The 252,848-nt window shown below is 36.4% G+C and overlaps 2 protein-coding genes across 11 annotated transcripts; one reads left to right on the top strand and one right to left on the bottom strand.

Moving 5' to 3' along the window:
- Positions 1-17,977: 17,977 nt before the first annotated feature.
- LOC124646103 lies at positions 17,978-91,650 on the top strand. The gene is made up of 5 exons (XM_047186157.1): positions 17,978-18,202; positions 47,250-47,392; positions 88,126-88,382; positions 89,744-89,921; positions 90,365-91,650. The coding sequence occupies exons 2-5, from the start codon at positions 47,258-47,260 to the stop codon at positions 90,668-90,670; spliced, it is 876 nt and encodes a 291-aa protein (XP_047042113.1). The 5' UTR covers positions 17,978-18,202; positions 47,250-47,257; the 3' UTR covers positions 90,671-91,650.
- A 2,414-nt stretch (positions 91,651-94,064) lies between these two features.
- On the bottom strand, positions 94,065-227,563 carry LOC124646101 (voltage-dependent L-type calcium channel subunit beta-3). 10 transcript variants are annotated; one of them, XM_047186148.1, is made up of 13 exons: positions 227,477-227,563; positions 195,325-195,453; positions 146,048-146,083; positions 108,554-108,670; positions 107,619-107,738; positions 106,628-106,820; positions 105,053-105,073; positions 103,598-103,811; positions 102,931-103,048; positions 99,728-99,868; positions 99,025-99,192; positions 98,300-98,390; positions 94,065-94,700 (listed from the first exon to the last, which is right to left on the bottom strand). In XM_047186148.1, exons 1-13 carry the CDS (start codon positions 227,537-227,539, stop codon positions 94,390-94,392), a joined length of 1,722 nt encoding a protein of 573 aa, XP_047042104.1. In that variant the 5' UTR covers positions 227,540-227,563; the 3' UTR covers positions 94,065-94,389. The 10 variants fall into 10 exon arrangements, with proteins under 10 accessions (XP_047042104.1, XP_047042103.1, XP_047042105.1 ...); XM_047186147.1 differs by lacking the exon at positions 102,931-103,048 and adding an exon at positions 103,065-103,188 and having other exon boundaries at positions 227,477-227,554; XM_047186149.1 differs by lacking the exons at positions 102,931-103,048; positions 105,053-105,073 and adding an exon at positions 103,065-103,188 and having other exon boundaries at positions 227,477-227,554.
- Between the last annotated feature and the right edge of the window lie 25,285 nt (positions 227,564-252,848).

The following is a 252,848-nucleotide window of genomic DNA, read 5'->3' as shown; positions in this document are numbered from 1 at the left end:
ACATTCCTATCACACCTAACAAACGAGCTGATGACCTTGAAGACCTGAACCGATTTCCACCAAACATAGCTAAGAACACTCCCGAATGACATTCCTTTTAAACAAAAAAAAAACCGCATTACAATCGGATCATCCGTTTGGGAGCTACGATGCCACATACACACACACACACAAAGACACGTCAAACTTATAACACCCCGTCGTTTTTGCGTCGGGGGTTAAAAAGAATGGTTTGCGACGGGAAATTCCTAAAGATTTAATATAACGAGCAGTACAAGAGGTATCAAAAGGTTAAAAAATAAAATTAACAGCTGATAAATATGGAGTCCCTAGATCAAGTTGGCAACGGTACCTGAAACAAGATTCTATAAAGGATTTTTAGCGCAGATTTATAACCTCACAAATTTTCACTGAAGAAGAAGAACAAAAATTTACAAATTATACATTACATGGTATGTCCAAGCCTCCCTACCATAGGGAGCATTGGACACTTTTGACTTAAACTAAACTCAAAAAAAATCGGTAAAAAAACTTAAGTAAAACGGTTTTATCTTATGTGCACTGAAAACTAGAAAATAAAAAATAGTTACTTACCTGTCAACCTACGTAGGTGGTCCCGGTCATATTAGACTAAAATAAAAACGTGGGGCCCATAAACTATTGCTGTAGTACCTCTTCTAGAGGTATAATAGGTGTGGATTGCATCGACTTACTATAATCGTAACTGGAGATTTTGACAATCAATCATTAATAATAGAAAATACACATACCTTTCATTAGTTTTCTCTTTATAACGATCCGAAACCGCAACAAAATATTTAAGTACTTTTACGAGTGTTTGTTCTTGACAACTCACAGAAATGACAGATAGTCTATGGATGAAAACCGTTACCAGTCGGTAACGTAAACTACCCAATAAAAAAAAAAAACTATGATCAAATCAGAATAAAAGGACCCCCCTTTTATTCTGATTTGATCATGTCTCTCAACTGCCCATCTCTCCCCTACCTCCCCTATAGATAGACAGATTTTGGCAGATCTGTCAAAATCTCGAGTTTAATTTAGTTCAACTTGTCAACACGCTCGATAGTGTAGCGCTAGTGTAGTTTGACAATGTCAATCACGAAACTTTAAGGTAGAATTCCGTGGGTCGCGATTGTCGCAGCCGCGCGCGACAAAAGTCAACCTATGAAAATGTATGGCACCGCTGCCGAGGGCCGCGGCAGTCGCGCGCGGATGACGAATTTCGTGAGCCGCTCGCGGCCGTACGCTTCTCAACATGGTCTAGCGCTTAATAACATCTATAGAATTTTAGTAAAACCAGAATTAAATTGTTGACAATGCCGCGAGCAGCTTACGAAATTCGTCGGCCGCGCGCGACTGTCACGGGCCTCGGCAACGGTGCCATACATTTTCATAGGTTGACTATTGTCGCGTCCACGGAATTCTACCTTTAGAACGAAGTCGAAGTGAGAGTGATGTCGAAGTGAGTTGTGATATTTTATAGAATCGACATGCTGGTCATTTACTTAATTAATGAAATTGTACCTTTTTAAAATGTTGAAAATAAGTTACCGAAGCGAGACATTAGACATAAAGGTATGTCAATAGAATAAAAGAAAAGTATACTTAACATGATACGACATAGTTATTTGCGACAATAGTTACGAAAATAACACGGTTTTCACAGTTACATTGTTACCGGTAACAATTTGATTACTTGCCATTACATCTAATCAGCAGTGATTGCTATTTCATCAGCTATAGCAAGCTCTGCTGTGTCTCCACTTTTGGGGACATAAACTAATTTAATATGTTTTCTATAAGAGCCCAGAGCGTAAAACGCCCTAAAATCTAGGCAATATTTTAATGAAAATTGGTAAAATGCCGGATAAATGCTTACAAAATGGCTATAAACTTCGTTAAGGTACATATACTGACGACGTCTCTCATATAATTAGAAAAAAATTCTATTACCAAAACTTACACTCACATTAACTCACATAAATAGTAAAATCCAACAAAATATTATAATTTATTCGTTGTAAACTTTAATACTTTCTTTAACTTTGTAGGAAACGGGAAAGAAGGCGTGACGATTTTGATGGCACCCCATCCTGCATCCCGGGGGGTAAGTAAGCCGAAACTGTGACATAAACGTCAATTATATCTGTAATTATGAAGAGTCAGATGCGTGAAATAGCTTCAAATTGCCCCAAAATAGATGACGTTTGAAGCAGGGGCGTTAAACGAAGTTAATATAGTGATTGAACGTGACTGCGCGGGCACAGGCGGCTGTGTATGAAATATTACGAGTTTATTGTTACCTGTGCTTCCGCTTGAGGGTGATTAGGGTGACCAGGTTTTAGGATTTCCTAAGATACATGGGGTTATGATAGCTGCTGTAGTCTGAAACGACTGAGTTATATTATTAGACTACATGAAATACAATATGTATAACATTATTTAAAAATAGGCAAGTATTGCTTTGTTATTAAAAAGTGCGTAAATAAAAAGTAAAGATAGTAGTAACTATCTTCAAAATTAACACCAGCCTTTAGAAAAAAATCCCGATGTTAATCAAACGCATATCCGTCCTAGTCCAGGTGGTGTTTCAAGAGTTTCGCGGTGCGCGTGCGTCGCTCTATTTTCAGAGCAATTAGGAAAGCGCGCGGATTCCACCGGTTCGAATTTCAAACGAGTTCGTATTTCAATATCGAACGTTTGAAATGGTTTGTTTGGCCATTTATGTTTTAATACGTTTTCATGCTTGTTTTATTTTACAGGATATTTTAAAAATGTGACTAACCTTTTTGAGTGTATTGACACAGTTAAAATATATGTAGAGGTATTGGGGTCACTCAAGTTACTTGCTTTACTAACCTGACGTGCTTAATCTGAAAAATATTTAACAACTAACAGCCAATTTCTTCATCAAAAGTAAAATCCAAAGTAAAAATCAAAGTAATGTCTAAAGTAAAAGTAACGGTCAAATTCGCTTTTTCTATTAGTTTTGCTGTCACTTTAGCCTTGAAAAAACGAATTTGACCGTTACTTTTACTTTAGACATTACTTTGACTTTTATGTTTGATGAAGAAACTGGCCGTTAATCCGAAATCTAGTGACGTATGTTATAGTTATAAGCCTTTTGGTCGATTAGGTTAAACTATTTTTCAGACTTTGCATCGTCTTATAATTGTTGAATTCTGTAGATCGCTAATGAGAATGACCCAATTAAGACCCCTCTGTATAACACACAAAACTTGTTTACAACAATATTCCGAGATATATTTTTTCTGTTTCCATCATTTTAATATCTTATATGTATGAGTAATAAATACTAATAATAAATAACATCGTGCAGTGGCAGCAAGCTTGCCTTGACACGTGCTCTGCGCAGGCGCACAGTTGTTTGTAAAAATATGTTATTGTAGGAAAGTTCGCTCGTGCCAATTATTGTGTCACCTTGGTCAGTGTGGTGTTCACGTTTACTTATTGTGCTTAATATCATGACTTGTTTCTTCGAGAAGGAGGCTTCTATAGATTCTACGATGTTTTTGCGCCTAAATAAACACTCGGAATTTTGTAGTAGGATAAGGGAGAGTTATCACAATCTCGTTTGTCATAGGAAAAACTGTTTTGATAGAGAAATACCTACCCGATTTTGCCGATATACCCGATATTGTACGACTGTTGCGATATTTAATTGATGCGGTTTTTATTTCAATTCAAGACCTAACTTTGAATAAAAATATTGCTACGATTTCGAATTGTTCAAAATAAGGGCAGATAGATTTGTTCTAAATCTTTTTAAATATGTTTAAAAATAATAAATAAAACTCTATACCCCACAAAAGCATTCATATACCAGGTCTGTTTAAAATCCCTTGGCACGTTCAGTAAATATTGCCAATTGAAGTGCATTGACCCCGTCCTACGCAGAACGTTCCCTTTGCCATGGTTTACATTAACTGTGTGTTTATTATATTTGGATGAAAGGACGTTTAAATTAATTACGAAATAAAATAAATGTTCTTACTTTTGCATACCTAAGTTAAGGTAGAATGTACATACAAGGATCTCCAATTGTATTTTTGTAACATCTGTATTTATATTGTACCTACATTCTGTTGCAAATAAACCATTATTCTGTTAAGAGGCCAATGTTAAAACGACAATGATTGATGATAACATCAGCTCAAATTGCCGCCAATGTGTGAACAGCAAGAAATTGAAACTGTGTTGATTGATTAGCTTTCGCCAATGGTTTCTCCCGCGTTCAGTCAGAACTACGGTAGCTAATAACCTTCCTCGACCAAATATTTTAATAAATCAGAGTAGTAGTAATTGATGCGTATAAGAATACAACCAACAAGCTTTTCAGCTTTATAATATTAGAGATTAGGTACAATTATGGGAACAAAGGCACTAAGTATAACTTTTTACACAAGCTTTGTTCCATTAATTCTTCAAAATTGATTCGGCAATTTTATTTAGAGGACCTACACCACTCTTATACGGCATAACCGTCCATAGCTTCCTCGTGGTTTACCATAAACCACCATACTTAGTACTCAGGATGTTTTGCTCCACTAAGCTAAATGTGCGTTTCCTTACACGTAACAGTTTATTTCAACCCAATTGTTGCACGAACTTCCACTTTGAAGTGTACTGAAGTTTATTTGTAAGACTTTATTAGGATGTATAAGAATAAAGTATGTATTAAATTCCAAGTAGGTGGGAAGTTGAAGTGAATACTAGAAATTACTCTCTTAAACATCCTTACAAAATTATAAATGCGAATGGCTGTACCGGTGTAATCAAATCGTAAAAAAATCGCGAATATGGGAAAATATGGGAAAAACAACTTGTTTCGCGCCAGCATGCTTTGTGAAAAGCTTTCTATTAAAGCTCCTCCAAGGCCCATAAGATAAACTTTTCACAAACAAATCTTCGCTACTATCTTAACCAAGCATCAAAATAAAAACAAAACGAATGAAAAACAATAATAAACCACAAACAATAAGATTAAAGGTTCTTCAACTCAAAAGCGTAGGTGCTAATGGCGCCATAAACGAACTATTAAAACTCCATGTAGGCGCGACCTATTTCTATACGTTATACATTGCTGGCTTGTTACTAAAGAAATAAATACCACTGCTATAATAAGCAGCCATGTATGAGTACGTTTGTGGGCGATGGAAAGCCCTTTACACTGATTGAACGATAATTATAAGCACATCATTCGACCTTTGTTCTTTGTATCGTATAATGAAACGTAGTGATGTGGGCAGATATAATTGATTTCTATCACACTAATGTGTAGTTTACAAGAGCTACGAACAAGTGACGTAAAATAAGTAACGATAAACTTACAATAAAAAAACTTTTGTTACTGCTGCTTCGTGTGCTTTCTCCCTATAGGATAAAATGTACCTAGCCTACAATTTTTCTCGATGAGTAGGACAACAATTACGTATTTTTTTCCAGTTTCAGTTTCCTTTCATTCCTTCTAAGTGAAGTGCAGACACAGACAATCACCTAGTACGAGGAAAATACATTTAATTTTTTGAACTTGTGTGAATTTCATATCTTTATTAGTCACAGATTTATATACCTAAACGAATGAGCTTATTATACAAAATCCTTGAGAATTAATTAGCTACGATTAGATCAGTTCAGGAAAATCTGTCAGTTTTACAACAATTCAATGACAGCCCGCCATTGTGGGCGCCATCTTGCGAGTGACGATACCATCGCGCATGCGCAGTGGCGCGGGAGATTCGATCGTATGATTAATCATTGTTTAATTATATGTTATTCAATTTCCTCGCTAGATATTAAATTGGTTACGAACGTGTAATTTTTACTTGCGTTACGTTTTGACTGAAGTTTTTTTGACTTGAATATCTACTTCTGAGTTACGATTGCTATTATGTCTGTCAGTTCTGATTGATGTACTAATTAGTTGGAATGATGTTTCAAGTAGTTAATAGTCTAGATTTAAGTGTGTAACTTGGTTATGTATTTAAACGCCAATCATTCTTGTTAAAGTGTTCATCAGTGGTTTTGCTTGAGGTTACGTAGGTATCTGTATTTTCCATATTGTTCTTTAATATTGTTTTAATAAGTCACAACAAGATGTCAGCAGCCGTCACAGTGGACTGGTCTGCCACTCCTCTTCACGCGTGCTGCACACCGTAATGATGAGTTTGTACTGTGTACCTCGACACCGCCACCTCGACAACTAAAAGATTGGCACAAAACGAGCTTTACGAAGGTTCGAGAAAAAATCATCGTCCCTATTTTGATTCTGAAAAGTCTATAAGAATTGGAAAAGGAAATAGATAGTAAATAGAAGATAGAATTAGAAATATATGTAGTTGGTAGAATTAGAAATTAATAGGTATCTATTAAAATCTATTAATGGTAATGGTTACGTACGTAGACTTTTAACAGTAAATTATACATCGTTTGGTAGCGAGTTCAAGGAAAACACTAACATTAGCGACTACAATAGATGCAAGTAAAATACGCGTTTAAAATAAACTATGTTTTGCACATTACTTATACCTTTAAATGTTTTCAAAATTATATTTGGTAAAGAAGGTCTGTTTACTAGTTTTGATCCTTACTACCTAATACTTAAACTACTGAACCGATTTAGATACATTTTGTTTTGTACGCAGGATAGCTTAGTGACAGCTAGTCCTAAGTCCTAACCAGTATATCTCCGGGGAAACTGCTATAAAACCGTTGAACTAATTTTAATCACTAGAAATCCCACAGGATACAAGCGAAACCGCGGAAACCGCTTATGAAAGAGCCAGTTCAGATAATATTATATGATTGATTTATTCGCATCGGATCTGCACCCGATGTGATATAATACACAGAGAAAGTTCCCTGAAGTCGTAACAAGGCGCCGGCCTAAATTCCTCAATATAATCGTTCTATGAAAACCTAAATTTCTTACCATTATACTTAATAGTTCTATGGTGATCTGAATCGATTGATCTGGTTAATCGGAATCAAGATCTCGTCACATCTATAATTTTCGTAACAGCTTCAAACGCTTATCGGCTTTTTAACCGACTTCCCAATTTTTTTTACCTTTCCCTTTTTTTTCTGTAGAACGAAGTACTCCCAGATACAATTTCTTACTTGCCTCAGTCCAAAATCGCATTAAATAATGATTTTTTTTCCATAATGATCTGACCACAGATGAACCTCTTAAATATATTCTGACTAAAACCAGCAAAACTCAAAGTAAACACCGTCGGTGCGCAACGAAGTGTGAAAATCTTTTCTTCAGTCTGCGCGGGCGCATATGTTTGACCTCCGCATTGTTTTACCTGCATTGTTTGCTCTGCAGAATTTATCAGTATTTTTGTTCCTGGACTTACTATGTATGGCATACCTACGTGTAGGATACAAATAATAGTATTAAAATATTTCCGTTATATATTATTTTAGTTGCGTTTCTTAAATATGAATAAGAAAGGAAATTATTGATGCAAAAGTAATTGCGTCTGGCTGTTACGTTTTGCACTTTCTACAGGGAAGGGATTCATTCTATGGAAAACTAGTTACTATTGAAAACATTTTACATATTTTTATATAAAATAGGTACCTACATACATACATGTACGTTTATTCCTGGCAAAGCATTGTGCATACCTGCATACCAGCATACCTGTAATTAACACATTAATTACTACTAAAATTCTATTGTAAATCCTTCCTCTCTAAACGGAACCCATAATACTAACATCTATCTTCATTTATACGCATTACGATCATTTGAATGAGACGCGCGTGCGCCGGTAGCGCGGCTATCCTTTTGTGCGCGCGCAGTCGCGTGTGACACCGCACCTTCGATCCGAGAGGGCTTTGGTGAGTCTGGTAGTGGTACATTATTTACTCAGTTCAGTACTTGCTTATGAATTATGGTATCAGAATATGAATACTTTTCTAAATTTTGTAACATTTTGAGGCCATTTAGGTCGTAATTTTTTTTTCTTAGGTAATGGAATTTCCCATCTCGCAGCGGAGGGAGCGTCAGACTTTTACATTTTTATTTTTATCAATTTCTTCTAGAGACCTTTGTGTACCAGAGCCTCAGTAGATATTTTGAACAGTCCTGCAGCCTTACCAGTAACGTCCTGAAGATGAGTCCCTCAAATTACTATTCCCGCTTTAAATCAATTATCTACCTCATAATTTCATACGTACGTACGAAGCAAGTTACCACAATAGTCCATTTCCCTCTTGTGCTGCTGACTCATAATCACAATAATAAAGTAGTGGCTATTTCTAGATCATAATAATCTTCCTCGTCTTTAGTCATCGTTGTTCTAGCTTCCTGGCTCTGGAAACTATTGCAACAGTGTGTTAGAAGCCGCAGTGGCTACATAATAACTGTAGGTATTGACTAAAGGCTAGATTACACCACATGTTTTTCTGGTCTACTCGGCAAATAGTAACCAATAGCGTGCTACATATTAACTGCTATCTATTTCGCTATGAGATTATTTGTACATTTAATATACCCTGGCAAGAAAAACATCATGATAAATCCTGGATTATAACGTCTAGAATCACCAACCCGCATTAAGCAAGCGTGGTGAATCAACGCTCATGCCTTCTCTGTATGAGAAAAACCTGTGCCTTGCAGTAGGAAAATAAAACGGTATGATTATGGAGTATATTCTCCTCCTTACGATCCTACAGGAGAGAGGCATGTACTCACAAAAGGCTCGCATGACTAACTCCGACTCAATAACACTCAATCTCACCGCGAATCGGTCCATATCGATACGAATCGATTACGCGTCGCCGCGAGGAAGCACGAGCGATGACGTAACTGCTACTCGATCACTCGATACTATCGCAACAAATAGATCAGTAGCATTGTTTTGATAATGTGAGGTTGAAATGTTATGAGAGAAAAGAGTTGCAATCGTTCATATAGAGATTGTTAGATTAAGTTGAAGATTGTAAGTAGATAAGATTGCTCATCTCACTAGTTACTGTAGTTTATAAAAGGGGAAGATCCCAAAAGAAGCGTTGATGAGAATAATTTACAGAGTGGTAATATTGTAGAACGAGCGAACTATAGAAAGGAGAAAATGAGAAAAATAAAAGGTTTTTAACCAAAACGAATCGCTTACAAACATTCTCAGAAAATCATGGTATTTTCTATCGACAATGTATAAACTTTCCTCTATACGACAAGAATGATAACTCATAAATATAATCGATCATGAATGCAATTGATCGCCTTTCTTCGAATCGATGTATCGTAGAACACATTCATTCTTACGACTTCGTGGCGCTAATACTCTTCATTCACACGGTCGGTTAAGTTTCTGAGAATAGAGTACATCAATGACTGCAGTACTTAGTATATTTGTTGGAATCAATATAGAACATTATTGTAAGGAGGAGTCTTGTAAGGAACCTGTGGAACAAGTTGAAAATATTTTTGTTTGCTATATTAAAATTAATAGAGTTTGTCTCCTGAATCTACTGAAATTTTGTTACTGGTACAAAACCATGATAATTTTGAATGTGAATGCTATATGTATTTTATTTGAATTGGTACGGGAAGTAGTTTCCCCAGAATTAGTGAAACGGCGGCAATACTATAGAAAAGGTTCCTTACAAATTGATAATATTAGTGCCGACTGATCACCTTTGATCCACCTGTTATAAAAGTAAGCTCAAAGCCTAATTCCCAATAACTAATTCCCAGTATATTATTTATTAATAAATTCCCAACATTAGACATCCCGTGTCATCGGCCTTATATTTCGGAAAGGGAAATGCTCGTAATGCGTGATTTGTGAATTAAACGACGCTAAACACCGACCGAGGAAGTAATTTGTAATAAATTGTGAACACTGTGAACTATCGGTGGGAATCGGTATGTTTATAAGTAGGACATATTATGAGAATAATAATATTGTAAATGCCTATCTTTACCAGTGTGTGACCAGCTTTCAAGATGCTAAACCGATTTAAATGAGGTACACAGATACCTAATAATTTAGAGCCTGAGAAATAACATAGACTTTGCGGTTAAACATTCGTGTTCAAATTATTCAAGTTTTAAAGCTGTTATTTAATTACCTTTTTGGATTGTGATACCCAAGGATAATACTTTCGCATACTATATTTTGTTTCTCAAAACAAAATCCTGGATTCGATTAGAACTATGCGATCTAACATAAAAAAAACAAGACCTATAACCTATACCTGTGTTAACAAATAAAGTGATTTGATTTGAATATATAGGTAGGTAATTAAAAAATAAAATCAAATAAAAACGTGGCCTGATTTCCGGACATTACATGAATCCATCACAAGAATGTTGCAGTTACAGTGCAGCGGTGAGAAAGTTTCTTGCAAGCCATTGCTACCGTATTGATAATTAACCAATTAATATTCAACGTAAAAACAATATAATTACACATACGCATATCAGTTTCCTAACAGGAAGGAGTTATTTTCTGTTGCCAACAGTAGATAGCACTGTTTCATGTGTAGATTATATCTTTAGTTGATACTTTATTTTATAGGTAGCACTTTGTTATTCAGAAGCACTGGTGTTGCTTTCTTTTAACATTATTTTTGGTGGGCAGAGTCCTTTATTTTCTTTAAAATGGCAAATACAACACCATCTCTCTGATATAGAAACATTCCATAGAATATATACAACCAATTGGATGCAGGTCGCTTCCAACAGGTATCTGTGGAGATCTAAGGGGGAGGCCTATGTTCAGCAGTGGACGTCCTATGGCTGAGATGATGATGATGATGATACAACCAAAGTCATCTTCTCCCGAGCCCTTTCCCAACTATGTTGGGGTTAAAGTCTAACCGGATTCAGCTGAGTACCAGTGTTTTACAAGGAGCGACTGCCTATCTGACCTCCTCAACCTAGTTACTCGGGCAACCCGATACCCCTTGGTTAGACTGTACTTGTATCGACTGCTATGGATGTTCAATGACAGTCGGGACCTACAGTTTAACGTGCCATCCGAAACGTAGTCATTGGTGTCCAAGATATACTTAGAAAGTAAGTACGTGCAAACTTAGAAAGGTTGCATTGGTACTCGCCTGACTTGGAATCGAACCCGCTCCCTCATAATCGAGAGGTTGGCTCTTTACCCACTAGGCCACCATGACTTCATACAGCCAAAGTATTCTCGATAAAACACCAAGTCGAATTTAAATTACTGCAGGTAAGAAACGGATACTTCAACATTATTTATAGTCAAAATAATGATGAAAATAAAATCAACCACTGTTGCTTATTACCAATTACGTTTACTCGTAAACTAGTAATAGCCAAGCGTAAGTAAATCACCGATATCAGGGCATAGAATACTGTTACCGAAATAGCTGCTCAATCAGACCGATACAATGAGCCGTCATTTGTCATGATCGCTTCGTACGATTATGTTGTTGAATTGATCATCAGTGCAAGAAACATTACCTTTACTATGACGAGAAAAACATGTTTTTTATATCCTTTTATGTACGACCAATTTCGTACTCCCTTTATGTACTCTCCTTATATACTCCTCTTATGAAGTTCCATATGTACTCCCCTTATCTACCACCTTATGTACTCTCTTATGTACTCTCTTTTATACTCTCTTATGTACTGTCTTATGTACTGTCTTATGTACTCTCTTATGTACTGTCTTATGTACTCTCTTATGTACTCATCTTATGTATTCCCCTTATGTACTCTCTTATATTCTCATTTTATGTACCCTCTTATGTACTCCTCTTATGTACCTACTTCCTTATATACTTAATTATATTCTCTTATGAACTTCCTTATGCATTCCCCGTATTTACCCACCTTATGTACCTTCCTTATGTACTCTCTTGTGTACTGTCTTATATACTCTCTTATATACTGTCTTATGTACTCTCTTATGTACTCATCTTATGTATTCCCCTTATATACTCTCTTATATTCTCATTTTATGTGCCCTCTTATATACTCCTCTTATGTTTTTTTTAATAGGTAATCTTGTAAATAAGCCTGGTCTTCTACAAAGGTTATTTATTAAAGGTGCATGTTTAGCTTTCTTGTTCGAAGGTTTTCTACCTGAAATATGTATCTTATTGTTTAGGCAACGGTTAGTCTGATGTATCTTGTTTATTTAGAAGATCAAGGTAAGACAGTAGTAATAATAAAATTCATGTAAATTATCTGCTTTAATTTGCCGTTACATGGACCCCTCCACATTGCGATGTAAACACCTGAACAAAGTATTTTAAATAATACATAACGATGCGAATACAAATCAGAAAAACAACATTTTTATTTTCCGATTGACGTCAAACACCTTTTTTGCAAAATTAATTTTAATTTTCCAAAAAAACATAGTGACAATGACAAAGCAAGTTCTTATTGCGTCGTAAGTACTTTGAAATTTATAGTTTTTTTTTAATAATAGTCTTGTATGTGTTGGTAATGGACACGTAATGGTATTAACGCGATCACCACCGTGACCGCCAAGGATGCTAAGAAATAATACCGCGATTAGGGTTCCTTGATATCGTAATGTTATGTAATTGTTGCTAATTACTCTGTTATTAAATAGTACGAGATTATCTTGTGGATTTAATTGTATTGTTTACTACAATGTCAAACATTCTTTTTAATGACTCATGAAGTCGGTTTTTTTTTGTAAATTCCTGCTCATATTCTAAAAACTATAATGATGTGGTCTATGAATACAACTTAAGCAAACCAAAATCTTTTTATAAACTGACGGTATGTTCCGGGTTCCGCTCCCGTCACGGGTCGACCATGCATTGCAGTGCCACCGGAATCGGCCCACAGAACAACAATGAAATCAATAAGCGAGAAGAACAGTGAAAAAATATTCATTCTCTGCCTAACAACAGATGATGGTTTGTTGGTTGAGGATATTCTTGATGGCCTACATTTATTTATGACTCGATTCTCTAGGAAAGACCCACTTGATAAATGAGTCTATGATTAAGACTGGATTATTTTGTACGGAACCGCAATATAAACCAATACAGCAAGGAAGCAGACATCCAGGAAACATCTATTTGTTGTTCATTGTTTAGTAATCTCACTTTTTGTCCATAATAAAGCATTGATTGCTACAAAATATGGTGAAATGTAAAGGATACGAAACTATTTGAATTGATAATTAATAGAAACTGGAGTTGCGATCGACGCTGGCGCAATCAAAATGGTACTTCGGTTCTTGGAATGTGGAGTAAAATTCCTTCAACGGTATTTATCGAACTTATAGGTGCTTCATGCTTGCGTCTTAAGACGTGAAAATATTTTTGCGGTTTCGACAGTGCCGTGTCTATGCATTACATTACTGAAAGTAAGATGTTAAAGTCTGGGTTATCAATATATATTTGTTTGTTTGAAAGAGCTAATCTCTTCAGACTCTTTAGATAAGATAGACCATTTATATAGAAAGGCTGTGGGCTACTTTTATCAAGGTGCAGGGAGTAGTTCCAACGTTTGGTAGTTTGACTTACAATGACGTCATCTTATTAAGTTTATTTGGACCTAAGACGAACAGTCATAGTGTCTTGGCAAATACATAGTAATTATTATTATATAGGTGTATGTAAATGTAAACGTACAGAGGAAACACGTCAGCCGTCACACTACAAGAGTTTGTTTCGCTCATTTACTCATATGCGAGGTGTGACGAATGATATAACGAGCAAAAATACTAGCAAGGTTAATGTTAAAACCGTACTCAAAACAAAACATTGAAATAACACTGATTTTTTCGCGATAATATTTAATTTTAAACAGACTTGGAAAGCGCCATCATAGAAGTAAATAGTTAATGAATCATCATTTGTTTGGATTTTTCCTGACTGTGTCTAGATATTTTATGAGCGACTTTGTATGTAGCAATATTTTATTTTGTTTATTTCATCTCGTGGTGTTCCACTGCAGGACAAAAGTCAACCTTCCCTCTTTCCTATTGCCACCTGAGTAACATAAAACTTTTCTGCATGATAACAGAGAATCGTTTAATATGATATAAGTACCTCCTCCTAAAGCAATTTAATAAGATGATTCCAATAAAATTTTAATCAACCTTTAGTAACACGGGGTACCGCTAATTTAGTTATTTTTACAAAACACAGCTTTACCGTAATTAACGTTTTTTCTCATTCCTAATTCAAAGAGAATAACAACGTAATAGATTTTTTGTGGTCGCTATTTTTTCGCGGCGACCTCGTCTTGCGTTGAATTTATTTATGATTTGACAATGCTCTGCAAAGTCTTCGGGGCGAAATAGATAGATAAATAAACTGAATGCATTTTTAATGGCTTTCTGAAAATAAGGTGGTTCCTTAATCGATTTGTGTTAAATCGATAAACGATTATATATTATACCTATTTTGTGAGTTTATGTTTGTACCACTGATTATTATTCTTTTCTTCATGAAAAAAAAAATCTGTTTGTGGAAAGTTTTTGAAAGATATTTTGAACAGCTCTCTTGCTCAGCTCATGTATTCGAGAACTCACTTAACTGACAGAAATAATAGAACACCACTTATAGTGCCTGCATCAGACAACAACTAGATATCTACATAATTATCAACACCGGAAAACTCCAACTAGGAAAATGATGAGTTGTGTGTTAGTGTGTAATTTGTGTCTATTTTAGTTGTGTTCAGTATGCGGACACGTTTTATTTCATGTGACTATGATGCGATGGTTGGATATAAGCAAGTTTTCGTGTTTTACCATCAATAGGTACCGTCATTGCGCACGCGCCGTTGTATAGGGATGATGGTGGAATTTTGTAGGGTTTTTGTAATAACCATAAGTATATTGAGGTGTATAACATGTTCTTTTGTAGAGAATAATAAATGGAAGGTCGTTCTCTTGTTGATTAATGTCCTCCTGTGTTATTTTACTCATAGGGTCCCGGTGACTTTAGAAGCTCGATATACTGGAACGCACGTTTGTACGAATGTTGCACTGGTATAGATGTTTGATTTCACGAGAGCGGTTGAGCCATACATGTGTGCTAAGTTTGTGCATACATGCTCATTGTTGTTATGCGTAAGCTCGAGAGTACTTTGTTTTGTCCTAGTCGTCGAGTCATGCTCATAAACATCATCATAATGTGATGCATTTTTTCACAAACAAATATGGCTAACCGCTTTCGTGAATAAACCATCTACCAAAACTAAGAGTACATAGTTGCCTTTCTTTATCATTGAAAATTTCTATTGATACTTATTTCAACAAGGAAAATTAGGTTTCGTTACCGTTTTTGTTCCTCTATTAATAGTGTAAGTAGTTTTGTACTATTTTCCGCGATTATACACAAAGGATTTTTTACTATAACTGACTTTAACAACTAAGATTACATTTATATTGCAGGTCATTAGATGTTTTATATTCCTAGTCTTTTATTTTGCTATTTTTTCAAATGATCCGTTATTTTGGTGCTAGATAGTAATACTTTGCTTCTAGAATTTATATTTACTTTACAAACTAAGGTATCGTTTGTTTTGTTGAACGCGTTACTTCCCTCGTTATCTCGGTAACTTCTGGTGCAATATCAAGAATACCTTCAGTGTTAGAGAGCCCATTTATCAAGGAAGGCTACTTTATTCGGGAGATCGAAATAGATTAAGAAACTAAAGATATAAGAATAAAAAAAAGATAAATTGGTTTGATTGACACAGATAGGTATATAAATAGGTACCAAGATTTACAGTTCATGCTCATTTGAAGAGAACCACACAACAAAAAGTCACAAAAAGTTTGAACAAAAAGTCGTGGTGGCCTAGTGGGTAAAGAACCAAGCTCTCAAGTATGAGGGCGCGGGTTCGATCCCAGGTCAGGCAAGTACCAATGCAACTTTTCTAAGTTTGTATGTACTTTCTGAGTATATCTTAGACACCATGGACTGTGTTTCGGATGGCACGTTAAACTGTAGGTCCCGGCTGTCATTGAACATCCTTGGCAGACGTTACGGGTAGTCAGAAGCCAGTAAGTCTGACACCAGTCTAACCAAGAGATATCAGGTTGCCCGGGTAACTGGGTTGAGGAGGTCAGATAGGCAGTCGCTTCTTGTAAAGCACTGATACTCAGCTGAATCCGGTTAGACTGGAAGCCGACCCCAACATGATTGGGAAAAGGCTCGGAGGATGATGCTCATTTGAAGAGAACCGAACCAAAACTAGCAACATCTAATTCCTTTAAACGTTCAAATTACAAGTTCAAGTTTCAATCGCAAGATGGCGGTGTATCCGGCGACGCATGTCCGGCGCCCGCGCACGCTTCAGTGGCGCAGTTTCAGCATGCCATGGTATTGTTTAAGGAGCCCATTGTTCGAGACAACTGGGTGGGCTAAATGATGAAATTATTTAAACAGCTGGATTCGTTTCTTGTGAATTTAAGTTTTTAATAATTGCAGGAATTACAACTGTGTGAATATCTCGGTTCAATTTGCTCAGTATCTCGGATCAATTTGCTCTTAGTAACTTTCATAGCCTTTGTTAATTTAGGCATCGTAAACGATATTTTTTTATTCAAAATAAATAAAACATGATGGTTAAATGTACAAATGTAACTAAGTAACATTGGATACAGATAAAAATAAGATACCTATATGATAATACTGGTGGTAAGACATCTGCAATTGAAAAAAATATTTAAGTCAACATGCATTTGTAATGGTAAGTCTACTTACCTTTACCCCTTCAGACATCATCGTCAACAAGACTTAAGCTTCATTAAAACATAATGACCCAAAGTCCAAACGTGAAAGAAAACAAAAAACATCGGTTGTTAGTTGTTATGAATACCTTTACACGAACTTTACTCACTAAACGCAGTATGACTCACTCTCTGGAAAATGGTGAAACGGTTACGTGAACGCCATAAATATGGTGGAAAATTAGTATTATGTACTTAAAGTGACTCAGTCGAAGTATTTGGTAGTGCTACATTTACCTATCACGGATATAGGTTTTTACTACTTATTGCGTTTTGGTATTCGCTAAACGATGTCGATGACTACATTCGCGCTTTTAGTAAATTGGGAGTTTACTAAACTTCGTTCAGTACCGCAAAGAGACCAATAAATTGTATGTGATTGTATGACAAAGAATCCTGTTGAAAAAAGGTCCTAGCTGTGTCCCTTGGGGAACCCCATGTTAATCCCGATCATGCAGAGTCTCAAATTAAGTTACGATACATTTTTATTCTACATATAAACATAGAAATCATAATATCTTTGAAAAATAAAACCTACATTTCGATTGCATACCTCTTTGGCAACAATCGGTTAAGCCGTACCTTATCAAATGCTATTAAGAAGTTTACAGCTTCGAGTACCGTGCAATCTGACGGAAATATTGATTGGAGTTCACGAGACTTGTGTTTATGTTTCATTATTTAATTGTATTGTTAGGGGAAGTCGCGTGCGCACGCGCCGCACCCTCGCTCTTATCGCACCACGTGATCGCAGTTTGTGTAATAACAATACCTGAACAATCCGATGTATTGTAATTTCGTTAAATTATGTTTTTTGGATCAAAACTTAATTGTAACTTAGTTTGTTCTTTTTTCCGCAATTACAATTATGTATCTATAAAAAATATGTATTTAATTCGTGTATTCAATACAGCACTGCATAAATCCATTGTTGATCGTCTAAACTTCGTTTTGTTCCATTTTAATTAAATTCCGTAATATATAATATGATATTATATTCGTATAACATTAACTTTATAAATTAAAATAATAATATAATTTATAATTTTATTTAACTTTATAAAGTTAAACTACTCAATACATTGGCAAATATCAAATCAAAACAAGACAATAATGATAATGATGCATCTATTAAGCCGAAAGCGTGTATGCAGTGTCGCAGGCGCAGCATCAGGCTGTAGCTCGCGGAGGGAGGCGGGACCGCATTCCGCGGCATTTCGCGGCGAACCTCCGCGCGCGACGCATGTGTCGCGCCGCTCGAAGTACCGCGCGCGTCGATCGATTTATTGTTAAAACACGCTGTGCTAGTGACGTTACTCTTTATTATTTTAAGTGCAATGTGCTATGGAGCTTTTTTATGTGTGAACGCCCCTGAGAGGGCTCTGTAATCAGTGTTCTCTAATTTTGGAAGTTAAACTCAGGTGAGTCTCTATCTCATGTTCCAAGATTGCACCAAGTTTATGGTCTATTGTGATTTTGTTTATTACTTAGCGTAAAATACAATCCGGAGGCCGGAACTGTTTTTACAATGCTTTACTTTATTTTTAACATAGTTTAGGAAGTTCGAATGTTCTTTAAATAATTATGTAGCCTTGTTTGTTGGCCTTTCAAGTTTGTTTAAGAATAGGCTATTAGAATTGCAGAAATAGTCGCTTGTATCCCTTGGTTTAAGATATTTACATACACTTATGCATATTTACAGAAATCCTTGCAAACTTTTCTAGAGTTTACAAATATCATTGACTTGTTCGGTGTCATTGAAGGTTTTGTTTGTAATGTACTTTTTTTCACATTTCAATTCTATTTTAAAGAAGTTTGTAATCTTTTTTAATAAAGCTCTAAAATTTATATTTATCTTGGATGCTGATATTAAATTATCCCGGTTTCTCAATACCACGTGTAAATGATTCATCTTCAGATTGCGACAAACTTTACTCCCTTTCGGTGAATCATTTCGATCCAGATTCCTTAACACAGACCCTTCTTCTCTTTTAGATTCCAAAGCTGTTAACACTTTTTTTGTACCGCTTAACGCTTTAGGTTATTTAAAACCTGTTTTGGAATTTGTATTCATCCCTTTAACACACCCGAGTATTGTTTACGGAATCCCAAGTAAATATCAATTACAATGATAATGGAAGAGGCGTTGGGTGTAAATACCAAGTAAGGCCTCCGCTTTGAATCCTAATAAAATTAATCCTTTAGCAAAGTTTGTATTTTTTGCACTGGCACCTAATTGTTTTACTTGAATCTTCTTCAGTACGAGCAGCTTTAAATTGACATGAGCTTTTTTACAACAAATGGTCTTCATGTTATCTTACCCCTTTTAAGTGGATACTTTAACGCGTGAATTTAGTGTTCCTTAACTCTAAGTAATTTTCTTCTCGGGTGTATTAAATGTGGCTATAAAGAACACTGTTCTTGTTAACACTTACGCAAAGCTGAAATAATTAGCTTTAAACAAAAGCTTTCCAGAAACTTGTTAATTGTTTTAAGGGAAGTACATCAAGGTAAATCAAAGAGTTGATGATAAACAAGTGGCAGTAACTGCAATTGTGATTGCAAATTGTACTGAACTATCGAGTTCAGTAGTAAAGTTAATCGCTGCAGTTTCGATAAGTCTCAGGATAATGAATATGCATTGATTAGGTGCTTCTGATTAGCAATTCGAACTTATTTAAATGTTCTTGGGAATGAATACTGCTCAGAATGTAATTGAACAATAAATCTTGATACTTGTGTTGGTTAATTCCCGAAGTCTTTCGAAATGCTTAACGCGATTATTCTGGGATTCCCGGCTTGGAATAAACAATTCAATAAATAAAGTGATAGGTATGATTAAGAAATAATTCTTGGAATTTCAATTTTAATACAGTTAAGTATACAGTTATGAAACAATATTAGTTTTGAAACTCAAGTGGTCCAGTTGGCTCAGTAGCAAATTATCAACAAGTGTCAAAAACCTCTATGGCAATGTTTTTGCTACGGTTTTTGCTCAAGAAGAACGCAATAATAACTTAACGGGCAGAATTAGCTAACTATTATTGTGTACATCTTTTTTATTTCGTCTTCTCAATTAATATTTTCACATGGTGAAACAGGTACCTATATATTTAAACAAAGAGAAGGAACAAAATGTATGGTTGGACACTTATAAGTAATAAGAGAATTACTTGTACAAGCATCTATATCAGCAGGGATAAGGCGACGACTGTTATGATATAGAATTTCGTCGAGATGGCCTGCCAGTGTTTACTTAGGACCAAAACGTGCACACCTAAGAATTTTAATGTTTAAATACAGGCGACGTGTTTGTCAGCCGCAGGCCGGTCACGCTTCTGAGTGCAACTTGTCCCACATCAAATATTTTTTTGAATCTCTTCTCGGAATTCGCCTTGACACGTCCACCGTGAAGACCGAAGTGGTTTTCTATCAATTATGCTAAATTGTGCTGAGTTTCGCAAAGATTAACAATTCTCGCAATTTCTGCATTCTGCTCCAGTATAGATGGATGTTGCATATATTTTTATGTGGGAACCAGTTGGGACACAATGGTGCTCTGCGCGGCTCTCACGCTCTCTGTGGGTGGTTCTTGCGACATTTCATTCTCGACACTGTCAGCAGCTCGTATTGTCACTGTAAATTGGACCTAGTTCAGCTGTTTAATTGATAACTCGGCTTCTTGACGTTTCATATCAATTATGATTGACAACAATAAATTGGATTGATAATTTTAGAAGGCAAGATTATTAATTTATTGACTGGTTCTGCTATGACTTGATTGTAATTTATTACTTCTCCTTAATATGATACCTATAATGGTTATCCGTTTTCAATTCTGAGATTTAGAAACCTGAAATAGGTACAGTGGTCTACCTATTTCGGGTATTTGACCACTGTAATCATTAATACAGTAACCTGTTTGATTCAGTCTAATAATTTTCGGTGGGGCTTAAGTTCTAGGCAGCATCGATTCTTTGAATTCATTGACATTCTGAATTTAAAAATTTCACTTTATCATACCCGCAGTCGTGAACTTTAAACGATCTACTTAGTAGTTTCTGCGAATTTTACTACCACCATCAAGATTGATCGATGATTCATTTCGTGAATCACCAATTTCTTAATGGGTCGATAGCACACGATTTCTATGCCGTTCAGTTATGAACCAGTCTTAGCAATTATCTGCTTCAGCACATGAAAATCACATGCCTGTAAGTGACAAGCGAAAGTGGCATAAAAATCACTATTTGCACACTGATCGAATAATCCTAACATGCGATATAGCGTGTGGTCAATAAAATATTCTGGAATGTAAAATCGCAATTTGTTCCTCGTTCAATGCTTGCTTATTATTCATTAATACAGTTGCATTCTTAACACCACAGTCGGTATGATTCGAAATATTTGGTGTTACTTTCTCAGTAGCATTTACTTAATTGTCAGAGCTCCCAAGCCTACCGGTACGTAGGTCATCAGGGCGCGGAGCTTCATTCTCATGGCACACTTGTGATGCACAATCAACAGAATTCGTTAGGCGTAAACGACGAACTATGACACAGAATAACAGTTATGACACGCTATTGCAATCGATTATAGCTTTGTTTTACAAGCTGTTATTTAACTGTGTTATGTTTGTATAATTGTTACAATGATGGTCGTGTTTAAAAGAGCGTGAAACGTTGTAGGAGATTCATTATTTTCAAATGCACTTGTAGTTGTACCGGGAGTTTTATTACGGGATTGATTGAATGCAATCCATTCTTCGAAAGTATTTCTTTTCAATTGAAATTCTTTTCCAAATCTCGAATAGCTTCAGGCTCAGTTTATCGTGCATGCACAAAAAATGTTTGATCATTGTAAATATTGAAAGCCGCATTCCTCGTGGCAGCAGTCCGTGACGCCGCACCGGGGAGTTTGTTATCACCGTATATTTAATATTGGAGTGACTTTGAATATTTTTTATTACGTCAATGTCGAGGCGCCGCCGATGCACCCGCTCTTCCGTTCGAACATTCCGACTGGACGTTGCCCTGTTGAAATTGTCTATCACTGTATCAGTAGTACCTACGGTCACGGATTTTGATTTGGATTTCACAGGTTCCAATTTATCGTTTTGAGGAAGGATTTTAGTCTCACCATTCATGTAATTTTCAGTCGTCTCAATTACAATTGCCTGGGAAAGTTCTACAGTTTTAATAGCTGTAATAGAGATGGGATTACTTTCAGATATAAATGCTTTCTCCACAGTTATAATAATGAACAATTCAGATTTCAGTTTTTTGCTTTCATATCGGCGTGAACCAACGTATTTACTGACTAAATACAAGAGGATATAAAATAACAATAGTGTGCGGAGGTTAATGAAGCCTTGAGAAATTCTACCATTTTATGTTACTAATTGGCTTCTAAAACTATTGTCTGAACTTTTAATTTGAAGCCTTCGTTTTGGCTGGACAAATAATTTTATAATATTATTATCTCCTCATATCTTCTTCCAATAAAAACTTAAGACGAATACTCACTTAAAAATATATAAATAAAATAAAAAAAGTTCATAGCAACAATGAACAGTGAACATATCGTCCTTGGAAACCATTTGATATATTTAGAAGTTTATTTAAGCATCGTTGTACCAGCATCCGTTTGCAGTCAAGGCTGAACAACCGGATAGATAACAGTATATTATTAGCTTCCCGGTTAAATATGTAGATAAACGCCGTTGGTCAAACATCGAATTGGGTTAAACCCTTTAGTTAAATTTTGATAGCAGCCGTTTAGAGAACAGATAAGCTGCTATGAGTAGGATTAACAAGTTTCCATTTAGCGTTGGTTAATTAATTAATAACAGGCCTTTCAACAATTATTGACTCTTGTGATGGTAACACACAAGTTGTTATCAATTTCCTTCCGATATTTTTAGTGAGAGGAGTTAAAAATATGCTCGACAAAATTCTACCTAAAGGCATAGAAAATTGTAACTTTACACAATATTTATATCATAATATTTTTGCTTACCGATTATGGCAGACGTGCGGCAAAATCTATTAAAATATTTGCTTCAAGCCATTTTGGGACTATTAAGAGATTATTTACAGTAGTTGTTCGTAAATCTTAATCGACCGATGTTGTTTCATCAGCTCCTTCATGCTTGTTAGGTTATACAATAGAATTGCTTGTCTTAACATTTGCGACAACCTCGCTGAGATGTTCAGCGATAATCACTTTAGATATAGGTACTTGAGTTTTATTCTTATGAAGATTTTCCTTGTCCTCTATAATGACAACAACATATACACGTTCTTCTATGTTTGTAGATTTACTTTTAATAACGTCAGTCCCATCATGCATTTTCATCTCATATGCTCTTATGTTACAATATGACATCATACATGTAGGTAATACAAATCATGTCCTGTTCTAAGTTTAGCGTTTTCATTACTTGCGTAGGAGTAAAATTTCATTGTATTTCGTGGTTAACAAATACGCTTTACCTCTAAAGGCTATCACGGTCAATTTGATCTTTATCTTCAAAGCAAGCGCCTTTATCAGTAAGTGTAGTGTTAGACGTAAGCAAGTCTACCCACTGCTCTAGTTTATTTTCTAAGCAAGCGAATGTTGTTAAAACAAAGCCGCCCACTGAATTATCAATAGCACCATTATTCATTGCTGCTCTAATACGCTTTAAGCCTCTTGAATCTGTAAGTGATGGAGTAATGAACGTATAATTGTAATCAATGAGCAAGACAATGCTTTTAATTGTATTTTGAGTAAGTAGAGCTGAAAGTCGTATCAAGATAAGGTCTTTATCTTAATCCAAAGCCTCAGGAAGTAGGTACGTAAGTATTGTTCTTATAAATGTGACCTTTGCGCAGTCGCAGATTGCAGCCACAGTGGCCAATTAATTATGTTCAGTTGACTCACAATTTGCACAGGTTGAACAGCTGCCTCGGTCAATTAACAGGAAAATATAAGTAGTTGTGTTTGTGAATAATACTTATGCAAGTGACGAAATAAATAAAATAATTAGACAGTAGACACTGATACTGAAACCTGATGAAAAAATTAACATCATGTACATTGACGAGAAGGATACTTTTCTACTACCCATTCTGTATTAAAACAAACGAAACAGCACAAATGAAAATGCAGCAGCTGGCAAGAAACAATTGACCAAAGATCTAACTAAACAAACCATGAATGTATCTTAATTTAAACTTCAACCTATTTCAGAGCACCAATAAACTGTAACATTAATTGTTACATGTCTTAATTCTTTTTAATAAAATGTTGAGTAAAATAAAATTAACAAAACTATTTACAAAACTAAAACTATTTACAAAAACTAAACTATTTACAGTAGCAAACTAAACGCATCAAAATTTCTGGCCAGCTACATTTTATCACCACGCACGTATTTAAACGAGCGACATATTAGGCACCCGGACCGCACCAGCGACTCCTCGCTTCCACGTCGCCGCTGTCACGGCTGCTGCCAGTGCGAATCTGGATATCGAGGCGAACGCACGCCGGTTTTTTGAACACTAACTTTAAGTTATTATAACCGCCATAGCGATTAAACTTTTTAAGGGCGTCATTACCGTTCCCTCGACTATATATCTCGACATATAATAATACTCAGCATATTCAGTGTGTGTGATTTAAACCCCGATTGGGTAAGTGCTATACAATTTTAAATTAGCCAGAAGCTAAGCAAACCATAACGGTTTCTTTCGCTTTGCTTTAGCTGGGTAATCTCTTTATTTGTGTTATCGCTTAACTTTATTTCTATTGCAAGCTTATTATGTGTTTTTGCATAGTAGTTTACCCCACACTTTCTTAATAATGTAATTTTTGCCTACTTGCGTTTTAGTTACCGTTAAAATTTTCAAATTTTGAATTGGCTAAGTAACCGACTTATTGTTATCTCCGTATCTGATAGTGAACATCCACAGCAACACATCTACACTTTTAGCGCTTCCCTATTAAGCGTTGCTGTGGGTGCTCACCGTCTACGGCCAGTGTGTAATGCCTTCGCTTATTGCGCATTACAGGGTTTCACGTACACCTTAAGTCTCCTGCTTCCCCGCGGTGGACTGTAGCGGGTTGACCTTCGAACCCTACACCTACACCTGTACCTGGACCTGATCTCGGCGCGCGGCCACTTGTTCCTGCAGCGACCAGTGACGTCAGGGAAGTGCTAGGCTAGTGAGGAGGTTAATCACTGTAAAACTGTATGTATGGGCTCTAACCCATTGTTTATTTCTGCCGACCGAGCTATACTGTGTTTGTGTGCGGTAAATAAATTGTCCATCTTGCTACCTACCTATTTTTTTATTTAATAACCCCTGGGAGGGATAAAGTAGCGTAGCAGAGGATGAGACCGGGACACTGGCGCCCTTAAACGTGGTAGAAATACAGTTGATTACTCCTCCTCCTTTGGTTGTGGGTTGTGTATGTTAGTGGTTGTCTGTGTAAACGTCTTTTATTTTTTGGTTTTTTCCGTTACTAATGTGTACGTCACAAGCTTTCAATTTCTTTGAGCAGTTAATGTTGGTCATAATTTATTAATCTACCCTACATTAATTTTTATTAATTTAAAGTCGTTTAGTTGCATAGTTTGTGCAAATATTTCTTGCTAATGTTTTTGTCTCGGGCACCTAAAACGACGCTTTCTTAAAATTGTTTTTTTTTTCATTATAATTTTTTTATTGTGTTCACATTTAAATAAATATCATACTAGTATTGTATTATTAGTTAATTAAGGTACAGTACACATTAGTAGCATTTTTTTTTATTTCTTCTGCTTCTTTCTTTTATGATTTTGTTTTTTTTTTTAATTTGATTTTTTTTTTTCGTTAAAAAAAACCAGACGTTCTTAAATTTTAATTGTAACAGAACGGAGAACGTGTTGTTTTTTTTCTCTTTTAATTATTGTTTTTTTTTCTCTTTTAAGCTTTGTTTTTTTTTAGTTTTGTCATTGTTTTTTTTCTTTTAAATTTTTTGTTTTGTGTTGTGAGTAGTAGCGCATGCGTCATTTATCCTTCTGTTTTTAATTGATCTTCAATATGCTTCCTATTAAGTTCCTGTCTCTTCAAAAATCTGAGTTGGAATATGAAGTTCGTATTAGAGGCGCGACTCCTGCACCTTCTGTTGAGGAGTTACGAAAACAAATTATAAAATTATCCCCTGATTTACCTTCAGAATATATATTAGAGTCACCTCTTGACGCAAGACAGGACCTTAAGGGTTGTTTAGAAGTTTTAACGAAAATTCAATTAAATCTTGACGCTAGCGATCCTAGCGTTGCTTCACTATTGCGGACACAGAATATGTTGAATCATTTATACAATCGTGTCGAGAGGATAACGCGTAGTGACGACATTAAAAAGGAATATGATGATATTGTTAGCGGTTATAAAATGTTCTCACAAAAACTTTCTACTTTGTTAGCCAAGAAGCCTTCTACTAGTACTTCTTCGAATGCGGCTAGTGCTAGTTCTGTCAAAGACTCAGTATCTACTGTACCGGAACTACAGAACATGATTTCTGTATCTTGCGATCGTACATCATCCGATTTAAGTAAATTAAAATTTACTGGCAAAACTTGTGTTCGCTCGTTTATACAGCGTGTTGATGAATTTATACTGGCTAGGAATATTTCTCAACAAAAAGTCCTAAGTTTTGCATCTGAAATTTTTCAAGACGATGCCCTTCATTGGTATCGTGCTGTAAAGGACAAAGTTAGTTCTTGGCCTGAATTAGCGCGGTTATTAAAAGAGGACTTTAGTCAAACTGATTATGATTATAGACTCATTTCGGAAATCCGTTCTCGTACTCAGGGAGAACGTGAGAATATTACCATTTACTTGGCAGTTATGAGTGGAATGTTCTCGCGTTTATCCAGCCCTCTTTCGGAAGTAGAACAATTAGAAATTCTCTTGCATAACATCAGACCTTGCTATGCTAGTACATTAGCGGCTGCACCTCAAATCACAACTATAGACACTTTGCGTTCGTTATGTCGTAACTACGAGGCATTTCAGACTCGACTGTCGCAATTTCAAGAGCCTCCTAAGGTTACTTCCGACACGCTTGCTCCTGAATTTGCGTACACTAAGGATGTCCATAAATCTATAAATAAGACTAATAATAGTAGTTACAATAAATATAATCAAAATAATTCAAATAATAATTACAATCAGTATAGGAATAATAATTTTAGTAATAACAATAAATATGTACATGCAATTAACGTGGCTAAAAAGGAACCTTACTGTCCTAGGTGTCGTAATAACACCCACCACATTCGTCAATGCAAGGCTCCACGGGATATCGTTTGTTTTAAATGTGGTATGAAGGATGTGAAGACACCCGACTGCCCTAACTGTAGTAAGACTAAAAATCAAAAAAACTAATTAAGCAGAGTTGTAACAATTTTAGCAAGCAAGACTGGGATGCTTGGCTTGATTTTATAAGAAAATTTTCCTCGTCATACAGAGTTGCTACAATTCTGCTATCAAAACCACTAAATGACTCTAGGCCTTATGTAAATATTAAAATAAATAACATTAATGCTGTTGGGTTACTTGATTCTGGAGCTGCAGTTTCAATTCTGGGAAACAATTCTCATTTACATCTAGTAGACTGCACTTTAAACCAGGATGACCACACTAAAATAATAGCTGCTGGCGGTCAGTCATTAAACACCTTAGGTTCGGTTAATTTGCCAGTTACTTTTGAGGGCCAGTTTCACATTATTAAGGCATATGTTGTTCCCGAAATTGAGACATCAATTATATTAGGAGTGGATTTTTGGCGCGCTTTTCGGATTTGCCCGAACTATATAGGTAGCATCACGATGTCGAACGTCCCATTAGCGGAAATAAAAGATAGTAGCGGTGAACCTTTCATCAACTCCTACGATAATTTGTCGGTGTCACAGAAAGCGATAGCTGATAATGTGATTGCGCAGTTTCGGACTATTTCTACAGAGGAAAAGGGTCTCGGTAGAACAAATTTAATATGCCATCGCATTGACACTGGTGACGTACAACCGATTAGACAGCGTTATTATAGGATGTCCCCCGAAAAGCAGCGCATCTTAATTGAGCAGGTGGACGAAATGCTGTCACTTGACGTTGTCGAACCTTGCGAAAGCGCCTGGTCTTCACCCGTGCTCATTGTTAATAAAAAGAACGGACAGCCGAGGTTCTGTTTAGACAGCAGGAAATTGAATGCAGTGACTAAGCGTGATGCTTACAATTTGCCTTATGTTTCGGAGATATTAGATAACCTTCGCGATGCTAAGTACCTGAGCAGTATCGATTTGTCCAAAGCTTTTTGGCAACTGCCTATAGCGCCAGAAGACCGCGATAAAACCGCATTTTACGTTCCGGGCCGTGGCACTTTTCGTTTTAAAACCACTCCGTTTGGGTTAACGAATGCCCCCGCAACGCAACAACGTCTCATGGATTTATTATTTAGCGACATGGAGTCTAAGACCTTCGCTTATTTGGATGACGTCATCGTAATAAGCTCTAGCTTTGATGAGCATGTTTCTCGTTTGTTGCGGGTTTTGGACAAATTGAGACAGGCAAATTTAACCGTAAACTTCGAAAAGTGTAACTTTTTTCGAAGCGAACTAAAATATCTAGGTTACGTGGTAGATTCTCGTGGTTTACGCACTGATCCGGACAAGGTGGAAGCCATTATTAACTTTCCGACCCCTACCAATAGAAAGGAGTTAAAACGCTTTCTCGGCACTGCTACGTGGTACCGACGTTTCGTCCCTAACTTTAGCACAGTGGCTGGTCCACTTAATAAGCTCACTGCTAACGGGAAAAACGCTCCTTCTTTCAAGTGGTCATCGGAAGCTGACGCGGCTTTTAATTCGTTGAAGGAATGTTTGGTTTCCGCTCCTGTTCTTTCTTGTCCGGACTATTCCAAGCCCTTCGAAGTGCACACCGACGCGAGTAGTTACGGTATTGGTGCTATGCTAACGCAGACTATAGACGGTAAGGAACATCCGATTGCGTACATGAGTAGATCTTTCACCAGTCCTGAGAAGAACTACAGCATAACTGAAAGGGAGACCCTTGCCGTGTTAGCTGCTCTCGAACATTGGCGGTGTTATATAGAAAACGGACAAACATTTACGGTGTACACTGACCACTCCGCGTTAAAATGGTTTCTGTCGTTAGAAAATCCCACAGGACGATTAGCTCGATGGGGGGTAAGACTGTCCTCATTTAATTTTGTTATCAAACACCGTCGAGGTGTCGACAATGTTATTCCTGATGCCTTGTCTAGAGCTTTTCCGGTAAATGCAATATCTCTGGCTAATGCCAACACAGACGACATCTGGTTTAAAAAGATATACAACGGCTGTCTGACTACTCCTTCAAATTATCCTAATTTCACCATTAAAAATAATTCATTATTCCGACTCACAAAAAATATTAACACCCAATTAACTTCAGAATTTGACTGGAAGGAAGTCGTACCTAGCGAGTTCCGTGAAAGCATCATCGCCGAAAACCATTCCGAGCCAACTGGTGGACATCTTGGTATTTTTAAGACTTATCGGCGCTTATTATTAAATTACTACTGGCCAAATATGCACCAGGATGTCGTTAAATATGTAGGTTCCTGCTCGGTTTGCTTATCTTATAAGGCGCAAAATCACACTACATTGGGAGAAATGGGTCGCCCGAAGCAATGTTCGAGACCTTTCCAGATGATCTCAATCGATTTTGTGGGTCCTCTTCCCACTAGTCGGAAGCAAAATTCTTATATATTAGTTATAATGTGCATTTTTTCAAAATTTTGTCTTATTTTCCCAGTGCGTCGCGCTACTGCGGACATAGTTATTAAGATTTTAGAGGATTCTATATTTTTGGTTCACGGAGTTCCACAAACAATCTTCTTGGACAATGGGACACAGTTTATAAGTTCAGCTACTGACGCGCTATTTAAAAAATACAAAATCCCTAACGTTTTTTTCACGCCGAAGTATACACCACAAGTTAACACGGTAGAACGCTACAACAAAACTATTGTAACTAGTTTGTCTACGTTTGTTGGAAACGATCATAGATCCTGGGACACCTCCATCCCCAAGGTTCAGTTCGCGATAAACAATTCCGTAAATGAAGCTACCGGTTATACCCCGTCATTTTTAGTTTACGGTAGGGAAGTAGTTTTATGCGGATCGCACTATACGGACAATGACCTGGGCGATGAAGTGTTATTCCTTCCTCGCGATTTATACGCTGAAAACTTAGGGTGTCTGCGTTCAGTTTTCAATGATGTGCAGGCTTCGTTATGGCATGCACATGAGAAGAATACTGCACACTACAACCTACGTAGGAAGCCGGCGGAGTTTAATGTGGGAGACATAGTTTATAAGCGCGCATTTGTCCTAAGTAACAAGGACAAATATTTTAGTAAAAAGCTTGCACCTAAATTTGTCAAATGCCGTGTAATTGAAAAACGGTCTCCACTTATCTATGTGTTGGAAGATATGTCAGGGAAAAATATAGGTGTCTGGCATATCAAAGATTTTAAAAACACTAAGTCTAGTGGTTAACAGATTTTTTTTACATTTTTTTAAAATGAGTTGAGACAAGTCACCTTAAATTAACATCTTACGACTAGCATTGGTTTTCTGTGCGATAATCACAGATAACTTGTTATAGAAGGTCGCGTCAACATGATTTTATATTGTTGAAGCTATTGTGTAAGAGAGTTTGTTTGATATTATGAAAGGATTTTGATAGTTGATAGTATGAATGTGTAGTGTTAGTAGTAAACTATAGACGAGTTTTTTTTTGAGAAAAAAACTCTTTCTGAAACGAGGGGGGTAATGTAACATTAATTGTTACATGTCTTAATTCTTTTTAATAAAATGTTGAGTAAAATAAAATTAACAAAACTATTTACAAAACTAAAACTATTTACAAAAACTAAACTATTTACAGTAGCAAACTAAACGCATCAAAATTTCTGGCCAGCTACATTTTATCACCACGCACGTATTTAAACGAGCGACATATTAGGCACCCGGACCGCACCAGCGACTCCTCGCTTCCACGTCGCCGCTGTCACGGCTGCTGCCAGTGCGAATCTGGATATCGAGGCGAACGCACGCCGGTTTTTTGAACACTAACTTTAAGTTATTATAACCGCCATAGCGATTAAACTTTTTAAGGGCGTCATTACCGTTCCCTCGACTATATATCTCGACATATAATAATACTCAGCATATTCAGTGTGTGTGATTTAAACCCCGATTGGGTAAGTGCTATACAATTTTAAATTAGCCAGAAGCTAAGCAAACCATAACGGTTTCTTTCGCTTTGCTTTAGCTGGGTAATCTCTTTATTTGTGTTATCGCTTAACTTTATTTCTATTGCAAGCTTATTATGTGTTTTTGCATAGTAGTTTACCCCACACTTTCTTAATAATGTAATTTTTGCCTACTTGCGTTTTAGTTACCGTTAAAATTTTCAAATTTTGAATTGGCTAAGTAACCGACTTATTGTTATCTCCGTATCTGATAGTGAACATCCACAGCAACACATCTACACTTTTAGCGCTTCCCTATTAAGCGTTGCTGTGGGTGCTCACCGTCTACGGCCAGTGTGTAATGCCTTCGCTTATTGCGCATTACAGGGTTTCACGTACACCTTAAGTCTCCTGCTTCCCCGCGGTGGACTGTAGCGGGTTGACCTTCGAACCCTACACCTACACCTGTACCTGGACCTGATCTCGGCGCGCGGCCACTTGTTCCTGCAGCGACCAGTGACGTCAGGGAAGTGCTAGGCTAGTGAGGAGGTTAATCACTGTAAAACTGTATGTATGGGCTCTAACCCATTGTTTATTTCTGCCGACCGAGCTATACTGTGTTTGTGTGCGGTAAATAAATTGTCCATCTTGCTACCTACCTATTTTTTTATTTAATAACCCCTGGGAGGGATAAAGTAGCGTAGCAGAGGATGAGACCGGGACAAAACGTTATTCAAATAAAGTAATTACACTGACAGTTCTAAGTTTAGATTATCTGAATTAAACAAGCGAGTGTTGAGATAGCCATCAGCCGTGGCGCCACATTCATTTGTTACGAGGATAAGCCCAACGGGTACATGATCAAGTGCCCTAACTCTCCCCCGTCGTGAAACAGTGGGGAACTCCCTGGAAGACAAGCTTAATGGGCTGAGACAATATGTGGGTTTAACATGCAAAAAATAGGTCATTATTATTACAAATTGGAGTTTGCAAGCACTACTACAGCCCCACTATGTTAATCTCAACATTTGCAGTACGTTAGTGGGCTGCTCTTTTATCCAAAATCAAATTACCTTCGCCCAAAAGAGCAATCATAATGCACAGTTGTCAGCGTTGAAGGAAAGATTGTACTAAACTACTAAAGCGTAGTACTGTAGGGTCAGATAGCGATCTCGTGGCGCCGAGTTCATTTGTCTCAATTGGTAGCAGCTGCCAGCCGACCCCACTGAGGAAGGATTCATTACTCAACGTCTTCCTATGCTCAGAGATTCCTGAGGTACTCACTACTCACTCCTCATTTGGTAATTGAGAGTGTCACACAACCTGAGTTACAACCTGTGGAAGACGCTTAACAAGGAAATAACGACATAGTTACAGTACTTCGTCATATAATTTTGCCACTCTGAAGTCAGCTATTTGAAGACTTGCGCATGTGCAGTAATGTTCATATATTTTGACAAGCGTTATTAGCTTCGGAGCAAGTCATTTGTTGGAATCTGTAACATCAGTCTAAATCAAGATTGTAAATTCAGTTTCTATTCCATGAAAAAGTTAGAGAGAGTCGACTTATGACCCATAACTATAAAAACGATGAATTCAATATTAATGGTAATGCAGAAATTGATTCAATTGAAGCAAATGATGCGAAAATCGATTGCATTCGAACAAAAAATGGTTATCGTTATACCATTCAATAAAGGAGAAAAAGAAAGCTGGTATCGATAATAGAATTAGCTTCTGCAGTCATAAATATAGCTTCAAGTAGCAATCAATAGTAGAAAAAGGCGGTGATCTATTTGTAAAACAGCGTGCAATGTAAATAGTCGCGGCGTGTTCATGCGTACACGCGTCGCATTCCCACCGCTTGCGTGACTTTGTCATATACATATGTCATGGATTTCCACTTGTTTACTATGTCAAATATGCACTGTTCCTTTGGAAATGAAGTTTTTAACATTTTTCTATTTGTTTTTTCTGTATGACATAGCTTATAAGAAACATTGTAAATGAAGTTTTTTTTTTAATAAAGTAATCAGTGTGAGGCATCCTATGTGACACCGAATTGTGTCACAAATGACGATGAATTATGACCGTTGTACTTTTCCTAACATCGAACCGAAACTATCCCTATCTTATCACTTGGAACTTAGTAAACAAATAATTATTCTTATCAATGCTCTTCATTGCACAACGTTAGATAGTATTTATTATTCTTTTGTTTGTCTTCATTTCTTTGGACTTCGTTATTGATTTCTTTATACGCAGTTTAAATTTTACGACCATGTGCTACAAATTTTGAAGGGATACGACCTTTTCTAAGTGTAAGCAGTAGTACTTAAGTGTCTGTTTGTAACTTAAAGCTAAGCTTAGTGCCTGTAGGAATGCAATGTTTCACAAGCACTTACGCTAACTGCAAAAGGAGATCGTGATATTGTATTCGTATATTTTACTGTCTACAGTTGCAGTTAACAATTTGCTTGTTGCCAGTTGCTTTTCTAATGTATCTATTGAATTCCTTTAACATATCTTGTTGGTATAGCCTCTTCAGTTTCAAAACTATTTCGGCCACATAGTTCTTATGTTCCTCATAGAAGAGTTGCATTATACCTCCTAGATACTATTATATCATTCATAAAATCAGGGCTTTTTTGGTCATTGATATAATCCTCAACCATCATAATCATTTTCAATGTTTGGTACTACCCAATTGTAATTAACACCAAAAAAAAGTTACGTTATATCAAAACTAAAGTATCAATGTCTTGATTGAAACAAATGAACAAAACTGCGAGCAATTGTGTTAGTAACCGTTATTACCAGAAAGAAGCGGTTCAGACAAAACAAAAGACGCACGACGTGCTTCTGTAACAACAACGAAATTAGCTAATTGAGAGGAATTGGACAGTTTTCAGCGAGACGCGAGCTTTAACTTTGGCACATTTTGGACGCCATCTTAGATTGTATTCCTTGAATAATGTGTATAATAATGGGTATTGGGTTGCCCGGGTAACTGGGTTGAGGAGGTCAGATAGGTCGGTCGCTCCTTGTAAAGCACTGGTACTCAACTACATCTGGTTAGACTGGAAGCCGACCCCAACATTGTTGGGAAAAAGGCTCGGAGGATGAGGATGATATGACTTTTATACAAGACTTATCGTGGTAATAATTTCTGGGATTGAAGCGCTTAAGCAAAGAAATAAACGCTAAAAGGGAGATTTATCATATCAGAAGTTTGTATGATTGTATGTGTAGTACCTACTTTTAAAAAGCTTCTGTTTCCTTTTGAGAATTGAACTTTATTTATACTAAGAAGGGAGTGTATATATATGTACCTACATAATGAATAGGTAATGAATGGATCTATTACGAGTCTAACGTTAATTGCATCAATTAAGGAAATGAACCCTTTACTTTATTACGAACTATTGTAGCATTTAAATTATCTTCAGTAGTTGTATATTCTTTAAACTTTCTAAGATATTTCCTATATTAAACAACCTTTTACAACGTAGGTAAAACGATTTCCTTTATTACATCAATTGATATCTTTTATCACAAAATTATCAGTGTTCAGTGAAAGTATAAGTTTAATACATTGTAAAGTTCTGCGAATGACTTCGTAATACCATCGTAAGTTACCTGAAACGAGTTCCAAAGAATGCAAAAGTAAGATGGCTGACAAACTTTTTTTATTATTTTTATCGAGCATGGGAATCTTCGCGACAGTTAAAGGTTTTAAGATAATGAGATTTTTTATAATTGATTTTGCTGGGTATTAATAAATAAATAAATTAGTGTAATAAATCCCAAACTGGAGTTGTTTTTTTTTTCAAAAAATAGTTACGTACTTCATAAATGAACGAAAAGGGTAATAAATCAAAACTAATTTTGTGGAGTAATTACACGCTTTTTTTTTAATAAAGAGTTCTAAAGTGTTGACAACTGTTTAGATGATGAAATGTAGGTACAAACCACTATTATTCACATTATATTGGTTTACCGCATTCACTTGTAAAAGAGTTATATTTTATTCACAAATAAAGGAAAATAGGGAAAATACAGTATTTCCCCTCGTTACGCAATAATATGATACGTGTTCACAATCACGTCCTCAGAACTGGGTTTATAATAATAAAGAAAGGTTCAAGCTATATTGCTATGTACAGAACAAGAAACAAGTGATGATGTTACTGCAAAAGCCCTGTTCCTATGATTAACAGTCTGTGTTCAAATCAAAAAATCCGCAATCTCTTTTATACCATCCATACCATCAGTAAATGTTAGTAAGTTATACATTTTTACGTGTATGTTTAACATTTGAGTCACTATTTTTATTTGCTACCTAGCTACGCTAAAAATGAGCAAACAACTGCAAGATGTCGCGTGCTCACTAGAACAAAGGACGATTATATCTTACAACACGATGATAATCGCATAGAAAGTTAAACGCCAAAATTGCACCGTTTTGGCTAAATATAAACCATTATACAGTTTGGAAACAAATATGTGTAATCCTTAATTATTTTTGCTTGAATTTGCATACGAAAATATATACGCAATAAAAATAATAAGTTTTTAAAATACCTACACATTTGCTTATTTAACTGTTTTTTTCTGCTTTTATTAATACTACCAAGGGCTTTACAATTAATTTCAATTCACTTACTTTCTTAATTAATTCTCTTCGCCCTCTTTAATTGCTATTAATAGTGTTCATTAGTCAGAAAGCTAGAATTCCATGTCTATCTAACTAGGTGGGCAGGAACCAATCTACATATTCACAGCTCTATTTATCTGTCTCTTGACAACCTAGACATTGCGTTGAATACTCGTATATCGATCAACTTGACAACTACAGTTGCATAGACTTATGAAGATTTAAGAGGCGTAGACAGTTTGATAGAATTATTATATTTTAGCATTGTGTTAGGTTAGGTTAGGTTAGTTATATATTTAAGAAGGTATTATTTAGAGGAACAAAGTGGGTTTATTATGGCCTTGATATAAAAGTTTGTGAGTAATTAAATATCTAGTGCGAAATATAGTTAGGAACTGTTCTGATTTTTAAAATACTTTTATTGTATCATAAACCGAAATATTTACAGCATGGTGTCTACATCCCACATTTTAAAAGCTGCCTATAATATTTATATTGTATCCGGTCGTTGATGTAATTAAATTGATCTAGTAAATGTCTCAAAACAAACCAGATGTGGTTTGAGTGAAAGTGTCACATGTCTTAATGTGTAATTGATGTCGCTCTGCAATATGCGGGCCTTAACTTCGACCATCTAACCAACAGGACACGCCGGCACTGCCAAAGATAGCCCGCCCGCCCTTTCATAATCTCTTGTACACATGTGTGCTTGTGTTCGTGCGTATACTTCACCATGAGGTCGGAAAGAATTATGATAATCATAGAGGTTCGTGCTTATGTCGGCTCCGGTTTGTTATATGCTCTAAGGAGCACAAGAGTTGGTGTCATGGGCAGTATTTTGTAGCCTGTCGGATTACTACATAGAATTATGACAGGCGTTTTGTGTTTTCGTCATTTCCTTCAGTAGATTAGATAGAGGACGATGTTACTAACTTTGCTGACGAATATTAGGTTTAGATTAAATGTTTTTGTAAAGTAGCTTACTTAATAGAAGTATTTGTAATGGAGCTAGTCTTGCAAGAGTTGTGTCTAGTTTGAAGGGTCATTATTTTCTTGTTTCTTCTGTATAGGTACAGTTTGTCCTTTGCGATAATTGAATGACCTTTTTGCGATCAGATGAAGCCGTATACTTCTTAACCATAAAATAACTATGTATTTTGTCAGACAAACTCAAAGATTTCAAAATCAAATTGCCAGTTAGCATAATAAACGACTTTTGGGCCATTGTTAACACTTTTTTAATAATCGCTGGAAAATCCCACGGAAAGCGATTGCATACTGTCTACGTATTTCTAAATCGGCGCGTCTATTCATTGTCGAAAGCACATACATAGTGCAATTATCCTATAATTTTCTAAATGCTTGATATCGCAACTAGACTGGAAAAATGTTCTCACGCACTTTTCGCGCCAATGAAATGTCAATCCTGTCACATAAAGTCACGCGCAAATATTTCTACGCCGCATATGGAAACGGACGTGGGTATAAATAATAATAGTCGATTAAGTATGTGTTGGAAATTGTAGAAAAACTGAATAGTCTATTGACACTTATGATGGAGTAATTCAGTTTGATAGATAGAGCTTGTACGATTTGAATTTTTATACCTATTTAATATAGAGGAAAGATTGTTTTGTTTTTACACTAAAGGCTCCGAAACTACAGAAACGATTCGGAAAATTCTTTCTTTCTTAGAAAGTTACATTCTTTCCAAGTAGCATAGCCTATATTTTATCGAGCTAGTAGTACCCCCGAGACGCGTGTGAAACCGCGGGAAATCGGCTAGTCGTTTGTAAAAGCCACACATTTTTCAGTATTGAAAGGCAGTATAAAAAGCCTTACTTAACACGTCGTATGCCATGAGACTCCAAGGAAATGTTTAGATTACGTGGAAATTTTCAGTATTGTATGAATGTTATCTAACTTAGCGTTCCACGTCGCGACATCGCTGCCGGTAAACCTAATAACGCTCCTTGATTGGCTATTACTTTAGCAAAATAATTACGAGAATACTTCGCTAAAACTTAATTTATTGGAACGCTTTATGATTATTCTTTTAATTGGCCATTTTAATGATCAAATTCTTGGTTTTTCAATGTTTTACTGCATCCATTTTAGTTTCCAAAATCATGCATAAATCCAACGGCCTATAAAAAAGCATTTTTATTAGTTTTCCGCTAGTTTCCAGGAAGGTAAAGGTTATGAGCTATAAAACTATTATAATGTTTATATTAAAACTGATATTCAAACAATTTTACCGAACACAATAGCCGCACGTCCCTAATAAAAATAAAAAGAGGAACATAAACAAAAAGCAATTCTAATCCCTAGAGAAAACAGTTGAAATTTATACTATAACTATTTTGAATATTGGACAGTGAGATCGGAGATATTTGCACGCGAGCTGAAAACTAATGCTTATTGGCGCGACACTTACAAATGGGACGTCATTCATTGCGTTTTTTGTTGCACCTGACTGATTTAAGCTCCAAGATCATCGACAATGGTTACTGATATATTTAATGTAAGTGATCGAAAACGCATTTTGTATGCAGTGGTCGTGTATAGGCGTCTTGGTATAATTGTTGAGACAGCGAGCGTTTCGCGTGGGGAATTCCTAATAGATCTTAGAATTCCATAGGGTATAGTATCGTAGTATGATATCACGGTATATTTTATAACTTATTGTTGTATGTGTATTTTTATTGTATGACCTTTTTGTACGATGCGGTTTTGAATATAATTACTAGTACATTTATTAGACTTTGCGTTGCCATGTAAACTACGTCATATTTGTCTTTGGTTCTTTATTTTATAAACATGATGATATTGTACAAGTTTCTTTGTAAAAGAAAGGAGTGCTTATTGGTCATTGGATTTTAAAACAACTATAACTAGAATTGTCACAAAGAGATTAGATAGCAATACTTTACCAGTATTGATGTCATGACTACGATTGCATAGCTATTAGAAGGTATAGTCATTGTAAGCTGATATATTTTCTTACATTTTCCCCTTATGATTCAGACTACACATTCTTAGTTACCTACTTAAGTAAATAAAATAATGCAGTTCAAGATATTAGTGTTCAAGCATCGATGGGATTAGACAACGCATCTAGGAACAAGCCTTTCCTCCAGATTCCTTCAATATTTATTCAGTCACTATTTGCCTGACCACGCCATGATTTTAAAAATAAATCAGTTATCATATTTCCCAATAGGTTGCTAAGCTAAAAGATCGATCCCGCATTCGAGTCCCGTTCCATGCAATTCGTATGACACACGTACAGACAGTTTTTTGCGCGTAATATTGGGACGAGACTTCCGTTTATGACCACCACATGAATTATCTATGGCTTTTTAAAGTCACATTAGTTTGACTTTGTCTATGGATTAAGGTCGTTGACCTTACAGCCTCGGTGATGGTAATTAGTGAATGTTATACAACAATAGTACTTTAGAATGACATTAAGTAGGGGCATAAGAACAACTTATTAGGAATGTTCAAACGTAACTTTTTCAGTTTCTTGTATTTTTTTTGGTTATGAGGGAAAATTACTGTTATTTTCATTTTATATGGAGAAAAACTCATTAGTTGTACCTAAAAAATTAAACAGTTTTTTTTTCTATTAACCTAGTTTTTCATAATATAGAAAAGTAATTAAATCCGAAATAAAACATCGTTCTATTACATGTATTTGTTGTAGGAAAACCGTGTGAGCGCAGAAACATAAGAATGTGTGTTACCGCGAAAGTTATAAAATGTCAACTGAAGAAAATCGATTATAGTCGCGATGCGGTTTCTCGACACATTGTTACCACTAGCAAACAAAGACTTACTTTTAGTACCTTTAAAATAAAGTATTGAAGTGCAAACGATTTTAAGTGAAACCATAGAAACATATTTCTCAGTAAATGTAACTTTAGCTTGATTTTTTCAAATAATGCTGTTAATCCATTATATATTTGTAGGTACTTAAACAAAATAAAGAAAACAATACTTAATTCATTTATAAACCAAATAATCCGGAAATGAAGCCCAAAAGTTTCCCGGCGTACACCTCGCCACGCATGTTTCGCATACAAATGTTCGGTATCGCGTGTAATCGACCCCACAACTCAGTGCCAAGGTTGTACGCACCTCGGTCTGTGGAAATACCACGATAAATATAAAAAACCTTGTCTGATACTATTGTTGGGTGTATTTTTAGCTGTGTTTCAAGTAGGAAATTAGTTAGAAGTGTAAAATAAACTAAAATACCTACATTAACACTAACAGGATTTCCTATAGATGGATTGATAGCCATAACAAATATCATACTAAGCACTCTAGCATCTTAACGATACTTATAAAACAGTGAAATAATATCTTATCACAAAATCTCACCCCCTCGTTCATCAATCAACAATCAAAATACCACACAGCTTTTGACTTCCTAATTCAACTTCAATCAAAACCAATCCTTTTGAGGAAGATATTCTTTCATAAACGCACCAAAAAGGGTTCACATCAACATCCTATGCCCATTACAGCTTCCTTGGTCCATCTTAATTAATCGAACCGTTATAGATCACAGAGCATGGCGGATGCGGTTCAAATGTAGCAATAACTAAGTTACCACGTTTATGGCGTGTTAAAATATGTTAATTTAATGAAGGAATTTTGTTAATTATTACATTAGATGGTGCTGCATCTGGTTTGACTGGAAGTGTTAGTAACTGCGCTTCAATTTTTTTATTGGGTAAGAGTGTTCAGGAAATTGTAAAGATTAATTTGGGAGCAGAATACAATTAACATGATGGGATACGTGATGAGAGTTAAGAATTTTTTTATCTCCTATCAGAAGTAGGGATAGTTCCTTTACATAAGTCAAGCGATGATGAAAATGACCGATTTAATACACACTTTGCTAAAATAGATATACATGTTAAAGATAAACATAGCAATAACAAAGTTATAGATAATGAATGTCCTATCAATTACCTAAGAGGTCGTATAAAGATTTATGAAGTGCAAAGGTCCGCTGCAGAAGCATCCAATGACTAATAGTTTACCGCTGCCGTGAATCAGAGTGACATTTTTATTAGTTGACTCCTCATAGGTGGCGATTTTATGTTAAACAAGATAAATATTTTGTTAACAGAAGAACAAGAAAATTAATGATTCAAAGCTTAGCCTGTTGACAAAATAATTGACCCAAATATTTTTATTCAAAGTGTTAAAAATGTTGTAGAGGACAACTGACATGGTGATGGATAGGTCGCAGCTAATGACTTTCTAGCTAAAGAAATTGAGAACAAATACTATTGTTTATTGAATTCTAGAGTACAAAGAAAGTTTGAGCAAAATTTTATTTCCTTTCGCACATTACAGCATAACATCCGCACGGGTTAAGAAGAATGGTCTAGTAAACACAGAAACGCAAACACACATGAGTTCACTAGTGAGCAAGTCTTGCTAATATAACTCCAGAAACAACACTAATTATTAAGTAGTGTTCAGCCACATGATTTCTACCTCTACTTCTTCAGATTTTCTTTTATAAAATTTTATGTACCATATGGTACAGTATTGAAGGCTCGCTAAGTCGCTTAACTGTAGCTACTGCATCGTGCTTTGTGCACGAAAGGTAAACCAAACACATTCCACCTCCAAGCGTTTGTTTGCCCGAGCCTTGCGCCTGCGCATTCCGGCTTTAATTCCGATAATGGTAAATTGGCCGGGTTTGTTTGGAAACACGTCAGAATCGAATTTATAGGACATGTTTACACAATATAGCCCTCGGTTACCACTGCAGTGCTATTTCACAGGAACCGTTTCGTATTTATGGAAAAGGATTAAACTACCGATTTATAATTCATTGTTGTTGACAAGAACTTATGTTTCGTTTGCTGGTGTTTGGTTTACTTAAACTTCCGTTCTTGTTTCGGAGAATGAGAGGTGATTTATTGTACTCAACGGTCAGTTTCACGTAAACAATTTGGTCCACCAAATCTTTTAACAAAGTCAAGTTAACACACACAGAAAACTTTGAAATGCAAATACAGGAGCAAATTCATGTTGAGGCCAAGGTACATGGTCTAAATCACTCGTGAACATAGTATAACATAGCCTTAAACCACAACACTTCAATTCTGCTGCTTATTATGCATCATAATCATTATGCATTACCTCTTTATCTCTTAGGGTCATAGATATCGCATACAAATCCAATGATAGCAATAAATCCAAAGCCACACTCGATAATTTGAAAGCCGGAGCTCTCAGGACCTGACCTTTCGAGTAATTTGCAAGTATTGTGTGGGTTACGTAAAGCTTTGTTTGGTGGCCAGCTGTGCCGCCGTATTGGGATCGATTACTATAATATCGACCCACGATTATTGTGTAGTAACATGGTTGGAATATTGGGCCAATGTTTTGTGGTTAGCGTAAAATTCTTTTGAGGGATCGTTTGGTCAATGTAGATAAGTTATTGAGTGCAGGTTTAATCGCTTAACAATTGCCCGAGCTTTTCCAAATCCGCTTAAGTACCTATGTAGGCACATTAACCAAATGAAATTTCATTCTTGATAGCGATGGTCATGATGGTGCCATTCGTGGGATAACGTTTGGAATATCTAGTCTTTTCATACACAGTAAATGTCATAAAGACATAAACCGTCTTACCACAAAAACTTTAACCACTGTTTTACACTTGTCTAAAAAAAATGTGGCTCCAAAATGAACCATATGTCAACGTCATAATTTGACATTTTTTTAGACAAGTATTAAACTGACGTTAAAAAGTTTTTGTGGTAAGACGGTAAATGCCTGAAAACTTCCGTGTGCATACAACAGTTAGATACAAATTAGTACATTAGTGGCATCCGCTTATTCCGTGGTACTTCAAGTGGAATTTAAGTCTGGAATTAACAGTTTCCGTAATCCAACTAGAAATCCTTCACGCTACACATTTGGTTGTGTTGTTACGAATGTTGGAGCCAACGTTGGTGCCAGTAGGCGTTATTGTTGCGATTTGCCAACAATACTTTATACTTATGCTAATAGTGTGGTCTTACCAAAAGGAGGAATTATATCTTTTGTGTTATCATCAGCATCTTCATCATGGCTATTCTTTGTATGGTTTGTAGTATTTGAATTATTCTGTAAAATCCAAATGACTGATCTACTTAATTTCTTATATTTGGACTCATTGAAATTTTGAATGGATCGAGTTTTCGATATTCTAAAGATGTTATTTCCTAATACAGAAAATTTCCCATAAACACGGAATTGTATGACATTGAGCCAACTTAATTAAAGAAAATAATTAATTGCTACTTATTGGTTAATTAATTGATCCACATTCCTTGTTTAATGGCACTCTCTGCGTTTCATCCGGTTAACGTTAGTTTTTCGAGATCTTGCTGCAACAGCTTATTAGTGTCCGAATACAGAGATCGTTTTATTTGATGTGTGTAATCGAATCGTAAGTGAGATACGATATTGATGACCTTCAACTGTTTGCGAAATATTTGGATGATCTTGCAAGTCGAGGAATGCTAGATCTCAAAATCTATGTAGCTAAGTATACGGACATTGAAATTGGTAGAAGTTTAGACGAAATATTGTAAAGACGAAGTGCAAAACATTATAGCCGTATAGGCTTAAGTAATTTTTTGGAGGAAGTGACTTTTGCTATAAGCTATATATCTTATTATAGCTTTTGCTATAATAAGATAGATCAGCTATAGATCATAGCCGCATAGGAACTACTTAAGGTAGCAAAAGATTTCACCAGGTGACCGCCCATCTTTCTTAGAAGGTTTAGTAGGGTACCCTATGACTACGATGCCTTCGAAGAAAATCCGAAACCAGTTTCTGCAGATGTTTTGACAACTGCGCCTTTCTTTTTAATACTTGGTTGGTAGATATGTACGCTAATGAGACGGTCATAAAATAAATATTAAGTGCACAACCAGACAGAACGGAAGCGATTGAGTTATAAGCAAATAAAGACAAGATATCATTAATGACTCGTGTACTCATATTTGTATAGAAGATAAGTAATTTCGTTATAAGTTTAATTGATGTCACTATTAGGCTAAAAACTCACGGAGCGATTTTGAACCGTGCCCGCCGCGGTGGCGGAACTTCGTTTTTATTTCCAAACTCACGAGACCGGTTATTTGCGCGGTTACACAGCCGTCGCGGTTGAGATTATCGCCCGCAAACGTGGCGGGCGATGATCGCAAGACGCAAGGCGTGCAGCCTCTGCGCCACTACGATCGCCGGCCAATCGACCGCGGAGCGTGCGGGCGCAACCCGCCGAGGCTGCGGGTGACCGCGGCCCGCGCGATTCTACTAGTTGCCCGCCGGTGCAGCGGGACCCGCAAACAAACGCGCAGACTGCGGGCGTAAAACGCGTCGTGAAATGTGCTTTAATTTTTTACATGTATATCTGCATTCTACAGAAGCTACGGGCCCGCAGCCGCGGCGGTCGCGGGTGAAAATCGCTTCGTGAGTTCTTAGCCTAAATTTCTTAAGTTTGGTATTTTAATTCACATTAAAAGATTTTGGTAACCAACATTTTAGAAAGATTAAGAACTTATCTCATTATCACTTCTTCATCATAGGTTTCATTTAGATGCTATTTAAGAATCATGTTGGGAAGATCTATAAAGATTTTTACAATACGTTAGCTCTGTCCAAAAAACAGTAACTTCATATACTTAAAAACTACAGTGTGTGTGCACGAATATGATAAGCATCAACATTTATAAACCGATGAAGCAGAACATTGTGCTTCCTCCGACAATTATACCCGTGTGTGAGGATATGCATGTCCAAATTATATTCCAAATTACAGTACACCAGTCATTATCTCTAGTAGCAATCGATTGGCTTCATTAAAAATTGATGAATTGCTTTATAATGTTGATTGATTATCGTAATCGTAATGCCCTGTTTAGTACGTAGCCGGTCACGAGCGGTAATCGTAATTTGTGCGTTCATTCAACAATTAATATTGTTAATTCGATTTGATTGGTTTGTTTTATTAATTGAGGCTTTATCTTTGTATCTATATCATTTGTGTAGTCTCTAGTTTGCTATTGTGTATAAACTGCATCGTTTAATGTGACAAGATTGTTTCAATTTTCACCTCTATCAGAGATAAAATCACAATTGCCTGCACAAACATTAAAAATCACTTACTTTTAATCTCTTAGATAGCGTTTATCACTCTCGAACGAGATGCACTTACGTAGAAAGCTGCATATTGTAGCTGGATCCCACAAGATTTCCCCTGCCTTCTGGGAAGCTGGCAAAAACAATGGGAGGCGCAAAAACTCGGGATTATTGTTCGACAGATGCCACGGCGCGGCGGATGCGCGTGCGTCGGCCACGCCTGGGGCTTAAGGAGATAATTTTATAGTAGTGCCAGTTTGGATGAGTTTGGTAGAGTAAATTGTTACCATATAATTCAGGGTGTCGTTTAAACATCTGCTGTTTACCTAGATTGAGTTACGTACTTAAACCATTTAAGTTCAATTTGAGAAAAATAATTTAGCAAATATGGAGCATTACTTATTTACTTAAATCCTGACATTGAAATCTGATGAATCTGCAGATGTTTTATAGCAATTTATATTTCTTGTATTACATATTTATAGAGTTAACCTTCTAAACCCACTTTATGGTTTGCACATGCTTCGCAGAAGCGCAGAACATTAACGATGTTATCCATGTGCGAACAAAAACCCCACTGTCAATTGTATCTAAACTAAATTATTAAGTTATGGGCTCATTGTTGCAGTTTCCCACGAATCATGAAATACTTTAGTGCTATTTAAGACTGTAAGTGGTGGGCGCAAAAATTGGAATGAACATAGCTATTTTATATTTATTTTTCCCTTGATCCAGATTTGAAAAAAGGTTAAGTACTTTTTTATCTAGACCAAATGCCACTTAGAAGAATTTCGTGGACCTCATTAAAACCAGCATGTTGTTTCTCAGGTTCCAATCTATCTAATCTCCCTTTCATCTACTTCGGTTCGGTGGCTCTCCCACCATGAAAGTATAGCAGAGACCTTTTGAATAGCGGATTTAATTAATCTGTCTTCCTATCTCAGCCTAAAAATATCTAGACAAAAAGGTTACTAGAACATAGAAAGGATGTGTACTCCAAATCACAATGAAGTAACTATTATTGTCTATCAACTTTCTTTTATTGCAGTCTTGTTGTCTGTACCGAATCTCACGACCTTTGAAACGGCGTATATCGTTATTAGCAAATTGGGGTTAGCAGATAGATTTGAGTTCAATAAGGGCAATTTTATATATTTTTTATATGTAATTGGTATAATCAAAAACAATATTGATTTAGAAGAAGATACACATAAAAGAAGAATATATAACAGTTACGTTAGTTAGAAATCATATCGATATAATGGATGATAGAACGTTTAGGATTGGATATTTAATTTAAGCTTAACTACAGAACTAAAACATCCCACATATAATTTAGTTGACCCTAGAAAATCCATTGCTGATTTGGAAACCAGCTTTAAAACTCTATAAGGCACAAATACAGCAATGGAACTTAAAGTAAGCATAGAATCACAAGTAAAAGTTGTTCATGACTTCAGGCAATATTCGTAAAGCTGTGGCAACGTTTAGACCTTTATCAGCGATTTATTGTAATGGAAGCATTTACAAGTTCCTGGATATGTTGTCAGTCGTATAAATTGTGGTGATACCATCAATGTACTTGCTCGTATATATTTGTCAAATAAATGGTACTGCAAAATTTTGAATTCTACAATTTCTTTAGTCTACTAAGGATGCAATGCATGTATCCGAATATTTTCAATCATAACTTTCACGCTAATTTTGTGATAATAGACAGACCGACATACAAAATTAGATTCGCATTCAAACCAGGAAGCAAGGATGTTCATTGATTTATCCACAAAAAGTCTGCATAACATTCTTCATTCCAAATTCAAATAGAGAACAGTTTTTTTTCTATCAAGTTGATCTATTGAACCTCTTTTTTTTGGCCTATTTTTTCTTTCACCACAATTGGCCCCCGCCCATGTTCCGGGAACAACAATGTACTATTGTAGTAAAGTAGACTCTTTAGGTACTTGCAATACATCCGGCGATATAAGGGATGCTGACATGTGCGCTGTGCGTGCGCAAGTGGCGTGCGATCGACAAGTGATAGAATTAGATGCAGCTTCGTTAGGTTTGAAGGCAATTTTCTTTGTTGTTTTATTACAGTTTTGTCACCATCATTGTGTGTGGGTCTGTTTTCTATCAGCCTAGTTAGGAAAATAGGCTCACTTAGGTATTACTTTACTTAACTTTGAGTATCGTAGTCGACTGACATGTATTATAGTATAAACTTATAGTCCTAAATTCTTTACTCATGACCTATTTACCCAAGACAAATCTTTCTCTCACTCCCGAAGCAAGACCAATTGTTTCACACACTACCACAAGAGGTCCAATAACCCTAATTTCCCTTGTTCCAGGGCCCGGCATGCTGAAACACGTGGCCGTGTCGCCGCACCGCGCGCGCGCAGACTCCGTGAGCCTCGCGTCCTCTGCCTCTTGCTGCAGCCTCGGCAGCCTCGAGCATCGGCACGACTCCGTCACGGATCTGTCCCATAGAACGGTGAGTACTAGATCCTGTCTAAACATTACTTATTAATTTGAATTCTGCGTCTTCGTGTATTCCTGCAGCCTCTATTAAGCGTGTGTCTAACAGAATATCATGTAGGACCAATAGCTCTGAAGCAATAGCTGAAGGTAATCAAGATTTAACGTTTTCATTGGGGGCATTAGGAGCTCTCGTAAATACATTTTGTGTCTCACATCTGTTACTTTCTTTTCCGTATTCCTTTGCTATAACAGAAACACTTCCTAAGTTCCCACACTTACCTACATAGTTTATTTTTACTCAGTTTTGCAATAAAACTAGCAATGCACTCTGACATCAGTAACGTAACCTTGCATCTTCAACTCTTACCTCTTGATTACCATCATCCATCATTCGGTGCTTCTCAAATGTTCTAATTACATGTAAAGTGACGGCGATGCCATCATCATCTGATTTCACTTTCTTGCCAGCTAATGGCGGAATTTCCTCCGTCTCCCATGAGATAATAACCCCATGGGAACAACTCCGTATAAATATTATAACGACAGGAAATACTTTGTGGACATAGAAGATACTGTTATCTGTAATTGTATTTGAATATGCGTAAACGCTTCTGGGTTTATATTTCTTATTGGAACTTGATGTTCGGCGTACAGTTATTATTTTTATTTTTAACTTTACCAAAAGTATAAAGATCGTTGTCACGTAACGTTTATGACGGCCAATGCAATCGAGATCAATTCCCTTACTCGTTGAGTTATCAGTTGAGAAATCGGACGTAGGTATTGCGCGATGCCACATTAATTGCGTCGACCTTCTTACTGCGTTTAGAACTTTAAAAATATTTGCGACAATTCTCAACTGCGTTTTTTATACAAGGATACTGTTGCAAAAATACATTTTTCAATTGTCTGTAATTAGGTAGGTACACCACACAGATGATCTGGCCATATGCTTTATTCTTCACTTGTTTCTGCATAAGCAAGGTCTCTAACTGTTTTGAGTGAACAAACTAAATATTTCCAACATAAATCCTGGGAATTTGTGCACAATGGGACAATTTCGACAATGCGTTCATTACCTCGCTGCTTTTTAATTAAGCTTGGCACTGACATTTTGATGGCCGATAGAGATAGCTGATGATTTCTCGATTGTTTAGCGACATGTGAACTTAGGTTTAGGAGTTAAGTATTGTTCTGTGGAAAGTTCTCGAACGGTGAGAGCATCCGAATTAGTTTTGACCGACATTGTGAGCGTTACCGTCTTGTCAGATGTCGTTAAACTTTGGGAGACCATTGTGGGAAGCAGTTTAATGAATCGTTGTTCACATTTCCCTTCTTTCTTTTTATGCATTGTGCGAATAAGTAGGATTGACTATAATAAGGTACATTCAAAATTTTCAAATTAAATAATATTCTTTAAGGAAAATGGTATTACTATGCCAATAATCTGATTGAATGTAGTCATCGTGCTACGTAATAATATTTCATAATCCGGGATTTTTTTCAACCGCAATTGATTTGCGCAGGATTTCCCGACTATAAAACTAAATGTTTCAGGTCCAATAAACAATAACGCAAATGTAACCGATAAGGAATTTAATGTACATACCTGTGTGCTATATCATTGTTTAGTATTTATTTATTAGCAATGCAGCAACATAGTGGAGACGACACGATTAGTGCATAAGTAAATATTGAATAAACATTCTTGCAAGCTGGTTTTATTATAAAGCTGTTTTCCCGCGCTATTTTAGAAAATTTTTGCAAATCAGTTTGGAATATACAAACAAAAAAAAATACTACCTCTTTATTATATTACTAGTATTATATATGTAGTTTATTTAACTGGAAGCTACATAAAATATTTGTATTTTTAAGAAAAACATAAATCCAGCCAGATTATAAAAAAACATTAACGACTCCGCTAAACTGCTAAAAAAATACTAAAGAACTATATTTTATTCAGCCTGTCTAATAGAGCTGTCCAATAGTCGATTTATTTTTTCAAACTACATATTGCTTACCATCAATTCTGGCTATGAGAGTTTAATTGTTTTTTCTGTGTGTTTATGATCAGCCAGTTTTAAGAGCTGGTCACCATATGCAGACTGTTTACTTTATTATTATCCTTCGTACTTAATACGTGGTTATAATTTACTATTAACATATGCTGTGTAAATCCCTGTTTATGGCTTACAATATGTATCGTTGCATCACTTGTAAAATAAATAAGTCAGACAGATATTGTATAAAATGATTTAATTCTGTAGATTCATTTAGGATTTATATAATCAGTTTTTACGAGATCCGATTCTACAACATTATGCAAATCGATTGATGAATCATTGATTAAGGTTCAACACATGTGTTCTCCAAAATCTTTGATGTTTTAGATTCTATGCTAATAAATAACCTTGGCCTAGATTTTAATGCTTAGCAAATATAAACAATTAGTTTCCGCTAGCAGTTAAACTCGCATCCCGTGGGAACTTCTTCGTACACCCGGGTAAATTGTAGCCAATAGCCTTCTCCAATAAATGGACTGTCTAACACAGAGATCATTTTTTTATCGGACCTACAACAGTAAGTACCTACTTGAGATTAGCGCGTTCAAGCAAACAATTTTTTTAAGCTTTATAATATTAAGTTTAGATTAAGTTTCACATAGTTTATTGTTATTATGTATCTTTATACCGTTACTGTGTCCTCATATCGATTGTGGTGAGCATAATGATCACTCTTTAACAGACGTTTCCGATGCCCGACTTGGGAACCTCATTTAATTGTTAATTTGTTCTACACATGCAATATTATAGGTTTACAGACAGGCATACAATAGATAGACACGCCCTCGTAACTGTATCTGTCCTGTCTATTGTTTTTGTTTGTCTTTTGTTATTGTTTATGGAACCACCCATATGATTGGAGTAATCTTTGTGGAAATGCTTTCTTCACTTTAGCTTATTTACATACCGACATGTTTCAAAAATCTTCTGTTCTTGTGCTCTTAAAAGTAGCTGTGCCTTTTCTCAGGCTCTAGCTAGACTGTCTGTCTAACTGACAACTGAATTTTATTTACATCAGTTCAGAAGTTTTAGCGTGAAAGCCGGACATACAGACAAATAGAGTAACTTTCGCATTTATGATATAAATGAATACAGATTTATGGTGACTGCATGATGCAAATGGTTTACAATAATTGTGTTGTCGTTGTTTGCCAATTATGGAAATGTTAATAAATTGTAACTTAAAATGGTTTGCGTATGAAAGTGGTTGGTGACGTTGTAATAGTATGATGTGAATTGTATTGATATGGTGTCAATATGTGGTTTTCCTTGTTTTTCGCTATGATAAACTTTATTAATTATACTAACCTATGTATTGTCGTGGGTATTTTATTGAGCGAATGTGCAATTGTTAAGAAAATAACATAATTGTTTTATTCGTTGAGTTTTGTAAATAAATGTTATTTACACATCACAGCAGTATTAAACAAACCACAATTAATCCAATAAAAACATTGAACAAAAACCGCGAAATACCGGCCGCCATATTGTAACGAAAAATTAATCGTTTTATATTTGGAACAAGACAATGCACGCATGCATTCGGGCACACATGTCACGCCGTGGGAACGCAGGCTTGACGCTAATCATGGACTTATTGGACAATCATGGATTCATGGAGAAGTACCAATAGGATATGCGCTTAGAAATAAATCTGTAAGTAGAAACGTCCAAGTTTGAAGCAGGTCTTAACATAAATCAGAATGAGGTATTTTGTGCCGATAAGACAATCTTCTGGTCTGTGATTTGACACCTGAATATTAAAAAAAAAACTACTAAAGCTCTCGATATCTTGAAGAGCTGTCTGTCATTTACGGTATGATCTGGCTGCAAGAGAAGGAGGGTCACGATTATCTATTTCATGTCTTTCGCGATCACCGTTACACTTATAATCCATTTCATCATACACATTTGTTTTGTGATACTTCTGCATCTTCTTATCAAGTTAAGTTCTAAGAAGTACTAATACACAAGTAAGCGCGTCATCTTGCAGCATATAACCGTTTAGCGCGATATTGATGGTCGCCACATTTGTTTAATTGCGCGTGCGACTGGCCCAATTTCTGTGCACTGGGGTGTTTATAGTTTATCGTATCGGTACTGCTTTGAAGTTATTTGTTTTAATTTTGGAAGATACTTACATACTCTACTCTCTTCACAACTCTTTTGTTAAACAGATTTTGTCGGTTTAAAATCTGTACCTTATTATTTATGCCAAGCCGTTTTCCCGCGGTTTCATCCGCGTCCCGTGGGAGCTACTGCCCACACTGGGATAAAATATAACTCGCAGATTATAGAGCTTTCTAATGGTGAAAGAATATTTAAAATCGGTCCAGTAGTTTTTGAGTTTATCCATTACAACCAAACAAACAAACAAAGTTTTCCTCTTTATAATATTAGTATAGATAGATTAGGCACTGGCTTCACTTAATATTTTTGCTTAAGCTTACAAAAAATCGAATCTTAGTTACATTGAAGTGTGAAAGTAAGTAGCATTTGTCTTATTAAATTACTTTTTTCTATGATTGCATCTCCATTATTCTTTTACCCATATTTCACTTACAACCGATCTATCACAGTTGCCCAATCATAATTCCACTCCGGTATTATCACGCTGATATCCGGTGGGTATTGCGCAAACGCAGCGGTAGGTCACGAGCCGTCACTTCCTGCCATTACAGGCTTTCTACCGGTGAAATTGTCTGTCACCCAGGCCTTACAGACCAGACTGAATGTAGGGCTAAGAGACGAGATAAGGAGGAAGTTATTAAGGAAAAGGTATAAGATAAAACCTAGATGTTATATCACCACTAAATAGAAGAGACAAACTTTTGGTGGTCGGTTTATAATTTCCTAACTTTAAGATGAGGCACGAATATTTTTCATATTGTGTTAAGATTGTACAGAGCTTTAAACTCGCCTTAACTTAGCGGCATAACGAGAATTGTTTACATATTTATGTAGTGTCAACAGGGCCAATCAAACTCAAAACAAAACAAATGTAGACGTGCCTACTCATGACAGTAATTCTTCGAAGAGATCTTACCTATAAACTAAACAAACACTTACTTCAGGTACAATAACATTTAACATAAACAAACATACACACGGTAAATCTAGATAAAATGATAAACAGGCTTTTAGTAAGTCCTCTTTACCAGAGCATGTGAAAACAAATGAATGTTGGGGACCACGATAGCAGTGCCAAGAAATACAGTTTCTGATAACAACAGCCTTTTGGCTGACAGTCAACCCGGACTTGACATAATTAACTTGTGAAGTAATATTTGCTATGTAGGTTTGAATGTACTTAGGTCGTAGTTTATAGGTTGAAAAACTTAGATGAATCTTATTTAATTACTTCGACGCTGTAAGATGTTGGTATAGCATTGTAATTCTTAAATATATCGTCGGATTTTGATGCCATTTTGTTTAATTCGTTTTTTTAATATGTTATTTAAACAAAGCTTTTTTTTTAATTAAGTACCGATTTTTTTTCAAACCTTTTATGAGCATAAGCGTGTAATTAAATAAAAAAATATTATTAAATAAAAATTATATAAGACGCCATTGTTAAACTATTCCTAGACATAATGAATGGATAGGAATTATAAACACAGAAATGTTTGTTATAATATTATGTATTTCAGTCGTTCAGTTGCCTGCGCTCCTTTAAGAGAATTTATACTTATGTCCAATGTCCATTGAATATAATAAACCTTTTCGTTTACTTGTTATTTTTTCTGCCTGTAATAATTATATATTAATTACGATACTCAGATGCCATAGATTTTTGGGACATACATTTTATTTTAGTGTACAATATTTATCCTCTCCCTTATTCAACTATCTTCTTCAGCACTTACAAAACCCATCACAACCACATACGCAAGGCGCAAAAACTTAACTCATATACTCCCCCACAATAGCCCACTATAATATCACATTACATGATATCTTACATAAACAATAAACTACTTATATCTTCGTATCATTAACTCATGATGAGAAGCAACTTGAGCCCGTGCGTAACTGCCAAGTAAGTTGAAACGCCTTCTCAAGTTATATGTAACTATCTGCACTTGTAGGTGATCAGGTTTCATGGACTTAAGTGTAATACTGTTTGTTTAGACTAGGTTTTATTGTAAGCAAGTGTAGTGTGCTGATATTGGAGATGAAGTCCAAGATATAACAGTTATAAAGAGATGAACCTCCTTTTAGTAATCTACCGTGTACAGAAATTGATGTCTATTTTTAAACCGACTTCTACAAAAGAGGAGATTTTTTTGTACAGTTTTTGGTAGGCTATAAGTGTTTGGGCTATTGGTTGTAGTCACTATGGGAATTCTGTTGGCCGACATAACTCTTTGATTACTTCGTGGAGAAAAGATTAACAAGTTCTTTATCTCTTCCAAGATGCAATTTATTGTCAGATTATCTTTAATTAGGTAGGCCTTAATTAAAAAATAATCTTCTTTAGCCTTTATTTATGTCTGCCTTAACAAACCGATAACTTCATCCGATAAAATATCATACTGTAGACACTATACCAACCTTTATTGTTTTGAGTCATCGAACCGTATTGTGCAGTAATCTTTCAAAAGATCTGGGAACAGGGCTTTTAACAGTCAGCTTAGACATAGACATCCTCTAGCAATAATCTAGATATGGGCTAAAAATATCCTCAGTACACTTGCGATGCGCGCAGGCATCGTACGTGACCTTTCTGTACAATAATCTGGTGGTATGCGCGCGCGCAGAATTAATCGCTGCGACACGGATGCGCCAGGTGCTTATACAGGTTGTTGTGAAGGCGTCGGGTGTGCTTTGTGTGAGGAAAGATTTATTTTTTATTTGTAACTGTAGCTGTTATGGTAGCTGGTAGCTTGGAAGTAATGTTAGATTAGCCAGTGTTAACGTTGGGACTTATTGCTGACATATTTCTGAACATTGAATTCTTATTAATTGTCTGTTGTTACCAAATTAAAATAAACGCCCAACCAATAGTAGTATTTAACACAAAATAAGTTCTAACACCAGTTAAATATGTATTAAATATGTATGTGCAAAATCAGCGTAATATTGTCGCCACTACCCTGCCCTAATTCAGCAACTCTATACTTATCTAGGTCATAGCCCCACCTCGGGGGGTCTCACTACTTTATCATTGCAATCAAAAATTAAACTCAATCTGAGGACATCTGAGTGTAATCAGGAATGAGTCACGCTAAGACACACGTGGTACCAACAGTGTTATACTTGTCACATGTATGCGTCTGCGCAGGATCCAATGATGTCATCGTCTAAGGGCCGTGACGCATGAGTTTATTTACAATTATGTAGGTATTTCTTTGTGCTGATCTCTAGGATGTTAGCAATTTGTACTGTGTTGAGATGACTCAGGTAAGGTGTGTTAGGTCATTTTGAATCTTCGATCATCAATGCTTTACCTAACTTTATAGACATCGGATCATTTGAAAGAAGCCTTTTCTTGCAGATAGTGTTAAGTAAAGCTTTTGTATATTTCTACGGAGAAATTATCAGACTCAATGTTATATAATCTATTCTACTTTATTTTTAGTTATTAAAGCCCTAAGCCATTAAATCCTTAGTCATAGTTACTCTTTCGTACAAACCCTTATATTAAATGACTTCTTAAATATTAATGAATTGTAAAACAAAGGATGTAAGTACCTAGGTAATAGGACAGAGAACAAAGCACCGTTAAAACAATTGCCCAGCAAGTACTTGTAAACAAATTAGTCCATGACCTGTCCCAATAAAGATTCCTTTTATTGTCTCTAACAATTACCTCGATCGATGTAATCAATAGGTACAGTCCGCAAAAAAGAACACATCTACTACAAAAATAAACACTTTTTATTGGTGAGAAATCATCAAATCCCGCTGCGGGTGCAGCGTGAAGGAGTGTCAGACTCTTACTGACTCAAACCCATCGTATGGTCCCTTCTGGAACCCTTTATGTACAAATGCCATGGTAACTCTTTCGACTCTTAAAGATGTCTTTGCGAAATTCTGCAAAAACATCTTTATATGTGCTGTATTTATTCTAAGTTGCGTGTTTTTTGTTGACTGTACCCAATGTATGCCCACACGCAATTTGTGACCAATTAGCATGTAGTAACGATAATTTAATTAAATTGCATGACGGCCAATAGATCGATAACCTGTGACTTGCGCCTGCGACTGTTTATGTAATACTTTATCGACCTATTGTAGTATGCCGACGCGGTGTAACTGGGACTAGGGATGGGGTACTTATCGATGTGTTTCATCGATAGTATGTTATGCAAGTTTGATGATTTGGCTTTGTTATAAAATTACTTTAGATATGCATTGAAGGTCGTCTGATTTAATGGTTGCAATTGAGTCATTCAAAATGACTAATGTCACACTTGAAGACATCGCGGGTTTTAGATTTGCAGTAAGTTATAACAAAAAAATAATGAAATAATCTTGCAAATACCATGTTTTTATATTTATGTATAGAGGTACTTACATGTTTTAAAGTGTTTTGTTAAGCTGCCTTTGTATCTTTAAAATATTTCACGTCTCATAAAGTAAATCCATACAGATTTTTATCCAATACTTATATAACAGATAATAGCTATTGCTAAATACAAACATCGTGCATGTACGATATTATCTAACAGTGTATCATGGCCAGTAGCTACATGTCGGTCGAATGCATGCTTGTTTATCCTTTATGCATGGTCTATTGTGTAAACTGTTGCTCGTAATCTATACTAATATAACACATGAGAAACATTTTTGTTTGTTTGTTCCCAAAAGCTCCAAAAATACTGGAGCTGTTTGCTAAACCTACTGAAAATATTTTCGATGTTGGAAAGCTAGACTCTTCCGAGTAACATAGGCTATATTTTATCCAGGTACGAGTAGTTGTTTCCACGGGATGCGGGCGATACCGCGGGACAACGGCTAGTGCTCGATAATTGTGCAACGTGGTCCATTGTGGCGGTTTGGTACTCGATATGTACAGAGCGTGATAGATTTGATTAAGTATGTCTACTTTGTGTTTTTGTTACTGACATTTTATATTTTGATTGAAGTTAAAATTGTGTCAGTTTTTGTTTATTTTTTGTACTTTTGTAAAATGAGTCTACAAGTTTATGTCGACATCGATAAAACTGTTAACGAAATTTTCCCATCCCTAATGCCGGATACCGGACGAAGGGCAAGAGCCCTACATTTCCCCGGGACCAATAGGGCCCAATTGATCCCAATATAGGGCCGGAAGTTGATCATTGTACCCGGATATGCACTTGTTGCGTAGATCCGCGCGTGCGCATACAACTCCACTACTCTACCGTGTAATGTTAAGTGTTCCTATTATGTTGTTTTTTCTATAGAAATATAGTTCCTTTGTGTTGCATTGTAAAGGCATTAGGTGTATAATAGGCGTATGCATTTAATGCGCTTTGTGTGAATAATTTATTGGATTTATATGTGTGCGGAACTAATTTTGTACCTAAGTGTACATTACTAATTTATCGTGTATATTTGTACGTATTTAGTAAACGGAAATATTTCCTCAGTATTAAGGTACGCATGAATTAAATGTGAATTCACGTTAACTTTGCCGTTTAGTTAAACAGGAAGATATTAACTTGATTATTTTATAATTAGAAACGGTAATTACCTACTTCATTCGCTTGATTTTATAAAAAAAATATTTTAGCTTCTCAAAGTCTACCTGTAAAACATAGTCATAATAAATATAAAACTGTAACAAAATCCTTAGGTCATTGTTTTAAAAAGAAAGCCTAGAAATACGAGTAACTGCTCAACGAATAGCCTTCACAAAGTCATATTCTTTATTATTACAAGTAAAGGTACATATTATACGACTACAGTTATAGCAAAGAACTGTTATCACTACGCATGCGCACGGGGCCACGTGCAAGCAACCACAGTGAAGTTATTAAATCATTCAATACTTCACACCGTATGATGAGTCATGCTAACGCATAATATTGACACATTTTTGTACGGCCGGTCATCATCACACCGATGACATCCACTCGTGAGTCTGCAATAGTAGAATGTATCAACGACCTTGCTTGTAAAGATAGTGTTCAGAGAACGAAAGACTGTGAGTTTTAGTATTAGGTACCTAATCCATCTATTATATAAAAATGAATCGCAAAATGTGTTGGTAAGCGCATAACTCAACAACGCCTGGACCAATTTGGCTAATTCTTTTTTTGTTGTGTTTGTTATGGTCAGGAGAAGGTTCTTATGAAAAAAAAATTATTGTAAAGTAGAGAAGTCAGTTGACGGGAGCGAAGCCGCGGGCAAAAGCTAGTAAAGAATAGATTCTTAAATATGTATTTGAAACTTGTCAGGCTTATAATACCAATCATCGGGTATGCAAATCGATCATCTCTCCCGTTTCTGCCCAATCATCATCTTTCAATTTGATATCTACGTGAAGAAAGTTATTGTTTACTTATAAAGCTCACTATTTCAATAAATATAACACAATGCTAGTTTATTATTCTATTTCTTGAATGATCTACAAATAGTAGTACTCATTATACGTTAGTAATAAATAATAAATCTAAAATAGTACTTTTCCTAGAAAATAGCATCAAAACAAGTTGGTGACGTCTATATTACTTCGTGCGCTCGGAATAACCAGAGCAGGAAGTGTCAAAGGTATCCTTGTACTTTAGTTGTACTGGCAACAGTGACGCAGTAATACCTATCACTTCAATTGTAAAATAGTTCATTGTTACTAAATGTATTTTCTTATCTCTATATCAAACAGTGTTGGCACGCGTTAATAAAAAAACAACAAAATAAGCTATGAAAAATCTACGTTAATTATTCCTTGACTGATTTCCTCAAAGATTACTATAATTATTTATAAGAGTATAAATATTTTCTCTTGCCATAAATGAGGCATAATCTTCGAACCACGATCGCACTTTCAGCACGGAAAACTCCATAAAACTTTTATGTGATAAAATACATACTTTCATTACGCACGTCATTTTCTAGGAACCAATAAATTCTCGTTACTTAATTCCGTATTACACAACAACGTGTGAAATATCATTGTTATATCAATGACAGGGAAATGTCTTTGTAAGCTCTCTTCCTTCCTTCTTTACTCAACGGAGAGTGACATGTGTCGCAGTAACAAAACGTGTAATAATTAAACGTTCTGGCCTTGTGTTTGTCCGTCTGTGTATCCGTGTCGGTCAGTCCTGGTATTACGGATTGCACATTAGATAATGGAATTAAGGTAGCTAGTTTACATGAAATCTGTAACCGTAACCGATAGTCGGAATTAAGCATAAGATAGATAACAAGAAAATAAAGTGGTATGGTGGTTTTACTTGAAATATTTAAAAGAAAATGCACATTGAAAAAGTTATACAGCTATATATTTACAAGTTGAACAGCAATCTTTCTTTTTCACATTAGAAAATGTATTATGTTATGCAGTTTCATAACAACTCATCATTGAAAGGTTCAACATCGCCAGCTTCTTTCCTCATATTTTCCTTCACCGTTTTAAGCAGTAACCTAGTGATCGGTGATTGCAGTCACAAATGTACGTGCTCGGTATTGAACTCATGACTTCCAAGTCAGGGTCGTTCGTACAAAGCCTCTTTTCAACATAGTCGGGTTTTCACAAGAAAGTATACTGTCATCGGTTGCTTCATTTTATAACATTTCCTCATCTCGGTTTTACCGAAATCGACTAGGAATCGGATTTTTATGTGGTAACTATCTTGGGGAAATTCTACTTATGTGTTTTTTCCAATAAAATTCAAAATAATGGCTTGTCAATTTTAAATTGTTTTTCTTTTTTAAGCGTGGATAGTGCTATAAATAACATAGTAATTGTTTATTTACTCGATCATAAAATTAAATTGTAATTAAAATCACTATTTACGGAATATGTCTCGCGTCGTGTGGCGCCTACCGTGTAAACGGCGCTGGCGCAGATTTACGAGCTAATTAATCAGTAAGCAGTTAGTTATGGCAGTAACTGCGTCGTTCTCCGATATTATTGCTACTTGGTTAACATTGTCCTTTGTTTTATGCCAATGTTACAACTATCAGTTATAAATGAATGACTGACACTGACTTACATTCAATCGATTTAATGTATGTAACAATGTCCTGTTTATAGAAATGTTGGATTGTCAACCATTATTGTGTAGGTAGTTGTTAGTTTTTTCCTATTTTATGTGTATTGACGATGCTTAAATACGATTTGGTAAAATAAATGATTGTTTGTACATATTTTACGAAACTTTGCTGAAACTTACAAAAAATCTGGAAAAGGGATGACTGACTGACCCACAGTCTCTTAGCTGGCGAAATTGCGGAAAATGCAGTGACCATAAAATGACTCACACAACAAGCTTCTTTCAGACCAAACCTTGACAACTTAAATTAAACAAACCTCATGCACTCAACTCATCCGACAACGACTTGGAGACAATTGAGCCACTTTTGGCCACTTTGAGCCACAGATCTTGTGATAGCCAGATGTAGGGGCACTAATTGTCATGTGACGTCATTAAGCGATCTGTCTTTATTTAGCTAATCGACATATAAGGAAGTTCGCGGGTGAATCATCGAGACTTTGGTCGTGTGACTCTCAGTCACTGACTGCCTGTCATGTGTATGGTAACGGTGTGTTTTGTACTATTGAACTTTTTTGTTATAATTACTTATTAGTTTGCTAGACTATAATATAAAAGTGTATGATGAATTCTGCAATGTTTTATCAAGCTTTTCAAATATTTTGATGAATGAATCCCTATGTAAGTTTAGTAAGGGTCCAATTTGTTTTATTTTGATAATGCTTAATAAGCACCTTAACGTCTTGTAAATAACAGCTCATAAACCGCAAGCCTCATTTAATGCACATTAACAATGCATTACAATTCAAATTCAATGCTACAATGCGATACAATACGATTGCCCACATACACATACCATCAAGTTAAATTTAACTACCACTATCTACATTCATTAAGCACCGATTGACATTTCGATACATTAATCAACTCCACGCGCTGCGCTCGCGCATTGCGCACGAGTTTCCGCGACGCGAGTGGCGACCTCTAAACGTCAGTGGTTCTGGGAACTGTAATGTCGCAAGCGCCCCGAGAGGTCTAAAGCATGATAATAAGTTGTTCTCAGAACTGAAGTATTACCTAAAATGTCGATATTGCTATGTTTAGGCATGATGTAGCCAATAAGGACAAAATTGAGGTGCTTGTCCGGGACTGTGAGGCATTGAAATTCGTGATTTTAAATGGTTTAGGTTTAAACAAACGGTGAGCAGTACTGGGATTCTATAAAACTCGATCAACAACTCGCATTTCACTTCGATTCGTAATGTCATTTCATACTTTAGGGGAGGTAGGGGAGGGATGGGCACTTTTTCACAATTTATTGCATAAAAAATCAGATTTTACAGATCATTATCAACTTTTATTGCCATTTCTTATATTCTTAAATGTAGGCACTTAATCACTTTAAAACACTTAGAACTTTATTTAAACACTATTTTAAATATAATAGTCTCTAGATCAAGTTGGCAACGGTACCTGAAACAAGATTCTATAAAGGATTTTTCGCGCAGATTTATAACCTCACAAATTTTCACTGACGAAGAAAAGCCTCCCTACCATAGAGAGCATTGGACACTTTTGACTTAGTTTATGAAAAAAAAATCGGTAAAAAAACTTTTAAGTTAAACGGTTTTATCTTATGTGCACTGAAAACTAGAAAATAAAAAATAGTTACTTACCTGTCAACCTACGTAGGTGGTCCCGGTCATATTAGACTAAAATAAAAACGTGGGGCCCATTAACTATTGCTGTAGTACTCTCTTCTAAAGGTATAATAGGTGTGGATTGCATCGACTTACTATAATTGTAACTGGAGATTTTGACAATCAATAATTAATAATAGAAAATACACATACCTTTCATTAGTTTTCTCTTTATAACGATCCGAAACCGCAACAAAATATTTAAGTACTTTTACGAGTGTTTGTTCTTGACAACTCACAGAAATGACAGATAGTCTATGGATGAACACCGTTACCAGTCGGTAACGTAAACTACCCAATTAAAAAAAAACAAAACTATGATCAGAAATCAGAATAAAAGGACCCCCCTTTTATTCTGATTTGATCATGTCTCCCAACTGCCCATCTCTCCCCTACCTCCCCTATAGATAGACAGATTTTGACAAATCTGTCAAAATCTCGACTTTGATTTAGTTCAACTTGTCAACACGCTCGATAGTGAAGCGCTAGTGTAGTTTGACAATGTCAATCACGAAACTTTAAGGTAGAATTCCGTGGGTCGCGATTGTCGCAGCCGCGCGCGACAAAAGTCAACCTATGAAAATGTATGGCACCGCTGCCGAGGGCTGCGACAGTCGCGCGCGGACGACGAATTTCGTGAGCCGCTCGCGGCCGTACGCTTCTCAACATGGTCTAGCGCTTAATAACATCTATAGAATTTTAGTAAAACCAGAATTAAATTTTTGACAATGCCGCGAGCAGCTTACGAAATTCGTCGGCCGCGCGCGACTGTCACGGGCCTCGACAACGGTGCCATACATTTTCAAAGGTTGACTATTGTCGCGTCCACGGAATTCTACCTTTAGATCGAAGTCGAAGTGAGAGTGATGTCGAAGTGAGTTGTGATATTTTATAGAATCGACATGCAGTTTTATTATTACAAGAAGATCTACACTACCCGACACTACACTACCCTAGTGATGAACTCAAAAGTGGTGGATAATGGTCTTTCGATACGTAATTTAAAAAGAAAGAGCCCTCCATTTAGAACGATCGTATCAAAGGACCTCAGTCAATGGGTCCTGAAAAATTTAATATAATATTGTCTTCGATCAATCCTAATAAATCGAGAGTACCTATTAAGCAATCTTGCATCGTCATATTGTCAGCAGATGTGTTATTGAAGCTGCCGACGCGATTACACAGTGACGATGACGACTAATTGCTTCGATAGACATGTTACTGTAATAGGCGCAAGTAATTGCTGAAATGCCGCAGTTTCTTATACACATCGTGTGCTAGTAAATTTGTGCTTTGGAACGCCAATAATATAACATGTCAAACACTATAGATTTTGGCTGATGTATGTTACATGAAAAATATCTCAGACCTCTGCACATTATCTTTTAAAAGCCTTTGAGTTTTCCGAAATAGTCTACTGATCCATGTAGTGTAGTAGATCTTGTTAAATCTCAATCTTACCTTATCAAAAAGCATATTAGGTACTACCTACCTACGTAAATAACTAATTATTGAAACTGTGTAGATCAATTTGTTCCTTATAGTCTCATAGGCCACATCTCAACCGGTTCTGAAGGTTGTAAGCATACCTAAGTTCACTGCTTCAAGTAATTGGATGCTACATAATTAACATCTACAATAGGAAACAAGTTTTTATACTTACGGTACACACAAGAAAATATCTTGAATTCCAACCTATATGGAAGAGAAAAAGATTGCATGCAAAGTTCTTGGCTTAATTGAAGGAAATCGCTGAATGGTTCGTAGGACCATATTAGGACCAAACCTTTTATACTGTACAATACAACCAAGATGCCGTTTCTAGTATCGATCAATCATTGTAACAGATTATTATGTTTCTGTATACGTTTCGTGGGTAGGAGAATTTATTACATGCTTATTATTCATCAGTAATATCTCAGTATTTCGGTCATAGTCACGGTCTGGCTACCGCGCGGAATGTCACCGAGATCTGTAGGGCTTGCAGGAGACGCGATCAAGCGAGAGACACACACGACTGGTATTGAGGGCAGCCCTGATTGGCGAATACAAGGACCAGTTAATAAATAGACTGAACTCACTGGTTCTTATATTTCTTTTAATTAAATGTGATTGGGATATTCTATATTTATGTTATTGCAATTTAACGATGATCCACCGATTAATGTATATGAATAAGTTCGTCGATCTATTAAAAAAGCCAGATTTACAGTGATTTTATATTGAAATGGACTCGGCAGTCAGTTAAGGATAACCCTGATAATACAAATAAGGATAATGCAACGTAAGACCTTGCAATTAACAGTCAAAGAATTCAAGATATTGGCTGCAGTCAAGGTCTTCAAAACCTGTTTGGATATTGTAATTTAAGACTGTGTATTACTTAAAAAATCAAACAGCCTATTTCTTCATTGACAATATATTAACACATAAACTGTTATAGTAAGTTCTAAACATATGGTATAACTGCACCAACACAAAGCCAGGTTATTCAACATCACATAAGACCTCGGTTCCTCACGTAGGCGAACCGTGGGCGCAAGGCTTGTATTCTCGTTATTTGTCCAACGTTTCACATCATGATAATTGGATAAAGTAAATTGGAAAGGAGTGTTTACTTTGTGATCTCTCTGATAACGTCAACGTGGCTGTGTGGTCGTATGGAAGGACCAGTTTTTTGCTAACGGCTCAAAATGGTCCTTAAGGTCGACAATTAAACGTGAGATGATTTTGAGGAGGCTTTTGCTATACTTAGCTGTTCTCTGCATATATTTCAGGGTTTGTTGACGCTCCCCGGAACTGCAGTACGCTAAACTGTTCCTCCTCAAACAAATATATTTCCGCGGTTGAGTGCATAGTTGCGTACTATTGTATGGTAATGCAGTATACATTATTATGATGTCTGCCGGATTTTTACGCTTCATAGTTTTATATGGGGAGTTTATTTATGTGGTAGATTGTATCTCTTTGTTTATTACGTGGTTTATTATTTGATTTACTTTCCAAGCATGTTATACTTTCATTTCTATCAACAATGTAACCTTTCTTAAGACAATGTGATCCTCATTTGTTTGAAATCGTATTTTGTTCTCTTAATTTACTACACAGACTTGAAATTCAACACCAAACCGTTTTGTATGAAACCTTACGCGTTGTTTCGCGATATCGTAACATATGTTTTACATGAACATGGCCAGTGAGTGCGATTCGCTCGATGAGATGCGTGCGCCGGCGCGGGCGCACCCAGTCGCGCATATGGTGAGTGCACCAATGAACCATTGTTGTAACTCTTTTTGGGTGCAGTCCATTTAATTTGGGACTTTAATTATGAATGTGCTTTCAGGATGTATTAATTTACTTAAGTGTTTTTGGTGTGTCTTGCGTCTGGTAACATTTTTAATATGATGGATGCATGTACTTATTAATTTAAGTTTTCGGTAAGTATGTCTCGTTTCCGGGCATTCCGGGAATTTTATTTACTTCTGAGCTTCAGTTGTAAAAAAAAACTAAAAGTATTAAAAATATTTAAAAACAAAGTGAATGTATTAAAAATCATCTCATAAAAAATTATTTACCCAAAACTGAAGATACTCAATTCCATCTGCGTCATAAATTACATCATAATAATTATTCATCTCACCATTCATACAATACATACAAAGTCGAGTCGAGTAAATGGCGAGATAAATCATTAACAGGGTGGTGTAATAATTACAGATTCTCAGAAAGGTCGTGAGGGCAGGTCGGGAGGCGGTCGTGACCGTATCGGTGCATGCGGCTGCTTTGACTACACGCTGTTTATGGAATAGGGTTGCCCAGGAAAATAGTTTACTACCAAAATTTGACAAAAAAAAAGCGGTTTAAATATTACACCTACAACCTTCTTCTAAGTTTGAAAAATACTGTACCGAAATCCGTACCTATCAAAATCGATTCCGCTAAACGTGAGATAATCGTACGCGTACAAATCAAACTGAGCACTGCCTTTTGTTGAAGTCAGTTAAAGGCAAAAACTAGAACAACCTATTTCTATATAGAAATCTAGATAGCAACAAATACGTTAATATGCCTAAATGATTTATTTGCCTTTAACCATTTAACAAAAATGACGTACTTAGTAATTAATGTATCCTATTGCGATTTTTGGCATTTAGCATACCAGTTATTTTTTTTGCAATAATCTTGCGATGAAGCATCCGGCAAAGACTTTATGTTTCCTTTTTAACAAACAGACCTGTTATTAAATGCAATTTGTTTTGTACCAACTATTTAATTTAACCACTCTATCTGTTGCATTTCTATCAATTAAGTTTGATCCTGTATCATCGACAATTTCGTATAGATTGCCGTTTTAAAATTAACAACGATTCGATTGGCGGAAACTGATATCCGTATCGTAATTGTATTTATTAAAAAAAAACGAATTGTTTTTAAAACACTTTTGCACACTCGTTTCGTTTTTTTGGTAAAAAAATAAACTTTCATTTTTATATAAACCTTTCTCTTGTTTTACTAACAGCTTGTATCCTGAACAATTATCTACAGTTCTCAAAAAACATTTTAGAACTGGAATCACACAAGCAATAAGAAACTACAATTACCTAGTTGATACCTCCATCTCATTTTTTTTTTTATAATACATCCAAAACGTATAAAAGGACCAAAATATCAAAAGGACCAGCCCTAAGGATCTTCAAAGAACAATGTCCGCCTCTGAGCTACGAGCATAAGACAGTTCTCATATTACTGCAGCTCATAACGACTCCGTGCGTCGTGCGCAGGCGTCATATTGCATGGATGCGCCCGCGCAGGCAATCGATACCGACCTTCCGTGGAGCCGTGTTTGTTCTTTATTTAGCGATCTACCTTTTTTTAATTCTTTTGCTAATTAGAGTGGTTTTAGTATTTGTTTTGGGATTTTAGCGTAAGGCTTATGTTTAAAATTGAATGATCTTTGATAAGAAATTTATATAAGACCTATTTGTACCTGTGTTCACAAATAAAGATTGATTGAGATAAAATAAAGTTTGCTTTCAATATTTAATAAAAAATTGTTTATAGGACAATAATTTTCAAACCCGAAAATCATATCTCGCCATTTTATGAGATAATATCAAATATATGTCGGCGCCGCCGTAGAGAATATGAGAATACGTCGGATTAGAGTGACAGCTGAGGAAGTGTCACTCTGACGGAGCGTCAAGTTGGGAGCAGCGCGGGAACTTTGACATAAAGAAAAAGGCCCGCGCGCCCTCACCAGGCGAATCGTCTCAATTCGACGTCGTAATTTAGTTTATTGTTTGTTTATCACCATAATTGTTATTTCTTACTATAAAGTGTACTCAAGACAGTGCTGGCATTATTATTCATTATAAACTAAGCGTCTGCGGCTAGAGTAAACGATGGAGATTTCTGATGTTGGTAACGAAGAGCCGACATCAGAAGTGGGATCGAAGAGAGGTCATGCCGTGGATACGCAGCCATCAAAAAGCGACCCTGCAACGCAACTATTGTCAAGCATGGAGTTGCTCTTATCCCGGTTGGTCTCAATCCCACCGCCCCAGGCAGCAGTAAGTTCTAATGTGACACCAAAACTCATCCCATACGATCCTGACGATAAGGCCGCAGATATTGAAGATTGGTGTGCACTAACCGAAGTCATAGTAGAGAACAAAAATCTCGATGGTGTCGACTTACTAATGGCACTCACTAGAGCACTCAAAGGTCGTGCCGCTACCTGTTTAACCAAATTAAACTTGAAGAACATATCCTGGTGTAGTATTAAACAATTGTTATTGGCTAGATTTGCCAAACCGAAACTGATTCAAGATCATTTTGATGAGATATTGCGATTTCAAATCGAGGCTAAAGAAACTGCATCTGAGTCTGCGTTGCGCTTATGGAGCATGATCGAGCAAATTCCAAAAGCAGAATTATCCGAAGAGGTTATTACTGGGTTTGTCATATCTGTTTTATGCCAGAAGGATAACTTGATACGTAGAGAGCTAACATCCCATGTCGTTACTACTCGCGCTCAGCTATTTCGAATTCTTAATGGCATCTCGCTGAAACGCCGGACGGATAATACGGACGGGTGTCAAGACCCTGATGTGAAGCGACCGCGGGTGACAGATACGAGGTTTCTTGGCAAATGTCATCGTTGTGGCGTAAGGGGTCACAAACAGTTTGAATGCAAATCGCGTAAGGAAGATCAAGTATCGAAGCCTTCAGATTATTCAACTTCCACCAACAAGCAAGACAAAACCATTACCTGCTTTTCGTGCGGAAAGACTGGACACACATCACCAACTTGTCCCGACAAGAAGAGGCCCGGTGGGTTAGCGAACAAAGAAGTCAACCTCTGCGGCCATGACCCCTCCAGATCCTCGCTGGAGACATCTTCCGGTGAGCGGTTTCCTTTTCTATTCGATAGTGGATCATCTTGTTCACTCATAACTGAAAGTCTCTCTAAGCGGTTTCCGGGTACTGTACGCAACGATTTAGTTTACCTTACTGGTCTTGGCGGTAACGACGTCAAATGCTCTAGTCAAATGTTAAGCACAGTTACGATTGGTGATGTTCCGGTTGACATTACATTTCACATCGTGCCTGATTCCGATATTTCTGTGCCGATTATTATAGGTAGAGATATTTTGGACAAGGGTTTTTATGCAACAATTGATAATAACAAAGTTGTGCTTAATATGAAACAGGAGGCTAACTTTTGCATAAGCAAATTTAATGCGTACTTTGTTTCTGAGGTTGACACGGACTTAGTAAATGAAGATAAAGAAGCACTTTTAAGAATACTGAACAAATATTCTGATTATTTTGTTGATGGTGTACCAACAAGGCGCGTTAAAACAGGGCAGTTAGAGATTAAGTTGATAGACCCCCATAAAGTAGTTCATAGGTCACCTTATCGTTTAGCACCGGTAGAAAAACAGATAGTTCGTGAAAAAATACAAGATCTTCTTGATGCAGGAATTATTCGTGACAGCTCCTCCCCCTTTTCAAGTCCTATACTTCTTGTAAAAAAGAAAGACAATACGGATAGAATGTGCGTCGACTACAGGGAGCTTAACTCAAACACTCATCCAGAACATTATCCATTGCCTCGCATAGAGGAACAGATAGATCAACTGACTTGCGCTAACTTTTTCTCATCACTTGATATGGCTAGCGGCTTCCACCAGATCCCTATTCATCCGGATTCAATTGAAATGACAGCCTTTGTAACTCCTGAAGGGCAATATGAATACCTCACTATGCCCTTTGGTTTACGTAACGCTCCATCCGTTTATCAAAGATGCATCAATAAAGCCTTGCAAAATCTCAACGACAAGCCTCTAATTTATATGGATGACGTTCTCTGCTATTCCCCTGATATTTCTCAAGGCCTGCAACGCTTAGATGATACCTTGTATGCCTTGACAGATGCTGGTTTTTCCCTAAACCCCAAAAAATGTAAATTCATGAAAGTTAAAATCAATTATCTGGGTTATTCAATACAAGCTGGCGAAATTAGACCAAACTCACTTAAGATTCAAGCTTTGGCAGATGCACCTCCTCCAAAAACAGGCACACACGTTCGTCAGTTTATTGGACTCGCGTCTTACTTCAGAAAATTTATTCCCAGTTTTACAAATGTCATTGGACCTCTTTATCCTTTAACTAAATTGAAGGGACCGATTAAATGGACTGACAAACATGAAGATATCCGTAGCAAGATAGTTGAGATTCTGACTTCCGAACCAGTTTTAACAATTTTCGACCCAGAATTGCCTGTTGAATTACATACAGACGCCAGCGCTGATGGCTACGGAGCAATTCTCATTCAAAGGAAAAACCTCTTGCCTCACGTAATAGAATATTATAGCAAACGTACATCTGAAGTAGAATCTCGCTATCACTCGTATGAATTAGAGACTTTAGCCGTCGTACGAGCGGTAGAACATTTTAGGCATTACTTGTATGGCAGGCGATTCACTGTTTATACAGATTGTAATTCGCTAAAGGCATCAAAGTCAAAAGTTGACCTCACTCCACGTGTACATCGCTGGTGGGCAATTTTGCAAGCGTATGATTTTGACATTGTCTATCGCAAAGGTCGCGGAATGGAACATGCTGATTATCTCTCCCGTAATCTACAACCCGAAGAAGGTGCCTCTTCTAACATATCTCCTATTAGGAAAGAAGTTAAATTTGTAGAACTACATCAAGGTTGGCTTTCCGTGGAACAGAAACGAGATAGCGAAATCCAAGACCTAATAAACAAGCACAACAACAATGATATGCCTGATTCGGTAGCTCGCACGTATGACGTTAGAGATGGTATTTTATATAGGAAAGTCGAACGAAATAAAGCTACTGTGTGGTTACCTGTTGTTCCCCGATCCCTTATTTGGACACTAATTAACCATGTTCATAACGAAATACAACATCTCGGTAGTGACAAAACGTTAGACAAACTTTATGAACAATATTGGTTTCCCCAAATGTCTAAAAGTTTGCGACAATTTGTTGATTCGTGCATAGTTTGTAAAGCGTCTAAAGGGCCTTCGGGAGCTCAATCAGTTCGCTTGCACTCTATCCCTAAAGTACCCGTGCCATGGCATACGATCCATATAGATTTCACTGGGAAATTGAGTGGTAAAAGCGATCGCAAAGAATATTGCTCGGTTATCATAGATGCGTTTAGTAAATACGTTCTTCTCGAGCATACGGCGTCACTCGACGCCACTAGTGCGGTGCGTGCTCTAGAAAAAGCTGTCCATCTCTTTGGGGCCCCTAAACGTGTTATTGCAGATCAGGCTCGATGCTATATTAGTGCCGAATTCAAGAAATTTTGTACTGAGCATAAAATCAGTCTTCATTTCATTGCAACAGGTTCTAGTAGAGCGAATGGTCAAGTAGAGAGAGTCATGAGAACGTTGAAAAGCTTGCTTACGATAGTAGAAAATGAACAGAACAAAACATGGCGTGACGAACTAGGCAATATTCAGTTAGCGCTAAATAGTACGAAATCCACAGTGACTAAATACTCACCAACAGAATTAATGTTCGGGATTCGCGCACAATCATTGGGTATGTCTAAAATTTCTATCGCACAATCGGACGAGGAGATTAAAAGGTTAGATTTAGAATCCGTTAGAGAGAATGCGTCAAATAATATCGAAAAGGCTGCATTAGCAGACACTCGTCGGTTTAATCGTGGTCGCGCTAATATCAAACCATTCACCAAGGGTGACTTTGTTTTTCTCAAAACCGGTGAACGAAACCAAACTAAATTAGACAAGAAGTTTAAAGGGCCATTCATAATAACATCGGTATTAGAAAATGATCGCTACGAACTGAAAAATATTAACGGTTCAAATCGCGTTTACAAATATGCTCATGAGAACTTGCGTCCAGTACCTAAGGGACATACCGGTTTACTTGAAATCACTGACAGCCTATTGAATGAAGAGGAGACCGTGTCGGCGTCGGATGAATTGACACAAAACTGTAATGATTTCGGTGATACTCCAAATTTCGGGGATATGTTGCGTGCAGACTCGGTCACTGCTTCAGCTGATTCTGAAACGTTCACTGCGTGGTCAGATACGCTTAGCCTCTATGACTCTGACACCTTAGATGTACAATATGAAGTCGAAGTTCATACTGAGCAGGATTGTCCATAACAGAAAGGTTAGTTACTGTGTTATGTATTATGAATGAGTATGTGTGATAGATCAAGGTTGAGAGACAGTGCAGTCCGGTCTATGTTTGGGATGTTGTGTTACACAAGCTGGTCGAAGGGACAGTGTCGTCCGGTCCATGTCGCTTTGGCGGCTGGTCGAAGGGACGCACTCGTCCGGTCCATGCTTGTGACAAACTGGTCGAAGGGGCAGTGTCGTCCGGTCCATGTCGCTTTGGCGGCTGGTCGAAGGGACGCACTCGTCCGGTCCATGTTTGTGGTTGTGTTATACAGGCTGGTCGAAGGGGCAGTGTCGTCCGGTCCATGTCGCTTTGGCGGCTGGTCGAAGGGACGCACTCGTCCGGTCCATACTTGTGACAAACTGGTCGAAGGGGCAGTGTCGTCCGGTCCATGTCGCTTTGGCGGCTGGTCGAAGGGACGCACTCGTCCGGTCCATGTTTGTGGTTGTGTTATACAGGCTGGTCGAAGGGGCAGTGTCGTCCGGTCCATGTCGCTTTGGCGGCTGGTCGAAGGGACGCACTCGTCCGGTCCATGCTTGTGACAAACTGGTCGAAGGGGCAGTGTCGTCCGGTCCATGTCGCTTTGGCGGTTGGTCGAAGGGACGCACTCGTCCGGTCCATGTTTGTGGTTTTGTGTTATACAACTGGTCGAAGGGACAGTGTTGTCCGGTCCATGTCGCTTTGGTGGCTGGTCGAAGGGACGCACTCGTCCGGTCCACGTTGTGGTGTGTAATGTTATGGTGTATGAAGTTATGGTGTGTAAAGTTGTAGTATGTAAAGTCGCCGTGTGTAAAGTTGTTGTGTGGGCAAAATGTTGCTTCTGTATTATGGTAGACATTATGGCATTATGTTCGTCAGGGTGGACGAGCGGATCATTAGCCGTGTACTGTTTTGATCTTTCCAGGACGCCATTAAACTACTACGTCCGAGGACGGACGATTGTCAGTCTGGCCGTGTCGGCGCCGCCGTAGAGAATATGAGAATACGTCGGATTAGAGTGACAGCTGAGGAAGTGTCACTCTGACGGAGCGTCAAGTTGGGAGCAGCGCGGGAACTTTGACATAAAGAAAAAGGCCCGCGCGCCCTCACCAGGCGAATCGTCTCAATTCGACGTCGTAATTTAGTTTATTGTTTGTTTATCACCATAATTGTTATTTCTTACTATAAAGTGTACTCAAGACAGTGCTGGCATTATTATTCATTATAAACTAAGCGTCTGCGGCTAGAGTAAACGATGGAGATTTCTGATGTTGGTAACGAAGAGCCGACATATATAATTCTAATATTGTTTAAAACACAATATTTTAGTAAGTCTATGAACAAAGTTGGTTCTATAAACAATACTATACCTACCACCATTAGTAAAAGTATTCGTAAAGAGCTTGTTTGTGTGTTCGTATGATAAGTTCAATGTCAGAGACTGTAATTGTTTTAATTCTCAGAATATGACCTTTTGACGAACTGTAGAAATAACTTATGGTTTGTACAAATTAACGCACAATGAATAAATTGTGTTTGTATGTACAACATTGTCCCAATTTAATTACGTAGGCATTTACCAAAATTAACTAGTTTGTTGCCGCTATTTCCAATTTTGGTAGTCGAATAAACGATTTCTCAAAATGTACTTTTAAGTTTGGCATTGGTTGCAGAAAGGTGCAGTTATGGTGACATCATATCTGGTTTTATATCATTAGTCTTATTGATTTAGTTGACCATTTATAAAGATACTGTTAAGACAAACACTATGAGCTTAAAGTCACATTTATAGTTTATCAGTTGATAATTGTTGGGACAAAACACAATCGTACTGGTACGAAGACCGGACCGGGCACAAACCGGACCGGTAGTGATGAGTATGAAATAGATGGTTTACGGGATTATAATAATATTAGTCTTGTGCTTGTGATCCAAATCCACTGCCCGTTTACGTTATTTTTATTTAATGTGTCATATAAAGGAAACATTAGTTGCAATACTACCTTTCAAAAGCTTATAATGTGATTGTAATAGATATTTGATTAATGTTATAAATTGTCATTCATTACCTAGAACGGTGTTGTGAAGGTCATTTTATTTAATGCATTCACTTTGCCTCAAGCACTCTTGCACTTTATACATATACATAACTAGCTCGTGCCAGCGGTTTCACCCGCATCCCGTGGGAATCTCGGCACGAACCCGCATAAAAAGTAGCCTATAGCCTTCCTCGCTAAATGGGCTATCTAATACTGAAAGATTTTTTCAAATCGGACCAGTAGTTCCTGAGATTAGCGCGTTCAAACAAACAAACAAACTCTTCAGCTTTATAATATTAGTAAGTATAGATATAAAATATGGCAGATTAAGAAGTATAGATATAAATAAATTTTATATTTTGTTGAAAGTCCCGCGCACATCACATCACTAGTGTTATACCTGAAACTCGCACAATGCTGCGCTCGCGCCGGTCTCTGTACGCATGCGCGTCAATTAACGCACATCTGTCAGTTCGTTGATCAAACACTACATATACTTATGTGTTGAGAGGCTTTACCGCAGCTTGAAGGGAGCCGGTTTACATTGTTGAGCATATAAAAGGCTTTTATTGAAAAACAAATAATGTGAAATCAGGCCCGCCGTAAGCGGGCGTGCAGCGCGTGCACAGCACGCGGGCGGCACGTCCTAGGGGGCGGCAAATCTAGCGAGTTATCACGTAATATTTAAAAAACTTTTAAGTTAAACGGTTTTATCTTATGTGCACTGAAAACTAGAAAATAAAAAAATAGTTACTTACCTGTCAACCTACGTAGGTGGTCCCGGTCATATTAAACTAAAATAAAAACGTGGGGCCCATTAACTATTGCTGTAGTACTTTCTTCTAGAGGTATAATAGGTGTGGATTGCATCGACTTACTATAATCGTAACTGGAGATTTTGAGAATCAATAATCAGCCGTAGCGGCTTCACCAGCGAACGCCGAGCTCATGATCTACCAAAGTATAAAGATATGCTTTGCCATAGGTAGGATTTCACAGGGGCCCCACGTTTTTATTTTAGTTTAATATGACCGGGACCACCTACGTAGGTTGACAGGTAAGTAACTATTTTTTTATTTTCTAGTTTTCAGTGCACATAAGATAAAACCGTTTAACTTAAAAGTTTTTTTACCGACTTTTTATTTTCTAGTTTTTAGTATTTAATGAAAATGCGTACCGAATATTCCTCATTCTATCTAATTCATTTAGTGTATCATTATTACACGGTCTCTTACCTGACAATTTATTACAATCTAATTCCTCAATACGTAGCCCTTCCAGATACTTTTTTTTTTAACAACCCCAAAAATCATCACATGACCTCTCCTGCTGTGGGTCAGCAGCGGTGAGGGAGTGTCAGACTCTTGACTAGAAACCGTTTTGTTCCGTCGTAGGCCTTTTATGTACCAGGGCCGCGGTAACTCTTTCGAACAATCTCGCAGCCCAGGCAGGCCTTGGCCCTGTTGGGCCCCGCTGGAGTTACTGACAGTTTTCTACTTGTGAAGCCCTTTCATTTGATACCCGTATTGGTGGGATTGATAAAAAATTGTTATCCGCCATTTTGTAGCGGCCGCCATCTTGGATTTCATTTTTTATAGTAAATTGTATTCTACTTGTTGAGTCCTTTCATTTGATACCCATGTTGATGGGATTGATAAAACCTACGTTATCCGCCATTTTGTAGCGGCCGCCATCTTGGATTTCAATTTTTTATAGTATATTGTATTCTGCTTGTTGAGCCCTTTCATTTGATACCCATATTGATGGGATTGATAAAATCTACGTTATCCGCCATTTTGTGCCGGCGGCCATATTTGATTTACAATGTTATTGATATTACTATATTAAATTGTCATCGGAATTAAAGGTGTATACAAAATTTCAGATTAATCGGTTGACAGGAAGAGGGTGAAATTTGAATTACTAAATTTGACCCAAGAATGAATAAATAATAAATAAAACAAACGGGGTAAGCTAAATAAAACCGTTTAAAAAACCGTTTAAAAATACAATATCTTTTTACTTATGATTTGATTTCAATATTTCCGAACTCAGCAATAGCGCTAAGAGTATTACTTACACTGCCGGTTTCAGTTAGGTACATCTGTTGTAAGGACATTTTCAAAATTAAAGATTCTTAACCAGTGGCGTAGCGTGCGGCAAATGCTATTTCGGGGGCGGCAAAATTAAACCAATAAAATTTCAGAAAAAGCCGCCCTAGCTTTGGTCGTCTCCTATCAATTTTGACTGTTTCACCCTTTGCATCCCCAAAAAAATTCGCGCTCGCTGCGCTCGCGGCTCCATGTCAAATATCGCATTTTATCTTTGTTTAATTATTGAGGCATTCAATTCCGAAAAAACAATTTTCGCGCACGTCCGTTATGGTTTTTTTATGATATGTTTACTTCAAGAAAACTCTAAGGAAAAAATCGCGCTCGCTTCGCTCGCGGCTTTTGCACTTCACTTCTGTGCATATCTTACTTTTTGACTTTGCTTTGTTAATTTACAGTGGTTTTTATTAGTTTTGTGTCCTTAGACTAAAAAATTTTCGCGCTCGCTCCGCTCGCGCTTCCCTACATATGACATGTGTCTTATAAGTTGACTTTTCAACGGGAAATCCACCAAATAACATATTTTACTGACTTTAAACATTGTTATAAATATTTAAGTGCGTTAATCACAATATTTCAATACATAGGGGCCACTTGGGTAATGATTGCACTGCATTGATGCCCTAAGCAATTGCTTAGTTTGCTTATGGGCTAACCCAGGACTGCTTAGGTTACTCTGAACATTTCAAGTAAATAAAAAGTTATGTGTAATATATGTTATGTATTGCAATAGTTATTTATCCAAAAGTAGGTGGGTTTTCTGCAATCAGAGCGGTGCATGTACATATTTTTTTCTGTTGGACTGTAAGATGGATATGAATGGGCGGAGGGGGATCCGGACCCCCTGGATCCGGCATATTTTTTGACAAAACGTATGTAGTCGTAGGGCGGCATAATCAGTTTTGCACGCGGGCGAACAAACAGCTAGCGGCGGGCCTGTGTGAAATCATTGTGATTGGTTAAGACTTTTAACTCTTAAACCGTTCATGTATTTTTCAATATTAATTTAATCTTAGAATGAATAATAAGTACATACGCGAAAGTACATTTTTCCCAAAAAAAAGTACATTTTTTATTTGGACTTTTGTCCAGCTGAAGTCAGGCTTTCGCGGTTAAATCACTGAGACGATTTGTTTCTTTCAAGTATTCCGTATCTCATAACGATGTTTATTTGTTTTTTTTTTTTACATTCTTACAGTAAATAACCGATGCAATATTGACACATTGATATTTAAAAAGTCCAAGAATTAAATATCTACTATCTTATACCTGTGTAAATAAACCGAGTTTACACAATGCAATACAAATTACCTCAAGTGGTCACAAGTTGAAGCTCGGAACATGTTGATTTGCGATTAGTCGCACTTTCAAGCATCTGGGTTGTGGTCGTACGATTATAATGTCTCTATATTTCCTTGATTTCGCAAAAGCGCTGCGACTATTTGGTGCAATATAGGCACAGTTGTGTTAATTGTTTTGGATTTTTTGAACAGGCAAAGATTGAGGAATTAAAAGAGCATAGGTACCGTGGTTTTTGTATAGGTAAGGATTTTTCCTAAACTAGGATCGTCCATGTTATTGACGATTTTGGTAGCTTACATAAAAGTTGTACAATTGTGTGATGTACAACAGACATTAAAGTAAGAGATTAGCATATCTTAACTTCACTAGTGGCATTTAAAAAACTATTTGAAATATATTTCTTCTCAATAAAAAAGTTTAAAGTTAAGATCTTAAGCTTGCACGCATCATTTCCATTTTGTCGCTGCGGTAGCTACGAGTAGGTTCGGGTAGGCGTGGGACACAGCTTTTTATGCTTTCATCTTTTTTATAACTCAATTATTTTTGCGTTTCCATGTATTTTTATATATAACTAAATGGAAGAGCGGATCATCCAATTAGTATTGCCAAAGAATTTACGAGAAGTGTTAGAACATTAAATGACAGAAAACATTTCGACTGAACTACTGAAGTGGTCATTAAAATAATAAAAAGAGTTTTTATCTTAGATCTGTTCATCAAAATAGTAAACTGTAGAAGCGTTATTACATGACGTGTTTCTAGGAAGCTCTTATCTAAATACTTGAACAATGTAATCAATGTTCGATAAACTAAGCAAAGTATCATCATTGGTCTTTGTATACGATCAAAAGTCAACGACAGAAGCCATTAACTGTCAATCTCAATTGACAGTTGAATTCGAGTTTGACAGTTGAAACGAATAGGTTTTCAATTGCATTCTACGAGGCAAAGGCATGCGTACAAAGTGCCATTAATGCCAATATAGATGAATGAGCTGCACGGGCCCAGCATAACTGTTGTGGCAATAAATCGTTTGTCCATTATGTCGTTAGCAGATATTATAATGGTCAGTGCATGAAAACACAGTTAACATAGTGCTGTAGCCAGATGTAGAAGTTTCGTAACTGGGCGCTATAAGTACGTCTGACTATTTTTTTCTCCTCTTTTGGGAGTATTTAATCTATTCTAAATACAGATGAGGAGTGATCCAGTCCATTCAGTATTACATAACAGTGGTTATTCCATAAACATGTAATTAGTGCGTTATCTATCATAGACGTCGTAGAACAGTAACCTTGTGTTGGTTGATGGAATTCGCTTCGGGCGAGCTACGTAACGCCGTGTTGGTCTTTTCGTGGCCAGTGTATATTTTGGCTGATGATCACCATAAATTTAAGTAAGATGGGTACTTTTTAACAATTATTATATAACCCGTGATGGAATGTGATTTCCAGAATTCAGGTTAATGGATATGCTCTCTATAAACTGTAAGTTTTTCCTCAATATTTTTTCAAAGCTTGCGTCTCATAACATTTATAACTGTCCAACTTCCTGGTATTTAATGCAAAAAAAGTGTTTTTGCTTGAATTTTCATGTTACAAAAATTATTAAGTTTTTCGCCACTACTATTAAGTAGGACGATAGTAATATGTTTTTTCGTGAAAATCATTGAACGGTGATTATTTGTGGGTAAAAAATTAAACGGTATATTGCTCTGAATAAAAGTTAATCTAAGTAAAAAGTTCGACGTAATCTGGTAATTTTTGAAACTTCATTGAACGACACATGGTAGACAGGAGAGGCAGCTGACTGACAATCTTTTACAGCTATTTTAAAACAACGATTCGTGGTTCATGGGTACTTACCACCCTTAACTGTCAAAACATGAAGACACGAGGGTGCTGACAATACTGTTTTATATTTGATCGTTGTTAACATTAGCACGTGTTTAAATAAAATCCAATTAATATTTTTCTTTTTTACAAATTATTGAATCATAGGCGGAGGGCCAATAGGTTAATTAATTTAAAAACAAATCTGATTTCTGAACCATCATATATATTCTACTTCATATTTTATCAGTTCTCTATGTTTCAGTATCTTCTTCATATTAAGTTAAGTTGATTCCTTTTTGGCCCTTTGATACATTTACTCAACCCCGCGTCAAGCTACGGAAGCCGAGATTGTGATGTTAGTGATTGAGCATGACTTCCTGCGCACCTGGCGCGGCGCACGTGCTGCGCGCGCGCTTCTTGTTTTTTGCGCCCGCGCCGCTTTGTTAAATGGCTGTCTTTATACTCTTTATGATGTAGGGTTGAGCTTTTGAGGTAGTGGTTTGGATAAAGGGTAGGTTTTTTTAAAGTTAAGCTCCAGTTATATGCCTATATTATTTAATTTTTAATATTTTATAGCTTTTTTGAATCATAACTAAGCCTCTCTGTCAAAACTTACTTTTTTTACGGCTTACTTTATTTTATTTTTTGCAATTAATCAAGAAAATTATACTTACGAGTAAGATCAATATTTAACCTTCGTTGTGTCTTTAAAATTTTTGGAAGTACTTATTACAATTGAAACCTTAAAATTAGACGCTTCTAAACCTTCATAACCCTGTCACGAAAAACACAATAAATCACACCGCTCGCTCTATTCCTCAGCCGAAACTTTCACAGATCACAACCAGCCAGCCCTAGTGTTGTAAGGACCAAGGAGTTTTTGCTCTGCGGTTTATAAAGGGCTGTCAGCATATGTCTGGTAATAATGGTGTCTGGTGCAGGTGAGCCAGCTGAAGGTAATGGCGGCTTTGTTTCAGAATAATTATTATTGTTGTTTCAACTACTAGGTTGAGGACAGACGTCTGTTTAATGATATTAATGATACGTTTGTGTGATGACATCCTGAGTTAACTGTAGATAAATGTGTTTGTTGTGTTGATGGTGTCTGTAGCTTTAACTTAATTGTAGCGCGAATGGAAAATATGTATTCACATACAGAACAATATTTTTTTGTGCTTTCCAATCCATTATAGCATAAAGCACACGTCTACATCAAACAATTTGGTAGTTACAAGTAACTTTTATTTTCCTTTAGTTAGGTGATTTATTTCTTTTCCCTCTCCACGATCATTAAATCGGATTGTAAAGTCTTCACTTACCTACACCACGAAAAACTAGCTTGCATCAGCTGTCTGATCTATTTCAGCTCCTCACATAAGAGTCCTCTTAGCAAGACCCATATGCTCTTGTTACCAAAGCACTTATCATCAAAGGGGCTGGTTTATGGCATTTAGGAGAACGCCCCGGTGGGCTCGCACCTCAATGTTGATCCAGTTGTCTGTCGTATGTGACGGACGAGCTATAAAACTTAAATAGATATGTAAGAATGTGATGTGGGCAGAAGGACCAGCTCTAGCAAAAAGAATATAGTAAAACATAGCGAAGAACACATTTTAGCAATCATTTAAAGGTGTTTTTTAATTTTTAGTTTTCTGGTATACGAAATGGAGATGTTTTATAATGATATCTGCCAACAATTCACTATGACCACTATGAATTATTCTAAAGTTTGCTCAATTTACTGCAAAATCTTGGAGAGCCTGGACCACGACATCCCAAATTATATACCACTTTCATTCTTGTAAATTCTTAAGAAACTTTTTGGAAGAATGATCCTTCTGCTTAAATTCTGTATCTGTATTTTAACTACATATGCTATAGATTAGGTCAGGTCTCAAGTGGTCCCTTCTTTCGTAAGAGAGCTTTTTATATTTATATTCAATTGTTTTTATGACCCGAACGTTGAAGTTTCGTAAGTCAATGTTTTAACCATTTGTTTGAAAGCGGGCAATGCTTTTTGCGCATTCGTCTGGTTTAGCTCTCAATTGTTTTAAAGGTTGAATGAATTGGGACGTTTGTGAATGAATAGGTCATTGAATTTAGTTCGTAGTTTTTGTTTAATGAAAGGAATTCGAAATCCAGGTGTGATTCTAATAAATTAAAAAGACGAAAATGTGCCAATGTTTTGCTTGACTTTTTGCCATGTTAAGATGAAGTTTAATAGTGAAAGATAGAGTAGAAGAAAGAAGTAAACTAAGAATTGGTGTTATGAGTTGGTGCATCATAACGGGTTAAACTCCTGTAATCATTTAAACTGAACTTAATAGGATTAAAAGGATTGCCACGGATTAACATCGAGTCTTCGAGAGCATATCAAATCCCATTACTGCTTAGATCACGACCATTTTCTTTGAAGCAGTCTTGCGACACTGCAGTGAAATACCACCTTATATTATTCAGTTTACTTATGCCATATTACAAGGGAATAGAGTTGGTTTTTCAGTGTTTTTGAATATGATGGTAAAATTGTCGATGGGACAAAGTTACAGGGGTTAAATGTCGGGTGATGGCACTTTAGATTGCGTTCATTTTGGAACGGTTTTCTAGATAAAGTGTTAAATATTTTTTTTTGTGGGGAGTCAGTTTACAGTTTTCTTTTTTATGTTATTTGTAATTTCAATATATTTTGCAGAGCCGTTTCTTGTATTCGTATTGAAATTCTGCATTTTTACTAACACACTGCATTTCTAATGTCAATTCATGCTTTTCTTCTTTATTATTTTTAATTTTTAGGTGCTCGCTGTATATTAATCGTTTCAACATTCGGAAATATAAGCAAAATATTATATTGTTCAGTTCCGAATATCGTAACATACTTTCACAGACATCATGCAATATAATAACAATATAATTAAGTAAGTATGGAATAATTGTGCGTTTCCTGTCCAGTGCCATTTTCCTGCAATTTCTAGCGTTTATTGTAGTAATTGTAATGGCCTCGCTAATTTCCTACGCATGTGACCGATGGTGCTGAACCAATGTTTTAGTTGTGTGTACTTTCTGTTTCGTCATTAAAATGGTAATGTTTGATTTTCCTAGTAAGAATGTATTGCGTTTTGTAATATGAAGAAACTTGTACATCATATTGTATACCTCATACATCATCATTCTGCTGAGATTGAGATTGATTTTTTTATTGAGATCATCGCATCTTTTGAAATAATTGTACTATTTTATGTCATTTACTGCGATTTCAATCATAATGTTGACGTATTTAAACTGTGATTTAAACCAAAACTTACCTAAACGTAATACTCAAGACACAAAATGGTAGCAAATCGGTCACTTTTCCTCCAAAAAACTATTGCGTTTTTCTAATCTCAACCATCACCATTTCAGCGCAACTTCGTATATCTAAAAGTTAAAACTTATCTATACCGTATCGACCATTGCGTGTAAACTCAATTGCAAGAAGTGGGTTAACTATGGCCAGTGTGGGCGTAACCCGTAAGATGGGCCATTAACCTGTCACTGCTCTGTTATCATTATCTGAACTTAATGCTTAAATTCGTACTGTATTAGTTTTGAAGCAATTTACGGGTTAAAATGGGTTCGTGAAATGTTGTAGAGATGTGGGCGTTTGGTGCACGTTGGAATCTATTATTAGTTTTATCGATGTTTTATCTTAGTTTTTTTTAAGTTTGTGATAAGCTTTTGGATATAGTATAGCATGGTAATGTTTGCGGGTTGACTTATGTCGTTCAAGGTTGAAATAATTTCAGATCTAGCTTCTTATCGAATGGTGCAATTATACCGTAGTCATGCCATTCCATCAAATCCATTACCGCTGTGCTACTCTGAAGACTTCGAATGATTCCTTTCTCCAAAAATCAATCAATCAATGTATCGCACAACTAATTACTTATTTATAAACATTACTGAACATAATCCGAACTTACACGATTCAAGTGCGCTCACTCGCCCGCATCACCGGGTAATCCACAAATCGGTGCAATCAATTATAATTAGGTAAGACCCGGTCCGGCGGATACGCGCGCCGCTCCGGTCTATAACCGGGTCGGACAAAAACCGTCACGATCGGCCGTGCTTCCCATTTCCTAATTTCCTGCTGTTAACGTCACACCTCATTCAGCCCAATTTAGCGGCGTCCTGTGGTACGAGACACGAAGTCAGCGGTTTACACAAGAGTTATACGATAATCTAATGTTAGTACATTTTCTAAGTCTTAACTTGTGCTTGTATGAATTTAAATTGTGATTTTGAGATTGATCATTGGTAAAGTTAGAAAGAAAGGATATCGTTAAAGTCAATTTACATATGTAAAAAACTATGTACCGAAGGACTAACACAACGTTTTAGATTTTTAATTATTTCTAAAGAGTGATGATTAGATAATAAGCCCTTTATTCCGAACTAAGATACAATACTTTCTACTTAAAACTATTCATGCAACACTCATAACATTTACAGTATGTCTCTTCGCTCGGTGTGCCTTTCGACATAGGCCTCCTCCAACTCCTTCCACTGTTTTCTATCCTCCGCCACTCTCATCCAAAGAGGACCCAGGGTCGTTCTTAGCTCATCCTCCCATCTTCTCACTTGGCGACCTCACTTCCTAAGCCCGTCTCTTGGGTACCAGACTGTTACCTGTTTACTCCATTTTTCCTTCTTGCATCGGATCATATGTCCGGTCCATCTCCATTTTAATTGATCGATGCGTAAGAGGATGTCTGTAAGTTTGGTTTTGAGTCTGATATCTATGGTTCTAACTTTTAAACTGTTCTAACTTTTTTTTGAGTGATGATTAAGTACGGCCAAAAAATTTTACTGATTGTATCATGCGGGCTATTTGTTTCAAACATAAGTTACAAACCGCTGTTTTCATGGCCTCATCGTTTAATTCCATAACGCGTGCTACTGTGATGTTTTCAATGAAGTTTAGCCGCCGCCGTCCGTCCGTCCGTCCGTTTGCATATTTACGATCGCCCAGACGGAGTAATGGACAGGAAAACATTTCGCCCAATTTCCCACATTAGACTGTCACTTTAATTCAAACGCGCATATTTTATCACGAAATTACTAAACGACATTAGCGGGAAATGACACCCTTTGATATTTTCTTATTTTTAAAAGAAGCACTGCGGATACTTTTGCTAGTATTTTATTATACTACGTTACCTTTCTGTATGAGAGTCTTTCGACCCAACGAGTCACTGATTGAAACCCTTAAAAAAATATTCAAAGTATCAAAAGCGTCTGTCCGTGTTAATTGAGGCGGCGACGGCGCGTGCGGCGCCCGGCTGCGCCTGCGCAGCGGATGTTTGCTCACTTACCGAGCTACCACAGTAGCCGATTGCCAGTGGTGAGAGTGAGTTCTGGGGTGAGTTGGGATACTTAGTGAGTGTCACTGACCTTTGGGTACAATGATTATCTCTTTTAATGATTATGTATTTACGTAAAATAAAATTAGTGTGTCTGCTGGACTAATTAAATAAATGAAGCTGAATGAGTACATAATTAAACTCAATGGCGGTAACTTCATGCCAAAGCAATTTTTTTTTTGATGAAATGGTTACAGGAGTTACACTTTTATTGTAACTTTGGAAGCTAATTCAGAAGATACTGTATTTTTTTTCAAAAAGCAAGCAAGTTTTTTCATCAAAGAAATCAAGTCATCGACAAGCATCTCATTTATATTCGAACATCTCGACAACTATTATGTTACAAAAAAAGCTGCGTTCAAACAAAATTGCTATTACCTCACTTTAACGATGTCGCCGATTACATCCACCGAATTACTATTAACGGTAAAACTAAGTATTATCCTGCTTGTTTGCAGTTCTTGTTTAAATTAGATTGTTTGGCCCGAGGGTACTGCTCAACTTAGTACCGTTACCGTAACGAATAAGTAGAACATCTGATAACTTGCTTACAATACGGATTGTAAAGTACTGGATATTTTTGGAGCTCAGATTAGCGATACAGTGAATTTTGGATTAAGTGGAGATGACAATAGAATTGGTTTTTAAAAGAAAACTTGTTACATTTACTTTTCTGTTGTATACCTACAAGCCTGAAAAATATGTTGTGAGGTGATTAGTCATAAGTTAGTACAGTTGGCAAAAATAGATAGTCTAACCATTTGATTGTAGGTATGGATACCCACAAAACCGTCTTTTAATATTGTATTTTTGGATACTATGTTGAAATAGGTCTTTACTTCAATTTCATTAAATTCTTTTGAGATTTCTGGGTAATTTTGGCAAATCGCAAAGCTTTAGGTAGGGACGTGATGTTCAGTTGTTCATCTTTTGTCGGCAAGTCGGCAACATTGAAACATGTGTATTCATTATACGTAGGTGGACATTACATTACTAGGAACACCTTCAACTCGGCCTAACAACTGTAGATACAATAAAACGCCTACTGCAGGTGTTAACCCAGCAACCTGCGCGTGGGCAGAACAAACTGTTTCATTAGCAACACGTGCTCTTGTCACGAATAGATATTATGGTGGTTACCGATCGTTTTGTAAAGGCCAGTTACCATTATCAGTATGTGGGTATACTTAAGTTGCCTGCATTGGAAATAAAGGTATCTGTTAATTTAATTACGTCTCTAAACTTGAATTCCCTTAACTCACGGTAATAACAAAGATATCATATCAATTAGTACATATCTTTTAATTTATCTAAGCATCAACATTCATAAAACAAATATGAAGCACACAACGCCATCTACATGTTAACAAATGAACTACCACAACAATGTTAAAGTATCGTGCAGAACGCATGTATGTGTCTGACGCTGTACGCGCGGGAGTTGCAGCGGCGATGTGGTCACATTACAAGCAATTTGAGGCATAGGACCATTATTGGTCTTTTAGACTTATTGTTTTATAATAGGTGCTACTTTATGTCTATTTTAAGAACGATAGAGAAATTACCAATCTTTGCTGAGCGGAATGAGCTATCACAGTGGTGCAGGTATTCAGAATTTGAAGCATTTTTTTTAAACCAGTGACCGATTTATTGAAGTCGATGTAATAATTACTGTATATGACGATGACGGAGAAAAGTCGATTGCCTGATTACACTAATAATACTACCCGACAAAAGAAAAAGAAGAACGGATGTTTTGACATGTTCTTACGTTTGGAACGGAACAGGAGATTGGAACGAACAACTTGAACAGCATGCTCGTTAAAACTAAAGCATGCGCTAACAAATGGCCATAACCGATAGCCTTGTGACAAGGATGTCTAATGCAAGGTATAAAACTTTTTATCACATTTTCTAACCTGTCATTGACCAACGTAAGTTGACCCGCACCGAGGCGCTAGTTGTCAAGTACACCCTTCTAAGTTGTTACTGCGTATTTAGTTCAATTTTTTTCCGTGGTTAGACTTATGGTGGTTAAGTTTGGCTGCCAGTACCGCATTCCTGGGCCGTCCGGTGATAGTTTTTGCGTTTCCTTCGTCGAGTCACCAGTTCAAGTTCAGTGGAGACGAAAGATGACCACTTTTACCGGTGCTTTCTTTGATTAAGCTGTAGAACTTTCATGAACGAGGTTTTTTCAAAATATCGACTTCGGCATGGTATTGTATGTAAATTGTCAGGATATTGCGAACTTAGGACGTGGTATTTAGCACAATAGCACATAGGATTCACGTTCAGTTGAAGATATCTCACAATGAATTGGTTCACGTTAGCCCATTTTTTATGAATAATAATTTTGCACTGTCATCTTTTTATTGTTATAATAAAATGCAGTTCGATGAACTTTTCCATTCCAAATTGGTTTCTGATAACATCTTGCTCCTTACAAAAACCTTCGAAAAAACCGAACATTTCGAAATTGAAGAGGTCCTAAATCATTTCGGAAATTCTCCCACGTTTAACAAATCTTTGGGTTTTGAAGCACCTGGCCACTTGCGAAATGTGTTGGAAGATTCACACGGTCCCAATAGTACGCGTTCGGTTCCATCGATCGGGCCTCGGTTTGGTTTCCGTGAAGGGACAGGTGTCGACTTACCCTTTGTATGGGGGTGGGAGCTTCCGGCGCCAAGTCAGGTCTTGTTGCAAGTTCTATGTTTTATACTGCTTGTTTTAATGGATTTTTCATTTATTTTGAAGTTGTAATTTTAAAAATCATTGTGAGATTGACTGAATCGCAATTAAGCTTGAGAAAAGCTTCTCACGTGCACTTTTCGATTTCAAGAATTGTAGTTAAGCTCAGCCTTATTCAGTTTAATTTTCGCCAATTTTATCTGTTGTGGTACAATAACATAATGCTAGCTTATCAGAACATTTACCCATCAAAGCTCCATCATTCATCGGAAGCTCCATCGGAAGTCATGAACACATTTGGTAATGAAACACAGATTCCAATCAATGTCGATCCAACATCCTGAATCTATAGAAATCTCGACATTCCCTGCCTCCATCAATAAAATGAGGAAGTAAACGACAGCTGGTTGCAATGTAACCCCCTGTAGAGCGCAGTTCTGTGCTCAAGGCTCAGTGTGTCCCGCGCGTCGCCTCGCACGCACGTCATGTCTGCGCTCGCGCCGGTCCCGGCTCCGCGCATGCGCCTAGCGCTGCACCCCCATAACATTCATGTGAGTCACCTATAACACTAAATCTATCACTATCAAAATCATCCGATGTGCTTTTAATTCATATTTTTTGTGCAATTCTGTTCTTATTGTGCGGTGAGAACGACTCGCGTGGGAACTGGATATTCTGCAATCTTTGCATTCTGTTACACGGAATAATAACTTTATTGGTTGTTAGTTACTGTACTTGACTATCTTGTTTTGCCTGCGATTTGTTTAGCGGTTTTGCGAAGTTTCGAAAGGCGTATTACTGAGTCTTTCAATCCGGAGTTTTAAGTGTTCAGAATCACGCATTGTGCTATACCCGGTTTTATGTAGATACCTTGAATTTTGCACATCTATTGTGTTACCTGAAGCTCATAAACCTTGAGGAATTGAATACCTTACACGTTCCTCAATTATTATTTGTTTTATGATACGTAATTCAAAACGTCGATTACATTATTTGACAGGGGTTTTCTCACATGAACTCTACCGACGAGGTCAAATTTTATTTGCAAGATTTCTTTTTGTATAATTTATCTTTTGTTTACACAGATAAATATTAGCAGTTCACACAGTTTGCTCCTTAAAAACGGAAGTCCGTTATGTTTGCCTTGCTTATCAATAACAGCTCAAAATTACATGTATGACCTAAAATTTGAATTTTATCAGCGCAAGCTCCGGGCAAAAAACGATTATCTCTCCAACAGCGACAATATTTATCGTGAAAATGCGGATTTGTTCAATCAGTTTTTAAAGCTATTTCATTTCTAAAACAGTCTGGTAAAGCACTGGTTAAATTGGTTACCTATAGGGGAGCTAAATGACCTGTGCCTTCTAATTCCGCAGAATTATACGATTCAAGGTTACATTACATTTCTACATTTTGTCAATGTCGTTATGTCCCAAATACCTGCCCCATATTTTAATAGGGTTGCTAATATTATGACACCACCCTCCCAGCCAACCGTGGCAATATACACCTGCGTCACCCTAACTAAGGGAGGCCATTCAACAGTGGAAATCATCCAGTTGACAATGTTTAACCGACTACGCACTATAACTTTCGAATAACCTATAAAAATAATTGGTTCCTTTGAATTGCACTACAACTGCTGGCAAGAAATGAATATGCAGAAAAAAACTGCTTTTAATTTGCAATCAGTCCTAAGACTATGAGCAAATATGTTCTGTGACGTTGACAGCATATTGCAAGTTACTAATAAATAAAATCTCTTTGTCCACAGACGACAATCAAAGTATACGCGCGTTGTCTCCGACCAGACATTGAGTATAAGACCCTGTCTGTGACGTGGGGCACTCGCGCGCAGGAGGTGGTCGGCACACTCCTGAGCAAGTTCCGCATGAGGCACAGAGACCCGAGGCTGTTCTACCTCAGCATGGAGGTCAGAGTGAGGGCTGCGGGCCTCAGGACCACACTCGTGCTGGATGACGATGCCAGACCTGCGGCTCTGCAGGCGTGCCATCCGAAGGGGTATTCCAAGTAAGTATTTTTCTGTGATTGATTTTTTTTATGTAGTGTGCGTGACTGGTCAACCTTGTTTACTGTTCAGTTTTAGCGTGACTGTTAATAAAGACCGATAGTGTGGAATTAGGTCTCTATGAATGAAGGTGATGATTCCTATTTAGATCTAAGTCCCATGGCGTCTAGTTTTTTTATTTCATTGAAGAACAAATAATGATGCAATGTAACCACGTCATTAATGCAACATTGCTACTATGTATTTATTATGTACTTATGCATTTACTTCTATTATGTCATAATTAAATCACTCCTTAACAAACCCATTTTTCACAAAAACAATTGACATAGCCCGCAACGAAATCAGCAAGACCCCTTTTCCTTAGAATTATATTTTTAACCCGGCATCGGTCAACAGAACCCTTCGGCCATCGCCGTTGCACCGGGCCGGTGGTCCCGGTGTACCAAAAAAGAATCTACTTATGTCCCTTCCGGCACGCGGTCTATTCTCGTTCCGTAAACATGGCGGCAATAAAAATTATAAAAACTACGAAAAGACGTCTCTTAGCGTTTATTGACCATATGTATCGTGTTACTCTGTGTTGACAGTTAAAGTACATACTGTTGGATTAACTTGAGTTGTTATGGAGTATTAAATGGGCCATTCGTATAGTTAGACGTGGGTCTTAGTAGGTTTATAGGCGTTTTGGAAATATTTTATGAGTGCGTTATATTGAAATAAACAAGGGGTAGTTTTTTGTGCAGGTACTAAATCAAGGATTATTATTGTTGTAGTACCTATATTATGTATTATTCGTGTTATAAGTAGGCGTTCGACGCCTAAACTATAAAAAATATGCAATAGTTAATTTTCATTTATGCAGACTTCAACCCACCGAAATAATTAGCAAAAGTAATAAATTATATTTATCTTTAGAGCTGGAACGGCCTCCGAGACTGAGAAAAAATGTATACATATTGCTCGTTAGTCAAGACAAACCGTGAGAATGAACTATTCAGTAAGCAAGGTTCATTATAGTGACTATGAATTGGTAAACAAAGAGTAGACAATTTTAGTTGTTATTTTTAATTTTATTATGTTTATACCTTGGACATATTTTTGATAAATCAAAAACTGAGAATCTAGGATTGACTTCAAAAACAACTTACTTACTTTTTTTGCAAAAAGGCACCTAGATAGACCGATAGATGTATCGTGTTTTAGGACAAACAAAAAAGACACAAATATACACAATAAGAAACTAACCGAAACTTTCCCCATTTGAGAGAGTAATTACAATCCCCATTTTGCTCATTGTTACGTAATCTGTAGGATCCTAAGCCAAAAGACCATAATCTAATAATTTCCCTGTAACTTTCAGGTTCTCACTACAGATGCGTCCTGGCGGTCTGATCAAGATCTACGACTCGGCGCTGATGTCTTCCTCGCAGTACAAGTGCTTGCTCACCAGCGAGAGGACCACGGCTGACGAGGTGCTGGCCATCCTACTCCATTGCTACGACTCCAACGAGGGTGTTGAGAGGTTCTCGCTCTATGAGGTGTGTATCGACATTTGAAATTAGATCACTAGTTGTTAGATTTGCATTAGACATTACTTAGTAATGCGAATATCTTCTGCAAGGTTCTGTTACCCTAGTACTTGTGACAAACAATGACAAACAATTTCAATAGGTACCATTATTTTTGTTGTAAATTTGTTATTTAGCTAAAGTAGTAAAGTCGCTTATGCATAATATCTGGTTTCAATGCACTTATGATTCCCTAGTACCTGTAGTAAGTAGCAGAATTAAATTCAAAGCACCTTTTTTAATTAATTTGTCGACTGTACTACGAGTATCTTGAATTCGGATAAAATGCTAAAAGTAGTCCAGTTCTGTTGCAAGTGTAGATCTTTTTCATTTTTAATAAATATGTTGAGTTCAATTTACGTTATAACTTTTTAAACAATGTTTTTAATGTTCACTCTTTTCTCCCATTTCAGGTCAGTCCCTCGCAGGAGTACGAGCGAAAATTACACCCTGACGACCTTCCCCTAATGGTGCAGCGCGCCTGGCCTTCTGACAGCGACTGCCACTTCAGGGTGCGGAGGAACCCGAGGGCGCCGCCCCTCCCGCCCCGCACCCTGCCCGTCCCCGAGGAAACCCCCTCCGAAGACGAGGAACCTTCCAGAGCGTTGTCAGCTCTCTCCCTCGAAGCTGAAGGCGAGAAGAGAAGATACAGCCCCGTCTACAAGTTCCCCAGCATCAGCTACTGTAGGGAAACAAAGAATGACTATCTATACATCTGACTAGCCGTGTACTTAGCCCGGTTCAGACGATTACGGTGCCGTGCCAAAGGCCGTAAGCACCTAGATGGAACAGTGAGAAAGCGACTCTTGTGAAGTGTAAATACGGTTCAGTTTTGTGTAAAGTGTAAATATGGATTATGGATTGTTGAGGTATTTGGTGTAAGCTTTGGGCCCTGACTGATGGAGTGGAGGGAATTGAAGGGTGATTGATAGCTGGGTATTTTTATTTTGTATCACAATAAAAATACCACGTCTTCATAAGCCGTAAGGATTAAAATAACGAAATAGTACTCCGAAAGCCTGTCAGTCAGGGTTCTCAGTGAGTGTGAAACCAAAGAGTTGTTGCAATAACGATTGTAAATTACCCTAACGAGGCAATAATAGGCCTAATTGTAAGTCACTGAAGGACCCAGAATATTTTGAAGATATATTTTTGTAGTAAGAAAGTCAAAAGGCTATGAAATTGAGAAGTCACAAGTGAGTTGAAGATCATTATAGCTTTTGCTATTTTAATGTTTTGTGGCAACATTAATGAATAGCCTAATGTAAATGCTATGGTAAATAAGTCAAAGCCGATAATGATGCTTAAAGCCGTGAAGAAAACTGTTTCCCTTCCAATGTATTGTCACAAGTTTCAGTGGGTGCACGAAAACTATTTGGGATAACTGTATGGAGTATGATTTTCTGTTAATATTTTGGAAGGTGTTGGAACAATTTCTCTTGTATTAACGTCCACAATATTGCAACTATTAAAATGTAATTCTATGAGAATGTATATAATTATTGTATTATTTAGCTAGTAGACACCAAAGAGGCACGCGAGCGATAATATTATGAAGAATTAGATTTATTTAACAACTGTTACACGATTTAATGTTTAATTTATTTGATATGGCAACATTGGTGTGCGCCATCTCGATATGTTGAGTCATCGAATTTACTTCAAACACGTCTGTAATAAACTGCGATATGTTTTTGAATATAAGAAGTTTTATTTCTTCCACCTGCACGACATGAGACAAACGGAAGTTTACAGATTAAAAAAACTTTAAACATTTAAATTAGGTAAGTACTAGCTGTTGCCCGCAACTTCGTCTGCGTCGGCAATACAGAATCGTCAAAATACTACTTATCCCGTAGGTGCATTCTTTCACGTGACAGTATGATTAGGATTACTACTTAGCAGCCGCAAAGATTCATTGATCAAGGTTGTGTTGAGGATGTGTGACCATTTATCTATTTAACAAAAGAACTATCTAAAGTTTGTGACGTTGTGAAATCTCTGGATCTATGTAGTTAGCCAATTTGGAAAATTAATTCGTATGGTACGTAAGTAATTCTCACAGGAAACAGGTATAATCTTCATAGGTATATATGCTTTGAGTCTGACAAAGCTGTCATTTGTACATTTTCTGTAGCTGCTGCGACTAATCAGAAGCCAGAAAGTCTGTCAGTCTTACCATGGATAACGTGTTGTGTAGTTGACTGGATTGAAGAGATCAGATAGGTAGTCGCTCCAAGCAAAATATTGGTACTCAATCAGATTCGGTGACTGGAAGCCAACACCAACATAGTTGGGGAATAGCTGGATGAATGATGACATGAGTCATCAGGCTGGCGCATAGGATAGGATAATTTCAGTACAGAGGAGAAACACTTGTATGGCGGGGATTTTATGTGCACTCACTCACTATGGCGGGACACCGAAATATTTGCATTAGTTCACGAATAGGCAAAATGTACGTATCTGTGAGAGTCCAATTCATGTATTTGTACTTGAAACCTACAGTTTTGTCAAGATTTTCAAAATGTAAGCTCGCAATTTGTCAGTTCTTGGTGGAGCCAGCAAATCAAAAGAAACATAAGTGTTGTATACTGTTTGTTACTACCGCACACCGGGAAAATTTCGCCTTTATGTATAGCACAAACGTTCGTTCTCTTGCGGAGGACGTTTACGATGTATTCAGTCATTCAACGATGAATGTAATTCTGAAGGTACTGACACTATGTTAGCGCAAAAGCTGTCGTTGGAAGGCCGACTCTTTTGACTTCTCGAATAGGATAACATTGGTTTTTGTACAATGCAGCATGCATTGCAGGTGGATTAGGATAGGATATAGGTGGATAGGATTTGCAACAGAGAACAATTCTGTCTTTGTAATTGAATGATTTCAAACATAGTTTTGTATATTATTTATAAAAGGTGTTTTTTTTAGACTTGGCTCGGGTCTTACTGAGACTGTTCGTAATCGTTAACAGTGTATTTGCGATCAGAAGTTGAAAGTAAGCATGTCTCTGGTATGCGACGCGTATGTTGTACGTTTTCAGAGGCGATAAAGCATTTTACGTGCGCTATACGAGTAGAAGCCTACATTACCTCACGCTTAGCAGCACTTGCGAGAGATAGATCCTCATTTCTTCTAGGATTAAGTTTACATATTTTGCATCACCAAAAAATAATGAAGGTCTACTTAATACTACCCATTCAAAGTAATTTGTTTTAAGGCCACCACATTGATAGAAGATAAGCTAAACTACGTTTATGAAAAAATGCACAACTCCATCTAATTAATGATAATTAATTGTTCCACTAATGTCATCATTTTTGACATAAATGTTCAAAAAACAATTTAGATGGCACCATTTTAAATTTGGCTAAGAATTATTAATTTTCCTTTCATCAAGGTAAGGATTTTGATGTGCACGGCAAACTGACGAACACTATTTAAATGTCTATCGAAAAATTACACCCCTGTTTAAATTAGGTGAATTACGGAAAATGCACAACTCCAGCTATGAATGTAAATGGTAATTAATTGTTACCACCTCGCTCCTTTGACAAATTTGATGTATTTTATTTACCACAGATGGAGCTACTTTAACCCTGGCTAAACACAATTTTCATAAAATTTTATTTTTCTTCCGAAGTTACTTATAAAGGTGTGATTTTCTGTGTAAAGATTGATAATAATAGGCCGGTCAACTAATATATACATATATTCAAATGTACGTGTAAGAACAAAATTCAAATGTACAGATTTCAAAAGTAAACAGATTGCGTGTCGTAATATTTTACTTCTTGAATTCACCAAATTAATCATATCTTTTGATAGAGTGAACCGATTTCGATGAAACAAAAACTAAGTAATACCCCAAGTTACGTAAAATTTTTGTGTATAAGCATTGTCTGCATTGAATTCGTAGATTTTACGTGATGCACGTACAAACAAACAGACAAAAATTTCAAAAATGATGGTAATGGGTTCTGTTAGTTATCCTTTAACACGCTGGCTATTTTTTTTGTCACTTTCTTCAATGTACAAAAATTACATTTCTACAGATTTATCATATGTAAGTACGTGGGACAAGGCTTTTTTCAAAGAAACAAGTAAAATTCAGTCATCGATATAAAGTATTTTATTTACAAATGATTGCAACAATGAAGTACAGACGATGCAATATAATTACAGAGTATGTTCAAAAAATGGGAAACGGATAATATCTAACGGTACTAAACTTAGCCCCTCTTACGTTCTGTATGTAAAATTTATACAATTGCCGCAAGCAGCGGCGGCGCAGCGGGACGCGGCACGGCGTGCGGCGCGGTGCGTCCCGGCACAGTGCGGCACGGTGCGGCACGATGCGGCACGATGCGGCACGGCATGGCACAGCGCGGCACGGCGCAGCACGGCGTGCGGCGCGAGGCGGGCGGCGCGGCACTACACAGCGTTGAGCGCGCGGCGCGAGGGCCCGTAGTCGTCGGGCGGGTCGCGGTCGCGGCGCCGCTCGCGCTCGTCGCGCGCGTACTCGCGCCCGTACTCGTCGCGCGCGTACGCGTCGCGCGTGTAGTCGTGTCCGTACGCGTCGTGCGGCGCCGGCGCATGCGCGGTGTGGGCTCGCTCCCGCGGGTACTCCGGCCCGTAGTCGTGGTAGTCGCGCGGGTAGCCGCGCTCGTACCGCTCGCAGCGCTCGCCGCGCGGGTAGTACTCCTCCTCCAGGCGCTCCGGCCGCGCCGCGCGGGACCTGCCGCCTGTCGACCGTAACGTACACATGTAAAGGGATCTTAAGATACCGACATGATATCAAAATAAAACAAAACCCTTCAAAACCAACACGCACTCGAACACAAAAAAACTGAAAACATGAGGAGGATGACGGCCCTGGAAATCCATCCTGCCTTTGCATCGACCAGGTTTTCTAGGACCGAAGAGCACACACACCACACGGGGGACTTAGTGGGAACGAGTTTCGGGGCGAGAAGGGGCACCCACACTTACGGCTACGACACTAGGCCGAGAGACATCTGCATGATGACCCCGCCAGTGCGCACTTTACCCGGGACCGGGATGACTACCTGAGCCGCGGCGGGGATCGGCGACGCTGCGGAACACTTCACTTCAGTGGCTGTAGACTATTGGCCTGAGTTATGGCTTACTGCCTTTGAGAAGGTCTACTGCTTGATGGATTTGCTGCTTTATGCTCGATCGAGACGACTTGTTAGGCGGACCGGGTTGCGATGAAAGGAGAAATCGTAGATGAGATGGCCATGTACCGTGGTCTTAGGACAAACTAATTCAATGATGAAGTTCTGCAGTCTTCGACGAAAGAGTAAAAAGTTTCATTCAGTAAACATTTCTTTTCAAAAAAGAAACCTCCTTCGCCACTCCCGAAATTTTGTACAGAGGGCCCCATGAATTGAATATTCCAACGCCCCTAGTTTCCACTTATTAAAACGCATACAGTTAGCGTCATTCTGAACCGCAGTTACTTGTTAGCTGGCGGAATCCAGCAGCTGGTCACAGCTGGTTGCAGCTGCTAGATTCTGGGGATGTTAGTGAAGCGTCACCCTCAAGCGATGAAGCGGTTAGAAGGGTGGGGGCCGCTAGAAATTGTATGCAACCTGGACGGGGCCGGTGCGTGACTATAAACACCTGGAATTTAGTCCTCGCCTGGTGTTAGTGGGCCTGCCCCGACGCTTGTACTGAAATGAACAGGAGGGTCAGTGTGCGGTCCACTTGCGGGAGGGGACAACATCTACCACGACATCTAGGTACTTCACCACGAATGCCGCTATCCTACCACGGCATCGGTGAAATACAAACTACCAGGTACAGTGACAGACTTCATTAAAATGGCCCGCTTCCCATTTTTGGGCATCGTAAAATTAAGTAGATAGATTGGTTTTCCGAATTTAGTCTGTGACTGTACCTCTGTTATTAGTAGACATTGAAAATAGATTGATAATGTGAAAAATGACTATGAGCATGAAAAATATAGGTATGCTGTCTACTAAATAAAATAACTATATAAACATCTGTAATATAAAAAGCACAGTTCAATAGCAAATAAATAGATTGTACATTGAATCCAAAAGATGTCGGAAGACCAAAATGAAAAAGTATTTTTTTCCGATAACTGTTTGGATTCAAATATACTTGTACAACTTTTCTACTATAAAATATAGGTGTGTTTATTCAGTATATCTGTTATGGACCATGTGATTAATTCGGGCATTATAAATAATGCCCGAGCATTATGAATAATGTCTAGCTTTATCGGGCCAAGTGATTAATAACTATCTTAACTTCATTATTTATCACACTACACGGGCATTATTATATTGCTACATGACAGTTGGGCAATTTGATAATAAAGCAAAAAATTGAAGTTAGTGACGAAAACGTATCCCACGTAACGGTTGCCCGGGTAACTGGGTTGAGGAGGTCAGATAGGGCAGTCGCTCCTTGTAAAGCACTGGTACTCAGCTACATCCGGTTAGACTGGAAGCCGACCCCAACATAGTTTGGGAAAAAGGCTCGGAGGATGATGTGACGAAAACGTATCGCTGCAAAACCGACTCCACGTAGTCTTGTCTGTCCTACCCCTAGAGTGCAATTCAAAACCGCGTAAGTGTGGAGGAGCGAGGCGGCCTGCGAGCTGAGGCGCAGGTAGTTTTAACGCTCGCCGACGCGGCTGAGGCTGGCCGGCTGAGCCGGCCAGCAAGCCGAAGCTGCGGCGGTGAGCGTGAAAACCATCTGCGACGATAAGCTCGCATGGGACCGCCGGAGCCCCGCAGCACCGGAGCCGTGACAGAAGCCATGCTTGCTGCATGTTGCTTGCTTACATTTTAAACGTACTGAGTTAAAAAAATTAGAAGCTAAATAAATAAATTTTATGATGTCATTTAATAGTATTTTAGAAGTTTACTGTTAGAATGCATGCTACAAATTTAGATGCTAAAAAATAACCATCATGCGGAGTTGTATTTAGAGTGGTTTACTTAGAAGATAACGAGTGGCTGAGATAGTATTATTTAGATGCTCGTTAATTGTGGCTGACTTAGTAATTAAGAAGGCAACATACATTATTCGGGGCGAATAATTATATTAAAAAGGAGCCTGTTTAATAAGCACCCTTTAAATATGACTTTCCTTAACTTTTAAATGCAAAAACTAGTGGATTTTTAAGGCAGAAGTCCTTCATAATTAATCCAAATCATGAGGTTGATTATTTAAGTGGTTTAATATTTAGTTAATTTTAAATTAAATGGCAATAACAATAAAAAATTGAATATAAATATGTTATTACGTTGCTTGTATTACTTTGCCCAAAAGGTCATGGGCAATATGTATAGTGCCCGGTCAATTTGATTATTTGAATAATTATTATCAAATTGCACTCTCAAATTGGGCATTTTTCATAATGACCGGGCATTATGTATACTGCTCAATTTATCACTTGGTCCATAACATATCTATATAATATACTCCATTGTATTATGTTTATTAGTTACCTCTTTCTCTCTCGTAGCTATAGGAGTCGGACCTCTCCCGGTGTCCTCCAGTGTTAGCGGGGGGATCAAAATATCGCAGTACTCGGTTACACGCGGTGTATTCAATATTTTTAAATAGTATAGGTATATTTATTTTATACAGATTTGTATGTGTGGAAGCCAGTCTAACCAAGGGGTATCGGGTTGCCCGGGTAACTGGGTTGAGGAGGTCAGATAGGCAGACGCTCCTTGTAAAACACTGGTACTCAGCTGAATCTGGTTAGACTGGAAGCCGACCTCAACATAGTTGGGAAAAGGCTTGGGAGAGGATGAGATTTGTGTGTTTGTGTGTGTTTTGAGTGTTGATAGTTATTTGTTGAAACAAGTTTTTAGTATACGAAGAATAAATATAAGCTACATTTATGAGGATCGAATCATAGACTGATCGATGGATCAAATCAGAATAAGTAAGCACGAACAAACATCATAATATTGTCCTAACCGGAATATCTATTTAGACACGAAATAATAACCTAAACAGAATTAAGCAATATTAATATTGTTACTCGTACAACATCGAAAAGTTTCAATTTTGCGTAAGTTATACTCATAAAATAGAATTGCAATAGCTCAGTCAGCTAGTCGTGTTAAGAGTGTGTGAACAGTGTATATTGTATGGTTCATCTGAACTGAAATGATGCGCCCCAATACCGCAGTTACAGTGCACAGCCTTAGGCCTAAGTTCACCGACAACATAAACGTCAGTTTCCTTAAAACAACTTTTTACTTTAAAAATTGAAACGCCTAGTAATGCGGTATGGGGTGCATCACAGCTCAGACGAGCTGTCCCCGCTCACCAGGCACGGCGTGCGCGTTGTGCGCGCGGGCCAGCGCGCGCGCGGGCGCCGCCTCCGCCGCCACCGGCGGGTGCGTCGCGCGCCAGTACGCCTGCGGACACACAGCATGATGACCTAGTCTATTATAGGCTACGGTGGCTCATGGATCATGTAAGAAGATTAGCCAACTTCGCAGGACATATTATAGTGCACAAGCATTTGCGCAGACACTTCTGCACTCACTATTCCTTCACTCTCATAGCCCGATGGGACGGTAATCCGACACGACCGGAGAGAGATCAGGCGCAGGACCGACATTTACGTGCTCTCCGATGCACGGGTGTATCAATCACCAACTTCCAAGCTCCGGGTTGCTTTGTAAACCCACAAAGCGATTTCGGCCCGACCCGGGAATCGATCCCGGGACCGCGTGCAGTTACGCACGCAAGGTTAGTACACCGAGAAAATATTTTGAAAACAAGTCACGTAGGGGATGTCACAGGTTTTTTTATTGCTTGTTATGAGTAGCTACATCCTCTAGAACTATCTATCTCATAGTATCCTGTGAGATACAAATCCTGCATGTACACCCTTTTTTCCTATAAAATGAATTGCGAGCATTAAGACTAATTAAAAGTTAAATTGCAGGTCTAAAATAAGTTCAGCTAGTAATTCCCTCATCCTTATGCTGGGAATTGCAATTATTCTTTTAAAGACCTAAGGACCATAAAGAATCATAATCTGACCTCTAAATATTCAGCAATATGTTCGCAAGCGTCCTCGAGCTGGTTCTCATCGAGGATGACGTCGAACATGTCAGGCGGGCACTGCGCCAACTTCTCGGCGGCCACCATCTGCACCGACAGGTTCTTGGTCTGCCCCTTCCCTCGCGACTTGATCAGCCGTTGTAGCACCTGCAGCATCAGAAACACACCTGGTTAAAGACTGGTGTACCAGCGGCACACATCTTAAGCCAGAAAGAAATAGACCACAAACTACTATCATTAGACTAGGATAACTGCAGTCACAAAACATTCCCTTTCATTAGGTCATCCACATAAATACATCGGTATAATACGTTTATTTATTTTGAGACTTATTTGATTGAGAGTAAAGTAGATATCAGAATGTACGGATACCTAGGTGTCAATGGTGATTGAGAGACTGTATAAGGTTCGGTTTACGGCATACTGTTATCACTCACGACATACTGAGCGGATGATATATTTTTGCTTTTAAGATTTTTATATTGCATCTCTCTATCGCTCTAAGGTTTGTTAGAGAATCCATCTCTGAGTTAAGCTCACCTTTGTACATAACCTCTGTTTACTGTGTGTATTTAAATACATTGTGTGTGCAATAAAGGATAATAATTAATATTTTTTCTTGTGGTATTGAAGTAAGTTCAGAGAGGATGGCGCAAGTATTGATATACTCAAGTAATACAACCTTGGGACTGGAGATTTTCAGGTACACGATGGTGGGAGCCAGTGAAGTCTTGGCCAGCTGTGAAGGATGGTTGATGGTGTCACAGTCCAGCACCACGAGTTGAAGGGTCCGAGCCAGCTCGAATATCCTCTCGATTTCAGCCTGGATAGAAACAAAAACCGCTTTATTCATTGTTTTTTGTTAATATGTCTACGATGAATTAGTTGATGAAAAATGAGGTGTTATTTTAGTTATATGGTATCTTCTCTTCCTGAGGGGCTAAGCAGAGGCACCTACACCTACCTGCACATAAAAATGTTTTTGCTCTTAATTGTTAAAATGAAAACCTTTATGTACATAAAACGATATGGGAATATTTTGAGTAAACTTTTATCTTGCTTTAACAAAAATAATCTTATCTATCTTAGATCGAAAATTGGGCACATAAGCGCGTCAAGATTTTACACATACAAATATGCAGTTATTGATATTGCTAAGCAGCATTTTTCAGCTCTCACAATAGGCGCGTTATTTCCTGATAATAATGGACGTTCACAAAACTCTACTCGGAACGTCCCAAATATCATCTTACATCATATTATTTAATACTAAAACATCATCTAGGTAAATAATAGTAATCTGGTTTAATTTCATAATTATTATTTGCAAAGGGACGCTCGAGTGACTAAGTATTAAACAACGAAAGACAATATAGAACTTCTAATTTTAATAAGTTTACAAATGTGGTCGAAGCTGACACTAAATACGTCTAAAAACGTTCTAACATCAAACTACCTACAAATAAAAAAAATACATTCTAAAGAATGCATTTGATTAAAAAAAAAATACATTCTTTAACACGACATTCTGTACCTAACTATTAATTAATTTCCAATTGAGTCATGCTTCCTTAGATCATAACAAACTATCCTATTTATTTTATTGTATTTCAATAACTACAACACGCTAAACATTGAACATTCACGATTTTTTTTTTTACCATTTTACATTTTGTACGAATAACCAGCGGCAGTCAAAAGCTTGTAGGCACGGACAATAATATCTAACCAAAGTCGCGATCTTAAATAATGCCTATTACATAGGTACTTCTGAACCAAAATAGGTACCGAATACCTTTGCTGTCCAAAGTACCTTCAAAGATAAAAGTGAGCCCCTAACATGTAAGCGCAGAAATATAATATCGTTAGATGGTCAGATATTATTGGAGCATAAACACTTTTGCTCGCGAGTGTACCTCCACACTTTGACCAATCAAAGAATTTTGAATCTACTCATCTAAAACTACGATATTTTTTAGGAGTACCTAGTGATGCGATTTCCTTTGGTTAGTGGAGTCAGCGTTAAAATTGTCAAAGCGCAGAGGCATGGCAATGCAAATGATAACATTTTTAGCGACTTTGTAATATTAATAATTTCATGCAACACTCCTCGTAAAGTACATACTTAACGTTTTATGGTTATTAGGAGAGGATCAACTCGTCTACTTAATATTTGGGATTCTGCAAAAAAGTGTTAATAGGAACCCCTATGTTGAGACTGTCTGTCAGTCAGTCGTAGCTCATTGCAGGCAATATTGATATACTAATTTATACTACGCCCACGTTGATTGCAAATATACTGTAAACAATTTTTTTTTTTAACAACAATTAGTTCAAATACCGTTTTATATGAAGTTGTTTAAAGAAATATCCATAAGTCAGACATTTTACAGGAAAAATATCAGTGCTTTCCGATTATATCTCTGAAGCAAAATTGAAACATCTGAAATAATTCCAGTTGACAGACATTAAGAAGGTATAATAAGTAGGTATTTTTTTTTTAATCCGCAGAATAGTCAAATAGAGATGCGGAATCCCTTCAGATTGAATAACCATTTTATACTTCGAAACACCAAATTACATTTCTAAACTTCAAACATCAGGTCTGTTTCTATTACTCTTTACCTGTAGACTACAATAGGATAGGATGCAACGGTTAAATATTTTTCTATAACTGTCTAAAGTAGGACTATTTTTACCTTTATTTATTTATTTACCTAAGTTTGACTAGTTACTTGGTTTTAGAACTAATTCAGCTAACTAAATGGATGAGTTAAGGAGTGTATTTGTTAGTTTCTAATCAACTATTATTGTAATAAATACCATATGAGCATGTTTGGATCGAGCGAGTGTAGTACTAAAATTGACTAAGTTATTCTAAATGTGACTAAATGTAGAGAAATGAAAGAATATTTTATAAGTGGCATGTAAAAAAGCGAAACTATTATATTATTTTAACTAGTGCCAAGTTGTTAAGTGACTCGTCTAGATTGATCAAAAACACTTCGTTTTGCAGGAATTTGATCAGAGGCTTTTATAAAAATATATTTGTGGACTAAACTTTACAACTGCGTAAGACCGACAAAGGACTTAGGGTCATGGCACATTATACCAGCACCGCAACTGCACAGCAGCGGCACGGCGTCGTCTCGAATTTAGACTACGGCTAACTGCTAGCGCGCTAACTACGCGTTGTCCGCAAGGTGCCAGCTCGCCGTCCGCGCGCCGGCCGCGAGGTGTAAGCTTGCTGTCACCGCAAACTCAATATTGTTTTAAAGATAAAGATACTTTATTTTGTAAAACATGGTACAAAGCATAGGTGTTATAATAAGTAGTATCAACTCATGTTTTGCCTTATGATGGCGTACAAAATTTCAAAGGGCAGTTATGATTGAACATTGATTGCTTCGCTGCCGACTCGGAGTCGGCGCGTATTGAGCATGCCGTCGGCGCGCTGTACGCATAAGCACGCGGGCGGCGAGTCGAGTTGTGTGGTAGCGGCAAGCGCACTGACTGCCCGCCGTTGGCTTTTTCATATTGACATTATGAAATATACTATACTATACACGATTTAATGCTCTACATTGAATGACAAGTTAAATGCTGGTGTGGAGCGGTGCTGTTGCGGTGCCGGTATAATGTGCCATGACCCTTAAACTGCTTGAGAAAATTGGTGTTTTACAAAATCTAAAATTTTGCTCCATATCGAAAAGACGCTCCCTAAAAGTCGCGGAGGTCCCCTAAACTCTAGGTGCTCCTAAGCTCAGCTTCGTACCGTAACTGAGAGGCGGCCGACCTAGCCTCGGGTCCACTCATTCCAAACACGCCCACGACATCACGTGCCTCAAACCACAACACCACAGCTACCTACTAATGAAATCGCACCTGGACCTCGGCTAAACAGTTGGTCCTGTTACCGGCCCTCTCTACGAACGGTTTCTTTGGCGCGTTTTGCGTCCGTTTGGCCAATGATATATCAGACTGCACGCGGGTGATGATGATCCTGCAACACGACATACCTGCACTTCAGCGAGGCAAGTGGACCGCGAGTTGGAACGCTCCATGATGGCTCGTTTCGACGGGTTGTTGAGCAGAGAGCGCTTCGCGAGAGATATGTCGGCCATCACGCGCGTTATTATTATCCTGCAATGTTAGTCCCGTTTGGTCAACTGTTAGTTGTTAGTTGTGTTAGCTTTAGGTCGGTGCCGGTCTCTGAAATAAACTGTTAGCGGCCGATTGTGGCGGCCTCTGGGCTGGTACTCGGTACCGAACGGGTTTAGTCAATTTAGAATTTGGATTATTCAGGTTTGAAAATTTTATGCCAATTAGGTTTGTTAATTTTGAAAATTCTTTTTACTGATCAGTCATTGGCAAAGCAAATATTTAAGTTACAAATTAAGTTTAAACGTGCCAATTAATTTTCAAAACGGATCCAATCTTGCGATCCGAGCCAATTGCATCGAGGCCTCGAGCACTCACAGTGCTCATAAAAAACTCGAAAACTAAATATACCACCTGATAACAAATAATACAAAAAAGATACCACCCTCACCTGCCTTCAAAGCGTCTTTTGAGAAAATCAAACAAAGCCTTCTGCATCATGTCGGTGACCTCGTACCCCTTGAGGCTGGGCCCCACGATGACGACGGGCCGCATGGACGGCACCACGTCGTACGGCGTGCTCGCCTCCGCCTTCTTGAAGAACGGCTTGCGCTTCTCCTTGCCCCCCGCGCCCCGCCCGCGGCCCGCCCCGTCCGACTCCTCGCCTGCCGAGCCAGGGGAATAGTCAGTGACTGACGTCATTTCAAAATTGACAACCTAAGTTTCTGTTTTATTGTATACCATCCTTTTTACGTTTGCTTTTACGGACCATTCATTAAACACCGATACATTAAAATTACTTACTGCGATTTCGTAACCCTCAAATAAATACTTTAAAGCTAACATGCTCTCTTCGATACAACAAGGTCTATATATTTTGGGACTGTAGCAATAAGGAGCAAATCAAAGTTTTCATTCAAGGTACACAACACATACTTTGAAAAATATCTGCTACGATACACATAGACAACACCAATAATTGAAGACATCCCAGGTTACAAAGTAGAGGAAAAGAACTCAATTTTAACTAGATGAAGTAAGAAAAAGATTATTCCTAGTAGAATTGAAATGTTATAGACTTAAAACCCTGAGGGACAGGCATAACGAGTATATTTTTTCATAAGTATGCCTCAGAATATTGTATTCGTAAAATAGCCATAATTAGGATTAGGTGACATTATTCACCTTGCATTGCCATTGTGGTTAAGTTGCATCTCTTTGTGGCTTTTTTTAACCAAGGCATTTATTTTGTCGTGTCGTACTTTTAGTTAAGGAACAGATTCTTCAAAGTCATCTCTTTTCGCATTATCCTAGACCTGATTTTTCCTCTACTGTGTATTTAAACACAGAAAATAATCAAGACTTTTGGACCACATTCAAAAGCGTCATCTCACGAGTAACTGCCCAAAATATAACCAATAACCATACCATAAACAAATAAAACATAACATAGCTATAACGTTCCTGTAAAACACCAAGAGATATTAAAGAAAAATATTAAAATAGATAAATTAATAATAGAGATTCCATGCATAATGTAATGTGGGATGGCAACGGTGTACGAGCAAAAGTACTAGGACTTTTTAATTTTAGAATTCTGTTAACAAAGACAGGGATAAAGTAGCAAATATTGAAAAAATATATTGAGTAGTCAGTTGTATTAAGAACCTTATTCTCAATATTTCTACCAACATTAATTTATAAGTTTGGAATTAATTTTAAAAATTACTTGGTACCGGGTCATTTAAGTAGGGGCGAAAATCGATTTACTGGACTCAAATTGGGGTGTTCCATAAAATAATAAAACATTTATAATACAAACGAGCTTGGATAACATCTAGATATATTAATAGAGGTGAAAATTTACGACATTTCCTGGTGTCGAGCGATGAGTGCGTGAGCTTACCTCGATCGAACGAAGGCACATCTGAAAATGTGGCAAACGTGAGTGCGAAATACACATTATTCGATGTATCGACTATTGTGCTGGCCGAGTATTCGAATTATTCGATCTCGAGTACAAAAACGCTTCGATATTTAAACGTCAACAGATTAGTCGCTTCGATCTTAGAATAACAAATATACAATAAGATATTTTAGAATAATTTGTGATTATTATTAAATAGATATAGGTTATATACTTGCTTTGTGTTGAGCGAATTGACTAACCATCGAATAAAGTAGAGAATAGTCGACTAATCGACTAGGAGTCAATAATCGGTACATCTCTAAGACCAGGAAATTCCGGCAAATTCCACCGAATTGATGAGTGATCATGAATGGCTAGTACAAAGCAGTTATACATACCATATACTAGTAATATAGTAAACATTTGTTTGTATTGAAAGTTATAATTTTGTTGCTAGATAAATAACGAATTTTGTGCGCCTTATTACATAACCGTTGCCAATAGTTATAATAAAAGAAGTGTAATGTAAAATTTTAAATTGGATTTTCATTGAGAGTTTCTGCTAATTTATATATGTAAAATAAATGTGGTGTAAATAAGAAATAAATAATGTAGGTATAGGTAGAAGAAGAATATTTCGCGGCGAACTGCAGTTATGTTAAATAATTTTAGTAATTAATATTTACAAACAAGGTGTCAATTGAAACACCGAATCACGAACTACAGAAAAATTACCGTCTTGCTTTTTAATATAAATGTTAATTTTGAAGATTTTCGGTTAAAAGCCCATTATTTTCGAAACAGCGAGTCCAGAGTGTTAGAAAGAGCAAGACGATGTAAAAAGAGAGAGACAAACAACTGCGTTGTACGTTACAGACACTAGATAAAACGACATACAACACAAAATATAAATAAATAAGTTGTTATATTAGTATCAACAAAACATTTACTGGTACAGTCAAATACATGTAAACATATTTTTATTTTTTATCTTATATCTAAATAAATTTTCATACGACTAAACATAAAAGACCAATATTTTTGAAAAAATAATAAAAATCTGTTAAACTTAATTATTATTCATCAAAACCTTGAATCTTCAGACCTGAACCTTGAACCCCTTAGATTTAAAAAAATAAAAATGTTGTGTATGCCTTTTTATTCAGTGCATGAAAAAGCTTTAGGCAGATGGTCACTCTTGTTTACAATATCCCAATTAATCATTTAAGATGAAAAATGTCATATTTGCTAAATTCTAATTTAAATGCAAAACACGTTTCAAAACAAACCATTAAATAATGACTATTGGGATATTTAAATAAACCAATGAAAACCCAAACTTCTTTTAACTCGAAATGTTTAGATTTTCATTGCAACAGCTTCGTCTCGAATCAGCCACTATCGATTTTGAATCGACTAAACAATCTAACGATTCGACTAATGTCAAAATCGAATTCTATTATTCTTTTTTTTTTTCTTTTTAAAATTTAAATGTTATATTCAAAATTGATAGTTTGCGTTCGAGCGTTGACCAGTGTGCAGGTGTCGCGGCGGGTATGGCAGATGACGTACCGGGCGTGGGGGGGGTGCTACCTCGGGAGAGGGGCGGCGCGTGCGGCGGCGGCGCGGCGGACGCGGGCCGCGGGTAGCGCCGCGCGCCCAGCCCCGTCCGCACCGCCTCCAGCTTCACGGGCGACGGGATGAAGCCCACGTCGCTGCCCTCCTTCACGAGCCGCCCGATCCACCAGTTGTTGTCGTACTTCTCCTGGAAAATGTACATTGATGTGTCAGTTATGCATGGTCACTGACGCTGTGGAGGTAATATGAGGCTGGTTCGTTGCAGCCTTTTTATCTTCCCACTGCTGGGCACAGGCCTCCTCTCACATGAAGAAGCATTCAGCGTTAATTAAGACGCTTGTTCTTGGTGATTTCAGACTAAATAGTCCAGGTTTCCTCAAAATGTTTTCCTTCACCTTTTTATCAGTCATTGGTGTCCAACATATACTTAGAAAGTACATACAAACTTAGAAAAGTTGCATTGGTATTTGCCTGACCTGAAATCGAACCCACACACTCATATCATTTTTACAGTGGAGAACAACAATTTGATTCTTGTAGACCTTCAAGGGTTTTATAGTGGGCAAGAGTGTTAAATGATCATTACTTTTATTTATTGGTTTGACTACATATTTTAAGGAGGTATTTACCAACAGTGATTGAAAAAAGTGGGGTGAGCTGGAATATTCGAAGAAACCTAGTTCTTTCAAATGTAAAAATCTCTAAACTTTTCAATCCCAATTTACCAATGTATAATATAAAAATGAATCGCAAAATATGTTGGTAAGCGCATAACTTAACAACGCCTGGACCAATTTGGCTAATTCTTTTTTTGTTGTGTTTGTTATTGTCAGGAGAAGGTTCTTATGAAAAAAAAAATAGGGTAAAGTAGAAAAGTCAGTTTTCGGGAGCGAAGCCGCGGGCAAAAGCTAGTTAGGTATACAAAAAGCCCTTAGAAAATGATTTTCGTGATTTGTAATAAACTGCAAGTAACAAGTCGACTTACCTTGATGTGGAGAAAATCGCGCACCTCGAAGGAGATGGCGCTGCCGTGCACCGGCGAGTCGTCGTCCACGGTGCCATCGTATGACACATTGGTGCGCACCGCGAACGCCACTGGCTTCTCCTGGAACATGACGTTATAGCTTCCAGTATGAAATGTTAAGATGTGTCAGTTATGCATGTTTGTTAGCCTGAAGGACAACAAGTCTTTACACGTCAAGTCACAACAAGTCGGTACACGGGTAACTGGGCTAAGGTCAGCTAGGCAGTGGTTCTATGGAAAACACTGGTGTTACACTGGTTGGTTGCCAATCTCAGCATAGTTGGTAGACTAGGCAGATGATGATGATGTTTGAATACTAGTGCCATTATCTTTCTCTTGCCCCATCATCCCAATTTCTTAAAGTTTTTTACATACATCATTTTACACACATTCGGGTCTGCATATAGTAATAATATTTTTGCATATTTACTAATATTCGTTACGCGCTCCGTAAATTTTCGTATGATTGGCTGTGGCTGCTCCATTACACTTAGTTACCCTCATGAAAGCAACGTTCTAAATTGCTCATTGTTAAGTCAAATCAAGTTAGCTGCTGAGTCATATGCGTAACATTCAAAAGGATATGCTGAAAATATAGGTTTCTGCTCTCCAAAACATATTGGAGAAGTGTTCTTCAGGAACCAATCATATGGCTTTTCATGACTTCGAAATAAAATCGGACTAGTAGAAAAGAAAAATTCAATAGTAAGTATACCTTTTTTGCATGAACTCTTGTCTTGCAATATAATGAGTTTATGTTGAGGGTTCATGCAGAGGTTCCCACGGGATGCGGAAACCGCTGGCACAAGCTAGTACCTAATATGAGTATAGATTGACTGGCACTCCTATATACTAATATTTCCCAAATCATTACAATACGTATGTTGTTAACTGACCCGTGCCTTGTCCAGCTGTTTGATAGCCTGCGCTTCCTTCTCGCGGCGCAGCGCCTCCTTGTCTTCGTCAAGCGACAGCTCCGACGATGGTTGCGAATAGTTCGAATCTGCTGAGCCCTGAAACATTTACATGGAGACTGTTAAACTACGGAAAATATATGGGAGTAACGTTAGCCTAAATGTTGAACTAAAATTGGTGTAAATCCAGTCACTTGCAGGTACGTCAAAGTAAACGGAATGTTTTACTCTTAACCTATGACAGTGTTGAACTCAAATTCGTGTAAATCCAGTTACTTGTAAGTATTTACAGTAAACGTTATGTTTAAAACTGTGACACAGTTTCATCCTAGCAGTGGGTGCTTTTTCCTCCACAGCATTAATTTCAAATGTAAGTATATAACCAAACCAACAGTCTAGCATTTGATGTTTCACGCAATCATCAAACTGCTCTTCTCGCAGCGAAAAGAAGTGACTACACCCATTTATGTACCTTTTGTTTAGTTTTGAGAGCAAATCACATAAGTATTCGCATATTCTACCCTAATCTTCAAAGTCCTAGCAAGCCAAGATGCAGACAAAAGCTAGAACATCAGCTCAAATCCATTATGTATCAGTAATTCGATCTACAACCCTATCTCCGCAGTTCCACATAATTTGTTTACCAGAGGTCAAGGTCTCATTGACACTTTTGGAATGGTTCCAGAGTTTTATATCTGCAGTAGTCTGTACCGACAGATTCTGATTTATTACATGGTTGGTACCTATAACTATAAGCCATTAATTGAAGATTTGGAGATAGCTAAATATATATTATGTAGGTGAAGATCATGAAGACTATTTTTTTTTTGGTGTGGCATCTCGCAGTTCAGCATAGGACTCCGTGTACTGCTTAACAGGCCTTTTCCCTGTGGATGCCTAGAATTTAATGCCTCCAGCCAGGGGCGGACCATGAAGACTATCAGGTTCCCCCTAGCTAGTAGTAGTTTGCTGGATGTCGTAGTATTCCCTAAGGACGACAGAAAAAACAACGAAAAAACATAAAGAACTTGAATGAGATTTCGTGTCCGAGAATGCAAAGATATTTGGCCTACTTCTACTCCTGCATACAAAATAGATGCAGCATATAATGAAAAGATTTTTGCACATTTGAAAATGCTATCAATCTGTTTTATGTTACGGATCCAGCAAACGTGTGTTTTAGCTCAGTCGTTCACGTCTTCCTATATCAAAGGCAGTCGTGAAAACTTCCACATTTGCTTGCTTACTGACCAAACAAATAGTTCTCATTACAAAAGCGTATTAGACCTATAATAATTGATCTGGTACAAAGGTGCGCATACGTTTAAAAAGCTGTACACTTTTAAAATGAGCTATGTGGAAGGGATTTTTAAACTTGACGCAAATTCAAAATGCGTCAACCGGTTATAAATATAAGGTTTACAAAACAACCAACAAAGTTTGGTGAAACAAAACTGTCAGTTATAGTTGAACCAATCCATAAGTAGTGCAAGTATTTTGGCACGAGAGCCGAGCGGCGCGCGCATACCCGCAATGCTTTGCAGCAATCATGCAGTTTTTATCTACTATTGCTATAATTTTTTTACGAAGAAAAACGGAATTAGTAACATGTTGTGTAGCTAGTAGGTTTTTTTTTATATTTTAATACCTATTTAATCTTATAAAGTTTTCTTTCCTTTTAATTGATGAATTGTAGATTCTCGGCAGTATGGATTAAGGGAATAGTGAAATTGTCATCTACTTGTATGGGTTGCTTTACATCCAAAACCGTTCAATCGTTTTTGCATAAAGTAGTGACAGATAGTTGAATAATCCTCGTTTGATCTGAGAATCATTTCCTGATCCCAGCCTATTTATTTTGTGTTAATTTTGACAAAACTTACAAAGAGTTCAGAATACTATGTGAAAGGATTATGAGTCCGACGTGGTGTCTAAACCAACACAGAGTAATATAGTCAGCAAATGTTTTTCAGGTATGAAAAATTTGGAAACATCAATCGTCTTTTTGAAAAAAACATCTGGAACTGGCAAGGAAATTGTAACATTCTTTTAATGTCTCTTCTCCATCAAAATTTTATCATTGGTGTAAAATAATGAAAAAATGTACGCTGAAGACAATCCCATGGGGGAGCCAAGCTTTAGTTACAATTTTCTTTTTACCAAGTAACACGAAAACTAAGGTACAGCACAGGTGACAAGCATATAGAAAGAAACACAGGTGTCTTACCAAGGGCTTGTAGCTTGTCATTTGTCGATGGTGAGTCGTGCCGACTGCATGCAATGCGACACAAACAGACGGAAATCAGACAGACATGCTTGGGGCTAGTACGTAGCGCCACCACTTAAATAATAACTCGATAAAGTCATTTAGCCCATTAAGTAATAAAAAAAATGAAGATAGAACCTTCTTGTTGATTGAACCTCTTTTGAATTTGAAAATAGAACGCTGCCAGGACTTTTTTCTGGCATTTTTTTTTTTATTAAAATGGCAGTTCCTTTTTCGTTTTTTAAATGTTTGAAAATAGAACAAAATGGCTTTTCTTAGTTTTGCTTTTGTTCGAGTTATTATTTAATAGAAGTCACAGCATTTCAGACTTGTGGCGCTAACTGTACACAAAGTAATGTCGGCACATAATCTAAAAAATAAAACGATTAGTTCATGCTTTAATCTGTGGTTTGTTTCATGTTAGTGTCATCTCGGAATTTAGTAACCTTTTAGAATTGTTTTTTTTTTCACCAATTTATCACAAATTCGATTGTAGCCAATTTAATGTAGAACAAAATTTAAATATATAAATAAATTAAAAACAAGAAATACATTACATACAGATTGTACATAATAAAATAACGAAAATAATTAGATATTTTTCAAATTAAAACGAATTTACAAAACATTTTGTACAAGTGTTACATGAATGTATGACTGATGTATGTGAGTCTGACAAATGAGATGAAACTACCAAATTCTAGCATTATACATGAAACTAAAAGCATCTAGATCAAACCACATTAACTAAAAAAACTACAGACGACGCTCACCTTAGCCAAAGCTTCCAAAAATATTTAAATAAAACAAAAAAATCGTCTTCACACTTACAAACATTTTTTACATACAAACTACAAGACGTGGCCGGTAATTTTGAAAAAAGAATTAATTGAATGAAGAACGGAATTCGAATTAATTTAAATTGTTCTAAATATGAACGGAGAACTTTCATTCACAGACTAAGGAAAGGGCCCATTCAGCCAAGGAAGGAGGTTTTATCTGGCCGCGATTGATCATGGTCTGTACTGTACTGGCTCGTCGGTTTCGGCGGCAGTCTGGCGGGTCGAAGTAGTGACGTCAGCACCTCCCCCCACCCCCAGGCCTGGCTCGATAACCCCCACTGTGCATACTTTACGCCCTTGTTTTTGGGGCAGCGCCAGCAGGGGATTTTTTATTTATCAACCACTGTTTTGGCTAGCGTTACTGTTTTTGTAAAGGTATTTGGTATTTGGTATAAACTCCTTTTATACGGATTTTTTGTGTAACTTGGCAGGCTCCCTGATTTCGCATTTAGTCGAATAATGGATTTTTAATTGCAGCCTACAGGTCACGTCATTCTTAATGTATCAAAAGAGTATCTACTTAATCAAGGGCTCGATTTAATTGTAATAGGGTATTACATGCATTTTTGAAATATATCTTAAATAAATTCTTTAGTCTTAATATATCTCTAAAAAATTAAAAATATTTTTTTTTCTCACGTTATGTACGAATATAAATTAATTGTTTTATCATAATTTCAAATTTCGCGCGTATTTCGCGAAAACGCGGCACACAACGGACGCCATGATTGTTTTTTGGTCATGACGTTATTACGTTAGTAAACAAACTACAGCTGTCAGTAATACATATTTTGATATGTATTGAAAATTTTAATAATGAGTAATTATGCTCCGTATCGTTGGTGTGTTGTTTCTGAATGTGAGAACACTAGTGTAAAAACACCAGACAAATTATGGATTCAAGTACCAGTGGATATAAATATGAGAAACACTTGGTTAAAAGTTGCGAGACGAGATCCCGGACTGTTATCAGATAAATCTCGTTTATACTTTTGTGAAGATCACTTTGATGTAAGTAACTGTATTAACATTACCTATCTAATGAAATATACTCTTTAATGATAGGTTAACTACTTCAAGAATCAATACTTTGGGAAATGTGGATAATATTTAGAGGTTATACACTTTTGTTTACTACCGTAATGACGTCATTAGCATGGCGGCGACATTTCGTAGTGTTCAAAGACAGATAAAAAAACCTAAAAACTTTAAACTGCAATAAAAAATATATTTATGTACCTTACGAAGTGAAACTAACATTTCCCGATTGCTTTTCCTCTAAACAATCATTGTAATACACTTTTAATTTTTTTCTCATCTAGACTAAAATACCCTATTGACAATAATACTATCCACATTAATTTAAGACAAAAAAACAAGAATATGATTGAAACACAATTGCCTACCTACGTTAGTAAGACTGACTACTTGGTTTGGTCAAGGCGTGGTTTATAAGAATGAGACTGCCCACAAAACTTTTTTTCAAACGAAAGAGAGATAGTTAGCTGGTTGTTCATTAAGATCGCTTCCACACTAGCGGGTTTTGCCATGCGCGACAAAAAATATATCGCGCATTTTCAGACATGAATTCAACCAGAAGTTGCCGCGCGGAAAATGCTCTAGTCTGAAAGTACTCTAAGAATGTTATTTCATATTGAAAATGCAGTCAAAACAATGTTTTTACGATTGATATAAAACTGATGGAATGCCTATGTTACACGAGGTGCCTAGTCAAATCCGGCCATCAAACGCCCTGATATTCTAAAGCCAGTGACGTGCATACAATAATAGTAACTTGTTTTTATTAGTCTATTTTCGATGAGTGGACTAGATGAACTGATTTGAGAGCACGTGTGCTTAAAGATGGTTGAACAGTCATTAAACTATTTAAGTCTCAGTACTTATCCAGATGGATTTTCAAGTCCAGTCATCCTCAAAAGTCGACGAGCACAACCACAAAAGCTGCTGAATAACGTTACTTCCGTGATTCCAATCAGAAATAAAAGTCCATTATTTTATGTATTTAACATCACAAACGCCAGAATTCACTTTTTGAAAGTTCAAAAGTAGTTCAACACCCAGTTGAACATAATAGTTTAACAAAAATGAATCCAAAAGTCGCTAAGCATCAGTTTCGGAATATTGGATGAAACTTATCTAGGATTCTTAAGTATAATTTGGTCGAAATCGACAACATGAACATACAAAACTATTCGAAAGCTTGAACAATGAGTATTCTAATTTTAAAATTAACATTCAATCAAATGACTAACGCATGACTTTAAAAGCTTTAAAACAATTGCACATAAAACATTAATAGGCGAGAATTAAAACAAGAACCAATAGACAAACGAATGCGAAATACATACGTCATCGCAATACGTGAAATACGTCAATAGTACTGAATAAACCGACTTCAAAGAGAACAATTACGGCTTATAAAACTATAGAACGGTTGCCAACACGATACCCCATTATTGACCAATGACAATGCAGTAAAATTATCCCATTCCACGTTTGAATTTGGCATAACGGTCACATAAAACAGATAATGAAAATATTTTGGCGAAAGCATTCGTATCTGATGATGTCAGAGATCTTAAGTTGGCAAATTGTTCTTTGATTACGTCACAAATATATCCATAAAATGTATTCAAAAGACCATTGAGAGAGGGATCCGAGGTCTTAAGAACCTTCTAGCAAAGATAACTGCTTTCTGTATGAAGTATGAAGATCTACGAATCAACCTTCGACCACACTAATAATATACTTGAAGGCGAAAGTTTGTGAGTGTGTATATTTGTTACTGTTATTTTATTATATAACTTACATATCAGAATAACATATTCGCAAAGGTAACTTCTTATCCAAGTGTGGGAAGAAGATTCTTCAGCGAGTGGATTAACCCATTGGCTGAAGCTAGTGTTTATCATATGCTTTGTTTTAAGATTCTTAGAACGTAATTTGTTAAGATTCAGTCAGACACATATTTTAAATATTATAACTACATAGTTGTCTGTATTTTTCACGCTTGCAATTTTTTCCGAGCTTAGAAATACATACCAGTTTTGAGAATCTATAATTCGAATTATTTCAATCAAAAGTTTAACAGAGAACAGTATGATATATTACTAGAATAGAGTTCAAAGAAATTCTTACATAAAACATTAAATAAACTACTTTTTTATGCAACTTGAAACACCTTTAAAGATCTGATTTATCTTTTATAAATACTTGTGGCGCTTTTGTGACTCATTGATTATATAATATCGACACCACTCTGGTGCAATTGTCACTATTTCAGGCGTCCGAACTGAGGGTTCCATGCAGGTTCGATTCCGGGTACAACATTAAATTGTGTCATGAACATGGTTGTTGACTTAGTGGCTAACTTCAAAATTGCAAATTATTTGACGCGAACTGTATTTTTTCACAGGACTTAGTAGCATGATCAGACCGATGTAAGATTCTAAAGCGTGTAATATTTATACAAAAATCCTATTATACAAGACAGCACATATACTCTATTTGACCGATGTTCTATAAAAAAGCCCATTGTAATTACCATTAACAAAGCAAACACATAATAATTTCATTCAGAGCTTTGTTTGTATGAACTCGTTCCATTACTCATTTGTTTGGGAATACGTCAATCAAAGCTATTTGACATGGTTTTAATTTTATCTACCGTAAAATGTATGAAAATAACAAAACAATTATTATGTAATCTGACAAAGTATTTTGTTTGAAGACCTTACGGCGGAATCCTAAAAGGAATTCCAAAGGTGGGTAGATCCATATTTTGTCATTAGTTTTGTGTATTACTACAGGTCCTAGTTGCCTGAAATGAAAGAATAAATAAAATTACACAATAATCTACAGACGGAACATGCTGAACTTAGTATATTGCCTCCTTAGATACATAGGCCGTCCTGGCAAAAAATTTACTATATCTATCCTTATACGCCAATAAATATAAAGCGGAACACAGTGTTGGTTTGTTTGTAATGGATGAACTCAAAAACTACTGGACCGATTTAAAAAATTCTTTCACCATTAGATAGACAGTAACCTTAGTTACCTGCCAGGAATGTAGGCTATATTTTATCCCCGTACGGGCAGTAGTTCCCACTGCACGCGGGCGAAACCGCGGAAAAGCTAGACGGTCGACGGACGGATGGTAGTTAGGTTAAAAGCGTTGATCTCAGGCATTCAGGGTGGAAAGCAGGACGGATTTCGTGTTGAAGCAAACATACTCTTTAGCCTATTACATTAGTGTAGATATAGGTATCTAGAGATAATAAATTAAGATGGATAAGCGAGATGATGCTCTAAATTCATCATTCTTATCAGTATCGAAGGTAATCTGCTAATAGACTGCAACTATAAGATATATTAAGTTAATTTTATCGATTATATTGAATTCATACGAAAGGTGAGTGTAATATATTGACCAATTTGAATAGTACCTTGTCATTTACCTGTATCGATTCTTCTTCTTTTTTTATTATTATTATTTTTGTTATGCATAGTTTGGTTTAGTTTAATTTAAGTTATTTTTTAATTTGAACGTTGTGCGCACCTGTAATTAACATATTTACGCAGAACTTATTACAATTGTAAACTTACATATGTGAAAGTATTTGTAAATAAGTTGTTGGTGTGCCTAAATAAATAAATAAATAAAATAAATAATATGTATGTTGATACACTTAGTTATTGTTTATAGCCATTTTCCCGCGATTTCCCTCGCGTCCCGCGGAAACTACTACATGTACCAGGATACAATTCAGCCTACGCTACTCAGGAAGACAACAGTGAAAGAATTTTTAAAATCGGGTCAGTAGTTTCGGAGCTTATTAGGTACAACCAAACAAAAGAAAGTGTTGTCTTTTTAATATTAGGTAGTATAGACTCGTCATCATTATCACGGAGTAGGTAACATTTGTTTTGTTTACATCAGTTTATATCAGCAAGACTTAAGAGAACGGTTAGAACCTAATATAATTTAATTTATTTGAGGAAATATGGAACTGGCGCCAAAAAATGGACTTATAAAATGACAACTTGTGAACGACCGCAACTGTGCCTAACAACAGTGAAATTATACTGTGTAAAGTTGTGTTTTAGCTTAAACGTATACGATTAACAGTGTTATAAACTATTTCAGTACACTAAAACATAATATATTATAGCTTCTATCACTATAAAAACACATAGTATTCGACACACCACGAACTAAATGGTCTACAAACAATTAGCAGCTAATCGTTTCGTTGAATACAATGTACACACACAACGTGCGTCCAAATATAATAGACTTAACATTAACGACGGACAAACAAACAAACAAAACAGTACTCGTTCAGAAATAGAGTCTTCTGCGAACAGACGTACTGACTGACACAGGACATTAAACATGCACGTTGCTCACCTGCGCGGAACTGGCCAGCACACGCTGATTTACAACTACCGTCAATATTTACATTCAGAACAACAAAGATGTTACAGACATGTTTTAGAAGTTCGCAAACTATAACAAAGCTCAAGCACTGTGTAGCCTATTCATAGCCATGTTCCCGTGGCAATAAAGCTAAATACGGATGTACAGCGAACAGGGCAGGGCCCAAATACCACTGACACAAATTGCATATAACCAGCCTCTACCACAACTTATAGACAACCGGCGTAAGGGCGGTGCATCACTCGCAGCGAGATGACGTCGGTAAACAAACAACATTATCATTACGTAAACATAAGGACATGGCCCGCCTTATCATCAACATCCACAAATCAACACTGAAGCAACAACACAACACTTGCGCGCGCACCTGTGTAAACAACTTGTTGTACCCGTGCCCTTGGTTGTTGTACCCCATGATGTTACGACATGGCGGCAGGTGGTGGCCACTGCGGACCACCAATGGGATCGCGTCTTGGTCGGCCGTGGTGGCGGCACATCGGAGCTGCCGCACTACCGTCCGACGCGACGGTCGCGAGCGAATGCGCCCGAATATCTCCGAAGTTGGAGCCTGAAGCTCCCCTCGTGTTGCCCCCTCCCCCCGCAGTTAGGTGAATGGGTGCGCGCGCACGGCGGCACTCCGGTTGACGAACCGTGTTGGGAGCAAGATTAGGGATTACCGTAAGTGGGTCACCTCAGATAATGGAGGGCCAATTGTTTCCAGCGACACTCCTGCCTGGACTCAATGGAGTTATCAAGCCAGGTTTCAGGGAAAGGGTTCATTCTCACTTACTAATCAGAAAACTTCGAATAACTATGTAAAGTATTACAAAAATATAGCTCTAAAACCTTCAAAAAACGCAGGTATTTTTAAATCGTTCGTCGCTGACAATTTCTTGCCATTTTCAAGTTTTGGTTCTGGGCAACAAGTTTGTTGACCTCAAGGTTCATAACATTTAGAACTTCCAAACTTTATACCTAGACAAAGGTATTTGTCACGTTGAGTAATTTATCCAAATATTTATCCAGTCGGATCATAATATTCTAAAGATACATAGACTAGTTTCGGACCTCAAAATCATTCGAACTTTCATTTGACGAAGTTCCAAGGAAGAAACTATACAACAGTGTACCTACTTGACTTTATGGCAATAAGAAAAATAATTTCATTAGGCATCGCCAAAAGCTATTAATGTTAGTATCACGCAATATCGTAAACTGTATATTAACGACGCTCGACTATATTTAGAGGCTCTTAAGGCTTTCTTATGGCAGTCTATGGGGTTCCAATTTAACTGGAGCAGGTCTAGACACATTAAGGAGACATTTGACCTATATTCCCCAAAACTAGGAACATTTCTTTTCTTGATCTGAGGCGAAGCTTATAAAGTTAATGAAGAAAACTTAAAGTAAAAAAAAAACTGCTTGTAGAAATTGAATTATTGTTTGTCGAGGAAGGCTACAGGCTACGTCTTATCCAAGTGCTCGAAGAACGGGACGAGGGTGACACCACGTGCGAAAGATAGTAGCTAATATTTATGAATGTATGTAGGTGGACGTTAGTTTGTAGTGAAGTAATGAAGAATTCCCTAACAAGAATAAAAACCAAACAGAATTTAATGAGGATCATCCCACATTTGGTTAAACTTAACAAAAGTTCGAATTGCAAAGGTCAGCAAATATCAAAATGTGATAGCTCTTTTCTCTTGATGTTTATACTATAACAACTGCTAACCTATGATCTATTACAAGTGAAAAAAGGTTAGGGCTTCTTCTCATGCATAAAAGTCAAGCAACGATGCATGCACATCTATGCTCAGTTGACAAGTCTGTTTAAGTAAAAAATACTTAAAAAAAGTTTATTCGCTGCGGGATTTTTCGATAGAGTTACCGCGGTCCTGGTGCACATGAAGGAACATGGTGGGTTTTAGTCAGTAAGAGTCTGGAACTTCCTCACGCTATTAACTCACAGCGGGAGGAGACGGGAATTTTCAAAAAAGGTTGATTCATCTATTTAGCCCTAAACTCGATCTTCAATCAAATAAATAATCTGGACACCTTTAACACACTGTCAGTGAGCCCTAAGTACCTTTTGTGTCGTGGGTGTTAACACATCTTGTATACTACATAATAACACGCAGCACACAGCCAACAAGCATGCTCATCACACAAACTTCAATTGTACTAAGAATCGAACCCGATGAGGCCAAATCAACCAACAACAAGTCCAAAATTCACTCGTCTACACCCCAGGAATACTCTGTCCCACTAAAGGTTCGCAAGGCCGGTACGCACCGAGTTGCGCATACGACGTGACTCATCGCACTCACACACAAACATTTATTACTGTACCCACTGTACTACCGCGTTTTATTACTCTACCTACATAGGTTTTTATTTCATTGAAGAGTATTAGGAGATTTATGTGTGTTTTGTGTAATGTGGTTCTGTGTGTTCTGTAAAGGGCGAAGAAGTAGTATGGGGTTTCTGCAAGATGTTGGGAGTACTGGTCCCTTCGATCCGAAGTTGGAAAAACTTTAGTTTTATAGTAAAATGTCGAAGCCAAATCATTTATTTCCATCTCCATAACATTATAACAATTTATTTTTTTTTTACGGAAGAATTTAGTTGTCCATTACAAATGTAAGTTTCTATCAAGACGAAAGCGCAATATATCTAGAATGACAATTTCAGCGTTGCTATTTCCCAGTGGCGGATTTTTCTGTGTCTTAATAAGTAATTTTATTTTAATTAAAAAATGCACAAATAAAGCATCCATATCTTTAATAAAACAAACTTTAATCAACTACAGACCCCTACAACAATATAATTTCGAGCGACAAAATAATTCAGTAATACTCGTACAAATAGCGGCTACAAGCTACGTATTCGCTACGCGCTCGTAGCAGTGGAGGTCGTAGCACTGGCGCAGTGGCGTAGCCGCGTAGCGTAAGCATCGTTTGAAGGGACCAGTCGGGAAAAGATTTTTTGCGATATAAAATACTGATTGATAAATATATATCTATTATTTACCATTTTTTTTGATTAAGGAATCAATAGTATTTTTATTGAATGTAACTAACTTTAATATTACTTTATTTAAAGCCAAGAAAACAAAATACATATATGTATTTATTATTGACTCATTTTATATTTTTCCTTTTATATTATCATAGTTCCACTTAAGGCAGATATTTTGTTAAAAACATAATTGCGTATTAAAAAGAATGATGAATCATTGTTCAATATTGACAACATAAATAGAAAAAATAAAAAAGTATTTTTTGTATAACCATGATTGTGTGAATTTCCATAAAATACATAGTCATGCTAATATGCAAGTATCAGAAAATAAATCAATCGATATTAGGTATTCAGTAGATGTACTGAAATAGCCTCCACGAGTGGTGATACTGAAATAGACTTTCAGGGCACTAGACCCCCCGTTATCCATGTAAAAAATCTACATATTTTATATAAATACTATATTTTATATATAAAACAAAATCACCAGCGCATCTGTCTGCTAAAAACTACAAAAAAAGAAAATATAAAACGTTCAAAATGCTTGATAAATAGATTTAAGTATAAACTTAGCTAACAAGTTTCCATAATCATGATTTATATTTATCTTAATTCGCTATGTAAGTCTTATTTTTCAATTCAATAAGTTACGTTTTGAAGACCCAACCCTCTTTTTTTAAATATAGTACGTATGCAATACTCAAAGAGCTCCTTTAAAAGGCATTTCCAGTAAGAGACAGTACACTCACTTCTAACAGAATTATCTGCACAAACTACATCGGTTGGTCATTTAATATTTCCATAACAGACCCCAACAACGAAAACACAACCTTACTGGTCTATCATACGGTCTAAAATGACACAACACACCTGCATTACCAAATTAAACCTTGCACCCGCCACAGGATAATGAACCCTAACTCCATGTAAGAAGGGTTATGATAATTTTGCGGTGTAACTTCAGAGTTGGCATGCGGTAAAATATTCGGTGGAAGCGACAGAGAAGAATGAACTGTCGGTGTATGTAAATAAGGTTGTTTTTTGTTTGTGGGATTGGGCGCATGCGCGTGGTGCGGATCGATGCGGTGTCGCGCCGCGCCGGCGACGTGTCTGACCTACTTGTGGTAGACGCGATGGGTCGCGCGCTCAACTATGGTGCCACTTTACAGTCGCTTGCTAAGTGACGCCCACATGTTGTAAAGTAAATACTGACATTAATGCTTTGTATGAACTTAATGTAGTGTAGTTTGTTATGGATGGCGTTTGGAATTTTGCCATAATTTGCGTAAGATTTCAGACTTGTACAGTTACTGATTAGCATCGGATAAGACGGTTAAAGTCTTTTGTAATCAATTCTTTTAATATTTTGAATGAATTTTTATAAAGAAACGAAGACTGCTTTCTTATCTGTGTACCTATCTACTGCAAATAATACCCTACAAATCCGGTAGCTTCTAAAATACATACAAAAACATAAACTGCCTAAAATATTACTAACTTATTTAATTTAACCAGTAATAAAAAACTATTCAGGTATTTATCCAACAAAAGCGCGCACCACAATCGAGCGTGCTTCTAACTTCCGCAGCGTAACAAAGACACGATCGCACTCCATTACTCGCTCTGTAGAGGTCGACAACCGCTACGTTCATACACAACCAGCTATGTAACTGTTGCAGGTGTAGTACGTACAAAGAACGTGTCATTGTGTGGCGTGTTCCATGTTTGAAATTCGAATTCTGAATTGGTATACTCGATTGTTTTAAGGTATACTTGTATTTTTTAGTTGGTATACCTGACTGTTTTGTGGATGTTTTCGAAATTCATCATCATCATCCTCCTGCCTTTATTACAATTTTATTTGGGGTCGGCTTAAAATGTTTTCTCCTTGAATATTCTTATATCTGCCGTATTCACACGTAAAAATCTTTCTAACCATACCCACTTTCACAAAATATCCATCCATTCATATCCAAAACCTTTTCGAAATTGGTGAATGATTTTAATGTTTAATTGTTTTGTCAATGTAGGTTAATGGACGGGGTTTAGATTTGAATGAAAGAGAGTCAATGACCCCAAAAAAAACGATCTACTGTGGTTTTATTTTTAGATTAGGTTACGATGAAATTGTTTTCGAAACAATTATAATCGTTGATCGTTTACGTATACCACTAGACGTAGATTTATCTAGTCACTGATAATTCTTAGTGAAAAGTAAGATAAAACAGGAGTTAAAGCAATTTATCCGCATCCTTTTTCCCTATCTTACGTAAATAAATTCACGCCCATTCGCCATGGCATCCCCATGGGAGGAAATTCTACGCTCGTACTGAGAAGTTTTATCCAGACACCCCTTTTTGCCACATCTTTTGCACATAAAACATTCTACGGGAGTTTAATTCTTCCTCTTTGAAAATAAAAAAAGAAACAAGCAAAAAAACTCTGACTGAAATTCGTGTTATGGAAGAGAATTCCTGTTCATTGCAAAAAGACTTGCAACTTTTTTATAGACTTCAAAATATTAGCGAATTAAGTCGTCGAAATAACATGGTAGTCATTTAACACTATCTTTTCACTAGTAAACAGACACCATAAGGATACCAATTTTACTTTGAATTTCCCATGAAAAATAAAACTGTCTATTTAACAAAGAAATGTATTAAAATCAGAATAATATAGAAGATAACATTAAAATATTCAAGTCATGGTGTTTCCGCTGCGCATAGAATGTCGATGTATGTGATTGCTATACAATCGCTTTTCATATGGGGAAAATTATCTCCTAGATTTGTGCAAACCAATTTGAGCTTTATGTACTTATTTGATGGATTATTTTAGATTGGCAGAGGGGTGTTTTTGATGTATTACTTATGGGTATGAATCGGCAAATCTCAGAGATAACAGAGACTGAAAATATTGTCAATTTTTTAAAAAGGTTTGTCGAAGTTTGTGGAAGTGGAAGTTTTGGTGATATCTACAAATTATTGCCTTTTTAAACCTTCGAACTATATCTAACTACACCTAACAATTGAATGAAAAGTCCTTCAACTAATTAGCAAAGTCAGCACTGCAAAAAAGTAAACCAATTCATATAGGAACTATTATTATTTTCTTCCTCACAACCTTCCAATATTTTCCTTATATTCTCGGTAAACGACCAAAACGAAAATAAACAAGTTCATTAAAAATATAGGGCAATGAAGAAATAGCTTTGTGGAGCGCGATCAAGTAGCTACTCGAGGGAAATGCACTTGTGGGGCGCCAGTTACAGCGGGTGATGTCATAAGCGGAGCGAGCAATGTCATAAGCGAAGCGGGCAATGTCCTTAGTGGGGGCGATTTTTTTCAGTGATTCATTGGTTATTGGGATTAGTGTGATTCAATGTGTTGTTTTGGGTGAATGTTAAATTTATTCAAAGTTACAAAATCAGCCTATGTAGGTACTTATTTTGCGAGCGTGCTATTGCTGTATCAGTTACTATTTTTCTATGTATTGAAATAGGTTGTTTGGGATAAAAGAGGCTAATGATTTGCAAAATATTAAAGTCATACTCAAGGTATTATGGAGCATCTTTTTAGATGCTGTTCTATTTAAAGTATCGCCAGCCAACTACTATATACCTAGTCTATTTTCCTATGTGACCTTTGAGACACAGATTAATATGAGTTCATGAATTCACTGGAAATATCACCAGCAAATACTATATTTTCAGAGCTTAATAGACAAGACAGCATCTACCCACATGTGTAAGCCCGCTGTCACTGGAACTCCACAACAAAAAATCACTGAGTCCAAGGTTTTACAAGAGGCCCATCTCATTGGAGGGACCGATCGTGGCCGATGATACCGATCCTGAGGGCTTTCCACTGCATGGACAAGGTCTAGCAATGTTGCTGAACTGAAGAGGGGTATAATTAGAAGAATTTTAATGGCTAAAATAAGCTTCAGGTCAGGGCCATTTTGTATACAAAAAACTTTTGATTAGATAGTGGTAGATCTTTGCAATATGTTAAGTTATCTGCTGCAGTCATTATTGTAAGCATTGAGACGAATCGTATGACTCCAAGTGCTCTTTGACTGTCTAGCGTCTTCTTAGGGATAATGACCGGGTATTCTTGATGTGGATGTGGTAATAGCAGCTTATTTTACTGAATCGTATTTTGTAAAAAAGATTACATAAGTCACAGGTTTAAAAATTGTATTTCAACTGTGCTATAATTTATTGTTATCTCATAAAACAAAAATTGACTTAGTTTATATTCACTTCCGTAAAGCTATACTGAAAATAATCCACATCTTCCAAACTAGAGAAACGAAGCTAGTGGCGCCATCTCTGTTCAGTCTACAGAAACTATAAGGCGAAGTTTACTTTTCAGGGCATCCGTAGCGAGTCATCAATGAACGGATTCTTACAAATCCGGTTGGAAGCATAGGAAAACCTTCAAGCGCTCACAAATCTGTCATTGAGTACGAATGTATACGTATCTATACATATACATGTGTACAATGTATACGTAAGTTGTATCATGAGTCATGCGCCATTCATGAACCGAGGAATGTTCACGCAATGGTCATTATGTTTACTGAAAGCTTGTTTTAGTACGACTACTTTAACCCTTACAATACGCACGCATATCATTATTAAACTATATTAAGATATTTTTTTTTCGTAATGAAATTGGTGACTAAATAGTTGCCTTTCAAAGAAAACCACAATTGGTGACTAAATCGATGTCTTACGTATCACGATTTCATGCAATTTTCTTGGAAATACAATAACCGTATACTGTAAACAAAAATTATTGTTTATTTGCAAGAAAATGATGGAAAACTTTTCAGAATTCGATTTCTCTTCAAGTCAATATCTAATATCAAACTTTACCTACAAATGTGTGAAGATTGTAAACTGTGTTGTACATTACAGACACGATAGAAATTAATCAAAAATCTATTCAGCAATCGAGGCCTTGACCTTGACTTAAACATGTGTCAAGGTTAGGAAAATATTTCATAATCAGTTATATTAATAGTTGATTTATATAAAAATGTGATAGAGTAAAATGAGGAGTTGGCTAAACGATTGGTTCAAGTTCACTCAGGTTCAAGTATGCTCGAGTGTATTGACGTCATTCAGTAGAGTATTCCTAATAAAGTTAGCTGAATAGTTTAGCTCAACACCCGCTACATTTTCCGAAGCCATCTACCAACATCACACCCCCTCTTTAGTGTATTATTATAAATGCATCACGACATAACTCTCCCGTACTACAACACGATAATTAACGTTTCCAAATTGGCAACACAAAACCAATTCCTGGCAACACTGAACAGACACGTATACAGACTATTTATGACTAAAAACTCATAGAAAGGCCGCTAAATACTGGCAAAAAATGAGAAATTTTAATGCTATAAACATGTTGACAAGTAAAGGTAAACATCAGAACTTGGAAACGTAACATAACCTCAAAATGTGCGAAAATTTCGTGACGCGTCTTACCCTTCGGAGCTTGTAGCGGGGTCGTCGCCTAAAGTGATCCATGGTGGTTGAGCCTTCGTCATAAGTCGCACATTTCACTGTATACACTTAACACTATGGGTAACTATCTAAGCGTACATAATATTGTGATGAGCACAGCCGCTGGTCTGTGCGACGGCTGCGCGCTAAAAATAATGGCGCGTATTACGGGAGACGCGGGATGCGGGCGAGATTAACACATGGGAGATGTACATTGGTTTGTCTAAACTATTTTATGTGGCTGCCAATAATATAGAAGCATCTAATCCAAATACAGACACTTCAGTCTGAAATGTAGATAACGCTCGATTCCTAGCCAAAGTGCAAAAAATCGGCGTGCATTCATAGAATAGCTTGCATCTTGAAAGGCATTTTTAAAGATGAAAATCCAAAGATTTTAGCAAAGATTTTATAAGCTCTGTAACGAGTCTTTAAGAAGACAGAAATCGATTCAACTTCAACGTTTCTATTCTCAATCACCGATGGCGTTTAAAACATGAACTCAAGCTCTTTGAATCTAATTGCTGCAAACGACCTGTTGGCGTTTTCCTAAAACGCCAGTCTAAAACTAATAAGCCATACAAAAACTGCCCTAAACACATTGAAAAACAAACATGCCCGACCAGGCTTTTCCAGAAGCTAAATGCTTGCTCCAAGCTGAAGAAAGTCCAGCTTTCTCCCATTGACCCTAGGACGACATTTGCCTATCGAACAAGTTGAATCACCAACGGGCTAAGTATTTAGCAGCGCCTCAGGGTCCAAAACAGTGGTCAATCTAAAAGACGCGGTAGTACTTCTAGTAACTTCTAAAGGACACTTACCATTACGACGCGTCAATACTTACTACAATACAATCTACAAAGAACACGGCTATCGATCCCATGAATATATTATAGTCCTTTCAAGGTACCAGTGTTAAGTCTTCAATAACTTACTAGTTTCGGGTAACTGCATCATTTGCACTCTCTATATTTAATTTTGTGAGTTACTTAATCAATAAATCGATATTGCTTAGTTAAATCGTAGATGTAGTACCTCCACTCCAAATTTGATATCATTAATTCATTTAAATTATTTCTGATAACTTTATAAAAATAGTTGATTCCATAATCGTCCACAGACCACAATGCAATGTCTCTTTCCCAGAATGAAAGTATTGTATGTATTTCGGCTGATTCATAAATTATTTAATTTATTTAATTTATTCTTTATTGCACACTTAACAACAAATATATAAAAATAATACAGACAGTTTATGTACAATGGCGAGCTTAACCCAGAATTGGGTTCTCTTACAGCCAACCTTAAAGCCATAGAGAGATTCGATAGTGGTAGGGTAGATTCAAAAAAGTGCACAACAAACATTAATAATTAAAGAAATATATATATATATATATATATATATATATATACATATATATATATATATATATATATATATATATATATATATATATATATATATATATATATATATATATATATATATATAAAATAACAATATACTAAACATATATATGTAGTAAAACTACACAATACATAAACATAATACACATTATGTTTACATTCATAAATTATTCAGTTTTATATTCAAAGTTATATCGGCTGAATGATCAGAAATCCGGCGATAAATTAATAACGTCTCCTAAAATGCAAACGTTTAAAAATCTGCCCCGTTTTCAGAATAAAGCTCATGTTTTCAAAATTCTACTTCATAAATCATGCCATTTTCATGATCAACAGAACGCACAATGGAAACCAAACATAACAATATTTACATACTGCCAAAACTATTTTCATATTACGAGAATACGTCCTAACAACATTAACCCTGCACTTGATATCAACCTTAACTCATTGGCATAGAGTCTATAATTCCTTGTAACGTGGATGGTATTTTGTTGGTAATTATGGATGAGATCTGTATAGCCAGTGGTTCCGCGTCAATCGACATTGATCTGTCAAGAGTAACTGGCAACTGATACTATTGTCTTATTATTTAATTGTAATACATAAGAAGGCAATTAATAAAACAAAAGTAGGTGTTTCATCGCGTCGAAATGTTAAGTGCCTCAAAATGTTTTTAAAATATTTCATCTGCCCAGTTTAAGATGTATTCTTGAAAGGAAATTCTAAGTCGTTGCTTTACCGTTTATGCGTCGGGAGAGATTGAACTGAGTCATAACGAAAGTTAAATCTGTAAACTCACTTTGATAGATGAATAATCGTAAATAATAATTCGTCCGAAACGTAAGCTCCTACAACCCATATTAGTTCTCTGAAATATGAAATACTAGCTTTTGCCCGCAACTTCGTTCGCGTGGAATACTGACTACCAGCAGATTTTTGATTTGACCAATAGATGGAATGGAATAATTTTATTTTTATTTATTTTTTTTTGTAATAAAAACTATCCTATGTCCTTTCTCAAGTTTCAAACTATGTCTGTACCAAATTTCACACAAATCGGTTCAGTAGTTTAGGCGTGAAGAAAAGACAGACAGACAGACAGAAAGACAGACAGACAGACAGACAGACAGAGTTACTTTCGCATTTATAATATTAGTTTGGAAGTTTTCTGTAAAAACTGAAAACTTCGTAAGTACAAAAGCGCCCTCTGCAGAAACTTTGCCACACTAACAATAACAGGAAAACTCGCGAAGTTTCGTTTCACAAAGGTTTGACTGCAGAAGCTTCAAGCACATTTACGAACTTCGTCACTAGATGGCGTTCACTTCAGTGTTAGAGTTTATAGTTCTAGGAAAAGTGTGCAGGTGGCGCTAGTAGTACCAAAACAAATCTGGAAACATTTTGATGATTTTTTGCATAGAATTTGATTTACAGATCATTAATATACAGTGTTAAACATGCAGTATTAAATAAAATACGAATAAATGGTTGAACGAAGCGATGAAATTAAAGAAACAAAAATTAAGATTTATGTTCACAAACATATTTCATAGTCCATCAATAAAATTCAGCAGATCGTTAATGAATGAAATGAAATATGTATTAAGAAGTTAGTTTTATTGGACGACCGCCAGTTTAATATAAAGTGTTCACTCAGACGAAACAGTAGGCGATGTGTCGTAGGTAACATTTGCGCAATAGTAACATGAAATTAAATAATACGCGAGCAAAACAAAATAGTTTTTTCACACATTTTAGTTATTGGCTTATTGCCCAAACTGCTTAAGGTGGCATCCGAATTGCAACGTTGATTGAATCTCCAGACATTATTTCTATGACCCATTTTTTTTGAATATTTTTTTATTATATTTTCCTGTAATATTTTATGTTGTTTACGCGATCGCTGTTCATTAAAATGAAGCAGTTTTTATGGATTGTTTTCGGTTTATTGTTTGATATGCGTGCCCTAAGGCGCCTGTGGTTTTTGTTGCGATGCTACAAGATTGATGATCGTAAAGAGTTCTAAAGTTCAGGAAATATCTGCAGATACATGCGTGTGAAATATTTTGTGACGTGTGCGAACCGCAAAAATGTGTTCATGCATGACTGTTTTGCTGTTTTCATGGATATTTCACAGAATGAGATATAAGAAGCGGTTGTTAATATACGGCTAGATACTATAAGAATATTACATAAAACAATTTAAAATGTTATTTCCACTAACTCGTTCTGTTAAAGAATATCACTGAAAGGGGTCTAACGATAGTCTTTGGTGGTAAAAACAAGCCAAGCCAATTAACACTGGCGCTATGTTCTTTACTGCAAGAATCTGTATTTAGAACTTTTCGCACACTTTCGTTACTGTTTGCTCAATCATTTTGCCCAGAAGAAGCAATAGTAACACCTTTGCTTACAAAACAAACCAAACAAATAAAATCCAAGTACAGATAATATAGAAAAACTTTCCTACTCCCAATTCCCGAGTGTCACCTCGCCTCACAATTCAGTTAGGTACTTACATAAATAAGAAGTTATATATAAACGGCAAGTTAACCAAATATGTCGGCGGGTGAACGACTCGCGTCTATTTCAGACTGTTAATAATTATGTACAGCAAAAGGAACGAGTTGTCTTTGCGTCCGCTGCACTTGTGAATGGCTTCAATATTGCGATTCGTTTTGGATTGAAAATGGCAATTTACTGGAGTTATAATGCTCTCAAACTGGGGGTAAAATGATTGGAAAGCATTTCCTTTTCTGCAGTACTGGTACCTACTGCTGAGTAAGTAACAGTGGCTCGGGTCGATTGGTCATAAGGTTAAGCAACGCTTGACGCGGTCAGGCTGGAGATGATTGATCAGCTTTTCTAAACTATGAAAAAAAAATTGGCATAGAAGGCAAACTCAGGTCTAGCGACTGAGCTGAAAATACTGTACTTCAAGCGTCAGGATAAAAAGTAGCCTAAGTACACCCACCCTCGATAAATGGGCTATTTAACACTGAAATCATTATTCACATCGTTCCTGAGATCAAATCGATGAGGCTAACGCTCTTTTCAGCTTTATAAAAATACGTATAGATAGGCTTTATAAGAGAAAGTATAGATAAACGAATAATTACTTCAATGCAAATAGTAACATTTTTTTCCCTAATTCAATTAATCATTACAGATTTAAATTAGACGAAGGATGCTTTTAAATTCTCGACGACATCATTTGCGTCAACCGACTTACAAAATGAGGTATTGCATTCCGCAATTTTACACTTGTACTGCAAAGAATTACAAGCATCCTGTTTTTCAAATAGATCAAAATGACACACTACGTAATCTGAACATATTACAAAAACTAATTAAAGAAACAGAGACCAGAAACATCTGTGCATCTATCATTTACTTAATCTTTTTTAAATTATGGCTTATTATTTCAGTATTCCGTTAAAAAAACTAATCGCTACTATTCATATTTGTTTACTCAATGAAAATATCTACACAAAAATAATTATAATTTGCGACTTTCAGGTACCTAAGTACGAGCTGAAATTGAAATTGCACTGCACCTAGAGCGAAAGGGGTCATTTTCCTACAAAAAAGAGGGATTAACTGAAATGTAATCCAATTACTGTAATATATTCGCTATCAGATTGAAGCAGTTATGTTTGCATATTAGAAGACTTTTACAGAAAGTTTAAAACACCATATATCTTGACCTGTGAGACCTAAGATTTGCATCTGAGAAGAGCCGTTTAACGCTATATAAAACCCCCTGGAGGGAGAAGGTACCTAAGAACCTAACAACATAATATTACATGGCATGCGCTATCGAGATACTACCAAAGTAAGAATAAAATCTCAGACATATCAAACCAAAAAAACATCCACGAAAAGCGTGATCTAAAAGTCATTCGTACGTACACGAAATCTAAACGCGGCGCTGAAAACAAAACAAGCGCTTCTTATCCGCCGGTTACATCCTATCTATTAACATATCCTCACGACAAGTGGCCAGCCAGGGGACGCCATGACACCTCTATTTCGAGACCGCTGCAATAACAGTACCGATGGTATTTTTATTACTCACTCCAGTTTATTTCAGTTACAATTTGACAAAATAAAAATAAGAAGGGCTCGCGTTGGCGGCGTAATGTGACACTCTGTTCTCTATACATCGGCGGCTCACTCAACTGCCGTATCTAGTACACAGAATAAAAGTGTCAATGGATGCTACACTGGATGTTAAACCAGTGGCCCTTTAATGAGAGTGCGTTCACCTCAAGTGGAGTAAATGCATGCGTTTTTGGAAACAGGAACGAGACATTTCCGTGTTTCAGCTTTTCTTTCATACGAGTGGAAGATTTCAATCTTTATTTTTGTTTACTGTTAAATTGTACGTCTTTATGTTATGTTGTGTTTTCGTTTTAAATATGTTCTCTGCTGGAAAATGGATTATATATCATGTCGTGCGCGTGATTCTTATGCTCTATTTATCTGTATGTATCAATCTATTCTAGGATACTTGTAGAAGGGGATTATGAAGCTCGCCACGTGGATTCAGGGTACATTAACTAGAATTATTTTTGTTCTAGATCCCTTTACATCCCATCGTAATATAAACCAAAGCACTATCCTAGGCAATCCTAGCTGTAAGTTCTTACAGTTAACCTAGTAATTCTCATTGCATAACATCGTCAAAAAATCTTTGTCGTTCACCTGTTGCTACGCTTCAGTAAGATCGGTACAATATCGTAAAAAAATAAGTGTCAATGTAAGTATCAGATAAAGCCGATACAAATACCATTTAGAACAGATATCGTGGTCCTTAAATCGCGCGTCACACGTCACCCGCAACGCCGAACAAAAAGGTGGAAGAATCCAGAGAATCTTACATAAAATTAACATTTATGAACGCAATAAAACGCCAAAGAACACTAAACAGCCGACGGAGGCGCTTCCACGATACTTAGGGCGATACCATCGCAGATATAAACACGCCAACTTATAAATTTAACACCTGTCTGACTGTCAAAACTATTCTTTATTACTGGTAGCTATATTGTTCATACATTACCACTTGGGTTAATGGTGGCATGGTAAGTTGTAAAAGAAAGTCGGCAATGTTGTGGTGTCGCTGCGATGGCGTGGCACCGGCGCGCACGCAACACCGCAGAACTTATTTCCGCTAAATAATTGCCAGTCATCAAGAGTTTTCAAACGTTTTCGTTGTAATGTTTCTACTTTTGTTTGTTAGGGGTCCTTGTCGGAACGAACATAATTTGATATTTTATTTAGCCCAAATTGTCTCGCTTTGAGGTCTATTTCGACTTTCTTTAAAAAAACTCCATTTCATATAAAATTCTAAAGTATGACTCACTTCAGCAATAAAACGGACTGAATTAGTAGGTAACTGCATTCCTACAAACGTTTTTATAATCATCGGAATTGGTAGGTGGAGAAAAATTAACTCATCTCCGCTTTAGCAAAGCTTTCAAGTACCAATTATGACAAAGCTCTTTAATAAGGACACTTAGGGTAATGCATGTACCTAATATTTGTCTTTCCTTATATAAAAATTATTACTATCTATGTACCTATAACATAAAAGCACACGATAAACGTGAACCTAAACAAACGAAAAACAGTTAAACAAACAACCTCATTAACCATTAAAACTAAACTCTAATCATACAAATATTACTCAAACATTAGTTGAAGGTGATGGCCAAGTCTATTTCACACAATCCGCATTTCCCTCGAATAAGTCGGGTAAGTATTGGACGCACGCACTTGCAGTAGACCCGTTTACATTGTCACAGTTACTGGAAGATAGTATCTGTCTACTGCACTTAATTTTAGCCCACTTTTTTTAACAGTTAAAAAAATAAATAAAATAGCTTTACGTATATTTTAAATAATTATTATTTTTATATTAAAAGATCTGATATAATTTGAATAAAAAGACAAATTAGTTATAATAACCACGGCGCCAACATTTCAGTAAACAAACAAACGCATTAAACATTGAAATATACAACAAGAAAGCCCTATTAATCTTGTGTTGCAAACTTATGAAAGAATTTTCCCGCGTCCCACATATTTAAAACACTTGGGATCGTTCATTTGTTTAGTGGAAATTCTTATAGTGTTGCCAACTGTGTAAGTGATGAACAGCAGTGAGATTACGTCGCCTGCTTAATAATTGTATGGAAAAACAGAGTATTATTAGATACGAATCAGACGAAATGTATTTTTGTTGTTTCAAATGTAGGTATTGTGCTGTAGTTATTGTTTGGCACAATTCATTTTGTTCACATTTTTATTAAATGTATCGTAGTTTTCCAGGATTTTGTATGAATTGCATCCATATTTTAGAATTGCTCCAAAGTTGTTTGTAAGACTGGGTAGGTATTATCAAACTATTGAAAGGTGCACAGATAGGTAGTCTACAGCCTTAGAAGTAACATAGGCTACTATATTGATCTGGCAACATAACCCACGCAGTAACAGCTACTTTTAAAATATATATTTTTTTAACATATTATAGCAATTCACATCAACCCCCTAAGCCAGTAACGCCCCTCACACAAACGCAGCACGGTGCGTAACGTACAAAGTTAGACAATTAGGTGCGCACGCGAGGCAGAGACGTCGCCGCTCCACGTGTCGAGTACACCTTAGTCTACATTAATCTTTATGGCGATTTCCACACTATTTACATCGGTTTTTTATTTAAGTATTTAAGTGATTCTTTTAAAAATGGTTTTGTTTGATTGTTGATGGTAATCTTGATGTAAGTTTAGTGGGTTCATGTCTTTGAAGTGTCTAGATACCTAGGTACATACATAGTTTGTATTTGAAAGAGCAGGATTTATTTTTGGCTGTTTTCTCAGGAATCTGCTAGTTAAATATTTTTGCTATGTTATTTATTACGACATTTCAGCTCGTTAAAGAGCTTTTTAAAGGTTGTACTTATTAACAGACTTTATTGACCTTTTTATTCGAAGTAGGTGCGAGGTTTGCATAAAATAATTCGTATAGGTACAAATGAATTGCCTAATGCCTAATGCCTCTGGTCATAATCTGGAACCAGAAAATAACGCTCCGAGGAGCCTACAGTAATCAGGAAACATACTCCAAGAATAAGACGTTAATATCACTTAACAATTAACGATATAAACCAATCAAGTATTTCGCAAGTTTTTATAAAACAATTCGTTGGGCTATTAAACGAACGTAACTGAATATAAGTGAAAATAATAATAGTTTCGCTAACGGACTTTATCCAACGTATTTTGTGTGTACCGCCGTTAAAGCTATTATGATTGATATCATTATTTCGCGAATTGCGCCAGCACTGCGCGAAAATACCGAGACAAATTGAGTAATTTTCACTACATCTGACTTTTGTGGATCGATTTGTTTGTTTGCTTTTGATGCATACACCGAGGTAGGCGAATTAGGGAAATCGCAAAATAATTATTTTACGAATAATCAGTGTGTTAGTAGAGTTATAAGATAAGAGCTAATTAGAAATTTTATGTAGATACAATAAAATAATAAAATGACCGAAGATTGAACCGACCAAATGATGGAAGAACCTAAAAATAATTCCCCTGTAACTCTATAACATCGCTAAACAATTTGCTAAGAAAAATGCAAGACGCAAGATACATACATCTCTATGCCAGGCAGAGCAAGGAGGGAAAACTAGCACAACAGTTTGCCAAAATAATAACAAAACAATGTTCATTTAGCGTAAGTTTTAGTGCGAGTACCGTTAGCAAGTTAATTGGGACCATAAAACCGAAAACTTGATTGATAGAACATCGCCATTTGAATAAATTGCGGACGGTACATAACATACCTACTCGCAGTATTAATACTTTTTGCCAATTTATAATTGTTATGTGATTGAAAGTATTGATGAACACCTAAGGTAATGATTGGGAACAATTATTTTTATTCGAATTTCGTGGGCTGTGCGTTATGACTTTCCAATTTGTATTTATTTTTGTGTTAAGTACCTATGGCCTAAATTCCTGGTCTTAATTTAATTTCTTAAAAGTTGTTTAAACTCAAATCTTCAATTAAATAACATAATGCTTAGTAAAAACATTTCAATAAAATAGGATCGGGAAAATCAAACACTAGGAAAATATAACTAAGAAAAGTCGAAATACAAAAAAGCTTCTTCATATTATGCCAATATAGCCAAAACCTCTTTACAACAAAAATAATACAAGACACGACAAGACTATCGTGTCTAGAAGTAGTTCTTAACGAAGCACTAAACCAAACTTCGATACTTATGTGAAAAGTTAATACCCTTAGAATGAACTTGTAAATCGACCTTAGAGTAAAGCACACTGCAAACTTTTAGTCGGCCGATAGGGCTGATAAATCAGTTCCAAAATACCAGTACGCAAATTAAACTCAAATTCAAAAACGTTTATTCAAATTAGGCTGATAAATCAGCACTTTTCGAACGTCAAAAACAAAAGACAGCCTCCAAAACGCCCGCCCTTCACCACTTCTTATGTGTTTTGCTTGGAAGAAGAAGTGGCGCAACAAACACCCCAGCAACACATATCACTTGTCCGGTACTGTACTTATCTGGTATCAGAACCACTGAAAATATAGATTGGAATCAAGAATTTCTTAAAAAAAAAGATTGACAACTTTCAGCCGACTGTTGTGGTCTGGAGTATCTGGATACTCTTAATATTCCGTAATACAAGACTTTACCACGAAATAAGGTTTATTTTTAGATCGAAAATAAAGACGTTCGCAGTATCAAGACACTAAAGTCACTACACATAATTTAAAGTAATTTTTATAGCTCGAGTTATAAAGAATGTGAGTACGATCTATAAATAGGGCGTTTGCGCACATTTCTTGTAATTCAAATATTTGTCACATTTTTATTCAGTTACGCGGTACTTTGTACTGTGGAGATGTTTACCGAAGATTCATTGACATAAATACATACTATTTATATGTAACAGATTTTTTACGGGTACATTTAGCTAGGGCGCTAGCGATTATCTGACATCTAGTATTACCTATTTGTATCGGATTGCCCGGGTAAGCCGAATTGAGGAGGTGATAGGCAGTCGCTACTGAAGATCTTCGAAGTGCAACTTCTGTTTTTCCATTCTGTGGTATGTCAAAGAAGCACGTGGCATCGCCAAACTAAATGTTGTTATGATTGAGCGCGCATACGCATATATCGCGTTCACAAGTGTTATTGGCATTATTTGAGAGTAATTCGCTATAATTCTTTCGTGATTTCGGATATTATTTCAATGTTAAGTACAGGGATGATGTACCATATTGATAATGGACAAATGTGGGTAACGCTCGTGTAAGTGTGGGCTTTTTTAAAACAGATAACATACAGTAAAAACTTTTCAACCTTACACAAAATGAGATTGGACTTTGGTCCTTTGATGCACCACACATAAAATAGGTACCTACAACTGAGAACGTTCACGGAACTGCCAGGGCTCCTGGACTGTTCGCGAGAGTAACCGTGGCCCTGGTACACAAAGGGCTTCAGAAGCAACATGGTAGGTTTAAGTCAGAAAGAGTCTGACACTCCATCTGCAAAAAATATTTTAAATTTTCTATATTATTTAACGTTCAAGAATCCATAGAAGTCGTGTCGAATAAACAAGGATACTAAAAGGACCATATCTCCTTTGACAAACCAACAGGTTTTATCAACTTTATTTGTATCTTGTTGAACACATAACACCACTCTACCGACATAAGGAAGCCATCGAGTATGGGGGACAGCTCTCCGTCAAAACAAACATTTTATTTTTACAATTACGTAGGTACATGCTGGCTATTTCTGTGTGTACTTTGTAATCTGCTCGATCCAGCTCGGGTCACGTAGTGCGGTGGAATTTCAGGCGTTTTTCATATTGGTGATGTTGAGTTAATGCTGCAATTTTAATGATTGATGATACCCAAATTAGTGTTTAGTTAGTAAAACATGTTTTTCGTAATTGAAATAAGTGTCCAGAGTTGTATGTTGGTTGCAACTGTTGTTCAGTTGATGGCCTAAAAGGATATTTTAAAAACTTTTATTTGAAAAAATCGTTAGAAACGTTTACCTATTTATCAACTTTTGGAAAATAATAAAGACTACGTCTTGCAGAATAAATTAGATCACCAGTTTACCTAATAAAAATCCACAATCAATACTACTTCGAATTTACACACAAAACCACAGTAGTCACAAAACGAAAAAAAAAAAACAAATCAAAAAGAAACGCACCGGCTCCTACATATCCCTTACATAACTGCCATTAATAATTCTCAATAAAAATCATTTTTATTCTCTAGAACGAGGCGCCACAGCTAAATCAAAGGAGCCATAGTGTTGTCCAATCGCGAGCCGAGTGTATATCGCTCAACGACCGGTGAATAATGCTAGCGACCGGATTAAACTTACAGAGACATTATAAAAATACTTGAATGATGGTCCGTAGGGCTGTGGAGGCGGTAGTGTTTGTCACGTTGTCCGTGGAAATAGGTAAATGCTGTAGTATGATTTTAAATGGGCGTTGTATTTTAATATTTTTATTTAATTAAATTGTTGTGCAAGGCAGCTTCTGTATCTACATACATCAACCAGAATATATCGGGTGTGTCGTTCATAAGCACATTAAATGAAATGCGTTAGTATACTGGTTAATATATGTCGATTAACACAAAGGAAAAATAAAAATAAAAAAATGAATTTTTCGAACAAAGTAAATAGAATAAAAATGTGCGAAAATAAGAACACCATATACATGTCAGTCATTACAAACAACTGAAATTCTCTCTTGAAAATTGACAGATGTCAACTGATCAAAACATTCGATACTCCTAACTTTATCTCTGCTTTACACATGATGTTGTAAATTATGAAAACGAAAAATGACTCCTGTGGCTAAACCACTGAATGGATTAGGTTATTTTTTTTACAATTCGCCATAGAATATCATAAAGTATATGTGATAGGATTTAATGTGATTAGGTACGACACACCCGTTATACATATAGTAAAAATGCAAATGCGAAACAAATGGCTAGGTTCCGCGCACCTTTTGCCAAGACATTTAGTACATACCATTCCCAAACTATCCTGACTTAAGTACCCTTTCTAAACAAATTCAAATCTGCAGTTTAGTAGCCTCTTTTCCATAGTTCTTGGCCCTAGTTTCCACAGTTTGTCACATCTACTATTTCCTACGTCCACGGTGTAAGCGAGTGCATCCCACCCACACGTTTCTGTATTATTTCGGTTGGCGACGTCGCGTTGCCTCACCGCAGTGAAATATGTACCCGCGGTCTACTTGCTCGCCGGTCAGATATCTTAGTACCTCTGATCGTAGACATTTTACATACAAACGACTACGGTATTTGAGATTACGCATACAAAGTGTACGAAGAAATTGTTGAGATTGAAGTTGAGTGGAATTATTTGATAAGGATTTTTACAATGATGGAAAATTTTGAAACCTCTGTTTTTGACACGAGAACAAGAACATAATTTAAAAAATGGAATAGAACAATCCTAATAATAGCAAAATTTAAACCATCAAGCGTCTGTTCAATTTCGCCAAAGAGTGCTAACATTTTCAAAATTAGTCTATCTCTTACAATATCATTGAATAAATTATAAAATCTCTAAAACTTTATAGGCCTTGTTCACTTACATTTTTATAGTAACTTTATACCTCATTTTATCGACAAAATCACACAGTCAATACTCGATATTCTACTTTATCGATAACACATCTCCCCTTTTCTACACTCCTAGTCCACACAAGTTGGTCAGTTAGAATTTATAAAGATTATACGTTTATTATAGGTGCTGGGATTTACTGGCGTCTGTACCATGGGTAATGTTAGCCATAAATCCCATGGGTTTTCAATGCAAAGTACTTCGTGTACTAACTTACATGTAGTGAGGGTTATTAATCTAGATGATGGGGTCTGGTCAGTAAGTGTGGGTATTGATGGTGTATTGGTTTAAGAGTGAAGTTAAATAAGTATTTGGATTTGGACTGGTGTTTTAGGTTTGTATTGGCTCGAAACGATGCCTCATATTCCTTACAAAATGTATTAATGCGAAAGATCTGCATGTCTGATTTTCAAGTCAAAACTACTGAACAGATTTTGAGGCACACAAGTATAGTCTAGAGAGACCGAGAAAAAACATGAGGGACTGACTTTTAAGTTCCTTTGAGATGGATTGCGGTTGGATCTACAAGGAACAGCTAGTAAGCAAAATATTGAAAGGGAAAAGTAATACCTCTTACTAAGAATATTTAAGCCCTACAATGACACTAAAATTTACCACTTCTACTACTACTACTTGGAAATGATTGACATTTGCATAGGGCCATGAATAGACAACTGATTACAAATTGCCCCCCCTTTACATCCGATTGACAACGACCTACTAATAACCTCACTTATCATAGTAAAGTAAGCTATTCGAATCACTAAAGAGAATTTCGTTTCTTTTCCAACGAAAAAAAGGATTTTTCAATATCGGAGAAATAAAAAGATCGATAGGGTTTACCGGGACGTAAAACTAAATCATACTTTTCCACGATTTAGATGTGCAATAAAATTTACTTTTCAGAGGTCTTTTTTCCCCCTTGTGATTGATACTTTGTATGACACTACATGAAAGAAAATATTTTTTCTTTCGTTACAGTAAATATAATTTTAGCACATGTTGAAAAATAATTAATTCAAAACGCAAATATTAATCTTAGTCTATCCCATTTTTTATTCAACGAAACAAAAAAATACATTAACCTCCTTAAAATTCTTAGAAAACCCATTCACTCGTCTACATGCATTAGACCACGTAACCCAACAAGAAGGACATACTAATAGCTCTTTAAAAATTACTCATACCTTCCATATTTAAAATAAAACAAAATAAAGAAAAAAAAAAAAATCAACGCAATCGCCACGTGCTTCCCGCGACGGAAACGTATATGCTTCCCCTCCCGCCCCGCAAGTACATCGCCTTCCCCTCCCGCCCCTCCGTAGTAGCAGCTATTTCTAGTAGCAGAGACACTTCACTTGTACTTTACTGAATATCTCGATGTGATGTGACTTTTCTTAGGTGTAGAGTTAGGAAGGACTTAGAATGGGCAAATTATTTCTATTTATGAGTAAAATTAATAAACAAATTATTTTATTTGATGATTTGAGTTTATAAATAATACTCTTCTACTACTACTACCAATAAATACATAGCAGGGCAAAAAACCAACCTCTCGAGTATGAGGGCGCGGGTTCGAATCCAGGTCAGGCAAGTACCAATGCAACTTTCTAAGTTTGTATGTACTTTCTAAGTATATCTTAGACACCAATGGCTGATAAAAAGGTGAAGGAAAACATCTTGAGGAAACCTGGACTATATAGTCTGAAATCACCAACCCGCATTGAGCAAGCGTGGTGATTAATGCTCAATCCTTCTCCGTGTGAGAGGAGGCCTTTGCCCAGCAGTGGGACGATATAAAAAAAAGGCTGTAATGTAAAGATTGGGAGATTTTTCCAAGAGTAAGTGAATGAGACTAAACTGATGGGAGTGAGCGTCCTCGACAAATGTACCTACTTGTCAAACAGCAGTCAGCTACACAGTTATTATGAAGGCCTCAAAACCCAATCTGGTCTGCAAAAGACCGGGCAATTGGATTTAAAAATGTCTGTTGCTACAACATAGACAAATAAGTGCGAGCAACTTTCCAGTCTAACCATTCCCAAAGCTATGGTGTCGGCATGCTCGCATCCGGAGCGGCGCGGGCCGTCGTAAGAAAACAACGTCGCACGCGTACCGCGCCGGACTGACTCATGTTCAGCAGTTTTAGTTTTATGCGCGTATTATTGTTGGAATTTGATTTGTTTTATGGGAAAAATATAAAAAACTATGTAAAATTTGATTTTTCTTAGGAGTGTAAAAAATGTAAACCCTCTCTACTAAAAATTTGTTTTTTTCGACTAGCATGAATAGATCAAGAAGAAAAACACGACTTTTGTTTTAAATCGTAAGCCGTTTGAACAAACCCACAACAACTCTACATATACAAAGAAGGATAAGGGATCCCCATTCTTGTCCGAAGCGAATTGGCGATATCAGATTTTTAAGTCCGGGTTTTCTCAACGAGCGTAAAGTACCTACGTAGAACTTTCAAAAAAAAACATAGTTTTATTTGTAAAAAAAAAAGTTGGCTGTTCCTAATAAAATGTATTTTATACACAGGGGAAACATGGGGAACTTTGAAATTTTATTTATTATTATATTTTAAACGATCTCACCAATTTTCAGCTTGTCGTGAATTAATGTAACTTCACACTCATTTTTGGTCTAATTTGACTGGACTATTGTAGATATTCGGATTTATATAATCACTGCTTTCAATGACCATAATAAAACATAATACTAAGAGCCTACTTAAAAACCAGGACAATACCGATGATTGGTAAAGCTAACATGACGTCACTATAACGCCTACAACACTACTTACGAGCAAATAATTTCACCTTCGCACCTCTATTGACAAGCGCAATGAGATGTACTAATGGCAAGGAACTGACAGATTGCCATGGAGAAGGACAGAATATGGAGATCGCTGATCTTAAAGAAACTGACTATCTTCAAAAAAATTTAGAATAAATCTAGTCGTACCTATTTGTACTGTGGTGGCTTATAGGTAAACGCACAGTTATAAACTGTGACAAAAATGTTTAATACAAAGACAAGTTTTTATCCACGAGTGGGAAGGAGGTACTCGTAGTTCTACCGACACCCAGGTCAAAACGCAGGAACACCGAAAAGTGCCGACAGATAAATAGTAAATGTACCTATTACTTACCAATAACGTCGAATAAAAATATCTAAGCATTTTGACAATTGTTAAATCTTCGTATTCCTAAAACTGACCAAAGCAACATCCGCCATGTTGAATTCAAGATTATCAAGTATCAATAAGCACTCCATTTGCTCCTCATCCTTGCTATTACTCACATCCTAGGCACGCCAATTGCGATGAGTAACATCATCCGCAATGAAACATTGTTCAAGAGAAATCTAACATGACTAATTGTTTGAGATATAATTGCGATTACGCCAAAGGTCGCCTCTGGGAACTTTTAGACATTTGGGTTTTTTACTTTTGGAATTTAGAGGTGTTAATAACAATTCCGTTGATTGATCGCACTTTGTTTTTTTTTATAATTGTCACGGTCGCGATGCGTAACTATAGGTTCCTACTTTAAATGTGAACTCAACGCGTAACTCGATAGTTAAATAAAAATATTATTTGACTTACTTGTATGATAGTTTAACTACTGGTTAGCAAAAGCTGTAAGCAAGGGAAAAGATGGATTGACTGCCTGAAAGAAGACATGCATAAGAAGGGAGTGGATGTTAGTATGGTCTCTGATAGAGAGAAATGGAAGAAAGAAACATGTTGCGCCGACCGCAAATAACTTGGGAACAGGGAATAAAGGTAAAATATGCAAGCATGTTAGAATGTATAGGTAAAAGTTCTATAGGTAACTTTGGATTTTCCATGTTTTATAGACAGTTTACCTACGATGATAATTTTGATATGTGAAGTTTCTGAAAAAACCCCAGTCGAATTATTATCCGTTCTGTAAGCTCGTATTATTCACATTCTATATTATTTTCGCACGTAGTTAGTAAGCATACGATGACTGTACATATGTCTTAATAACCAAATGATTCTGTTACTTTTAAATACAGGAAATTACTAGGCAATGAGTGGCCGAAGTTTTGCACATTTTATATTTGGGCTTTACTAGAATTTTGCTAAAGGATGATGATGACTATTTGTTGAAGGATATTTCAAGTGTTGGTGATATAATTGCATTGTTTTTTTGGGTTTCTTTGGAGTTTTTTGTGCGCAGTTAGCAGAATTGACAATTACATCGATATGATATCACTTTAGTAATACATAAAAATAATGCAAAAGTATTAAGTATTATTATAAGTATTAAGCATATCTAGAGGTATAGTTTAGATAATATTATTCGGAACGCATGTATTCCAATAACTAAAAATGGTGGAAAATCTAGGAGGGTTTTTATTTATTTATTTAAGTATTTTTCATTAATTGAGATACGCAGATTTTAAGTTTACAATATTGGTGAGAGTTTAAAATTTTGATAATCATGTCTTACAAATAGTAAAAGCTTTTAAAAATTAAAACCCGTTTACGTGATCCAGCAATTTATAGTTATTGCATTAGGTTTAATTTATTATTATTATGTTCTATGTCCAGGGATAGAAAAACATGAGCTTTACGATCTGTTTATGTATATCTTGCGCAAGAGTAGTAAATGTGGGGGGAAAATGGGTCATTAATGTTGGAACATGGCTTAGCTAGTGACATTTTCGGTAGCAAGATTATAGAACAGTAGCATAGATATTTTATGTCACGAGTGCGGGTGAGGCATACTTGTGTGTAAATGTATATGCATATTGCCTTTGTATGAGTGGGCGACTCGGCCACTACTGAGCGCTCCCGAGCTTACGCATACAAAGACAAAGTACATGTATACTTCTCACCCACTTTTGAGAGATAAAATGTATTTAAGTACGAGTAGCAAAGTTCAAAGTACTCACTAAGCAAGATATTTTATAAGTTTGTGATACAGTTAATCGAGACCAAAAATAATTCCATTACGTTTATGAATTAATCAAAGTTTTTTTTCCAGATTAATTAAGTTATTAAGTTCTCGCTCAAATGAAATATCTCCGCGGACTAAAAGACTACTTGCTAACAAGTGTAGCTAATTTTAAGTAACAAATACTACCAAAAATAATTAAATTAGAAATTAAAACTAACAAAAAAGGCCATTATTTTTAATTATCACAAACTACATTTTATCGCTACAATAATTTGAATAGAAAATATAACTAATTAACGTAATAATTTTTAATACAGGTTTCTATTGCTCATTATTGAAAATAAATTAATCTGGACATGTTTACGACTGTACCGTAAAACTTTAGTGGTAAAACATGTTCAATTTATTATAGTCGATTAAGGTTATCAATACTTAGATCAGTATTTGATCTTCATTTATCTGATCATTTTTATTCCGCTGATAAGACATACAATGCAGATAAGGTAACATATAAAAATAATTAATTTTCAACGCAAAATATGACGATAATTTTACATAAAAAAATAAATAAATAAACATTACTGACAAATAGATTTTTTATCGTTAAAATCTAACTATAAAATTGACAACATATCAGTATTTATTCGTAATATATACAGATTAAATACTTTCTAACTGGCAGTAGGCCACAATAATATTGTTTACGAAATTATCGGCAAATCACATCGTTTCGTTTTATTGCCTCGTTTGACGATATCGGACATTCGTGGGACAACTGTGGCCTGCTTTTAACTATTTAGCTAATTAATATGAAAACTGTGTGTTAGCGAAATAATCAGCATTGCATTAACATTCCTAATGGAGAAGGTATTTATTTACCTTTTACAGTTTTTGAACTGTTAACACCAACATCGTGATGAAAGATTCTCCTAGATGGGATTCATGACTGTACTAACCTGATAGGTAACTCAATGAAACAATGCATTGTCTATGTTTACAATTGCATTAAGTAGGTACCTGCAGTTACACCCGTGTCGCCATGGAAACCACTATGCAGTGCTCTCCTCGATAAATGAGCTATCTAACATCGAAATAATTTTTCAAACCGATCCAATAGTTCCTGAGGTCAAAGAGTTCAAACAAACAAACGTTTTAGCTTTATAATATTAGTAGGTATATCCATCAGTAATGAACCGAAACTAGTTAACGACATAAGTTCCTTTTGACCTGAACCAAAACGTAGTACTTCTTAAATTTATACAGCTTTAAATATAAAACCAAAATTAATAAAAATAGATTTTTAATTAAGTATTTTGATTATGAACCGCTTATCTTTCTCTTGATCAGACACAAATATGTTATAGTAATTAATAAATTCGCTACTATGGAGTCTCGGCAGACCTTTCTAATCAGCATAGACTTTTCTATCAAACCAAAGTATATGATATTTTATCTAAGAGCTTATGGCCCATAAATTTCATGTTTATTAACTTTTTTTATTGAACCAAAACTGCGTGAAAACGGTACACATACTGCCTAATTAATTTATGTAACAAATAAAACATGTGATTTACGCGTTTTCTAGTAAAAGCTTTATTTTTAGATGGGACGCATTTTACTGTTTGTTTTTTTTTAGATTTCGCTTTTTATATTTTGAATTGAAAACTTTGATTGGAAGATTTTATTTTAAAAAAATATCGATTATTATCGGTAGACGGTTAGTCTCCAGTGTACACACTCTAAAAGTAGAATTAAACCACTAACTAAATGTTTTATAAATTACCTCTTACATAAGTAACTACCCAAAAAAGCTAGTAGGTATATTCGATTCAGCAACGCCTGTTGATATTGCAATTAACAAAGCTAGCAAATGAGCAATAACACAAACTCGTCAAAAAAGCAGAAACAAATTCAACAATTTCATGATTGAAACGCTTATCAACATTCGTTGCTGGCTATACTGTGATTAATACTCGAACTTCACTATAATACAAACTATATACATTATAATATACATTAAGTATTACTTATAATATTACATCTAACACTCATACATTAAAATACACCAAATTAGCATACACAGCGATGATGATAATGAATGGCGTCTACGACCATGCAACACAACCCGCCCCGATAATAATACACAAACAAAAAAAGTACACAGAAATTACGAAAAATAAAACACAACGAAAAAAATTCGAAATTTAAAAACGCAGGATATTATTTGTTTCTGGTCAAGCAATGACAATGAATGATGTCAATGTTCGATTTTTGAAATACTTACCTTTGACGAAAAAAGCGTCAATGTTGGCGATGATTCCTGTGAAAGAAACAATAAATATCCTGCTTTAATTGCCCAATTGTTTTTGTAACAAATAATAAATAACAAATTAAATAATCAAATAAAACAGTTTTTGGAAAAATTTCACAGGGTTCATTCAAACATTGAAATAGAAAAAATAATATTTTAACGTATCATCACTGTTTATGTTAACTTATAGTTAAGTGGAATATGGTTTAAACTTAGAGTTTAGACATTCAATAAATCGAGCATTTATCTAGTACGTAGTAATTTTATATCCATTCCAATTAGATCCACCATACCATACCAGATACCAGATAGACCATAGACTTACCATTATTTATAACCTATTTGCTTCATAACCGATCAGAATTGTACTTATAAGACTCTGTAATTCAAATATGACTAATACCTTTACTCACATAATTTCTAAGAAGAAAGCTTTAGAAATTACTGACAGGAGGAAAAATCCATCCAAACACGTCATCATTCGCTTCCCAGTACTAAAACCCTTTTTATTCCTTGCTTTATTATAAGGCAGCCTTATTCGTGAGAAATATTCGGTAGACATCCAAACAACGCATAGGTCGAAATCAAACTTTTTGGTCAGAAATGTTTTATCTGTGGCAACTCTGTAATGGAATCTTTGCCGCCATTTCAATGTGACGCTGCATTTTTTATTGACAGCGCCGAGTGATAAATTAATTCGTATAATAAAATGTTATTGCAATATTTATTACCGATCGTCAATTTTTTACTCGACACACGTGTGCAAATTACAAGTATAACAAAATATGATTACAAGGTTTTATCCTGGCGTCAAAAAAACCGACACATAGACTATAAACAAAATGGTTGCACGTCGATCTTCGTTTGGCAAAAAACCGCGCGTAATTATACCAGAAACGAATGTTAAACGTTAATATTTATTACTTCAATACCTATTAAACATATCGTAGTACAATGGTTGGCAAAAACAATGGCAGACACTTGAGAATCGCATGCGCAAGGCAATGAACAAAAAAGATAAACCCACTCTTTCCTAAATTATCCTGTCACGCTCGCCTATAAAATGCAATTGGCTTAAAAAACCGAAATCGGAACTCGTTAGAATAAGGCTCGTTCACACTTGTTGGAAATAAATAATGGGACAAGACTAAGAAGTATTGTCATCTGGTTCTTATGAGATTCTTGTAAGTTCCTAGTAGTGTCATACGAGATGGCTTCGAAGAGAAAATATCATCTGATGTATATTATGTAAGGTGCAGTTTCCTATTGTTGAAGGAATAGAGAGCACCTACACATCAGAGCCCAGGATTCGTAACTTAACAAGACATGAATAACTTTCATTTACAAAAGGGAGAATTGAATTTCGATCAATTAATCAAACGAAAATCGATATACGAAAGAAAGAAATCTGATACCTAGATTTAATCTTCGGAATCAATAACCGTACGATACCGGAACCGTGTGTCCAGCCCTAAGAAGCATTACCGCCAATCAAAATTAAACCTTATTATTATGTTGCTAGAGTTCAAAATTGCATTGTTTGTTGTTAAAAGGTTGGTTGCGCGCAATAGGCGCATGCGCGTACCTGCGCAAGGTGACCCGCGCAAGGGCACGACTGCGCAAGGGCACTGCGGCCCCCTCCCGGCGGTCCCGCGGGCTCCGACACGCCATTACCGAAATGACCATTATGGAAGAATAGGGATGCGGCGGAATATCGATAAAGTACCAGTTGTTTCATCATCTCCGAAGTCTCTTCTCAACTATGTTGGGGTCGGTTTCCAATCTAACCCGACGCAGCTGAGTACTACTGTTTTACAAGGAGCGACTGCCTATCTGACCTCCTCAACCCAGTTACCTGGGCAATCCAACACCCAGTTGTTTAGAAGTAGGGAAGTCATAAAATTGAAGAGTGCAATTTGGAACTGAACTTTGAAATTGAACTGATTTGGGCGGACAAGATTTGGGTCCAGATTTCTTTCATTTATTTCAATTTGTACTAATAACTAGAACATTGCTTATTACCGTTTGCACGCGAGCAGTGATTACCAGGACTCAGTTTTTGCAGATCAATTTTAATTAAGATACAAATCTATGACAAAGAGTCCAAAGAGACATAAAACAAGGTCAACGGTCATTCTCAAAACAGCACTTACATTGGTTTTATGACGAATTTTCTGTTTTAGTAATTGTTAAAGCCGACCTGAAGTCGTGACTTGCCCATAAAGTCTGACTACTACGCTTTAATTGAACCAACGCTGGATGTCGCTTCCTGATTTGTAACTCATCGGTAGAGGTATTGGCACTTGAGTAAATTGCTCGTAATATATCTAGAAAACCAGATGAGATAGTGTAACGAAAATATTATAAAAAGAAGTTATATTATCAGCCTTGAATAAGTACTATGTTCTCTGGATTTTGTTACTAGAAACGACCCAATTACCTAAGCACTTATCGATATAATAATCGATGGGCCCAACTTTCCCATCACTAAGCACTTGCCAAAAGTCAAAGCCAGACAAACGAAGCTCGCAGCGACAGGTGTTGATGCCAACGCGGTCTGAACGTATGCCTTGCCGAAATAATGGTATCGATTCTAAACCATAATAATACGACCTTATGGGATATTGATATCCTTATTATATAAGACGTAAGTTGAAGAAGGAGACTTTTGAAAGCATAGAAACAAACAATGCTTGACGAAATAACATTTATAGATACAGACTTAAGTTCCAATTCCTAAGAAGCTATATATGCGTGTTATTGAATCATTAATTTGCTACACAGAGAAAAAACAATAAATCATAGAAGCACCCATAAAAAGAACACTTAGAATAGAAGCGAAGGAAATAAAAATCTCCATAAAACCATTGACATCGATATAATTTTGAGGTAAGATGCGTGGGCGTGGCACTTTACTAAAGAGACCAAACTATTTCACACGGTTCCATGTATTCCGATAATGAGCAATGTATGCAAATCAATTGCTCGGATGTTTTACCGATCATTGCCGATGATTCACGAAGTTAAGTTGTGCAAGATTCGATATTTGGAACATTCTAGATTTACTTAATTATGTAAACGATGACTTGTGTTTTGTTTTCGTCTAATGACGCATTGTATATTTTATTTTGAGCTTTTATCTAAACGGTTTTATTAAAATGAACGTCGTTATTGATAGGTAAATGATTAAGTTTAATCTTGCTTCGATATTATTATTATTTATTCTATAAGGATTTCGCCGAGAATTTTATTGTTTAAATATTTCAAAAGAAAAAAGAACTTTATCACTATTCCCTACAGCCGAAAGAAAAACTATTTTCCTCAACCCATCAAAACTACAAAAAAATAACTTCATAATTTTCAACCAAAACAGAATGGCAGCTAAAACTTCAAAACAACGGGAATTAACGAAAGCGGAAACTAAATAACCTTCTCCGTGCTGCACTCAATTTTTCACTATTAACCCTAAAATGGGGGTGGTTGGAGTGACAAGTGTGAGTGGGGATGGGATGGGATGGGGATGGGGCCCTGACAGTCAGTCTGACCCAGTTTTGGAGGCGAGCTTCCGCCCTTTCACTCAAACGCTGAAACTAGTGAAAACGAACGACAGTGTAATTTAAATTCCCGTTTGTTGCAGTAATTAGTTTGTGAAATAAAAAGATTATTTTTTTCGGGTTGACTTTTGTTCATCTGTTGTGTTTGTCTCGTCTGCAAAAAAATGAACTTTTTCCAGTACCTATACTTTATTATTTCTTTTAAACTGCCAGCGCAAAATATTGAATCAAATAAGTGCTTTTATTCTCATAGACCCCAATTACTGTAATAATACCTATTGGAAAACGGCAATATAACGTATTCTCAAAAGAAATGTGCTAGACTTTTGTGCTGAAAACTGTCACAACAATACAATACTTCATTCTAAACAACACAGATGGCGCCACCAACCCTGTACAGAGCCCAAAAAAACAAAACGAATTTGAAATCCTCTAAGCAATAATCGAGATATGATTACCGAGCTCAAAAATCAGTGTTCCTCACTTAGATATTATCACCATCAAGTAATAACATACATGGCTTCTTTCGGCCAATTTATTGGTACTTAAAAGCAACTTAGTAGCCGAAATTAAGTTCGCACATGCCAAAGTACAGATAGCAGGGCAGGTGTTGGCGCCTCGACTTATAAATCATTTTTTGCGCACCGTACAAAGTTATAAGTTATTTCGAACTTGATTTTGGAATTGAAGGAACTATCGTCAGCTGTCGTTTGTACGTTGTTTTGAGTCAATTAGAATGAGTTAGAATCGATGATTTGTAGTAAATAACACAGGACTGCTGAATCATGCTATAAATATGAAACTGTCCAGGTATTTGGAAGCCTGGAACCCCGTGAATGTAATTTTGCGAGTTGTAATTTCGCATTAATATAACACTGAATAAAATGATGTAAAAATATATAATGTTTTACGAAAAAAGGGGAATTGAATATCTACGATACGGAACAATTTCAGGACTACATAGCCAAACATATGTAAAGAATAAGTAAAATCGAGCATGTAGCAGTTTCCTCAAAGATCTTGTTGTAAGCAGCAATCAGTACAATTTCCTATATAATTGAAGAGCATATAATAAATCTACGTACAAAACGATTATTCCATCTCTTAGCTTAGAGGTCGGCAGTAATTGGCGGTTTTACAGACAGCTCCAAGTTTTTGTATAAAGTGCTATATTAATATACAGACGAACACACGTTTGTATGTATGTAATTAATACTTAGTTATTATTTTATCAATAGTTTTAAAACCGGTAAGAGTTTGTTTATCGAATTCTTAAATTATATGGTTTTTACTTGATGAATATTTGAACTTTTCGTGGTGTAATTATTTAAATTGGTTACAGGTCATATTTGTGGATTGTGATATATGCTTTATAAGGTAGTAAATCATAAAGGTGAAGATTTATATACTATTGAGATCGTATAATAATCGTAAATATTGGGTCTTAAATGTCAGCAGTTATTTATTTAGCAAGAAGAAGAAAAATTATCGGTTTTTAACTTCAAGTACAAAATTAATTTACAAGATCTTACACTATTAAACATTACTTGTTATTACCTGCCTTCGTTTTATACATATCACGGTTAGAACCTTCCAAAAATATTTTACAAAACAATCTAAGAACCCGTCAGTATAAAAAAACCTTCAATTTCCAAAACACGACTGCAATCACGATATAAATCCTCGTTCTAAAACAATTTGTGAACCCCCCCCCCCCCCCCTCCCACTCACGTCGTAAACCTACCCTATTAAATGTTTACAGCCTTCTCAAGGAACGAGGTGCAAGGGACGATAAAAACGCATAAAAAAGTTCTACGTATGTAGGTTTCGTTGTTATAAAAATATGGTAGCACTGGTATTGTGCATTTTTGTTGGAAGTTTTATTTATGTAACTACGATCATAACTGTTTTTATGGAGGAAATAAAGTATATTGAGATTACAAAATGTAGTAAATAATTGAGCAGGCAAATTGGCAAAACGTCTTTTTACAAAGATATATCCATCTGTTCTCAAAGAGCACACTGAAAGCTTATCTTCAAAATTATCAATCTATAAAAAGCAACTTCAATTACATCTGAAAATATTTCAAATACTCCACAGAATATTCTCATTCCCACAAAAAGAAACCACGATCATATTTCTAATTTGGTATCCCCAAAAATTAGCAACAGTGGGTTATGTCGGCGGCTGCACCATAAGTTATACAGGCTTGTACTGCGAAGGACGACCGGTACCCAATGTGACCCAATGTGCTATATCGAGTGCCTCGCACATTGCCTTAGTTCACTTTTTGTACCACCCAGCGAAATTCGCGGCCTTCTAGAACGATTCGAATTTGAATTTAGGAGCCAAAAGCTTAATCAAGGAGTCCGTTAACAAATAGGTTTGACTTGATTGAAATTAAGACATGAAGCAATCAACACAAAACAAACAGAGAAGATCACAATTAAGAAATATCCATTTTAAATCCGTTACAATTGGAAATTCTTCAAACAAATGACCACAAATTGACCCACAATCGATTCTAGAGAATTTGCGAAATTGCGTCGTAAACTTAATTGTTAACTTTCATGGACCGCTACACAATACCTTGACTATGCCATAAGGTTGATAGTTGTGATCAATATGGTCGAAGTAAAAAATAAAAGAGTCGCACCTAATGTAGCGTAAGAAATGACGTGATGGTGCAAGCAATCCCATATAATCCCCATTAGTGCACTTCGCGAAAGATCCTCAAATACATCTGTCCCGTTCACACAGCAACAAAAAATAAGTACCTAATGCCGAACGCAATCCGTTGCATTCCATACCCTTCGCCATTACTGACCCGTACTTACAGGAACAAGGGAAAATGCACTTTATAAAGCCTAGATCAGGAGTCAAAATAAATGAGCCATAAGGATCGTTATAATTTTTTCAAACGCCAAGTGCGAAGGGCCCGGCAATTCTTAACTTAATATAAATAACAATAACAAGTCGGCCCGGGTCGATCTTAAAAACCTTTTAAAAACATTGAACGGATTTGACAGATGAGGCTGTATGCCTCATTGTCTTCGCATCGTATTTTGAATAAGGAATAACGCCTACGTTCAAAGACGATACTTAGGATTATTTTTTGTACAATTTTGATACTTTAAACAGTCCTTGGGTTACAATTAAATAAAAAAAAAATAGGGTATCTTGAATTATATCTGTCCACTGCTATTGCAATCTACAAGCAATTAAAATGTGCAGAGATTCAATCTAATGTCAAAGGTGAATGAGACGCTAATGCATCCAGAATTGAAACAGGCCAACAAAAAACGACAGATGGCGCTAAAAGCATCAAATAAAAACCAAATCCATTAAAATATTTAAATGCGACAGTAACGAAATATCAAATAGAGCACATTGAACATAAACCAAGATAATCTAACGCCGTTAAAGATAAACACATTTTGGAGAAATAATACTAAATCTGCGTCGGTGTACGTATAATTTATAATGAAGCCAGCGTTTGAAATGTTGAAATTAGCATAAAATAAATATAATATTCGTACAATTACTGTGACATCGCAATCCGAATGGCCCCGTATGGAAATTTGGCCGATACCTACATGATATTTGTTCATAGAACTTTATACGGGTTTTGTTAATAAATAATTGTGTAACGGATACAGTCTGGTGTCATCGTTTTATGATTGCCTTAATTACTTATTTAAATTGTGTTTTTTGTAGAACATATTATATTGTGTCGTCGGTATTGTTAGATGAGAATTTTAAATAGTTTACTATAATATAAAGTTAAGAATGAGAAAGAAATCCGAAGAGTTTGTTTGTTTGCTCGAAGGTGCTTATCTCAGGCAATACTGGGCCGATTTGAAAAGTTCTTTCAGTGGTAGGTAGCACATTTGTCTCGGAACGTTGTAGGCTTTTTATACGGTTGAAATCGCCACCACAATTACTAGGAATATAATAATATTTCCAATGAGAGAGATGAGGATGAGGATGAATCCACGGAACACAACTAGTAATTTATTAAATTTAATCTGTTTATCATTTTATTGGAAACATTTTTACGATCATAAGTCACATTAAACATAGTATCGTAATATTGTAACATCAATTTACGTCATTTGCAAATCTTATTCATTTTGAATTTAATTATGCATAATTATTTAGTAGTTCCAATAAATTAAACGACAAAATATATTACCAAATATATTAATACCATCTGCTAATTAAACATATGCCCATAGTTCATTCAATGTTTAATTAGGTAACAATTTTTTTTTTTCAATGATCTTTCGTCTAAACCTTTGCAGATTTACCTACAAGAGGAGTCTAATTATATTACGAGACAGTTTAATGAACTGGAATCTAAATCATGTTTGGAAACCACTTTTAGCATAATTATGTAACGCGCGTCACTCTGTCTGTGACCGACAACATCCGAAACTGATGAGCCAATTTCGATACGTCTTGATTTTGTACCTTTTGATAAACATTCTGCCCTTGCTACAAAGCAATTGTGCTGTTAATTAAATCAAGTGTGTATATAAATAAATACGTAATAGGTATTCAAACCAAAGTTTAAATTCCAATAAATATGTTTTTACAATAATAAAACGAGGAATCCGAAACTTGATTAGTTAAAAATACTTCATAGTCATTACTCGTTTTTTACGAATATAATTTTATTACTTTTGCAGTAATATGCAAATTGCGAAGCAAGTCAAATTAGAAATACATCGATGTAACTCTTTAATTACTTGCTAAAAACATTCGTATAAATAAACTAATATAAAGTACCTATATGTTATGTAAATTTTCCACAAGTAATTCTAATAATTTACGAAATGGAGGATCAATAAGTAAGCTCTGACAAACATATAAAGACGCGTACAATTTACATATTATTTGAATGTTATAATTAAATCGCCAATAAGCACGCTACGCCATTCAACGCTCGTAAATAAGTAAGCATTAATGGGTGAAACACTTCACCTTTAACACATATCAAAACCCAAAAATGTTTGAAAACTACATATTTTAAACAGCTACTGTCTAAAACTACTTACACAAATTATTATTTTAAATTAAATGCAAGCTTTTAAGCTTATTCTTGAGACAAGTCTTCGATTCGATAGGCAATAGTTCCTTGTAAAAACACTGGTACTCAGCTGCATCTGGTTAGACTGGAAGCCGACCCCAACACAGTTGGGAAAAGGTAAGGCAGATTATGATTAGATACCTACTTGAATTGTAATTTTAGAATGACTTATACGGGCCGAAAATTGGGGATGATGTTTGGTTCAATTTCTGCCATAGACCTACACTTAGAAAGGATAGTGCACATTCCAAAAACTATCAGTATCTCATTACGGGTCGCGTGCTGCATTCGCGGCCCACGTTTCACATTATCACCAAACTTATCTAAAATCATAACGCTAGTTTCACCTCAAGCGAGACATTTATGTCATTTCATAAATCTGTGGTGACCGCCGGCTCGTTTCCGGTGAATCGCCTTAATTAAATGTATCAGCATAAACCGGAGTCATTACCATACCGGTTCGTACAATATTGAGTGCACTTTACATAAGACCTGTTCGAAGAACGAGTTGTGTGCGCTATAGTTTACCTATTCTAAATTCGTACGCATGGTTTTACCAAGACGATCTTTTTATGTGAAATTACAATGAAGATACTATACCTTCCGTATTCGTTCAGTTAGGAGAACTATGCGAGTCCGAAGTTAGCTACTAATGATTTCATATAAAAAGTATATGAATAAAACAATACTGCGAACATGGGAGGCATCAATTGGCTGATTTCATAACAGCAAAGTCGACTATAAATTGTTTTTCATGACCTAGTAGATTATAAGGATATCCCGGAGGTCACATACGTAGTTCAAAAAGGGAGTTCCATAGTATGAAAAATCCAAGTTAAAATATTTTTCTTTATAGCATCTAATCCAGGACCACGGAGGAGAAAAGACTAGCGGAGATGCCCTAACGAAAAATCTCCTAACAAAGCAGCGCGCCAAAATTCGGGTGAGCGGGGGACGAGGAACGTTACTGTCTCCACCCGTGCTCCACCCTTATACGCCTTTTATGGGAAGCCACCCATTTTTTGTAAATCCATCTAGCGTGGAATAGGATGATTAAAATCTAACCCTAAACTAACATCGACCACTAGTGACATACTTAAAAGTAAAGTAAATACTCAAAATTAATAATTCTTTTAAAATAGTAATTCAATTAGAAAGTTTAAAGAAGCATTCATTTGAAATGAACGAAGAAAAAGAGAGAGATAAAAAAGTTAGAAAATTAATTGTTATATAAGTATTATTTTGTGCAGAGAACTTGCCCCACAACAATTTATTTACTCCTCCAGAAATGAAATAGGTATCTAGGAACCATTAAACGGAGACTCGATGAAAAATCATTTTTATTCACCACGGGTCTAAAATACCCCCATGGTGTAATTTAAGTATCAACTTATGGCATTGTGTTAGTTCGTCTACTAGCCACTATGGCATCACAAGCACGAAAATTCGTTCTATTTGTTCTAGAACATGTCTAAAACCGTGCTGCGATGACTGTTGTTATTTTCGATGTTGCCACATTACGAAATTCACCAAGAAAAATGGGAATTAAAATTATAGGGACAGTGTTTATCAAATTAGAGTTTTCACAACTATATCATAACGGCGCATCCACTAAGTGGCTGACATTATGTGTGTCCGATGTTGCTCTGAGTAAAGGTACATTCAAAAAGTATGTACGGCAAGAGAGATATACCTATGTAAAACATTGCTGATCTATTCTAATATTATAAAGAGGAAAACTTTGTTTGTTTGTTTGGTTGTAATGGATAAACTCAAAAACTACTGGACCGATTTTAAATATTCTTTCACCATTAGAAAGCTATATTATCTGCAAGTAACATAGGCTATATTTTATCCCGGTGCGGGCAGTAGCTCCCACGGTACGCGGGTGAAACCGCGGGAAAACGGCTAGTGATGAATATAAATAAATCTACATAGTTAGAGTTATGATTAATTTTAAGATAATTGCAGCTTTTTTAAATAAGACCTTTTTTAAGAATGGGTGATTGCATTTTCGATGTCTGGTAGCACTTAATTTTGTAACGGGTCTCTCTGTCTTGATGAACACAATTTTACTTCAAATATACGTAAGTCGACTACTTACCGAAAGATGGTGTTTTTATAATATTAAATTTTCATGATAATATATCATATGTTTTGGTTTGTAAATAATCTATAAAAAAACTTGTAGGATGCAAGGGAAAATGAAGCTGCTTTTTAAGGCAAAAATTGGTACCAATAATATACATTGATACAAGATTGATACGAAAATAATACAAATTCACTTAGAGGTTCTAGAAATGCAGCTATTCGACGACAGATGTCTCTAGCAAAAAATATGTTTTAAAGCTAAAATATTACTTACACGTGAAATGTTATCCTATGGTATGTTTGAGTTTGGATCCTGAGCAATTTCTACAATTAATGATAGCGCATTTCATCGTTTTAATCGAGTAACAAATAAAATCTGTTGAAATTGTGGTAATAATACAACCATGACAAGATGTCAGTTTGATGTAAAGGACGATATATGGGCGGTGTCCAGCCACGCCTGCTGTGACGTAGTCGTGACGTATTTGACCTACCTGAAGGCGCGTGACCTACCTGCGTTAGGGCATCTCCGCTAGTCTTTTCTCCTTCGTGTCCAGGACCCTATGATCATCAGTGGCGTTTACCAAAAAGGCCATCTTTACCGTGATTCAATCAAAGCGTTTTTTGTAGATTACAATATTCTGATTGCGGCTAATGACATTCGTTTGAGACAAAGAAATTGATTAACAGACGGGTTTGTCTTTGATTAGCGTTTTCTCTTTCGACGTGATGATTTCTAAACTATAAAGATAAGTACGTGTGACGCGAAGGTTAGAAATTGTGAGAATATTGATGACACATTCTTGTGCAAAAATTAAAAAACAACTTGAAGGTATCTATGATTTTCGACTATGAATTAAGCTATAGGTAAACTCCATAATTTCCTGAGGATGCTTCTCTCATAATTAAGCAAAAAAATTAAGTCAACTTCTTCTATTCGGTATTCGTCGTCGGCCTCCAATGACTGCAAAAGATATTCAACTGGCAACCAGGAACCACCAACTTACGGTGCCTTCCTAAACACGGAGGAACTCGGTTACCGACGAACCGACTACCACAAACGTGGTATGGTCATTAATGTTTTGAACCTAATGATCAATCCAAGAAACCTATGTGGTTGTTGCTTAGCCACGGGCTCATCAATGTAACAAACAGTCCTATTAATTAGTTATTTATTGAATGTCCTTTACACAACATGACATGACATAAATTAAGCTATTCACATCTTAACATGTAATTATTACAAATCCACGGCCAAGCTTGAATGTCGCACATACATCATCGTTCAAAAACATTTACGATGTGAATCAGTCAATTCTTGTTACATATAATTCTAAATTTATGTAAATCAGAACGAAATATTAAAACGATATCAAATGATACGGTGATTAACTTGAGTTTGGTCACTCTATTAGTTGTTTAATTAAGAAATATGAGGTTCCATCATAATTGCAAAAATGTTATATAAGATTTTAAATGTTAAGTCCATTGTTACCTACTCGTAGCTCGGACATACATATTAGCCATAAGGATTTTTTTATGTTAAAATGATTGTCGCATAGATGCGCATCCACGCAACTTTGCTGTATGAATAAAGAGGAGGAAAAATTGTCGGAACTAATTATAATGTCTTAATTAAACACCTAATTCTAATCTATATCCTATTTTATATTTTGGCATGTTAAAATTGAAAAAAACACTTGTCCTCGATTCTTATTCTACTCATCGCGCTTAACCAAAACAGAAACCTGATCCATCTCAAAAAGCATCGAAAACCGTCAAAAATCGATCGCCACTGGCGCCAAAATTGCAATTAAAAAAAAAACAGCCATTACCACAGAGTACAAAAAATTTAAGTCGTTCTTTTTTCAGAAGCAACCCAGCGCCGCATAGACAATGGCGGCCATTATTCGTGACAGTGCGCTCATTACCGTTTTTGCTGACGGTACCACGGTGCATTGTTCACGCTACCTGTGCTATCGGTACATCGCCCGTAATGATTTTCGTATGCATTGTTTGGCAGGGTTTGGCAGGAGAAATGCATAGAATGATTTATTTATTTTCGTCTTTTTTGTATCGAATAAATCTTAGATCGGCTTTTGTTACTTCCGCAATTTTGTATTGCAAGATATTATTTAAGAATGTTTCAATTTATTTCGAAAATAGATAACCATATACCTACCGTAAATTATTTAAGCTTATGTGACTATCAGATGTGAAGGTACTTCTTTTTACACCTACATACTCTAAATACCCGAACAACGAAACATTCGAACATCAAACTCGATACGACAAAAAAACTGAATCATTTACCTACAATTACAACCCTTCTCCGAATAGACAAAGTGCCGAAAAGCTTCAAAAAGAATAATATCAGTAAACCCACGCACACACGTTCAACAGTAAGTAATAAAATGAATTCCACATATAAATTCGGTTGGGTCTGTTTTTTTGTCAATTAAAAATTACAGTGGGGTCTAAAACGCAGGTACCTACTCGGTAATATCGGCCGGTACAGACGTACGGAACGATTTACATTTTACTGGCTGTATCTCTGGGTATATTGTTGCGAGATATCGGCCGCGCCTTTGATGGTAATACTTAGACAACTATCGGGAATAATCTAAATAAGTGAAGTATTTTTAAAGGAATTCTTTCATTTACATACGATGTTTAGTCGAGTCAATTCTTCTAGCGAGTGATTAAAACAAAATTTTGCCTTTACCTAGGCTTACGAGTATAAAGAGCAGTTCAAAAATTAGGAATAAACGTAATTAGCTTCACGTCTACAATTAACAATAACAAATCATACAACTTTACGATCCAATCACCTGACTCTTTTATTACTAACCAACAGAATATTTAGAGCAGGCAACAAAAACAAAAGTAGCGCGCAACAATGCGCAAACGCAGAGTATCGAAAAATATTTTTTGTAAGTAATCCGGACCGACCTAACTCTGAACTCAGATCAGGTAGAAAAATGAACATTGAACATACGAAGGCAATTAACTTTCGGTACCTGCGCACACGCACACATATGTACACAAAATTGTATAAAAAAGAAATGTACCGAAGGACCACTCACTTCAATACATGTCAACAAAATTTAATACTGGATAAAAGATATGAAGAACTTTTCTTAACACAAAAAATACATGGCCAAATAAATAAGTAATTAAAAAAGCAATTCCAATCACCCTGTAACTTTAAACTGTTTTGCTAATAGTGGATCTTCTGTATTTTCTCATTCCCTGTCATCTGAATATGAGTGTACGCGCAAGCATCTATGTGTGCGTGTGCGCAACACTTGCGCAAACATGGGGGTGTAACGCCTTTACGGGGTTCTAAAGATAAATCGGTGTGGTTTAATGGCATTCGGAATTTATGTTCGGCTTGAATTTGTTCCTAAGTTATATTGAGTGCCAGTACCAATTGTAGTTTTCGAAGAAGGTATCTTGTAGGGTTTTAATAAGTTAAAGTGTTATCGGGATTTGGAATTAATTAGCCCTGATTCATGGTGGGTTTAGCGTTAATGTTTATGCGTTATGGGTAAGCTTATTTTAGTAATTAAAGATCACACATAGCAAATTGATGTTGGCGCCTATGAGAGGAAGCTTACGCTCAGCAGTGGACGGAAACAGGCTGATTTGGATGCTGATCATGATGAAGAATTCAAAAACAGCAGTCCCTTTAGGCTCCTATGTAAGACATCAATATTGAAACTCACGGCATCTGGGCCGAAGGCCCAAGACCAACCCTACAAAATTATGCATCACTGCATCATAGTCCAAATTGCACCACGCTCCAACGCCATGAGTAAGCAATATCACAAACGCAGAAACCAAATCTTTAAACACAAAACTGCTTAAAAGATCGGTCAAATTGACCGGACGAAAGTGCTCTCACTTACATACAATAGCTTGCAAAAAATTGGGAACAGTCGAAAAAAAATATACAGCCATATTGTGTTGGTCTCGTTTTTTGGACAAGCTAAAGCTATTTTAATGAGCCTTTGAATATTTTGGAATTGGAAACTTATGTGTAGACTAATCATAAAGATTTATTTGTGATTTTAGTTCTATTTAAAATATATATACCTACACAGACACGTCAAAAATGGTAGATTTAATTTTAAAACATGGTAGATATTGGTTCCTACGAATAAAAAAAAAAACTAAATGCGTGCTATACTTTTACTTACTTCTCATTTTTGTCCACATTCTACCTCCCACATGCAAGCAACGCCACATGCATTCACTAGTCCATTTAGCAAAAACAAAAGCATAACTTAAGGCATTGTTTAGCGACATGTGGCTAGAATTATTCTTACTCAACAATCCACTATGATCTGGTTATTAAAGGCCGGAAGTCACATGTTATTGTAAATCGCCATTTCTGATCACCAGCCAAATGGGGTTGAATAATGACTTACTAACAAACACACGTATCGACGAATGAAACTAATTACGATCCTTGTTCCAAAGCTTATTTTATTATTGCTTATTTATTTTATTGGTTTCGAAGAGTGAATTGGTTGGCTTTAGAATTAAGATTGATTACACAAAACTGGATCAGTTCAATGTAAAATGGTAATAATAATTTTACAAGAAAAATTGAAACTTTTTCCTGCACCCTGATAAAAAGTAGTTTATGTCCCTTCTCAGGCTCTAGGCAGTCATTAGTTTCAGTCTAAATCGGTTCAATACTTTTGGCGTGTAAGTGCGATAGATAGGCAGACAGATAACTTTCGCATTTATAATTTACTAGCTTTTGCCCGCGACTTCTTTCGCGTGGAATAGTAACTTCCGGTAGATTTTTGGTTTGACCAATAGGTGGCGCTATATGTCCGGAATAAATTTTATTTTTATTTTTTTTTGTAATAAAAACTATCCTATGTCCTTTCTCAAGTTTCAAACTATATCTGTACCAAATTTCACACAAATCGATTCAGTAGTTTAGGCGTGAAGAAAAGACAGACAGACAGACAGAAAGACAGACAGACAGTTACTTTCTCATTTATAATATTAGTTAGGATTAGAGAGGATTATTGAAAAAAAAATCGTAGGTACCTACTAGTAGTACTATTTCTTGTTGTTATTCAATCAACTTTTGGCAATAAGCCTTGAGGCGTACCAATAACATGAAGTGCGAATTTTATTTAACTTGATGTATTCTAAATCGTCTTCAATAACTACATCGGGCCGATTACTTCAATCGCTTGATATAACTGATAGAGCTCGCAAAATACTAACAACAGTTACTATACAGCTATTAAAACTAAATGAGTACGTATACTTAGAGCTCGTCAACTATTTTTGCCATTCTGAAGATAGCCAAGGATCTGGCTACGAGTAGCTTTAGGATAGTCCGTATTACGAACAAAGCACTCTACAACTGAAATCAGCCACATTATATTTTGAGTATTCCGCAGTCATAACCTAACTTCAGAGCAGCAAAGTGTACCTGTTGCAATGCGTCACACATAATGACAGTTTTCAGTTTCACAAGCGAATCGATGCAGACAAGTGTGATTAGCCAAAACCACCCGCGGCGCGGGCGCACCCGACCATACCCAATTACCAATCCTCCGAATTTATGCGAACTACAAATAATAGGGCGCCATTACTGATTTATGATGTTCTTAGAACACAAAGGTTGCCGGTAAAAAAACTACTTGTTTTAATATTATCGCGTGTGTTCGTACATGAGTCATTTATAATGTAATCGACATGATTCAAGCGCTAGACGCGAAAAAAATTCAAAAAGCTTAAATTGTAGAAGGCCGTACGCGTCGTGTCTGCTTGCGGCAATTAAAAATAATTAGGGAACGAAGATGGCGTGTTCTTGGAAGGACTCGGCGGTACATTTACATATGGCTGGCCGCTGAGGCGCGCTTGTCGGCGGAATGCACTGCGCTGATTTCGAGTCTAGTTTTTTTTGCAATTTAGTGTATTGGCTACTATTGATATTGCTTCTTGTTTGCTTAGTTTTAAATGTTACAATAGATACGATTTTTTTTTAATTTTACAACTCCATTTAATATAGCGCATGCACAAAGTATATAAATAAAAATAGCTTTAAAATGGCCGAGCGGCTTTTGATGAAACATATCTTAGAACTATCGCTGAAACATCAGCTTCACAAAAAAATGCATCTAAATCGGTTCATTCGTTAAAAGCTACGGTCCCACAGACAAACTTTAACATACATTGATTGTGGTCAAACTTGGGTATTGGGTAACTGGGTTGAGGAGGTCAGATAGGCAGTTGCTCCATATAAAGCGCTGATACTCACTCAGCTGAATCCGTTCAGACTGGAAGCCGACCCCAACATAGTTGAGAAAAGGCTCGGGAGATGATGATTGTGGTCAAACTTATGAGTTTAAGTACCGTCTTTTTACATCAAGGCCCTTAAATATACTCTGACAAGTATTCATTTAAGCTTTTCTTTCCCGCTCCCCGCTGTCAGTGGCACCATACCGCACTTGTAAACTAAATCGTCCACGATTAGGGGCAATAGTGATTGAAAAGGGTAAAGATACCGACCTGTATTAATGTCCATCTTTTATTTGTTATTTTTCCACCAAATAATGCCGGCCAAAGGTTTAATTTACGAATTTAGAAACGTGTAAAATATTATTGCCCTTTATTTTGAGGATTCTGAGATTTTTTAATCAAATGTTAATAGCAACCTTAAAATATTCTTTCAGGAAAGAATGTTTTTGTAGTGGACTTTGACAATGTGTGACAATTGACACTGAAAAAAGTATTGCCTGTAATAATACTTTTACATGAAGGTAGTAGGAGGACTTAATGTGTCTTTTAAATGTGACGCCGGGACACAGACTTGATGAAGAATATAGATACGGTCAGCGTTATCAAAAATAATCAATTGCAATTACATATATTATAAAAAATATATGTACTTCATATATATTTTTTATAATAATACTAGCCGTTCCCCGCGGTATTACCCGCGCCCGGTGTATTTTTTGCCGCTCTGGTACATGGTGAGCAGTAGCGTCTACCTACACTTGGTATTGGTATACTCATATAAGTTATGCTACCCTGGTACATGGTGAGCAGTTGCATCGAAATTTCGTTATTGGTATACTTTACTAAGGTGAATTATGCTGTCCTAGTACTTTTTTTCTCATCGATAGATTATAATATACCGAAAAATAATGCGTTAAATTGCAATCAGATGTTACGGTTTACAATAATTCGACAGTTTACAATCTCTCGAGATAGATTGTAATCTAACGATGTTTGTAATCTTACGGTGACATATAGATAGATAGATAGATAATGTAAGATTCCGTCTACAGAACCCCGCACTCACCCAATTTCGATATAATATTTGCATCATATTATGAGTCATTCGGGCAGTGGGTCGGCTGCGCTGCATTCTTGTAACAGGTTGCTCCTGCGCACCGTTCCATTCATCGCAAGAGTTTTCCTCTTTCATATCAGATTTACATTACAAAACGTCTTAAAAACCACGAGCCTACAACCGAATATCAGCCTTATTCCCACAAGTATAAGGTTGAAATTAGTGTGCTCGTGTTGAGGTCTTTTCGGAGATATAAGTGAGTAACTGGTAGTAAGTTTCCGAGTAAATTCGCAAAGTTTTTAACTTTTATTTTACTCCAATTATGCGACTGTGGGAAAGTTAGCCCTTATGATTCAGAGAGGTAAGTAGAAAGGTACCTTTGAGTTGCGCGTGAGTGCAATCACGCGGTGCGTTTGCGCATGCGTCATTGCACGTAGGTAATGTAATGAGTACTAAGAAGCTGGGTGTATCCTGTATTGAATGACGATTGGTTCATTTGTGATTCAGGGCAATATTTCGAAAATTCTTGATAATATTTTTGCACTTATTTACCTAAACTTAATTTAAATAATTATTACATAGACTGATTATGTGAAATTAAAACTGCAACAATTTTAAGCTAATAATATTAAGCTACCAGACCATCACCACCACATCTACACAACATTCGTAATAACAAAGATACACCATCCGACGATCAAAGCAGTCTCCATTGGATTGAGAGCACAAATTGCACCAAGCATGCAGCCTTTGATGTCGAGGAGTAGAGTGAAGCCGCCGGAAAATCTAGCCATTCAGTGTACCGGCCTTTAGTCTACAGATGTTCACTGGTTTGTGTGAATGTCTCTTTGTAATCCTAGTTTTTGGTACCTATGCGTTCTCGCTGACTAATATGGCCGACAGGTAGGTATAACATAGCTGATAGAATGGTCCATGAGCAACCAATGAAGTGGCTCTTATGTATGGGAGGGGTTCAGTGGTTTCCGAGATATTTGTTACTCTAAGGTTTTTGAACAGCGTTCCCATTAAGTTATATCTAATAGGATCCATACGAAATCACTACCTCATCTTATGAGTATCAAATCAAATCTAGATTTTATCTAGATTTTCTAACTCATACCTATACACGCTCAACTCGTTCAAATAAATTTCCTCTAACAGAACGCAACATTACTACGATTGACAGGCTCTGATCCCATAAAAACAGGACAATATAACCAGCACACGCAAGTTGCACAATACAACATAATCCCGCGGCACTGCTTACCCATTCTCACGTCACAATGCGGATTACTACTAATTTTGTTATGGTATTATGCATTTGCAAAAAAGGAAATCTTTTTAGATTTGCGAATTTAAAGTATAGAAGAAGCAAAGGTAAGACGGGATATAATCCCTATTTAGTATTACAAGTGTGTCTATGTTTTATTAGGTTAACTGTCTGTCTGTATATCATGCTTCCACGTCAAAATTACTAAACCGCCGCGCTTTACATATAACCTGAGAAAAGACATAGACTACTTTCTATCCAAGGCGGCAGGTAGTTCTATAGGACACGGGTGAAACCGCTGGGAACAGCTAGTATCAACACAACCTATCCTACAGGAACATACACTAGCACAAACAGCTCGGAAGCTCGGAAACTCGGAACAAACCTACAATATATGGAGCACAGACGCTCTTCCACAGCTAATCGGGTCGTACTATAATATCCTTGATATAGAAACTAATAGAACATATTTGTATTTACATGCACATATTATAAAACTGAAGAAATTAGATTAGAAGATAGCCCTTTTATTAAGAGAGGCCATAGGCAAATTTTCAATACCCGGTTGCACGAAGTTTTTACAGGATGTGGGGAAAACCAGCTGTCAGATGACGATTTTTTTATCATAATATTTCGTCATCTTCCGAGCCTTTTTCCCAATTATGTTGGGGTCGGCTTCCAGTATTACCGAATGTAGCTGAGTTTTATCATAATATTACGGAAGCTTTCTTGACTGAAGTACCTACCTACTATCGCTACTAGACTAAAACTTTTTTTTAAAAGCCTCAAAGGACCCTATAAAAAACAGTTAATCTACCATCGAAGTGTAAATAACAAAGTAAAAAATACGAAGTTTAATATCGCGCAGTCTACGAACTAATAATAAGTACAGTCAGACACAAAAGGAGTAAGCTGCGTTTAGCTGTTAAATCGAGTGTGAAGCTTGCGGTGTAATGTGTTATCGATTGTACGTTTTTATGTTGAACTCGATCAAGTGAGACGGTTGCATTCATTGGAAAACTTTTGCTGTTTTTTTTTAACAACACTTTTGTATTGCAGTGTACTGTATGAAGGTACGTGGGATTATTGTTGTAGGTGTGATGTTATACGGTAAAAGTGTTGCTTAGTAACAAGTTTTTAAAATGGAAGGATGTAGTATTTCTCCACAAAAATATTGAAAAACTAAGGCATAAAAAATAAATGATTACCATTTCTTGAAATAAAAAAATATTCAAATGTCCATTTATTATTTATAGAAACATTTTTATTTATAAGATTCAATACAAAATAAGTTTGACCGTATTCTAATGTGAGGAACTCGTACCAAAGTCGGTATTGTTTTAAATTCGCCATTAACAGCTGTTCGAAGTATTGAAATCAGTTTGTTTGTAAATTATAATGTAGAGGGTACGTTCACCTAGAATGTTTTATACTTGGACCATGGTCATAACAATGTTTTGAAGAAATGTAAGGCGTTTTTATCGATTTTATGACTTAAATACTGGTCATCATCAGCTTAGCCTTTTCCCAATCAGGATGCTGAGATGACATAACTTTTAAGACTGCTTACTGTCCTGCTACGCCGTAGTATTCGATTCTTTTAATCAATCTTATGGCTCCGATCTTCTAAAAGCCACCTGACCAGATATAGAAGTAAGCTTGCACCTCTAACAACTAGATTTTTATAGGGGTGAAGGAAATAATTCCCTCGAGATTCATGTGGAACCACGGGAATCACTATAGTTCCTTATACTTCCTAACTGCCAACCCTTCAACTACCAAAAAATACAAAAATAAAAAAACTTATTTCTGAACTAAATCAAAGATCAATAAATGAGGACCATTCCTTTAGCTTATGTGGTGATGTGCTCAGATTTTTTCTGTCAAAAGTGGCTTCAGTCAAATAATTGGACAACTAACAGTCCGTCTTTCCTTGATGAAGAAAAAAACGCATTCCTCAAAGGGACGGAAATTTTCAAACCATCGATAAGTACATTCGCATCCCTGACATCTCTCTAAAGCATGACTCCTGACGGGGTCATCGGACACCCCAGTACAGTCTATAGAAAGTTCTGGATATTGCCCCCGTGTTTGTGGCCGTATGCTAATGGGGTCTTATGGAATTGTAATGAGACTTGAAAAATAACACATTAAAGCATTTAAACTGAACATGTTTATTTTTGTACTAGGGCTGCGACTGCGCAAAGAGGTGTGAATCTTGATGATTGATCCAGCAAAGGAATTAGGTTACAGTTTTTTTTTCCATATTTTTGACTATTATTAAAAAGTAATTTGGGTAGTTTTTAGAGATGGAAGAGCTTGCAGAATCATACAAATAAACAGGTATGATCTTCCCAGAAATATAAAGGGTTAACAAAATCATTGCCTTTTAAAAAGTTGTAATAAAATAAGCAGTTTTCTTAATTGAATTCTGAATTAAACTTGTTAAATTCCTGTAAAAAGTCTCCATTTGAAGTAAAATATATTATTACAAAACCCTATGATTACAAGATTAAGATGTTGATGTATTTATAATATGCGCAAACGCATGATCGGAACATTGAATATTTAGCAAATATTACAATATGAACGGGTAATCACTGGCCGCCATTTTGAATTGTATGAGGTCAAATGTATGAAACTTTCATTAAGGAAATGTTGCCGTTTTTTATTTGAGCGAGTGCCTTTAATGTATGTGCATTAATTGATTTGTAATTGGCAACACTCGTAGATATGTGTTGCTGGGGTAATGTTGCTAGAGCTACTGTATCAATTATTTATTAGTACATTAAAGTATCTGCCTCCGAAAGAAATACTCTGAAAAAAAATGTTATGTGCATAATCTGAAATTAATGCATTTTAAAATACAAGTTCTTAGGTATTGTATTTTATTTATCAGAATAGTAACAACAAGCTTCTGAAAGTAATTATTCAATTTCTATAATTTTGCGACAAAACGAATCTTCTTTTTTGCAAATACTTATGCCATGTTGCCATAATAGCATAAAAAACATCGAATGCGAAATTCATCTCAAAGACTAAACCTAAATAAAAAAACTAGACACGGAACTCTCAATTCGCGGCATCAATACCAGCTACTTGTACTGAACTGTGGGCTTTTGTCTAGAACTGGGGAACACCGTTTTGGGAAAACTTAGGTACATACCTGTTTCTTTCTGCGAGTAAACCACATAGAATCTTAAACATAAGACATATTTAACATTCCATGCGGTTTATTTTACTCAAAAACGAAACCAAAAAGTAAAAAAAAACTAGACACAGCAGTAGCAGGTCACATATCCCTCGCTCTCAATTCGCGGCATCAATACACCTACTTGTGCTGCACTGTGGGCTTTTGTCTAGAACTGGGTCGCTGCACAGTGGCACACTTCAGCTGCGCTTACGTCATAGCTGTACTCCAAGATGGCGGCGAGCGTTCATAAGCGGGTTTTAATTAAGTGTCTAATGTGGGGGATTAAAGATGTGGATAGAATTTGTTAGGTGTATTACTGGTGTATAGGTGACTAATTAGGATAAAGAGTAGCCTGTCTTTTCTCAGGCTTTAGAATATCTTTGTACAAAACATTTCATTCATTTTAATAGTTGCGTGGAAACGCTGCTGAAGATTAGCTTTAGCATTTATGAGTATAGTTTGAGGAACAAAAGAGATGTATAAAAAGTTTGCTATTCTAGGATACATATATCAGGAACCAGTAGCCCCGTGGTGAATAGGGTTCTATTTCTCCTAAATTAAAGTGGTATAATGTTTGATGATTGGTCTCATCAAACACTTGATCGCAAGTAATGGATAAAATCTACCTACCACTACGTAAAGCATAACACAAACAGCTCCCTAAACGAACAAATTCAATTTAAAATTCTATTATTTACATTCACAATTCATTCCTACCTGGATACATCTCGAACAAATCTGACACGTACCCTCAAGTTCGTAACGAAAACATTGTTTTTTCCTCTCCCATACATTATCGCATAATAGTGTAACAACGGCCTATAATTGGGGTAAATACGCCAAATATCGGCGCTCGTCCTAACCAAACAAGAGGGGTACCTACCCTGCGACATCGCGTGTAGATCGCCGTGTTAGATGCGATATTGTTTTTTTGGGAAAGATAAAATATAGCCTACGCATAATATTATCCGACTGCACTGGAAGCAGGGTTGTGTTGTGGAAATTAATATTACAAAGAGGAAAACATGTTTGATATGTTTGTTGGTTTGCAACCTAAAAGCTCGGCACCGATTGGACAGATTTGAAAAATATTTTAGTGTTAGGAAGCCACACTACATACCGACATGAGCTAATAGTAGTTCTCCGGACCGAGGACCAGCTAGCTTTAAGTGTACCTACTCCAATTTTTAGTTTAAAAAATCTCTAAATTAAATATAATATATCTAGTTACAAGCTTTGTAGGTGGCCATTCATTACCATACTGTCCAACATTTGTTTAACCCCGGAACTCATTACAATCAAAGCTACCATCACCCATACTACAAAAAAAAAATTGCGCAAAAAACTTGCGACAAAAAAGTCGCAATGTCCACATGCGGACACACGTGCAATGCAATCGGCAAGTACGAGCCATTCTCACGTCTGGAGCGAATCTAACAAAAAGCAGAACGTGATTTATCGACGAGTTTGACACCCCCTCACTTGTCTAAACTACCCTTATGAAGCTTGAAGCTTGCATTGTGACATTTTGAACTTTTATTTGTGAGCCAGTGTTTTAGAAATGTGCACACATATAACCTACTTACGTATATTGTTAAAAGGGGAGTAAATATTCAATTCTTTCACTATAACATGTCATTAGAATTGTATAAAATGAAGACCTTTCTAATGAGATGTTCTTAAGAAAAAAAAATGCAATAGCAAAAAAATTACATTAATACTGTAATTAATTACGTGAAAATTGTGTAATGAATTAGTATAAAACACCACAGAGCGTGAGAAAAAATATCTACTTAAAAAAATTGCTAATACATATTTATATCGGATTACTTGTTTTTAGATAAGCTGTTAGAAAGCAAGATCGGACCAAGTTAAGAACATTATTTTGTGCATAGTTTAGTTACGTACATCGATACTTACAAGTTTGAGGCAACTTTTAGCTTTTCAGTCGCATATTTTTTTTGGACAATCCATCCACAACTACAATAATAATACAAAAATCACAATTGCACACGTCTTCCAGGTTTCACGTACATTTATCTTAAGCGTCAAACACAGCAACATTAACGCGACTACCTGTGACCCACCCTCGCGTTTTGTCGCGCAAAAAAATATCGCGCATAATCGTAATCGCATTGTCGCGTCTGACTTGGGCACTCGCTTTTCTTATACCGATACCAACCTAATTTCGACTGTATTACTTAGCATTAAGGTTTAACTTTGGATGCCAAAGTGACGTTGTTTTTCGAACGTGAAAATTATGTAGCGTAAGAATCAGAATCGTTTTTATGATAAAAGTATTATTATTTGTAATAAATTGTGTGGGGTTTCATAGATTTTTGACAGTGTAATTCTTAATGTTTTTATTTCTTTTATGCTGGTGTGATGTCACGTAATTCTATGGCGTTTCTTTCGTGGGAATTTGAGTTCGTGGGTGAGATCAAAAGTCAATAGAAAAAGAATGCGATTTTTTGAAGTGCTGACTTTTAAGTTACCTGACAATTTGCTCCTGTAGTTAGAGTTTAAGAACCAAATTATGGCATTTGCATAAAATCATTTGTCCTTTTTATAAAATTAGGCAGTTACACATACATAAGTAGTATTTATTGCAACTTTCCTTTCTATTTGACTAGGATTACAATGATTAATTAATCTAGTAGGAAAACCGTCAAAAAATATGACGCAAGGTAGCCCGCTAAAGCTGCGGTACACTATACTTAAATCAAATTAATTCTCACATCATCCTCCGAGCCTTTTCCCAATCATGTTGGGGTCGGCTTCCAGTCTAACCGGATTCAGCTGAGTACCAGTGCTTTACAAGAAGCGACTGCCTATCTGACCTCCTCAACCCAGTTACCCGGGCAACCCGATACCCCTTGGTTAGACTGGTGTCAGACTTACTGGCTTCTGACTACCCGTAACGACTGCCAAGGATGTTCAATGACAGCCGGGACCTACAGTTTAACGTGCCATCCGAAACACAGTCCATGGTGTCTAAGATATACTTAGAAAGTACATACAAACTTAATTCTCACATATAAAGAGCAAATATGGCAAAAATAAGCTTTAACACATATTGTCAACTTTACTCCCAGGCTCAGTCTAGTTATGAACGCCCTGCCGAGTCACCTGCTTAATTTATAAAAAAAATTATATTCATTTTTGTTAATTATTTTCTAACATCAAGTAAGGACATTTTTATAACATCAGGCTCCTAACAATAAACCTAGGTCCAACCCTACGGAAATTGACGGTAAAAGACAGATACACTTCAAGACAAAAAAAATGAGCAACTGGTATAGATTGGTAAACATTGTGCAATAATTAGAAAATCCGATTATCTTAACAGAACAAACAGACAAATCAATTTATAGACATTGTTCAAATATTTAGATATAAATAGTGTATTGACTTCTGAACCCGTAATCCGCGATACATAAAAAGACCAATGAACTTCGCTTGAATTATTAAAAAGAGAGACAAACATATACCTACCCATGTTACGCAAATGTAGAATGCTAAGTATGTTAATGCGTGTGCGACTGTTCGAAGGTACCGAATTTATTATTTGATTAATTCTATTGTCGTTTTATTATTTTAAGAGACACAATATCGCTATAGGTAATACAAGAATTAAATAAAGAACTTTAACTTATCTTAAATTCTTAAGAGGATGTGTAAAGTTATGATGGATATTACATATATGCGACAATGTAACGTTTTCGCAATGTATGTTTTAATCCTCTTTTTAATCCTCTTAAAGTTATTGGTAATGTCAACAAACCGCTAGTATTGAGGTAAACTTTGATTTGGTAATTCAATTGCAAAAAAATACATTATAAAATCCGTATTTTATCCTCAAACACAACACAGCAAAACAAAAAACCGGCCAAGTGCGAGTCGGACTCGTGCACGAAGGGTTCCGTAAATTACAGTTAAATCAACCTATCTCAAAAACTATAAGAGATACTTTGATCAAACCAAAAATCGTTGAAAGAGTTAATTAGCATGCATCACCTCTATTTTTTTTAGAATTTTATACCCCGTAGTTATAAAAATAGAGGGGGGGGGACATACTTTTTACGACTTTGAGAGCTGATATCTCAAAAACCGTTCACTTTAAGAAAAATGTTTTTTAGAAAACTTTATATCATTTTAAAAGACCTTTCCATTGATACCCCACACGGGTATGTACATCGAAAAAAAAAAATTCATCCCTCAGTTACATGTATGGGGGGCCCCACCCCCAATTCTTTTTTTTACTATTTAGTGTCATATTTTTGTAGCGGTTCATACAACACATATTCCCATCAAATTTCATCACTGTAGTACTTATAGTTTCCGAGTAAATCGGCTGTGACAGACGGACAGACGGACAGACGGACAGACGGACATGACGAAACTATAAGGGTTCCGTTTTTGCCATTTTGGCTACGGAACCCTAAAAACTTCCATAAATGTTCTTTATTCTAATAATATTAATATGTATGTATGTATAAAATAGTTAACCAAGTAACTTTCACTAATTTCCTAATTATTTTAAACAAATAAACTGGTCCTTCGAGATTTGCTTTACGAGGATCTTATCACCAAACACATTTGTTTATTATTTAATAACCATAATCCATAAACGCTCAAAAACGTTAATATATACCCGTACCGTATATAGCACGAACACGATATAGTATATACATAACAAAAAACACAAATGTTATAAAGTCTACCTGCATTGTTCAAACAGTGTTATGAATTTGAAATAATAACGTCATGTCGTCGCAACGACCCGTGCTACATCGTTAAATATTAAAAAAAAAACACTACCTGTAACTTCGATACGACATACTACTATTTGAGTATCGCAAAAAATAACTATACAAAACTTTAGACTCTACACTAATACTGATAAAGTCGATTTTCAAACGCATTTATTCGATAGTGCATTTTGAATGTCTGTTCTCAAAAGGATAGACGTCAAATGCAATTGTGTTTTGAAATATTTATGATGTTTACAATAGCACTTATTTCAACTACATAAGTTCCATTTTGGCTTGGCAATGGTTATATAAGATAATGTTTCTGGCTAGACAGGGGCTTGATATAAACCGTTTGAGATTGTAACCCAATATTGTGCACACGACTGGTTTAAAAAATTTAATAAGATAAAGATATTTTTAAAGTCAAAATAATCTATTGGTATTACTTTTTTACTGTATAATTTTCCACTTGTTATAATTTGGCAAAGATCTTAAGCAGATAATGCGTAGATATCTTTGTTAGATCTATATTTTATTATTGTTGAATTGTATAAAATTTAAGCTGGTGACGCACGGAAGGAATTATTACTAAACTACTTTAACGCTAATGAACTCCTGTTATTCTGAAGATAAACAATCTTATATTTGACTTGTTTTTTGAAAAAATGGGTATTGTTATTTGTATATCTAGCTAGCTAAAGAGTATCCTAATGTGATGGTTATTTTGTTTTAATCTGATTAACTAACTGGTCCTTAGGATCATTCACCATTCTCTCCTAGAAGTTCATAGTAAGTAAAAAAGCAAATTCTAGAAGGATTTTTGTATTTTACGAAAATAATCGCTTAAAAGATCGATGTGGCCAAAAGTCACAGACAAATAATTTAAAAAGCAAACCCGGAATTCACACAGAAAAAGTAAACGCTCCTACAATAAAAGCTTTTAGTACAAAAAACGTTTAAAAGCATTGCTTTACACTGCCTTACCCAAATGCGGTGAAAAAATATGATTAATGACGTTGGAAATTAAATAATTCGGGCGCAGGTACGGGGTAGTGGCGATTTTTTAGCTATTGTCCCAACGTCACGGCAACGCAGTGTAATTTCTGACCAAGTTCTTTTTTGTAATTATTACTTTTGAAAAATGTTTTAGGAGAAAATATGATATGATGTGTGATCATCTTTTTATAATTGATTGTTACGTAGATAATACAAAATTATTAACTTCGCGTATGTTTCCTGAAAACTACTCAAATGATGCTTGCAATTAAAAATATAATCAATTCGAATTGCGGAAAAACTGGTAATAATATTCAAATAAAATATGTATAAAAATGTAGAAAAAGTGGAATGCGGATTTTTGAATTTGAATTCACAGATGCAACTACAAATTCAAGGAGGCATATTTCATAAGCCTCAAAATGTAACTTGATAAAGAAAGGCAACCTACTTACTTTAAAAAATTACTAAATAACAAGTACCTGAATAAAGAACGGTTTCTATAAGGTTCGGGGTGTAAACCTGTACTTAAACAATTTCACGCCATTGGTTATTTTATGATCACGAATAATAATATAATTTAAGTAAAGCTTATCAAAATCTTTGCAACCACACCCTAAGTTACTTGAACACAACTACTTTATATTCAGTATCATTAAAACATAGTAATAATGAAACAAAAACCATGTTTACGACATGGCTATCATGCTAAAGTTCAAGATTATTCGGGGCTACAATTATATCTGGATTTTTTGCAACAATTATCCTCAGTGATTACACTTGGTAAAGGTTACATTATTTTGGCGATGCGGAAAATAATATAAGGCATACGTCATTGTTATTAAAATACTTCGATTTGATCAGACAGGTAGTAGGTAGGTAGCAACTGCCTAGAAACATGTGCGTTACGTTCAAAAGGACCAAAAATTCATCCGTAGATCCTTCTAGAACTCATATGCAACTAAAACAACAATTATTTAAATTTCATGCATAGTTAGCTACAAGTGAAGCTAATATAAGCTCATTAAAACGGGCTGTTTCTCGCGTTTTATTCGACAGTTATTTCTTCCCGTATCTAGATAAAACCGGCCAAGTGCGAGTCGGACTCGTGCACGAAGGGTTCCGTAAATTACAGTTAAATCAACCTATCTCAAAAACTATAAGAGATACTTTGATCAAACCAAAAATCGTTGAAAGAGTTAATTAGCATGCATCACCTCTATTTTTTTTAGAATTTTATACCCCGTAGTTATAAAAATAGAGGGGGGGGGACATACTTTTTACGACTTTGAGAGCTGATATCTCAAAAACCGTTCACTTTAAGAAAAATGTTTTTTAGAAAACTTTATATCATTTTAAAAGACCTTTTCATTGATACCCCACACGGGTATGTACATCGAAAAAAAAAATTTCATCCCTCAGTTACATGTATGGGGGGCCCCACCCCCAATTCTTTTTTTTACTATTTAGTGTCATATTTTTGTAGCGGTTCATACAACACATATTCCCATCAAATTTCATCACTGTAGTACTTATAGTTTCCGAGTAAATCGGCTGTGACAGACGGACAGACGGACAGACGGACAGACGGACATGGCGAAACTATAAGGGTTCCGTTTTTGCCATTTTGGCTACGGAACCCTAAAAAAGCAAGCCTATGTACCATTCCGATGTAGGTATAAGCTGTATTATTGCAAGTTACGTCAAAATCTGTTAAGTATTTTTGTTAACAAAACTTCGTCCATACATTAACATTTACAGTAAGATAATTTTACTACCCCTATTTCTTTACTAAAATGCCCCAGCATTAATTCGTGCATGACACTTGCGCCCTCAGACCCGGGTCGCAAAGTATGTAACTCGACCCGACATATGGCACGCTCCGCACTTCCGACAATTTTAACAAAAAAAAGAATGCTTAAGACTGACGCAAAAAATTAAGAAGCTTTGGTATGGCACGCTCCTTATTTTAAGGGGGTTCTGTATCAAACATTTTTGTAACAAAACTAGAGTTTGCGATATTGCTCGCGTCCCGTTGTAACTACTACGTTCACCCGGATAAACAGTAAATAAAGGAGCCATCTAACACTGAAACATTTTTTCAAATAGGACCAGTTGTTCCAGAGTTCGTTCAAACCACCACGCAAACAAATGAACTGTTAAGCTTTATAATGTTTTTGTAGATGGGCTTCTGCAATTGCAACTGATATAATCTTGGAGGAACGCGTTGCTTATGGCTGACATAAGCACGTGTGATAAACAAAATATAATCAAATATTTTAACTAACTACCTATTTATTATACCAACTAAAGGTCAACTGATCAACGTAATCAGTCACAACCAATTTATAACTGATTTATCAGATCTTACGTAATTGAGTAATTAATATTGTTTTGACAGTGTGCATTTGCATCTTTTATTGCATGTTTCCTAGATAAAGTGCAAGCAGCTAGTTTAAAGATTCTGTTATTACCATTTATTACTCAGGTATAAGGTTAGTGGTAATCAATTAGGATTTTAATAACACATAATTCTTTCAAAAATATGTTAACATAAAAGCAGTTGCGTTTATATCGCAAACTTTTTCATGAAGACACGCGTTAACGTTAAGTTATTTTGAAATATATGGCATACTACATACAAAGTTTCATTAAAATCCATTCAGCTGCATACACCTGAAGAAGCTGCAAACATTCACACATATAAACTTTCACCTTTACAACTATATGGATGTTATAACTATACGGAACCCTAAACCATAGCAACATGTAAGTTCGAACATACAGACTGCACATGCGTCACACTGCACATGCAGGCAGTACCGTCCATCTGTATGCACAAAAACGCCAGCTACCTACTCCGTTGTCTTAGACCGGCACTTTGTCACTGGTCAGAAGTCAGGACATTCATTATTGTTGTCATTAAGGAGACAGCTTTTGTAAAGGTCGTAAATCTGGGAAAATAGAATACGTTTTATCCGTTTCCGTGTGCTATGAGATGTATATGAGATAAAAGTATTTCTATTTGTACTTAGGTTTAAGAGATTTCGACCGCAACTACGTACGAACCCTTCTAGGATAAACAGTAACTTAGCGCCGTTTCCAGGGTGTAACCTACCTATATGTATGACTGCCACCTCAATCAATTCAGTTTTTTCAGCAGAAATGAACAAAACCACTTTTGTATTCATAACATTTGTAAAGAAAGACTATAATACAAGATGAATAAGATACATAATTAAGCAGATAACTAACAGCTAAAGACAGAGAGAAAAATAGCTTTTACGCAAGGAAATGAACGTATCATCAGTAATTTCAGCGGCAAAGCGTGATGTGTTTCAGCCTGAAGAGTGTGAGTGCTGCTGTAATTACAGGCGCATCACATATACTGGCTTTGTCTTTGTATATGCTATACATTTGCTGTTAAAATTGTAGTGTGTATACGGTAATGCAGTATAAATAAAAACAGAATAACAGACAATGTGTATGGTAATGTCTCGGAATATTAGAGATTCTAAAAATATAGTTCTATAAACGTCAAATGCTCTAAATAATTATCTCACCCAACAAAACCATTATGATATATTGCTATCTAAATTAATCAATTTTTCCGAGAATCAAATTCCTTGTTCGCATCTCAAACAAATCTTTCGCCCACCTCCGCTATAATTATAATACCATTATTTATTGCAAATGATCCTAATGAAAACTTTACTACCATAAAACCATCAATCATATCCATTAAAACACTATTTAAGTTAAAAACCACCAACAATTAACATAACGTGTTGCCTTAACTGTGTCAGAAAGCAGTAAGTTTAATCGAAAAGTTAAAATAAATACGACGTAATATATTTTGAACTTTGAATGTCTCGTTCCACTAATTTCGAAGAAATTAGCAAATATATGAATGTGTTTAACCAGGTACGGCCCCTCGACCGATTCGTTCAAAATTTTAGGGAAAATTACTGTTAACTTTAAGAAGAACATGAAAGCATATAAATGATATAAATCTATCTGTGTCGCTTAATTAAAATCATTTAATCTGCAATCGGAATACATTATAGCAACACGGTGCCAATAAACCACATAAATATAAAAACATACGGGAGATTATTGAGAGCGTCAGCGCAGCGAAAAAAAATCTATTTACTAACCGAATTCCCAAAAAAGGAGACTCTGCATTCAAACGCGTATATATTTTAAAAAAATATTCACATTTAATTATTACTCCATTTTTAAGACTGCCTTTCTTACGCTTATTTACTTCCTAAAAATGTTGAAAACTTCTTCACATCATTTCGTAAACAGAAACTGTATGAAAAGGATCTCATCTGTAACGGAAGATCGAAACACGTTCCGAATTCAATTTGCCCTAAACCATATATCTTTATTTATCTATTCACAAAATATTTACATTAATTGAAAATAATTGAAAATAAAATAAACTTATATATATATACAACTTAAAACTAATATAGGGCATCAAAAAATTGCTCCTCATCGCTGTCACTGGGTAATGTACCCAAAAGACTGGCAGCATTGCCACGTTGGATGGCAATGCTCAACCTCTGTGCGAAATAAAAGCCAGCCTTTGGGTCCCGGGAAGTGTCAACCAGGCGCTGGGAAATATCCCTGGCAAGAAGGTGGGCGCTCGGACCCCACGGCCCTAGAGTTTCAACCCCAAACGGCTCAAACATGTAATTGCCTATAAGGTTACTATATTTGCGCCGCTTGAGGTTCTCTGCTTGTGCAGCGGCGGAGCCAGCACGACATGCAGTTCCGGGAAGGTGAGATGGCGCAAGAGTGTCGACGCATGTCGCGTCCCACACTAAAGTCCTACCCACCTTCCACGGAAATAGCGACATGCCGTCTGGTCTCTTGCCATCGTCGCGTGCCAAGCCATTTGGTTCGAGTACGGCTGGCACGCCGACGGCAACAAGAGCGCGACGGATCACGTCGTTTATGTTGGCATGTCGTGGTATGCGGCCGGCACTCCGGCTGCACGACAGGCCGTGGTGACCGAGGCTGTTGACAGCTTCCCCGCAGTGGCAGCGATGAGGAGAGCAGCATGGAGCACCTAGTCGGAGGCAAACGGCGAGTCTGAAGGTGGTGTCATCAAACATGGTGCCTGTGTTTGAGGACGGAAGTGCAAGAAGCCATAGACCCGACTCCCATTCACCCACAGCCAGTAGGCGCGCTCGCTCTGCAGAAGTCATTGACGTATCGATTAAACTTTTCCGTATTACTCTGCAGAGCGGCTCATCCCACTGTCTCTGAGAGGACAGGTTGGCGGGTAAGTCGGTGTTGGGGCATGCGACTTTCCAAGCGTTTAAAGCCTCAGTCAGGCTTGGCACCTCAAAATTGACCAGTGTGGTGGGTAATATTTTCCTGATCAATTTCTCAGTGCCATGGACCGAGGAAATAAAGGCTGGTAAACTTACACTGGAAATTTTACGGACACCAAGTCCTCCCATACGGATGGGAAGAGTCGCTTGAGACCAAGCTCTGTCGTCCAAGGCCACATTTAAAATGGATGATAGTGTATGTCTTATAATTTCGTCGATTTTGTCCAAAAGGTTGGTGTGCTTCCATAAATGGGAAGCACGCAAGTTATATGTAAGTTTTGGTCCAAAACAGCAGTACCGTATGATGGTGATGGCTGCATGCATATTAATTTTGAGTAGCCTTTCCGAAACATCATTAAAATTTTGAATTTTCTTCTCAATAAAATCCGAAAATGAATCTTCCAGTATAGGCGATCCAAGGAGGCAAAGAGAACTTTGGTCTATCGGTTTAATTTCAGGAGCTATTGCGAGGAAATTTTGAAGAATAGTCTGTCTGTCAGTCGAGTCGGGTATAAAAAGTTCACATTTAGATAGGTTGAGGTCGAGGCCAATGTCGTGGAATTTATCTTTTAGGAAAATTAAATCATTAAGAACAGTATCTCTGTTGCCTCCCAGGGTCCCGTCGTCGAGATACCACACGTTAAATTCAGAATTTAGCTGCCGAATAATTGGGTTAATCGCCAAACTAAAAATCACAGGCCCGAGTGGATCACCTTGTTGACAGCCAACAGCGGATTCTAACAGGTTGTTCCGATATAATAATTTTGTTGGGTATCTATAACATTGCCAAAGAAAACTGTAAATTTTGGGTATTTCTTTTTTGACTTCTGCCAGCAAGGTGTCCCTATTCACCGAGTTGAAGGCGTTCTTGATGTCAACCTTCAGGATGACATCTCCTTTCCCATGATTTAAATAGGTCGACAGGGCGTGTACGGCAGCCTCGCAGCCCCCTTTCGAGCCGTAACCTAGCTGCAGGGGCTGAAATTTTTCCGAAACTTCCTCACTACAAAATTTAGAGCAGATTTTGGCTACCATACGACGGTAAGTAGTCCCCACGGCAATTGGACGAATACCGCCATCCTTTTTGCGCAGAGCACATAGATTGGCTCCGTACAAAACGTCGATGACGGTTTCGTCCACCTTGCCGGAGAGCATAAGGTTGGTCAGGGCCGTAAGCTCCTTCAAAAGCGACTCACCTGCTTCCCCGGCGCTTGGGCAGGTGAGATCCTTTAAATGTTGCGGACTCAAGCCGTCGAGGCCGCCTGCAGAGCCGCATCTGAAGGAGCCCTAAACATTTTTATTTACCTTTTATGGCGTTAGGAAATACCTTTTTGCCTTGCGACCTATCCAGCCAGTCGTTATTGCTGGGTATACGATTGTACACCTCGACTACTGGGTTTTTTGCTACATTTTTATACATTTGGGTTAGTATTTTAAGTGCTTTTTATGAAGTTCATATTTTTACAAGCTATTATACAAAATAATATTATTTACTGTGCATAATAAAATAAATCATAATAGCAATTTTTATCCGAATTGGTCTACGAGGAATAATGAAAATACACTCCTACGAATTAGTGGTTTTCATGCCAAGGAAAAATATTGACAGATACCCAAGCCACCTCTGACGTACTACTAAGGATTATGGCACATTATAGGCACCGGCACCGCTGCCAGCGCGCTAACTACGCGTTGTATGCAAGGTGCAAGCTCGCAGTCCACGCGCCGGCCGCGACGTGTAAACTTGCTGTCACCGCAAACTCAATATTATTTTAAGACAGTTATGATTGAACACGACGCAATGACGTTGTTTCGGTGCCGACTCGGAGTCGGCGCGTGATGAGCATGCCATCGGCGCGCTGTACGCATAAGGTCGGCACGCGGGCTGCGAGTCGAGTTGTGTGGTAGCGGCAAGCGCGCTGACTGCCCGCCGTTGGCTTTTTCATGTTGACATTACGAAATATATTATAACATACACGATGTAATGCTCTAAATTGAATGACAAGTTAAATGCTGGTGTGGAGCTCTGACAATTAAAACACCAATATCACAATATCCAACATGAAAAATTATTTTAACAGTTGAAACGCTCGCAATAAACTCCCGTGAATTGTCACCCAAACATGTCGTCCCACCGGTAATGTCAGTTCTCCGGACAAGTGTTTCCGCCATCGATCGCTCACATCAGCATACAAATGTACTTCATACTAAATATCATCAAATTGGAAAGTACGACCGGAATCACGCTACACCTACTGATTTACGCAATTAGTAGGAATTTTTAATTTATTATTCGAACTGCGGGGTTTATGGATTTTGCCTGAGGCAAGAGTATACAATAATATACAGCCTCTTCGTGTATGATTTAATGATTGATTGCCGTATTTCGGAAGTATAAAAAGTTTTGCGGAACTAAGGACTATATTCTGGTAATTCACACTATATGCTTCGTTTACAAAGTTCACTTCGGTACGCAAAGGCGTAAGCTAGGCACAATAAAAAACAATGATATTTCTAAAAGTGCTTTTCCTTGCTGAAAGATGTTTCTTACTAATACTGCATTTTGAAAACAGTTTCCTTCTATTTAAACAAAAAAAAATTGACTTATTTGACCAGTTACCTGACGTATAGACTGGGTTTATCCAAAATGCCCTAGAATAACATTAAAATTGCTAAAAGCTTTTAAAACTGTAACAACCAATAGGCGACTGTTATTTATAGTCATTTTAGCATCAAAACACGTGTTATAAATGTTCATAGATTTAAAAAACTGTTATTTAAGGATCGTATAGTTTTTAATTAAACCTTAATTAGATAGAAAGGTAGGTTTTCGTTAATTACTGTGATGTATTGGCCCGTGTTTTTAATTTTATAGCATAAAACACAGCCACCATCGAATTTAGAGTACAGCTGATGAATATTCAAGAAAATCTAGTGACAGTTAGGTAAGAACACTACTTGCTTGAAACCAACTTAGAACTTACCGCTTACTAACTATTAATCACGCCAATTTCAACCTTAACGCCAAGACTTAAGATGTTTCGTTCATAAAAGGGGGGTTCCATGTATGTTTGTGTGCGGATCATCACTGACAGATCAGTGTTCTGAAAAAATGCCTCCAAATGGACATCGGCTACTATTGAAGTGTTAAAATACAATAAATCACAAACAACCGGGGATTAATTTATAGATCAACCAACCTAACAATGGCATTTACAAACTCACTCTTATTTCCTACGTCATAAGGTTGAAGTTTCCTTGCGCAGTTGAAATGTAAAGGTCAGGTTACACTGGGTCATATATTTTACGATTTGGTTTATGGTCGTGTTATAGAGGCCTGTACAAGACAGTGAAATAGGAAAGTTTTGTGAAAGGTCGCCGAGATATATTGTCTCGATTTTGAAACACAATTTGTTTGTATTTAATCGTTTTTGATTATTTTCGATGTCACTTGATTTTAAATCTTAAAGCTTAAAATTTCACAGTTTTTCTGCTAGTGACAGAATTTATTTAAACATTTGAACTGCGTGATTTAGCTTTTTTCTATCTACTTACTGTAAGGTTGCAGATAACACTGTATGGATCTACAAAATAAGTAGTCGAAGATATACTTAGTAGATAACGCAAGGGAACAATGTAATAATGTCCGGCTTAGACTGGTCTCTCAGGACACAGACTGGATCTTAAGTCTAGGTTTCGGCCGATTCTGTGTTAAAACAATTGCCTACAACAAATACTATTGAAAACATGTAATTCCTAATAACTAATGTAGTTAATCGGCCCGTGCTCACTATCATTTTCTCCGCCAGTCAAACTGACAGCAAAAAAATATTCCCTACTAAAATATCATTACAGCACAATAAATTAAAGTTAGCCTCAAGCAATGCACAACAAATGTTTAGCTGGCGACGATATTAATTGTAATCGAAACCGGTTCGAACTAGATACGGCCGCTTACATCTGCTCATATCTGGATAACAGTCGTAAATTTCTTAGATGTCCAGTGAATTTAATGCAATGACGCAACTGGACAGTAAGACACGGAAAGTAATCACACGCATACATTCTAACGGGTTTTTTTCAAAGAAATAATGTCGTGTCAATTATTTAAAAAATGTCACATGAATTAATGAATTCATTTACTTACCACGTTTTCGCTCAGGTCAGTGATATTTTACTCACGTGATTAGGCTTTTAAAAATTATTTCAATAGAAAATAAGCTTAATTCTCATAGTCTTAGGACATAGTTTAGAATATGCTGCCAACCGTGAACTTTTTGATGTACCCGGATGGAAATAGTATTTTTATGTCCTCTGGGTCATGATAAGCTTCGTGCGAAATTTTAACAAAATCTGTTTGTAAAGTTGTAAGTATCTATAAGCTGTCTACCGTTATATACGGATAACTATTTATAATGGTATTATTATTAACCAACAATTTTAAATATTTACATACACCCTTTTTATCTCGGCCACTGATCTCAGTAACAAGTATAAAATATGTTTAAAAAAAATCTGTAATAATACATTCACTTCTTTAAAAGTACTTCGCGACAGATGAGTAATAACCTCGTTCACCATATTTACTTAAAAAGCACAAAACTGTAATAAAATATTCGTGTCATACCGATGCCCATATGCATGAATCCATCTCACATTGGTATTCATCTAATCGGTCTGCCCACGACCGCTCCAATTGTCGGGAGTTACCACGTTATTGCACAATACAGACGTCAGAATATTGTATCGTCTTCACACTTTGGGTGCTTAGAGCATTTAAACAACGACATGAGAAAAAGTCAAATAGTGATAGCTTTTTCATGCACTTTCGATCACATTGTTACGACACACGACTTTATAAACAAATTCAAAATGCGTTTAAAGAAAGCAAGAAAACAAAAATGTATCTATTTGTTTGAACGTAGAACAGATAGGTTAGGTTTCTTTCTTTCTTTATTCAAAGTAGGCTGAGAATCAGCACTTTTCGAACGTCATAATTACAAGGGACAGCCCCCAAAAACGCACACTCGTGGAATCTGAATTTAAACTTTTGGCAAAGAGGAAGGCACAGGTTTGGCGTGTCCAGTCGGTTAGGCTCTCTAATTCTGGGTGAGATTTGGACACAGTTTTTAAAGATTTAGGTTCGTAACTGTAATGTCGTAAAAGTTTACAACAAGCTTAGATTATGTGACGAAATCATTGCTCTGGTTTTGTTAACCACTCTCCCATTGTTAGCTGAGATTTCCGGTGCGATCTCTGTAATACTTTTATTTATATTCCATTAGTATGGTAATGTATTTCTTTTGTAATGTTCTTAATTTGTTATTGACAGAGAAGTGTTTTGATGCAGACACCTGCACTTCGAGATATATATGACTAAGAATTAATTATGCATTTTTTGTGCTTTCGTTAAAAATAAAAGCTGCATTTTATCATAGTGTTCTAATAGCGTAGTATTAAAAAAGGTATTTTTCGACTGAAATATGTGAGAATATTTATCCAAGTTACGTCAATCAGTAAACATAAAAATACATTTTGCCATATACTGCGACTATAGGCAAGATATAAAAATATATATAGTTCTGTTTATAATATAAAAAATATGTACTAAAGAGCCACCTGCTGCTAATTAAATTTATAATAATCTATTCTAAAAATACCTATCATAAAACCAAGGCACTATTATTCAGCGATTTATTCATTATTATATCACCAATATTAAATGTTATTAGCGACAAAAACATCCAATTTACGTAATCACATTAACATTAAATACGTCAAACAATAAACTTGTGAGATAGTAGAATTAATATTATTCGGTATTAAATCGTCTGCTTGGCAATTTAATTTGTTTTTCTCTCTTACTATTAATAATATATCACAAATTGTATAGGTACAAACACGTATACTTTTTACTTAGTTTTCACTTCATTTGAAGTATGATTTTTGAAATACATTCATATATGTATCTGATATGACATATTCTACCAAACAACACTACTAAAAGGCAAGATAATACCTACCTGCCAGAGTCATATAATTTTCCTTCAATGGAATATACCAACTGAAAGCAGTACTCACTGCATGGAAAAAATCCACAAATACATACCTACATTCAGTATTAACAAAGTAAAAATAATAATTTCACGGAAATAAAAACGATTCATTACTTAATTAATAGATACATTAAATGCAACGATTTGGTAATAATTCCCTCCAGCCAGTGACACATCGCTCTACAAACGGCTAATATGCATCATTACAGGCAGATGGCACTTTCAATTTACATTAAAAAATAACTATATTTCATAATTATACGTTACCAAACCAATGGCGACATAATATAGTATAGTTCAGCCATTACCTAATGTATACCTAGTTTCTACATCACAAACATACGGCGATATATAATTTATTATATATTATGGGACGTCGGATTCATTATGGTAGGGTAATAAAAATCACTTAGTGACGTTTATGGGGCCTGTTTTTAATTAACGTCGTGTCAAAACGAAGATGAACCATTAGTGCATTTACGATGTACAAATTGTAATTATATGGTCCAATATGGATTAAGGTTGACTTCACGTCTGGGAACTAAGACGCGTTATGTAAAACTGTTTAGCAAGTTAGGAATATTTTTATCAATGAACAGGTAAAAGTGTCGTGACAAAAATACATTTAACGCGTACAATATTAAGGATCGCCTAATAAATTCTAGCCTTACCTAATATTAACAGGTACCTGTTTGTACCACGCCAAATATATCATCAATAGCCAGACATATTATCCATTTTATTACTTAATAACTCACATTTATAAGCAATTTCTTTTAAGAAGCTATTCGGCTCACCCACGTAATGGTATGCGCCAATCTTCACATTAATGGTCAACTAATGCGCTTTGATTATTCTAAAAACTGCAATTATATGTTGCCAAAAGATCGCTCGCGGCCATCCGATGTTATTGAAACTGATCTTGGACAAGCATTCACAAATCATATACTAACCAATGTTATATTTTATGTGCGAACGTTTAAGGCTTAAGAGGTCTAAATGATATCTGTCTAGGACGTGCGTCTAATTATTCATAGGCGTGTTTTATAGGAAATTAATATTGATAATTATTTAATATATTTATTTTGGAGATATTTCATAGCGAGTTTCAAAATGTGACATCATGTATTTTCTTCAATTCCAGGTTGCTACTCGCAATGATCAAAATGCAATATTTGGTAAATACTTAAAAATAGAGCTATGCCGTAATAGACTTGATCGAATGGTAAGTGGAGATAGCACCGAGAATACCAGGACATTGCATTCAAAAGCACGTAAATGTAATAATTTGCAACTTCTTAGCACAAAAACAGGAATAAGTACGTAATAGATACCCAAAATATATCTACAACATAACCTATCATATCATAAATAAGCGTATTCGCACATCAACATCGATTAAAAAAATTGCGCAAGTTACTCGCAAATCTAGTCGATTATATAAGTATCGATATTCCATCACACCTCCTCATTACATGTATCGATTACCGTGAGAAACAAAACACTGGCCAACTATAATAAATTACGATTTATGAGTATTATTGCAGTGAAAGGCTGCTCAAATCGTATGTAGCTTAAACTGTTGGGTACTGATTCGTTTCCTGTAGCCGATTATGTTATTGTGTGTAGTTAAATAGTAAAACTGTCTGTTTGATTTTAATGGAATTTATAGGTCAGTTTTATAAAACTTAAACTCAAAATTCACATTATAAAACATGAGTAGTGCTCAATCCTTCTCCCTGTGAGAGGAGGCCTGTGCCCAGCAGTGGGACGATATAAAGGCTATAACAGTAACAGTAAAACATGGGTAGTCTTCTAACTTTAACTAAGACCATCAAATATTAATATTAAGTTTGCTTTCAGAAACCTATCTAGGTACATAAGTTTTTTTTTTTCAAATCTAATCATCACTTTAAAAACAAACATTACTTCATAAACTTTAACACAGCCTCAAACTTTCATTTCCTGCTACAAATGAACTAAAATTAAAACCAAACAGCTCATAATTACAAAGCATACAAACACAGAATTAATTACAAATAATATATGTATTCATACTTGTTCGTAAAATACAACATTAGTAAAGTACACCAACGCAATCAGTTAAGTGCGACCGGTTTCTAAGATTCAAATAATAAAGATACGGAATACTCGTAAATAAGCATATGCCACATACATACTTATCTATCTATGTATATATAAATAATTTCAATTCTAGTGGCGATAAAGATTCGACAATACGAATAGATAGGTACACTGATATTTAGTTCATAGTTTAATGGATATCTTTTAAAAGCCTCTGAGAGGTTTGGGTATCGATTTCGATTAATTAAATGGGAGGATTTTATCAGGGTTTTTTAAATTGAATAAAGCTATTGAAGATGCATTTGTAAGTCTGTTTAGAGAAACTACATAGATTATTGTGTGGTTAAGAATTACTTGATAAATAAGACAAGACTCTCAAATAATGACAATCGACTTCTGAAGTGAATGAAGCTTACTTTAGATATAATTCTAAGTTATCATATTACTGAAAGTAATAATTTCTATAACGTATATTTCCAAAATAACATGAGACCACAGCATGCTATACCATACTGTTCTTATTTAATTAAGTAACATTTATTGTAATCTCCCAAAACATTGCCAATAAATTAAATCACTTCTGTGCACCATTCCTCCCAAAATTCTTATCGCAATCAAAAAAATATCTTAATCTATGTAAATCTTACCGTAACGAGAGCCAAGATCGGCAATTGGTGTGTCGCAAGCGCATCATTACGTATTCATATAATAAAATAGAAATAACGAGATGTCCCATAACCGACATACCTACTTACAAACACATGTATATATTTGAACTTGTGACTACTTGATTCAGATGGGCGGTTTGTGGGTGGTACTGCCATTTTCAATTTAGAAAACTAGCTGTAACTTGCGGAATCGTTTGTGTTAGAGAGTTTACTTGTTCTGATAGAATGTATAGACTGTTTTTCAGCGCATTCAAATCTCATTTTCTATAAATAGAAACTACTTACTTTTGCATTTTTTGGTACTTTTCCTAAATCGCAATTTAAATAGCATCCGTCATACTCATCATTGTTACTATATGTTATTCAGAAACTGTTCAAACGTTTAAACACTCGGTCTTATATTCATTGCAAAAAATGTTAATTCCAGTATTTATTACCTAGACCTACCTAAAAAACTTATACCTAAGTACCTAGTTGAAATCAGTTTATCTAGTTTGTAAGTTTGTCTCCATCTAAAAATATTGTGTGCAAATCATTTAAAATAATGTTCTCGATAAAAGATAAGGCAAGTGCCACAAGCTAATTGAAGATATAAAAAAACACCATTAGTTTTAAAGTGATAGGTAATAAACTTTGTTGCAAAAAAATTGACCACTCATGATCACGATTTTTTATTCAAAAGGTTAATAAAGGAATGTGCCATTTGCAGATGCCTAATTAATATAAAATTCCTAAAAATTTTAATGTTACCGAAATCACATAAAATTAACTATCTATCATAAAAACTGAATATAAAAACATCTTATTTGAACGTCATACGTTGTATTATTATGTCGGAAACTTGTTCTAAAAGCAAGTAACGTAATTATTAATTAATGTAAATCACGTCGCCATTTGTACGAAATCATTAAAAATAAATGTTCTGTAGGCACCTACTTATCTACATCATTTGGTTGACTCTATAAATCTATAGAAAATAATTAGAAGAGCGTAAAATCTGCTTATATGCTAGTAATTATTGAGATTCCGTTAGAGAAACTAGTTATTTTGTTTTAAGTAGGAATAATATTTTATTGAGTTGATTGTGATCTATGGTATTTAATGTCATTGATCTAATAAAATTTTATCATTAAGTCAGATTCTCAGGATGTGTATAGGAGGCTTAACTCTTTATACATTTATGTAGGAACTCATTATTGGTAATACTAAGATCAATAGCGGTAATGGTTACCCAGTTTTTTTTATAAGATAAAGAGCTGCCGCAATCAAAAATGAAACATAAATATATTTTTTCCCAGCATTTTAATTACAAAAAAGTTTCTGATACAATCACTATCACTTTAAACCAAGTACGCTCTCATCTGCCAACCACTACACTGTACCAACATTAAAAAACCAACCACTCATTACCATAAAGGCCACTAAACTCGAAACAAACAAGAAACCATACTACCTCATAAAACAATACTCAAACACCATACTCTCACTCAGGCCATAAAACCAGCGATTCAAGATAAACATCAATCGTATCGAAATCATATAAAATTGTACTTTTATACCAGTTATTAAGCTTCTATAAAACAAGGATGAGCTGTTTATGAGAAATGCCGCAACATCTGACACTAGACGGACGAATAAAAATTGTTTACCAGTAAATGTAACTATAAAACTAATAATGTGAAGTAATTAAGTAGATGTTTGGATATAACAATGAGATAAATAAAGGTATTTTGTTTCGATTTATTCGGTATTTTATTGCTACTTATACTATAGGACTGAAATTAATATTTGTTGTTTGTGATTCGGCATAACACATTTCAGGTGACTATGGGACACAGCAAGTTTGGGCCCGTATCTCGACAGTAGTTAAAAACGATTTCTTTTCTAGTTATCGAGGTGAACTTAGAGAAAATCTTTCCAATGTAAGAAAACATTTCTTTTTCAGTGTTTGAATTTAATATTTTTACTAATCAGCGAAGAAGTATTCTCTTATTTCTTTTTAAAGTCATGCACATAGGTAAAATAACCTACATTGCTTGTGGGAAGTACAATTTATATTTGTTTTTTGACTCAATAACGCATATAAAAACAGATTGTAAACCGAAGAACACTAGTGTTATCACCCGGCCTCCATCTACAACACACTCGATCTTACACACAACAGTATTTACGATTCATACCTGCTAAGTACCTATTAACTACAAATTTAATAGTCCCAACCAATTAACCTTACGAACTCGTTAAAAACTTTCATAAAAAAAACTACATATACACCCGTATAAAATAGTCATAAATTGAACATTAATATCTACTAGTAAACTGTTACAAAGTTTTATTGTTATCGTTATGAAGGAGGGTAGATGTAAGTTTCGCGGATACCTGCCGACTGAAAGTTTCGTTAACTATGAAAAAATAATGGTTAATGATTCGAAAAAGTCGCATTAATTGTAAAATAGGAAAGTTTTTAGGGCGTGTAAAAAGTTTGCCAAGTTATACATTTAATGTTAGGGTCTAGTCGAAGGATAAATAAGGTTTTGTTATGTAACGCATGGCTTCGTTTCATGGTTGTTTTAGTTTTAGGCTGTAAAAACTGTCTGGAGGTTTAGATTTTAGTAGGTAACTGACTACCACTTAATACATATAGAGTATGGGTAAAGTAATAAAATAAAGTAAGGTAATGCGACCATGCTTCTTCTAGAATTTGTGCGAAATGGTCGTAAATATTATTACGGAGCCTATTTTTGGAAAAGAAATTAGCCACCACAATTGGCTTGTGGGGGCTAATTCCTTTCTAATCTATTTTTTATCTTTACTGCACCCATCTTACGTAATAACAGTTACATTAAACTTAACCAATCTTTATCAAACAAAAACCAATAAATTTTGCTTCCATACGGTACTTCGGCTCCTTAGATAGTTTCCCATTTGATTTGAGCATTCCCATTAACAAGTATAATAGTGAATGATAATCATTAACAGCTATGGTACAATACCGACCGTGTGTGGTCTCCTATTAATGAGCTCTCGAACATACGCCGTAAGTCCGTCTGCCTGTCCTATCTACGTAATTTATCTGGACCGTATTGCTTTTCTATTTTATGAAGTTATTAAAGTTTTTATGATTTTGTTAGCATGTTTCTGTATTGAAGTATGTTACGAAGTAAACGCTGGTCTTTAATTTGCCAAGGTGGTATACCTTTCCTAAATCAAAGTTTGAAAAATCGTGGAAGCAGTTTTAAGCTGGCTTTAACGAAAATAGACATATAGCGTATTTTAAATGTGAATGTTTGTGAAACAGGCCTCAAAAATAATCTCTCCATTATAAATATTTACTAGTGGGTATAATAAGATGGGCCATTCCTCCATTGCAGTTTAACGGGCAGTTACGCGTAAGTATCTCCACATCCACACTTTATTACCTATTCGCAGTGGTATGTGTGATTGACGCGAATAGATCAACGCCAGCCCAACGACTCATACTCAGAAATATTACTGTTTACTCCAACAAAGAATACTCGTAAATAGATTTAAGACCACCTAATATTCCACATAACAGTTCCTCTGTTTAAAAACAAGCAAATATACCCACTTAACGTCAGAACAAAGATTTAACAGTGCAGAATAAGATCAGCAACAAAAGCTCGCCGCTTTACAGTTCTAACCTCGAAATTTAATATTTAACATATAATTAATGTTCAAAAACTAAATTGCCATTGCGAGACCGCTCCGAACTCATAGACATAAATCATTTGTAACAAAAGCCGCGTGTACCACAGATTGCGAGGCCCATCGCTAATTGGGCGTCACCATAAACCCCGCATTCGTAACAAAAGTCAATTCTACCAACAAAGAGATTTAAAAAACCTGTGGGCCCACCGTGTAACACAATCTGGTACCGCGAAAGAACATAAAATTCGGTTGGCTATTAGATTCCGCGCCGTTCGGTACGACGAGCAAACGACATTTTTATATTTTTAAGTGAACGGCCCGCGCCCGCGCACTCGCACACAGTCACAACCCCACGCACACACTCACGCGGTCGTAGTGCAGGTATAAACAAAAATGTGCTAAGTAAAAAATATTATTATAGCATAATGCGCCATAAAACACGAGAGCGTCGGTTGTCGGCGCCGGTTCTCAAACTGTTTACCTGCTACGGTGTAGCAAGCTCGTAGCTGCGTAGCACATCCGTAGCCGACAACGTAGCCGCTGATATTTTCATGCGTTGTGAAAAGTCAATGCGTCAACAATTATGTTATGAATGAACTGATGATATGCCTAAAATGCTAATTTATTACTATCCGTCATAGTCACGTGTCTGGTTTATACACAAACGTAACAGTATGACGCAGATCTAGTATTACGATACCGATAAGTTTATTTTTAACCCTATATATACAAAGAAATAAAAACTAACCTAGGTGCCTAATGAGTATTTTTATTCTTTCCTATTTTTTAAGTAATAATAGAACTTATTTGAATGTGTCCAACATTTAGTTTATATTTCTTCACGAAACTTAATTATGTTAATTTTCAGTCGTAATTTACAAAAACCACCATTTAATAAAAATACAAAGAACTTTGAGCACCACAGGCCTCTGGTACTAACATAAACAATGTCAATAGTTCCTATTAAATCGGTCGGTATTCGATATACAAATTATATTAGAATAGCGTCTGGGAAAAGCAACGTACAGTAAATATAAAAAACATGGCACTCTAATAGCCCTTATATCAATGACCATAAGGTCCATTTTCGCTTGATACAGTTGGATAATAAAAATTGTTTGTATGTATTTGGCAAGATGTATCTAATAATCAAAGTTTAAGGACGCATTAACTTGATCGAAATTAATACCAATCGGTAAGGTAAACAATTTTAAATATATTCAATTTCTGGACTGCATGTAGGCGATGATCAGTCTTATTTATAGGTAGGTAATCTATCTTTGTTATTAGTAATAGGTAGAAAAACTGTATGCCGTGCGTTACAAGACCACGGAAAGTATTACCCAGGTAAATTACTAGGTCTCTCACGGTTATTTTTTATTAAAAACGTGACAAAACCTATTTCCTTCTCCCAAGTTGAAGCTCCCTCTCCTCTAATTTTCATCTTAAACGGTTCAGCCATTTTTGAGTTATAAGTAGTATCTAACACAATTTTCATTTACATATAAAGATTTTACGAGATTGTTTTATACAGCCACGGCACATAGGCAACGCCGCGGGCTCAACCTAATAAAAATTGAACTTTACTTTATCAATAATACCTAGAATTACAATTAGATATAGCTTCTTATAAAGATGGCATAATTAAGACAAATCGCATCATTAACGTATTGACGTCAACAATTAGCGACTGTTTGACAAAATAAAAATAAAAGTTCTAAGAAAATAATGTACGTAGGTAGGTAAAACTGAATTATATAGGTGGTCCATGTTTTCCTTGTTTTAATAACAAAAGGGCAACAGCCTTATTTAAAAAATGATCTTATTATATTCATCGTTGGTGATTCACAAACGTGTTAAACGTACAGACCTAAATAGTTACTAAAAGTGGATGACTTATACTCACACAAAAGGTTACAGGTAATTTTGTTTGAAATCAGTAACACCTACTGTAGGGGATGATAAACCTTTGGTAGGTTCATAAAGTAGCTCAACGCGTGAATTAAAATTTCCAATATTACAGAAGCATTAGTCTTCGTTAATTTAACGTACATTTTGCTAACAACTAGCATCTGTCAGCGATTATACTTCAAGCACCTTCCTGTCTCTACAAATAAGCTATCTATCGCTGAAAGAATTTTTCAGATCGGACTAGTGGTTCCTGAGTTGAACGCTTTAGAACTCTTCAGTTTTATAATATTAGGCGCTCCACCCACTGCACAGCACCCCGGGCGCCGGGTAAAGTACCCATAGGTATGACTAACAGGCAAAATTCTAATTTACATCTTGCAGACAGACATAATTTAGATAGAAACTACCATTAGGTACCATTAACAAATATTGTGCAACTATTTGAATCTTCTATCTAATATTAAATTAATTGCCGTTCACTTATGCATTCCAATCTTGTTATATTTTCTCCAAGTTGGAAAGGTTATAATGTTCCACCGAAATGTCAATTAATTAAATAACGAATACATTAAGTTTCTTATCATACGAAACTATGTAATTATGTGAGAACCTCCATATAACTGAGCAGTTTATATTTAGAAAGATAAGATAAACATCCTCTTTCTAATCTTGCGAAATAAACAAGATTCTTTTAAAGTCCTGTATTCTATTAATATATAATTTCTTTTAATATCTAAAATTAGCTATTTTTGCTAACACTGTCCAACCAAATCCTACAAAACAGTTTTTTTTTGGGTTAGTCCCTAAAAAAGTTTGATAATTTTATTAAAATTTAAGCAGATCAAATAAGTTTTGCCAATCAAGCCCATAGTGCACAGGTGAGATATTTTTGTACAGTCATATTGACAAGCCTTTGTAGTGTGCAGCTTCTCAAAATTTTGCCGTGAACATCGATTAAGCTTTGCAATAATATGCTAAAACGTAAGGCGCTTATTTTTCGTTTTAAATGAGCAGTAAATAATTCTCCGTATCCTACATAGGAAATAACTTTTAAAACCATTTACGAAAGCACTTGATACAAAGCTTATCATACACCTATAATATTTTTTATAACAACGGAAGCAGATCTCCAAGCATTACCAACACCAGACTCACCTTGACAAAGCAGAAACTGTAAAACCAAGCCAAACGCTGAAAGCAAGGGGTTCACAAACACACATAATACGAACCCAGAACGCTGGAAGGTTTGGCTGCAACCGGCTCTGGAGATCAGGGTCGGACAGTGCGCCTCGGCCCAGGGACCCCGTCGAAGACGCCGACGTCCGCTTGCTGCGCCCCGCGCGCGCCTCGCCGCCACCCTGTGCAAGGACCTCGTCACACCTCGCAACGAGATCACACATTCCATGGGCCCCTTCCTGGGTTCAGGACCTAGGTAGGTGCTACTGGGTAGCTAATATTCTACGTTCATTCTAGGGCTACTTTTTGGAGACTTTGTACGTAAGCCATTTGGGGTATCTAATCCTCTAGGGCTACTAAGGTCTTCAAAGGGATCTAGATTGTTCTAAGGGTTCTATTTGACTAGGGTTGGCTATTCAACCTTAAATATCTAGGGCTAACTACGTTCTACTACAGAATTTGTTAAAATAGTTTTAACGTAGAACTCACTTTGGATATTGGTAAGGCTTGGAGTCGTGGTGTTGTTAAAAATCGGTTCATAACTTGTAAGGTTATCCGTGGGTTACACAAATAAAAATAGAAAAGGTTATCTTTATACTAACTGAATCTTAAAATACATAATGAACTAAAAGTGAGGAGAAATCCAAGTTATGTGAAACAAAATAACTTTATTGAGAGCTATCACTGTTCAGACTGGATTATTTATACATTTGAATATCTATTAATAACAAAATGCATTATCATTCCCAATAAATTATTCATAAGGAACCAAATATTTACTGAAAAATGAATAATAAAATTATTTTATCTTCTGACAATTGAACACAACTTGAATTACGTCACGATTATTATTCGAATAAATTAGAATTTCGAATAACAAAATCGCATCGCAACTTTATTTATTACACGAAATTCATCCAATCTGAGCAGCGTTGTGTTGTAATTAGGAAATGTTCTGTGAACATCGAATTGTTTGAAGGTACTATAAAGCCTCATGTGGAAAGTGGTACATGCAGAACTGAATGAAGAATAAAGAAGATCGGAAGATATTGCCCAGTGCCCAGTGGGAAGCGTCGAAATGTGTGATCTTATTGCAACTAAAAAGCATCTATTAGAACTGTGTAAATGTACAGACGATACAGATTTTATTAAAAAAGTCAATTAAAAATATACCTATTTCAATTAGTACACTACAATACTTGTGACAACTGCAAAATTGCATTTCATTGCAATTTTAGATGATCAATAAATCGTTTTGTAGCGTGCTAGCAACCATTATTGGTATTTTTTATGATAAGTAATAACGTGCGATATATAAACAGTATTAACAGTGCAATTTACATGCATTTTTAGAAATAACAAAACATAAAGAATAAGTCGCTATAGTATCGTCTGCACAAAAAATACATTTCATTTTTGGAGACGGCAAAATATATGAGTGAGACCAATAAGTAGTTCATGATGTAACAATACTAAAATACCAATATATTTCACTTTCTCCAATTTCAAACAAATAATTCAATAAATTGTTAAATAACATCCATTTTAGTTCACTTCCTCGCATTTAATTTGGAAATTACTTCACGGAAAAGTACTAAAACGATATTATTTCTTAAATTCGATATTGTTATAGCAAATGATCTTTGACTTCGTGTCTAATAACTTTGGTTATGCATTTAATGTTTTTGTCGGTCATATACATACGTAATGAGTTGTTAAAAACCGGGCGGAAAATCCGCTGGTGTGAAAAGGCAGGAAAGGTTGAAAGGGAAGCTAAATTACATATTTGTGTGTATTGTAGTAGATACATTACCTGGCCTTACTACAAAAACTTTAACCCCTGTTTTACACTTGTCTAATAAAATTTTGGCTGCAAAATGAACCGTATGTCAACGTCATAATTTGACATTTTTTTAGACAAGGCATAAACTGACGTTTAAAAGTTTTTGTGGTAAGACGGTACATGTTTACGCCAAGCTCTGTATCTATAATTCATCAATGAAAAATGTTTGTTTGAGATGTGAAATTATTTTGAAGTGCACACCAAATGAAGATCATAAAAGACTTTTTTTTTGCTACAACTGTACAACAGACTGCTGATTCGTTGTATAGTAATGTGTAACAAAGATATAATTGGCTGATCACAAAATCATGTCAATTCAATGGCTAACTAGGAATTCTCAAATTGCACTATTCCAAGTTCCGAGGCGACAGTCCGCAATGCACAATTGCTTATTCCTGGAATTTGGAGCAATTTATTTTAGTTAGCTGCTCCAATTCCATTTAAGGTATCTGCCTGACCTGCACCAATTAGAGTGACAAGTAGGCCGCCGCTAAAAAGGGACGGTTAAATGTCATAGTTTTATTACCTAGACCTGTAGTGGACACTGAATTTTAGAAGGGCTGTTTTATTTACGTGACCCGTAATTAGACAACCTAAAAAAGTAGGACTTAACTTTTGAAAAGCTTCCACCACCGGTCTCACCTAATGGCAACTACTCCGCGCACTAGGATAAAAAGTAGGTAACCCATAGCCTTCTTGGATATTGGTTACTTTTTAGGCTTTCTAAAACTGAAAGGGAGAGGCCTTTTTCCAACAGTGGACATCTTTCATGTGAAAGACGACCCTGAAAGAGGTATTATTTTGAAACTGTCCAGCTGTTACGTTCGTATATTAGCACGTTCAAGCAAAGGAACACACTCATCAGCTTTATAACTATAGGTATGCAGCTTTAAACCGCACTAAATAAGATCGCTCCTAACCCAACCCCAAACCGCTCACAACATACATACCACCCAAATCGTAACAGGATCGTTTGAAACAATAGAAAGGCCGTAAACATCGATTGCAGTTAAACTTCCGTTCGTCTATAATGACGCTGTAAATCTATTCGGTGTAGTAGGAAAACTTTTACAGACTATTTGCGTAAAATAAGGATAGTGGGTAATGGATTTCGGGGTGGTTTTTCACGGGTTAATTTTATGAGAGTAATTCTTTAGCTGTCGGTGTAAATGAGTTGTCAGAGGAAAATTGTATGCTGATTAGAAGCTTTTCAATTGAACTGAGACCTGAAGATTTGTTGACAAAAATATAATTTCGTCTAATTTGAGGAAAAACTGCGAATTTCAATGCCTAACTCAATACGAGTGTGACTATATTTGGACCTTGCGAAACTTCGATTACAAAAACTACCTAGACATAGAGAAATTAACTATTGAGCTATCCACATTGATAAAACGAATTATAATTTGGTTGTCTTACCTATTGAATTACAATACAACTGACAAAGGAGAACCATTTACTACCAACACAAAAACAAACAAAATCCTCCTACATTTTTCTACAACCAAAAAATCTGTCATCTACGCACAAATTAATATGATAATCTACAAAACGGCTGTGACCTTAATCATGAGAATCATATAGTTTTCCCGACAACCGGTTTGGGAGGACTATCAATGAACGGCCTCGTTGGTGGTGCGACTCATTCACCTGACACGTCATCTGCGAGTCTGGCTGACAGTCTGCCACGAAGGTTCTAGCTAGGTCAGATACCGTTAGCTGGTTTTAAATTTAGAAGAATAAATATTCTTTGTATTATTTATTTGAAATGTCTTTTTTTATGGAATGACTGGTCTTTTAAGCTAGGATGAACGATCGTGAAGTCTGCAGGACTAAAGTAAGTTCGATCTTGATATTGGACCAATAAAAATTGTGACTGATTGATGAAAATAGATTTCAGAAAAAAACCTTCCTAAATTATCAAAAAACAAGAGTAATGATTTTGATATAAAGCCTATTTAAACTAATCGATTCTCTGAATATAAGATGAGGTAATAATATGCGATAATCAGATTTAGATTCATATGTAAAATAACTATCTGCGTCTTCTGCTTAATTAACTCTAATTGACGTCATACATACATTATATTTTACCTGTTACATTTCAAATGGCACCTGTATTAGTTCACATTGTACAGCCATTTTAGAGTTGGACTTCCCAAAAAGACAAAACAAATCATATTTACCTCAAAAATTCTTAATAAAGGTACCTACATAAAATCAGATAAATAATAGTGACGTACATTATGATCTTTGAAGATTTTTTATTAATATCATTGATAAGTGTACGTGACTTTTGCCAGGTTTTGCCAGTTCACTATTACCAGTTGGTGACTGGGAAATACTTATTACAATGTTATGCTCTTTACCTGCAATACGTGAAGATACTAAGAACATGGAGATTGGAAAATGAGTCGATTAATGGCGACCTTTCAAGAGAGAAGCTAGCGACAACCGCGCACTGTCAGTGTGACAATATTCAAAGTAGGTATAAGAAATTTCTGGGACACGCGACTGCATTTACATTCGGTGACAAATAACGCGGGGACCTCTCGGAAGGATAGTCTAAAAAAGCATCCAAGATGCAAAGACTTCGCTTTCGCACTTCTATAAGCAAGAAAGATGCAACCACACATTATAATGCCAATGCTTCAAAATACTTTCCAATGACACTTTCTACTCCTTAATTACGAGTAATGTTGTATCAGGGAAACATACGCAACTTTTTTTATCAAAGGATCAATACCTAAGCACTTCGCACACAATAAAAAATCAAGTTGTACAACACATTTATTTGAACAAACATAACAAATGGAATTTAGCAATCTCCATTGTAATAAAAAATAGTGATGTAATCCCATAAAAATATACTCGACAATTACTTTCGTGTTACATCGAAATTTGAGAAGACTTGTGGCGACATCGAACAGAACCGGTATGAAATACATAAAGGACAATGCTATTCTTTGTATGGAAGTTGGGCTCAAGAGTTGCCCACAGTAACTGCATATTGTATTATATTCCATAGGCTTATAATAGGTCCCAGACCGAAATATTTCGAAATTTATCCCAGGAGTCCTGAGAAAAACTGGTTTGACTCTTATTCAATATTACGAAAAATGTGCTTACGAACTCTTAACTATTCCACTTTTATTACCTTAATTGAAATTCATTATAATATTAATCTAATATTGAAATGAAATAAAAAATAAATAAATAATCAACAAATACGAGGTATTGAACGAGATTTTTTTTTTACCTACTTAAAAAAATGGAGGAGTTTCTCAGTTCGTTTGTATTCTTTTGACGTAAGTACGTGCATAACTCCGTCGTTTACCAACCGATTTAAACAATCATTTTATTGTTTGAAAGGATTTACTTTCCAAATGGTTCCTTTGTTATTCGGTCCAGGGTCTGGTGATAGAAACCTTAAAACAATAGGGAACTCTCGGAAATTGTAAGCACATATCGAATAAAAACTTGTCATTCGGGTATATGTCTCCGACACCACAAAACAGTGGAGGTTAAGACCTGACCTGACGATGGAGACGACAGTGAGACGAGGGAACTCCTCAACGGTAACTATTTACTACCTCGTGTTCGAGCTTATTTTATTCGTCTTGATAAGATTTTTCCATTGCCATTACGGATATTAATTGCATGACGCTATACGAACTTAGGACTGACTGTGGTAGATAGAGACTGAAAAGCAAGAGAAACAACAATTACCTTTAAACGTCTATTTCTGTTTTTTTTTTTTTTTATCCTGTTAACAGTGAAACCACTAACTATCTGAATGTTATTTCAAGAAAAGAGGTTGTTAGGTTTGTGGCTGCTTAAAATGGCTTGCTAACAATGGCTGGCTAACATTAGAACCGGTTTTTCTCGGGATCTCTGGGCCCGATTTCAAAAATATTTGGACTCCGTCTTAAGAGTGAAGTAAAGAACCTATTCTATCCATTCCCACTACTGGGCAAATGGCTTGGGCTTTATAAAGTGACTGTTCAAGTTTAACATTAGAACCGGTTTTCCTCGGGACCTCTGGGCCCGATTTCCAAAATATTTGGATTTCGTGTTAACAGTGCAGTAAAGAACCAATTTCGACCACTTTCACTACTGGGCAAATGGCTCAGGCTTTGTTAAGTGACTATCTATGGAGAACATTTGAACCGGTTTTTCTCGGGACCTCTGGGACCGATTTCAAAAATATTTAGATTTCGTGTTAACAGTGAAGTAAAGAACCTATTCTAACCATTCCCACTTCTGGGCAAATGGCTTGGGCTTTATAAAGTGACTGTTCAAGTTTAACATTAGAACCGGTTTTTCTCGGGGCCTCTGGGACCGATTTCCAAAATATTTAGATTTCGTGTTAACAGTGAAGTAAAGAACCTATTCTAACCATTCCCACTTCTGGGCAAATGGCTTGGGCTTCATAAAGTGACTGTTCAAGTTTAACATTAGAACCGGTTTTTCTCGGGACCTCTGGGACCGATTTCCAAAATATTTGGATTTCGTGTTAACAGTTCAGTAAAGAACCTATTTCGACCACTTTCACTACTGGGTAAATGGCTCAGGCTTTGTTTGGTGACTATCTATCGAGAACATTTGAACCGGTTTTTTTCGGGACCTCTGGGACCGATTTCAAAAATATTTGGATTTCGTGTTCAGAGTGCACTATGGAACCAGCTGGAACTACTCCCACTGCTGAGCAAACTTTGAGCCCAGACCCTGGCATTGTCCTTTTATTAAAAAAAAAAACATGGCCGTGCCCACACTTAGCCGAATTGGTTATTATCTCATTTCGTAGGTACTCATGAGATTCATTACACACTTATTGGCTAGAGAACGAATAAAACCATTTTTGTAGCGGACTAGTGATGTGGTTGTTGTCGATGTTGGACAAAGAAAGTTTTGTATCGATGTTGTGGTGAAGAATTTGATCATGTATTTTTTAAACGCAAATCGAATAATCCTAAAGTAAAAACTTAAGATGAATCTAAAACAACCAATATAGATAAACTGTAAGCTTAACGAATAGATTTAGCTACAGTATGTAAGTAAATACAAGATACACATTAACCGATGCAGTGTAATCTATATGCACTTTACCTCATACTTTAATGCTCATCCAATCCCACGTTCACCAAAGTTCGATACACAATAATCCTATCGATATAAAATGCAGTCGACATCACTGTCACAACACTATTAGGAAACCAGTTCGCGTGTTAATTGCGGTACCAAATTCGTATCAGAATCATTTGAATATCCGTAATTTATGACAACGGCATGAGATGATACTCAGTACTATGTGTGTTAACGTTCGCATACATTATGTGAAATCCCACCATATGGCTTATTTGAATATTTCTTATTATCTTCTATCTAGGTAGGGCTGGTATGTGACAATATATTTTTGGTATCTAGACTTGTATATGTATAATAATATATAAAGTGTTGCTATGTCCGTGAGGTATGCTGAGAAAAGGTACTTCTACGCTGACGAAAACTCGAAGCTTAAAATTAATCATTCATTATATCATTAATGAAGAGATAAATTTCATAGTTTCAGCGAATTATTTCAGGAAATGGCACATGTACACACAGATGACTCTTCTAAAAAGTACCTACATACATATGTATATCCATGTTATTAATAGACAACACTAACAAACAACTATTCGCTTAATTTACATATATGTAAATAAAAAAACTCGACAAAAGTTATAATGAGAGCGATGACCATTCTAATGTTATTTGTGTCTCAAACTATTGCTAGGATTTTAGAGCACTCAACCATCTGGAATCGTCATGAAGACAAATATATGCGAAAAAAACAATTAATCGATCACATCGTTAACACGAACAAATTGACAAACACGACTATAAACTGAACGCACTGTGTGCAAATTCAAGTATTTTAAACTAAGTTTAAGAGCTCACAAAGTACTATAAATATATCTAATAATTGGTGCTCAAGGCCAACTGTAAAACTTCTTGTACAAAGGACAATGCTATTCTTTGTATGGAAGTTGGGCTCAAGAGTTGCCCACAGTAACTGCATAGTGTATTATGTTCCATAGGCTTATAATAGGTCCCAGACCGAAATATTTCGAAATCTATCCCAGGAGTGCTGAGAAAAACTGGTTTGACTCTTATTCAATACTACGAAAAATATGCTTACGAACTCTTAACTATTCCACTTTTATTACCTTAATTGAAATGCATTATAATATTAATCGACAAATACGAGGTATTGAACGAGATTTTTTTTTACCGACTTCAAAAAATGGAGGAGTTTCTCAGTTCGTTTGTATTCTTTTTACGTAAGTACGTGCATAACTCCGTCGTTTACCAACCGATTTAAACAATCATTTTATTGTTTAAAAGGATTTACTTTCCAAATAGTTCCAGGGTCCAGGGTCTGGTGATAGAAACCTTAAAACATTATGGAACTCTCGGAAATTGTAAGCACATATCGAATAAAAACTTGTCAATCGGGTATATGTCTCCGACACCACAAAACTGTGGAGGTTAAGACCTGACCTGACGATGGAGACGACAGTGAGACGAGGGAACTCCTCAACGGTATCTATTTACTACCTCGTGTTTGAGCTTATTTTATTCGTCTTTATAAGATTTTTCCATTGCCATTAAGGATATTAATTGCATGACGCTACTCGAACTTAGGACTGATTGTGGTAGATAGAGACTGAAAAGCAAGAGAAACAACAATTACCTTTAAACGTCTATTTCTGTTTTTTTTTTTTTTTTTTATCCTGTTAACAGTGAAACCACTATCTATCTGATATATATATATCTCTATCTATCAAGAAAAGAGGTTGTTAGGTTTGTGGCTGCTTAAAATGGCTTGCTAACAATGGCTGGCTAACATTAGAACTGGTTTTTCTCGGGACCTCTGGGACCGATTTCAAAAATATTTGGATTCCGTCTTAAGAGTGAAGTAAAAAACCTATTTTAATCATTCCCACTACTGGGCAAATGGCTTGGGCTTCATAAACTGACTGTTCAAGTTGGACATTAGAACCGGGTTTTCTCGGGACCTCTGGGACCGATTTCAAAAATATTTGGATTCCGTCTTAAGAGTGAAGTAAAGAACCTATTCTAACCATTCCCACTACTGGGCAAATGGCTTGGGCTTTATAAAGTGACTGTTCAAGTTTAACATTTGAACCAGTTTTTCTCGGGACTTCTGGGACCGATTTCCAAAATATTTGGATTTCGTGATAACAGTGAAGTAAAGAACCTATTCTAACCATTCCCACTACTGGGCAAATGGCTTGGGCTTTATAAAGTGACTGTTCAAGTTTAACATTTGAACCGGTTTTTCTCGGGACCTCTGGGACCGATTTCAAAAATATTTGGATTCCGTCTTAAGAGTGAAGTAAAGAACCTATTCTAACCATTCCCACTACTGGGCAAATGGCTTGGACTTTATAAAGTGACTGATCAAGTTTAACATTTGAACCGGTTTTTCTCGGGACCTCTGGGACCGATTTCCAAAATATTTGGATTTCGTAACAACAGTGAAGTAAAGAACCTATTCTAACCATTCCCACTACTGGGCAAATGGCTTGGGCTTTATAAAGTGACTGTTCAAGTTTAACATTTGAACCGGTTTTTCTCGGGACCTCTGGGACCGATTTCAAAAATATTTGGATTCCGTCTTAAGAGTGAAGTAAAGAACCTATTCTAACCATTCCCACTACTGGGCAAATGGCTTGGACTTTATAAAGTGACTGATCAAGTTTAACATTTGAACCGGTTTTTCTCGGGACCTCTGGGACCGATTTCCAAAATATTTGGATTTCGTAACAACAGTGAAGTAAAGAACCTATTCTAACCATTCCCACTACTGGGCAAATGGCTTGGGCTTTATAAAGTGACTGTTCAAGTTTAACATTTGAACCGGTTTTTCTCGGGACCTCTGGGACCGATTTCAAAAATATTTGGATTCCGTCTTAAGAGTGAAGTAAAGAACCTATTCTAACCATTCCCACTACTGGGCAAATGGCTTGGACTTTATAAAGTGACTGATCAAGTTTAACATTTGAACCGGTTTTTCTCGGGACCTCTGGGACCGATTTCCAAAATATTTGGATTTCGTGACAACAGTGAAGTAAAGAACCTATTCTAACCATTCCCACTACTGGGCAAATGGCTTGGGCTTTATAAAGTGACTGTTCAAGTTTAACATTTGAACCGGTTTTTCTCGGGACCTCTGGGACCGATTTCAAAAATATTTGGATTTCGTGTTAACAGTGCAGTAAAGAACGAATTTCCACCACTTTCACTACTGGGCAAATGGCTCAGGCTTTGTTAAGTGACTATCTATGGAGACCATTTGAACCGGTTTTTCTCGGGACCTCTGGGACCGATTTCAAAAATATTTGGATTTCGTGTTCAGAGTGCACTATGGAACCAGCTGAAACTACTCCCACTGCTGGGCAAACTTTGAGCCCACACCCTGGCATTGTCCTTTTGGAAAATCTAAGAGTTAGATTTTTTGAGTTGACTGATTTGAATTTAGAACTTTAGTAGAGAGGAACTCGACAATGGCATCTCCAGTTGGTTCAATGCTTTAAGAAAGTATTGCTAGGATTGCACAAACTCGTTCCGAGATCTCTCTGTTTCATAAACCTACGACATTATTAAACTTTGACGTCATTGTCTATGGATTTCAATATTATGTCGATAAGAAGAGGTTACTATCTAAATTTTTGTTTAAATTAATAATTATACGTTAATTGTTAAAACTTTTAAATGTGATTAGATTCTTTAAGTACCGGTTTTTTGGCATTTCATAGGTATATTTTTTAATACATACATTAACGTCACGTGTAATCTAGAAAAAAATATGTTAAATTGGATCTTCTGTAATATAATCAATTGACAAAGCAGCAATTTAATTTCTCTAACAATAAGTATTAAGACCAACTCCCAAATAGACTTGTATGTAGCTCAGAATTACATCGAAACATAAAGAAATATGCGATGGCCTTGTAAAGTGAATCCCCTAAGCGTCACCACTTCACCACTAAGTACAATTTCATGAAATCTAATACTGACTCAACTCATGACGTTATCGGACTTCTCATATTTTGCCGAAACTCGTAACATAATTAAGTATGCCTATTAATTATTTCAATGTTTTTATTTGTACTTCTTGCACATTGCAGTTTTTATAATTAAATTATTCTGAAACTTTCATTTGTGTCAAATGTGCCTACACCAAAATAAATAAAGACTAATTAAACAAGTGCATCATGTAGACCTTACCTCGTCTGCGTTATGCGTCAGGTAAAAAAAATTGAAACATTTAACAGGCAAAGCTATAGACCTTAACAAACCTGGGCTTTTACGAATTAAAAACCAATGCGAGACCTTACTACTACATACTAGAAAACCCAAGACGTCAAACCAAATTTTGTTTTACAAAAACCTTAAAATTTTTATTTTTAACCGCTACCAGTTTGAAAACGAGCATCTTTATTATAAACATTTTGTCCTCATTAACATAACATTCACTTAGCACATATACATAAAGATGGCCGCCATAGCGAGGCGTATGGCAACACTTAATCCACGACATTTATGTACTTTTTCTAACTGTTCACCCATTGCAGACCACGACATTCTACGACATTTTTTCTATATAAACCGGTATTGGTTTACTTATTTCATGGAGAAAAGAATGACTAGCGGAGGTGCCATAGCGCAAAATCTCTTAAGTAGCGTGCCAAAATGTGGGTATTAGAGGAAAGAGGAACGTTACTGTTTCCGCGCTTGTAAGCCTTTTTCGGCCCTGATCATTTTTATAAATCTCAAAAACCGTTAACAGATGTTTCAAAGAACCGAACGCCTTGTTAGTTCACTCGCAACTGATCGTTTTGCTCATGCCCACTGGACGTATTCGCCCTAGAAGAAAATGCCTAACATGTCATCTCCGCTCATCTTTCCTTACCTACTCCGTGACTTATTATGTGAATTGTATGTTTGTGCTTATTATAAAAATGTTTGGAAGTTTCCGTTTTTCCCACATTCAATTGGAGTGTTGTACGTAACTGTTTTATAAAAGAAATTGATTGTTTTAAAACGTTCGTTGAATATGTTCGTGCCAATTTTGTTTATTGATGAGTTTGTGTGCGCGTGTTTATTTATTTATGCTCTTACTACGAATTTTACTGTTGGTGTAGTGTTTAAGCAGTTAGATGTGTAGCTATTAGACGAAAGTTTGACATTTGTTTTCATACATTACTAGATTTGTATAAAAACTAAATTAAATGTATTGTACAGAAATTCGTCAGCGGTTTCACTAGCATCCTATTTCCCTTACTCATAGAAACTAGCCTTTTCGATAAGTGGACTAAGCATCTAACACTGAAATAATTTTTCAATTATTTAGTTCCAGAGATTAGCGCATTCAAGCAAACTAACAAGCAAGCTCTTCAGCTTTATAATTTTATTTTTTAGCTTTTATTTTTGTTTAGATAACCATGTGACATTATCATTCCCTATTCCTAAAATAATCCCTTACAAACACAGGTCAACAACCTCTCCAGGAGTCTAGACAGCTATTGTCTTACTCTTACGAAGTCAATGCTTCGCACTTCGCACTTCGTAATGCAACAACCGATCGATCAGTCTTAAAGTGCAACTTATTATATTTAAGCTGTCACTTCTCAAAAACGGATGAGTTAAGTATGATGAGGGTACTTCTCATTTAAACGTAAATTAACCCGAGTATGAGTAAGCCTATAGGTACCAAAAAACAGCAACACTTTATGCTTAGTTATTCTGCGGTTTTTTGCCTAATTTATGAATGTACGGCAAGTAAGATTTATAGTACGATAATGGTTTTAAAGAGGTCTCGAAATTAACAATAACTTTTTATGTTCAAGAGGTATGCGGCGACGGAAGTAAATTGGGATGCTATGCAGGTATAAACCCGATGTATATGGTTTTATTTGAATAAATAAAATATATGATATCCATTTAATAAAGTAAAAAGATTTGTGTCGAGATACTGCAGATTTAATATACCTAATTGGGTACCTTACAGAGTAGAGTATGTATTAAAAACTAATTGATTAAAATGAAATATGCCAATTAGACTACAACTTGAATATTTAGTAACAAAACGCAAAACATTTCACTACAAGATCCCGACGAATTGAGAACCTCCTCCTTTTTTTTTGAAGTCGGTTAAAAATATTTATATTCCAAAATCAAAAAATTTACACTAGCCAATTCCAAATTCAAAAAATCCACGCAAAACGGCCTCGAACAAAAAAAAAACAATCGAACGTCACGTCACAAATCAAAACCGATTCCATTTTTAATTTGGAACGTTTTTTTTACGCCACTTCAAGTATTGGGCGGTAGTTTTTTTACCGTATTTACGGCCAGGACAATGCAACGAATCATGACTCTAGAGATAAATGGAATATGAGCTGAAAAAAAAGGTCCGTGATGTCCAATTTAAAGTGGATACAGAGGGTTTTATAAAAACGAAAGTGCATACAGGTATATCATTGTTCGGTGGATGTGGTAAAAATGGGGGTGTGGATGTGGCATTGTCAGAATTCATTTTCGTTAAATTGATTGTTGAAAAAAATATCAATAAAAAGCTTTTTTCACGAATATTAAAAAACCGTTAAAAGGCACAGAAATACACAGATCAAAAGTGTCTAGGGATCTATCTTTTTTACTGATTAATATCTATTACAATTTTCTTTACGAATTCATTCTTTGTTAGTCTTTACCTACATTAACGAAACACCAAGCCACCTTTGCATTAATAAAGGATTTCGCCGTTTTCCTAATAAAGGGATTTTTGACATACGGTCATTTAAGTTCGATAACAAGACTAAAATTTTCATAATTCGAAAAGTTTACACGGTTTGTCTGCGGAAACGGAACATAATTTTGTTACTCAATAATATTATTTTATAATAGTGCGGACACTTATCTATTATACTTATGTAAAAAATTTGTATTTAAAAATATCGTTTAAAAAAATTAAACAAAAAGAAATATCTATACTTAAATCAAGACAAAACTTTACAAAGTGTTTCTATCATTCCCATAGCTGTGGAATCATTTCTTCTCTGCTCAAACGACGTCGCCGCTCCAGAATAACGTTGATTTGAATTAGCGCTACTCTTTCGCAGCGTCGGATCAATCGGATTCGATGCTGCGAAGGAGTAGCACTAATAATGTTTTCAATACGACGTATGCTTTTGAAGGTTAGGTTTTGGGGAATTGACAGCTGATTTTCATCCAGTTGATTGACTATTCCTGTTTAAAGTTATAAAAAAAAAGATCTATATAAATTAGATTTATTACAAAGTCACATCCAAATCTCTACAAATCCAAAAAATGTTTGATCCTAGACACTTTTCATACATGTATAACTGCGTACAACATTTGAAGTAAGCTGTTTACCTCATAAAACAGAGTATTACCTACTTTCTTATGAAAAAGACTTCTTAAATCCAATGACCTTTTCAAAAAATCTCGCATAATTTTACCACATCCAACGCATCCCACATCCCGAAACCCCAACAAAGGTAGATTCAGTAACGAGATATGATATTATTTTTTTGTGTTGTCTCGGGGGTGGCCGGGGGTGCATCGAGGACGCGGGACGGGGGGGGGGGGGGGGGGGCGGCGTCAGGTGGATTCCACTTCGCAACGTATTGTCGCATTGTCAACTTATCGTGGCATACGATAATTTATGAAGGGTAGAGTAAACGTGAGAAGCCCTGACTCTCATGTTGAATGTTTAGTTAGGTGTACTTTGTAGTTTGCTGTGAAGGTCATTTGGGATCGTGGGGTAGGTAAGGGATTGGATGTTGTTGTCAACTGCATGAGAACAATTTTGTGATAATTTGGTCACACTGCAGTGCGTTTACAACGATTCGGTACTTTTGGAATTCCTATCTAGCTTTTATCTCCGGTATCACCTGACTTGCTAAGGACTGCAAAGCTTTATAGATGCTTATCAAAGAAATTTTGGAATCGATCCAAAATCATTACATACAAAGTAGCACTGAACCTCTATAACATTAGCCGGACATGAAGACAGATCATTCTCTCACGGTACACTACTCCACAGACATATTTATCTTAGACAGTCTTCATATAGACTACCTAAAATCAGACTAGGTACTCTTACCATTAGTTCTAATCTTGTATCTAAATCCCAATGATTGTGGTATAAACTTTCAAAAGCAATTTACTGCTAGTCGCAGGCGTCGGATGACGGCGGCGCGTGAGTTGAATTCTAATTTAATATAATATCAATTTCGCTGTGTTCAACACTTTACATTCGCGGATGTGTAGGGCTGCGTGAAACAAACCCAAGGTTCATAACACTTTGAAAACACAATAAAAATGCACTGCCTCTACTATAGAACTTGAAAAAATAATGGTGAAACTACATAAGTTTAAAGAAAGCTTTTCTAAAAGTCAGTGCAAAGGTCCTCTAATCAACTTACTCTAGCCAAAAACTTAATGAGGCTGACCTCATAATAAAGTCGTATTTCCATTATTTTCCTAAGCCTGAATGATCAAATTGCGAGGTCTCAGAATTTAGTTACACGGTTACAAGTGTGTTTAAAATACCGATAACAGTCACGTACAGAATCCCGAAAAAAAATACAGAAACCCAAAATGACGGACGCGATCAACTACAAAAACGTGACACCAGCAAATCGCGATCAAAATATCGATTAAGGATCGAAAGGGCTCGCTGATCACAATCGCAGCCCTCATAACGAATCACCCATAACTCGAGAACTTACAAAAATCCATTACCAAACCATTTTCCACAAAGAACGTTGTGTGCACAACCCTACAAACACTCAGGTACCTCTTATCGCGCCATCTTTCCACTCGTATTGTTTATTTCCTTCACACTTATACCAAATTGAACGATATCAACATCAAGCAATTACCACCCTTATTTTTACAGCGCTAGGGGTTGCACAAACTGTTTGCTAAGCTTGTAATACAAGTACAGAACTTCATCTCTGTCGCAGCGTGACATTTCATTAGAGCTTCAAGATTAACTTATTAAAAGCATTCGTGTTCTTTTTTCGAAATGCTCGTACGCTTTGAAGTATCAAATGCGCGCGCAAATGGGTATTTGGAGGGGCTGACGTCATCATATAGGTTCGTAATGTTGGTACATTATTTTTATTTGGATATGGCCAAGTGTGTGTGGGAATGTGATTCCGTTTAGGGACAGATAAGTTACAGATTATGTTTTGTTAAAACTTTTTGTTCAATAACTTTTGAGCATTTTGGTCCTTGTTTACATTTTGGGGTACCCTTGTTAAAAGTACTTTGCTCTTTAAAAGGTAGGTATGTGAGTAATAGGTAATTACAGAGGTTTATTTAAATAAATAGCAAGCAATAAAATTCAGAGTAGCAGCATCTATAGATATTAATAATTCTCTGACGCAAAACACTTTAAAATTTATTGTTATCTGAATTAATTAACACATGTTCAGTACAGGTAAATCTGAATCTTGTCAAAATATTGCAATTTTCCTCATTACTTGTTCGATTATCTTAGATATGTATTTCCCCAGTACATAAATTACCGAAAACCTGCACGTAAGGTTTAAAAAAAGGTTCTTTATCCTTGCCAATAAGACGGTAATAAATTGTCTTCAACATTATCCGTTGTTATGGCATACCTATAGATATATTTAAGTTTTCTATGCATTGAGACCAACCTAAAGAACATTTGAATATGTAAATATAACGCCTGCTCTACCTCTCACATAAAAAAATAAACTTGGTGAAACTATGGACTTCAGAAAACCTCCATAAAGAGGTTTACGCATTAATCCAAAAGCATTTTGACGATATTCTTCTCTTTTGAACTGATCATCATCGTCTGCCCAACCTTTTCCCAACTACATATGTTGGGGTTGGCTTCCAGAAAGCGGCTGAGAATCAGTATGATTGCCCATCAGACCTCCTCAACCCAGTTTACCGAATAACCTGATACCCAACTAAAATATAAAATTGTTTTAAGACTTTCTGGCTACCCGTAACTGCATTTAAACCGATTCAACTTCTTCGAAAAAGCTTCCTATCATAGTTAAACTTGAAAAGTAAAAAATATTCCTCCAAAGACTACTCGAAATTCTCCCTTTCAAATAATACCCCAACTTTCACTATCCCCTGTCAATATGGCGAAGTATCAAAATCTGCGCAAAAGCAAGAGTTGTTGGCTCCACCTGCCGCCGGCGACTCTTTGATCGTTAATAATAACAATTATCGCGTGCGCCCGCGACGCGCCGGAAGGTGACCCCCGGCGAGACGGTGTTGCCAGGACACTGATATCATACTGCCTTATACCTAATATTGATTGAGGGGAGTGGGATATGGTAAGGGTTAATGTTTTAGAATCAGTTATTTTAGTGCGGGTTGGTCTTATTAGTAGAAAATGCATCGAGCGAAATTCTATTTTACAAATGACATGAATAATTTTTTTACTAACTTACATAAATCGGTAATAACCTATTCTAAAATTCTAAAAGTTGTTTGAGTATTTCTTCACCACATCTTCTTTGCTTATGCAGCGTCAGGAATATGTCTCTCTTTATTTCATTCTACTTTCCACTTAAACAACAGTGCAAAAAGTAACATTAAATCCCGTTACCAACAAACATCCAACTAATCTGGCAACCCATCAAAAAATTCGCAATTGTTCCAACGCCCAATGCCAAGGCCACGCAGGGCGGCGCGGGCGCAGCCGGTCTGCGCTCTTTTTGTTTCTCGCGCATGCGCCCGCCAGAGTCAAGGGCACGGTGACCCACTTCCTGCGCAGCCTTTGCGCCGCGAGCACGTGTCCCGGCAGATGCTACACTTGTTTGTTTTTAAAATTATTTTATTTGATAGCTTTGAAAACGACAGGTGCTCAAAATGTAAGTATGATAATTTGGTATAAATAAAGGACGAAATTGCGAATTTTAGATATAGATATGGTATTAAGTTATAACGGTTTTCTAAGGGGTTCAGTCGCCTAATCAAATTAGAAACAGATTGATATTTCTGAGAAAGAGTGTATAAATTCTTGATACCCATCACTACCCACCTACAGCCATAATATTCCCAACAACAAATCATGTAATAAAAGCTAATATGCGAGCAGAACATTACAGACGCACATTAAATTCGAAGCACATTGTTTAACAAAAAATAAAATACAGCCTCACTAAAACGGCTAACTAACGAAGGCAAATAAAACAATACCAATCTAATCTTCTAACAACTACTTTCAAACGAGAGCTCAACACAGATCAGTTTATCTTCAAACTTACACTAAAACCAATTTGAGAAGACCTCTATGAGTTTTAGCATAAGAGCCTACGCCTACATAGATAATAAAATTTTTAACATTGTCATATAACACCAATATAAACCGACATCGAGCCAAAAGGTGGTGTAATGCCTTTCACATGAGCTTAAACACGTACTCGCGTCGTAAATATATAGATATCTATAAAAATAACTTACGGTAATGGCGTTTCGCAATTAAATGTCTAATGTTTTGTAATGTTCGTGAATAAGCCGATATAATCTTAAGTTGGAGATGTTATAGTGTTGAATTAGAATGTAGGAGTAAGTATTGGGAGATTTTATTGGATTACGGTTTTTCATTGCCGGCTCTGTTTTAAATGAAATATACATAAGTTGAGAATGTTTGCAGCCATTTTAGGTACTCAAAACCCTCCAGAAGGAACAACGGTAATAGTCGGTAAAGGTCTGACGATTCTAGGGGGTATGATGATAACTGATGATTTCCGTTCTAACTACGAAATGCTCTATAAAATACTCGTAAATCAGTGGTTTTACAGTTATTCAATTAGGCCGTACCTTTACTACCTACCTACCAGCACACAAAACAAAACTATTAAAAGAAAGGTCTAACAGGGAAAATTATTCATCTCATCACCGCCCATAAATCCTATAACATCATTAAAATGTAAAAAAAAACTTCAAGCCATATATCTCGAAGCCTACGCTTACGAAACACGGCTATAGACAACATAACCATTGACAATATCCGCGATATTTTATGTTTTATATCCGCATTAGGCACAATCAACCTCCTTCGAACCTATAAAATCCATGAACTTTGATTTTAACTAATGTAATCAAAGAATGTATGTTGTGACAACGTGTTGCATAAGTGTTTTTGCATAAATGAAGATAGATTTCAGATATGTAACTTTTTTCTCACGGTTTCACTTTCGAACTGAAACTTCATACACTTTGGCAAAGGTTGTCATGAATAGGCCTACCAAAAATTTGATCCATCTCCGATACAACTATGATTTTCTTTTATTCTATTTTAGTTACAACGACATTACAAAACATAGTCACCGTATAAAGTAGTCAAATTGGTGAGTACAATTTATATATAGTTTTGGGTTATTATATAGATTATATTTTCAGGTGTAGGACCAACGGATTCACTTAACAAATAATGTGTTAAAGACACTACCTATACTTAGTTCTATCAATTCCCGACTTACTTCGTTCATACTAGTCACACACATTCATACATTCATTATACGGTAGGTAGATATCTAAATGTAAATGGCACAAAGTAATTTACGCAAGACCAACTAGTATTGATTTCCAAAATTCATAAATTTACGAGTAACGGTGAAACCTATATGCGCCTGATCGTCGCGATGGGCTTACGGTGGGCCATAAGAACAGCGATATTTGTAGGGAGTCCAATTTTTCATTAAGTTTAATCTTGATGAAATAGTCAAAGATGTTTTATGTTTATCCTTTGTGGTTTTTGGTGGTGTTTTTGTGGCTTACGGTTATCTAACATATTATAATACCTCTACTACATAATTGGTTAGTGATTATTTAACTTAAATATGTCAATCACGAAACTGTCACCCCAAGAGAATCCTTTCTCACCAATTACCCTTACTATAGAAATAGAATTTTTCGACAATAAGTCTATTTGAAACTTGGTATCTAATGGCAAGCAACTTATTTAGCCCGAAGGTGGTTTACTAAAACGCCTTTATGAATAAGTATCTGTCAGATTATCAAATTCGCTGATTTAAAAGCCACACATTTACATGATTTAAATAAAAATCAGTACGAAACGTCGACCACAGAGATGGAACTATTTATATTATAATAGGTATATATTATGTTTCCTGTTTTGTGCGACTTTCTATTGTGCTGCGATAATTTATTTAATTTGAACATCATCAGTGGCCTATTGAAACCAATGTTGGGCACTATTAAATTGTTGGTTTGTGACGTCATTGAATTTGAATAATTTTGTCATTTTTCAAGAAAATAATAGTCGGCCTGTGAATCTCTTATCTTTGTAGAGCCAATAAAATTAAGCTTTTAATTTTGCCAATGCTATCAACATAATTAAGTATCCATATTCTAGTTCATCATAACACCTAAACAAGTTTGCGAGATATGCAATTTCCTTTCTAAAAAATCCCAAGAAACATACAAACTAAGGATAGTCATGCAACAAAATATATTGGTTTATGATACATAAAAACTGTTGATTACGTAATCAACATTAATAGCATTGCAAAACTTAAGCGCTCATCAAATGCTCCACTTTTGAGCAGCCAGACATTTGTCACCAACATTGGCCGCGCTCAGACGACCAACAACCAATACACCAACCCACATCAATAGGTTTCAATAGTGCTCGTGAATAATTCATACACTGAACTCACACATCTTTAGTAAAAATCTTGTTTATATTTATGGGAAATATTGTAATATTCTACGCGTTCAACGCACCTGCCTTTTAATGTAGGCAAAATAACAATATGAATATAATATTGCCGTAAATAACTTTGGACTGGAGCAGATTTTGAATGGCGTCTGCCATTTGCTCATCATACTAGTTTTGCTTGCGGCGACGACTGTTTTTGGAGTATGCACACGAAACATAATTCAACTCGCAGTAGCATAAAACCCTACCATCACGATTGCTTCTCTTTAATATTATGAAAATGGAGGTTTCTAGCTATGGTAGCTGTTCCAATGATTTCACCCAATCATGAGGCATCTGGGTGAAATCGCAGGAACAACCGGGATGGTTGACGCTCATGAGGTAAGGCCTATGTACAGCAATGGAAGGCAACTGGAAGGATCTACCTATCTTCATTAAATTCGCCTAAATAAACATAACTATTTAACAGAAATATAAACCAAGGAAAAAAACAAACACACTTACATTCACGATATTCGCGATTATAATATTTTTATTAGTATAGCTATAGAAATATTTAACTATTTACCAGTCTAGACAACTACCGCATAAAATTAATAGTGACGGTCATTAAGACCAGCAGTAATTTATTCAATTTTATTGTTTTATGGACTATCTATAGAAAGCAAGTTATTTTAATCACAGATTTGTATAAAAACTAGACGAATAGATCACAAAAAAATAATCATTAATCTTAATAATTATACAACTCGTACTATACGCCATTCGAGTACAATATAATAACGCGTTCCGGGTCTTAATGGGGCTGCCTCGCTTCTGCAGCGCATCAGGGATGTTTGCTGAAGCTCGCATTGACTGCTTCTACGCAACAATGAGGAAAAGATACGCGTCCCTGGTGCGCCGTGTGCGGGACAGCCCCAACACCTTAGTGCGCTGTATAGCGAGTAGACTCGACTGCCTGTATATGAATCACTGCTGCAGACTTTCCACTTCGGTGATAGACCTGCAGTGGTGATTTGATACAGGCAGTTATCTTAGGTTAGGATGCTTTGTGTTGTAATTTACTAACATAGTAATTAAGTAAAAATTGTTACTAACAAAATGAGTCATGGTCACTTGAATAAATGAATTTAATAGTTTTACGTGAAATTGAGTAAAAAGGAACGTTATCCGCGGGATCCGTTGGGTTCAGATGACGTCACTCGTCTTCCAGAAAGTTCCTAAATTTATTTTTCTCCCTTTGGTTTATAAGGCGCTATTTCAAGAAATCTGTAGTAACGAATGTTTAATAGACTATGCACCCTTGGGAGGTCTACCACTTACAATTTTTTTATACCCCTTATAATTTATTCCACCAAAAAAACCTACACAAAAATCAGTCAAAGTACTCCAAACAAATAAAGCATATTAACATAAAAATAAAGAGCGTAAAACCTGCGCAAACGCAGCACGCACCTTGCTATTATCAACCCACTACTGTTCAAAGAAAAGCTATCAAAATACATACAAAAAAACGGGAACTGGTTCACGCAGGATCCCGTTGCGTAGCGGGTCCCGCGGGATCGGCGCGGGCGCAGGATACGCACAAACCGACACAAGTATACCTGTGTATACTATAGTGGACAGGTTTTGGAGGTAAACATGGAAAACTGGGTTAATTTTGTTTGTTATTTTTGGATTTTGTGACAGAAATTAATATGTTTTCGTTAATGAACTGGAGCAGTGCTGTTTTTGCGTTAATTAATTTATTGACTTATGACTATTGGAAGCACTATCATTAATTTTGATTTAGCAAGATTTCAGATCGCAGTGACTAGAAAATCTAAGTCCCATCATCTTACTATAAGGGTGGCTTATTAACCTAACAAACATTAGTGTCAGAGTTTCTTCAAAAAGGTCGCTGACTTGGAATTCTATTTGCAATGGCTTCACATTCTAAAATTGAGATGGAATAAGCACAACAAAGTACTGAACTCAAGGCACACTAGTAATCTGGCTAAAAGCTCTAGAAAAGACCTGTTCCATAGAATTTGTTCAAACTTTATTATTACATCATACGAAGAGACAAAATTGTCATAAAGTAAGAAGTAATATATACAACAGAAATATTTTTGTCACGTAAATTAGCACCATTTTGGTCGGAAGATAATGTCTGCCCACACTGCGTTAGAATTACCCATCCTATAAGGAATAATATTAGCAACTATGTTGAGTCCAACACTACGCCCACGTAGCAAAAGATAAAATTGTTAACGAATATGTTATAAATAGTACATTTATTGTTTGACAGTTTTCTGGTGTCAACATGCATTTGCAAGATAGGTACAGCATGAGTTAGAGTAGACAATAATTACTTTACATAGCTAAAAATGAAGGATTAGATTCATAATTATGTTTTCAGTTCCAGATTTTTTTTGTACCGCAGCTCCGGAGAATATACTCAATGCTCAATGCTTTATTAGCATTCCATGTTAAACAGGTGGTATATTTTATAAGGTGGACACTATATGCAAAATTCCTGAAGAGTGTTTTATTTCAGGCAATTTTATTATAATCACTGTATATTAACGTACACAGAATAACAAAACAAATCAATTTACCCTTACATTTCTAACTACGAACGGCACCATATCGTCTACCACTCTCAGAGGAATCTAAATATAAGTACCTACCAACTGCATACATACAGCAGTACCGTCCAGCATTGCTCAGTATAAATAGCAGCGCTCATTAAAATGGCGACTTAGCTCCCAATTAACTTCAAAGGGGCAAAACTTAATGTGTCGGTGCAATTATGCGCATGTGCGCGCGGAATGAGCAAAACGTCATGTTGCTATGTATTACCTATGTATGGACCTATGTGTATTTTTTCAAAGACTGCATAGCAACAGATTTAAATGGGATTGTGGGATACAAATTGCGATGTCTTTGGTCTGACTTTCAAGACATTTATCCTGAATAATATTTGATGATATGAGGTCCTATGTCTGATTCCTAAGTTTTATCACTTATTTCTAAAGCAGGAGAAATGCAGCCGGCATTATTCATCATCCTAAGCGTGTCGATGGTCTAATCGCCATGTTATCGTGAATAATATTTGATCCTAATATGAGGTCCTATGTCTGATTCCTAAGTCTTATTATTTCTTTCTAAATTTATCATAATTAACCTAAGTATTGGGAGCACAATTATACTTGAAAGCGTTGTCAATTTGTAGGTGAGGTGAAAAAGTCCATAATCCAAAGTTTATCTATAAAAAAAATATCTACTAGAAAACACTATGCCTAAACGCTTGCAATTATGCTTCATACACATAAAACAAAAAAGTATAAAAGCTAGTTTCCAATAAATCTACCCAAAAAATTACCATTGAACAATACACGACTACCAAAAATAGCATTACAATAAAAGATGACAACTAAGAATCGTTTAGAATCGAGAAAACGTTTGTCAAAACAAGTGTGAGTCAACTGTTCGCACTTGGAATAGAATCGTAAACTTATTGATGGAGAGTTCATAGACCCGCTATAAACAGACTTACATAGTAATTCGTAGGATAATTACGTTTAATTGGAAGCAAGCGTCAAGTCGGGTTTAAGTTTTTAGGTATTTATTGTTGGTATGTTAGAATATTCTGTCAAATTTTGTTTTGTATGATACGAGTTTCAGTGGGATTTTGATAAAATCATGAAAGTGAACTTTAATAAATTAATAATTTCACCATTTAAATATAATGAATCGAACCATTTACAGTTGTCAAATTAGCAATTGCGGCAATTTTACGGCTGATTATAGTTTAGTCTGTCTTTAATTAAATTTAGGATTCGATTTGTACACAGCTCTGCTAATCTTCTAACCATTAGGTATTACCTCTAGTCATAAAAGTATCGTTAACAGAAAATAACGAGTAGGGTAAATAAATAATGTAGGGACAATAATGTCGGGACACCTTTTCACACACGGTCAGTTAGCCCCATGGTAAGTTATTAATTAACTTGTGTTATGGGTGCTAACACAACTGATAAACTACATATAGCTACGTATATACATATTTATAAATATATATTGTAACACCCAGACCACGGCTAACAAGCATGCTCATCACACAAATGTCGACCGAGCCGGAAATCGAACCCGGGACCTCAGGTTCGGCAGTCCGGCATGGTGACCATTGCGCCATTGAGGTCGTCAAGTGCACCACATACTGACAGTTTACATACACTAAAAACCGGAGTAATAAATACGACCGAACAACAAAAAACATGGATTTACATGAACAAAATAAACCTCACCAAATAATTCGTAGACGCCAATAAATTCTATTTACAACTGGTCAGACAGTAATAAAAGTATATTATAAAAACCAAGTGCAAAGACGCGAAATTAATCGACAATTTACTGTATATTGTAAATTACTTTGAGAATTAAAGCTTGAGATAGCCTTTCTAGGAAATATTCCAATAATATTAATTGGGTTGGCGACTAGGATAAAAATAACAACTCCATTTTGTAATGTCTGTAAGTGAGTAAAGTTTGTTTTATTATGTCGTAAAGTTAAGCTCTTTTTACAATAAAAAGAGAAAATACAATTCAATGAACTTTACATAACTTTAAATGAAGGATTAGATTTGATCGAAAAGATGACGAATTGAAAGACTATATTTTATTATTGGCTAGAAGAAGTAGTTAAAATACCATGTGCAATACAAACAGACAAGGATAAATTCATTACATGATTATAGCAAACACATAAAACATAAAAGTGCAGATTAATTTACGGAATTAATCAACAATACGAGCTCTTTGCTATCCCAAAAGAAATAAGAAACAACTGATATACGAACAACAATAAATTCCTGGAATAAAAAAACAATTGTGTGTGTGTCTGTACGTCTCAATAACGAGAGCGGTGCGTATGCGCAGATGACTGGCCATATAATTGTAATTAGTCAACTGGGAAAAGGGTTTGACTAGGTAAACTGTGGGCTCGACTAGATTTTGTATGCCCAAGATAAGACGGTCATCAATGGGAGACTTGTGAAATGTAAAATGAAATTAATCAGATTTATAAAGTATAAAAGAAGACCCAGCTACACATAGACACTTTGCTTGTCTGCCAGCCTGCCCAATTCATCAAAAAAAACTGTCATATTCATCCAAACACACCTTCTTTTCATGATAAATTCCAAAAACTTATTTCTACCACCCATTAACTTTTCACGCCAAAGAAAGCATTGGAGATAGACTGCTTAGTAACAATTTCATATGACAATTTGACATAATTGTAACAAAGACACTGCAGTACACCATCGTGACCGCAAAAATCCTAACTCATCTTCACAATTTCTTCGCAGCAGCACACAAGTCTCATTTTTGTTCCAAGTCTAAACTGTCGGTCCTACCAGTGCTGTACACCCATATGGTCATTACGCGTAAGTAACATTATTTATGGTCTATAAATCTGCGCGGGATCATTAGTCCGCGTGTGGGCACCTTTATGGCGTCCGATGAGCTGTTTACATTTTATATTTATTTGTAACTACGGCCGTACTTCAGTTATTTATGAGATAACTATCTTGGGCTGTGAAATAAAGATAGCATTTGTACAAGCAAATAAGATTTTTAGTACCCGTTTCTTGACCATCAGCCGTCTTCTGCTGGTTAAAGGCGATATTTTTTACTGGTAAATGAAACAAGTATGTATCCGAACTTACAACCCCTTCTTTAAACGTTTTTGGTGAACAAAACCGTATATTCCTACGAAAGCTGTTTCCTAAAATTAATGCAGATAATAGAAAAATCAATACATTAATGATTCATAAATCACTATATGATAGTGCTGGAGAGATTCTAAGAATCATCTTCAGCATCATACTTTACAGACAATGGCAACCTGATAATTGCTCAGCTTTAAAACTTTTTTATTCAGCGTAGGTGCCAACATGATACATGTATACAGCCAAAAACATTCACTCCATGCCCAAAACATTTTCCCTCAAATTGCGACGATTTAAACTTTTTGCTTTCGATCCATTAGAATATTCAAATGTTTTTTGCACAAAAACACCAAAATAGAAAACAATGCGAGACGGTTTTGGCTCTGCTATTATCCGAACGAGTATTTCTTTTGGTTAAGGAATCGCGAATATCCCGCTACATACTATTATAATAACTGTTAGATATTTAGGGTAGATGTAGCTGTTGTAAGCCGTTGAAGTAATAGTCGAGTCGTCTACTTATGTTAGTTTTGGGGCCGTTTTATTTTAATTTTGAGTTTTCATATTTTTTTGACGGATGGAAGTCGGTTAAGGAGACCTTAAAAGTTTTGGAAATTTATACAAAATATCTGCTTGCTGAATTAAAAGTTACGAGTCGATGTGGAAATACAGTTTTAAACAGAGTGTAAGTATCTACTCATGTAGTCAAAAGGCAGGTAAAATTAAACTGAAATGAGTGATGACAATTTATGATTAAAAGATAATTAATTTACGTATATTAACAAACCAACTAATTACGTAAATAAATATAAGCTATGAAAACTATGTACCTAAGAGAAAACTTTTAATATATAGAGAAGCATTTCTATATCTACATAAAATAACCCTAACTGACACTATTCTAACGAAACCCTAATTTATTAATGTGATTCTTAACTCCTTATTTATAAATTCAGTTGTCCCGATAACTGTCGCCGGCACCTCGCTGGTCAAAAAATCAACAGTTGACTCACCGCCATTTTGGGCTGTATTTAATTGACTTAGAAAAATGTCTGGAATAATGCTAGAGTCGTTTTGTTGGGGACAGTGCCCATTTGAAACGCTTTGTTTCCGCGTCTTATTTAGAAGGGCTTGGGACGGTCAAATGTATAGGTAAAGAGTTAGGAAGGTATGGAGTGGACAGTGTTATGATCCTTAAATACAAATTTTAATTATTTTAATGAATGTCTATAGGGATCATAAGAGCCTATGAAAGCTATTATTACAATCTAAAACCACTAAGATCTAGATGTTTATAAACACCTACATTTTAAAAGTCTGAGACTAAGACTGAAAAATATTGCATCTCACTTTAAGTAACTAAAACTAAAAAACTGGATATAAGATATATTATGTTCTTAAAGTTATAAAGCTTGATAACTATTTTCGTAATTTGTTAAAAACTACTCGCATATTTAAATTCATCCTTCTAGATATAAAAACTTAAAACCTAAAATAGTTTTCAAGCGATGAACCAAAGCAGGTGAAAAGGCTTTCGCGAAATGGCTTGATGAGTAACGAAGTTTCATGATGTTGATGAGTCAGAGGGTTTTCTCAGTGACGTCGGCTTCCGTCGACTTTCCGCCAGATGGATAGACAAGCTGAACGTTCGTAGAACTACGACTATCACCTACGAAAGATCACTTTGTCGGTCCTTCTGTAGGAATCTGCATGAACAATGAGCGGATGTGAAAGCATCTTCTTTGAAGCTGAGCATCGAAATGTGTTTGAAAAATGTTGCTATAAAGTTGATTGTTATACAAAGCTTAAACCTAAGTATTACAGCGGAAAAATGAATAGGTAAGACGTCTATACAAATGATCAACTACACTCGAAAGTTGTGCCTTACAATGCAATGTTGTGTTTCTACTGAATAATATCATGACGAAAGGACTGAATTTTATTGATTTTGGTCTAAAACAAAAAAAACCTCTTCTCTACAATAAAGTTCAATCCTCTTGATTGCAATAAGTACACGATTACAGGATGTCCTCTCTAACCCTTCCTAAGTCGCGTACCTTTAAACAATAGTCGGATTCGTAACTTTTTATTCGGCAAACTGTATGCCTTCGGAATGTAGGCAGTACCGCATAATGAGGGGTCCGAAGCTCTAAATTTATTACGACGCCGCCAATGTTTCTCAGAAACTACTGAATTATTCGCGAGCGGCGCGGCTGCGAAGGTATGCGCCTTCGGTTCCCGGCAGGCACAGTTATGTACGATATTCTTACGTAAGACGGAGAAAAACTTTGACAAAGTATCGGCTATCTAATTGGGTTATTATATGCTCGGCTCGGCTTGATATTTGGGAGCGAATATTAGAAATAGCTTAAGCAGGCTTCCCAGAAGTTGAAAACGTTTACATGATTAATAGAACAATGCCCTTATTTGATTGCTGGTTGGTCATGCCAATTAAATCTGTTTCAAATGGGTGAGAACCGCAAAAATAAACAAAGACCGGCCTTGAGGATCGACTCACTGCATTAGTAACCTTATAGAATCTACAAACTTCACATGACCTTTATTCATTCAACAAAAAATGATCTTTAAATCCCTTAGTGATCCATCGATCTAGAACCATATATAACGCCCATTACCTGAGCCCAGACAATGGAAAATAAGGCAAAATTGAGGTTCATACTTTTCCTTAGCGGTTCTGCAGCGTTCACGCACACAAACAAAGATACATCGTTCTGCTTCTCTTTCCTCAAAGACCTCATAACGCACACACACATGCATTCAATGCCATATTTGTTTACACATAGACCTAAGCAGGCTTCGCGCTACCTTCCACCTTATATTCAAAGCAACTAAGATGTACGCATGTATGCGTGCGAAAACCGACAACTGTAGGAAGTTATGTGTGTTCCTAATAACATTTGAGCACGGACGTCACACAGAGGCAGGCAGACAGACAACACAGCAAAGAAATTATATCAGTGGGTCAGACGGCCTTGTGCGATTCATGGAACGGCGCGAGCGCATGACTCGCCACGCCCACCGACGGGGGAGGGGTGTGTTAATTAACATGTGTATACTAAAAGTAATTGAAACTTAATATTTACGTCAATGTTTGAAGATAATTAATGTTAAAAAGATTTAAATTATGGTTTTTGCATATCATGCTATAAAATAGGGGTAGACAAAAAATGCCTTTGGTTTGTATATGAGGAAGAATACATAGCACGATTTCCTTCGTCAAAAGCTTGTTCATACATATATGTAAATAAAAACCGGCTTATTTCGGAAACTCGTTACATCTAGGTATAAGGATAATTATAATAAATCACCAAGCGCCCGATAATACAGCATTGATATACAAAGCTAATCACGACAAATGATTAACTAGATAATAAGATCTCAAACAAATGACAAACAGCATAGAACTCTTACTCCATATATTAATTCCTCAGGATGGCACCACTTATGTTTCCAAGGCACACATCCTTGCATTGTTACTGATACAAAATTATACCACTTTTAACACTAACTATGATCATCAAATTGACACTACAGTAACACAAGAATTACTTTCAATTTCAACCAATGTTAATACTATTTCTACAGGTGCTCTAAAAATCTCAGCTGAGCAAGATTAACACCACAATGACAGCAAAACGACTGACGATAGAGGCTGTCAAATGATCTATTGCAATAGTGATGTGACTACATTTTGTACTCTATAGACTAGACCAGTCGATAGATTTTGGTGACAACGTCAGCGTAGGCATATGATTTTCTAAGGCATTTAATAACATATGTATGGAATCAAAAGAGTTAAAGGTAAGGTATAGGAGTATTTTTATAGTAATTCAACAGAGGTACAAAAACAATGAGGTTGTAATTTGCAGCATCTATCGAGAAGGAAATTTAGTTAGTGCCTATGCGCTTATTGTCGCAAAGGGGACTTTCAATTGAATAATAAGCCTACAAATACTATAGATTCATTTCGGTCCTGTGCCTCTCCGGTCGTGTTTCTGCGCAAATGCTCGTGCACTATATAATATGTCCTGCGCAGATCGCTAATCTCCTACTGTGAGAACAGCCACCGTAGCCGGTAATCGGCTAGGAGGACATCATCATCACACGGTATATGGATTTGGAATAACAAACCAAACTAGGCCTTTAGTGATTTATGGCTATATTTATGATACGATATTAATATGTGTATTATTCACCTGTCATATAAATTATTCTGTTCCTAACGACTATTGGATCATAGATCAATCATATTTTGATTGTTTTAATATAATTTAAATCTGTCCTGCTCATTAACTTGTTCTAATTTTACCTTGATGGTTAACTTAAGCTAAGCCTAGCTAAGCCTGCTTGGATGATAAATCTTCAAGAAAAGTCTCACTCATCGGCTGAACCTTCCAGGGACATAAAGTTTCCTGACAATTTTATAATCATATTCATAACAATATGTTTTACTATTAATAAAATCATCAAAGAGGCCAAATATCAATTCGATACTAAAGAGTAGGTAAACATGAGTCATTGAAACAAACAAAAGAAACAACAATTAATCAACACTTAATGACCCGAAAACTAATCAAGCAGAAAAAATAGCACCATCGCTCCACATAGTGTGGGTGTCGCGAAATGGCCACATAATCACAATACATATAAAGCAGCGTATAATTCTAATTATAAATCCGTTTGTCAATTAAAATCAAACGGATCGGGTTGATATCGCGTGCGTCCGCGCAATTTAGCCGAGCTCGTGCCAATTCTACGAAAACGTACTATAATAGACGTTTGGGCTTATTACTTGAAACAATAGACGAACGGTGCAAAAAATGGCGTAATTGCATTTTATTTATTGTAATTGATGCCTTTTGGGTCAAGTTTTTTGGGTTTATTTATTTTATTAAGGTATTTACTTATTTGTGTGTTTTAATGGTAGATAGTAGAGGTTAAAATGTTGTTATGGGAAAGACGATAATTGGTTTAGAAAACAATTGTATTTTTTGGACTATAATAGAACAAATTACCCTTGAAAACATTATCACCATGTACGGACTACGAGCTACGCAATATCCCTAATAACAATTTTATCAATAATTAGCGTTTTTTTTATTTTTCAAAAAAGATTGTTGCTATATTAACATATATAAAGTACCTTATAACTTTTAGCTCACAGCGTCAAATTATGTCGCAAAAGTACGATGTCCAACAGACACGAATGAAATCGGTTAAAAAGGATTAAAATCCTATGGAAAAGTTAAAGAACCACCTGCAGTCTATTAGTGTTAATTCAATAGTCATAAAGTTTCGACTGTAGCAGTCGCACTGATTCAATATAACAAGTGGCTGGATTTACCTTACCTTACCCCCGTCTTCTTTAAGCCTTTTTAGATGGTAAACAACAACCTGTTTTAGGATATTGTTGTTCCTTGAATATCCCATACCTGATGTGAACAGTGAATAGTTAGCCCATTCACTGTTCATGTCACGGACACAATAGTAAAACCATCTCTATGTACCGCATATTGAACATCGAACTTCTATCGTGTGAATTCACAAATTTGCTTTTAGCAGAATCGAGATATAACTAAACCCTTCAGTAGACCGTCTCCTTTACAGGCTATAGATGACAACATTATTTTCGGCAGAATTGTCTTATGTTCTTATCCTAACTTTGAAAAGACCAAAGTCTTCTCACTTTCAGAAGACCGAAGTCTTCCCCCGGCTTTTAGAAGACGGGGGTTAAGTTGAATGCCCTTATACTTAAGATAACTTACGTTACATTTAAAGCCGTTTATACCCTATAACCTTAGTATAACTTATTCTAGCTTAGTTGTAAAGTGAGTAGTTACCTGAGGGTGTTGGCGGTGATGGCGCGGTGGGTCGCGGGGATCCGGCGCGCGCGCCGCGCTCATGCCTCAGCGCCGCCGGCGCATGCCCCCCACGGCACCGCCGCCGCTCTGCAAAGACAATTGTGTGTTACGGCCGGTTCACACATGTCTCCGTTTTACTGTTCCGTTTTATCGTGTACGTTTTTTTTTCGTCGATGGCGTTTTTACTGTATACAGAATACTGTGCCATGTGTGAAGTCACTCATACAACTACATACGCCATCGACGAAAAAAAAACGTACACGATAAAACGGAACAGTAAAACGGAGACATGTGTGAACCGGCCGTTAGTCATCTGGATAATAGAGGTGAGTAGTCTAATATAACAAGAATCAGATACAGGAGAACTAAAATGTGGGAAGACTGGGGTTCATAAAAATTGGGTAGATATTCCTTTCGCACTTCTTAGTTGAACATGTCTGGAATAATAATGTTCTGCTGGACCAAGGCTGGTCAACAAACAGGATAACAAGGACATTTAGCTATTGTCATCAATCCAAACTCCAGAGCATGAAAGAAATGGAGGGGGAAGAAAATACTTTTTTTAAGCAGACTTTAGATCACTGTGGAAGTGTCCCAATGCCTCTAGCTAAACATTTGTTATTTCAAAGACCACAAGCAGAAACTCAGTACAATAACAGGCTATAGCGGGACCTTCAAGCTATCAGAACCACAAAAGCCTGACTAGTATAACCAGATGATAAAGAGATATCTAATAGACACGTGTTAATTAGAGGCCGGTGAAGAGTTCCACGTCAGGCGATAAGTGGTGCTTCCCATTACTTTTCCTTTTAACCATTGTGTGCTGGTGTTTATAGCTTGTTTGGTTGACAGGCTTTTGACAATTACATGGTGACTTGCTTCTGTGAAAGATTTGATACCCATAAACCCAGATGAAAAGTAGCCTTTAGCATTCTTCGATAAATGGGGTATCTAAGGCTTAAAGAAATTGCTCTAGTTCTTAAGTTTAGCGCGTTCAAACAAAGAGTCAAACTTGTCAATTTAGTTATTTTAGAAACTATAGATTTTAGATTTATGTATTTAAGCCGCAGTTTCATTTATCCTAATTGATGTTAATATAGAACCGATCAAAATCAACAGACGTTAAGGTTAAGCATCGCTTAAGCTAAGTTTAAGCATCTAAAATTAAAAAGGGTTAGAAAGTAGACCGATATCTAGTACAAAATCTATTTCAGATCAGATAACGGATGTCTAGACTTAGGCAGACTTTTAATCTCATCAATCAGGCTTTTAATATGAATTCTTTAATTCAATCTTCATAATGATTTCGATTAATAATATGCAAATGTCGCCTTATTAGTCCACTCTTAGGTCTTTTTGCATAAATTGTGTTGAAATGCCTATAAACCACCGGTGATCGTTGGAAATAAACTTTCTCGCCACACCCACTAAGGTAACTCTAATAAAAGAAAGTAAACATTTGAAACACGGAGGTAATAATTTATTGAACGTAATTCATTTAGAGATGCGAGGTGAGAACACCAATTCTCGGCGTATGATAATTGTTTTTTTAGCTTTGTTTATTCAAATATTTATCTTTATTTTATTTTTTGAGAAAAACATTTTGTAGTTTTATAAAATTTAAATAGGTATATAATATCGTTGTATGCGCCTGCGCATCGCTTTAAACTTTTATTAAACCATGTAACTAATATAAAATATATGTAACAAACAATACTGGTATTCATATGAAAAATTATTTTACATTATTATAACGATTTTACTAAACCTCCCACCGAAATTCATATAGACTATCAAACATTGAACCCAAGCCCTAAAAAAAGTCCAGTTATGCTGCAAAAACTACAAGCAGAAAATAATCCGCTAATCTCATAGAATTTTTACTAGGTATGCTGACAAAAGTCCACTTTACCCTAAGCACAGCGTCCGCAGTGCGTACCGTCCGCAGCACAAAGGTTACAACGCACTGCCTTCGAAAGTTGTTTGTCCGCTCTCCGCATGTCCCCACAATACCACCAGGTCAAACCATCCACAATTCCACTCATATGACCACCTCATTAATATCCAAACGCCATTGATAACGGCCCTTTGGACTTTGACCACCAACTTATATTTATTAGACATTTTCTATTAGTTTTACGATTATAAATAGCCAAGAGCAGTAAGCTCTTTAATGGACAGACAGCGGCACGATTTGCATGCCAAACAACGAGTTTTGTTTGTCCACAAAAACATTCCTAATGTCAAAGTGCCATGTTTTTGAATATTTAATCAGTCCCAAATTGATGGCGGTATGACAAAGGCTGTATGTAAGGACCACCCGTATTCCATATCTAAAATTAAAAACACATCGATTCTTTAATTAAATATTCAAAAATGATCGTTCTATTTTCGAGTCCATCCTTTTCACACCCGCTGAGAGCTTTCAACTGTCACTATGACAGCTACTGTCGACCAGTGATGAAAGGCCTTCCTCGCCCTTCTGTGGGCTCAGTAAATACGGCGAAGGCAGAGGTTAAGACAAGATTGAAAGGGCTCTAAATGAAGCGGCCATGTTTGCCGCTACTGCAGCGCCTCCCGCAGGCTTTTATGTAAATTGGTCAAGGTCGGTTGAGGTGTTTCAAAATAGATTCTCTCAAAGGTGAGTGATTAAACCGCAGTAGAAAAACTGTATCGATTTTTCCTTGAAAGGGTTGAGAGAAGCTACAGATCTGCGGTGAAGGCCACGGCGAGAAAAGGGTGTACCTTGACTTAAAAAAAAAACAGCAAATAAAATTGTACGTACCTAATAGAACTGCTAGGAAACCCCATAGATCCCGATAGGCAACCAAAAATATTTTGAAGGTTATCAATAGTCTCCGCGAGATAAGTTGCTTTTTGAAAGTGCCAGAACAGGCCGAACACACAGTCACAATGTAAAACACGATAAATTAAATTACAATATTGGTTTCCGTGTTCTTAAGAGTTGCAGTATAACAGAAAATTACAGATAATAACACGTATGACGCAAAGCAGTCGTGCTTGGAGCATGCGCCCCAGCTACCTCCCCGTAATTGTATTAATTTTCTTTTCTTGGACATCGCTGGCCTTTGTCTATAAAAAACATATATTTTAAGGCGATACGCCACACCCTATAATCTAATTAAGCCATCTGTCATCCATTGAGGAAAATATTCATTGATATTCCGAGCTTTGGGGATAGGGAGTAAAATGTATGAACCATGAAGGAGTACTTTCAGTAAAACAGGGATATAACTAACGCACTTGATAGAATAGACCTTCAATTACAATATAAAAAGATAATCCTAGCTCAGACTAACACAGAATTGTTACATTGAAACCAAAATATGGATCGAGCTACCCTCAAGTATAAACTGTCAAATACTCACACAGCATACAATGTTACGCCCAGTTTTCACAAACAATATCCACTATGTACAACGGGTGCACAGTTTAGTACAACACAAGTATGATAAATATGCACTTTTCTAATGAATTTTCACAGTTTTCAGGGAGGCCTGAAGGCTGCAGAGCCGTATCACAGTGACATTTGTCATGTGCGGCGCGCGCTCGGAGTCCTTCGGCAACGCTCGGGTGTCGTCGGTCGTTTCCGCGGCGCTTCGGGCTCCGTCGGGCCGTATTGATCGGGAGCAGTCGGCCGGCGCCCGGCGGCCGGTCGCCGGTGGCGCCCCCTCTCGGCGCTAATGAAAGCTGATGGGCATCCATTATTTAGCAGCCTCCAAGACTGTGCGGTACGCGAAAATTAATGGCGAATTTATTGATTTATTGCAAGCGAAATTAAAGATTGATTGGTTAAGTGAGTTTGGCTTGTCTGATAACGATTAATCTATTTGTAGCTAAATAGTGTCACTTGTAGGTACTTATTCATATAGCCTCCTACTGATATTGTTATCAATACAGATAAGCAGAGATTGATTGATTTATTGAAAGTTGCGGAACAACTATTTTCAATTAACAGAATTATAAAAGTTCATATTTTAGTCACTAACGATACCTGCATATTATAAATTATTATTATTAAATTACCTACAACTTTCACAAATACTACAAGCGACGAATAAAATTACAGTTCGTTGCCAAGCAGAATATTAAATTAAAAAAAAACTGTTAAATATTTTACAACCAATGATGTTTACCATTTTAGCCAAAACAACACCGCGTGTTGGATCGCGTGGAATATAAAATAAATAGTGGAACATTATTCTCCGATTAGATTTGTAGAAATAAAACATTTTCTCGCAAAGATGTGATTAGCTCCATTATTTATGTTAATTAATTGTATAAGACAGGTTGTAGATGGTACTAATAACAGCTGCATTTACCTAACAGATACTTCGTGGTTAGTACCATACGACGTACATAAGTACCACTTTACAAAATGCAGGTACCTTTTTATCCTCACTAGTTGGCTAAAGATGCTTTTATTCCCAATGATGATATGTTGGGTTATTGACCTTCTTTCTATGTACGGGTTGCAAGTTTAATCACTTAACAAGTTCTAGTGTATTTGTTTTCATGTCTGTCTGTCGCCATCTAAAGTGGAATGGTAATTTTTCAGCATTAGGTGCCTATTGTTACCTAAATTTAAGCGGAGGTATCCTGAAACCAAACCCCAGATTTTCTAGTAAGTAAGAGAAACAGTTTGGTATTTAAATAAATATTTTCTCAATACCAATGACGTAACTAATGTTCCTTAATCTTTTTCAAAGCGCTGCAGCAGCTGAACAGCGAAGACAGTAACGTCCCTTCGACTTCACAAGTTTATCACTAATGTAGATGGATGTTTACTTTTTTGTTAAGGAATCTAACTAATTAAAAGTTTGTCCCGGAACTGATGAGCGCAGTAACGGCGTGTGAATAAAAAGACCTGGATACAAGGAAGGAGGATAGAAGACGGATGGGTTTGCTTATTGGCGAATTTTTCCCGTTGATTTTACTGTGATTTTATAACTCCAAATAAAAATAAAAGATTTCGATGAACTAAGAAGCTCCTCTTTTTTGTAGTTTTTAGCCAGTTATTTTGGAGGTGTATAGGACATGGAAAATTATATTGCCAATCACACACCTAAAAAAAAACACAAGAAACCCGACATTCAAACGCAAGTGCCACAAAAAACTTAATAGCACTTTTTTTAAACAAAACTTATCAAATAAAAGACAGTTTCAAAATTCAAATTTTCATAAAATAAAATCAAATTACACTAAAAAAAACAAAACAAAAAATCACCTAATCACATCCCTAGCACATCGGTGCGTTATCGATGAGTTAACGGTCCGTCGAGTCGGCGGGCAGATCGAGTGCACTTGTTTTTCACTGTCTGTGGGGCTAATTGCGCCATTTTTCATTTGCGGCCCTTCCGCGCCCCCACCCGCCCCCTCCCGACGCCCTACGGGGTGGGGGCCACCCCGTGACCAGACTTGGCTATTCTTGGCTACTGCGTGTTTACTAAATGGATGCGTACAATGTTAGGTTTTGTTTTATTTGAGTGGTAGGTACTGATGGTTTTCGTAATGAGGGTTTTATTTCGCGAAGTCATTTGGATTTTTGTTGATATTAATTGGTGCTGTCTTTGTATAGCATGCAAGAATATCATTTCATGGAAAGCTTAACAACTAAAGATCATCTAGTCTTCAAAATGAGTATCCAATAGTGGGTCTTGAGTGCAACGGAAAATAACTTTTCTAGAAAAAAATATGCTTCTATGAAGGTTTACCTATGCATGTAAACTTCTAAAAATTTCTTAGATGACAAGCTTTATCAAATATTGCCTCTTGAACAAAACCGAGCTTGCCAATCCACATAACAGACTAAACACTCGTGCAACATTCACCAACAATACAATAAAACCCCAGCTACTACACAAACCACTCAAAAATACTTTCTGCCATTCAAAGATATTCAAAAGATGAGTGACCAACAAAATTATGTAAATACATTCAGCTTCTTATAATTGTGTCGCTCAATTCAAACCAGACTGTCGTGATTAGATAACTAAATTAATTTGGATATTTTGCATATCCATACTGATCTGGGAAACTCAAATGTAACTGTATAGGCGTTGGAACTAAATGTGAACGTATTATGTTTCTTTGGAAATGAATGGCAACATGCTTAGTTGGTATTATTATGTCTCCGCTTTGACAAAACTTTGATCTGTGAAAGGTGAATAGATTTAGCCGGACCAAGCACTAGGTAATAGACGCCACGCTTAAGTTAGAGGAAATGTGTATTTTGTTTATAAAAGCAAAAATAGCATAATGTAAAAAAAAATATTGAAGTAATTGTCAAATGGAAAACCCAGATGCAACTGAGTAACAGCGTTTTTCGGGGATTGACCACCTACATGACCTCTTCAGTTCCTTTGCCCTTTACCCGGGCAACCCTCGCCAAGGCTGGTTATCAGACTCTCTGGCTTCTACCACACTATTTATCAAAGCATTGTTTAAGTATAGAAAATCTTAACAGAATTTGAACCCCCGACATCTAAGTAATTCGGGGATGAGATATCCCCGAATACTTGGAAATTTCTCCTGAAATAGGAACTTAATGAGCTCAATGCGAAAAGAAGCAGTGATTAATCGACCAGATATAGAACGGATTAGTTAGGTACTTTCACAGCTAGGTGAAGAAGATTTACTAAAAATAGTATATTATTCCCCTACATTTCATGACCAAAACAATCTTTGTGTTCGTTGGCATTGACTTTAATACAATTATGATAATAATGCTAGTCTTACTTGAAAAGGACCTCCTAATCTGGGAATAAAAGTGGGCTGCCACAGGAAAAAAATAATAATGATACTATTGCAACATGCGTTAATACGAGTCGTAAAATCACTAAGGATGATTTCTAGAATATTTCCTCAATAACATAATTAATGTAACTAACTATTAACCAAGCTAACAGCTCGTAATTCTCGTACATAACAGTCTGACGTAAATATAGCACATTAAGATAAATGTTAATAGATTAGATAGTTAACAATTAGAGATCCGGCATTAACCGGGCCGGTACATCAATATAAAGTAATGTCATTAACGTAAAATAATGCTAATGAATCTGAACCGACCGCCAGACATATCGCACCGGATACATATCTCAAAGTTTAATGTTAGCATCTAATTGGTCATACTAGTTATAGGCAAGGAGACGGTGAGAGTGGAGAAATACTTAGTGAGTGGAGATTTTTGACAAAAACTTCAAGTAAGCATAAATCTAATTCTACGAGACCAAGTAACTACTTATGTAGCAGTTTCTTTGTCAGGTAGTGAGTATCTTCATTATATTTAAATATTGTTAACATCACCGAATAGTCCGCCATCACCACTGAAACAAGCATTATGCATTGCATGCTTCTATGCTTACTTTCGCATCTTCTCCAGTTCACAAACCACAAACTACACGTCAGTTTTAGCTACAAATGATACCGTTACCCAAGTCTCGGTCTCCTCGCCTATACTTCTTGTCTGTCGTCCTAAAGATCAGCTTTCCAATGTTGCTACCGGTTCAACGAACACTATGATCCTATAGTATATCTGTGTGACACATTTCTCAAACACAAAAGCGTTTTTTTAATAGCCTTGTTTTTTAGTTTTGCATATATTTCTTTACTAATAGGTGTTAGGTGTTAGAACTAAAGCACGGTCTTTACTTAAGAAATTCATTCGTTATTTATGACTGAGAGCGACTGATATTATCTGCGTAGCACCTGCAGATTCTTTTATAAATACGCAAAACTGATTTCATTAATACATGCTTTGGCAGCCTAAAATCCTATGTCACTTCTCCTTTGCCATGTTTTCGTTCATGTCCTGAAAGAATTTCATCGCCCGGGTTATGCCTACTTACTTATATTCATGTTACAAGCCGTGGTTTCAAACTAAGTATGTAGGTTCTTGCAAATCATCATCATTTATTTCTTAGCAAATAATATACCAAAAGATTTATAGCAAAACCATAATAAACATACAAAAATTCGCATATAACAATAAATTATTTTTGCACATCAATTCCAAGTGCTACGCCTATTAATAATCAAAATAATTACATTCTACAGAATCTTGTCTCCGCCATTACGGAGTTGTCGCGGTAACTTTCCAATATTGCGCCTGCGCCGGTAACGGTTCAATGGACATAATTAGTGACGTACCTGTTTTATGTATATTTACATTTTTATGTGATGGCAACACGCTAGGAGCGTGTAGATATTTCTAAACAATTTATTGGTTTCTAGTAATGTAGACTACCTAAATTAGCATAGCTTGTTTTTGTTGAAGTCTAGTGTTTTATTATAATCTTTAGTTTATAATTAAAACCTGAAACTTTTGTTTTATATCGAACTTTATGCCAACTGCAGTAAAGTTGTTAATTGAAAACAGACTTTAAACTCTAAGCACGGGTTTCGGCCAATACCTGATAATGAAGAATTCTCACGCAGAGTCAAACATAATTTAGATAAACAATATGGTATTTAAGTAGGATAACTTTGGTGACAACTATCCATAGGTCTCATCAAGTGCTAGGCAGGCAGGCAGTCACTGTAACCACATTACACGTTGTTTTCTTATTCTGTTGACACCCAATAAGACGGTATCTGAAGTAACTAATTTCATAACGACGAAACATTACTTTGTTTGTACCCTAAGGCTTCGAAACTACCAGCGATCACCCGTGAGGATAGATATTTTTTTCGGGTACGGTAACAACTTCCCCCAAAATGCAGGAGGATATATTAAGGTATGCAAGAAGCCTCACAGTAGCACATCGTAGTAGGTCACGGTTGCTTCCGCGTCAAGCCGAAACTGCGATAGTTCTTCTCCAATAGGAAAGATGGCGCCCTTGTTAGCACTAAACTAAAATATTTAGGAGTGATTAGAGAAAATGGAAAAACTATTTTTAATATTACATCAATATGTATGAAGCGTTTTGAATGTTTAAACTGCTTATCAATTGATAAGCTCATGAACCACGATCATGACAATTTCGAAGTCGGATTAAGTATTTTTACGTATTTTTGTCTGCACAGATGTTTTTAATTCTTTATCTCTTTATTCAACATAGATTTACATTTTTAAATATTTATTATTGAAAAAAAAAAACATTTGCGAAACCTAAATTGAATGATTTCGTTCTCTATAAAAGTAGGTAAGTAATCAATTTGCTTAAAAGCTAAAACCGTTTACAATTTTGCAAAAACTACATGCACATTTGAGTATAAGAATGATGCAGCTGATTAGACCCAATTTACATGAATTTGCTTATTTGACCTCCAAAACACAGGTGCTTGAATAGCAGCTGACACAATTTTTATTTCAATTTAGAAACTTACCTAAATATAATAATTTAGGTACAAGTGTTGTTTTTAAAAAACCTTTGAGCATTTTTGTAATTTTCCTGTTTGTGACGAATTTATTCATAGGTATATCAAAATCAAAAATATTTAAATTCTTGTACACCTTTCCGCAATGATAAACAGACGTACATTCACATATACTACTACATATTATTAATTTTTTATATATAAATGGTAAATCGATCTCAGTGGCGTGCACTTGGAGAGGCCTATGTCCAGCAGTGGACTGCTATAGGCTGATGATGATGATGATGATGATATAAATGGTGAAATATGCGACGGATATAACAACCTCCATATCGGTTAAGAGGTCAGACAACCCGACAATTAAAATTATTATTTAGTAACAATTTCTAATTGCTTGCTAATAATCTTAGTCTGCACAAACCGGTCATGTATTAATTTCGTTGCAATTTCGTAAAAATAACCAAAATTAATTAGGATGCGTTCATTTGCTAGAATATTGGTTTACTAAAGTTTAATTTTGATTCGAATTGTTTCGTGATTTTGTATCCTATTGGCCTCGATTTCATTTTAATAGTATTTATGATGATGATGATTTAAGTGTAAATGTTTTTTTCTTAACTAAAGACTTCACAGTTACCTATCTCTTTACCTAGATATGTCTTAAAAGAACTTAATAATATCGTTTATTTCCAGACACCTGCAAAAAAATATGGTGATGAAAAGCCCCTGAAACAAAAATAAAATGCGTTTTCAGTACAGTTCAGTTAGAAGCAACAAAGGTAGGTGCAGACCATTTTCGATGTATACATTTTCTGTACCAAATCAAGCCTTACTTTTCACACTACGTTCACACAAAAATAAGCTTGAGGAGTGGCCATCAGCTGTAAAGTTTTGTCCATAGATCATGAAGATAACAGCAATAAACTATAACTCGGCATTGCACTGGATTACGACGAGGGAGCGCTGTCCTGACGACTTTAGGCGCGAGGGCAGTCACCGCTCCCTTCACCATTTTATTTTGCACACTTTATTGTGACAATCAAGAAATTATTTTTAATTTCTTTCAGTGAAATCATTGGAGTAGTCTTCTGCGAGACTTAAGTGTATGATATAGAAGGCATTAGTAGACTAAGGAATTTGTTGGAAAAAACTGAAAACAGCGCAAAGCGGTTGTCTTTCGGCTAAGGCTATTTATTTTGGTGCACGGAGTAATTCCCACTGTGCGTAAGTGAAAACGCTGGCGGAAGCTAGTTTATTTATGGATCGCATATTTTAAAACAGATTAATACAAGTCTCGCTGGAAAATTCCTCAATGAAATACCTCCATTATTAATACATATTAACTACACCCACATTTCATTCATAAAAGTGTCCGTTACCTAATCTTTATTCGATAGACAGGTATATTCTATTTTAGGAGGAAAATCATTTCTTAGTAATGGATTACTAACTAATCGTAACGAAAGGAAAATGTCTGTTATTTTGCGCCCTTAAATTAATAATTAATTGTTGACATTAACACCCACGCTGATCTGGACGGACTAAAGAAAATACGAATTATAAACGGCTTATCAGGAATCACAAATCCTGCTTTAATAATAGACGGGAAAATATTTATCTACGTAGTCCGTACTTTTTTATTTAGGTGGTGTAGGTACACCTCCGATGCATCATTCGTTGCATTTTGATAGAAGGACCAAACTTGAGGACTGAAAGACCATCATCATAATCATTACAAAAATAATCTTTTGCCAAGAAACAAAACAGCAAATCGTAAATATCATTTGTATAACATGACGACGTCAATTAAGTCACCCCCACCCGAACTATATCAAAGCACTTAGCAAATAAAACATCGCGGCATCACTCGGCAATAAGTCGGTAGATGCCGTGACGGGTCGACATTACCGCCGAAGACAACGGTAGGTGCGGCCCGAGGCCTATTGACCGCGGTTTGCGCGTAAACACCACCGCGGAACACGGAACACCCGCCGAACAAACTCGCCAAAACCTTTCGCCGAACGCAACGTCCATCGACCATACCAAATTGATTCACATTCTCCGAACAATCCCCAACCAGCAATGGATTCCGTAAAGTCGCAAACAACAGTCAATGAACTTTGGGTAAGCCGCAAGCTAACCTCTAGATGAGTGCGTACAAATCACGTTTCGCGCGAATCAATACTTAAGTTCAGGCGATCGCCCCCCTGCAATAAACAGTGGGGGAGTAGTTAGGGGCGCTGGGGGGTGGGGGGTGAGTTATCGACCGCCCTCCGCTGCGCCCACCTGACCGTCACTAATCAGGGCTCATCCCGCGGACACCTAGAGTAATTGTACGCACTTTATTGCTCGAATGTACTTTTGTAGTAGTAGTGTGCGTGGGGTTTGTGTATGTGTTAGGATATTTGCGTCGGTGTGCGTGCAGTACAGGCGTCGACATCAACATAGATATAGCGTCGGATGTCCGGAATGGTAATTTGCTTTATTGGGGCGGATTTGGATGACGATAATTAGGACTACGAGTCCTTGTTTTGTTAGTATAAACTTGCACCGTCGTTTGTACCTACGTAAACAAGTTGGATCCGGAAAACAAACAGGGGTCATTGATTCGAATTGTTATTTTCTAGGCACCCCCGTGATTTGAATTTCGCATGCGTAAATAATTAACCATAGGTAATTGTGCAATTATCGAGTAGGTACAGTTTTAGTGTAAGTAGGCAAAAAGCTATATAACTAAACTAATAAAATAATAAATATAAACACACCGAAGAATAATTCTAATAACACCCAGCACCAGCGAAATTGACCCCCATTAAAAAAAAAACCGATAACCAAAATCCAAAAAATCAAAGACCGTTGAACCGTCACGTCACCCCCGCCCTTCACATACACTTTCCAAATCTATTTCCACCATTGTAATTCTACGTGTAATTTAGTTGCGGAAGTAAGCAGGAGTCATGTTGGCAGTCACGCGAGCGACGCCGCGGCGCAACGCTAGTAGCGATTGCTTGTTACTTTTGTAATTGTAATCCGGGAAAAAATTTGTATGGGTTCTGTATGTTTGATAGTCAGTCTAGCGAGTTTTTATGGGTACAATTTGATTCGAGGAAATTTCTTATAATAGATAAACGGTTCAACAAATATTTGTGAAACCAAAAAAGTATCTATGTGCAAATCAATAAAATATAAAAAAAGTCCGAAAATATCCCAAAACCCAAAATACTACTTATTTTTTCTACAAGCTTAGCTTGAACCCTTATGTGGAACCTTCAATGTGTTCAAGCCCTATTTTATTTCACAATTCGGTAGGGGTAAAAGGATACGATAGTAAGTAGAAAAATGAGCACCAGTACTGTGCCTACAGTTAAAACATATTCCTTCCCTACATTAGATAAATCTGGACGAACGAACAAACCATATAAGTGCTGAAGACTGCAGTTTTACAAACCAGCTGCTACAAAAGCATCGACCCTATCAATGCTCAGTTACAGTTCAAAAAAACTACAATTAGATTTAATCAAGGCAGGTCGGAACCCCAAAGCGAACTACCCCTAGTTACGGTAAACACGAACCAATTTACATTATTACGGGCTGTAATTACCGCGCCACCGCCAAGTGTTACCACGGAGACCAGCTGAAATGGTGCTGATATTTCGATAAACAAATCAAGGTTTCACACAAACCGTTTAACAGCTGTCATCAACGAAATCCTAAGACGTGGAAATGTATATTTTTTCTTTTTTAACGCTGGAAACACTGAATTCTGCGACCCTGTCTATTGCATTCTCTCTGCCCTTCAGCGTGCAATGCCTGCTTTCTGACAAATGAAGCAGGAATATCCGTTTGTTTGTAGGTAATTCAATTTTCAGTAGGTAAGTAAGAGTTCTCATCATTTTTCCTTTGAAAACATTCTAAACTTTATCATAAATCGACAAATGAACAGTAACCGCAAACGATTACCACTAGCTACCAAAAATATTAATTCCAAGTATCAAAAAATAATAATCTTGCCACAGTTTCACCAAAAGTTTCCACGAGCACAGTAAGTATATTCCGAGTCACGCTTATCCCGGACTAAGCCCGTGACATTATCCCATTTTTTTAAACCTCGGATGTTGTTTACATCTCTGACCGCGTAAACAAAGCGATTTGTCCCCGCTGTTGTAAACACCGCCTAATGTGCACTAGCGACGCCATTTTATTTGTTTTCGCGCCAAAATTAACAATATATCGGTGATAGATTCAAGTCCCAATGAATTGTTATTTGTTTTGTTAGGCGTTTTTAGTTTGGACTCAATTGTGTCTTTATTTGTAAAAGTTTGTGATGTTACTTGTTTTCTTAATTTATGGTGTTTCAAAGAGGAAAGTGTCTACCATTCCTTTTGGAAGATTTTACAAATTTTTGTCTACAAAGTTGGTCTAAGCAATTACACGCATTTACAATCTCCCATGGAGAGTAAGGGGAGAACGGAACTAAGATCTTATCCGACCCTATTGTCAACCTCACCTGCACGCGCCGGACGGCAACGGGCGGCGTATTACTGCTCCGTGGTGCTCCCTGCTAGACAACAAACGAGGCTCTGGCGACCGAGCAAATGGCGGGATATCCATTCACCTGGCTGGGCAACCGGTTAGAAGAGGCTAAAACGGCCTTGGGATCTAAATAACCCCAAAAAGGCTTTAATGCAGAAGGCAAGGGGAAACCACTGCATAACACATTCCCAAGAAAGTCATCATGAAGGTAAAGTCAAATACACAGAGAAGGCCATGCGATCCGCTTAGCAACCGGCGCCGTCCTGCGTCCGGGGCAGACGGTGGGAAATTGGCTACCGGCCATACGGCTGTAAGAGACCAGGCAACGTATGGAAAACATGCTACTGGAGATCTCTTGAAGATGCGACATATCCAAAAGATAGGGACATGGAATGTTCGCGGTCTACTTCAACCAGGCAAGCTCAAGATCCTAGAACAAGAGTTAACTAGGTGTGGCCTTAATATTTGCGGCTTAAGCGAAACTCACTGGAAGAGCAACGGCCATTTTCTCACAGAGACTCATGCCATATACTTCTCCGGAAATGACGATAACAGCAGAAATGGAGTTGCCATCCTTATTCCAAAATATCTAAGGAGTAGTGTAATGGAGTATGAACCTATTAGCGACAGGATAATAAGGATAAAGCTGAAAGCGACACCTGTCAATTTTAACCTCATTCAGGTTTATGCACCGACAAGTACTGCATGTGATGATGAGATAGATAACTTTTACAAAGAACTGGAAAGTACCATCGGGAAAATCGCCAACAGAGAAATTTTGATCATCCTGGGTGATCTCAACGCAAAAGTGGGATCAGATGCTCATCAGCTGAGTCACTGTGCAGGTAAATTTGGATTAGGACAACGCAACGAGCGAGGAGACCGGCTCATTCAATTCGCGGCTGATAACGGCTTGGTGATATCCAATACATTCTTTGAACATCACCGACGCAGACTATATACTTGGATATCGCCAGACGGCAAACATCGCAATCAAATTGATTACATCCTGGTTAGATCGCGGTGGAAAACATCTATCAAGAATGCTCATACTCTACCGGGAGCAGACTGCGGTTCAGATCACCAATTGTTAATGTCGAAAGTGCAATTAAAATTAAGAGCAGTTAGGAAGCCCGGGACACGACGAAGGATTGAAGTGACAGACAATGCAAAGTTTTTAAGTGCACTGGAGCAAGCGATGGAACCGTGGACGAACGTGGACTTCAACACAGAGACTCCAGACCAGTTGTGGAATCGGGCTAAAAGCATTATAGTTAGCTCGGTCACAGAGTCTACTGTAAATATACAGAAACGAAAACGGCAGCATTGGATGAGCGATGCAACGCTAAGTCTTGTAGAGGAAAGGCGAAACATGAAAGCCTCTGGAGCAGATATAAGATCCCTCAATGAAAAGTCCGCTAGAATTCAGGAAGCTTGTAGGCGGGATAAAAACGACCAACTTCGGAAAATTTGTGCGGAAGTTGAAGTCCATGCACATAAGCATGAATCTAGGGACTTATACCAAAAAATTCGCACCATCACAAAGTCTCTGAGTTGCAAGACATGGGCCATCGAAAACTCTACTGGAGAAACAGTGACGAATATAGATTTGATAGCCGAAACGTGGAGACAATATTGCCAATCTCTCTTTCAAGATCCACAGTCAACGTGTTACGCCCCTATAGAACCCGGGAAAGAAGACCTCGAACCAGACATTCTGAAAGATGAGATTCGAGCCGCTATCAAACACCTAAAGAACGGCAAAGCCACAGGGACAGATGCTATACCTATTGAAACAATCAAAGCATCAGGCGAACATGGTGTACAGATTTTCCACACTCTATGCAATCAGATATGGCTCACGGGGCAATGGCCGAAAGAATGGGCTCACACTGTTTTTGTGCCCTTACACAAAAAAGGTTCCACCAAGACGTGCAGTAATTACCGACTTATAGCTCTTATCTCTCACGCAAGCAAGATTTTACTGCACATACTGAACGAGCGTCTGAAGGCCTATTTAAGCAAACAAATTGCTCCTGAACAGGCTGGTTTTGTGAAGGGGAGGGGAACCAGGGAGCAAATTTTGACAGTGCGACAAATTATAGAGAAGTCCAGGGAATTCAACAAGCCCGTCTACATATGCTTTGTGGACTTCTCTAAGGCGTTCGACTCTGTCAAATGGCCCAAACTCTGGGAAACGCTGGCGGCGATGGGTGTTCCAAAACACCTGATACATCTCCTACGAAGACTATACGAGGATGGCACAGCCTCAGTACGTGCAGACGACATTCAGTCTGATCTGTTTCACCCCAGCGCCGGAGTCCGTCAGGGATGTATTATTTCTCCTCTACTGTTCAATGTGTACACAGAGCTCATAATGAGGATCGCACTAGAAGACTGGGCAGACGGTGTTTCGATCGGTGGTTTGAAGATCTCCAACCTGCGATATGCAGACGATACCACTTTGTTCGCCACCAGTACCCAACACATGGAAGAGCTTCTTGGCAAGATGGCACAGGTTAGTCTTGAGTTCGGACTTAAGATAAACCGGAATAAAACAAAAATGATGATTGTCGACCGCATGAATAACAATTCTCCAGAAATTACAAAAATTGCAAATTGTGATGTGGTGCAATCGTACATTTATCTGGGGGCCTTAATAACGAACAACGGTGGATGTATCGACGAAATCAAAAGGCGTATGGCGATCTCCAGATCTGCAATGGACAAGCTGAGGAAAATATGGAGGAATCGCAACATTTTTAGAGCCACAAAGATCCGACTAGTACGGACACTCGTATTCCCCATATTCCTGTATGCCGCAGAAACGTGGACCGTTCGGGAGGTAGAGAGGAAGAAGATAGACGCCCTAGAGATGTGGTGCTGGAGAAGAATGCTCGGAGTATCGTGGACTGAATTTCGTACCAACGAATCTATACTTCGAGAACTAGGCATCAAGCAACGTCTATCGTCTTTGGTACAGTCTCGTATCCTCAGCTATTTTGGTCACGTATGCCGCCGAGGGGAGGTGGCTATTGAGCGACTTGTGGTTCAGGGCAGGGTTGAGGGTACCAGGCCACGAGGAAGATCGCCTATGAGGTGGACTGACCAGATAAAAGCGGCAGTAAATGGCTCATCGTCACTTTACGAATGCACGAGGAAGGCGGCCATCAGAGAGGAGTGGCGGCGGGTTGTTAAGCTTGCCACCAACACCTGAAGTGATGACCACGACCACTCTGTCAAGAGTGATAACGACAAAGAAAGAAAGAAACAATCTCCCATCCCTTTTAAAAAATAAAGTTTTGTTGACATACATGCTTTTTTCTTTTACTAACATAATTTTAAGTTTTATCGTTACTAACATACTTTGGGCTATCATGGCTTGGCTAATTGCCATCAATAAACAAGTTTATTTATTTATAAATAAAAAAGTATTTGACACAAATTTTGGGTTATCTATTATTTCTAAAGTATAAGTTCTTGCAATAATGATTGCATAATTATAAAACGCTAGTTGACGCTATGAGCTCTGCTGTAGGCCATCTAACAATATGCAGGGGACATGTTAGTTCCCATAAAAAGGGACAAGTCCACGTATTGCTTTACCATGAAGAATAAGGTTTAAGACTGTTACATAACCTTACATCATTTTAAAAATTTGCATTTGACGTAGACGTAGACGAGAAGAAGAAGTCTTTAACATTATCTTATATCTTCTATTAGACACTATGGCCACTTACTTATGTCCCGGAGTCCTGTTAACTGCCTGTACTGTTCCTCCTTTTACCTCTGTCATAACTCTTTTAGACAACTGTCCAGGTCTTCCTAGAAGACATTTCATTTCTTATATTTTTGTCGAAGCATACTGCCCGCCCCGCTCGTCGCTCCACTTCAAAACAGTCGCAGCCTTACAAACTGCGCCTTACAACATTTTTCCAGGTATACTATATTTGTAACGGCAAATGATAAGTTGTATGCAGCGTGCACGAAGGACAAGGCCGCTTGTCCATCACACTTGCATTATTTAGTACGAAACGGCTATCGATCTAGAGTGTTAGGCGTAGTAAGAAATTTTCTATATAGAACTTGCTTTTTAAATGTGTTTTGTTTTTCTGAAAGTATATCTATGCCTACACCATTGAGATCAAACTCATTTAAATCTTTCTTCATGCATTCACAAAAGTGCTAATTTAGCTTTGAAAATCTTAAATTGAAAAGCATACAAGATACTACTGTTAAACATTACATCTGAATTATATTTGCGATTATATGTATAACGAAAAATCGTCTAAATACATTCACACATACAAGTCAATTTTCTAGTGTCCACAAAAATAGTAACATCTCAGTCCACAAAACTAATCTCCCCTTCTCACATCATTGAAGTCCAGCAAAATATTTAATAAATCCAATATGAAAAACTTGTAGCTACACGTCCGCCCGCCCTACGAAGCCGCCCGCCCAAACGTGGCCGGGGGGCACTCACGCACCGGAAGTACCCGTTCAGCCTTCTTACTTCCTATCCCCATAGGAAAGGTTTTGTTTCGTTGTCTGTGTGTTTGGAAATATTGGTACGAGTTACATATCCTGGATTTGGATTAGTTATTTTTTTTTTTTTTAAGTAAGGTCAATCTTTGGACGTTGGTCTAAAAATATAAGCTTCTTCTACTTACAATTTGTATCAATATTCAATACATTCATTTAAACGAATCAATAGATAGGCATAAAGATGTATTTTAAGAACAATGTCATGCTGTATTTAACTACACCGCACATTCTTTTGACATGAACTAACGACCAATAGAAAAGCAACCACCTCTCTATGCATTTCATATCACTGAATAATTTTCAGTACCTACACAGTAAATCCTACCAAAAACAAAACTAGAACCCGAAGCTGTAAACAGCAGAAAATCCATTTACAAATGAAAGCTACCGTTGATCGCGGCACATTTATCGTGACGGACGTTTTAGCAATAGGTACGTTTGGACATAATATCTATCGATAGACCATACCTCCCCTGAAGAATTTGCCGCGACGCCCATTGAATAACGATAAACCTTTGTCTTTTATCAATATGCAGTGGACTTACGTCCGCTCCCAATAATCTATCTGTTGTTTTGCTTAGAGATAGGAATTTAGCAATACTTGTGTGGGGTTAATGTCAAAATTCTACATGTAATAATCAAATCTACAGCTACATAGATAGAATATAACTTCTTAGAAATTAACTTCTGTGAGTAGTACCTAGATTTATATTTATCCTTTTTAATTTTCTCCGTATTCTTCAAAAGTATATTTCTTTTGTAATTAAACAACCGTATTTTGTATTATCTAGTGCTATTGTTAACTTTTAGATCTTCGTGACATAATAAATATTGACAAAAAACATTTTTTTATATTACAAAAATAAATCTAAATAATTAACAAGTAGACATCAACTCTGAACCGCGACTGGCCATTGACATTACTAAAAACGCTGATCCTAAAAAGAGATATCGAAGTATAAATTACGGTTCAAAGCACACATTCCAAATCTATGATCATTTACCATATATTACACCACAAAATTGGCAAATTACCTACAAATATAGCATGACGCTTTATAGGTAATATGAAATAAAAGCCTTGCATGACTCACCATCCGGGTTAACACAGCCATCGAGTGATTCACTCAACACTTATAAAACAAGTAAAGACCAATAAGACCAACGTCTTGCTTGCACGCATTTCTAACGAACATATTCGACACAAATGACGTCACAAGATTATTTAGAAAAATAAATAAACATTTATTTACATGACTCATTGTGTCTAAGAAAAAGATCACATTAAAACAATTTCGAAGGTTTTATTTTCTGACAAACGGTATTTTGTTGGTTTTCCTTATCGAGCGTTAAATTAGCTAAGTGTTCTGAACTCAATATTTTTTCGTAGAATTTTATGTGCGTACTTTTAGAAATTGTTACCTAAGCTAATATTAAAATAACGAATTTACATAAATAGGAAGATAGATGCATGTGAGATCATAATCCAAAGTCCAAAAAAACATACCACATTGTTAAACTTTTCCTACCCACTTTTGTTGTAATTGTAGCGTTATTTCTGCACTAAGTATATTGTAGCTTTATGTTGTTATTTTTTTTCCTTTTTGCATGCTGTGTCTATCGCACTATGTTGTACACTATGCTTGTATTTTTTTTACTAGTATCATAGGAACAAACAGTGTAACAATTGTAGATAGGCCAATAAATAAATAAATAAATAAATAAAAAAAAATAATAATTCTCAAACCTATGCAATATTATAGCTAAAATATTTAACATTTTTAGAAACCTAGCTCATCCTTTAACTTACCTACATTTGTAACGTATCACATATTCCTCACGCCTCAAGAATCCAGAATCCAAAAAATCCATCTTCCCATCCCTTTGTCGCAAAATAAACGGGCGATATGAACAATAGTATCTCATCATAACCACTACACATCAATAACATTTGCACAGGACCGGACACCCCCCCAGGGTGGCTGGGGTCTCCCGTCACCCCACACAAGTGCGCACAACGGTTCAAATCAAAAGGTTTTCTAGTAAACATTGGATGTACTTCCGCGCTGGTTATACTTATAACTCACACTTTATGTAAGCGTTGTCTGTTGGGCTTTGATGGGTTATTATTTTAACCTGTGTTAGATAATGTTTAATTTGGCTTCCTTTTAGCCTTATGTTTATGCATTTTTTTTGTTTTTCGTAGGAAATAAATTTTTGCATTTGGATAGCCTGAAAGAGAAAATAAATTGTTTTTCATAATCCGGTGCGGCAGACAGTGTGATGTGTTAATTATATTGTAGGGTTCTTTCAACTCGGCTTCTTTTAAACAGGATTTGATTATTGACCAAGTGACACCTCATCCATCCTTAGGTTACAGAATTCTTGCATCAGTTACCACCAAATAAAAGTACCCTACAGTTTAGGGCTACAATAAAACTGCTAGTATCTTCAGATTCCTCAAAGATCGACAGCCGACACGACTCAGATCGGAAGGCAATAATAAAAAGGATGTGTGACCCGACCGTTTGTCTTGATATGTGAGGCTCCGAAGGCCGAATGAGGGAAATAGGTCAACTGTTCGCTTCAGCAAGACAAGCTGAAAACAGCCGCTGCATTATATTGGCATTTCTTCATAACATTAGTTCACGCGAGCTATAAATTGAGCTGACATATTTGCTTAGTGCATTTTGAAAAGCGGAAGGATTTAAAGGAGTGCATTCGGGTTTTCAGTTTCGCACATTGAATGTTTTGTTAGTACATACATATTTTTTTTTGTATGCATGTATTACAAGGTCACGAGTTAAACTGTGTCTTTTTTAATTATTTTATTTAGTTCGGGTAATAAAAATCAATTAAAATGACCACTTTTGTGAATCTTGCGACTGGTCATGAAAGGTCGTACTTTTAGTTATACAGTATTTAAAACGGACATGGGACATACAATTAAAAGTAACTAAGCGATAAAAATAACCTTACGCCGTCACTTCAAAACCCAACATAATTAAACAGACAATTTACCCAACACCACTACAGAAAAAAAACTGCGTATCATTCTTACACACAAACCTGCAGCCCACAAGGAAAGCAATGATGTGGCGGAGTAATCTTTTGTTAAAAAACATCATTAGCTGCCGCCCCCTTCATACGTGACACGGGGTGTCAGCCACCCCGGGGGTGGGGCGACCCCAGACGCAATAGTAAGCTGTAATAAGCTCGGACTTTTCTCCGCCACTTTGAGACTTTATGTGCACTGTGTTGTACGTTTAGATATTTATTTTCGGATTGTAGCTTTATTTTTAGATTCAGGGAAAGTATTTTGAGGGAAACGAGTGGTTTGTAATGGCGTTATGGTTAAATGTGCGAAACATTTGTTCAAACGCTGTGTTGTATACGTATTGAAGATTGTATCGATTCTACCATTCATCATTCAAGCACTGACACGTGTATGACATAACATAGCGGTAAAAAATTACTACGACATTGCAATAACCTGCCCCATAATTTTTACAAAAAAATATAATCACACTCCGCAATAAAAAAAAACACCCCTAGCATCATTAGGCCGAAACATGAAATCGCCACCAAAAAATGCCAATTTTAATATGTCCCCCGAATGAAGTAAAGCATTTGTCAACAGCAGCAGTCACCGTGACGGATGAGCCGGCGATGACGGGGTGGGTGGGGGGATCCAGTGCCCCCCCCCCCCCTGTGCCCGTGGGGGGGTACTCGTCTTATCCCCGCTGGAGTACGTGTGATGCAGTGCGGCCGCGTCAGCTGAACCTTGGCCACTTCGCACACAAGATGAATTTATTAAAGTTTGAAGTTTATGACGCAGTTGAATATGATATGCAGCTCTTTTTATTTACCTGACACTATCGTATTTTTTTATTGTATTTTATAGCATCAACTGCACGTTTTGAATTGAAATAGACAAAACATTTTATTCGGACAATATTTTCACTAGGTAAACTTAAGTACAGCAACTAATCGGGTGGAAAACAATATGAAAATACTCTCAACGCCGCGCCGGGCGTCTTCTTCATCAGCTTTCTTGATTAATATAATTGTTTTAACATCAGCATCTAAACCAATTAAAACATTAGAATTCGAGCAAGCATTTCCAATCGACAACGCAGCTATGAAGTTAAGCACACAAATCAAAACACAGGTGCCAACGTCCACAATTTACGAGACAAAGTTGTTCCATAAAACTATTGTATCCAACAATTTAGTAAAACGATACTTATAGGGTCATAAACATAAGGGAATGCATCGCGAGGGTGCTATATGCTTCCCTTTGGTTCTCTACCCTTCCTTGACTTACAATTTGCGTACCATTTGAAGGGGTGTTGATACTAAATATATCATCAATAAGATTTATTTCTGACCTTTTAATTGGGGTAGTAGACTTTTCGTCATGTGTTATATAGGTTTGTATGTCGATATTTTTGGACCTTTTTCATTGATGTTGGGAATAAGTTGTAATACAGTTCTATAATAGACTTTTTCATTATTAGCTATTTATTAGTCGGGCAGATTATTACTCAATTCTAAGAACAAACTATAAATTGAACAGCATCAACACAAACTAAATCTACAACCTCGGAACCCAACCCTAGCCAGCCGCGGCCGGCAAGTCCGCGGCAGATCCGCGCACCGCTCAGCGCATTTACGATTACACTACAACTATCATTACAAGCGCACTATTGATTCCTAATCCGCACTTCCGGATGTTACGTAACCCCCCTCCCCCCGCGGGCGGCGGCCGCGCCCTGCCCCCGCACCCCCCCTGCAAAGATTTACAACCGGCCGGGTAGCGTTTGACGAATGATTGGCCGGCCGTTCGCTTGTTACAGGAAGGCTTTACGGATTGTTTTGTTTTTCGGCCACGGATATGTATAAATATCATCAAGCTGGGGAATGGGGTTTGTGTAATTGTTTCGGAGTATTGTGGTGGTTTTAGTCAACATGCTGCCTTTAAATTGGTTGATTGCTGACAAAAATTATTTCAATTTATCTTCAATGTTACTGATATCAATAACAATTTTTTTTTTCGATCATAATTGGACCCAAACCTTTAGCTTAAATTCTATAGTAATAATTATTCGATATTAAATTGGTCGAACCTATCTATGCTTTCAACTCAAATTCTACAAGCAGTCTACGAATTCTGCGCCCCCAACTATCGGCGAGTGCCGTGAAGATAAGTCCGTTTATAGCCAGCGGCGAGCGCAGGGTTAAGACCTCATTTAGAATGTATTAACTAATGATTGTGCTGTGTCTATGTCAGAGCTGAAAGTAAATGATATAGCTAATGCAGATGACTATCGTTTGTGAAAGTAGGTAATTTGTGCAATATGTGTACTAATAACTTTGGCAAATCTGTCGTTTTAATTTTATTAGGAACATAATGATGATTCAACAAAAGTAGATTTTCATTGATTCATAATTTAAATAGTAGACCTTAACGGTTTCAGTGCTAATTGCTTGGGCATTTTTTTACATTTGCTAGTGTACCTACTAAACATCCGATATAGTCATCCTCCAATTTTTATACTGTATCCGTTAGAAGATAAGTAATAATAATTATGAATTGCAATTAGCATAACTACAATAGACAATTACTTCTAGAGCATTCATTTAATTACTTGTAATTTGTACTTAATTACATTTGACCAAACATTAACAGATGTGGGCTTGCACTGACATTATTACATTATCCGCTAATTCTCTAGGGAGTTGCGCTTCGGGGGAGTTTTCACAAAAAATACTCGCTACCAATAAAAATAGAAGTAAAGTATAACACAGGCGAAAATTATGAGAAAATCCATATAATAAACAATACTGAAAAAGCGGGAACCACTGCTACGAAAGTCAAAGCCATATTTTATTTCACATAAGCCTTTGCAATCTCCTATGAACCGTTACACTAAATGTATCAAAAATGCGTAATCAAACCAATAAAATCATCAACGTTTTCCTTTCTAGACGTAAGCGGACAAAAGGACCAGAATCTTCTAAAAATATTTTCCCAAAATCCTAACACCCACGCAAACGTTATTCTATTTTTAGCTCGCCTACACGCCAAAACAGATATCAAAGTAAAAATCACTTAGTAATTGTGGGAAATATTTACACAAAACAATCGTTACAGTGAACATTTGTAACGTATCGAGAAATCAATCGATTTACCGTCAATCGATATGTCTTCAATCGTCAGGAGCGCATTACGATGTTACGAGTGATATGAAACTACTATTGTTACGTAAGCAATGTGTAAACTACTATTTACGTGTGTTAAATGTTCCGGGTATGACTACTGAGAGAATGGCTTGGGTAATATTAGTTTTAAAGTGTAATACATATTTTCATTGCTACATACATCGTTATTTTTTTCAGGTTTCAGTCCTCAAACTTCTCCCACGTGGATAAAAACTGTGCTTGGTTGTATCAAGTTTTGCCAATATCGGTCAGCTGTTTTATCCCGAAAGCGAAAAAGACACACGTTTTATTTGCGTTCATAAAGGGAGAGGTGGTCTTTTCAGGAGTATATGAATGAACTTACCTACAGCTATACTTTGACTTAATAATCCCACTTCTGATACCATATCATCAGATGATATTCTCTTAAAATTAAAACTTCCAAAGCCAGCAATTTACGATTTCCTAAAATCACGACAGTTGTCGTATCACTTTGTGGAGGCACTTCTCTGCAATAGCAATGTGGTGTCAAGCTCATTAAGGATCAAGAGTTATCGGTAATTAATACTCCTTACTGAAGCCGTAGGGAGTCACCATTTCGCGTGAACTAATTGACCGATGCGATTACTTTATCATTACCGAATTATAGGATGGTATTGTAGTCGCAGAATTACAATTTGTCAGCTGATTTTCAATGTCAACCAATGTGTTATATCAGGTATTT

The sequence above is a fragment of the Helicoverpa zea genome, chromosome 3 (assembly GCF_022581195.2).
Source record: "Helicoverpa zea isolate HzStark_Cry1AcR chromosome 3, ilHelZeax1.1, whole genome shotgun sequence".
NCBI classification, from domain to species: domain Eukaryota; kingdom Metazoa; phylum Arthropoda; class Insecta; order Lepidoptera; family Noctuidae; genus Helicoverpa; species Helicoverpa zea.
This window is presented reverse-complemented; position numbering and strand designations above follow the sequence as displayed.

Coding starts and splice junctions, on each gene's coding strand:
- LOC124646103 (XM_047186157.1), top strand. CDS start 47,258: ATGCTGAAACACGTGGCCGTGTCGCCGCACCGCGCGCGCGCAGACTCC. Junction 88,383..89,743: donor CATCCGAAGGGGTATTCCAA/GTAAGTATTTTT, acceptor TGTAACTTTCAG/GTTCTCACTACAGATGCGTC. Junction 89,922..90,364: donor AGAGGTTCTCGCTCTATGAG/GTGTGTATCGAC, acceptor CTCCCATTTCAG/GTCAGTCCCTCGCAGGAGTA.
- LOC124646101 (XM_047186147.1), bottom strand. CDS start 227,539: ATGAGCGCGGCGCGCGCGCCGGATCCCCGCGACCCACCGCGCCATCAC. Junction 146,084..195,324: donor CAAACCTTCCAGCGTTCTGG/GTTCGTATTATG, acceptor TTTCTTTCACAG/GAATCATCGCCAACATTGAC. Junction 105,074..106,627: donor TAGCACCCCCCCCACGCCCG/GTACGTCATCTG, acceptor CCACATTTTCAG/ATGTGCCTTCGTTCGATCGA.